General features: G+C 47.8%; 16 protein-coding genes and 4 long non-coding RNA genes across 48 annotated transcripts in view; 13 read left to right on the top strand and 7 right to left on the bottom strand.

Annotated features, from left to right (window-relative positions):
* Positions 1-1,599: 1,599 nt before the first annotated feature.
* khdrbs3 (KH domain containing, RNA binding, signal transduction associated 3) lies at positions 1,600-56,718 on the bottom strand. The gene is made up of 9 exons (XM_057020774.1): positions 56,203-56,718; positions 31,267-31,385; positions 24,995-25,111; positions 20,635-20,781; positions 19,656-19,795; positions 16,719-16,896; positions 11,738-11,820; positions 4,583-4,635; positions 1,600-2,634 (listed from the first exon to the last, which is right to left on the bottom strand). Exons 1-9 carry the CDS (start codon positions 56,291-56,293, stop codon positions 2,543-2,545), a joined length of 1,020 nt encoding a protein of 339 aa, XP_056876754.1. The 5' UTR covers positions 56,294-56,718; the 3' UTR covers positions 1,600-2,542.
* An 11,038-nt stretch (positions 56,719-67,756) lies between these two features.
* Positions 67,757-69,289, top strand: LOC130518118 (uncharacterized). The gene is made up of 2 exons (XR_008947938.1): positions 67,757-68,016; positions 68,605-69,289. It is a non-coding gene; the product is annotated as an uncharacterized LOC130518118 (long non-coding RNA).
* Positions 69,290-78,903: 9,614 nt separating this feature from the next.
* Positions 78,904-80,769, bottom strand: LOC130518696 (uncharacterized). 2 transcript variants are annotated; one of them, XR_008948124.1, is made up of 3 exons: positions 80,029-80,769; positions 79,722-79,753; positions 78,904-79,346 (listed from the first exon to the last, which is right to left on the bottom strand). It is a non-coding gene; the product is annotated as an uncharacterized LOC130518696 (long non-coding RNA). The 2 variants fall into 2 exon arrangements; XR_008948123.1 differs by having other exon boundaries at positions 79,722-80,769.
* A 4,094-nt stretch (positions 80,770-84,863) lies between these two features.
* On the top strand, positions 84,864-117,890 carry LOC130518051 (CMP-N-acetylneuraminate-beta-galactosamide-alpha-2,3-sialyltransferase 1-like). Of its 2 annotated transcripts, none has more exons than XM_057020370.1 (7): positions 84,864-85,117; positions 105,904-106,394; positions 107,908-108,101; positions 113,788-113,967; positions 114,416-114,461; positions 114,552-114,671; positions 114,988-117,890. In XM_057020370.1, the coding sequence occupies exons 2-7, from the start codon at positions 106,107-106,109 to the stop codon at positions 115,159-115,161; spliced, it is 1,002 nt and encodes a 333-aa protein (XP_056876350.1). In that variant the 5' UTR covers positions 84,864-85,117; positions 105,904-106,106; the 3' UTR covers positions 115,162-117,890. The 2 variants fall into 2 exon arrangements, with proteins under 2 accessions (XP_056876350.1, XP_056876351.1); XM_057020371.1 differs by lacking the exon at positions 84,864-85,117 and adding an exon at positions 90,228-90,370.
* A 2,160-nt stretch (positions 117,891-120,050) lies between these two features.
* parp10 (poly(ADP-ribose) polymerase family member 10) lies at positions 120,051-127,582 on the top strand. 3 transcript variants are annotated; one of them, XM_057020368.1, is made up of 11 exons: positions 120,051-120,195; positions 121,464-121,636; positions 122,191-122,433; positions 122,513-122,740; positions 122,909-123,831; positions 123,900-124,112; positions 125,146-125,254; positions 125,333-126,280; positions 126,473-126,606; positions 126,684-126,858; positions 126,925-127,582. In XM_057020368.1, the coding sequence occupies exons 2-11, from the start codon at positions 121,465-121,467 to the stop codon at positions 127,221-127,223; spliced, it is 3,444 nt and encodes a 1,147-aa protein (XP_056876348.1). In that variant the 5' UTR covers positions 120,051-120,195; position 121,464; the 3' UTR covers positions 127,224-127,582. The 3 variants fall into 3 exon arrangements, 2 of the variants coding, with proteins under 2 accessions (XP_056876348.1, XP_056876349.1); XM_057020369.1 differs by having other exon boundaries at positions 125,146-125,242; XR_008947909.1 differs by lacking the exon at positions 126,925-127,582 and having other exon boundaries at positions 126,438-126,606; positions 126,684-126,855.
* A 296-nt stretch (positions 127,583-127,878) lies between these two features.
* On the top strand, positions 127,879-137,722 carry cpsf1 (cleavage and polyadenylation specific factor 1). Its single transcript, XM_057020218.1, has 38 exons — positions 127,879-128,038; positions 128,726-128,888; positions 128,976-129,003; positions 129,081-129,214; positions 129,321-129,401; positions 129,493-129,644; positions 129,724-129,870; positions 129,958-130,097; positions 130,192-130,302; positions 130,397-130,490; positions 130,561-130,648; positions 131,153-131,302; positions 131,375-131,426; positions 131,505-131,578; positions 131,648-131,722; positions 131,834-131,914; positions 132,181-132,276; positions 132,375-132,557; positions 132,635-132,776; positions 132,864-133,042; positions 133,167-133,306; positions 133,385-133,553; positions 133,625-133,837; positions 133,915-134,004; positions 134,091-134,237; positions 134,311-134,463; positions 134,937-135,053; positions 135,359-135,449; positions 135,699-135,783; positions 135,893-136,034; positions 136,106-136,258; positions 136,347-136,523; positions 136,609-136,675; positions 136,757-136,804; positions 136,882-137,037; positions 137,122-137,251; positions 137,328-137,466; positions 137,535-137,722. The coding sequence occupies exons 2-38, from the start codon at positions 128,745-128,747 to the stop codon at positions 137,580-137,582; spliced, it is 4,416 nt and encodes a 1,471-aa protein (XP_056876198.1). The 5' UTR covers positions 127,879-128,038; positions 128,726-128,744; the 3' UTR covers positions 137,583-137,722.
* A 342-nt stretch (positions 137,723-138,064) lies between these two features.
* Positions 138,065-144,965, bottom strand: adck5 (aarF domain containing kinase 5). 3 transcript variants are annotated; one of them, XM_057020222.1, is made up of 15 exons: positions 144,817-144,965; positions 141,861-141,958; positions 141,635-141,784; positions 141,449-141,524; positions 141,126-141,326; positions 140,901-141,041; positions 140,291-140,404; positions 140,082-140,213; positions 139,931-140,014; positions 139,774-139,855; positions 139,597-139,675; positions 139,438-139,529; positions 139,117-139,369; positions 138,635-138,751; positions 138,065-138,564 (listed from the first exon to the last, which is right to left on the bottom strand). In XM_057020222.1, exons 2-15 carry the CDS (start codon positions 141,935-141,937, stop codon positions 138,462-138,464), a joined length of 1,701 nt encoding a protein of 566 aa, XP_056876202.1. In that variant the 5' UTR covers positions 141,938-141,958; positions 144,817-144,965; the 3' UTR covers positions 138,065-138,461. The 3 variants fall into 3 exon arrangements, with proteins under 3 accessions (XP_056876202.1, XP_056876201.1, XP_056876204.1); XM_057020221.1 differs by lacking the exon at positions 144,817-144,965 and adding an exon at positions 143,200-143,361; XM_057020224.1 differs by lacking the exons at positions 141,861-141,958; positions 144,817-144,965 and having other exon boundaries at positions 141,126-141,321; positions 141,635-141,741.
* ctdp1 (CTD (carboxy-terminal domain, RNA polymerase II, polypeptide A) phosphatase, subunit 1) lies at positions 143,756-172,820 on the top strand. 2 transcript variants are annotated; one of them, XM_057020219.1, is made up of 13 exons: positions 143,756-143,865; positions 144,823-145,118; positions 145,682-145,765; positions 147,557-147,650; positions 148,121-148,249; positions 148,898-149,048; positions 149,617-149,707; positions 149,918-150,093; positions 151,075-152,046; positions 152,609-152,978; positions 154,183-154,336; positions 159,694-159,905; positions 170,942-172,820. In XM_057020219.1, the coding sequence occupies exons 1-13, from the start codon at positions 143,830-143,832 to the stop codon at positions 171,126-171,128; spliced, it is 2,952 nt and encodes a 983-aa protein (XP_056876199.1). In that variant the 5' UTR covers positions 143,756-143,829; the 3' UTR covers positions 171,129-172,820. The 2 variants fall into 2 exon arrangements, with proteins under 2 accessions (XP_056876199.1, XP_056876200.1); XM_057020220.1 differs by lacking the exon at positions 143,756-143,865 and adding an exon at positions 144,529-144,688.
* A 3,499-nt stretch (positions 172,821-176,319) lies between these two features.
* Positions 176,320-190,321, top strand: kcng2 (potassium voltage-gated channel, subfamily G, member 2). 2 transcript variants are annotated; one of them, XM_057020260.1, is made up of 4 exons: positions 176,320-177,076; positions 177,746-177,851; positions 181,259-182,160; positions 189,227-190,321. In XM_057020260.1, the coding sequence occupies exons 3-4, from the start codon at positions 181,372-181,374 to the stop codon at positions 190,052-190,054; spliced, it is 1,617 nt and encodes a 538-aa protein (XP_056876240.1). In that variant the 5' UTR covers positions 176,320-177,076; positions 177,746-177,851; positions 181,259-181,371; the 3' UTR covers positions 190,055-190,321. The 2 variants fall into 2 exon arrangements, with proteins under 2 accessions (XP_056876240.1, XP_056876239.1); XM_057020259.1 differs by lacking the exon at positions 177,746-177,851.
* A 1,258-nt stretch (positions 190,322-191,579) lies between these two features.
* On the bottom strand, positions 191,580-202,221 carry LOC130517990 (solute carrier family 66 member 2). Of its 5 annotated transcripts, XM_057020262.1 has the most exons (8): positions 202,203-202,221; positions 201,065-201,150; positions 200,869-200,961; positions 200,401-200,753; positions 199,981-200,114; positions 198,958-199,008; positions 195,883-196,099; positions 191,580-192,840 (listed from the first exon to the last, which is right to left on the bottom strand). In XM_057020262.1, exons 4-8 carry the CDS (start codon positions 200,601-200,603, stop codon positions 192,630-192,632), a joined length of 816 nt encoding a protein of 271 aa, XP_056876242.1. In that variant the 5' UTR covers positions 200,604-200,753; positions 200,869-200,961; positions 201,065-201,150; positions 202,203-202,221; the 3' UTR covers positions 191,580-192,629. The 5 variants fall into 5 exon arrangements, with proteins under 5 accessions (XP_056876242.1, XP_056876246.1, XP_056876243.1 ...); XM_057020266.1 differs by lacking the exon at positions 198,958-199,008 and having other exon boundaries at positions 202,203-202,220; XM_057020263.1 differs by lacking the exon at positions 202,203-202,221 and having other exon boundaries at positions 201,065-201,165.
* On the top strand, positions 201,470-203,129 carry LOC130517991 (heat shock factor-binding protein 1). The gene is made up of 3 exons (XM_057020267.1): positions 201,470-202,173; positions 202,243-202,309; positions 202,682-203,129. The coding sequence occupies exons 1-3, from the start codon at positions 202,093-202,095 to the stop codon at positions 202,777-202,779; spliced, it is 246 nt and encodes an 81-aa protein (XP_056876247.1). The 5' UTR covers positions 201,470-202,092; the 3' UTR covers positions 202,780-203,129.
* A 2,832-nt stretch (positions 203,130-205,961) lies between these two features.
* Positions 205,962-207,341, top strand: LOC130518282 (uncharacterized). Its single transcript, XR_008947979.1, has 2 exons — positions 205,962-206,241; positions 206,353-207,341. It is a non-coding gene; the product is annotated as an uncharacterized LOC130518282 (long non-coding RNA).
* A 1,799-nt stretch (positions 207,342-209,140) lies between these two features.
* On the top strand, positions 209,141-219,107 carry LOC130518241 (visinin-like protein 1). The gene is made up of 4 exons (XM_057020686.1): positions 209,141-209,298; positions 215,105-215,280; positions 215,450-215,665; positions 215,937-219,107. The coding sequence occupies exons 2-4, from the start codon at positions 215,119-215,121 to the stop codon at positions 216,132-216,134; spliced, it is 576 nt and encodes a 191-aa protein (XP_056876666.1). The 5' UTR covers positions 209,141-209,298; positions 215,105-215,118; the 3' UTR covers positions 216,135-219,107.
* Positions 219,108-220,918: 1,811 nt separating this feature from the next.
* nt5c1aa (5'-nucleotidase, cytosolic IAa) lies at positions 220,919-229,002 on the top strand. 2 transcript variants are annotated; one of them, XM_057020683.1, is made up of 7 exons: positions 220,920-221,493; positions 222,857-222,901; positions 224,478-224,645; positions 224,738-224,867; positions 226,505-226,627; positions 227,328-227,512; positions 227,890-229,002. In XM_057020683.1, exons 1-7 carry the CDS (start codon positions 221,335-221,337, stop codon positions 228,241-228,243), a joined length of 1,164 nt encoding a protein of 387 aa, XP_056876663.1. In that variant the 5' UTR covers positions 220,920-221,334; the 3' UTR covers positions 228,244-229,002. The 2 variants fall into 2 exon arrangements, with proteins under 2 accessions (XP_056876664.1, XP_056876663.1); XM_057020684.1 differs by lacking the exon at positions 222,857-222,901 and having other exon boundaries at positions 220,919-221,493.
* Positions 229,003-235,636: 6,634 nt separating this feature from the next.
* LOC130518325 (hippocalcin-like protein 1) lies at positions 235,637-260,993 on the top strand. 2 transcript variants are annotated; one of them, XM_057020832.1, is made up of 5 exons: positions 235,637-235,703; positions 256,146-256,318; positions 256,762-257,043; positions 258,335-258,440; positions 258,522-260,993. In XM_057020832.1, the coding sequence occupies exons 2-5, from the start codon at positions 256,223-256,225 to the stop codon at positions 258,617-258,619; spliced, it is 582 nt and encodes a 193-aa protein (XP_056876812.1). In that variant the 5' UTR covers positions 235,637-235,703; positions 256,146-256,222; the 3' UTR covers positions 258,620-260,993. The 2 variants fall into 2 exon arrangements, with proteins under 2 accessions (XP_056876812.1, XP_056876811.1); XM_057020831.1 differs by lacking the exon at positions 235,637-235,703 and adding an exon at positions 243,000-243,298.
* A 128-nt stretch (positions 260,994-261,121) lies between these two features.
* LOC130518322 (keratinocyte-associated protein 3-like) lies at positions 261,122-264,767 on the bottom strand. Of its 3 annotated transcripts, none has more exons than XM_057020825.1 (6): positions 264,615-264,767; positions 264,071-264,267; positions 263,785-263,844; positions 263,058-263,249; positions 262,280-262,426; positions 261,122-262,198 (listed from the first exon to the last, which is right to left on the bottom strand). In XM_057020825.1, the coding sequence occupies exons 1-6, from the start codon at positions 264,625-264,627 to the stop codon at positions 261,839-261,841; spliced, it is 969 nt and encodes a 322-aa protein (XP_056876805.1). In that variant the 5' UTR covers positions 264,628-264,767; the 3' UTR covers positions 261,122-261,838. The 3 variants fall into 3 exon arrangements, with proteins under 3 accessions (XP_056876805.1, XP_056876804.1, XP_056876806.1); XM_057020824.1 differs by having other exon boundaries at positions 262,271-262,426; XM_057020826.1 differs by having other exon boundaries at positions 262,121-262,219; positions 262,271-262,426.
* A 274-nt stretch (positions 264,768-265,041) lies between these two features.
* LOC130518327 (uncharacterized) lies at positions 265,042-268,951 on the top strand. Its single transcript, XR_008947990.1, has 3 exons — positions 265,042-265,248; positions 266,828-267,901; positions 268,008-268,951. It is a non-coding gene; the product is annotated as an uncharacterized LOC130518327 (long non-coding RNA).
* On the bottom strand, positions 265,256-266,574 carry LOC130518324 (gap junction beta-3 protein-like). The gene has a single exon (XM_057020830.1). The coding sequence runs from the start codon at positions 266,202-266,204 to the stop codon at positions 265,464-265,466; it is 741 nt and encodes a 246-aa protein (XP_056876810.1). The 5' UTR covers positions 266,205-266,574; the 3' UTR covers positions 265,256-265,463.
* Positions 268,952-269,100: 149 nt separating the features above from the next.
* Positions 269,101-276,651, top strand: zgc:91944 (uncharacterized protein LOC436941 homolog). Of its 11 annotated transcripts, none has more exons than XM_057020809.1 (11): positions 269,101-269,280; positions 270,053-270,190; positions 271,150-271,576; positions 271,744-271,829; positions 272,001-272,111; positions 272,809-273,012; positions 273,203-273,359; positions 273,801-273,883; positions 273,992-274,090; positions 274,210-274,325; positions 274,772-276,651. In XM_057020809.1, exons 2-11 carry the CDS (start codon positions 270,121-270,123, stop codon positions 274,916-274,918), a joined length of 1,500 nt encoding a protein of 499 aa, XP_056876789.1. In that variant the 5' UTR covers positions 269,101-269,280; positions 270,053-270,120; the 3' UTR covers positions 274,919-276,651. The 11 variants fall into 11 exon arrangements, with proteins under 11 accessions (XP_056876789.1, XP_056876791.1, XP_056876795.1 ...); XM_057020811.1 differs by having other exon boundaries at positions 272,809-273,006; positions 274,207-274,325; XM_057020807.1 differs by having other exon boundaries at positions 269,102-269,280; positions 270,084-270,190; positions 274,207-274,325.
* Positions 276,652-277,985: 1,334 nt separating this feature from the next.
* Positions 277,986-279,002, bottom strand: part of LOC130518321 (membrane progestin receptor alpha-B-like) — a 6,119-nt gene continuing 5,102 nt past the window's right edge. For all 3 annotated transcript variants that reach the window (XM_057020821.1, XM_057020823.1, XM_057020822.1), the window contains exon 2: positions 277,986-279,002. This exon is cut by the window's right edge. The gene's annotated coding sequence lies outside the window, so the exon portion shown is untranslated.

Consider the following 279,002-nt stretch of genomic DNA (forward strand, 5'->3'; position numbering starts at 1 on the left):
GGCTTAAATCCTGGATGAATGAAGGTACAAAATGATAAGGAGAGTTCACCAGGACAGGAAAAGCCCTGAGGGGGGCCAGGAAGGGTTCTAATCAGAGAGATCTCAGTACAGTGGAAATATGTTGAGGATTAAAACTTCATTTCCTCAAAGTCACATTCATTTTTCATGGGGCGTGATGCTGTATTCTCCGAGGAAGATTTTATTTTGGATTTCTTGAGGGCTTGAGATGTTCAAGTGTTCATCTGGGGGGTTTCCGACAGCCAACCCTCTCATTCTGATACAACTGCCCTTCTGTTGCCTCTGTTTTACCATCCTTCAGTGTGGAAAGCAGCAGCTCTGACAATCTTGTCTGATTTACAGGAAGTGCAATGCAAATAAATGGAAATCCGCAAATGTCAGCACTTTCTACACAGCACACTCTTCATCATTCATCTGTGAACCCTCTTGACAATCTCAAACCTGAAAGTTTTTGTGCCTTCCTTCTAAATGAAATGTAGCTTAATTAAAGGCTGCCAACCTCCCTCAGGTTTGAGCTCTAGTCCAACTGTGATTTTCATACAAAGGTCACCATAATTATCTCACAAGAAAAGCTCAAAGCAGCATACCTTTAGCCCCAATACCAGAAGATAAAGGAAGGCCTGGCGTTGCCGGGACGCTGGCCTGAAAAGGAAAGCAGACGTTATAACCGTGCAGGTTAAAAGCCTGAAATTTGAGAAAACATATACAAAGACAAACATTTATTTATAATAAGTATGACACACTTCATATATTTTATCAGTCTTAGGATAAAGTTATTTGACTACACACTTTCTGCTATTTATAATAGTTTTTACAGCTTTTTGTTACAGTTATGTAGTTATTCCGAGCTTTGTGGCTAGATTATGGACTCAACAGACAGGAAAACAGATTACATTTAAGTTTAGAGAGTTTTTATTCTTATTTTGAGCTAGATTAGGGGAGAGATTAAACTGGGTTAGTTTGTTTACCTTGTGGGATGGAGGTCTTTTTAAACAGCTACTGCCATCCTCTGTCAGGTCAGCTGGGGGTCATTTAGAGTCTCTTTAACGGGCAGGGCAAAGGCAGCCTCTTTAAACGACTGGGAGAGGGTCACATGACCGGAGCAAAGCAGACAAAGTAAAAGGAGAAGAGAGAGCAATCCTCAAAAGGCCATCCCCACCCGCCCACCTCCGCCCCGGACACGCTTTAGGAGGCTTTGCTGCAGCGCCATGAGCGGTATCTCTCAGGGTAAACATTCAAGAGCGTAAATGTGTGTTTATTGATGAAGCCTGACGAGATCTGCGATCGCCTCGCATCCAGTTAAACGAGCAAACAGAGTTGGGAGAGGTTGCCGGGCGGGGACATTGTTATTGCTAAAGCCTTCACGTCTCAGTCGAGGGAGATTCCCAGCAAAATGCATCACACGGACTTCCAACAGGAAGTCAACCTTCTCAGATCGCTGAGGTTGTTGACAAGGTCAGTGATAGTTCGTTAGCAGCGTAATTATCAGTTATTTTATTCTGTTGTTTTCTTAAACCTTCATGGTTAGTTTAAATTAGAACTTTTTTTTACGTCGATAATTATTCTCTCCAACAAGGGACGTTTTTGTTTCTTTCAAAATGTTTATTGAGCATCAACAAAGAAGAAAATATTAAAGGGCTTACATAAGCTCAAAACTCAACATAGCTGAACAACTCGTGATTAGACCAATTCACCAGCATGTGATCAGTCATCCTAAATATGACTAGAATGTCAAAAATGCAAATGAATCAAGGGGTTACATCAAAAATCAGTGTCCGAATCATAAACCTCCGAATTGCTGTGGGTCCGGTTCTGTGGATAGCAAGTCGTGAGCGACCTTTTTGTTCTATAAAGTGGATGTTTTAGGGCCAGAATGATAAACACAAGTACACTGTCGACGATAACCACTGACACACACCATGCTTTTATAAGCCCTTTAACGCTAAGCTATTATTTTACAAAAACGAGGGAACAGCGAAACAATGTGTGTACAGTCGGAGTCTTTCAGTCCGTAAAGGTTTCATTTACAAGGGACACAGTTCCACCAGTTACCCCGCTGAAACTGATTATCTACAGTACTGCACGTTCCTAGAACTAAGCTACTACATTTTTAAAGTGATCAACCACGCAGCTCACGATTTGAGGAGTAAGAGGGCGATAAATTACTGGGTGGTGTGTGGAAACACCGACAGTGAGCCACTAATCATTACCAAGTAAAATAGCCGGATACAGCGCCATTCTTCACAATCACATAGCTCAGAGAGAAACTGAATGCGTCCTGGAGTCTTTTTTTTTTCTTTGGAGGGGAGGACAGATTACCCCGATCGCTTCATGGATTTAAACTAGCGGGGGTGTGCTTTTATGATCAAGGGAAGGCCGTTTTTATGTCAATCTGGGTCTCGCTATCACTGCCGTTTGGGTTAGTTTTAGTTTTGGATACTAAAAAGGTGGGAGTGTCCATAAAAAAATCCATTACTTGGGTTGAGACAGCCATGAGGACTCAGGTGTGGGTTGTATAAACAGTTCAATATCTGGAGTATGGCTGATCTCTGTACACTCCCTTGGTTGTTCTTGCCGACGGGGCCTTGCCGCGATTGTTTGCCCACTCTTCCACACCTGAAAAGAAGAAACAAATTGAAAGGGATGAGTACAGAAATGAGGTTTATTCATAATAATCCACAGGCTAAAGGCCATTCCAGGCTGGCATTCCAGTTCTCAAGAACCTGGATCGGTTACCCCACCCTGCTTCCCAGGGCTGGGCAAGCCGGTCCTACCAGGGCCACAGTCCAGAAGGGTTTTCTGTTCTGCCAGGTAGACTAATGCTTTTACTTGGGATCCCAGTTTCCTTGGCAGAAAAGCCTACTGGTACTGGGGCCGAACCTACGAATCCCCCCAAGACAGAAGGGCTGTTTAATAAATAGCAATAATATACCCAACATTTTGCATACCAAGGGTTGTATTTATGAGCTAGGGTCAAAAGTCCTCCACATTTAAAGCTGTAAATATTCTAGCCTAGCATCCCTTCCATTTTCTGTGGAATATGAGCCTTTCAGCAGCTCTGGACCCCTGTTGCTGATTGTACTGTTATAATAGGGCACATTATTGGAAACATTAGCATCTCGCTCAGCTTCAGATCCTTTTATAAATTGATTTTTGATTATTTCTGTTAAGAATAGCGCTGTCGCTAATCGCCTGGCTGAAATAGTGAGGAAAAATCTCTGGGAGTAAGTCACCAGGCCGCAATCAAGACCGAAACGCCTTTCAAAATGATCTTTTACAATTGCCAATCATGTCAGCAGATCCCTGCAGCGCGCCGTCCATCGTCCGGGGGCACGTGACAGATGGCTTGAACATAGAAATGAGCGCCGCTTTACCAGTGGTGCTCAACTTGGAACAAAAGCATTGCACAGATGGTGACTCCCAAACAAGAAGCTCCACTTTCAGGTGGATGGATGCATCTCAGATAATTGAATGAGAGGATCAAACAGCTACTTGAAAAGGACCCGTTTAGTGACTCCCAGCAAAAAGGTCACAATTACCATTAGCCCAAATCAGCCCCAGTGCACCCCTTGGAAGTGTCAATGTGAAAGTGCCAGTATCGATGGCATCCTTTGTCTGATCTCCAGCCAGCGCTGAGACTTCCCGTGAGCCGAGACTCACAAAGGCTTGTTTTTCCTGTGTACAGCCTCTCTCTTGGCAGCACATCGCCAATACCCCTTAATTAAACCTGTCACCCCATCACTGACAGTCACTTTGAAGAACCAGACCAAGGTAACCTTGTGTTCCAAGAGCAAAAGGAGCACATCAACCCTGTTTATCTATTTTCCTTTGAACCGTCGGCCCTTTTCTCTGACCTGCAGCAGCTTTTATTTAAGTGGAGGCAAACTGCAACCTAATGAGAGCAACTGGAAGCTTCCTTTGAGCTTCAGCTCAGGAAAGACGGGTCTAAAAGTGGTGGCTCAGGGTCAGAAGCACCTACAAGCGGAGCCAGCTTTTGCCAATGAAGAGAATTGAAGACTTTTACTGCCATAGAAAGGTGTACAGGAAGATTGTGCCTCTTTCCAGTTTACAAATGTTTTTCTTCATGTTGCCAGTCCTGAAACTGTTGTAACGTTGTACAAGCCTGATTCCTTACGCCTGCTCCTTTATTCCAGTTTACAGATGCAGTATTAGAGACAGATCTGCCTTCAGCTGCATGGCTGAACGTGTATTTTGGCTCTAAAACCAAATCTGACCTCAGCCCACTTCCAAATTTAAGCTCGTTGATGAATATTAGCCTAACATTAACTTAGTTTGGCTTAGTTTGCTCCTGTGAGATGCATGTTTCCACACCAGCTTTAGCCATAAGTGACAACTGCTGAGGGCTTTCACAAAACATTTCATCAGACAATCAACGAGTGAATCAGCAACTTGTAAAAGATGTAAAGCCATGTAGTTTTAGCTTACATCATAGCTAGCTATTTATACAACACAATACACGAGGCACTACCTTTACAGAGATGTGTAAGAACTTTATGATTTTCCATCATTTCCATCATTAAACGAGGATCGTTTAGAAACTCACCATACGAGTCGTATGATTCTCCGCTGTGTCCGTATTCGTAGTAGTCATCTGAGCTGTGGAAACACGGAGCGGAGTTAGCATCAAAGAGTTACAGCTAAGGTCATTATTATATGTCGGATGGCCGTTTGTCATCATAAACGGGCCTGTTTTCATGAGTGGTAATGATGCAGTCCCACCGGTGGCAGCACAGCAGAATTAGACCCTCGATGTAAAAACAAACACTTTCCCTTCTATCAAAATTGGATCTGCGGCGCAGCTTCCACCATACCATCGCGATCTATACGTCTGGCAACGTTAATGAAACGATTCTAAACAAAATGGACAAGGCAACACAGGCATGCCCGCGCTGCTCGCATATTTCTTTATTTACATCGGGCGGATGGGAGCTGACAGAACAATCCAGCGCTGATACCGTTGGGTAAGAGCGCTATCATTCAAGAGAGGCAATTCATCATAAGGCTGCCGCTGAAGTGACAGCAGCCATCACAGCTGGGTCCTCTCCCCCGGCCTGTCAGTCATCCTGTCAGCCACCGCAGCAGCTCTCTGCGATTAGAGGCCGGATGGCCTCGTCCCAAAACCACTCCAACAGCGGCGAGGGCGCCGAGGTCACCACGAAGACGCCTCCTTGGAAGCAGCAGGTTACATATAGCATGTGTTTAAGAGCGTGCAAAAGATTCCACTTTCTGATACATCTTCCATGTTAGCCTAGCCTAGCATTCAAAATGTAGCATGGCGCAACATCTTTGGGCAAAATGAGGCAACGAATAATGATTCAAACGGTGCGGATTTCTTCCCATCGCTGCTGCAGCTACTGAAATATTCCAGTCTCCAGTGCGTCGAAGCAAACGTAACGTTTTAAACGTGTAAAGCATCTTTCAGTCATCAGAGTTCCTCATCAGTGATGGATGAAAGCGGAGGAAGCTGCATCAGAGCCTGGGATCTTATTTGCAGTAAGCTGTGATCACAAATGGACCGTTTCTAAAATCACATCAGCAAGAGTTAAACGTGCTGAAACTCAAAGAGAAAGCAGCTCCTAATGTTTGGAATTACATTCATGCAAACATCTGGTTTTTGTAACTTCCTGTCAAGAGAAACTGACAACAGAGAGGGTACATTTCTACTGAAAATCAGACGTATTTTTCAGCATATTTCACACAAACCCCCAGAATCACCAGAAGCAACCCCCAACCCCCCCCCCCAACCCCGGCTGGTGCAGCCTCCCTCCAGGTTGTGGGGGCCAGCTGCCGCAACTCTGAGCCTGTGGATCCCACTCAGCCCCCCGCTGCACATCTGCGGCAGATGTCAGGTCGCCGCGGTATCCTTGACGCTACTCACCGGCCGACAGACACCGGGGGGGGGTGGTGGGGGGGGACGCCGAGAGGCGCAGAATGCATGTTTTGGCTCATCACGCCGCATCCTCGTAGATGAGAACTGACAGCATGTTACAATAATGGTGTTCAAATGAAGTGTTGGTTTGCCTTTAAAAAGTTCCAAAGGTCTAAATAACTGTTGGGGAATCAAACACTGCAGGTGCAATTAGAGCTTAATTAGACAGGGTTTTTTTAAATCCTTGAATTCCGTAAATTGACTATTTTTCTGCAAGATTGTGCTTCTGAAAGTAAAGGCAGCCACAAAGAGACGGCTGCTGCGCTCCGAAGCTGCTGCGCTGGCTCGGCCCAGCTGTTAGGAGCCTCTCATGTCTGAGGTGACAGTTCATCAATATTGCAACACAACGTCTCTCAGTAGCCGCGTTCTCTCCGCAATTACGGAGGGCAGCGAGTCTCCTGGTGCGTCTCGGACTGCACCCGCTGCACCGTAAACACGGCTTCACTGATCAGGATCGTTCAGTTGGAGCCGCAGAGGGGAGTTTCCAGGCCGACTGGAGGCTTTTGTCTGCTCCTCCTCATTCCTGGCGGCGTCAATTTTTCTGTGTTTATTTTACAAAACGTTTCTGATGTGAGGGATCTGCTGTAGTGCCCCGATCAATAAGCAATACAGCTGCGAGAGGGTCAATAACAGCTCTGCTCTGAGTCTCTGACCGGTTGTGTCTCCTTTACAGGAAGTGCAGTTTATAAGACACTGGTGCTAACTTATGACAGCCATTAATGGTAATTTATGTAATATCACGTTAACATAAGCTCCCTTTTCCCCATTTGAGTGGCGTACGTCCTAAATGCTGAAAAAGCCTGTGAGGCGAGCAGCGTTTCTTTTTAGCAACGCTAACAAACTAGCAAGACAGCTCGGACTGATTGTGATTCGGCTCCGTTCAAACATTTAATTCCAAATATTAGGAGCTGCGTTTCAAGGCGCTTAACTCACTTTTAGCAACAAACGTGCATGTTTGCATGTGGAAATGCTTCCTAAATAGGACAACGTTTTACTTAACATTCATCAACACAAATCCCCTCCTGATTGGTCCAGGGGAGGAGACAGAATCCTGGTCTGCCCCCCTCCCGAGAGGTGGCGGCGCGTCTCAGATAAACGCGTCTCTTTCATCAACGCTCTGATTCCAATCGCAGGTACGGACGGCGTCCCTCCGCAGCATCTGTCATCTCTGTAAACGCTGCATCTTAAGCAGCGACGTCGCCGTTCCCGGGCAGCCCCAAACAGATGGCGGTGTTAAATCTGAATGATGTAGTACACGTCCCCAGCGGTCTTTGTTTTCTTACAACGCCATTACTCTTCCCGTCCGGCGTGATAAATTTGAAGGGGTCGAGCAGGACATTCCGACGGGCTGCGGAGGGATCGCGCTTTTGTTCACTTATTCCCATCGTTTGTTTCGCTCGTGCGCTAACCACCTGGAAGTTCCTCCTGCAGACTTCTCCATTTTTATTTTTATTTTGGTTTCATTCACTCCGAGGAAATGTTACATTTAAATGAGAGCTCGGGAGGTTTTCAGAATCAGAAGCACAAAGAAAACCGACGGAAGGGAGGAAAGGAAGGAAACCTTCCTCGTGGACAGAGCGGAGATTGTTGGCGTGGAGGCTGATTGCGCAGCTATCTCCAGGGCCGACCCCCTGCTGCAGAGCCACAATGGAGGACAAAATGGCCCGCGGCATAGATTTGACTTTGCAAATGAGTTTTCTCCTGAGTGTTGAATGGACCATTTATGTTCCTCGCTTCCGCTTTTGTTAGGTAACGGAAATTTTCCTTGGGGGGGAAAATAGCACCTCCTCCAGTCTGCCACACTAGCTTCAGACCTGCTGTCAGAAATTTGAAATTACTTTGGTTATTTTTGTAGGACATTGACTCAGAACACCCCACCTTCCGTGCTTCAGTGTGTCTGGCCGGTAGGACCCCAGCAAACACCGTTGATCCGTGCTTAGAGAGATCCGGGATCCGAGTTTTAGAACTGCTAAGTTGTGCTAAATGGGGTTGGTCTACCTGAAGGCTTGGACGGGCGTTTGTAACAGCTGGGGGCTGCAGACAGAGAGTTAAGTGCTGACAGGTCAGTGTGAGCTGTCAGAACATTAAGGTATAATCGGAATTGCTCTTAGCTGCAAGTCAGGGATCAGGAAGTTGCTAAAAGCTTCGTGGACATTGAGCAGATCAGAAATCACCGCAGGAAGAACCCATCAACACAGCTGTCTCCAAGTTTGGTTTGATGTCTTGTTTTTGGGCATCTGATAGAGGTTCCAATCAAATATTCGTCCCCTTGTTGGTCCTCGCAGTGTCCAGCCAGGTGAGAAATGGCGGCAGCTCTTTTTCCACGCAGCTGCTGCGGCCAGTTTCTGTGCTGCTTGATGAAATGTTCCCTGAGACCTTCTGAGGCTTCCTCAAACATCCACTCTAAACTCTGACACCCTGATCTCCTGTTCTTCTCTGCTCCGTGCCCGTCTCTCCACCATGGATTTCAGTTTTTCCCTCTGGGATGTGCCTGCCCTTTAAAACGCCACCACACGGCTCCCCTCCTGCCACCCCGCCCTCCAGCCTCGGCGCCGGGCCCGTAACGCCGCGTACCCGAGCAAACGTGCTGGGAGAGGTGTGAGGCGGTGGCGGCCGGCGGTTTCTGAGGTGTCAAACATGAAATAATGCTCCGCTTGCGCCTCAGCGACCTCTTTGAGTGTCCAGGACAGGACGCGCTGCAGCTGTCATCCGTCCCAATTCCCCGCAGACGCATCACAACCTCTCCGCTAATAAAATTACCACGAGCACCCTCCTCCTACCTCCTTGACCTTAACACGCCTTGAGCACCCTCCGCGATGATTCTTCCTCTGAAGCCCGCTGCTGCGCGTCCAAAAAAAACCCCAGGACGACGCGTCCGTCTGGTGTCACGGAAACGGGGACCTGACAGAGCGCCTGCTGTGGCCGCTGCGCTGAGCTAGCCTCGCACACACTTCCCCTCAGGCCTCGTCTCTCTTCTGCGGCACGCGCTGGAAATGAAGCGCGCCGTCTTTGGGGAACACCTTCGCTTTTATATCCAAACTTCTGCTGAGCGTGGGCGACCAGCGCGGGGTGTCACATTTAGACTAATTGAGCAGAGAACATTAAGATTTAATGATTCCTCCACAAGCAGCGCAGGAGCTGTATATTTGCTCAAATGCTGCAATAAAGCTGAATGTCAAAGATCAAAAACTGCATTTGCTGCAGCTCTAGCGTTTCTAAGTGACTTGTTATTAATGCGCGTGGCTCCACGGAGGTACCAGACCCAGCTAGCACAGACCAGGCTCCACAGCCAAGGTAAATAATGGCTCCTAACGATTGATGCGATGTCTGTTATCTGATTATTGGACACCAGCAATCTGCCGCAACAGTCCCCCTGTCGGCCGGTGTCACGCCCGGGCAGAGAAGCCGTTCATTGTCCTCCTGCCAGGCAGCCACATTCTTGACTTGTTAGGAATTGTTAGGCGGCTCCTAACCCAGGCGTCCGCGCCCACGTGCGTGCCGCTGCCTTCCAGGTCCCCTGCTGCTGCCGGGGCCAGCCGTCAGAGGCACCTCCGTCCATCACGAGGACTAAACCCGATTGCATCTGCGAGCAAGTGGAAGCTGCCTGAGCGAAGCCGCTGTCGCTGAAATTCAATTATTAACTTTAAATAAGTGGATTTCTCCTAAACAGATAGGCTATATGTTGTGATCTGTTCCATATATTCTTCCTGCCGTTGCCTGCAGGAGTAAAGATGTCACACAGTGAAGCACAAATTTATCGTCTAAATCCAATCAGTGCAGCAGAAATAGTCTCTAAAGCTCATAAGGTATACATGCACAATGTCATCCGGCATTAAGGGCCACTCGTGGGGACGCAGGGCACCAAACAAAAGAAGTAAGTGAATCAGCTGTCTCTGCGGGCGCAGGGTTCTGCGTCTGGGCCCTATTAGCTGCTTTGCCTCCCGCTCGATAACAGACATGAAAATCTCTTTGAGCCAACTCAGCCTCCAGCCACGACATGACCGGCTCTATTTTTCTTTTCGCGCCGTGCCCACCCGCCTGGCGCCCGCTCCCACCTTCGCCGCCCGCCTCCCCCGACTATTATTCACGAGGCTGCTGTAAAACAAATAGCTGCATGCTACGAAGCCGAACAAGCCCGGTTACATTCCTGCCCGTGTGTGTGCGCGTGTGTGTGTGTGTGAGGGGGAATTAAATAAATAAGGCACAGCTCAAAAGATGGATGAGGCCCATGTGACTTACATCCTGACACCACCACAAAGGAGAACATGAAGCAGGCCGCTCACACAGCCGGGGGACACACTAACGTTCTCTCTTGTTTGCCTGCTTTAGGCGTTTCTCCCCCAATAACGCCCACGTTGTGACACGGCAACAGTCGTTCTGGGGCCGGTATGGGCTGACGCTGACACAATGCAGCCAACCAAAGTCAGCGCCTTTGACCTTGCGCGGCTTTGGAAAGTGCCAGAGATCCCTGCTTGGAAGGAAATCAATACTGTGCATTTAGCTGCGCAGGAGCCTTCTGTCCCGGGGAGCAGCCTCCCACAATGACCCGCAGGGACGGATTTGCATGGAGATGAGAAACACTCCAAACTGAAGGTCTGCATGGTTTCGGAACAAGACGCATCACTGAGTCCAATGGCCGTTTTTGGGCGTTGCAGTTGATGCAAAACATCAGCTTTTATGAAGTGGTTGCGAAATAAGAGCGCTTGGCGAGACCGCAGCACACTACGAAACAATAAAGCTTTCCATTGCAGGATGTGGGCGTGGCTTGCTTACACAATCAAGGGAAGCGCTGGAGATCAAAGCAGGAGCGCAAATAAATTCACAAACTGACATTTCTGGATCGTTTAACATTTTCGTCTACCCAGAAGCTCACATTCTCTTGCATTTCCCAGGAAAAAGTTCTGACTCATCACATTTCCGAGTGCTCTTTAATTGACGAGCTGTTCTGAAGTGCTGTCATTGACATGGTGCCCCGCTTTGAGCTTTAGCAGTGATTATAACAGGCTTTATTACAGAAATGCTGCTCTAAACTCACTGCAGTCAGTAAACTGGGACTGTTCTGAGTCAAATACTCTTTTCTTTAACTGAAAAGCACATAGATCGATTTTAATTGTCAACCTTTGATATATTGCAGCATTAAAGTGTCGCTAAAGGTGTGTTTCTCACGCGTTTGCTTCTATCATTTGCTTATTTTTTCTCCACCCTGCAGATGTGTCAGTCACTCTGGCCTTTTTCTTCTGTTGTGTGATGAAAACTCAAAAAAGGCGCGACAGACATACAATTTCCTAGACCTGGACAACTGTGGAGGAGCAATTTATTTGTGGGGGGGGTATCTTGAGTTTTCAGTTATGGTCATGTGATCTCTTTTCCAAAAAAATAAAATGGACTCTTCACTTGTGCCACTGAGAGTGAGGAGATAGAACTCAACAGCACAAACCCAATAATTCAGTTTCAATCTTCAATTTACAGCAGGATGCTTCCTGTACCTGCAGCCGAGATTCAGATGTGAGTGTCCTCAGAAATATCAAAGCTCCATTGTGAAGCTACGAACTCTGATATTCAGGCAGTTGTGTTCTATAGATAATGGTACCTTTTTCTATCATTTTCAGAGGCCTCCTAATGTAGGCCTCTGCGAGCCGAGCGAACATTTATGTGCTTCATCCTGTCTGTACCCGTTCTGTTAAGACTGAGGAGGGCTCTGCTGGAGGTTTCTGCCTGGTAAAAGTGGTGACGCCACTGTGGCTCCCGGCTTCTAAACGTGTTACTCACTTTTGTCCTTGGTTGTTGTAGCTGTTGTCGTATGATTCATATCCCTGCTCGTCGTAAGCCGTTCCGTAGCCGTCGTCGTATTCCTGAGGCCAAAACAAAAGAAGAGCGCTGTTAACGAGACAGCCTGCGTGAGCAACAATAGAACACCGACCTGTTGAAGGTGTCAAAAAAAAGAGGAGCTAAGAGGATCATTTTCACCACAAAACCTGACGGATTATTGAGTTAAATTGTGCCACTCTTTGGAATCAGTCCCAGGCCTTTCTGTTCTGTTTGACTGTTTTTGATATTCCGTCTGGGTTTTTTCCACGTTTCAACCCCCTTAACTGGCTGGAGAAGTAGGTCAGGCTGCTCGACGTGGTGCAGGCACCCGTATGCAGCGCCGCTAGAGTTCAGCTCTGCTTGTCTCCGTGTCAACTGGCTGACAGTGGGATGTAAAGACCCTCGCTGGGGCGACGTTTCATCACCGCCTCAAAGGATGAGCCTTAAACATCTGGTTGCACTCCAGGAGACACACACTCACACACACACTCACACACACTCGCCAAGAGAACATCAAAGCCAACCAGTGCCGCGCCCACCCTCATTTGGGATAAACGGGACTTATGTTCCACAGAAGGCATCGACCCCTGGTGACGTATCTCATCCCCGTGCAAACTTCCTGGTTAATTCCATCTGCCACTGATTTGCATGCTCGAGATGAGAGTCTTTGAGACGTAACAGCAGAAGAAACCGCTCATCACATCCGCGTTGTGGCGCCGTCCCTTTTCACCATTAATCCGCTACAATGCGGAACTTTTCATTATGCAAACACGGAGAAGAAGCGTTTGTTGTCGGCGGCTGAGATTACTGGCAGGTGCATTGTTGGAATTCCGCTTTCACGCTCGCACCTTGACGTGGTCGTCCCTCTGGGTCGCTTTCATCTCATGTTTACGCTTGCTTTGTTGCCTGCCTGTGCGAGGGAGGTGCGCTGGTTTCTAAGAAGCTTCTTCGTTGTTTCCCATTTTATTTGTCTCGAGGTTTTACAGAATTCAAATCCCTCCTGGCACTTGTAATTCGGCATTTACAAGAGTCGTTTTTTTGCAGTAAGTAAACTGTTCCCCACACAAAAGAAATGGCTGTCGCGCAACTCTAGGAACACCTTTAATAACACGGGTGAAGGAGCTCCGACAAAGCAGCGCTGTTCTGTCAAAAAAGAGGTAATTAAAATCGGTTTTCAACAGGCAGACGAAGCTGTAAATTCCCACCCTGACCACAGTTTACAGTCCATCGTACAGTGATGCTAAATCACTTGTCTGTTTTTACCAGACAACCAGGGTTCAGGGGTTGAAGGGAACTGTAGAGTAGCCCAGCAGGGGGACGAAGATTATTGCCTCTGGGAAGAAGTCGGACCAGAGCTAGAATCCAACGCGTAGCAGTAATAGTGCTAATCTGTGGAAAGAGTCAGTGGAATTTTGAAAGCAGCCATCTTATCGTTTTGTTTTTTTAACCGCAGCCCAAAAAATCGGAAGCATTTCAAATTTTGTTTACAGTGTGGGAATAAACCCGTTATTGCTGAGAGATGGCAGGAAGTTCTAAACTATGGGGTTCTGAATGGAAAAGTCGCTACGAGCATGAAATAAAACATTTTTTGTGGCTATAGGAAGATGAAAGGACGGTGATTGAGTCAACCGTCTGCAACCTCCCCGACACTATCTTTCATTACACCTTGAACAGGTTTGGTTGCTTGGATGTGTGGTAATAAAGACTGGTGCTAAAAGGGGAAATATGCCTCGTCTCATCTTCCACAATAAGTATAGCGATAAAATAAACAGGCAAACTTTCGACAAAAGCTGAACAATGCAGAAAATGTGGAAAGATATTTATTTTCTCTAAAGAAATATCAATAGAATAACTGTCAGTGCAATCAAACTTTGTTGTGGACCTGGATTAATTGATACTCACAAACATGAACCCACCCACCCACACACACACACACCCACACACACACACACACACACACACACACACACACACACAAACACAAGTAGAACGCGCTCACATAAACCCAGGCTCTCTTAAACAAACCGTCCTGCATCAACTCGCCTCTTCCCATCCTAAAGCTCACATGAGCCCTGAGTTCTTTTCTATATTTAGCAGCATTTATTATATTCTCTGCTTTCTCCCATGAAAAAAAAAACTATGGTTTGAAATCGGCGCGTTGGACCGACGACAGCATTATTAAAGCTGCTCTATAATAACACGCGGTCTGATGCGTTAGCATTGATTTAGCATTGGGGGGAAATATCTTGAAGAGCACAAAGCTGTGACAATGAAGCGCTGAGTTTCCAACACTAAACAGGATTAGTGTGACATCGAGTCGTTGGAGGAGGAGAGGAGATAGACGGGGGAGCGAGTGAGCGGCCCCTAAGTGAGTCTTTCATTTGTATGCCAGTGAATGGCTGAGAGGCGTGTTGTTAAGAGATAAGGACTGGCCTCTGCACTGCAGACGAACCGAGGGCCTGGCGCCGTGTTCCGGCAGCGCTATCACAGCCGCCGCGTTACAATGCCATTATAACAGATAGGGCGCTACTGACACCCAGAGCGGGCTTTTCATACTCCGGATTTGTTCCACACAAATCGCGCTAAGTCCAAATGACTTCAGCAGCAGTGTCAGAGGCTTTTTCCCCTGTCGCAGTCCGTGCGTGAAAAGTGCACGTGTTGCGTGACCCCGCGCCGGGTTGCCAGTGGTGGGAGAAAATAATAAATAAATTACGCAAATCAAAAGATGAAAAGCCTCGTTGTTTCCAGATGACTTTATAATGATACCATCTGCTCTAAGGGAGACGTGGCGCCTCCTCACAGCTGCGCCACACACTGATCGAAACGTCTTCACAATAAACGGAAAATATCAGGGACGACAGATGACCTGGAGTGCGCCGCACTCAGTCATCGGAGGCAGAATCTCATCAAAGTTCGGTTCAGATAAAGAAAATATTCTGAAGGGTCTGGAAACTGCCGGGATCTGAGCAGGAGGAAAGTGGACTCTACCATTTAGCCAAAGGTTCCATTGGCCTTGACAGCCCGACACCGAGGTCGGCGTCTACACCGAACCTGACTAACGTTTTAATACCTCGGGAGTGGCGCGGGGGGGCGGCCTGTTCCACACGTGTGCATTCCTGTTTTACCGAGTGGTTGAGACTGTCGTCGACTGCCGGCCACCGTTAAAACTGCTGCAGTCCCCAACGAACATCGTTCTTACTGTCAGCAGGTACATGCACGGCGACACACCAACCCAGCTTTTATTTATTTTGAAGTAGCTTCTGTCGAGATGCTACTACCAAATGTCAACATAATTTGTTGCCGTCAGGGAATGGAAGGCTGAATTTAATCAGTAGCTAATGCTGCCTAAACTTCCCCTCAACTCTGACCAATCACGGCAACTTTTTTATATTTGCCAAATAGCCTCAGTTGTAGTTACGGACATTTTCTTTTGCAACATCAAGGCCTTTAGAATTTAGAATAGATTCAATTACAAATGCTGTTTGTTCAAAATAAGAACGTGTAAAATGAAAACACGATCCCTGGAATGTACCACTGCATCTATGGGGGGGTGCTAATAATATGAGCCAACTTCAATACAAAAACCATTTTGCCGTGTTTCTGTATAGGAATATGAAACTTTAGCTTCCGGGAACACCACAAATCTGTGCAGCTGGAATTCTTTCATAACAATTACGCTGCATTCAATTCTTATCAGATATGATTAGCAGCTAAGACAGGTTCCCGGGCACCTAATGAATTACCTGAAATGAGATTTGGCCGCGGGCACAACAACCGTCCCAGACTGATCCGGCAGCCGAGGCTGCATGGAGGGACAACATCATCCCAGTGATTTTATTTGGAAACAATTGAATCCAGAGTAATTTAATCCCGACACAAATAGAAGAATCATGTAAACCGAATCGGCCACGACAAGGATGCTGCACGCCGGAGTGTTATTATGACAAAATGACCACAAGGAAATCTTTGTTTGTCAAAGGAAGAAAAATGCCTGTGGCTGAGGAAAATGCTTTGGCCGATGTCATGCTGCACAAAGACAGGACGGGATCGTGCACCGGCGCCGGGCGCTGATGAATGGGGGCCACAAATGTGAACAAGAGGGATCTCTGTCATCGCACTGATGAATACAAGAGCCGATGTGTCAGCGCCCCGCCGAGGACGCTCGTCCCAGGACGCTGATGTGTTCGGATAACAGAGTCAAACTCCTTCCGCCTCTAATTTGCGGCGGCGCGCTGAGATTTATCTTCAGGCAGATGTTGGGGCCTCTTTCCTCGGGGGGGGACAGTTTACAACTGTGACAATGATGGCAAACAGCTGGCCCAGGAGTCGTTCTCCCTGACCTCCACGCCTTCCAATCGCAACCTCTGAATAAACATGTCAGGTGTGCTTAGGCACGGCCTGCTGGGGCCATTTCCCCGGGCAGGACACCTCCTCTCTGCTCCCCTCTGCTAAACGTGGCGCCTTGATGCCGGGGCACCGGGGAACTGCAGCATGAGCTTGGCGATGCTAAGCTTGATACCTTCATCTGTGGTAAACTGATAGCTGCAGCCCGTTTCCCATAAGACCGAAGTTTCAGCGTAACGCCAGCACACACAGATAATAACAACGTAAACCAGGCCCAGAACGTGGATCTGTTGGGCTGACAGCTGTCTGGATTTAAGTTCAGATCCTTAAATATGATCAGCTCTCATTTTACACACGTGCAAAGCAAACTGCACGTATCCTAACACGAGGTGTCTGAACTCAGTACTGCAGCCTTTTGTCATTTCTACATGAGCAGAACGCAGCAGGACCAAAACCACGACATGGTGATCTGATGCTGATCTGAGGGTAAAAAGAAATTAAAACATCACAAATGGCTCAGAAATCTTTAAAATATTTCGATTTCCAGAACAGAATCTGGTACAGGGAGAGCTTCTTTGTACCTGGGTAATATACTTACATATTCGCCATAGGTCTCCTGAACAATAGGAGCCGGTCTGTATCCAGCCGTGGGGGGGGCACCTCTTGCTCTCTGAACCCCTCTCCCTCTGGAGGATGGAGCCCGGCTGGGTGGGGCTCCTCTGGGTGCCGCTCCTCGGGGCACAGCAGCGTGCAGCGGAGGAACGCCTCCTCGACTCCTGACACACCAAAAACGACAGTTTAGGCTTAAAGAAGAGCATTTATTTCTAGTTTCTAGGACAAATAAAACAAATCCACGCGCATATGGTGGTTAGCATGAGACGAACCAATCAGAAGCCTGGTTCCATGTGTCATTAAAGTGAGGCCGCCGGTGCATTCTTTCTCTGCATGATGAGATCGTTTATAACGTTTGGAGTCAAGCTGCCTTGTCTGCATGTACTCCAGCTAATGATTTTCTTCAGCAGCAGCCATTCCTCGCAACCATGGCAATAGATTTTATATTTTCAGCAGCAGGTTATACTGTACGTGTAGGCGGAGACAGAAACAGCGAGGGTGGAGGGCAAGTTCCTCCAGTCGGAGGAAAGTGAGTCATGTCCATTACTCAAAAACACAACATGTCTTGGAGCTGAATTGCTTTCCCGTCTGAGGGAAATGCAGATGAGAGGAGCGATATCTGCTATGTGATGAATGTTCCGGGCGTCGGGGTTGCAGTTTTTGAGGTTTGGCTTCACCTTGAATGATGAATCGCTGTGTTTTCTGCAGCAGCGTCCATGTTATTAGCACAGAGCAAAGATTCCAGCCCGCGCTTGCTAATTAAGTTGGAGGGAAAACGTCCGCCGGCTTGGTTTGATGTCAAAGGCGGCCTGACCTTGTGGTCTGAAATGTTGTCTGAGAGCAAATAAGTATTTTAAAGCTGCAGCAAACCCAACCACAAAGGTTGCTCTCGGGGTCATTTGCTTCAGCGTGTCCTATTTCAGCTGTGTTCGTGTGGGTGAGAGGACTCGAACCTGGTAGGAGAATGTATAAACTCTCATCCCATTTGTGGCTGAAGGAGACAGCAGCAGGTATTTACTGGGAATTAGAGAAAAAAATCCCTCAACTGCAAAAATACAAGTCCATATTTCCAAAATGTGCATGACTTCCTGTTTGGGGAGGCTACGCGGCTTCTGTCATGGGCGTGAAATGAGGCAGGGCAGAGCCCAGAACCCCCAAATCTGTGTGACTATCTGTGATGCAAAGAGATGGGAAACAACAGCACACGTGTGCATCAGACAGGGCGCTGTTGTCTCCTAATGGCCGTGAGTATTTTATTTTCCACTCTTGTGAGGTCTCGGAGGGGCTGGATGTAGCTAAGATTCACCTTCTGCTGTTTTGCATGTTTGGCATAAAAAGAACAATTTTACTTTGCGTATATTTACATACGAGAACTCCAAATGTGAAAGAGTGGCAGCCATTGCATTGTATCATTCTGTTGTGTTCCTCCCATCTGGGAGCTTGTGCTTTCTGTTGGAATTAGAAAATGTAAAGCAAATGTACGCATGCGGTCTAACCTGCTGTCGGTTGGCTCTGACTGTGTTCCCCTCTCTGAATCGACTCGTCTGGCTATTTCAGCACGTATTGATGGCTTAAATATGACAGAAGAGAACTCTTCCCCACATGTCAATATCAGCAGCTCAAGAAGAACAGAAGTAATATTCTCACGCTGAGATGCACGGTTTTCCCAGTCGAACCGTCACCCAAAAGGGGTTTTCAGACGGCCAAAGTCGGTCAACAACGCTAAAAGCTCCACCAGAGTTGCCCACGTCCATCTCCAACTGTAAAAACCAGAACCCACTATCGCTCTTCTCAGTTTGACCTTTGACCTCCCCCATCTTCCCCACGTCCATCATCCTTGTCTTTCTTTTTCTCAAAAGTTAATTATTCATGCAGCACTTACATTCTTTTGCTAAGATTGCCGTTTAATGCTAGCATTGGTTGTGAACTGTCCTTTTGTATCATTTGTGCTTAACATACTCAACACTTAAGATATGCCTAACCTTGCATTTAATGAGGCACGCGGCATCGTCAGTAGCTGCAGAGTAATTAACGTTTGAGACCCCTGCTCCGCAGCTTTTTAATATTTAGCTTCATTTAACAAAGCGCATTAAAGCACACTGCTTATATATGGATGAGTTCCCTTGTGGGACTGTAGCTAAAAGCTAAAACATATAAATGGAAGGAAGCCAGGAGGCGTGGTTAGGAGGCAGTGATCAATGGAAGAAGGAGGCAGAGTGAGTAGAATAGTCCTTCTAAACTTTGTCAAAGCTTTAGGCTTTGCTTTTCCAGCACTTTTGGCACATATTTAAATCCCGTTTCAGCGCCTGGTGGCCCAGGGTTTACTCCACATTCGCATTCATAAACAACCAGCCTTGTGCAAAGTTGCAAAGTTGCAGAGTGGAAACTTTAAATTATAAAAGCCGCGCTTCGGCTTCTCGTTTTACGCCAGACATTTATGGTGCCTGCCTCTTCATCGTGGGTCCTGCTGAGGTCTGCACATCGTCAGCCGAAACTGAGCAACAGGGCTCATTTTTCTACCTTCAGAAGAAGCTTTATGCTGTCATTCATTCTTGTGCCGCAGCGTATGGAAAACAACTTCCAGAGACAGATAGCCCATCACGTCACACAGGCAGCATTTGTCTGGCTTCTCTTGAATTTATTGGAATCTTTTAGAACCATATGTTCTTTTCCCTCTCTTCGGTAATGTTATTTGTCAGCTTGATGTTTCAAGCAGAACCCAGATAGCCAAAGACATGTTGGAATTTCGGTCCAACAGCTGATCTGATTTGAAAACCTGATTTCCAAATGACTCGGTGTTGTGTGACAGTAACGACCTCAACTATCTGTAACCTTAGAAAACATTCATCCTTTTTTTGGTCAATTAAAGCACCCTTAATTGTAAACATCATCTATTTTGCTCAGCAGAGCTGCGGCGGTTTACCTGGGAGGACCGGGAGCAGGTGTTCCTCTGCCACGCACGGCTGATTTGCCCCTCACCGACGGCACCTTGGCATCCTCGGAGCCGCCGTTCAGGTAGGTGAGCTCCTGCAGCTGGGCCTGTCTGATCTCATCATTGTAATCCTGCACACAGCGAAGCCTTGTGTTCACACGCGCAGACAGCAGCGCACACGTTTTCAATTACACTGGATTAAATTCCAGCCTTTATCTCCGAGGCTACAGCCCAGGGAATATCTAATTAATGTACATTTACAGTACTGCTGTGACCGCTGTTGCTGAGGCAGCAAAACATTTCAGATCTCCTGCTGATAAATCCTTAAACTGCTATCTTCTCCTATTTTCATTTTTCTGACACTAATTAACTTGGAAATAGACCTTTAATCATTAATCAATGCATCTAATTGTCATGTGTCCCCTCTATCGATAAATGGGTTTTGTGGGTACTGCTAAAGGGAGCGGACGGGGGAGGGGCTTGCTGATAATTAATGGGGAAATGTAAATCATCGCGGCTCCGAGCTGAGCTTGAGGAGATCATCCATAATGGATGGATGGATGGATAGTAGAAAAAAGCTCCCGCACTGCTGGCGGGGAGGGATTGGCCAGATGAGGGTCTCTTCCTCAGATCAAATTGAATGAGATCCTATCCACAGCCTCTGTCTGAGGCAGCCCCGGCACAGTTACAGCACAGGTGTGTCAGCGGGAGCCGGAGGGATGAAGCCCAGGACAGGAGAGGGGCTCCAGTGTGTGTCCATGTACTTGTTTACCTAGCTAACCGGGGACAGCCCGTCCTCACTGAACAATCGGGGACCGTTTAAGAAATGGGGCCTTTATCTATTTTCAATGGTAACACTTAAAAGAACTGATTATTATTGCAGTCGAACTCTCGATCTTTCAGCGAATTGAAGCAATGTGCGCAAACTAAAGTTCCTTGCAAGGTCAAATTCCAGTGTGTGTTTACATACTGGAATAAGAAACTTCTTGATTTCCTCCAGCGCGTGACCCATCCTGGCATAGGCCTCAGCCGGCGGGGCGAACACCTCGATGAGGACGTGCAGGTCTTCGTTCAGGTGGTGATACTTGGCCTCGCCGCTCTGCCGTAGCTCTTCTTCCTGATAATTACACATGCTGTCAAACATGCGCTGCCTCTGGAATAACCCCGATTAACTGTCACTGACAGGAACATCAGTTTTCCTTTTACACAGATTCACTGGTACTAGCTGAAATTCAAAAATCAATTTTAGCCCAACCAACTGCTCAAATTTAACAACTTTTTGATGAATAATCTCTATTTACTCATTCTGAGTATTGTCATTTGCAGAAATGGATTCAGCATCGATCAGGTGCTGTTTAAACTTTCATAAAATACAATTAATCGCTTTAACAAATGGAGAATTTATAATACATTTACTGATCCTTATGCCACATAATTATATATATTAGACATTAAAAGAGGGGCAAAATGCAGTTCCATTATTTCATGTGTAAATTATACTATCTTTAAAAGCATTTGGTGTGGGTCTAAATAGGAAAAAAATACTTTTTGGGGGTGCTTTTAACAGCAGGGATGACATGACCCTCGCCCTGCCATGATACGCACCCCTTGCTAACCTTTACTGGGAAAGGGTCACATGCATGAAACTTCCTCCACTTATAATCAGTACTGAAATGATCCTTAAAAGCATTTGACGCTTGGCTAAATAGGAAAGAAGAAGCAAAAGAGGAGAAGAGAAAAGAAGAAAAAAGAAGGGAACGGATGCTTTAACAGGACACATACACATAGCCTGCTCAAGGTCACACGGAGCGAAAACATCAAACGGCACAAAAATCGAACACACTGACAGGTGCTGTGGAATTTGTGGGGACCCTGAACAAGTAACCTATCTAGAGAATAAATACATCATGGACGTGTCACAAGGAATGCCTCTGACACTCCCCGATGAGCCCACATGTCAGAAAGTGTTGTTACATGAGTTGTTTGGAGCCGGAGGCAGCGGTGCCGGTAACCTAAAGATGGTTGTGTGTAACCGGGGATGTACAGGTCGTCATGGGCGCGTGGAGCACGGCAGCTCTTGTTTATCTCCTGAAATAGGCCACCTATACCTCAAACCGCTCCTTCTGAAACTGTAAACAGCAAAGGGTGAAGAGGTCACCCCAGGCCGACAGAAGCAGGCCAGCCTCGGTTACTGCTGGCGGGAAATAGGACAGTGAAAAACCTCAAACGCCGTCACCACATTACACAAAGGCAACAACAGGTTTGGCGTCCCAGTTTCTTCTTTTCCACATAAAAAGGGGGGGGAAGTCTTCTCGAGGGCCTTTCCGACTTCCTCCCCTTCTCCCTCTCCCGTGTCTCTGATGTCACCTAATTATAAATAACCTTCTTTTAAAGTGCCTGTGGTATGTTAATGATATGTTAATTTTGCCCATAAATCTGAGCTTTACGAGCAGAGGGCTCCTTTGCGTGGCACAGCAGCACCGTCAGAGCTGCCGCGCTGAGAAGGGAGCGCAAGCGGAGCGTCAGAGAGAGACGACTTCTCGTATCAGTCGCCCATCTTCCCTTTCATGTGTTCCCTCGTACATTTGAATTTAAAAAAAAAAAAAAGTATGATAAAAGCAGCGTAATCATCACATCCTGCTTTGACTGTCATCAACCACCACGTTAGCGCAGCTTGGCTGAGGACATCCTCGTTCTTTTACTCATCCCGTTTCATGTGGGAAAATGGTGCGTTTGCTCTGCGTATGTGTGACTATGCCGTTTTACATATGATATAGAAGATATAATAACAGCTTTCATTCTGCAGCTGCTCTTCCAGAGCTGATAAGAGCCAAGCTAAGCAGCCCAAGGTGGGAGCTTACAGCTGTCTGTTTTTCATATCTATCGGCAGCATCTTTATCCTGTTTACTTTTTTCCCACTCTAAATCGGATTATTCCGCGGAATCTGAATGCAAGAGCTGCTGTGCGTGTAGCTTCCAGGGAAAGTATAATGTCACATTCAGCTAAAGCCCAATAAGAATAAGGACAGGAACTGAGACGGCTACCTTTTTACCCCACCTGACTGGTGTTTGATGCAAGTTCATTTGGATTGTTTTATTCACCGTTGTCTAGTTAGCATACGCGGTTACCACACCCTGAGACATGAAGAGAAAGGAGCACAGCCGGGGGCCATCGCGTATCATCTCCTGCTCCATTTGTAGTTCACCTCATTGAAATTTATCAGGAATAACCAATCAGGAAAAAACAAAACATTTTTATCTTGATTCTTTGACATTACATTGCTCAAAATAGCCTCACAAAGCCCCAAATTTCATATCCTCTCATATGTAAATGTGTGCTGGTTCCATAATCCTTGGAGACGGAGCCAGCAGGGGTCTGAGATCACACCAACAACCTCTCAACTCCAAACTAACAGCGTTGAGGGAATTTAAAATCCCACAGAAGTGAAGATGGTCATGTCAGGAGCCCCCCCCCCAATCTCCAACCACAATACTAACCAGTACTATCCTAAACTATCCTCCCATCTAAAGACGTATGACGACGCTAAAGGAAGAATAATCGCTTCACCAGGCCAACGGAAGTTGATCCCTTTTGATTTATATGCATGTTAACTTGCTTTAAATTCTACATGCAGAAGCCCCCTCGAAGACAAGGAAAAGTGTTCCTCTCAATTAAAACCCAGCGCAGGACTTCGCCAAAAGCCGACGTGATTGTGTTTGAGTATCGGTCAAATTAAAGAGGGAGCACAAGTCTCGGGAAGGAAAATGGATGCGTTAATCACAGCACTAACGAGGAAGGGGCGCGGCACGAGGATGCCTTTACATCATCCGGCGCTGACAGCGGCAGGACAGCGGCAGAGCCGTAACCAGACGGGGAGACTCCGGCTCCATTCCTGTCAGCACTACATCAAGGTCCTGCAGCAGCAGCCATCTGAGCAATTACAGCGGCTCATCGCTGCTGTGTGGAAGAACATTTAAGCAACCAGCACCCAACAGTTTTATCCTCCGCGTTGTGTTTCCTCGGCTGTAAAACTATAATTACATTTCCATCCACTTCTTCCGGAGGCTTAAAATGTATTATCTTTATGTCCGGAGCTCATTTATGTGTTTCATATGGAAGCACAATCCTGGAACACTTGGATCCTCTGTATGCTTCCAGAAGGGACGCAGAAGAGTCCATTTATTAACTGCTAACCAGTCCAGCCGGCAATCAATTCTTCAGCTGAGGAGCTGCTGCCGGTACATTTACGTCTGCTGTTTATGGACACCGCGCCTTCCTGCGAAGCTTCGCTTTATGTCGGCATCATTACAGAGACGAGACCATTCCTCTGCTCTTGTAATTTAATATGGAAAAGCAGCCATCCGTCAAGATAAAGTAGTCTGATCCACAGGACAGCCTTTGAAAGATGAGCTTTCCAATCCTCCAAATCCATTTATATTCCCATAAACCTTTGAAAGATGAAGACGATTTCCCAAACTGTGCGTTCCTGGTCACACCTGTTGTCTTTTATTGGCTTAAATGTAGAGAATATGGGGTAAGAGAAGCTGATTGTGGGTCATTTACCCAAATTCAATGTCTTTTTATGAGCTTGGTCCCTCAACTAAAAATTTGACCCACCTTAGATCCATTTAGCTTTTTTCATTCTGGAAAAATTTCAAACTTTTTACTTTTTCATAAATTCAGTAGCATGACCCAGCGGGTCAACATATTAATTAACCCAGGAACCGCAGACTAAAGAGCTTCTTTTTCACCAAAGTCAATTAACATAATTATGAAGCTTATCGTGCTCGTAATGACCTTCAAATTTAGATGTTAAAACACATCAAAAAGATGTTTCAAAAAGTAAATAGTAATTCCTTGAACGTTATATGTGGAATTTCCCAGCTGAAGGTGAAACACCACATTTGAAGGGTCGTGCTCGGTGAGTTCTTTGGTTTTCACTTCTTCACACTCTTCCCCTCTTTTTCATTAGATTTCGCCTGTTCTCTCTATTCATCCCTTCTGTGCCTCTAATTGAAAATGTTCCACCGATGTTTCCACCTGTGTCTCCTCTAGTTTTAGTTTGGGGTTCAGGTGTTGTCCAGTTACCTGTCCGTGCTAAGCTGCTTGGGGGGTTCATTTAACCCGCTCAATAAATAATTCTGCTCTCTTGGATCACTCACCTGCTCCATTAAGATGCATTTAAATTATTTATTGTGTTTTACCTATTTTTCTAGTCAAACAAACGGATCTGTTCCCTTAACATCTGTGAATCCAAGGCAGCGTTCGCTGCAGAGCGGTTCGAGCGCGAGATAGCGTTAGCGGACAAATAAAGCTGCATGCTAACCCACCTTCTCTTTGTCTCTCATGGAACCTTTCCCAAGGATCGACATCTTTGTGAGAGTGTCCTCCTGCAGACGTTTTAATGAGTTTCCACGAGGCCCCAGGAGTTTGCCAACAAAATTAAACTGCACACAGAGAGGCAGAGAGCAGATTTTAGCCAGGTTTTGCTTGTTAAAACACAGATAATACACATGTGAGGAGGAGATTTCACTCTGAATTTATTCTCGTTTTGATGTGGGCTGGGGGCGAAATCCATCGGAGGCGACTGTTGTTTGTGCGACAATCAACACCAGTCAATCAACGAGAGTTGGTCCAGCTAAATTAACGTAATCGCTGTTCAGAAGCTCTTAAGCTTCAACTTTCACACTGTTGATTAAGCAGAACTGTAAATGAGTTGTTCGCCCATTTGGAAGTGACAGCTGAGGATGATGACAGGAAAAGGAAGTCATTAGTGTTTATTTTTAAAGACTTTCAATTTAATTCGACAGTGTTCAAACAGATAAAACACCAGCAAATTTCCTGCGAAGAGAATAAGAATAAGACATGATTAAAGGCTAAAACTTCAAGAGGATAATAAAATCCAGGGAACAAAAACCGCAATATTGCGTTAGGACTAGAGATGAAATAAAAGCATCAAAGCAGCCTTTATAAGACAATGAGAAGAAAAAAATATAATAAATGGGACACAAACATGACAGTAACATCAGGAGTCTGACAGACAGGATTAGCACCCAAAGCTAATGAGCAGATCCAAGGATGGAGGAACCTGAGTTCTCCATGTTTTAGGGAAGCATCATTTATGCCAAGGCAGCTGACAGGATGGTCAACTACAGCTCTTTGTCTTCTTTAAACTGTACAAGCTAAGCTAACGACAGTGCTAATCTTTTGACTTGTTCAGTAAACTCCACTCAGCACCACTCCACCCGAGCATCCGTCCGTTTCCATCGGCAACCAGCCTTTGATGACCTCAGAAGGTCGTTTTTAGTGACAGGAAGAGTCGCTGTTGTGGGTTACTGCGCACTGACACCCATCTAATCTATACAACCTAAACACGATCCCGCCAGCCGCTGGAAATGTTCTGGCAGACAAAAGGAGCGTGACGGGTTTTTGGCCACCCCTCCCTGTTTTCCTCCTGAGGTTAGTTCCAGACCTCAAAAATCCAAGCCATAAATTAGCTAGCAGGAGGTTAAGGAAAGCCGTGTTGGTGGTCCACCTCACCCACATCTGGGTTTCTTTCCTATAAGAGAGTTTTTTTGATGATTTATGCTAACACTGATAGTGATTTCTGAACTCTTCTTCTGTGACCACACTCCAACGTCCATCACTTGGAGGCCTGGGAGTCATGGCGATCAAATTCTCTCTGCCCCAATCAGCTTCCAACTCTGGCAAATGGAAGAAGGTGGCCTCCTGCAAACTTTTGACCTTGAACTGATGAATATTTAAGGTGTTAGCATGGCCACTTTGATGATAACCTGACTCTGAGTACATGAAGAATTTCCATATTTCCAGTGGAATTAAAAAAAAAAAAAAGATTCAGATTGTGGGTGTAACACACTCCAGTTTACAAACCAGTCATCAAAGGAGACAGCAGAGAGAAGACGGGGCGCCGGGAGACGTTGTAAAAGTTGAACTAACGTTCTGCACATTCATCATCTCCACCTGGATGGAGCTTTGATCACTGAGCCACAGCGAGTTCCTCAACAATCGGTTGTGGTTGAATTCTCTCACTTCCTCTTAGCTTTTCTGCACCTGCTCCACCCTCCTGAAGAACATCCTGTCAAGGATGTTTATTCTGTTGTCTTCATGTTCCAAACAGTGGAAAAACTACAGATGAGGCTTGTTTTACTGCTTGAGGCGGCTGTGGTTGCTCTTTGAAGACACAAACAAGTAATTGTTTCATTGGCTTTTCAAACCTGATATTCAGAGCCAAACATTAAAAATAGATTTTTTTTGGGAGAACTCAAATGCTGAGTAATAGAAATGCTCATAAGAGTGCATGATGCAACAGTCTCAGGCAGTGTTCTATTATCCCTTTTAATACCCGTCATCTCATCCATTAGGTTCCTACCTGTGTTACACAAGCTGCTGCTTTCCCTTTTATCCTGAATCATCTTTTCCATAGTATAACATCTAAATGACACATCTGGGAGCATCATTAAAGACCCGTCCAACTGGCTTGTGCCTGCCCAGAAACAAGGTGAAACACAGCAGTGCAACAAATAAGGCACTGATTTATAAGCGTGAATGCTTGTAAAACACCTCGGCCCAGACTAAGCAGTGCACGTTTATACACTCGGTGGCATCAAATCCATCCCTGGGACTCTGGTGGAGGCTGTGAAGGATGCATACATCAAATCAGCTCAAGAGGCTTCTAGTCTGTGTTTCACATTGGTGCACCGGATCCTGTCTTCCATCATATCCGAGACTCTCTCTCTTTTTTGGGATGCGTCACACTGAAATGTGCAAAAAGAGCAGCTGTAAAACAACAGTCTAAGAACTTTTCCAAGCAGCCGAGCCGAGCGGGGAGCTGCCGCAGGCTCTGGTAGCGGAGCGCAGATCTGATTTATTGTGATCTCAGCACATTAACGTGATCAGTGTGCGCTGGGTTCTACATTTCTAGGCATCATCTTTTGTCCTTTTCTTTCCAGTTAGTTAGTTCTGGAGTCAAACGCAGAAGCTTTTTGATTACATCGGCTCATTTCAGTCACACATGCTACGTTGGGAGGGCACGGGCCTTATTTCCTGACTAACTTTGCACAGCACAAACACTCCCACTGTCCTGCTTTGCACAGTAAACCTTGTTCATTAAAATTACCTCATTATGCTAATATAACCACACTCCAGGTGCCTATTTGCTTCTCTGGAAATGACTTTAAAAGCAAGTTAGCGTTGTATAAATCAAATTTTCTTTGAGGGCTGGTTCTCCGGGCTGTGTCGCGTTTTAAATCTTTAATAGTGCAGTTGATTATGCTTTAAATTGTGTATATTTGCACACCAAAGCTCGGGTTATATCAGCTTCAGAAGCACAAAGCACAACACGTGCACTGCACGCTGGCTGGCACGCACAGCGGTGACATGATGTAATGCTATTTGTTCGGCGCTTGTTTATGTCCATAACTATTTCAAAGGAAAGCCTGTTGATTTGATTCATATTTGATTTAGTAATGCCGGTAAATGTCAGGGAGCGTCTCTCGGGACGTTTTAATATATTACCACCCACTCAACATTTGGAGGAGGACACGCGTCCCTACGTACGTGTTTGCCGTGGCTTTGGCTGAATACTCTGCTTTAATCCCTGCTGTTTATCAGGAATCAGAATCCATCTGACTCCTGCTGAGATTGATGTCTCTATGACGGGGGGGGATGGGGCGGGGGGCTGAGGTGGCCTTGCTAATGCTTTAGGTATCACGGAGGGATTATGAGATTTACCAAACCCTGCCTGGGCTCCTGCGCTGCTGCGTGAGAGGATTGTGCCGCCGCTGTCTGTAATCACCGCAGAAAAAGCTTGTGTGTTTGATCACAGGTTCTCCCGCTGCTGCGTGTGTTGTCCCCAAAATAAGAGTTAATATATAACAGAGCGCTGGATTTAGATTATTTATTTATTTATATTTTTTATTTTTTTGCCAGCGAAACGTCAAAGTTGACAAGACCCCCGGGGCCCCCGAGCACGACACTGGGTGACCCTGTAAATCGTGCTGACCCTGACAAAAACCGCATTGTGACGATGATGACATCACCTTCTGCTGGGAGGTCGGACCGTCCTGTTTGGCACAGAGACGTGCAAACTGGCGCCTGGACAGGATTTATGCGTACGAGACATCTCAAAAGATAAATGCGAGACGCCGGCCGAGAGAAAAGAAAAGATGCGTGATTAGCATTTAAGGTGAGGCGGGCGTGAGGAGGAGGAGGGCGAGGGAGGATCCGTCTGAGATCTTTTCATCATGCGCTGAATGAAAAGCCTGGCAAAAGGTGTGCTGACGGAGAGCAGAGCGCCGCGATTGTGCTGAGGACAGCAGGAGCGCAGCGACAACAGAAGGATAAATCGCTACTCCCAGCACCCAGGAAAGCCTGAACTGGAAATAAACCAGTGGGACTCCTCGCGCCTCGCTAATGGCCTGCAGTGATTTCTGCCAAAACCCCGGTCCAGCACCGCACATCTGCACCAGACAGTTATTTTTAGCTGCTCTCTGACTTTGTGAATCACAAAGCTGGAGGATTGATCCCAAAGGGGTTGGAATTATCTCATTTTTTAAAATGGGTTTCATCAATAAGGAGCCTGGCGGGCTTGTGTTGGAGCTCCTGAATGTCCCTCACAGCACCTCGCAGCAGCATTGCTCCATCACTCTTGCCAATATCTCGGAACGTCCGGAAATCTGTCAGTGTTGGGTATAAAAAGTCCTCTTGAAGGAAGGACTCTAGTTTATCACGGGGAATCAGCAGCCTGGAACTCGCCGCGCGCCGTCCTTGCCTGCTTCATTTTGATAAAACGCTATGTTTGCCGAGAATAGATTTAACCTCTCCCAGCGTGCTCCTAAATGGCTTTTTGGAAAATGTCTGAGCCACCTCAATGCCAGAAGCCAGCGAGGTGACGCTCACGAGGAAACCACTGAAGTCAGACCGATCCCTCTTTCTGTTGCTACCTGTCAGACGGAACAAATTGAATTTGTCTTCCTCCGGTGCCTTGTTGGAGCTCTAAACAGCATATTAGTGGCTCTACTTATCAAAGCTGTCAAAGCAAATCTGTTCGGCGGTGAACCTCGGAGACACGGATCAGAATGTTCCTGCCACTGTACATACGTTAACGGCTGTCAGCGTTAGCTAAAACAAAAAGTTTGCTAACAGGATGACCTCAAACCTCAAGCTCGGATATGAGTTTAAAATAAGGTTGAACTGTTTAAAGTCTGGTTGGAGTTTTCCGTTTTAGGCGAAGAAGCATCAACAATAGCACTGAAAAATATCAACGTAGTTTAAATTTCCCAAATATGATTGGAAGGTCTGGAATGTATCGGTGTAGTCCATAGATATGAACTGCCTGCAGAATTACTAGCAAAAGTTAGCATCCCTCTCATTTTGTCTTCCACGGGAATCATTAGAGCGCTCGCAATTTTTCTTTCATCACGGACGGATCATGGATTAATGATCCATCCACCCATCCATTAATGAAGTAACCTAAAATAAACAAAAGTGGAGTTTTTTAAAAGTGAAATCAGTGTCACTTAGTTGTGTCGAGCTACAATGTCAGGATCGTAAACCACAGAAAATGCACTGTGATGCTAATGTTTTTAGCATGCTAATGGTAATGCCATTTAGGTATGGGATTATACTGTATGTGCTACACAACGATATGTTTGTAATGACCCGAAGCCAAAATCTGAAATGGAACCTAAAGTCAGATCCACCTTTCAGCTTCTTCCCATCTGCTCTCCTGTGCATCCCCATCCTTTAGATTACTGCTGTCCTTTCCCTCGGAGAGCCGAGGTGAGAACTTGAGTGATGTCCCCATTCGCGAGCAGCCCCTCTCGCTTTTACCCTGGCCCCCCCATCACGCTCCCAGCGGGAACCCCCCTGTCACGCGCCGAGTCCGGGGCTACGGTGTCAGTGAAGGATTCATGTGGCCAGCGTGGCTTAAGAGCTCGCCGAAGGTGGAGGTGGTGTTATTGCTCAAACTCCTTAACATGGAGGTCACCACAAAGCTAGCAGAGGAGACCGTGAGGTGTTGTGGAATTGTTGTTCCTCAAGAACTGAACAGGACGTGGAGCAAAAAGCACAGGAGTGCGGGAATCCAGAAAGCGTCTGAGAAACCACCTGCACACTTGAGAAGATGGAATCCACCTTCAGAGAACTCCTTCAAATCATATATTCATAAATATTCATTAATAGATTAATGACCTGGTGTATCAAAGCACTATTGACCAATATCATGTCACGGAAAGGTAGGAAGGGGTGTGTGTGTGTGTGGTGTGTGTGTGTGTGTGTGTGTGTGTGTGAGGCAGAATTAAGCTTGCTGTTTAAACTCGTGTTCTTAAATCATATCCTAATATAGACCTACCCCAATTCTGTCAGCCAAGTCTCTGCTTGTATCTTGCAGTTATGCTACATCTAATAACATAAAATATCAACACAAAGTGTCAAGTGGCTGTTGTAAGTGATTTAGATCAAAAACCAGAGCAAGTGTAGTGGATTCATTATCTATAAATAACACCATCCCAAATTCTCCGTCTGTGTGCATCACATTTCTCGTAGAAGTCTCCGGTGGTGGTGGCGGTGAGCTAACACTTACTTTAGGAAACTGCTTGACTGGTATTAAAACTTTCTGGCCCAGTTTCATGTTCTTGTTGATGACGACGTCGATGAACTTCTCCTCTTCCTTCCCCTCGTCTTTCTGGGATTTTTCGATCTCTGGAAAGGGGATGGGAAATTTGTCATTAGCGATGAAAACAACGAAATGAAATATGTCGCGATGACGATTGAGAACCTAAGAACTGTAAAACCTTTAAACTCTTGAAATTTAATATCCTTCATTTGACCAGCAATGAATCTGAAGGACCACCGTATGGCTCCGCCCCCTCCACGCTCTTTTGTGCAACTACTGCAACTTTAAACAACATGTTGCTCTAATGGTAGAGGCTAACAAAAATCGATACTTTAGCATCATTAATCTGTCTAATACTTTGTAATCTTGGCTTGTACTATATATATATGTACTATATCTGGTAGGGTCACTGGAGGTGCACCTCTACACTGTCATAAATACTGGCTGTCACACATCTGAAGCATTTGGAGACGTAACCTTGAAGGTTTAATCAGATGGATAACGTCAGTGTTTCAGAGTCAGGAAAAGGGTTTCCCAGGGAGGTCGGCAGGGTTCCGGAGCGTCGGTGGGGAGGTTGAGAGAGAGCGATCTTCATCTGAGACGCAGCTTCAGAAGGTTCACATGCATGGACCCATCACGGCTGTGGTGGTTTAGCTTTAAACTGCCTTTAAAAGTCACTTTTGGTCCAGAGATGGGAAACTTCAATCAATCATCTTTGGATGTTCAAAGGCGGCTACCCCACAGCCTTGTTTTTCATTGGGGGGGGGTCAGCGCTGCCAATCTGAGGAGGAAAACGCCAAAGCTCAGCGGCAGAACACAATTAAGAGCCCTTGATGTGAGTTTTAACAAGGCTAATAGGAGTATCAGGGAGATGGAGACGTCTTCAAGCTTCTCCCAGAGGAAAGTAGCGAGTGCCGACATTCTGAGAAAAAGACAACTTTAATATTAATGCATCGCCTAGCAACATCCCAGGACTGGGTTACTCCCTCCCACCGGGCGTCGTCGTCCTCGAAGCGGCTCCGCTCTGCTGCGAGATGTTGATTTCAGATTGTTCCGCGTGCAGAACGCCACAAGGTTTCCAGGCTCCAGCTCAGATTTCTGACTCCTCGCCCACCAAGAGGCTTTTGGAATCCCAGGACCTGATTATTCAACAGGCTACATCAGTGTAACGAGCTGAGACGCGGCGCGTTTAGGGGAGAAAACAGAGCGTTGCAGAGAGTTGTTCAAGCACGCATCGCTGGCCCAGACTCACTGACCTCCCACATCTGCTGCAGATACTCCAGGACATATTGATTTATTTATTGTGTTTTAAGAGCCACCACAAAGAATCCAGATATCCTTTCGTTGAAAATAACCTCTGCCGTGCGGATGTCTTAAGCGATATCAAACTATATAAAAGCTTTGATTGCTTACAGTGTAGGTTTTAGGCCCAGCACCAAGGTCCTGTTGGACAGAGGAGATCCAATCCCTGATAGCGCTGGCACTTAAGAGCCTGCTTTAATGGGATCAACCAAAGAGGCCCTCCTTTTGAATGTGGGTGGACATTTAAAGAGGTTAGATCCTGTGATTGGCCAATTTTCCACTTTCCTCTTCACGCTTTCTTGTATTTGAGCTGAAAACCACCTGACAGCGAGCGTTGAAACGTGCCGGTCTTCCACTTTTGTCCTCCCTCTCTGACGGCAGCAGGTTCCAATCCTGATCCGGCGTCGTCATTTACTCTGGCATTAGATAGCTGCAGCAGCTGAAATAGTCATTTACAACTGTAAAGGTGCCATCATTGTTCACTTATATACCATAATATTCCCCCGTGTGGCCCCTTTCAAGGTTGTTGGCGCACTTCCTTTTATGTCCTTTATGAAAAGTCAATACTATTTCTGAAGGAGGGTTTTTAACCAGCTACTCCTGCTTCTCTCTTTTCTAGTTATACCAAAACATGTTGACATTTTAGAGTCACTCAGTCACTCAGGACAACCCCCCCCCCCACACACACACACACACACACACACACACCACACACACACACACACACACACCATCCCAGCTGTCCTTATATCAGAAATGGATTCACTTAAAAGGGGCTGTATGATTTAGGCCTCCACATTTAAAATTCATAAACCGGGAAGATTTAGGGGATTATGTATGAGCGTGTGCTGTAGTTGGAGGGGGGGGGGCGCATTTGGGTCACTTTAATCACAGTTTTATCGTGAGGGTCAGAGACAAGTGGGGAAATATTTTCACCCCTTTGCAGCACAATAGAAGGTAATTTTGCCAAACTGGGGAAGGTGCAGCATGGTGACCTCAGAGCGAGAAGGTTCCAGGTCTGGTATCAGAGTCAGGGCTTTTCTGTTGTGGAGCCTGCTGACCAGGGTGGGGGCAACTTGACCTCACCTATTTGTTGTAATCCAACTCCAGACACACGACAGTCCAGCAGAATCAGATCTGCTCTCTATATACAGGACAACCTGTCGTGATTCACTATTTACTAAATAAACCTAAAAACGTAGCCTCCTCCTGGTTACCTGATTACCAGCGATACCAGAGCGGATTCAGCCAAAGCAGCCCAGTTCATCACAGCTTCCGGGTGCACGTCACCATGCAGGCGCTAATCACGCGGGACGTGGTGGTCGCTTCAAACGTTCCAGGGCGTCCCTTTGCTTCCCAAACTTTTAATTAGCTCAACGCCGGGTTGGAGATCAGCCGAGATGGTTACAGAGGCTGCGAATGAGGAGGGTGGGAAAAGGGCGCCGTTTTAAATAAACCTTCAGTGGCAGAGCAGAGCGGGGCTGCGCAATTACCCTTTTTAGTGCAGACAGAAAACACGTGAGCGTCCGATCCTGCAGGTATTTATGTCACTGCCAGAGGCTGAAGGGTGTTTGCTCTAGGAGATAAAGACTGACTGCAGTTACAGCCAACATTTGCCATTTTCACGGGATAATGTGAGAAGAAATGTTTCAGGTTCCAATCACGCAGCACCGCGCTCTGATTCCTTTAGTCCTGTTTGCTGCTCTGCTTTAAATATGTTTCTCAAGGCAACGCCGTTCTCTCCAGAAATGAAGGGGGGAGGTGACAGGTGAGTTTTGAATGTATTCCATGAATTTTATCAGCTCTTAATTGAAACACAAAGCATCTGCCTGAGCCGGTACGGCTGCTTCTTCACTTGAATAAATGATGAATGCAAACATGATGGAGGCAGCGTGTTTTCGCTCCCGCCTCAGCAGCCGATAAAGCCGCAGTCTGAGCCCGTGAATACGAAGCTTCACTTTAGCCGCAATTTTAGCAGCGCGCTCCTGACGTTGAGTTTCAACCTCTCCGGCCTCTAGTGTTATGTGTTGTTATTTAGCGTATCCCATCCGTAAGCTAACATCGTGCAAGTAATCGTAGCAGCTAACAGTGGCTAGCTAAAGGTGAAGCAGCAAAGACGTTTGTGCGCTTAAGTAGTTAAGTTTATTTACACCAGTTAAATAAATCTAAACATAGAATCTGATTCAAAGTGTTGCTTCAAAGCAACAAAACAGCTTTGAGTTGGAGCTTAAGTGATTGTTTCCAGTTTTAAATGTGCTCGTTTGATGTGATTTAGTCGCTTTAGTCCATTAATGCTGCTCTAGGACTGGCTGCTCGCTGATTCGGCACCAGGAACAGTTGCTACACACACTTCACATGTGCCGCCAGTGTGACCACACACATTTAGAGTGAGTCACGGTGTCGGAGCGGTGACCTCTTGAAAGAGAAACTCTTAACGCTCTTTAAAAAAAAAGAGAAAAGGAAAAGGCTCAGCTCGGACTGTCCTGAAATCTCAATTCCACTCTGCCTCCTCTGTTGCCTTGACAAGGTCAGGCTGGCAGCAGGAATTCGTCTCGCCCCCTAATCTGGAGATTACATTCTCGGGAGCCGGGCGAGGCCCTCCCTCCTTCCGTTTTCCTTTCTGCCTCTCTGGCTGCAACCCTGCCAGCCTGGCTTTCTACAGAGAGGTAACGAGCCAAGACCCGCTTACAGCACAGAGATAATGTCCACGGATTAAGACGGAGAGCCCCTCGAGTGGCGCCTCTTTCATTTCAGCATCCGGCCTGTGAAGCGTCATAAATACATCCAGCCAGTCAGAGGCCCCGTTCAGCAGATCTCCGTAGAGTGAGCAACTCACGATCCTAATCCGCCAAACTCGCTGCTAATGGCGAGTTAGACAAACACAAAAGAATTTTTCACCTCAAAAAAAAAAGGATCTTTAGGAATGTTCCTCTCATCCCGAGGGTGAGTAGCAAATATCAAAGGTTTGGGTAAAAACATCAAAGCCATCTTAAGAAGCCCCATGGGGGCTTTAAAGAGCACAAGCGTGCATTCTGTAAACCTTGAAGGGTCTAACGAGTTCAAAGATGTCCAAATTGTCCTTCCTCCATTTGGCATCACGGTGCTGGTCGGCTGAAATCATCACATTTGTTTCAGTTGACCAGGATCTCTCCGGGGAGCCCGGGTTCTTCTCTGCTGGAGGGGATTTTGGAGCAAATGCATCTTCCTCCGGTCAAAGATGGAGCTTTTTGGAGGGGTAATAGGTCAGCACTTTTCCAGAATTTTTCAAAATGAATAATGTAGTTTTAAAAAAAAATAGCCCAATACGCTGATGTCAGGGGTTTGAAGAGCACACAGGTGGAACACAGCAGGTAACTGCTGCTGCATCCTCACATCTGCAGATTTCTACTGGCTAACATTAGCCGCAAGATGTCGGAGCCCTCTGATTGGCCAGGCTTTACGACAAAGGGGCGGAGTTTGAGCTGTTACCTTCGATAGTACAGATTTGAAATGTCAGAAATGTCATTTTTAGCAGAATCCCATAGATTTCAGAGACCGATTATTTGCATGGGCCTTATATTTTAACGAGGAGCTGCCTGAGATCAACACCCGATGATATCGGATGCTAAATATCGGTGGCTAAAGCTAACGGCGACATCTTACGCCAAAGTCCAAAAAAGTAATTGTCATCTCTGCTCTATCAAGTCACGTATCATGAATATTTCAGCAAAACTCACGGTAATTTTCTAAAGTTGGAGGCAAAACCAAAGGCAAAAATGCTGAATCTGAGAGGAGTCTGATCCTCAAACAGCCCATATAGGTCAATAGTATTCTCCCATACATAATTCAATGTATTTCTGATCATAAAATATTTAGCTTTCACACAATACATTAGAAAACTCTGCTGCTCTGAAGTTTCAGAAGCCCAAACCTCCCAGTGCAACGTCGTCATTATTTATTCCCCCATTCGGTTTCCCAGGAAAAAAAAACAAACAAAACATAAACCAGACGTGATTAATTAGATTTAACGAGCGATGAAGTGAAACTGCAAACACGCATTAGCTGCCACATGAACACGCATCTTTCACAGCCCATCACCACAAACCCACCACGGCTGCCGATATCGACCAAGGAAACGCTTCCAGGTTCCTTTCCGGTTCTGTTTATTGCTCCGTGTTTGCTGCCGGGCCCGAGACATTAACGATCGGACTCCAACAGATTTACTCCCTCACATTTTTGGATTTTTGAAGTGACAAAAGGTTTCCAAACTCCAAATGCACGTTTTTTCACACCTTTGCCCTAAACTTTTTTGCTGATGTATTTCCCACCTGTCTGGGATGGATTCCCACGTCCCACCCGGTGACCCCTGGGAACGACCCCCTGGGAACGACCCCTGCACCCCTCGTCTCCCTCGTTAGGAACAGGATGTCGTCTGGTTGCCGTCCTGGTGGTAAAGGTAATCTCACCGTGCTCCAGGTGCCCCACAGATGGAGGGGGGGTCGGGGTGTATGTGAACAGAAACCGCTGAGCATTATGGGAATAAATAACATATAATGTGAATATTCTGCCGGTGAGGCCCAGACCACAAGCCTGACACTCAATAAAAGATGGCTGATCCAGATATATCGCACTAATGCCACCAGACATTTAGTGCCGCCGCGCTCAGATTACGGATGAATCACCGTCTTTGTTCAGGGATCCGCGGAGCCGACCGGAACGCTTTCTCTTCATTAGTTTATCTGGAGACCGCCGCTACAGAGGATTGTGTGTCCAGATGAACACGGAGGACGGAGGAAAGATAAGTCACATTTTAATTAGCTATAAATCCTCTGTCTGTTCACACTCAACTAAACTCAGGCTCTTTTTTTGTGGTGATGGAAACATGACGGGGCCACGGCGAGGCCACTTCAGCCCTCCGTTAGAACCAGCGCATGTTTATCGGTTTTGACATTGTTTGCCTAATGAAGTTTCCCATAAAACAGTCATTAGGCCATGAAAGGGGGGTGGGGGGGCCGTGAGGGCAAAGATGAAAAACGACACGGCTTAATGTACGTCGTTATCCAAACCTCAGGCTGCATTATCAAAATACACTGAATCATCATAACCGATAATGAGCAGACCTCCGCCATTTTTTTATTTCAATTACTCGTCGGGTGTCAATTAAAGTGGCAGACAAATGCTTGAAAGCATGTAAGTGCCTCTTAAAAGCATTCAGCTTTATCACACACACACACACACACACGCACACACACGCACGCACACACACACACAGAGTTGGAGGCTCTTGGAAACAGGGATTAACATCCACACTGAGGAAACATCCGTTGGAGCGTCGGTAGCGTGACAGTTCTGGACAAGCCCTCGGTCCGCTCCGCGTCCTCGACCTGATCCCGGCGAGCTCCGTGGACTCGGCTGCGCCGCATCATTTCGATCATATTCGGCGCTCGCCGCCATGAAACAATGTCAAACAGTTAAAGAGGGACAAAAAGGATCAATACTGCAAATCAAATCTGTTTTTCCATTCTTACCGGGGAGCCTCCGACTGCCGTCAGCTCTAAAAATCCTCTCAGGGGGGTTTTATGGCAGCGAACGTGGCCCCCCCCCCCCCCCCCCGGGTCACAACAGCTGCTCTCTTAATTCTGAGGAAACACACAACTGAAGTCCATCACGTAACTTTGCACGTACGTGTTGGGTTGGAACGATGTCACATCAGGAGAACCTTCTAATACAAAGGTTTCTGCTGTAGCCACCCCTGGCCAGGGGGGCGCTATCGTGCACAATCCACATAAAATAATTATGGGATTTCTGGTCGTTGAACCTCTCTTCCTCTAGTTCTGTGGTGTCTCTCACACAGGAATGGATGGAAAATGAGCTAAAAGGTTGTGGGGGAGCTCCAGTAAAAGCTTCTTCATCTCTATTTTTCTGTCAAAGCCTCGGCTGAAGCCAGATTTTATTTCAATAGGACGGAGAATTGAGGAAACAGCTACTGTTGTGCTGATTGTAGGGGAAGGACTTCGGAAGTTTAATTAACATTTGTAATAAATCGGTGGCGAGGTCTGCTTTCCTATAATGGCCTAATGTAATAATAACACTATCCGACCCTCATAGTTAACTGTAATACACCTCCTCACGTTCCCCGACCTCTCTGAAGCATTAGCACCAGAACGCTATTACAGATAAGAGCAGCTAATGGGCCTTTTTAAAGAATTCATAATAGCCGCCAGCAAACGGCTACTTAGGCCTGCGTATTACAGGATTAGAATTTAACGTACTGAAGTGCTCTGAAGAAACACATACGCAAAGGAAAACACGTGCACGAGAAGGAATCGATCCTTCTGGAAGCCAAACGGGACGTAGCGTAACCGAAACGCCAAAGGAGGCTCCGCTGTCGGCGCTCCGAGGGGCGGAGCGTGCCGAATCCTGCGGCCACGGGGGAGGCCCTAATGAGCCTCGGAAGGCTCCGGGAGGGCGACTGCTGCTTCCACCATGTCCTGGCCCGGCTACGCTAAGCTACGCTTGATTCCTCCGAGCTTGTTGGACTCACCTGCCACAGCGACGAGCGTATCTGCCTGTGCTTCTTGCATAAATGCTACATTTAAGATTTGAAACAGTTTTTTGGCATCCAGTGGTGAGAGGGGATCCTCCTCAGGAAGGGAAGGGGTTAACCCGAGCCCCCTTCACTGACGGAGTGATTTTTGGAGGGTGTCCACAGCACGTAGCACTAACTGCTGACCTCACCAGCAACACCCGCAATCTCCAATCAAAGCACCTGGACTCACAAGTGTCCGATTGTGACCATAGTTCCCTCTTTGGTGCTTTGGTCATTTCAGGGATCGTTATCTCCACCCGCTCTTTGGCTCCTGCAGATGTTCTCAAAGTTGCCCCGCTCAGGAGGAACTCAAATCTCAGTCGTCCACTTTAGCGACGCTGACGAGCGCCGAGGTTTTGACCGTCGGCTCGGCTCGGCGGGGGAGCGAAAACCAACAGCTCCGTTTTGTGTTTACTGAACACGCTCCATTTCTCTTCCTGTTGCCCTGTGACAGATCGTCCCCGCCGAAGCCGTGATGAAGCTCCGAGCCCAGGAGGAGGAAACGGAGATCATTAGGCTGCTAACTGCACATCTCTCCCGCATACATCCATAAGCTGCAGTCCATGAACTTTTTTCTTCTGCAACTCCGCTAACAGATATACGCGCTAAAATTCTAATTAGCTAATTAAACAGCGATGCGATATTTCCCACATTTCTTTCGCGCCCCCATCACATGACTGTCAAAGGTGTAATTACAAACGGAGATGAAAATGACTTTAACGATCAAATATTCATACGGCCACGTGCTCGCCCCTCACATAACCCGACTTGTGAGGGAGATTTTTCTTTTCTTGCTGTTCTCCTGATCGGCCTTCTAAATTAAAGATAGATGAATAAATAAATCGCATTTTAAAGGGAATCTTTCCTCCCTTTAGCCGCGTGTTCTCCTCACAGCTCCCAACACAGTTTGGACAGCAGAGAAACGTACTTCAGTGCCTCCTGGGCGTCCCATAGCTGCAGATTGGGTTACTGTAAGCGATACCTTTGAATGAAGATGAAATTGAGACACATCGCTCTCATATTTCCATGCGCACACAGCGAGAGCATTGTTCCCTTTCACTTTCTCTCTTAAAGCTTCTGAATGCACGGCTGCGGAACTACAGCCGAAATGAGCTAGCACGTTAGCATATTTAGATACTGATTCACCCATGAATCATTCACTCTCAGAGTGGAATTACAGTCACCGGCAGTTTGTTTTTGCACTCACCCAATCGAAGAGCTTATTTCGTTAGCTTGGTTTTTTCTAGGCTGACTGATTACGCTAGTTAGCAGCAAAAGAAGCAGCGGTGAAAATGGAAATGTATAAAAAGAAGCCAGAACCCGACACCCAGCGACCACCTGATCAGGTGCCAAGATGAGGTGTTTTAAATTGGTCCTTGGCGCCTCAAGGACTCTGGTGAAAACGCCGCCACAAACACGGCGTATGAGAGCAGACGCGGGAGCCTCCAGCCTCGGATTTGGTGATGAAACCTGGTGTTTGGGGCTCGGGGAGCTTTGATCAGATTCACGGATCATTTAGAAAGATGCGCTCATCCTGAATAACGTCCAAGCAATCTGAATCGGGTCCAACAACAGAGACTAGAACAACACGGCGGAGTCAAACCTCCAAGTCCTGAAGGGAAAATCCATATTCCGTCGATTGATTATGATTCTATCCAAGTGCGGAACACGTGGATTGTTATGAATTTTGAGTCGGCCCTGCTAAATTTGGCCTCGTGGTGTTTTCATAGCACATTTTAATCAGATGGAAATGTCGTCTTTCTTTTTTTTAGTCTTGCAGTGGTCTTGATCAGCAGCAGTGTGAACTGCACCTTGAATTTGCAAACACGCTAATGCCTCAAGACAATTAAGTCCAATTTGGAGCTGCTCGTTAAGTTTTCGAAGGCGAGTCCAGGTTCAAATACAGCCGACACATGCAGAATGTGCATGTTTATCATGAAACATGTCATTTCCTGCCCAGCCAGAGCCACACGGTCATTACCTAGCATTTAGCTTCCCATCGCTGTGTCATTTTAATGCAAATTAAAAAAATTATGCTTTTGAAATGGAGCCTTGAGGGATAATGAATATTTTAGCAGTGTAATAGCAGCACTGAACAGTATGTACTGCAGAGTAGGTGTGTGGTATATAATGCAGCAGTTAACATTAAATATTTGCATGCTTTCTCCTCTTGCTATTGTTAGCAGTGGGCGATGATCATCTATAATAAATCATTAAAAATGCAGAGGAGCTTTTAGCGCACGCTAATGCTGCACGCTGAGCGTGGAGGGCGAGGGAGCGACGGAGGGAGGCTGCTGATGATGATGATGATGATGCGGGAGGAGGGAAGCCAGAGGCGACGTGGAGGGGTGGTTAGCAGTGGGCAGCTGGGGCCGGCTGGGCTGATGGATTACACCCGCTCCCCCCTGGGTAAATGGACACCGCCGCCCCCCAGTTCCCTCGCTAACAAAGCCCCGGCCTGTATCGTCATTGAAATGTCTCCAAAGATGGAGGTGAACATGCAGCTGAGCCACTTAATCTGCGAGTCTACATTTCTACCGCAGGCGGTCGACTTGAGCGGACCCCCCCTCCAACCAACTCCCACAATAAGATCATTTTCTAAACAAGTCTGATATCGTTTTCACAGGAAAGACTTTGTCTCCCACTCCCGACATTATCCGCAAGTCGGGAGCGCCGCTGAAAAACAAGACAATCCAGCCGAGCATCGATTCAGTCAAGACTAATTGCCGGGAAAAAAGCCCATATTGTTTTCATGGGCGTCCTCTGGCTGTCGGTTAGAGCGCTGCCGCGGCTCCGGCACGTGGACCCCCGGGTTCCGATCGCGCCGATCATCGTTGTCTCTCAGAGGCGTTTTTGGGGGGACGACAGCGACTCGAGCCGCTTGGGCCGGGACCACGCCAAAGGTCGCTCTGCTCAAGAGCACTCTGGCTAAATAAGTGATGAGATGTGGGAATGGACGGCAGCAAAAGAGCCCAAATTAACCCCATCTGCCCCCATCCTCCCCGCTGAACACACACACTCACACACACACACACACACACACACACACACAGGGTGAGTCCTTGGATTTTACCGCCTTTTGACATTTCAACAACGTCACGGCCACTAAACCAGGGGACTTCCTCAGAAATGACTCCGACTTCTCAGGGAGGAAATATTCCATCGCGATTCGGAAGGCGTGATTACAACAGGATGAAAAAATAAATAAAGCGCTCTGAGATGTTCGTTCTTTGTATTTCCTAAAATAAGCCCTGAGGCGAGAGCGCTGTTAAATTATAGATGAAACAATTATGTCGGTAAATAATTGTAGCATCATTTGCATAACAGCTGGGTAATTGCAACGGACCATTTTGGTGAAAAATGTCCTAAATGGTCGTCCATTAATGCGGCATACCGGGACGTCTCATCAATAGATTGTTTAATTCAAACTGCTTATTGTGTATCATTTCTCAAGCTTTAAGTAACCGCCGAGGCTAATGGGCTAACAGTCTCCCACGAGGGTGGTTTAATGCGAAGAGAAAGCAAAATGGTTTGTCAGATATTCAAAGCATAAAACCTTCAATCTTAGCATCAATGTCTGATATCATATGGGAGAGCTTGCTAAAGCTAGCAGGCGCCACCTCTTACTAGCACTTTAGTTAGCATGCTGCGTCTTTTCTGTGTAAAGCGATTTTCTCACTAATTTTCAAGTGAGTGTTATTAAGAGTGTTGCCATTGTTATTACTGTGTTATTAGCCCACCAATAACCTTAAAGCAGCTTTTGCAGCGTCGAGACATCTGATTAACCTTGTTCAGAAGACATGAGCAGACGCTAGCCGAACGCCGCTCCGTGATTGAATCGATGGTGAGTGCTTAACCTCGCTCAAGGCTGCTGGAGCGACGCCGTGGCTCAACCTGCATTAGCTGAGTCACGCGGCGAGCGCTGCCCAGCACTTCCCAGTGCGACCAGTGGTAAAGGACGCAGTGAAAGCCCAGGCAAGGAAAGAAGGAGCCCTTTTGTGTTTGGTCAAACGCCGAAGCGCCCTGCAGCCACGTTTAGCCGCCGTCCTGCGTCTGGTCCGCCAGTCTGAGAGCACCAGTCGCTCAAAAGCACCATGTCGGCACTTAATCAACCCACACAGCTTAACGAGGAGATTTGTTCGCCCACTTTATTAACAATATTGAGTTTCCCAGCTTTTCATTCCAGCAGCGGATCTTTTTTTCCCATCATGCCCCACAGGAGGTGACAGACGTGATCAAGTGGGGCAGAACTGGTGGAAAATAATGGCCCAGTGTTGCAGGACTGGCCTATGGGCAGAGATTAAGGAAATGAAAAAGAGTTCCCAGAGTTATTCATACCGCTCCCCCAGTCTCATTATCGACCACACACTGGAGGGGACAGCAGCACCTGTGGCCCCGCAGCCCCGCCCACTTTACCTCCATGGAGGAAATGAATGCAGCCACAGACGGAAGTCTCGATGAAGACCAAAAAAATAGGGACAAGGGGGAAAACATTGCTAAAGGGAACCAAGGAAGTGCTCACCGTTATGAGTTAAACGTGGATGTTGAGTTCCAGAACACACAAGCTCGTCCAAGGGAAGTTCCCCCTCGATGACATCATCAGGAGCCTTCATTAGACTAATAACGAATCCTGGCTCATCAAGTTGATGATTCAGCTTTTCTAACATTGCAGATGAGTTAAAAAAACAACAAATCTTTAATATATGCAGATAATAAGCAGAAAGGGACCAATGCAGGGGACCTGAGCTTTAGGCGCCGCCCCAGTGCCTGCTGGGAGGTATTGAACAGAAATGAATCTTGTTTAGCCCAAAGCTTTTCTGTTTTCTCAAAATTTAATGGCTTTTTTCCAAAAAAAGCCAAAAAATAAAAATTGGAAATAGTCTATCAACTAAAAAGATGGTTTTAGAGTTTTTCTCTGACCGTCTCGCTTGGTTCTTGGCAAACAGACATATTGAATATATTTCTGACATGAGTGGGTGGGAGACTTTGTTCAGGTCACCGTCGTTAAAGACTGAGCTGGTGCTCCGACTCCTCCACACCTCTGAGAGCGTTCTGGCCCCGCATCCACAGCAAAGCGCACGTGATGGCTCTGTTATAGGGAGCTAAAGTTTGCTGTACTGGGAGCATCTGGAGGCAGAACCGTTTGGGGGGTTCACACGGCTCCAGGGAGAGATCAACTTAACCAGTTACCTCCAGCTTTTAGTTCCTGATCACCAGTTTATTTAGCAACTGAGATAACGTGGTAGCTCACATTTAAGGCTGCTGCACCTTATAACTAGCACAAAACCAAAAGCTAACATGGAATTCTGGGCTGCTAAACTTGTCCAGGTCCTCAACGTTGCAGGTGTTTCCATAGTCACGCATGCTAACGTGTAGCTCCCTGTCATAGCCACATTGCTAGGATGTGATGGCAGACACGCGTTAGCACATGAAACCGTAGCCGTTCCAGTCGGGTCGAAACGGGCTTACAAAAGGCGCCCTATTTTTCAGGATGATAAATTGTTCCGCGCGTCTGCATCTGGGAGAATCCAACAGGAATGCGGCAGAATGTGCAGCCCGACACAAACCTCCATCTCCCCTGGTTGCAGCCGCAGCCGGGCTGTCAGGAAGATGAAAACATGCCTGGCTTCCTCCAGCGCTGTGGGGATCCTGCGGAGAAAAGGGGCAGGTACAGCTAATGGACGACTCCAGGACACAGCCGGGCTGTCGACTCAGCAACGCCGCCGGCCGTCCTTTCAGGACGCCACGTTTTCATGACAATCATTCTGGAAGCCGCCGCCGCGGCGACCGGCTCATGCAGGATTAAACAAACTCCAGATTTTCTGGTCATTTTAGAGCTGAACCCTGACTGCAAAGCCAATTTGATTCCGTGATGATTTTTTTCACGAGCAGCAGGTTCCTGGTGCGCCGCTTGCACGTGTGCTGGATGCACGTGCCATCGCCGTTAGCATACGTGTATTTAAATTCCCTCCCGTTTAATTACACCTCTCTGCTGCTAAAGGAGAGGCAGATCTATCAGGAGCCGTTAGCCCAGCAGAGCAATAAGGAAGCTGCAGCAGCTGCACTGATTGACAGACAGGAAATTGAAGTGTCACATGAAACATGCTAACCATATTTCTCTCCCGTCTTGTCATCTGCCGCCTCGCTCCGGCAACCAGAACAGTGAAAAACAACAACAGCATCGGACCGACTTCAAGAGAAGAAGATGTGAAATAACAGGGACCGTTTGGCCAATTAGTACCTGCACGCTAAGGACGCTAAGCTGTTTAAGGTCGCGGCTGCGTTGTCTGACAGCGACTTTTGAAAACCGCCGTCGGCGTCAAAGCCGGTTCCTGTGTCATCTTCCTGGGACGACAGTTTGTGCGAAGCGAGCAGACGACGCCTCTGAAGGACAGAATCTGTCCTCGCACCACGGCGGAGACGTGTGAACGGTCCTGCAGCCGCCGCCACCCACGCGGCATCATTAGCGAGGCGATGTGAGCGTAGAGACAACCGGCCGCTGCTGCTGTTCACCCCGACGGCGGCTACAATCTCAGAACTAAACTTCAACGTGGCTTTTATCCGCGCACAAACGTTAGCTGCTGATAACGGGCAATGAGAGGTAGCCCGTCAACAGGCGGCGCGAGAACAGCGCCACGCTAGCCCCGAGTAGCTGAGCGCCATTTCCACAAAACTGCTCTTTCTTTAGTCTGGAAAAGATGAAGCGGCCTGACGTTCCCATAGCCGGAGCCTGGATACGAGACAATAAAATGGAAACGTAAATGGAAACAAACTCTTCACGCTAACTTTTCCTCTTTCCAAACATCCCATTAGTCTGGAAAATAAGACTTAACCCAAGTGGAACTCCAGGAAAAAGAAAATTGGACTCGTTTCAAGCCCACCGGGAGAAGAAACATCCGTTAGCACAATGCTAAGGTGACATAATGAGGTTGTACACTGTGAAATCAACATTATGATAATGTTTTACGTGTTTATTTTTGCTACATGCTTTGGTTTTCAACAGCAGATCTATCAGATCCTCCTTCCTCCACCTCCTGGTCCCAGAAGATCTGTGGTGATGTTTTGTTCTTCGTCTCAGATGAAATCTTGGTCATCTGAAGAGGACAAAGAGGGAACTTTATCGAAAGGTAAAGCCGGAGCTGAGGTCGGGTCGCTGGGGTCAAAGGTCAAGGCTTTAGCGCAGAGGAGATTAGGATCGGCTGTCACAGGCATTAGATCCCAAAAATCCAGCAATAGGGAAATTACTAATTAATTAGGAAATATTTACACATGGAGAAATGTTTAAATTTAAAACTTAGAAAGTGAAAATTCAATTTAACAAAATGAGAAACTTCCAATTTTAATGCCAGTTTATAAGGCGGGGGGGGGGGGATTTGGATTAGAGAGATTTCTTTTTTGTTCTTAAATGCCTTTAAAACTCTGGATTTTATAATTAAACTGAAATCACAGTTGAATTGGGAAACAGCTGCAGTAAAATCTGCTCCCTTTAGGTTCTGCTCAGTAACTCGGGTTCTGGACTTAATCAGCTCATCGTTAGCTGGTTTCATTTCATCCTCACACACCAGTTGAGCCCTTCCAGAACCAGCGCGACCTTTTATTAATTCCTAAATGTAAAGAGAGGAGAAGGTCACGCCCGGTTAGACGGATAAAGTAACAGTGCTGACATTCACAGGAGGAGACGCGGGGCCCCCAGGGGCCCCCGGGGGCCCGGAGACCTGCTGCTGCAGGAAGTCGATGACCCACGCCGGCAGAGACAACAACCACTTCTCCTTTGTACAAACTGAGGAAGCATAACCATAAATTTGCCAGCAGCAAATCAATGCGGCCCGGACGCGGCCCGGTCCGGAGACCCGTATCCAATGGAAACCACTCGATAAGTGCGATCGGAGATGGATCGCCGGCCCGCCATTAATCATCCGTTACCGATGGCGGCCATCGGGAACCAGCCTGACGCTTCAGCCACCGGCGTTCAGATTCTCGTTTATTGGCGCGATCGGGGCCGTTCATCAGACGCGGTCCATTAGAGCGCCCACATTACAGGGGGCGGAGCCTCCCCCTCCGCCGCCACCGCTCCGTCCACCACGTCAGCGGCTGCTGGGCAAACACGTTAAACAGGCTGCAGGTTTAGGGAGTTTCATTCTCTTTTGTTTGAGTGTATCGGAAAGCGCGTCGCCATGGCAACCCGAAACTTCCCCCTTTATATTTTAACCACAAGGACATGAATGTGACTATGCTTACCAGTAATGTTCCCATTATGCACGGCAGCGTCTCCGGAGGCTTCCCTTAAACACGGGACCACTCAATCATGACGGGAGGAACCCGCCTCGCAGTGAAATGGGTCATACCATACTTTAAATAAATATGATAATGAGGCAGGCGCCAGCGCCAGCGCCGGGGGGGTTGTTTGCGTTATGTGAGGGGGAGAACGCTAGGTGAGTTTGGAGAGGGTGCCGGCGGGAGGCGCTCTTCCTGGGAGCAGGAATCATAAAAAGCCCAAATAAATGAGGAACCTGTTAAAGGCTACAGAGCTGATTAGCGTCCACGGGTCGCGGCGGGCCCAGATGCTACCGTTCCTGCGGGATTACGCAATAAGCGGGCTGGACTCAACCCCACAACCTCGCTGTGAGGGAACTGTGCTGGTGGTGGATCCGACATTTCGGAGTTTGGGCTGCAACAACCGGAGCTTTCGCAGGAGCAGAAGGTGGTTCCTCTAAATTGCTCTCCCCTCTCAGCAGGAGTCGCCATTATCTCTCACCGGGCGACCCGAGGAGCTCGCCGGGGCGGCCAACTGATCTACGACGCGCACGCTGCAATCTGTCCTCCTACGCTGGGAGCGGATGGTCCAGACCAACGCGGGGAGCGTCCGCTCCACTCTGGGGTCGGATGAGCGCGGGCCGGTACCCCCCCGGTATTTTGTTCCCGATACATATTGATTGAGAATCTGATGCCTGGACGCTGCCGAGCTGCACATTCATTCATTCATCAGCACATCAGACCTGTTCCGGCTGGTTTGCAGTGAGTTTCTGCACACTGGGATGTTCGCAGCAGGATTCCGGAATCATGTCCAGGATAATGATTCACTTAAACCAGGATATGCTGCTGACAGAGATGGGAGCCTGGTGCTGGTCCAAAAGCCCCAGCACCAGGCCCAGTTGGCAGCCTGCTGATCCTGAAGTTACAGGTTTTCTGACGCGTTTTCAACCCGAGTCAGAGCCCTAAAAAAAACCCTGCGCTCTGATTCCCGGCCGTGAAATGCAATCCACTCCCCTGGACGTCTCCTTCATTCCCGTCTCCTTATCAGCTCCTCCAGGACGAGGAGCTGTCAATACGACAACCACAGAGGGTGAAGACCAGTCCCCTCCCCCACCCGACGTATCAACCAGCTCCATCTTCACACGGGACCCGCTCGGACACCAATTAACACCCCCCCTCCCCCTCCCCCGGGCCCTCCAGAGGAGTGTGAGGATGCGTGAGAACCACAAATCTATAAACTTGATTTTTATCCATTCACCTCTCCAGCGTGGCATCGACGCGTCGGCCTGGAAGGCGTCGGCTGTGTGGCCTGCGCGCTGGCGGTAATTACCATCATCGGTGCCGGAGTTGCATTACACATGACAGGTCGGCATCGAGCGCTGGTTCTGGTGAACCCGTCACTAATGAATGAGCTGCCCGACCGTGGCCGAGACTGAGACTGCAGCGTTTGGAGCCGCCTGCTTTATTCAGAGAATACAACATGTCCTGAAATATTCCCAGAATTGATTTATTAAAGACACTTTAAGGAGACAGCTGGCAAAACACACACACACACACACACACACACACACACACATACCTGTCCTACTGTCGTCAAAGGGATTTACAGTATTGGCTACAGTCGAAGCACCATGATTGGTTCCTAAAGTCCATAAATATACAACATCAGCAGAGGTGAGCTCTTCCAAACAAGCATCTCAGGGGGATATTTAAGAGGATTGATTGGCCGTCATCACTCTGAAACAACATGGGAAGTTTTACGCCGTTGTTAGCCAACAGTGTAGCCTTACAGTTAAAAACAGCCACATCGATGGCGCTGTGCTGGACCACCTACAGCATCCGAACGTCTGGCCTCATTAAATAAACACAAACCATTATCATTAGTCATTTTAAGCAGCTAAACCTGGATTATCTGCTGAATAGGACTTAATATTGTCATGTATCCCGACTGAAAAGGTCTCTGCATCCTGAAAAAAAAGCTCATTCTCTGGGCTGCAAAGGTCTGTGTTTGATCCAGCAGACAGCAACAGAACCGACTCCATGGACGCGCCAAACACTTTCTGTGGACTAACGATGGGAGACACAGATCTAACGAGGAGAAAGAGAGGGATCCACTTCCAGGTCAGACTTTTAACAGGCTTCTTACTGGACCGCTCCTGGGTCAGCCGTTAACAAGAAGCTCTGCACAGCGTCACACGCCAGCCACCAGCCGGATGGCAACCTGCAGCAGGGAAACATTATTAACCAGCTGCTTGTTATTTCCTGGTTTGACCCCTCGTTTGCGGTTAGCCTGTGATGCTAAATTAGACACTAAACATCTGTAGCACTAATTTAAAGGCTACCGTCATTTCTGGACTACAGAGCACCTGATTATAAGCCGCATAATCTAATTTTAGAAAGAAAATAAATTTTGTACTTTTACAATTCGCACCGGATTTTAAGCCGCAGGTCCCACGTAGTAATATGGAAAATTAGATTGAAAACATTCAGTACGGTAGATGTTTTTATTAACGTAAGAGACGAGTCACTGACGAGCGACAGACAGGTAAGAAACAACAGCCACTCTTTTCACTTGTATGTTTATACAGAGACCTTAAATCCAATTTTTATCACATCAGGATTAATTAACTTTTCTTTTAATTTAATCCACTTAGCAACATAAATATATTGTACAGGTAAATGCTTTTTTTTCTAACGTGTCTGTAATGCAGCTACCGTGAAATATACATTTGTATCATCTCACACAAATTACATTGTTTATGCTTTTTTACTCAAACACTGAACAATCTAAACCTCCCCGATGGCCCACCTCTAAAATCTTCTATTTTCAGCGCGGTGGCGATTGCTTTTGCCTTCAGTCTGATTCGTACAGCGGAAACACCGCGGCCGCCTGCTCTCTGTGTGTTCACCCAGTCTTCCAGAACGTTTTCAAGCTCGGGCCACATGCGATGTTTACGTCTAAAAGCTTTTGTCCTCTTTTTGGATCAGTTCTTCAGGCGGGCGTCTCCACCTTCTCGCCATTGATTACCGTAATGCCAAGATTACGCGCGCCAGCTCGAGTTCCTTCTTCAACCGCCAGAGTGATCGCTTTCAACTTAAAAGTCGCATCATATGCTTTTCTTCTAGTATTTTTCATGTTGATGAGGGTTAGTAAAAATGACTGATTCACAATAGTTGAAAAAAAACATAAATAAGTCGCACCGTAGAATCAGCCGCAGTGTTTAAAGTGTAGGAAAAAAGTAGCGGCTTATAGTCCGGAAATTACGGTACCTGTTTCTGATAGACCACCTCAAGAACAGAGAAACACATCATTATGGTACATGATTAAGCTTTAATATCTGTCTCTTTAAATTGAGAAACAGCTGAGGAAGGCTCTCCTGGCGCTGCTGGGGAACAGGCACCCGTCTCTCCTCCTGTCTCAGTGTGTTACGAGATAAATTTCTCCGACTCCAATAATCCAAAAAGCTCACCACGCTTCATTTACAGACATCCTACTAGCCTCCCTCATTAAAGATTCATGTCTGCATCCAAAGCACATGCTCGTTTCCAGCGAGGTGCGCAGGCTTCCAGAGGAAATTAGAGGATTTTTAGCCGCTGCAACGTTTCTGCTGAAGCTAAAGCAGAATTATTCAGATCACCATTTATGTTACTGTTGATCTGATTTTAAATCCTGCCGAACCGGCAGACGGCAGCTGGCTGCACCACAAAAGAAGCACTCGGAACACAATTCGGGCTTCTAGAAGAATCATTTCTTGGGTTTTTTAGTAAAGGTTCTGAAACTTTGGTGCTGAAAATGCAGAATCTTCCTGTGCTGTAGTGAGCAAAACCATGGTTATTTTTTCAGATGTAGGATAACCTCTAAGAAGGGTGCAGGACAAAGGTGGAAAACAAGTTTTAGGCTGTGATATTAGCACATCTGAGGGGAGATCATCCTGCTAAAGAGATCAGGGAGCAGCTACAACAGGACAGTGAAGGCTAATAACTGGTGGCTCCAACTGAAGGAGGAGATAATGGGTCAATAGAAAAACCCATTCAAGAATGATTTATCCTATGGAATCTATGGGTCTCTGGCATTGTTTCACTGCTCCGAAAACCCTGAAATCCATTAAATGGCAAAAGGTTTCCAGACATTAAACCTGCACCAAAGCCCCAAATCCTGAGAGGAGCAGAATCACACCTTCATCTCTGAGGGAACCAGCCTTTTGACTCCACAGAGCTCTTTCCACACTTGGAGAAGGGCAGATTATTTTACCGTCCCAGGATGAAGACAATGCTAAACGCTGTGCTGTAGCCTTGCTATTCCCCCTCCCCAGTGTCACCCTCACAATCAAAGGCTCCTCAGAACCGTCATATTAGAACACGATATTTACCCAAAGTGTCTGTGCTTTACGCCATCTGTTTACGGAGCAGGCAGACGCTATGCCAGCCAAAGGCGCGAGGTCCCCAGGCTTATCTCCGAAGAGGTGCACCGCTGCTCCTCTGCACCGGCGAGGTGGAACCATAAACATAATTAAATTGAGCTGGATTACACAAAATGGATCGGATCAGTCAGAAGGCGGAGAAGCTAATCCAGTGCAATCCACTCTATTGAGGCGCCAACCACACAAAAACGACATGAATAAAGGAGCGAGGAGAGGAGAGGGTTAGGGGCGGCGGCGGGCAGATCAGGAGGGAATCGAATATCAACAGATCTGGGACAGAACGCGAGGCCCAGATCAAAGTGTTCCACCACACAGGGAGGCTTTCTGCTGGGGTAAAATGAATAAACAAGGAATTCAGACCAGCACGCACACATGTACATCGAGTCCTGAGGTCCATCCATATGGAACAACCTGAGCTTCCTTCATCTTTTCCAGATGATCCAGCCTGATCCCGGTCAGCCCCGTCCTGGACAGATGACCATCCCATACAGTGATATCGATGCTTCTATAGGTGATGTAAGACAAGCCTCTCTCGCCCTGAAGGACCCAGACTCATCTGGATACTAGCAGAGAACTGTCTGATGACCTCACAGAGGTCCACCTGTCCGTCACCAGATTTAACAGCCCTGACATGTTTTTGTCTAGAAACGCTTCACGTCATGAGAAGGTGCCTTAGTAGGACCATGATAGTGCTCCCTCCCACCAGGGGGCGCCGAGAGGGGGATTTAGCTGTGGTTACATCACCAAGTGTACTCGGCTGATCGATGGAGTTGTGTTTCAAACATTAATATGGACTCTTCAAATCAAGATTTAAAAAAGACCCGGAAACACAGAAGCTGGAGACCCCCCCCCCCCCCCCCCCCCCCCCCCATCTAAGCACCTGCCGCCTGCATTATTTAATCCGCCTGGGCTGATGGCGTTCATTGAGCCCCACTTGGACGGGTGTAGCAGACACCTCGGTGCAGGAGGAAGACGCAGGATTAAATATAAATGCAGCGTTTAGACCGGAGCAGCCGGCTGAACGCGGACGTCTGACAGCTCCGACGGAACATCAGCGGGCCGAGCCCGGGGCCGGAGCGGCGCCACCCTCTGCAATGTGGCGGTGCGATTGCATGGCCGCTGATCGAGCGGCAGCAATGAACCCACGTCTGCAGATGAGAGATCTGCTCAGCGGCGCCATGAAAACCACCAGAGTCCCAGTTAGAGTTCTGAATCCCAAATTTTTTCACTTTATTGTTGGATGAACTCGTTTCTCTGAGTTCAGCACTTTGATTAAGGTGCCCTTTAAATCAAAGTCCAGGAGGAGCCGGAGACCCAGTTCAGGGTCCACGAGTCGACGCTAATGAAGATGGTTCAGCTCTTGATTTTGACAGACGCTGGTTTTAACTCTGGTTCTGCTCCCAGACTGGAGGTCCAAGTGTCAGAGTGAGAGCAACATCTCAGCCCTGGGGGGCGGCAGGACACCACAACGAAATGTTTCTTCAGTACAAAACACTTGAAATGAAAATGTCTCAAACCTCCTAAATCTGACCAAACACATCCCGGCTCCCCCTCCTCCCCCTGGCTGGCCCTCTTACAGTCCATCTTCCAGCGGAACCAGTCTGCTCTTGGCCCGGGGCGGGGTGGAGGCCGGAGCCCCCAGCAGGCCGTGATGGCCAGCAGCAGATCCACAGATCATTATCGCCACCGAGCGCTGTCTCCCCAACACCACCGGCTCCCTGTGATCGGACGCCAGCGCTCGCTTCTGCTCTCACTCGGGGCAAAACCCAAACGCGGCTAAAAATAGATGCTGGTGTTGCTGATGAGATGTAGGAATTAATGATACACACACACACACACACACGATAGTGTGTGTTTATGGTGCTGCTTTTAGAATATTGTTTTTCTTTGCATATGAGATTCCTGGAGCCCTTAAACTGATGCACCCGTCAGGCCGGACTCCTGCGGCGGAGCCTCCAATTAAAGACGGAGATGCGGAGCTTGTGCTGCAGCTGAGGTCAGGACATCCAAACTGGACCAGAGGTCCTGCAACATTCACAGAACCGGGCTCCCACACAGAATCCTTTCTCTCCATCTTTTCTTTTGCTTTTAATCTCCTTCGCTCGTCACTGATACGACTCCAGGATCGATCCGATGCACCTTTCAGGGGTTCTGTCCAGACGGGCCGGGCTGGACCCCGTCTCAGCTACAGCCTGTGATTCTGTGCAAATCACAAGCTGGAACAGCTCACAGACGGGCGCGTTAGCTGCATTTAGCACCGCCACATCCCAAACAAACTAATGAACAGAAAAGACTAATCAATAATAGTCGTGCTTTTTTACATTCACATTAGCTGCAAGCTAGCACGGATGCTACGACAGGAGGGGCTTCATGCCTCTGTCTCATTTTGCTGATGCTTTTTTTTTTCCCCCACGTGGGTTCAGGTCCCATTTGCCTCTTATTTTAGCTTCCGGTGTTTCTGCTGGTAGCGAGGAGCTCCATCACTGGGGCGGCGATGTCGTCCTACTGGGAGAAGAGCTCCGCTTATCAAACAGCCCGTGAGCTCCCATCACAATGCCGCTCGACTTTCTGCTGAATGAAAACTCTCTGCAGGCACGCGCTAATCTCATATTTGCCGCTTCCACGCAGGCAAGTCTAGCCGCTGGAGCTCTGTTCCCAGCCTCCCCTGCCAGTCGGATAATCAAGTCCAGAACTCATCAGCAAGATGGCAGAAGAAGGGCTCTATTAAGCCGCATCACGTTCCATCTGCCGTGCTAGACACAGATAAGAGTATTTACAGTTTGGAAGTTGTGGCCGACCAAACTCAACTTGTTTGGGTTTTTTGGGGTGTTTTTTTTTGCTTATTTCAGAAAATGTCACAGATTCATTTTGCCAAGAAAACAGTTTCCAAATCCAGGAAACATCACAGAGCTTCTTTAAAGCAGCCGCAACGACGTCGACAGCCAACTGAAATGAGGAATCCTGTCAGTTTTGTTCCATTCAGCCAGTTTAAAAATCATGTCACACCTCTTTAAATCAACATTTATGGGATATGACCTCTTAGCCTGCTGATTACTAAAAGTGCTGAGCAAAACTTTTGGCTTTCTGGTGCATTTAAGGACCGAGGCTCAAACAGGAAGTAAATGTACAAAACAAAGCTGTGGTTGTGCCGCTCCTTCTGATACTGTAAATATTATAACTCGGGCATCAGTGAAAACATTATAAATGATCATATTTGCATGAATCTATTACAGTTTCATAAGTCTGAGGATAAGAAAGTAAATTATCAGAGAGAAAGATTTCCCTTATATATTCATTTAATATTTTCCCTCTTGAAGCAAGAGAAACTCAATATTTCCTAAATAATTCTCAGCGAGGCTGCGCTAATCGCAGCTCCATATTGTTGCAAATGAAATATTTATTTCACCTGCGCGAATTGCACCGGGCGTCACTTCCAATTATTTTCAACAGATTTATTTTCTTTCATTCCCAAAGAAGCGCCGAATTAAGCGAAAGTGTCTGAGCCCCCAGAGTCGCTATGCGGCTCCGGAAGGTGACATAGAAAAGTCATTTTGGGAAACCACCAGTAAACAACATTAAATTGAAACCAGGCTCTTCTCCGCGGCTGCTGCAGCCCGGAAGGAGCCGCGTTTGGAGCGGGGCTGAGAGCGCCTCGGCGCAGGAGCCGCGTCTGGAGACTCGCTGGGACTAGGAACAGCACAAGCAGACGGTTTACGGGCGAGCTGCTCCTCAGCTTCCTTAAAAACAAACTAGACAAAGCTCAAGAGTGGTGCTGGAGCGGGGGTGGTGGGAGGCACAGCTCCCACACGGGGAGCGCTGCGGGGCCGCTTCAGAGGAGGCGACTCAAGATTCCAGACTCAAGGATGCGGGGAGGATTAATGAGAACCTGTCTGAGTTTCTGCTTCTATTCAGCCACGTCCGCCTCCCAGAGGAGGAGACGCGCACCTGAATGACAGCGAGATCTCCACATTTCACACGTGGGGCTGCAGCCCGAAAAAGTGCCGCTTTGCGCACGCGGAAATGTGCTCGGAGGTCACTTTGATGCGACTTCCTCTGGGTCTCATGTTCCAGCTGCTGCAGAAAACACAAGAAAGTCAAAGAATTGTCTTTAAATGAAAGTTTGTCAATGAGCCCCGAAGCTCTGCAGTGGCGCCTCAGCCCGGGGACAGGAGCCTATTTTAGTGGGACCAGAACACCGAGATCCACAGACCTGTATTTAGGGGCTGGAGTAGGCGGTTCCGGAGTCATGTTCCCGGCAGAACATCACCGAACCTTCCACCTTTACAGAAGTACCCCCCCACGGGCTGACTTTATCCCTTATTTCATGCGTGTATTCACTCGTTTATTTCTTTGCTTTACCTTGCTCCAGTAGCCGCAGGGAGTGCCGAAAAGACGGGTCCAGCGTGTCCTTCTCTGCCATGAGCTCCGGCAGGTACTTTTCGCTCTCCATCGCGGGCTTCACTGCTTCGTCTCCAAAAGGAATCGACTCAAAGGTGAATTCGAGTTAATTTCAAACACATAAAAAGGTCCGAGTAGGCTCCGGGTGTTTCACTGACGGGTGACTACAGCGCTGGCGCTAGAAGAGCATCCCTCCGCCGCGGAGGCGCACGCAGCAGCTTTAACTGTGACCGCGGGCTTCGATCCCGATCCGAGCGTCGTTCAGCGCGCACAGACCCCCGCTACGCATCACAGCCGGGCTCGCGTCCCTCTCTCCGATCTCCTCTCTGAATGGATGCGAAGATGTGCCGATGTGGCTCCGTTCCAGCGAGTGCGGGAGCTCCGGAGGAGCCACTTATTGGCTCCCCCAGCCGCTGGGAAAGGGGCGGAGCGACGCGCCGGAGCTGTCCGCGGTGCTGCTGCTGAGCCCGGGGACGCTGCTCGGGTTTGCTGATGAATGATCAACTAGTGCAGATTCACGTTTCACGACTGTGCACGGCGGCTGTGATGAGGTCATGGTTCTAATTTGAACATTCGGGGGGTGGGCTGACGTCTCGTGTTTCTTTTATCATTTTTAAAGTTGGCGCTTTTTACACAGAGTAAAGATTACAAAAGATGCAAAATTACACGGAATGGACAGAAGCTTTAAATTTGTGAACTGGTCCGGATTTTGGTCCATCCCTCCTCCACCAGTGGCTGCATGTTATAATAACTTTATCAATCACGTCCATTAACGCAGTGGTTTGAGTTCTGTCATTTAACCTCTCAGATTCTCAGATTAGAGATTTGGATTTTCCCAAGTTTTGGACTTTTAAAGATCTTGTCGTTGTCCTGGTGTAGCCTCCTGATCTTTTTTGCCCATCCTCTCTAAAGAGTAACCTGGCAGCATATTTCACTTTTAAAATGCAAATGGAGCAACAAATGATGCACTGTCACACCCATAAGCTAGTGCATATCTCAGGAGGCTACATCATTGTTCTGTATCCTCATTTAAGCGATTGATTGTGACACCATGACTCCTTGTCTTGCTTTTAATTGTTAGGACACCATGTCAATACGCCTCAGAAAATCCAATCACCTTCTCATAGGTCAGGCATGTTTTCCTCTGGGGCATGTTTATGAATAAGTTAAGTCAGAAAACACACACTCCCTGTTACAGATGTCTACTTCACCCAGCCGACGCACGCCCGCCTTATCAGACACTGAGCCGGGCGCTTCCCGGAAACTTACAATCAAGGCAAAAGCACCTTTGTGAAAGTCTCGGGGAGCTAAATGTTGGAAAAATATAGCATCCATAGCTTCAGTGTCAGAAAATGTGGGAAAAAAAGATAAGAATTCTATCAATATTTGTGGAGGATGCTGAAGTAGCCCCAGGTGGGCGGCTATCTGTAGGCTGATCAGTGCTGGTTATATAATTGAGAGGTTTTTTTCCTCCTTCCTTTCCGTCTTTCGGTTTCAATAAGTTGGAGAAAATGTGACCCCGAGGCTACAAAAGCTAAGATGGGTTTATGTATATTTATCAGCTGTACGTTCTCCGTGAACTTTGGAGGGTGCTGTCGGTTGTTTTGCTTTTGTAGCTTGATTTGTGCTCTGGAATCATGGCCGTGGGCGTTAATGATGCGGTGGTGTGTTTTGGTTTTTTTCCTTAAACAACTTTTTTTAAAATACAATAATAATAGCAAGCCGGGAAACTAAAAATGGCTAAAATGCGCGTGATGTTTCTAGCAGGACGGCCTCCGATCTGCTCACCAAGGACAAGCGACGCTCGTGTGTCGCGTTCGTGGGACGTGGCAGTTCGGGACGTTGCTGCAGATTTATTTAGCTCTGCTTGTTTCTGAGCTCTTGTTCGAGGCGCTTTACCACGAAGAGAAAAGCATTATGAATCAGCTTTGCCTGATAATCTCTCCCAGAGACCATTAAAAAACAGCTCAAATGCACTAATCTCCAATTCAGGAGAGAGACTTATTAGTGGACACGGTTACCATCTGTTGCTCTTTGTCCTCGTAGAAACGAGCTGGTGACGTCAGAGGCGCAGGTTCGAGATCGCCGCCATATCCGATACATCGGAGGGAAACTTCTGACAAATGTTCTGGTGGATGTTCAGAGAGGAAAACTCGAGATGGTCCATTGACAGAGGGTTCATTTTGATCACGGCTGCCAGCTTTCAGGCCTGTTGGCGTCTCAGCCCATTAAATCTGATTTTGGCTCCAGCTGGGGAGTCTTGGCAGCACCCAGGGTGTCACAGGCAATCCAGGAAAGAAAGGTACTGATTAGAACCGGTAAGGGTTTGGGGCTTGTCCTCACAGAACACTTGATGTTGTTGTTGTTGGATTAAAGCCATGACTTGGTGCAACACTGGTGCCAGCTGTTGTGTTGAGCTGTTGTCCCTGGAACCAGGAATTATCGGGTCATTAACCCTGAAAAACCCAGAAGCACTCAAAGGTAGTCCTGGTAGAACTTTCTCAGGCATGTTCCCCGTTAAACTCTCCTTGTGTGGGTTCTGGGTGAAGCGCCGACGAACCAAAAGGTTTCTCCAATGGGTTAATGGGATCTCACCGGTGGATTCTAGATGAGACAGTTCCTGAGGGCATTTTCAGCTCTAGATGGTTCTAGATTAAAACCAGTAAGGTGTCAAAAGGGTTTCTAGGAGAAACCAGTCACACATGCTGAGGTTCAGCTTGATGGTGAACCCAAAAACCGAATGAAAGGTTCCACCAGAAACTGAAACTGTGAGACCCCCTCCAAGGTTCTCCGCAGCACCATTAGTTCTAAGAGAGTCGTCTACATGCACAACAGCATCTGCGCACTGCTGTCTTCTGAAGTCCTGTTTGAAAACATCAGCGGGTCTAATCAGGTGTGAGAGGCTCCTCTTTGATAGAAACCCTAACTGATTTAAAGGGAAAACCTGTCACGCAGGGGTCCCTGGGGGCCCGGTCACCTGAGGGCCAATTAGCCTCTGAGGCGGCCTGGAGTTGATTGCTGTCACTCTGTCCCTGATCCTGTCCCCTGCAGGGGGAGTCTCACACCTTAGAGCAGAGTGGGCCTGTCCAGCAGCCTGTGGAGTGGCAACACTGCCTCCTTGTGACCACCATCGTATCGAAGACCTCGTGATGAAGCTGAATCCAGCTGTGGTTTGGAAACCAAAGTGGGAGTTGGAAGCGTTGCCTAATTATCAGAAGCCTTTTCAGTAAAGAGCAGCGGTGGTGTGCAGCCGAGCCTGAAACCTCTGTTAGGGAGCCCGAAAGTCCCCAAATTTGGATGCAAACCTCTGGCAGCAACTGCGGAGTGTTAGCCTTTGACACCTTCCCTCCACTTTGCAAAGACCTTCAAAACTCCACACAACTAAAGAATAAACTACCATCGACCCTTCTTTCAGCTCCTTGTTCCCCCTCCTCCCCCCTCCTTGGCCCCACAATGGTGCCACCCTCACAAAAGGCACCTCATTGTCGCAACTAAATGGAGCGCTCGCGTCCGTTAAACAGCCATTCAGCAGAATTAGACTGCCGGCGCCGATCTATCAGCCACATTGATCACGCGCGGTCGGCGGGGAAGCGCCGACTCTGGTCTCCTCCGCTGGACGTGCGGCGCAACAGAAGCCTAATGAGAAGCTGTCAGCAGCGCACAGGTAAACAAATCAATGGCACCCAGCGGTGCCGCCAAGGTCGAGACGGGGGGGGGGCAGAGGGGCATCCGAGGAGACCCGCTGTTGCAGGTGTCAACATTTACCTCCCCAGCAGATGCAGGCTCGGAACATGCTCGTCTCCTCAGGAGGACAAGCGGCCGCATCCCTTCTTGAAGCCTTGGTTTGAGCTTCTTCTTCAGCTGACGCCCAGCAAATGTTCATTAAACCGGGCTGGAATGGGAAGAAACGAGCATTGGAAAAAGCATTTGTGGGGAGAATTAAAGCGCAGCAACAGGTAGAAGAATTCATCTGGAATGTGTGTGTCGTGGAGTCGGATGTATTTTCAAGGTCAATAATGTATTTTTTTCTGCGGCCGCATGAATTTGGAACAGGGATTTTAAAAAAGGAAGGACAAAAGAGGAGGACTTCAGGTAAAAAGCGTGAAAATGGACGATGAGAGCAGCGCGGCGTGACTGTGTGAGTGTGCGGCGAGAGCCGTCGTACCGAGGAGAGGCCCAAGGTCAACAGCAGTAATTACCCCGCGTGTTGCTCTTCAATGGGTGATTTCATTTCCTGTCATTAGCCATGGCGATTAAGCAGCAGAACAATGACACTATGATAGCATCAGCACACCCCAGGCCCCGGGCGCCCCCCCCCACACACACACACGCGCCGCCTCGCATGGTCTGATCCTCCCGCGCTGGTCAGGAGTCCTGATCTCCATCGTGGGCCTGCAGGTGAGACTCTCTTAGCTCTTTGAAGTTGTGGTTTTCTGCTGTGAATCATTTTCGGCCCCGGTTCTGCGACCGTTTCCTTCCTGGCTGGTCCCGCTCCTCCCGTTTCTCACCGTCCTGATTGGCCTGCCGTCTGCCACCTGTGCCCCCCCCCCCCCCCCCCCCCTCTGCCCTCCCTCCCATCTGTGTGTGATCCACGTCTGCAGGATTTGGCCTCCTAAACTGGCTTTGAAGCAGCAGACTGTAAATTCTAAACAAACTCCATTACCTCCAGTTCTGAGTCGCTGGTCTCCAGTTTGGACACCGAGTCCAGACCTCTTAGCCTCGACAGCCTTGTAATTAAACCCACAGAAATCTGCTGTTTCACGCAGCAGACGGGCTGAAGCGGAACCTAAATGTTCTGCAAAAGCATCTCTGGCATACGGAGCTCGTTAGGTTACCTGGCATCAGGACCGGCCGGCAGCTGGTGTTTTACATAAGAAATCGTGTGTGTTGAGCCGCGCTGATCACGTGACATCATCCGTGTATCTATTAAGGGTCGTAGAAGGTCGCAGAGGGCCCGGGCCAGTTATGCTGTCTGTCTATAGGGGTTGATTGGAGGCTGCGTCCAACATAAACCGACCCGACCGAGACTAAATCATCTTAAGGAAGATGATCTGGGATCTCCAGCTGTGCTGCATCTGGGATTTTCAGGGAATGTGTCCATTCAGCTTCCGGCCCCTGCAGTTAATCTTGTCTGAAAGGGACCAAATTGATTTTCTTCATCTCTGAAGAAATCTGGAATTAAATTCTTCTTTAATCGTTCTTTCTACTGAACTTTTTGTGGCGTTGGGTTTATATTTTTTTCACTGGTTTTTATTCCTGCCGAAGCCACCAAGCATGGACCCGCGGACACCTCTGACACGGAGGAAATGACTTGGACTTGAAAGCAACAGCAGAATGTCAAGAGGTCAGGCCCACGTAGAGATAAACTCATCAGAGCAGAGGCCACGAGCAGCAGCAGAACCAGCCCAGGGTCCAACACAGTTCTAGTCAACTTTATCAGCAAACAATCATGGCAACAAAGCCTCCCTTCTAACAGGAAGAAACCTTGAGCGGGAGCAGGCTCAGCGCTTGTTGGAGACGCTCCCACATGTGTCATCATGAGGGCTTCAGACACTTTTAGATCTTCTCAATCCTCTTTGAGTGGAAGGAAATGGGAGAAGGAACGGGACGAAACTAGAAAGGAGAGAAAGATACTCGGAACCGTTTGTCCCGTCTTGGGAGGCCGAGAGCTGATAGAAATGTGAAATTTTAATTCTGAAGAGCCTTCACTTGAGAACGTGCTACATCTTTAAAAAGATTACAAGAAATGAAAGTGTAACGGCAGGATAAATCCTCAGTGGGACAGAGGACAAAAGGCTGATTACAATATTCAGATGATCCTGTATTATAAGGATTTCTGCAGGGGCAGAGAACCTTTGTGGTTCAAGAGTTCATCGTGGAACACAGAGGTGACGGGAAGGTCGCGCCATTGATCTCCTCGCATGTCAATAGCCATCAAACGCCGCACTTTTCACTCACTGTAAGCAGGTCTGGCGCACGCGTGGGTTACAGTAAAGCTACAGGCGAGGGGCTTCATTTGTAACGTTATATATTCAGCCCAAAGCAAAGAAAATCATTACACGTGATTTATTATTCAGCAGCACAAAAGCAGGAGGACTTGGTGGGTCAGAGAGGCTCCAGTTACAGGAGGTCCATTAAACTCCGCTGTTTACATGTTTTGCTTCAGACATTTTTATCCCTGGGTTGATTTTCCCTAAATCCATAAATGTGCCTGTTTTTGCTGCGTGTGGGTTCACGGTGTGGAGATTTATGAGCTGGAATGTTAAAAGGTCAAGTGCAGCTTTGACTACGACTGAAAGGGAAACTTCTGCTCTTGTTAGCATGTTCAGATGCAATGAAGCGGAAGATCTGGGATGTTCATCCTGATCATATCTTCTATATCCACAACAAATAACCGATTTGTGTTTGATTTTTTTCCGCTGTGCTGCGAAATTACAGTCCAGTGTGTGAGGTTTGGCTACACCTAGCGGCCACGCCGCGTATTGCTACAATTCAAAACCCCGTTTTAAATGTGTTGGGAGATTACAAGAACTGAACAAAGGGATTCTTTTCCCATCAGAACAGGTGAATCAACAGAAAAGAAGAAAAACATTCACAAGTCACACCAGGAAAAGTGAGTGTTAAACTGTTAATTTGCTGTAAACAAGCAATTTTACATTTAATGAAGGCAAATACTCAGGATTCTCTGTGTGCTTGCAGCAGTTTGATCCATCTGCTCTGAGGAATTATAATGTCAAACAGGCGGGGGGGTCTGAACATGAGATCAAACAGCTCCTCAGCCCCAGAAAGAAAAGAGAAAGAAGAGCAATTTATAGAATAACCATTGAAAATGTAATACCCGCCAGCAGTGTTAATGGGAGGGAATATCACACAGTGCACGCAAACGGCTCTTTTTTCCACTGTTCTGCTTCTTTTCCCCAGAAATGAATACGTTTTCATGTCCAGAGGCGAGTGCAGATGGCACAGGCGAGCTTTCATGTGGACCCACCGCAGGAAGAGAAGGGAATGTTGGCGAGATATTAAATGTAAAGAGTTTAAATTTCACAGGAACCGGAGAGGAGGCGACACCAAATGGATTAAATTCAGATTTCACGTGGAGTTTGAGGGACTTTGAGGTGCACGTTTACCCACTTCTGAACATTTCCCACAGAGCTGATTCAAAGATTTCAGAAATTAGCCAATGACAGCACCAACAGAGGACCAGGAAAACTGGAATCACTCTGGTTCCCGTCTGCGTGGAGCCCAGGACCAGAGTGGAGGGCGGGATTATTCTCAGTTTCTGCCTTCTTTATGCTTAACGCTCCATAAAAGCTGTGTGAAATCTCTCATCTCGTCTCTCCTGGGCGGAGTTTAATGAGATGCAACCAACAAATTCCAACCTGGAAGGAAAGAGAAGGGAATCAAAGCCTGTGAACTTTTGCTTTGATCTTTATTTCACTGCAGTACGGACAGATCAAAGCCACTCGGTGAGCCTCCTCTTGCTGATTCCTGGTATCTTCACTTGCAGCGAAACCCAACTGGAGACCCTGAACTGGACACTGGCGTGCTCCCGATGACCTTCAGAGCTCGGCGGGCTATTGAAATGACCTTTTTACGGCCCATCGGGGTCCAGCGGCGCTCATCTGAGGAAGTCAGGAAGTAATTTTTGATTCTGTCCCAACATTCCAAACTGCTCAAAGGCTTCGGAGACGAAGAGAAGCAACGATGAAAATAGAAAATCCCTTTTTTTCCCCCCAATCACGTTCACACAGTCGCTGCCTGTTTGTGGGTCTCGTGTCGTCACATCGTCCTGCTCGGCGGCGACGTGGCGTCGGCTCGGCCGGGGAGTATAGATCCGTGCGGCCCAGATCTAATCCTGCTGCTCCTGTCAGCAGCTGCGTTATCAATAAACCCCAACTTTCTTGTAAACTCTTATGCTAAGTGCTGATTTCTGAGGATTCCGCCGTCGTCTCCTTTGGCTCTCCTCCCAGAATGCCGTGGGTTCATTGGCTCCTCAGTGAATTCTGTCTTTGTGAGAATGTTTGACCGTCTCACTCTGACCCCCCAGGTGAGAAGTGCCAATATGTCTGACTGACAACCCGGCTAACCGTCGACGGCACTCTGGGTTTTTCCTGTCGTGAACCGGAGCCCGCTGGATCCATTACCTCTGTCCTCTTCAACCTCTGAGGACCGGCGGCCAGCGTTCCACATGGCTCCAGCGCCGGGCGGCACATCCCTCTTTGTCTCCGCGGGGGCCTCTTATGTGACAGCGTCACCGGAGCCGCGGTCGGGGGGCTTCCTCCAGCCATTCCACTTGGCCGCCCGCCCGCTCCTCTTCCTCCAGGCTCAGCGGGCATTGATCCCAGCCGCGACAGCAGGTCCCAGGGAAGCGTAAGCAGATCCACCTGGTTGGCTCCAACACTCAGCCTGGCCCCTGTAGGGACGGCTCGCGGTAAATTAATAGTGTGCTTGCAGCGACTAGATATTGTTAATGTATTTGCTATTGATGGAGTGAGATAACATGAGTAGCTTCAGCCTTACTTAACACTAAACAGAGAGGGGGGGGGTCATTTCCAGCTTCCAGAGGAACTCTGCATCGCTGGGACTCATTGATCGTAATAAGATTTGAACCACTGTCAAATTCAGGGCCTTGAATTAGGAGACTGATTCCAGGAAGAGTCGAAGGGAGGCACAAACACACCAGACAGGTTCTCCAACCTGCGCACGGACAACATGAAGGTGCTCTGGGGGCGTCATCCTCCCGATCCCGCCTGAGGGCTGTCACGGCGTTACGTAAACGCTGCCTAAGCCCACGCTGAACTCTCGGATTCAACGGGCTTTGAGTGAGCCGGAGCGCGACTCGTAAGACTGATCTACTCTAAACTTCTGGAAGAAAAGAGGATGAATCACTCCTGAACATTTCCCGCATTTTCTGGTTCCACAGGACTAAAGGGCAGGCGCTGGAAACCCACTTTATTATTTATTTACGCGCATGAGTGTTCTTGGATTTATTTTTGTGACAGATATAAAGGAGAATAAATGAGATTTACAGCTTTGTGGGAGAGGAAAGTCCTGCAAAACTATTGCTACAGGTCACTTTTTTGCCACAGTTCAGCTGTGCTAAATAGAAAACAGACAGAATTTGTTAGCCTGAGGTGATTGGCTGGTGAAGGGTTGAAGGCTGTGATGACGTTTTTTCCCCAATCCTGGGCTAAAACACACACCTTGAAGAGGTGTGAGTGCGTGAAAGTTTTCAATCAGGGTTCAAGGCTGCAATATTTCCAGAAATCTGGGGGTGAAGCGTGAGGAGAAAAACAGACCAAACTAGATTTGCTTGTCCTGGGCAGCACCACAGCTCACTGTGCATCACTGGACACCTGCAGCAGCTTCTGCTGCCGGGTCACCGGGTCAGTAGGTGATTTTCTCTGCTTTTATTGGTAGTGAATACAAGCCGAGGCCGCCCGGCAGCCGTCCCTCCCAGACAGGGGAGCGAGAGCGAGTCCAAAGCAGAGGGAATGAACAGCATGGCTGCAAGCGTGAGAACCAATCAGATTTAACGCTCGCTGGGTGCATAAAGGGAACCCAGATGCGATCGCAGAACTTTCAGAGTCTAAAAACCTTTTTTTATTTCAATATCACGCCCAGAGCCGTAAATGTGGATCTGGAGGTCGTGACCAGAAGGATGATTGTGAAGTGGAAATCCCAGATTTTTCTACGCTACACGCATGACAACAATACCTGGAAGGAGTAGAAGAAGACTGGGGGGCTGAGGAGGTTCTTCCCAGGTTGGGTGTTCTATGTTCTTAGCCAGCTTGTTTTGGCACTGAATTCTCTTTAGTGTAAATTGTGCCGTCTTTGCCTGTTTCTGGTTATTTTGGTGTCTCTCCTAGCTTTTAAAAAGGGAAACGTGGGTAAATGTGTATAATTTTAGAGCCGAACACAGAAGGTGAGAACGTCCTTTGACTTTGCGAGGACAATAAAGTGCAGCCTCATCAAGGTCGGGTGAGGTCGCAGAGGTTCACCCCATTTCTGAGGCTGCTAATGAGAGCCAGCGCCCTGCTCAGAGGCCTGGAGTGGGCTCTTCTGAGACTGTTCCAGCCACTTTGAAAGGTGCACAGACAGATGAAAGTCTGCAGAGGTCAGAATATCAAAGTTGACCCTGCTGGATGCCACAATCTTAGAAGAAAAGAGCTGAAATTGTTCTCTTCAGGCTACATCCCCACGTGCATCTCAGCCTTGTTGTACAGGTTTCTTCACAGATGTCGGTCACATGACCACATACCACCACAACGGTGTCATTGCTTATGAATCTGATCACATCTTACAGGAGGAAAAAAAAAAGCTCTGCTGGGAGAACTGTTCCAGTCCAGCGAGCACAGAAAATCAGTCAGTCTGATAATAGCAATGGGCAATTTCAGACCACCCGGAATGACAAGGGAATCAATTTTCCTGGTTAGGTTATAGATGGGGTTTCGTTGCCTGGTCCTTTCATAAGAAATAACTGGAAATGTTATATAAATTATTGAGAAATCCTCAGCAGAAAAAACACACTCTGGCCTACACCACTTTCCAGGGACATAAAACGATTTTACATTCAGTGTTGTTTTTTGTTTGAGGTCTAAATATATTTCATAGCAAAACGTGTGTGATCAAAGTCCTCCAGCATCTTATTTGTCAGTGCTAAATATTAAAATAATGTCCCGTGAGTTATTCTAAAACTGGAGTCAGTTGAAATGGCTCAAGCGCGCCCCCGTGTGGACATGTTCGGCCACTGCCGGTGGAGATATCCCTGCTGGTATATACAGTGAGGAGATTTCAACGCAAACCTGAGCTCCAGGATGATCAAAATGCGTCTAAGTAACTCGATAAGATCGGAGGAAGCTCCAAATAAACGTGCAGCTGATGGAAAGACTTTGCAGTGTTGCTGAAATCTGCGGTTTAAACGGGTCATTTGGCGTTGGTCTCAAATCTAATGGTCATTTTAGACATCAGAATTTCACAAACATTTGACGATTCTAGAAAATATTCAAGATAGCCGTTGTTTTAGGAGCTCCAAAGATTTTTGTTGTACAAAAATGACATCTAACATTCATTTGCTAGTCGTAGAAATATTGGGGGGGGGGGGTTGCCGCAAGATCTCAGGCTGTGAATAACTGTCAACGCTGCCTCTGTAACGTTATTATTATTGTTATTATTGTTGTTATTGTTATTATTATCATTAGCATGGTTGCTAGTAACAAACATTATGTAATATTTACCTTATTTAGGTTACCTTAGCTCACAAATGTTTTTAAAAAAAAAAAAACTTGGAATGAAATGTAGAATTATTCTGCTTTTTCTACATTCATTTATCAATATATATATTATATATATATATATGTCACTACTTTAAACGCGCACGTTTGCTTCGTTTTCATTGTAATTTTGATGGTTTAGCTTTAATCCATTTTCTTTTTTAGACATGACTCTAACCCATTGGCGGGACCCCCCCCCGTGAGGAGCTTGTGGTTCCTGCAGGATTTATGGGGGCGACAAGTGTCCGCGAGGCCCTAATGTTGTTATTCTGTACGTCCGGGCTCGCGGTGGGCGGAGTTCCGTTGCCATGACAATGACGTCAATGTTGGTGTCGAGTAACCAAAGGTCAAAATAAAGACAAGTGAATGAAAACGGAAGGAAACTTAACAAGCCGCCCAGAATCGGACAGAACCCGGCCGAATCGGGTCAAACTTCAGCCCGACACGCCGCGGCGGGTGTTGGCCTCGCGTTCTCCGGGGGAAATCTTCGTTTGTGTCGCTGGTAAGGAAGCGTCAGACAGCAGAAGGTTAGGGTCACGCACAAGCTAGCCCGAGCTAGCGAGCTAGCGAGCCTAGGTCGTTGCTGGCTAACGGGAGCTAATGCTAACCGTCAGCACTTTAGGTCAACATGGCTTCGCTTCAGGAGGCTCTCCGACCTGGCAAAGTTACTTTTAACGGCTCGCTAGCGATGTCAGTTACCTCAGCCGTTGGTCACAGGCGTCGCTTAACGTTACCGGGCAGTTTAAGTTAGCTTTTCTACCCTGGAGAGGACATCCAGTCTGGCCTCGGGACACTGAATGTTTTCCACCTGTGTAACTTTGCTGACATGAAGCGAACACGGCAACACGCACCGCTGAAGCTAATGTCATTGATGCAAGTGAACAGGACACATCGAGCTAGCTCCGGGGGCTTTGAGCGGCTGCAAAGTGCCGATAAACAAAGTTTAAGGCCAGGGGCGCTGGAGGTGCTTGGTGATTATCGGGTAACATTCAGCCCACAGGTGAACGTGCGCGTTGTCATTGAGCTCCGGCTTTAGCATAAGTAAGACTGATGTTAATGAGCTAATGCTAACTCCACTGTGTCTCCGCAGGTGCAAGGAAACAGAGGACAGCGGGAGATGTCCCCTGATGCCGGAGTCATACCGGGGATTCTTACGCACGGTTGCCATGGAGCCACGGTGATGGAAAAGCAACTGACAGATCATTCTGAATGCACATGGCAGTTTGAGGCTGTAAACATCCCCGACTGGAAGCTGTCACTCAGAAGAGCTTTCAGTCTGATGTTTACCACCTCCGACCGCCTCCTGCTCCACGGCGACGGAGGAGTCCGTGCACCCGTTTGACCCTCCGCCGCAGCATCCAGGACTCTGGGAGTCCGCCTCCCCGGCCGTTCCGGCTCAGTTGGTGTAAACATCCTACACTCAGCTGTGATCCTTCGCGGCAGAGGCTGAGAGAAGGTTGTTTACTTGAACTGGCTGGAAGTGACCCGCTGGCGTGAAGCGAGCCGAGCGAAGGGCGGCGGGGCCGAGGTCGCGGGCCACAGGTTCATCAAGTCGCTTCCCCCAAACAGCTTAGAGACAGCTGTTAAAACACCAGCCGCGTGTTTACATACGAGTCAGGCAAATTCACCCACATGCTAAACCTTTATTGACTTTAAGGTGACGCACTTTAAAATAATCCTTCGTCAGTCTGAAGGTCTGTGTCTGTTGTCGTGTGTCTGTTGTCGTGTGTCTGTTGTCGCTGTCAGCCGCTTATATTAAATCATGATGCATTCTCGTGATGTGTATTTGTTTTATTCAACATTGTTTTAAAGGTGTTTTTACCTCCTCAATATGTTTCTGATATATTTTAAGCGTCTTCATTTTGCCTGTTATCAAAATGTAATTTATAAATGAGGGAGAGTTCATTAGCTGTAAAGGTCAAAGGTCAGGCGGACATCGCAGGGGTACCAGACCCAGTCCTCGAGGGCTACAGGGTGTGCAGCTCATTTTAGGGCGGAATGCGCCTCAGATGGCGCCACTCCGAGGGGAGATAACGGCTTGTGAAGACCAGACTCCTCCGCTGAGGCGTGGAAGCATCCGGGAGGCCTCCGTCTTCGTCGGGGCAACAGTGAACGCCAGCTGTGAGTGGGGATTGTTTTTCTTAAAAATTTAATAACTTCTTACGTGGCTCGTTTGGTTGAGCTGGTTCTACCTATTTAAATATCCGAGGTTAGGGTTTGTTTATGAAAATTCAAAAGTCCTGCTCACGGGTGTTGTTCCGCACATCGGCCACAAGGTGTCAGCATCGCGCCGCTCCACGTCCAACCTTCCCTCGGTGGGACTGACTGGTGGGTCATTGAACCGGAAAGGGCTCATTTGGACATAATTGCAGGCCCGACAGATGAGGATAAAACTCCGTTGACACTCGGATCTCATTTCAATAAAAAATGTAACTGGTTTTCAGCAGTTTTGGTAATTTAGCCCCTCCCCCACGTTAGATCAGTCGATCTGCCTTCGTGTGGCAGGTTTCGGTCATGGCTGAAGGACCAAGCTGCTTCTGCCCGTAATGTAATCCCTCTAATGAAAGTGTGAATGATGGTGAAATTATACCATGGAGGATGCAGTGGTAGCGACTGATGGAGATGTGGGCGGGGGTTAGCGATAGCAGCAATCAGTCACCTACAGCAGGGTGAAACGTGATTATGGCGGCGGTTCACAGGCTCTCTGCTTTGTAGCTAACATCATTTGTATAAATATCAAAAGACAACTGAGGACACTGAAGACAGGATCCTGCTACACCCCCGCTACCTCCTCCAGGCCTGCCAAACACTTTCCCACAGAACCCCAAAGCAAATGCTGGATCGGGCATTAGCACGTGCAGCTAATAGCATTATGAAACCATTTGCTGTGTGCACCTGGGAATAACTACCAGACATTTGCATTTGTAGCCCAATTAGCCCACGATGTCTGACGTCTTTACTGCGTTTCTGCTCTCCCAGCAGCTTCCATTCAAACTCCAGATCAGTGTTTCCATCCCCGTCCACCGTACGCAGAGTTAAACTGGCATCACAAACGCAGACCTGTTTGATTAGCATTGATGCTGCAGCGCTGCCACGTCCCAGGGCTCTTGGTCCCTGCTGCTGTCAAAAGTCAGGTGGGTTTATACAGCGGGTTCTGTTACCTACATATGAAATATTCATATTTCTCATTAAAGGCGCGATCCACCAATGTTAATCACCAGTCTGACAGAAACAGAAGGGTCCGACTCTTCCTCCCGGACACGTCCATCAGTCACGGAGGAGTCCAGCAAGTCCTCCAGGAGACTAAAGCCGAGCTCAATTAGTTCCGGCTCCAGTTCTGTCTGCCTGATCTATGGGCCACAATTAAAACGGAGCTCTTTTGAAAGCCCGCTCATATTTTTTCCACCGCCTGTTTTCTCATCAGGAAGAAACACACCTGATGTGACCAGATGGTTGTGGATCCGGGCGATACTGTTCCCTTAAATTTGGACAAGTCCAAGAGTCACTTCAAGTCAATTTATCCAGGAGTTTTCTGGTGAACGATGGGAGGCTAAACACAATGCCCTGGGGCACTCCAGAATGATAATCAGCACAGTTTTCCTTCTTTTTTTGCTGTTTAAGTATTGATTTTTAGCATTAGCTTAAGCAAATAAAGCTGTCTGGAAGGCTACAGTATTGACTCTTTTATTAGGCAAGAAGCCACCCAAACACCTCGGGGAAATGTAGAACCTCTGGGCTAAGCTAACGTATTTATCTTGGACTCTGGGAGAAAACCAGTATTCCCAGAACAGTATTCCATCTGTTTGCACGCTACCAAACGGGCAGTATAAATAACCTCGTCTATGTTAATCACTTGTAATTTATGGCAGCATATCTGCTTTTTTTTTTTGCTCCGGTCTGCACGTGGCAGTTTTCATCTCCGCTCAGTTGGACGCGCCTTGATTCAGATTAAAAATAAGTACAAGATGAGGCCTCATTAGGAGGTAATTTGTGGCGCTGCTGTAAAAGGACGCTGACGAAAATGGTCGCCTTTATCGTGGCTTCTCAAAACCGCTGCGCTCTGCGACGGTTCGGGTCAACCTCGACGTCTCGGCTAATTAGTGTCACATCCAGGAGGAGGCAACAAAGGCCCCGTGAGGCGCCTGTGCCCGCTTATCTCAGAAAAGTGCTCACAAGGTCTTAATTAAACCCAGAGCTGTAATCGGCTACAGGTGCAACACTAAAATAATATAAAAGAAGACAGGAAACCCCAAACCTGAGCGGCAGAGTCGCTATTAAACCTGCAACATTTGCATCAGAAACGCAGCAAATGGAACCTGATCGATTCTGAGATCCATACATCCAACGAGAGGATGCATTGATATTCCGGCAGCGCTCCTCTGGGCTACGTCTGCGTGCCCGCCGTGCGGACGCCGTGTTTACCTGCTGACTCAGTGTTTATCGCGCCGCACAATCTAGCGGCGCTTCTTCGCTTCTAGATCAACCGATAAAGCGCCCGCTGCCGGTTCTCCGTCTCTGCTGTCATAAACTGATAAATTGACCCCGACTTTCTCTGCAACAGTAAATGTTTGTCCAGCCGAACGGCTTGGCAGCGGCAGGAAAGATGCTTATCGGGTAAATTTACCAAAGCTGCGAGGGAACGGCGGCATTGTTGCACGTCTCTGAGCTAAGTTATTAAACTGATAAGGACCATAAAATGTAGCTGCCTTTGTTGGCTACCTCGTAGCTAAGGTTAAAAATAACATTACTGTGTTCGTTTGGAGTTGCGTTATCCTATTTCCCCTCATTTCTGCTAATCGTAGCGAACAAATAGATGCACGTTTCTCTTGATACTTGAGATGTGTGATAACAGCAGGCCACTCGGGACTAAATCGCTTCAAAAACTGCGAGCGCGGGCAGAACCAATCACGTAAGTCGCTTGTTTTTCTGCAGCGCCCACGTGTCGCTCTTTGTTCTCTGAGTGTTGGTCCTCGCCGCCGCAATTGAATCAGATTAGCGGTTCCGCGGCTCTAATGCAGCCTAATGCTAAGAGTAATTAGCTTTATTTTCCCTCCAATTTCACCCTTTTGTTTGTGACGGTGATGAAAATGTCAGCGTTACGAGCCAAACCCTTCTCTCTGATTGTGCCCAAGAGTGTGTTTATCTCTATTAATCTGGTTTTGTGCGACATTTTCGGGGGGTATTTACCTTTCTTTGATGTGGAACGCACTCACCGGAAGCGTGCGCTCGGCACTTGAGGCTCATTCGCCACACTTCTGATGCAACGTCTCACTCCTGGGGTGCACAGACTCTTTATTTACACTGATAATAGCAAACATTTGTTAGCGTAGCATCATTTAATGGCATCTCGTCGCTCTCTCGCCTGATTCAAATCTCTTTGGTAAACAACGTAATCGCTGTGGCATAAACGAGGCCTCTGAAATGCACATTAATCTCCGGATTTGGAAATTCCTGACGTTCTCTTGTGTCGGAGGGGACGTTAAAGCAAACAAACCTGTTGTGTGTGTAAAAGTGGCACCTCAGGGGTTAAATTAGAAATGAATGTCACATGAGGCGACGGTGTTGTCAAGGAGTCACGGAGCACTGTAACTTTTACTGTTGCCATTTAATCAGAGTCGGGATAAACCGAGTGTACGGTTAATTAGAGGCCAGTCAGGGATTCATTACCCTCCTGTTATGTGGCAGCATTTTTTTTGCTTCCTCTGTAGTCGAGGTGATGACAGAAGGTGGAAAAAGATGGAAAATCACGAGCTCCTTGTGTATTATGGAAGCGCGGTAACGCCTGTGTGGGGATGTTTAATTCGAGAATTCCCCTCCTGGTAGATGAAGCCTGATGCAGCGGGACGGCGCCAGGACGGGGAAATCACAGATTTGCTTGTAAAGAACTCAGCTGATCAATAAAAGCCTGTAAAGGTCAGAGCGAAGAGTGGTGGGCTGGATAATTACTGGGGGGGTGGTGAGCTGCTTCAAATCTGCCCTTCCCAAAATGAAATATCTAGGATGAAGAGCGGCAGCCCAGAATTGTTCCTTTGAATTGTTCCATTGCTTCATTTCAATGTGGGATCAGCAGCTAATTAAAAGAGGAGAACCAGCCTGAACAGCAAGTCCAGATAAACACCCGCCAATGCTGAAAAGCATCAGAACAGCTTTTTTCTGAATGGAGAGGAGGAGAAACAGCGAAATCATTCAACTTTCCTTTTTTTTTAAAAAGACACAAATTAGCGTATTTTGGTGGGAATGTTGCTGTCATTTAGCCGTTAACGCTCCGTCCTCCTGGAGCCTCGGCGTGAGTCACGATTCAGTAAATATGAATGTTCCTCGTGGCTGTAAAGAGCCCGCAGCCGGGCCTGATGAGTGCGTTCAGCATCAGATTATGACGAAAGCAGGTTTTAAGTCCAGTCTCCCGCCTGACTGTCGATTATTTATAACCACCTCGTCCAAATCCTGCACCAGATCCATCTTTTAAGACCACTTTCCTCCTCATTTTTCATCTAGTCCAGCCTGGACTGGCATCCCGACTCCACCGCAGTCAAATATGATCTAAAACGAGCGCGGCTAAAAGGTTCCCGGGCCCAGAAATCGCTCACGCCGCTAAAATGTTGACGAGGCTGAGCGTTAGATGGATGAACGGCGGCCGCGCGTCACCGTGGCGAACAGCCGCAGGACACGTGCAAGCGCCCTCGCTGAGATGAGGAATGCGTGACGGCAGCGTTTGGAACCAGCGCCGGCTGCAGATGTGACACGACCAAAGATGAGGAAAGTTCTTTTTGTTCGCGGCTCCACCAGAGAAACCTAACAGATGCTAATCTGACGTTGCTCAGAGGTGTGAGTTAGCTGCTAAGTCATTGCTTTAATGAGCATTAACGATGGTCACGGCCCCAAGAACGGCTTTGTCTGGTTTGGTACTCGATGGTCTAAGAATCCAAATGTTTAAATGACGTGCACGTGAGGTCGTGCACGATATTAGAAGATCTGTTGAGCAGGGCTCCTCCGGGTCGCGCTGATCTCTGGGCGCCAGGTCCAGGTGGATCGCTCGCCACCTGGCACGGCAGCGGGAGTGCAGCTTTGATGGCTTTGATCTCCGCGGGGAGGAGATGAATTATGCAGGCGCCACACATCAGGGATTCCTCTCGTAAGTCTGACCTGTTGCACAGGAGGGGGGGGGGGACCTGAAGGAAAGCAGAGAATCCGCCTGTAAACAACGTTGACCTGCATGTTTCACCCAGCAGCGGCGGGACGGGAACCAATCTGCCGCAGCCTCCACGCGGCTCCACGCCGCCGACTTCTCCCATTTGTCATTTGGAACTATTTTTCACTCCTGACATCTGTCGGCTTTCCATCCGGCCCCGAAATTGAAGCTCGGATCTTTCTTCGCTCCCGGTTTCCTCTCGCGAATCCAAAAAAAAAACCGACAGAAACCTCCCAAGAAGAACCACTGAGGTTGGACAACCTCGTCCATCATGCGGAGACATTCGGGTATGATGGTTCCCAATTGTGAGCTTTTAAATGATGAACGTGGAGAGAAACGGGCGTGGAATTAGAGACTCGGAACGCTGGCCCAGGTCTCTGCCGACGAGCCTCCGCTCACGTCCACCTCAGCTCTGATGGAGACGCAGCAACGTCCCGTTTGTCCCCGCAAACGTCCCTTTAACGTAGACTCGCTCTATCAGGACATTCCTGGAGACAGCAGGACCAATGCTGGCGGCTCGTGTGTGTTAGCATTCACCCAGCTAGCGCCTCAATCAGGCGCACCGGCCTGCGGAATTAGCTTTCCCCTCCTTAACTGAAGACATTTTGCAGGGTGGACTGTCCCAGCTGTCCAATAGAGCAGCGAGGTGAGACCCGCCAGAGGAGTGACCGATCACCTGCACGCCTTCATCGCCCGGCGGCAGCTTCCCCAAACGATGGCGTTATTCTCTGGCGACGCCTCGGGAAGCACCTGACCAGCTCTCCTCACCGGAGCTCATCCAATATTAAACGCCATAAAATATTGATGGGCTTCCTTTGATGCTTTCATGTGGGCGCAGCGGCCTCCGTTGCACCGCGGGGGTCGCCTCTGCGCGGCGGCGGCGCTCCAGATGTGCAGACGTGTTTGATGGCTTCACCTTTTTTCTTCCTGCTGGCAGATGTGACGGGATCTGAGGTGGGGGTGGGGGGGGGGCTGCTGGGATGCGGGTTGCCTTACCTGGAGGCGAGGGACAGGTTGGGTAATGAAGCAGCCGTTTGCTGCCCGTTTCCACCCGAATGGCGGCAGAGGCGGCAGCGTTCCGGGGGAGTCAAACTCCAGGTGTTGAATTAACACTCTGACTGAGAGGGAGGGTGGACGGGGGACAGCGGCGCCGCCTGAGGACGCAGCAGCGACTGATTGGATGCGCTGAGGCAGTTTGCAGAGGGGGGGGGGGGGAGGGGTGGGAAGCAGCCCCACCCCCACCCCCACCCCTCCTCCAGCGCCGCATAAAGCAGGGCGCCGCGAATGGCTTCATTACTCCCGGGAACGTAATTCACGCAATCAGTCTGCAGGGCGATTCTCATAATAAGGGAGGACGACTCCATCGGGCCGGGCCGGGCTTGTTTACAGCGCCGACTCGTGAAAAAATAACCACCTCTTTTGTTTGCGTCTTTGAGAGCTGCATCAAAAGTCATTTCCCTTCACCCTCCAATGAGCAGCGCACGTCTCCCGTTTCCACGGGGCCTAAAGGAGGAGCCGCACCATCCATCCCAGCTCCTTTAGCTGCCGTCAGATGGAAAAAAACCCAAAACATCATTTTCCGGCTGCCAGTCATGCAGGGAAAGTGCGTCAAGGTCTGCCAAGGTTGGACTCAGATGATGTATCAGATGTAAGGAAGCGCTCCAGCGTTCATCCCGCCGCTCCTGACACTGTGGATAACCTTGCAATCTCCTTTAAATTCCCCATTAGCTAAAGGGCAGCTCGCCATCGCGTGCAGTATTGGATTTGTCACACGTTGCGCCCTTTGCGAAAAGGTCAGCGGAGCGGGCGGCGCCGGGCCCACTTTTGGATTTTTATCACGAGGGACGGAGACATCGACGGCGCTAAATAACGACATGAGCGGGAGAGGGAGCGGACGAGGGGATTGCGCAACAGCCCCCAAGCTAGCCCCCCCTGGAAGTCTCGCCGCCAGGATCGATCTGACGCGTGACCCGCCTCACGCTTCCAACACAAACAAACGCAGGCGGCACCAAATGTGGGTCGAACGCGACGATCTCGCAAAGGCGGATCATTAATTCATCATTGTGATGTGGAGCGTTAGCGTCTAAATGCATAATTAATTAGCAGCGGCGAAGCCCCGGAAAAAAAAATCCCGCTAATGAGCGATAAAGAACGAGTAAACGCAAATGATGCCTGATTTAAAAAAAAAAAAAAAAAGCGCAAGGGGGGGAGAGAAGGACGGGTCTGGAGGTCCTCATTTGCACGTCAAGGTCTCGCTGGCGTGTTCGTGTGATGGTTTGACGCGGTTGGAGGGGATCGCGCTTCACACTGGCGACCCGGGAAAATGGAATATGCAGATAAACATAACAGAAAAGACAACAACAGCTCTCTATTCCACCAGGAGGGGCCGCGCTATGCTAACGATGAGAGTATTTTTAGATGGGATTAACCCGATCCAGTAGGAAAATCGATGGCTTTAAGTTGTCTGGGTTATTGATCGGCGGCCTCCCATCAGAGACTCAACATGAGAGCGTCTGTCCAGCTCAGGAGGATCCAGCCCGCCTCTACACCGCCTCCACGCCGCCTCCACGCCGCCTCCACGCCGCCTCCACGCCGCTGCCATCAAACGGTCCCAGCAACGCTGCCGGATCTCTGAGGACGGATCGTCGTCGTTGGCCCCCCGGAGACCGGCGAGGAGACGCGAGAGCCCGCGGAGGGAAGCTTCTCTACTCAACCCTCCCCTGATGACAGATGTGGAGAATTAAGAGATAAACACAAATAATCCAATTAAGGCTAATGGGCAGGGCCAGGGTGGGGGGATCTGAGGCGGAAGAGCCTTGAGTCCTCTCAAACCCTGCTTAATTACCGCGGCTGCGTCGGCGTGTTTACAGAGAGCTTCGAGGTGAGTTGGAGGGTGGAGCGGCAGCGTTCCGGGGAGTCACAGCCGCGCCGGAGCGGCAGGTTTGCTGTGGTGGGAGGAGAGAGTCACTCCAGCTCCCCAAAGACCCAAAGTTGTGAAGCTCTGCTCCACATGGAACTAGTTTGTATTCCTGCCTGAGATCCCCCCCTCCCCCTCCCCCTCCCTGGTCCTGGCTCCGGCATGGACCAATCAAAGATGTTAATACCCGCCTCACTGTCGTCTCCCCACTCCACGTTCAGAAAAATGCTTGTTTTTCTCGTTATCGGCGGCAGTGGAGTAAATATTTTGCTCGCTCGCTGAGCCGGTCGGCCCCGCGGCCGGGCTTTCAACTGGAGAACACTTTAAAAGGACAAAAACAGGCATTCCTAATTGCCAGCACCAGCGGTAAAAGACTTGGGCTCTGCTTTGTGCCCCATGCGAGCGGACCCAGGCGTCCGTGATTCCCTCTGCTGCTTCGCGTCCTCATTAGCTGGGATGTGGCCGTGTTGACACACTGGTCCAAACCCATTATGACCAGCAGCCATCAGGTAGGCCGAGCCTCCGTAATGCTATTACCCAGGATGCACACATCATTAGCTTCAACGCTAATCTGTTCCTGCAGGAAGGTGAGCCGCAGACATCAGGAAGGCCCTTCTTGTTCTGTGTTTAAAGGCCTTTTGGGGGGTTCTTTTGGGACATCAAACATTAACAAGCATTAAGGATTAAAATAGGCAGGATTTTTCCTACTTCGTGCGTCATAGATGATTTCCCCTCATTTCCACCCAAATTGATGGTCATTACGGGTCGCTCGCTGCAGTAATCCCACCGAGACTTGGGTCTTTGTCTCCATACGGATGAAGACAGGACGGAGGGGGACAGATCGAAGCGTGTGTCCTCATACATAACAGCGAGGCTTGACGCCGCCACGTCATGAACGGTGTCGTTGAATATGGGATTGGTTGGGTTTTGCTGTGACCCCACCTGCCATAAACCCTAAATACCCGATTCATCAGCACAACACAAACACCAACATCTTACTCATTACCCAGTTAGTGCTGTTGAATCTTGTTACAGTTGTAACCTTGTTTTGAAAACAAGTCTTCCCCCATAGATAAAGGCTTGACTCACACTCCGATATGAAAAATGAATCGCTCCGCGCTGCAGAATTTATGTTAAAAGCTTTTTTTCCCCACTAAAATGAAACATGCTTGTAAGGGAAATGTATTACTCCATCATCCTTTCATTTCTGTCCTCTCTGAAGACCTGTGTTGAATCCACTAAACAGCGTGGGGGCTGCAGAGATAGAACGCGACATAAAAACCTTCTTGTCATTTTTTTATTCCCGTGGACGTCTCCGTCTGGAAGAATTAAAGCTTAACGGGGAGCCACTTCAGATTAGCAGGGACAAACGCGAACGTGGCAGCCGAGACAAAACCAGAGCCTCTGGTGAGCCAGATGCCAACCAGGACGCCAGAGCGACTTCTTTAATTGATATGTAGGTCATCGAACCTTTGTCTTAAATTACAGAATCTCCTGTGAACCCAGCCGGTGCAGCCATGGAGGAGCCTGCGGAGCGTGAGCTGCCTTCACGGAGCGCTGCTTTTTAGATGTGTCCTCGGGTCGACGTGAGACGTGCTCGGCTCCCCACCGCCGCCACCATCTCGCTCCCCAGCGTACGTGTCAAACAGGCTTTGAAGTTCTTAACAATGTGGCAAAAGAGCGAGTCGGTACCTCTGCAGCAGCGCGGCACTGTGGGAAAGAGAGTCTGGGAGGAAAGATGGGAGAGCGGCGGCTCCCAAAATGATCAGAAGCCCACCGAGAGTCGACGATTAAAGGCAGAATTCTTCTATTTAGCCCTGAAATCTAAACGTGTGCCTGGTTTCAGCCCCGCCCCCTGGAGCTTCACAGCTGGAGCTTTACCTCCTTTGTAGATACTAGAATATAGAAGTAGTCCCACCACTGCTGCTGATGGCCAGATTGAAATGCATTGTGGGATACCTGGCTGCTCCAAGTCAACACATCTGATGCAGACAGCTAAGCGTCTGTGTGTGTGTGTGTGTGTGTGTGTGTGTGTGTGTGTGTGTGGTGTGTGTGTGTGTGTGTGTGTGTGTGTGTGCGTGTGTGTGTTTCTGCCTCTCACCTGCTGACCACCTGTTCCACCATCCCACACACCTGATGATCAATAACAGATGATAAATTAATGAAAGAAGGAAAAGCAGACGGAGGGGCATCATTAATCTTTGCTAATCTAAAGGCTAAAGCGCTAGCAGCTAAACTCGCAGCACCAGAGGTTTGGGTCTCTCCAGGCAGTGGCAGCTGCGGCTGCAGATGTTGAAAGGACCGGACCAGGGGGACGGGGACGTTGATCACATTTGATGAGAGCGAGCTTGTGATCGCGTTCAGGCTAAAGTTTAAAGCTAATCCACAATGTTTGTGTCAAACATCACCCCTGCTCCGGTTCAGCAGCTTGTCCGTATCGATCGCCCGTGCGTACGCTCTTCATCACTCCGCCTTTTCTCCTGCCTGCAACCCAGAAATCGATCCGTTGTCTCAGATCAAATGTCTCCATTCCTAAAATGCACCTGAGGCCCGTACGAGTGGTGACGGCGCCCTGACAATAACCAGGAAGCGGTTCGTGACGCCGCATGCGGAACACTTTCTGTGCCCTGGAGCTTCAGAGGCGAGGAACACACCATCTCGGTGGTGTTTCAGGTGTGCTGTTGTGAGAGGAATCCTTAAATGTGTGTTGAGACGTCTGGGTCAGATCAGGACGCTCCAGCCACCGCTAACGTGCGAGCTAACGCCCCGTCTGGCTTTAACCAGCGAGCAGCGTCGCTGCGTCATTTAATTGCTTCCGTTTTAAAAGTCTCATCTTGGTAAATGTTTTGCTTCACCTCCTCTTCACTCTGCCTGGTGGGAGGGGCTAAACTGCACAGTCTGTCTGCCTCCCTGTCTGCGGCGGTGATGCTCTCCCTCCCTTCCTGATTGCCGCGCACATCTGTTGGTAATCGTCTCATCACTCCTCCCAGCCCGAACACCTGCCTCCCATCAGCCGTCACCCCGAAGCAGATCTGCACCGCAGATCACTGTCACATGGCGAGCCGCAGTTATTTGGCCCCTCCTGCTAACTTTTCACAGGCTCGCTTGCGTCGGGTTCCCTTTTGAGACGCGGAAACAAAAATAGGACGTTTGTGATTACGTTTGTCATGTTCTGGACACAAACATGACCTGTGATTCAAACACCCCTCTGAGTCCAGAGTCCCCTGGAGATTGAATCCTGCAGCTACTTGGACCAGCTAAAGATGCTAAAGTGGTTCAGCTAATTAGCCGGAATTATAAAACTTTTTTTTTTTGACCGGCTTGCTGAGTGATGTTTTGAAGATATAAATAGGCTGCAGGCCAAGTGGGCTGTCTGGAAACCAGCTGGGCTGTTGAAACGGACGCTAGGAGCTTGGCGACGGCCCAATTTTCCCCTGAAGCAAATGTAAAAGAGGCGGTTCAGATGCACAAACCGCCTCTGACGAATTCAGCGTGGCCCGAGAAGCAGAAGCATAATCTGAGTGCAGGAAATGAAGTGCCGCTCCAAACGTTCCCCTGGTGGAATGGGCTCTACCATCTGGACGCCAAAGCCTCCCGCTAAAGCAATCAAAGCCGAATCTAACGTGCGGCTTTGTGAGCAAACTGGTGCTCCCAGGAGGATCAGCCCGACCCTGGCTGTGGATCTGGAGTTCTTCATTTGGACTTTTAATCCGACCCTATTTCCACGCGTTCGCTCCCAAACGCACCGCGTCTCTCTGAACCTTGCTCTCCGCTTCAGACCAGCGCGCAACTCAATCAATGTGGCGAGCGCTGCAGCGTGCCGATAATCCATCCGGCGGCCGCGTGCACTTTATGGAGTGAAAAGAATCTATTCTGAGATCAATCCCGAATCAGGCAGACGGCGACCTGAGGTTGTTTCTGCTCGGAGAGGAGCTGGTTCCATCCTCAGAGGTGCATCCAGTTCTTCACACCCCCCCTTCCAGGCCTCACATAAACAGACAGAGATGTGGAAAAAACCCTTTTTCCTCCCGACAGCGATGAATTGATCCGCTCAGTAAAATATTCCAATTTGTTTCTGGTGGAGCTGCAGCCGACTGAGCAGAGGCGGCCTCTCAGGCTGTAATGGCCTCCTGCCGAGGCGGGATGGGGGGGGGGGCGAGCACGCCGGAACGCCGACCACGCACATGCTCATCTGACCCAAAATTCAAACTCTGACCGTGTTGCGGCTGCGAGGGGCGAGTGAAGTTTTTTTGTTGTTTTATTTTTGCCTGATAATTTGAGCTTATTTTCCCAGCTGAAGTAACGTGCTGTCATGACAACCAGTTATTTTTGTCTCTGCGAAGCCGCCGTGTTGATGATTCTCCTCCGAGACTGTTTTCATTGAAGCCTGCGAGTGATCGCAGCGTTCTGAACGTCGTCCATCCATTTATATTCGCCCCACGAGTCAGAAAGACAAACAACGTTCGAGTGCAATAAATCTGGTTGAGAAAGTTCAGACCGGAGCCTGTGGAGAAGTGAAGGGGCGAGTGTGTGGAGGTGGAACGCACGCCGCCGTGGTTCTCACGGGGGGGCGGACGTGCGTGTCGACGACGATGGTCGTCCAGCCTCTACGACGAAGGGCGCTCCTGTAGAAGAGCAGGGTCCCTGCCCCAGACCCCCACACCCCCACACACTCAGGTGAGATGCTGCCTGAGGGCTGGACGCTAGGAGATCCTCCTCGTGCTACGGCCCAGCATGCTTTGCACTTTCTGCGCGCGTGACTGTTTTTTTAAGAACCGAAAGCTCGCCAGAGCCAGCGGCTCGGCCTGGCCGAGGGTCTGAGGGCATTGCAGGGGTTCCAGGATGGCAGAGCAGACAGATGGAGGTTCAGGAAGACCAGCAGGATCTCCAGGACCTCCCGGGGATCCACACACAGACAGTAATGAACTGGCTCCATTGAGCTGGTCAATAGCTGCAGCGTTGTTAAACTGGGGGAAAATGGCCGCCGACGTTAATGGAGTCAACCTCCGGACAGTGATTACAAACGGACATTTCAAGCTCCCGTTGCCAGGGAGACCATTTATTGACGGGGAATATAAATATTATGGTGACTGTGTTTTAATCTCCGATGTCTTGTGGCAAACTGGATGATGGAACGGTTCTGAGGTGTGATTAAATGAAAGCTCATCCCACGCTACGAAAACCCGACAAACTCCGAATCCATCTTCCGTCGGATGTTAATTGAACATCTCCAGGCGGGCGTTTGGAGAGCGTCGTTAATGTTCGCGGTATTGATTCGTCTGAGTCACGTTGGCACGGCTGCAGCGAGAGCACAAATCCAATCTCTCCTTTTTTAAAAATTATGAGCCGACATCCCCCCCCCACATTAACATTTCATGACCCGGGGACGACGCCAGACAACGAAAAGTAAATCGGCCGACACCGCAGATCATAAGAACCAGCCAATTAATCTAACTCTTAAAACTTTTGGACAATTAACCTTCGGGGAGCTTTTACAGTCGGCGCCCTCGTCACTCTCCTCTGAACAGCCAGCCGCTAATCTTGGATTAGCACTTGGGACCGTGGCGACCTGTCCAATTCTGGTCCAGATGAAGTGAGGGAGTCGTATTTGGAGGAAACACGCGTATTAGTGAGGTCCTAACGTCTCGTTTCCCCTTGTGGTGGGATGCAGTATAGCCACCCTGGGCCAGCTCTTTCTTCTCGCCTGTCCGTCCAACGTAAGACAGCAAATGTCAACCCAAGAGGACGTGTCTGTCTGTCACGTCTGCATGCAGGAGGAGGCGTCCGGTGGAGTTAGGGCACAAGAAGAACTTGTTTAAGCTCTTCCAACTGGCTCAGGTTAAAACACCAATTAGCACGTTCTGTGCATTGATCGGAGGTGACGGAATTAATTGAGCGCGTCCCTTTAAAATGGGCCCTCGTTTAGTTTGTAAATGTTGTCGGCATTCGTGCAGCAGCCTCAATAGAGAAACCTGAAGGGATTCAGGGAGGCAAGTCACCTCGCCTGAGGCTATTAGCTTAGCATCACCAACGCTATCCTCAGTGAGCTGTGTTAGAATCAGGCTGTAGAAGGATGTGCAGGTTTACCATCCCAGTATAACCAGTCCATTTATTCTCTCTCCCACTATAACCAGTCCATTTATCCTCCCTGTCCCAGTATAACCAGTCCATTTATCCTCTCTGTCCCACTATAACCAGTCCATTTATCCTCTCACCCACTATAACAGTCCATTTATCCTCCCTGTCCCAGTATAACCAGTCCATTTATCCTTTCTGTCCCCTATAACCAGTCAATTTATCCTCTCTCCCACTCTGACCAGTCCATTTATCCTCCCTGTCCCAGTATAACCAGTCCATTTATCCTCTCTCCCACTATAACCAGTCCATTATCCTCTCTCCCACTATAACCATTCCATTTATCCTCCCTGTCCAGTATAACCATTCCATGTATCCTCTCTCCCACTATAACCAGTCCATTTATCCCCCTCCCATTATAACCAGTCCATTTATCCTCTCTCTCCCAGTATAACCAGTCCATTTATCCTCTCTCCCACTATAACCAGTCCATTTATCCTCCCTCCCACTATAACCAGTCCATTTATCCTCTCTCTCCCAGTATAACCAGTCCATTTATCCTCTCTCCCATTATAACCAGTCCATTTATCTTCTCTCCCACTATAACCAGTCCATTTATCCTCTCTCCAGTAAACCAGTCCATTTATCCTCTCTCCCATTATAACCAGTCCATTCATCCTCTCTCCCAGTATCACCAGTTAGGTGTCAGACCGGTGCCAGTCTCGTGCGCATCGCACGCGCAGCCACATTCTAGCTCCACCAGCAAATCCATTAAAAAGAATCCTTTTAAACTGGCTGATGCTGAACACACGAGTGCTGAGTGAGGGTTGACACACGCACATTTACCAGGAGCCCTAAATAAACACAGAAATCGATGCAGCAATAAAACTGAATAACCAAATAGATAAACAAATAAACAAGAATCCAGCGTTTTCCTTCTGTGACACAGGTCCAGAACCGGACATGGATTTTCTCATGCTGCAGCAATCAGCTGGAGGCTGTGTGTGTGTGTGTGTGTGTGTGTGTGTGTGTGTGTGTGTGTGTGTGTGTGTGTGTGTGTTGTGTGGTGTGTGTGTGTGTGTGTGTGTGTGTTGTGTTGAGGGGGCGTGCAGCAGTCTTGTGCCCCTCACGGTCAGCGCTTTAAAGCCGCGCGTCTTCCGCCGCCCGGGAGGAGACGCGCGTCAGCGGAGAACTCCTCCAGTTGGCGGACGCGCTGCGAAGCCTCCTGCTCTCCCATCCAGCAGCGGCGCGAGGCTGTGCCTGCTCATTCTTCATACTCTGATGACTTTACCCCCCACCCCTCACCCCCCACCTCCCTGAAGCTGACTGATTCGCTCACTCCCCCCCCCACCCCCCCACCCGTGCTGCTTCGCTCGCTTCGGAAATAACGGGACTTCTCTCCCAGCCCGGCTCTGACTTTAGGTGAGTACCGGCACACACGCACAAGGCGCAGCCTCATTCCAGCCTCTCAAACTCGGGATTAAAGTGCAGCTGACACGCAGGTGCTGAATGCAACTTTATTCCGCAACATTTCGCCGCGAACGTTTGACGCCGCGCTGCTTTGGAGGCGTCCGCGCGGGCGCTGGGGGGTTTATTTAATGTCTCCTGCCGGTGTCAGAGTTGCTTCTCCTGCTGCCGAGGGCTCCTCTCACCTCTCGTGTGCCAGCACGCTCAGAGACAGATGAAACGAAGGCTCCGTGGGTTCCGGCTGCTCCAGCAACTGTTGAATCCACCGGCTGTGGAGACGCCGCTCCGCTGTCCTGCCACATTTACTGAAATCAGCCATTAACTCCGACTCTAATCTCATCTAATCTGATTTACCGTCCCGGTGTGAGGAAACTGTGTTTACGGGCCGATCTGTTCTCCTCGCCCTCATTTACTAATGAAGGTCTCAGGCTCATTTTCTGCTGAAGCTTCTCCTCTTGAGCTGCTCGTCACGTGACCTTGGCGCCACTCAGAGAGGAAGGTGACAGCAGGTATGCAAATGCAGGCATCCAGTACCAGGGAGCCCAATTATGGTTGCCCCCCCAACCACAACGGAGCAGGAGACAGATCTTCCTGAGGGGAGTTCCTCCCATCGGGGCAGCTTCTCAGGTGGAGCTTGTTGGAACCCACTGCTCGGAATGTTGTCCAAAGTTTGTTGTCCAACTTCCTCCAGATCTCGCTCCTCACCTCTGGCACCCCCCCCCCCCCCCCCCCCCCCAACCTTCGGCCTTTCTTCTCCTCGCTGTGTATTCGGTTTCAGGCCTTTTGCCGTCTTTCCCCTTGGATCTCTGATTTGCCCTCTGTTTCCACTTAGCAACCCTGGCCACTTTCCAAGCAACTCCCCAGCAACCCCCGCCCCCTCCCCTGCTCGGATTCTGGCACAGAGGAAGTGCATACCTGTGTCTCTAGCCCAGTTTGAGGAAAGAAAAATGGGAATTTAACCAGGCAGCAGAGTCAGTGTAGCCGTCACCCCCTTAAACCCCTCTTCCCCCCCCCCAGTCTCAAATCTCCGGGACGCTGGTTGAGGACATTTACTGGCAACTGTGTCAGAGAGACGCAACGGCAGCGAAATTCACATCTGGTGCGGCTCAAGAAAGGGGGGGTCGGGGGTGGGGGTGGGGGAGTGTAAAACTATACTGTGCTCTCCTGCCTGCAGATGTTCGGCCTTCCAAATTTCCAATTCCTGCCTTGAAAACATCGTCCAACGTTTTTATTTTTTGGGGGTTTTTTTACACGCCGTCTCTGGGGAACGGGAGTGCGTCACGCCATCTGTATGTTAGTTTCTAGAGTCTGAACGTGCCCCCCCCCCGTGGAGAGGCGCGTTCTGCTGAAGTCGTTAAGACACGCGGAACATCTTCCTCCCTGGGGTCCTTTCACCTCCGAAGCTGCAGACATCTGGTTTGCTGTGAGGAAGATCTCGGTTTGGGCGCAGACGTACCCGCTGACACGCTCCCCCCAGCTGTTGCTATCTCTGCAAATGAATGGGGAGGTGCACGGGCCCTGGGTCTGGCGTGCACACGCAACCATGCGCTACGTGTTAAGATGGACCGAATCCAGATGTCCGGCCAGCTGGACTTGACACGGTCATGTAGCAGGACAAGCCCCACCCCCTGCGGTTGAGGGTAGTCCCTGACGCTCGTGTTGCACTGGCGTTGGCGCTCACTCGATGCTCCACGTGGCAGCGCGGCGACACGTCGTCCACCTTCCCGACCGTGAATCCATCAATGTAAATCACGCCGCCGTCGCTAACCTGCGGCGTCTCTGACCTTGTCTTGCGACTCCTCGGTGGAACTTGTTCGCCCTTCGTTCCTGGTCCCTGCGCAGATTCCTGCACCACTCCTCTGTTTGTTTGAAGGGGAGGCTAATTGTTATGCCCAGGAGGTCGGCCGTTAATTAGAATTTATCTCGGGCTGCTGTCACGTGGTCGCCGCTAATTGGCAGCTGCAGCCTCGGACCACCTGGCCTTGCCTTTAATTCGCCAGGTGCTCCCAGCGAAAATCCCTCCGCCTCGGCGCTCTCCGCCGCCACGGACTCTTTAAAGAAGGACAGGAGAGGTGGACGGCGAGGCGTGCCAGCCAACTCCAGTAAATGGTTATTTCATGCTCTGTAGCTAAACAAGCCTTTGGAGCCGGTTTTAAAATGTTCAGACAAATGAGCCTCGCGCCCGATCTGCATCACGGCTGCCTCCTGTAACACCGGGGATGTGATGCGGTGGCAAATCTGCCACATTTGGAGCAATGCCGCGAACAACGGCTGGGAGGAGGAGGAAAGAAAAGGCCTTTGTTCTTTTCTGAGTCCGTTTCTGCGAGGTGAATTCAGGACCGGATAAATCAGGTGAACCCGATTCGCCTCGGTGAAATCGATCAGAGGCAAAGATTTGAGCACCGGACCGAGAACGAGTCTGCGGGAGGAGATTCACCCGTCCTGGCACGCGTCCCCTCGGTCCGAAGTCCCGATTTAGCATCCGTAGCGCTCGTATCTCGACGCTAGAACATGGGGAACATCTGAAGCCGAGGGTCTGTGATGTTCCCAGGAGGTGGTGTGTTTGGGCCCAGAGCTCTGGCAGATCCTTAACCTACATGTTCTGTACGGCTGCAGAACTCATGACCTGAGAGGAAATGAGTCATTTCAACGCGTTAAATCTGCGACTCGGCAACAGCTGCGGGAGCTTTGCGGCAATTTTTGATTTGGAAACGAGAACAGGAGTGAAAATGTAGCAGAAGCTGCAGCTGGCTGCCTTTTAGACGGAATAATCGTGCGACATGAGCTAATCGGGGCTCTAACCGCAGAGTCATTACTTCCTCGAATGCGCCGCTGCCGCCATTGTTCATAACCGTTCATCAATTAAACATGCTAGGCAAAAACACAGCAGCTCCATTCTGCTAAAAACAGTTCTCCTGACTGGACCCACTGAGAGGCAGAGCTCAACTTGGCTATGGAGGTCAGTGCAGGAATAATGAGCCTGAGAAATGTAAATACTCCCTCTTTGCTAGGGTGATCGGGACACCAGAGCCAGTCAAATGTAAAACCTGGCTACCTAACCAGCCGCTAACGCTAATCATTGGAGTGGGACAGGCGTTGTTTGATATTATCGAAATATTTTTCTTTGAAACAGAAAAGTTTAGTATCACTTATATACACTACCAGTTAGCCTAGCTCAGGGGTGGGCAAACATTTTGATTCGTGGGCCACAATGGGTTCTAACATTTGACAAAGGGGTCGGACCAGGAGCAGATGGATGGATGGAGTGCTTTGGTAACCTCACCTCATTGGAGAAAAAATACACATCTTGGGATATGGAGAAAACATGTGCTTTAATTTCAAATGAAAATGAAGAGAAGCATTACAACAAAATATCTGACTTTGGAATGAGTCTTAAAACACTTAAAATCAAATGAATAAAATGTGCCTTTTTAAAAAAAATTAATAACCATTTCTATTTTAAAGCACTGAAAGTTCTGTTATCCTTCAGGATATCACCATCACTCTCCTCCTGACTGTCTTTTTTCTAGTGGGAAAACACCAGAATTGCAGTGAAAATTTAACAAGGTTTATTCATTTAATTATTCAAGTTTGGCGGGCCGGATTAAAACGTTTAACGGGCCGCGTGTGGCCCCCGGGCCTTAGTTTGCCCATGCCTGGCCTAGCTCCTGCTACACCTTATTCAAGCAGGCTAACGTTAACATGGCTGTCTGTACCTATTTATTCATGCTAACATTACTGAAGAAGAGTGGCTAAAAATGATTTTGCTCTCGAAGGTCGTACTTGAGTCCTTGGTTGGAGCATTTTTTTGGTTTGGCTAACTTGTTTACAGACTTTGTTAGCGTTGGTGTCCATAAAGAAACCTCCACGCTGCCTTGTGAGTAAATTCCGAACACCTTTTCCCTGATTTAAGTTGCAGCTAAACTGAGTGGCATTTTATTACGCGTCGGGAAACTTTCAAAGAGAGCGACTCGGCTGCGGTTGCAGGTCTTCGTCAGAGCTTTCACGCGCCGCTTATGAATAATTTCTGTCTTCAGTAATTCTGTAATCAGTATTGAAGTACATCTGGCTGACGTCTGAGCGGATACACCACGATATCAGAGGGCTACAGGCTCTGTCTAATTTTCTAGTTTTTATTGCCTCGAAGGCTTAAATGAAAACCTATTAAATCAAACTACTTTTTTTTCCTGGTTCTGAATTAATGAGCAAAAGGTAAAAAATGGAAGACGGCTCTTTTATGAAAAGTATTAAAACTGGGAGAAGGAAACTTCTGGTTCAAGATGGAGAACGTTCTGCCGTGACCCTTTTATTTGGGGGAGGCTCGGATTTGTCCGTCTTCAGACTGAAAGGAGCTTTTCTCTTCTTCCTCGGATCGTCCCCGCAAACCTGGAAGTCCTGGATAAATATTTTCCTTTTGTCTCAGCTGGCGGTGGACTTTGGTTTGCTGTCAGGTTGAAAGATGGTGTTCTTTTATCGCTTGAACATTTTTGTTCTCCAAGGCAGTTGATCTTTTTTCCCGCCCCTCCTCGGAACATGTCGGCGTCAGAGGTGATTTATCCTCTTTTCTATCCGGGAACAGCCCGGAATCACGGCCTGATGTGGCAAAGTCTTGCTCTTGATTGTATGGAAGTGATTCCTTATTGCTTTAAAGGCAGCATATTGTTAAAATCTGTTAAAAAAGATGGTTAAATAATCTAAGTTTGAAGTTGTACACAGCAGATTGCAAAGTTTTATTGAAAAAAAATGACATTTTAACCCACAAATTGGAGGAATCGTTTTTTTTCTAGAGCGAATGTTGCTGATCCGTTCTTTTAAAGAAGAACTATTTAACGCGGCAGTAAAGGATAAATGGTAGTAAAGGAATGCTGTTTACGTAACCGTTTATTTCATAACCCAAGGTCGGAGTTGAGGAGCAGCTTTGTGACATCTTTGTCCGTCGTCCGTCTGCGTTTACGCTGCGACTCACAACAGCGGATCAGTCGGCTCCTCCCGCAGTGATTGAGGGGTTCCGCAGCCTCCTTTATAACAGTCTTTCATTTCTCTTTCCTCAGGCTGTGTTTAACCTGAAAATAAACCATCCACCCATCCATCCATCCAACCATCATCTCTAATTTCCACTTCCTGTCTGCTTAGCTGCTGGCATTATGCTAAGCAACACAGCTTCAGGTTTATGTCGGGGTGCTGAAACGTTGCCACTCGTCGGTCTGTGTGAGTTTTTCTTTCGAACTTTTACTTTTAAAAGTTGGCTTTTATACATATCGACACCAGCTGCGACTTTGTTAGCGGGTGAACTAGACAAAAACACAAATGGCTTTTCTTCTGGAGTGCTTCAGGGGTGTGAAGGCATGTGGATGGTGGAGCAAACCTGCAGATGGTGGAATTAGAGGGCTTAGAGGTGTCAGTAAGCGGTCTTTTGTCTTTTTGCACAGCTAGATCTGATGCTTTATTGACAAAAGGTTCTCCTGACTCCCAGCCGGAATGTCAATGAATCTTTCGCCAAGTACAACATTTGTCCCCTTTATCTTCAACACAGTTCATGCAAAGAGGCCTATGAAGCCAACGCTAACATTAGCTTAGGCAACCGCGGTGCTGCAGCGGTTATACTTACTTGTTTTCTGCAGTTTCCCCTCATCTCTTTGATGGCCTTCCGTGGGATTTGGAGTCTTCTTGCATAATTAAGAGCGACTGGATGTTATTTTTTTGGGGAAAGTAGCTAGCGCTGTTGCTACCAGTGCTCCAGGCCTCCCAGCTTCCCCGGTGTCTAACTTTCTGCATAGTCATTCAGTCCTGCAGGAACCATCCTGATGTAGACCCGATCCTGCTGCATTAGCACTCTGACTACGCTTTCAGACTTTGTTAAACTCTTTATTTTGGGGTTTTCACCACCTAGTGTATTCTTGCAAAAAAAAAAAAAAAAAACTATAATGCTACTTTTTTTATTTGTTTACTTTCACATCGTTGGTTTTTGAGGTTTATCTCTTCAATATGGAAATACCAACCAGTCCTGACATGGTTCTCGGAGCGTGTGCGCCACCATATTCCCTGATGAAGCGGCCATGTCGCTGCTATCAGCTAGCACAGAGCAAAGGTCGACTCTGGAAATGACCCACCAACTCAGGAAATTAGAGAAAAAGGGGTCTTAGGGGTTGGATTGGGAAAAGATGTGAATCATATCATCCAAGTAAACAATCTCTTTTTCAGATGAGCTTCTGAAATCTCATCGGGGCAGCTAATCAGCTTAAGGGATAACACAACCATTATTGAGTTTCTCCTTATCTCCAGTGGCTACTGATCACTCGCATCCGTCCCTCAGTCCTCGCGTTTGCGCTCCGCAGATTGAAATTAATGCTCTTTGATTACTCCCACGTCCACTTTGTGCAGACGCACAGTCGTATTATGTTGTGGTTATCCACGAGAGCGAAGAAAGCGGCACGAATGGAAATCTCCCCCTGCCTCTCAAGCCTGTCCTGAGGGTGGGCTGTTTATACGACGCTGATGGAATCTGCACGCCACTGATGTAGTGAAATGAATGTTACTCACGGGTTTTGTCCCGGCGGCTTTAATGCTCCCCTTTGTGCTGCGACTGTAAATAAAAGGTCGTCCTGTCATCTGCCCCCCCCCATCATTTTTATTTTTATCTCTTTTGTCTGCTCTGAAGGAACATTTCTGTTGCGTCCTTTCAGCCACTGAAACATGGTGGCGTGCCCTCTAGGATTCCAACGGAGAGGAGGAGTCCCCTGTCTACCAGAATATTCCCTTTCTCTGGGGCGCCCTTTACCTTAAAACAAGTCCTGTCTGGTCCCCATATGGATGTAAGTGCTACTGTGAGCAGCATTAGCTCAAGACCTGAAAACAAGACCTTTTAAAGAGGCTCAATAGCAGCAACTTGCAATATACAGGTTTTATTTGTACAGGGTGGCCATCTTAGATCGTGAATTCGGGCTTCCTCGAAGTTTTTGAGCAAACTGGGTTTGACCTGGGTGTATGACCAGTGAACGGAACATGATAAAGTACCCTCCAGATCGCCCCCGCCGTGGTTCGCCATTGCAACATCCCAAATTTACCTCTGATGTGAGCAACGGGGCAACTTCCTCTTTGATAAATTGCCCGACTGACTCCAATTTTCCCAACAGTGCAGAAATATGGAACCTCCTGCTGTATTTATATGCGCTAACACGTTGTGCCAACGAATTAGCCGATAGTGGGTTGTGCACGAGGCCATGACCTTTTCCTTTCCATAGCAAATAGCTGCACTTACCCACAGCTGCAGAGACCATTGTTGCCATCTCTTTGACGGCTTTTCCTTTCTTCTTTCCAGAACGTCTCTGAGTAACAAGGCCGTTCTCTCTCAATAGTCCTGTTTTCCAAGGCTCAGTCAGCTCCGATCAACATGCAGGCAAAGTCAGCCGCAGTTTGTTTGCACTCTCTGGAATAATAGCTTATACATGATTGTTCCTTTGTTTGTTTCTTTCAGTCCTTTTCTGGGATTTACTGTCTTCCATTTGCAACGTTTCCCCCTTTTTTTTAAATCCCTCAATTAAAACCATGCATATTAAGTGTGCTGCTAATCACTCTAATCAGATCAGAGAGGTTAGATGTTGAGAGAAGAGCGAACCATAATCACGCTCCAGCAGCTTTATCTTGGTTTTAACGGGAAACTCGACACAGAGAAACTCCAACCTGGCTGATGCTAATTGATTCGCGGCTTTAAAAAATGAATTGTTTCGGCACTTCTGATTAATGAGCATTCCTGACATCCATCGCAATCTTTCTAAATTCTTCCCAAAGACTCCGTTACCCAGAATACTTATTGATCAGGTCTGAGACGTGATTGACACGAGAGTGATCCACAATGAGCCTTGAACCCAGAATAAACCCCATGTTTGTCCCCCACATCCCATCAATTGATTTTTTCCCTTTGATTCCTTCAGTGCAACACCACTGTTAACATCTGAGTGCTTCCTATTTATGGCAAGGTCCTCGAACGCCACATGAGGCTTCCATAAATTAGACCGCAGTGTTGGGATCAAATACCTCCACAGACCAATGTGAGCACATAGAAACTTCAAATTCAGCCAATTTAGGCTGGAAAACAGCTTGAAAACTTCCATTGTCCAAAATTTGATGCTTCGTGCAGGTTTGGTCTTCATCAGTCCCATCACACACAGGTGAGCCAGCGGAACCAAAGTGAAAATTCAGACCAATTTGTCATTTTTGCTGCCTCTCCCCTTGGATCTGAACACCTGAAACAGGAGCATTTGCTGTCAGCGGTTGATTTGTGGTTGAGCTCTTGCTGTTAAATAAGCCGAAAATAAGCAGAGAGGTAAAATATTCTCTAAGGAGCCGGCTCGCTGCGTTACAGAGGGACATGTTTACCCAGGCCACGGCGTTGGAGACGGACAGAAAATGGGGAAAAACCACATTTCTCCTGATTTAAATGCATCTCGACCAGAGGATGAGACCTGCACTCTCGCTGTGTGAAATCCCCAGAAATTCCCCCTTTGTTCCACCTCAAAGATGGATTATGCAGCGCTCATGACGACCACCCACTCGGTTCCACACTCGCCTGCTCAAAACGCCCCAGAATGTCTTGAGATGGGATTCGAACCGGTCTTCTGACCATCCGGTCCCGAGGACGTTTCCTCTGACTGGGAGAAGCAAAATGGCACCTCAGCAAAGAGCGAATGGTTTTTAATCTGTTTGATTGGCATTGCGCGCTGGCTACAGTCAGCCTCACGCTGCTGGGAGATAACGGTTATTGTTCCCAACAACAAAGTCCTCCTTCATGATGGAACCTTCATGCGAGTTGTTACTTCTCCTAATTATTAGCATTAGCATTGTGGGCTTGAATCAGAATAACGTAGAAAACAAAAAAAGTGACAGCGTAATGAAGCAGGAGGGGAGTTGTTCACACTTTATTTAAAGGACGAGCATCCAGGACGTTTATAGACGGGACGCTCGAGCATTTGTCATGAATAATTTTGAAGGAGGCCTTTGGTTTATGAAGTGTGCGACATTTAAATGTTTGGCCTTTTCAGCCAAGGCGCGCTGCCGCTGTTACCAGGGACGCGTCTGCCAGAAAAGGCCGACCTTGACAGACATAAAAGAACGCAGCCGTGACCTCCCGTATCTCATCTGATAAAAGTGGGATTTCTTTCCAGTTTTTTTCTTTTTTTAAATTGACTGTTTGAGGGTTATGCAAAGTGATGGGAGACCTCAGGGGAGGTGGGGAGAGGAAAAACCAGCACTGGATCTGAGCGAGCTCGCCGGCAGATCGTTGCTCATTTGCAACGCAGCGTGCATTATGATGCTATAGTGTGTGTGTTCTCCCTTGAGAATTTTGAATGTATTGATCGGTTGTGTTTTCATTAAACTCTCAGAAGAAACTCCATGTTGACAAATCTGAGCTGTGAAATAATTGAGTTGGGTTTGGTGTTGATGTGTGTTGGCACGACCGCACGTGTCGCCGTGCTTTTAAACATTTACGCGGTGTTTTTGCGGGCCGGCGGTCGTTATCAGTGCCTCCACTAGGTGTCACTTTTTCACGCTGACGCTTTAGTTTTTGCGGAAAATTCCTTCATCCTTCACTTCCTCTCTAGATTTCCTTTCCTGAGTGTGTTTTGCTGGCAGGCCCTGATTGGCGGGCGAGGCTTCTGACTGAGGGATGAATGAAACGCGGCGTTAATTAAAACTTACTTCATTAGCTCGGAATTAGCGACAGCTGATGCTCAAATCAGGAGGTTTAGGCAAATCCATCTTCCTGCCGCAGCTACAACACTCCAGTGAGATCCGTTAGTTGTGCGAATATTATTGTTTTACAGCCATTACCTCTCTGTTTTCCCCTTAAAACTTTGAACTCGTTAAAGCAGAAATAGACATCTTCCTGTTGTATTTCTCCATTCTTTTTAAAATCTAAACTATTTAAACAGCTCTCTCGTCTCTCTGGTGTCTCTTTTCAGAAGTCTTGACTCTTTCCCTGATCAGGTTACGGTTCATTCCTTCCGTAAATCCACTCAGAGGCTTTAGAGCAGCGGAGCATTTCTCCTGCTCCTGGATCCCTCCTGGGACCCTCTACCAGCCGGTCAGGCCGTGTCTTTCTGGATGATTCCATCTCCAGGCTGTTCCGCTGTCTTACCCCCCATTAAGTTGGCCGTGATGGTATCTGTTATCTCTGACTCTGTGCCTTTAACAACCCGCCACTGCCTGGTAGGCAGATAAGCCTGGGTGGCGTGGTCGGATGCCCCCACAGAGCGCCGGAGTCGGTGCCACCTTACCAACTGCTTCCTGTTCAAGGTTCAGGGTTCTGTTATCTGTCAGGTCTCGACTGAGATGTTAACAGTAATGCGAGCGGGATCCTCTTTTGGAAAGGCCCGGGAAGAGTCATATTAGTCACCCATGAAGCAACACGTCAGAGCAGTTTAGAAGAAACCAGCTGATAATTAAATGGAGGAGAAGCTTCTGAAGGTCTGTCAGGTGGGATTTGTCTGCCTTTGTTTGCTGAGGTGCAGCTCAGGTGAAGAAGAGAAGCAGAGGAGCTGCTCCTTTTGACAAACTCAAGAGTGACATTAAGAGATGTAGACATTTATTTATGCATTCAAGCTCAAGATTTCCAGGATCCAAAGTCTTTGGAGGAACTATGTACTCTCCAAAACCAAAGGGATCAAGGTGGTTTAGGTTCCTCCTTCAGCCAAGGTCAGATGGCAACATCGTCCAAAAACAGACGATATGCAGACGATGATGTCCAGATTTACGAAGATATCTTGGCTGGAAACGAACATTTTCAGTTCAACAGAGAGGAAAAATCAGGCCTGAGCGAAGTTGAACGAGGCACCGATAAAATGACCTTGGCAGCAGAAAGAGGCAAACTAGTGTAGAATAATGCAGACACACTTTTACTTGTCAGTCTTTGCACAGACGGCTATTCAAACCAGCCACTCTCCGCTAAAAAACTGTCACAATGGGAAAAACCATCCAGTTAAGCAAACATTTTCTTCTGCCAGCAATGTGCAACTGCCTGAAACAGACCGTCCCGTTTTTACCGGCTGCCCTTTATGCAAATCAGATTAGCCCGCGCTCAGTTCATTTACTCTACCAGCGCTGGCGTCGCTAACTGTGGCCGGACTTTAATAGCTTGTCCAGAAAAAAACGTGTGTTTCGTTCAGCTCCAGGGTCCCTCACGAGCCCCGAGGACTCCGGACTGAAAAGTTCCTTTCAGGCTCGTTGATTTTTCTTTTCTCTGTTTTAATTTGTGGGGCCAACGGTGAGAACCCTCATCCTTAACTGGACCTGAGAAGAGAAGCAGTGATGGAAGATTATGTTCTTTTTCGCTGTGGCGAAGATTAATATCGATCACAAGCTGGTGAGGACTGCAGGATGGCTATCGGCACCGTATCCCCTCAGAAATTCAGATTTTTTAAGTTTTTTTCTTGAGTCAGCAGATGGAGGTTGTCCGACGTGGAGCTGTGATGGCGGGAGACATTTTACATGTGTCAGCAAAAAAAAGGCATTTAGGTGTCCTTTTTAGGGGATTTAGGGGATCCTGCAGCTTGAGCCTGTGTGGGAGAGAGAAACACCTCATGTTCTGCAACAGGAAACCTCATTTCGGCACATCCTGCAGGGATGCATCATCCCATCCATTCGTCTTCTGAGCCCCCGAGCCGGATGGGGGGGGGCGCAGGAGTCTATCAGAGGACGGCCTGGACGGGTCAACGGTCCGTCAGGGGACACTGGAGCTGGGAGCAATCCCAGAAATTTAGGAAGCCAAGGTGAAAAAATATGGATGGATTTGTAGACAAATGTTGTGGGATGTTGTCATGGTGACACGCGGCAGCCCTGAAGGTGGCGAGGAGTCCAGGAAGCCAGCGCCATCGTCCAGAGCATCGCTGTTGCCTGCAGGTGGCGCTCACGAGCGCTACGGCGGCCTGGGCTGATCAGATTTGTGTTCATTCGCTTCACCTTCCTTTGAGGAAGCGGCTCTAATCGGCTCTGTGGTGTGAAAGCTCCGGCTCCATCCCTCCTCTCCACAGAACATGTGCTGCAAATTGCATCCGTGTTGTCTTCCTCCGAAACGGTGAAATGTCAACAGCGCAGACAAATGTTCGGCGCTAGGCCCCGAGGAGTCGGGAATAAAGCCGCCGGATTTCCAGCAGCTGGTCGTGTTTTTCAGGGAACGCTGGTGCGCACGTTTCAGCAGCCTGTGCTCCCAGCGCACACTAGCTTAGCATGATAAGCCTGTTTGGGTTCACATGCGTCACGGAGACAAACGCGGGACGCTATAGGTGTCGCTCTTCTCTTGAGATGTGAGGAACCTTCATGGCATCGCGGCACTCGGACCCTCGGGGCCGGCGTGTCGTGGGCGGAGCAGAGCGAGTTCTTTACCTCGAAGGTGAAGGTGAAATTAGGGTGACGGAAATGCCTGGACGTGTGTTTTTGGTGTGAAAATAAGATGAGTGCGCGTATTTAAAGGCCACCAAACCGGGGTTTTCTTTGCAGTTGCCTGTAAAACTCCCCTGTTGCTGTGCAGCTAGCTGAGGATGGTTTGATGTTCTGGCTCTTCCCAGCTGAAACCTGTGCCCCTGCAGCACTACTGATGTCTCCGCTCTTAACAAAAGATCAATGAAAATGGATCAATCGGATTAGCAGGCGTCACCATTTACTGACCCCAGACCAGCAGGCTGGCTGCTGGTGTGTTCCTGCCGTGCCCAGGGGGGGTCCAGGCTGCGCTGCTTGGCCCCGGCAACCTGAGTGGCGTTATTAACAACCTGCAGTGGTCCGATAACACCGTGGCAACAGATTAGACGGGGCGGCGCTGGCTCTTCTTCCCGGGGAGCTTGAGGTTCTGCACTTGGTCTTAATCCCACTGTAACTGCAAAGTCTGCCAAAAATGTCCATCTGTTCCCGACACATCACGTTTTTCAGACGCTGAAAGTCATTTTTGAACTTTTAAACACTCCGTCACGGAGGAAGTTTCCTCTTTTTCCTCTTTTTCCTCTTTTTCCTCTTTTTCCTCTTTTTCCTCTTTTTCCTCTTTTTCCTCTTTGGAGATTGGCGCCACACAGATTTTTACTCAGTGGTTCATTAACCGCTGGGCTGTTTTATGTTTGTGTTTTTTAAGGAGCAGAGGAATTTGGAAGAGCTCTGGCTGATAAAACAGAAGACATCCTCCTACACACGGCGCTGCAGACGCTCCGTTCCCTCAGATTCCTCCAGTTAACGGCATGCTAAGTGCTCCGGCTCCTCTGATATTTGCATTTTTGGCTCAAGAGCCCATCCAGCGCTTTTCATATTCAAAACTGACCTTGGACAGTCCATGCAAACTCTGTCTGATCGCTCAATGGTTTCACTTCAAAGCAGTGAAAGACGCAGGAGTCACTTTAGAGAAGCTGTAGGAAGTTCTGTCGTCGGTGACTTTTTGTGGAGGACAAAAACAGCCAATGTTGTCCTTGAATACCTCAGCTTCAGTCTCTCTGTACTGCATCGGTTTTCTTTTTCAATACGCCTCTTTTAATGGTGCGAATGTACAATTATTCACACAAAGCTGGGAACCTGTCATTATGAAAGCTCTCCGTTGATGGACCTCAGAGCGTCGCTGAATGATGCTCAGGGTGAAAGCTGCACCCTTGAGACCTTGAGTCACCTTCTGAGCTGCCTGAATGACCTGGCCGAGGCTGGATGGCAGGATGTCACATGTTCTATGCAAGCAGCTGAGAATCATCAGGACACGGTCATAACGTGCCATTGAGCTGCTGATGTTTAGTCTTTCTTATCTTGAATTCTTGGAACGCCACACTGTCTTTGACTCCCCCTCCCAAGGCCCCGAAGGTCATTCACCCTGAGCTCCCTCCAACTATTTGTTGGTTTAAGCTTCAAGCCCAGGATAAATAAAGCGCAGCTAACTAGTGACTCTCGTTGTGGTAAATGGAAGCGCTAACATGGTTACTTCCTGGTTGGTTCTTCCTGTTTTTCATTGCACCTACAACCAGGCACGTCAGCATCTTCCCGTGTGTCACGTTTACACGCGCCATGGCGATGTTAATAAATCAAAGAGCGGAGAATCAAGTTTTCCAAATTCTCTTAGCAACCACCATTAATTCATTGTTCTCGACTGTTTTGTCCTCTGCTCCAGCTTTTGGCAGTGTATCGTGTACGGGTTGGTGATCTCGTGCATGCAAATCAGCCACCATGAAAAGCCAGTCACATCCAGCAATCTCAGAATGGTTAGCCGCTGACATTCCATCTGGATCGATGCTCGAGAGAGGCTCCTCCGGGCTTAATTCTCTCTTGGTTCAGTATGCCACTATATTTCACCAGGGAGCTGCTAAAAGGCTGGTTTGGGAGGATCTTGGGCAAACATGAAGGGTGTGTTTCCTCAGGTAGAGAGTGAGCTCTAAAAATGCTAGCTCACAGATTTTTCGATATCGGCCAGTGAGGATGTTTTTATGCGGACTGCTGTGGTCACTTTACTGATGAAGAGCTAGCTAGGTCCCCCTTTCCTGTTCTGCAGCTTTTAAGCACTTCTATACGTGCAGGTTGGACAGATAAATGTCACCGAAAGACGACTTTTGTACCATTATAATCTTTTCAGACCTTCACAGGCTTCATTTTGATGGCACAGCTAAACCGACACTCTTTTGAGTTAGCATAAACAACCGCCTCCTCCCTGGAGCAGACGCGCTTTTCATGTTCTTTCGCTCCCGTTTTTTTGACGATCTGGAAGAGGATCAGAAACGGATCGAGGGCCTCGGTAGGTCTGACACTGATAGGGAAAACAAAAGAACTTTTGATCAGTTGTAGCCACGGATCTGATAACTTGACTTGTGAATATAAGCTGAGAGAAATTAAAGTCGTTGGCGGCTGCAGACGTCTGCCCGGCGACCCTTTCACTCGGAAACGGGTCCGTCTCAAACGCGCTCCTCGCTGTAATCCATTCGCTCCCACGTGCACGCCCCCCTCTCATCTCTTTCACACATGCAGACCTAGTGGAAAATGTGACCGTCTCCGTCACATTTTGATGGAGCTCTTCCGTGATGGAGCCTGTTCCTGTGGATAAGATGACCGACTGACCTCAGGATACGCATCATCACTCCACCTTCCATCCTGCCTAAAACGGGGGGGGGGGGGGGCACAATTTTGCGTGAAGAATATGTCGTAAGTGAGTTTACAATCAGGTTTGATTGTCAGCAGATGCCGGAGCTGCGGCGACATTCACCCCAGCCTGTTTTTATTGCGTGGGGGGGCTTTTCCTCTATCCTGAATCTCGACCGAACGGAGCAATCACGTCGTACAAACAGCGCTGCCCTGCCTGTGCATCACGTGTGTCAGGAAAACAGGTCAACTTTATTGGATTTCTTGTTTTTTTCAATTTTGAAAGTGTGCAGCATCTGTCTGCTCCTACAGGTGCGGAGACTGGCTTTATGGAGGCGTCCTTCACTGGGACTGCACCAAAGAGAGAGCTTAATCTCATGGGCACGTCTCAAAATTGTATGTTTTAAAGAAACTGCAGGGAGATGCAGGAATACTGCTTCATAGGGAGAACGTCACAATCTAGTAACAAGCTTTCATAGTTTTTCTGTTGGATCCGTTTAATCGTCATCGGTGGACCCAAACTGAACCATCAGTTTAGCTGGTTAGCAGTGTGGAAACACACTGGATCAAGGAGCAAGTGCAGAAGTGGAGCACAAAGCTGGTGGGAGGATGCAACAACATTGTTGTTTCCAATTGAGGTGGTTAATTTTGCATGCCGTGTGTCTGGTTGAGCTAGAGGTTATTTTCATCGCCTGCTACTCTAATATCGATTATCTGGTGAAGACAGCGTCTTTTTTAACGCATGATGGCTCCGCTGCTCACCCAGGTGGGGTGGCGGTTTGGGAGGGGGGGACGGTGTCCAAAACATTTCATATATATTTCATAGTCGTAGCGTGTGTGAGTATTATGAAAAGTAAATAGGAAAATCTATTTTCACGTGCGAATCACAAATAAATAAGTCATATAATAATCACATAAATGTAATTTGAGCATTGATTTCAATTTCTCTGGTTGTGGATGAAGATGCACGTGCAGCATTCACAGTTTAGAGTATTTCTTCCCGGTTTGACGCAGCCGCCGCGCCGAGTTCGCTGACATCAAGGTTAAGGTGACGGTTGCTCCACTGTCACGCTGCTTTTTTACCCCTCGTGTATAAATAGTCACGCCGCTTCCTGACAGCTCGTCTCCATGCGGGGAAATAGTCACACTGTTGATAACCTGCAGCCTGACATAAAAGGGAAATAACTGACATTTTAGTTAGAAGCAGCAACCCTGGAATTCTCGCTAATATATAGGATAGTTATACGGCAGAATTTATATGAAGAAACGTAGGTATTGTTTATGAAATAAACCGTAAAATTGGACAAACATTGCTTATCATGTTAACCTGGAATTACTGTCTGCTGGCAAAATTTAATAGATGAGTCAGGTCAGGAAATGTTGCGTTATCGGATGGTACCTTTGAATCCTTTGTGCTAGCTAACTGTGAGCTAGCAGAACGGAACATCGTTAAGATTCAAATATTTGAGAGGATGTGCAAAAAAAGCACAGAAAGTTTCATATCCTCTTGAGGCAGGAAGAGGAATGATTAACATGTTGTCCGGCTCCTGGATGGCACATTAAAATGATCTTCATTAAAGCGAGCGTTAGCTTCACTGCCCGAGTGATTCTACAGATCTGAAACTAATTACTGCTGCATTAAATCCTAAGCCATTAAACTGATGATCAATTTTAGCTATTTTTCAAAATTAGTTGGCTCTATTTGTCATTTCAGTTGAGAAATCAGCCATTTAAGTCTTTAAAAGTCACGTTAATCCTCTCTTACAATAATAAATCAGTGCTGTGCTGGGCTGAGAACTTTTTTTACATAAATCACCTGTTTACAGACTGATTCAGCCTTAATGGCGTTTTTCCCAAATTAAACCTATTTTAAGGTGAACCAGGGTGAGTGTGCATGTTAATAGAGCTCAAATGTGAGCTGGGAGGAATAATAAAGGCGAGGTATTCTCAGACCACGCTTGTATTCTGTGGCACCAGCCGGGAGCGAATCAGGCAACCTCACGGGGAGTTAACGCACCGGGAAACTTTATCGCTCCTGGCAACCGCGGACGGATGTGAAAGAAATAAGGAATGAGAGGCTGCAGTGGTCGGGTGGAATCCTGAGGAGAGGTGGAACGTCAGCATAATGTCATTCAGCAATAATAAGGTGCTCCACGGGCCAAATGAGTAAGGTTCTAGTGGGGCGTTACAGTAACGGGAGACAATAAGGGATTAAGGAAATGGGAAAATAAGTGATAGAGCACTCGCGTTAATGGAGCAATTTTCTGCTTTCAACAACCAATTTTCTAGATCTACATACATTTGAAGTATTTCTGCTCCATTTTTAGTCCTTGAATGTTAAAATATCCCTTTAATTGCAACTTGGACTCGCCCATCTGACCTTCGGGGTTCTTTTAGGCCTCATTTCTTTTACAGAACCAACCCGATGGGTTCCTCCTGTACATTATTATAGTTCAAGGTCGTCTGTAGCCATCTGAGCCGGATGCTTTGATGCATCATTTAGAACCTACAGAACGTTCCATCAAAGATCTCTACACTCTTAAAAACATCGGACATGAACCGGGTCAAGGAGTTACCAGCATTTGATAGATGAGGCTAAATTGCTTTCGGGAATGAGCCTTTTTCTCTTCGGAGGTTCGTCGGATGCTAAAGAGTTGAATTGGTGTCTTGTGAGACGCGACCTCGTTCGCACCTTTCGATCTCCTGAATCCTCTTTATCCGCCCGAGTGGGGAACACACTCGAGCCTCCGTTCCTCTTTATTGAAACAAAGCCGAGCCTGAAAGTCGATATCCGCGCAAACGAGACTCCTCCCGCCACAGCGAGCAGGATTTCACGGATGTGATGCCATTGAATGTAAATCTGCAGCTTTAGTTCTTTTTATTCTCGAGGCCTCATTCATGTTGAAGGTGCAGAGATCCAACGGCGCCTTTCAGCTTGAAGTTACAGGTTTTCCTGGGTTTTCGTCATCCGGAATAGAAGTTTTAGTGCCAAATCCAGTTTGGTATTACGGGGAACGCCAGCATGCTGAAATCTTAACTCTGAAATAATTATTTTTGATCTCAGAGGGCAACAAGTAAATAAAAGTGCCAACTCACTGAACGCTCTTCAGAGGGGTTTTTTCAGTGAACTTTTTTATTTTCCTTGAAAAAAAAGCCCAGGAATTGTGGGAGTAAAGGCTGTCGACATTTCCGTCTTTGAAAGGAGGAATAATGTCGATGAAGAGTGTCGGGTCCTCGTGGCCACGCCCACCATGGGGTTGCTGTGGGATCTACGCTCACTCAGAACCTCACATTTCTGCATCTGTTATTTTTAGCCTTTAATCTCAGTGTCGGTGCTTTGATGTATCTGGCCCCTTTGCAACCGTGCGTCAGACGGTTTCTGAGAACCAGGCTAGCTTTGACAGCAGAAGCACGCTCTCCTTGAAATTACCCGTCTCATATATATACTTAGGAGTCCTAGAAACTGCTGAAGTCCCATTTCACAAATTGCTAGCAGTTTGCAGGGGAGAATCCGACAGAGAAGCCATTTCTGTGCGGCTCTGAACAGTCGGTGACTCCTCAAGAGCAAACATTACGGTTCGGATTGCGGCCCGCCCTCCTCCCTCCTCACCTCCAGCGCGTGAACAGACACTTTGCTGCCTCAGCGCCGGCCCGCCAGGCTTCAGTCGGGACAAGGTCACGGGAGCGCGATGACAGCTGATGTGTTGTCAAAAGTGCGGCGCCGCCACCTGTTACAGAGCACCGGTATATTCCACTCCCCGTCGCCTCCACCCGCGCCTTTTTTTATTTCTTTTTTATCCACTGAAGTGTCCGTGGTGAGAGTCCCCAGGTGCTTGTGTCAAAGTCACCGCTACAGACGCTAACCAACCTTGGCTGCCGTATGCAAATGGGCCGAGTCCCAGAGCGCCGGCAAGCAAACGGGATCACTTCCTGTCAGAGCCACTGATAAACGACTGCGCGGTTTGTTTTTTTCTCTCCGTCCTGAAGAAGTCAACAGGCGAGCCTTTCCCAGCATGCCTCGACGCCCATCCCTTTTGCTTGTCTCCTGGGTAGAATTTAAATCACCTGATCAATTTCTAATCAGGAATGTCTTCCTGTCAGTGGGACGGAGTTTCCCACAAATCTGAGGGTTGCTCGGATAATGCTACCGGCTATAAACTGGCTCACGCGTCGCCATTGAGTCTTTTTACCACGACAGATCTGCGCTCTCTGAACGCTGCACACCATAATAAGGCAGAGGGCCTGTTTGAAAGCAGATTTGGCCGTTTTCCGCATGCGAGAGGGAGACCCCGGGACGCCGTCCTGCTCAGGCAGGCGTGAGAGGCCACAGGGGCGAAAAAATCCCAAAAAGAATTCATCCTCTCCACTTTACTCTGCCGCTTTTGTTACCGGCAGGTTCCTGAAAGTGTTGTGATGGTTTGAAGCAGTGGTTGCCCTTGGTGACGCACCCCTACGGCATGCTGGCACAAACAGGGAGTCTGTTATATTCAACTGACAACAAAGAACAGTGGACTTAAATGCATAAGTGTCTGTCGGTTTCAAAATGGAGGTTGAAATTGCTCCTCAATACACCTGTGATGTATAACTGGGGTAGGCCCCGCCCTCATCCCAGTTTTATTTGGAATATGTGGCATTTAACAGATCGCTGAATGAATTAACATTTCTTTTTTCTTAACATGGTTTTTACGATAACTGCCTTTGCTTAAATGATAGCAGTACTCACTAGTAAGTTCGCGAGTCCACTTACGAAGTTCGCGCCTCGCTGACCACAGAAGTTAGGCCTAAAACGGGCGGAGCGAGTACACATCCAGAAGAGTACAGTTAGCAACAGAACAGTACTTGGGTGGCAACTGATGATGCTTCAAAAATATGTGAGAATTTCCTCTTTGTCTGTCTTGCTTGATCAGTTGCCTATACTGCCCTCTAACGGTCTCTGGTGGTACTGCACCAAAGCTTGACATACACACTTTCCATCATTGCTCCTGCTCCCACTGGTGGAGGTGAAATGCATTGTGGGATAACTTGCTCCTCTAACTCCACATAAGTCTAACCATGACGTGTTACACCTAAACTATTAAACATATAGTTTATACTCTGAAAACATCCATGAGACCTTACGATGTGGTTTATAACGTTCTGGATGTGCAAAAATCGGAGGCCGCACTGGGGGATTTCTTTCCACGCCTTTTCTTTTCTAGATCTGTATTGAATAGCAGCCTAAAAGTATCGGTACATGACCCGCGTGAAGAAAAGTGTTTCAGCAGATTAATAATGCATACATAACATGTCGTCGAGCAAAAAACAATAAGTTCTGCCACCCTCGAAATGTCAGCTGCATTTTAAATTGCACCGCTCTGCCTCTCATGTTTGGCTTCGGTTGTGCGGAAACTCCCTCCCAGCCCTGTAAACCCTCCAAGGAAGAGCAACAGAATAAAAAATTCACCCCATCTACCTTCATTTAAAACCTTTGGAGCATTGTGCGTTTTAAACACACAATGACATCAGAACAACAATGCTTTTCATTTAAAAAGTGGCCAGAAGTTTAATAACAGGACAAAACCAAAATGATGACACCTTAGCCAAACAGGCAGAGACAGCAGCAGGAACGATCGAAGGTTGTGAAATCACATGTTTCCCAAATCTTATTTGCTCTCCAGGTCAATCATTAAAGACTGGTGACAACCATTTCCGACCTCCTGGATCAAAACCAAAGGCCGTTGCTGAAACTGGCCGAAACCAGTAAAAGCTCCAAGAGAATCGAGGTTTCGTCCCGCTAGTCCAGAAGAATCTGCAGCGAAACTTCGCCGATGCGTATCTGGAAGGACCCATCGCCCTTCCCGGCCCACTGATCTGGGACGACATGGCTCTGGGGAAGCGGAGGAAAGTCCGGATGTTTGTTCTCTTCTGCATCGCCACCCTCACCACCGTCTTGGTCAGCTACAACTTGCGGGACCCCTCGGTTTACTTCTTCAAGTTTGCTTTCCGACTGTCGGACAACCTCTTCGCCAGGGGTCCGTGCGCCTGTGGACAGTGCATGACGGAGATGGACGACGACCCCTGGTTCACGGAACGCTTCAACCAGTCCATCCACCCGTTGATGAGCAGGGAGAACAGCGCCCTCTCTGATGAAACATTTAAATGGTGGCAGGTAAGAAGGTCCTTCAGAGCTACTTGAAGAAAAGACAAACAGCGTGAGTGCTGCTGGGAAGGAAAGATCACAAACAAAGATCTCAGGCTGATCTCAACGTGTTTGTTTTTGCCTCATTGTTTGAAATCCAACGGTTTCTCCCCAGGATGGAGTGGTGAGGTAGGCCCCTGTGCACAATGTGTTCACTGTTAACAAGCAGGAGGACAAACACTGTATTTCTGTTCATCAAAGCGAGATGTTTTCCACATTCGGCTAAAATCAGCAGTTAACTCGGAGATGTTGTTTATTAATCTCTTGTCATCCAGTTTGCAGGCATGAATTTAAACAAGCAGCTTGAATCATCTTTAATTAGAATGACTAACGTTCGAGTTTGTTGCAGCGTTGAGGTAAAATAAAGTCTGTCGGGAAGCTTTTAGGCATTTCCCTGCAGCGACACCAGGAAAGTAATGGACAAAATCCATTTAAGATTATTTATGTATTAATAAATCATCCAAGTCAATGTTGGAGGGGGAGGCAGGAATACAAACGGAACAAAAATGTGCAGAAGAATATTAAAACTACAAACAGAACCCGACGGGCGATTCTCTGGCTTTACTCCTGCCTGTCTGAATCCCTTTTCCACGGGGATCATTAAAACACACCAAACACAATCATGGATCCAGAATTATTGGCTGTTAAATTGTTTTACACACATCTTGGGATCATCATTCACATTCGGTTCCGTTCCTTCCGTGATTCATTCCCGTCCTGTCGACTTAACGCTGCACTTCCTCTAACTCCTTTTATCAACTCCCCCCGAACTAGAAAAGCCCCGCCGCAGAATTTATGTCGCACAATTATCTTAGCTTTGTCTGGAAAGCCTCCAGGTAATCCCACATTCACCTCACACCGCGTCCAATTAGAGGCCAGAAGAGAAAAATGACTGCAAGGTTGCCTCCTGTCGCCTCTGCTTTCAGACAGCGTTCCTTACAGGACTTGATGGGGTCAGAGTGTCGTATATCAGCAGCACCCAGAAGGTTCTGGAAGGTAAAATACAGAGAGATCGTGTCAAACATGAATGAATATTAGAAACATATTTGAGTAGTCGGATCGCTACTGATTCTGACCGTCTAACCGCATAAGGGATCCAGTTTATTTGGCTCAGTTGGTCCATTTTTTGTTGTTTTTGTGCTTATTTTGAATTATCACCTCTAACAAGCCGGAGAAAAAAAACAGAATTTGGAAAACGCTTCAGGTTTTGGCCTCACTTGAGGTGGTTTTGGCAAAAGAGGATGTGTTTTTTTTGTTAAATATGTGGGTAATCTTGCCATAAGGGACCAAAACTGCAGAACATTCTGTGTGTGTTCTGTTCTGGCAACGCCAGCGTGATATGGAACAGTGAACACCAGCCCGGTCTACCTTGTTTCAAGGCCAGAAAACCCCCCGAGGTTCTTTCAGGACCATCGCTGCCCTTGTTGAAAGTGGCCCCGGAGCCGCGGCCCCGTCTCAAGGCCTGTCTCTGCTCTGTCACCAGTGGCTGCAGTCGGAGAGGCAGCCAGCCAACTTCAGCGGGGTGGTGGAGGAGCTGTTCCAGGTCATCCCCGATGAAGTGCTCTACATGGACGCCAGCCCGGAGCGCTGCAGGACCTGCGCCGTGGTGGGGAACTCTGGGAACCTGAAGGGCTCCCAGTACGGCAGGCTCATCGACTCCAGCGATTTCATTATAAGGTCGGTTTTTCCCAGATTCTGACAAAAATGTGAGCATGCGGTCTTTTTCACTGAGCTGTGAAGGGTGCGTGAAGGCAGAATTGTGGATTCCCAAGAGCTTCCGGAAGAGAATCAAACCGTAAAATGGAGGGAAAAAAAGGAATTTTTGATCCTTTCATTTATCCTCAGCGCTGGAGTCCGACCCTCACCTTTAATAAGATGTTCTGGGTGACGGCAGGAAGTAGCTGGATGAGTTCCGTTCCCTTTTAGAGCCTAGGAACGCCGCAGAAAGCGTCCTTGCGTCTTTGTTGAGTTCTCGTCTGTGTTCAGCACAATGACGGCTGGAGAGTTTTATGTTTTACGCCAGCGCTGTTTGAAAAGATTATGCGAGCTCGATGAAATCAACGGAGCTCAAGTTTTCAGCGGTTTGAGGAGCGATGGAGGAACAAAGCCTGTTTCAGGCACATCCGGGAGAGTTTCATGCTTGAATACAGCAGCAGAACCGTTCTGCTGATGAATGCACATAAATGTAATGTAGCACCAGTGGCGAGATGGCCATTAGAGCGGCCATTAGGCGCCCGACGCCAGCAGGAACTGTAGCGCCTCGAACCTTTCAAATTCAGACAGAAGCACCAAAAAGAAGGAAAAGTCTATCTGATAATCAAACAGGGAAAAACACATTTCACATCTCCCATGTGTTCACCCCAACCTCTGAAGCTTCCTTTATAGACCGTTATGAATACTGAGTGGAATTTACCCTTCGGATCAAACCTCTTGTTTACTCAGCAAAGAGAGAATTGAGTGGAGGGGAAAAGAGCTTTTGCGTCCGGGTTGACAGATAATATTGTGCCTCAAGGTCCGTTTTTGTGCCTTTTAATAATTGCTTTATTATTTTAACATGTCAGGCTGTCAGCGCCATTGGCCGACATTTGATGACAGATTTTGTAAAAGGTGCCGAGCGTGAAAAGATGAAAAGCAATAAATTGGTTAAAGGCAGAAGAGGGAAAACCCAGTTTTGGAAGGTCCTTGTGCGCGCCAGGCACCGTCGAGCGTAATGAAAGGTGAACCTTGAACGCCTGAATAATGACGCAGAGATGAAAGGCTACAAAACGATCAATAAAAAATGGGCCCGTTCAGTTTGTCGTCCTCCACACCTGCATGAGTGAGAGAAACTCAGACGGCGTACGTGCACGGTTGCGCAACGTGCAGGGAGCTTGTGGCTCTTTCTGTGTGAGAGTGTGAATGTCTGCTGGTATCTGAGCAAACAAGGTGGACTAGAGCGGCTTCTTTTGGACCTTGTGGCTCATTCAAGGCTTGAGAGCTGGAAAATGATTTTCACAATTTGTTCTGATGCTCTGGAGTCAGCGGCGGCGCCAGTGTCTAGGAGGCGGAGCCTCAGTGAACCCCTAGCTGTACCCGAAATCACCTGGTAACTCAGCCTGTCGGGACCTGGCTGAGAAGGGGATGGTTCTCGGCAACCTTAGGGGTGCAGAAACCTCCCCTTGAGCCCAAAACAGGTCAATAAAGAATAAGTTGCAGTTGCAGTTCATGGCAGCAATAACGACCACCATCAAAGACATCAAAGGGATTCGGTCAAGTGGTAAACAAGAATAAAGCCCCCGTGCAGCCATAATCCAGAAACGTGCACGAGCATGTTGCATTTTATCGAAGTTATTATTGATCACAACGCAAAATTTGCGTTCATTTGTCAAAGCCAGTATGGACTGGTACAGTTCCCATCTGTTGCACGGCCGCCGTAGCCTCTTGCGTCACCAAAAGAGACTCGTAACGCCACTGAAGCGATGACAGACAAATCCAGACAGAAGAGTTGCACCCAAAAAAATCCAGAAGTGGAATTTCACGCGTTATTTTTGCACAGCTCCTCATTCGTCACAGCGTGACTCTGTCAACTCGCTGTGACGCGTTAAATCTGTAAAAGGCCTTGGTCCCCCGCTGTGGCGGCGGCGTCGACAGATTTAATTATGGCGTAGTGGGAACAATAGAGGCGAGAGTTGCTGAAGTCTTATTTTTATTCCAGCTCACCTGGGCTCATTCTGCAAAGCCGCCGCACATGCCAAGCATCGCCATGCTGAACTCCCCAAATCCAGACAAATAATAACTCACCTTAAAGCCCCCATTATCTCTGCCATTGCTTTGGAATGCTGATGACTGTACGCAGTCACCTCGCCGGCAGCACATCTGTATGCTCTGCGCTCCAGAGATGTGAGATTGTCTCATCGCTCATATTTACTCTCCTGAATTGGGGGATCAGTCAAGCTTACATTCTACACCGTGATGTAAAACCCTTGCAAATAACTTCATTAAGATGGAGCTCGGGGCTCACACGTGTAATAGGTGGCTCCAAATCCTCGAAATTGGCCTGGAAAACCTGAGATTTTCGCAAAGCTAAACGCGCCGGCTTTCGATCTTGGGATTTGGCCCGGCGACTTCCAGTGATGTTTTCTAAAACCCACGCAGGAGAATGAGAGGATGGAGTGGAGCCGGGAGGGTAATCAGAATGTTCTGGACAAGTGCTTCTCATCAACGTCAACGACCCCTGTCAGAGGAGAGCGTAATCAGAGTCGGGAAGCTCCACAAATGGCACATCCCATCATGAAAACTGCTCATTTCAACACAAATATGAGCCAGTCTGCATTCAGTGTGCCCTCCCGTTACCTTATTATTGCCTCCACGAGGGATGGGAGCTAAACACGAGCACATATGTGCTGACATTTATCACTCAGGCCTGGAGACACTAATACACACCTAAATGGGGTATTTTGTGCCTTAATGCTGATTGTGGCTCAATAACTGATTGTCTGGCTAAAGATCATCAATAAAACTCTGGGAAGGATCCAAATGGCGCCGGACTGTTGTTATTATCGCACCTTTCTTTATTTGTTGTTGTACAACGTCACCGGGGCTCATAAACACTGAGTGTTTTTATGTGTTTTTCCTGAGGATGGATGGAGGAACAGGAGTAAAACGTGCATTCATTTAAATTCTCCTCACTTTCTCCGCGCAGCAAATCAGGACCGAAAGAGAAATCAGAAAACAGGAACGGCAGCCTTAGAGTCTGGAATTACCAACTCCAGCTGCTTTCGCTCCGTCCGCCTCTTGGACTACTCTCAAAAATTAACGATTTATTGAAGCATAATTCCCTCCTTTGCTGCAGCTCCAGGTCCAGACGGGCCACTAAATCACTTTCTTGGAGTTGAAACTGAATTTTGAGAGCACAAAAACATCAGCGAATATCCCGGCGAATTTACTCTCTCAGCATATTGCGGAGCGGCCACACAGAGTGCGTAAACTCTTACTATGTCTTCCTGCTGTGAGGTGATGAGGACAAGATGTTTAATCAGGAGGGAATCAGCCAGTCAGTGAAGAATATCATCATCATCATCATCATCATCATCATCATCATCATCATCATCATCATTCACTAATTCACTTCAGTAGAAAACCTCTGATGCACTCCACCAACCTGGAGGTTCCAAGTTTGTGTAGCCATGACAACGGCCTGACAATATACGATCCCTGACCCCTTTGACTGCACAGAAAAGAACGAGTGGGATGTGATGCCGCGCTCGGCTAAGGTGCAGAGGAGCGAGCTGAAAACGTGGGACTGGTGGTCGCCTGAAAGTGTTGCGTTTTTAAAGTTTACGCACGACCGAGGGGAGCGAGACGGGGCCCAACGCCACTGACCTTTCACGTGTCGGCCGTCTGCGCCGGGGGCCGATGCGTTCAAACGCGCTGCCCGGCGCTCAAACGTTTTAATGTCAACCGCAAACGATCGGCATGAACGCAGATATGAAAACAATAGCAGCAGAGCTAAGCGCTAATTAGCTACCGAGACATCGATCACATCGTTCCACGTTGCCATTTTGTTCTTTAATTGTTCTCCTTGACATTTCCGTATCAGCACGTTTCGTGTCTGGCGGTTAGTTTTTCGCAGCAACACGATCTCCGTCTCTTTAGTGAAGCTTGAGCCCACGTATAACGTCTAGGCCCCCCCCATAAGATCCATATGATCCATCCAGCATGTCATCGGAAGTGTAGGAGTTGAGCCGCACATAAAGAAGGACACATGGAAGGATTCGACCTCCGGTGTTCTGCTGGAGGAAGTGAGGAAGAAGTCTTTATTCACCAAAGTTTTCAATCAAAGCAATAACGAGCAAAATCAAAGAAAGTGTGTCTGAAGACAGAGGCGCTCCTCATAGAGCATCAAGGCCACATGGAACAAGAAAACTAGATCTGGCTTCATTCAGAGGCAGAACGGGTCAATTTCGACTGACAAATAAGCAGCAAACAACTTTTCATGCCCTCAGTAACGTTTTCAGCAGCATCGAGACGGCTTTTGCAGTTCCAGCAACGTGACTTTAACGCTGTGTGATTCTCCAAATGTCTCATCACTCGATTCCAATTCTCTCACTTGAAATGCGCAAACTTAAACCCGGTTTGAGTTCACGATCCTGAAAGCGCTCTTCCCCACACATCCCGGAATCCAAAAAAAGGCAGTTAGCTCTCCTGTTTCAAACCGTCGACTTTCACGCCCCCGATGCAACGGCGCCACTTTGCTGTAAGCCCATCTGGTAGAACATTTGCAGCACCAGAGGGGAGCTGGAGCAGAAGCTGAATATTGATTAGTCCAGTCGAAAATATTTGCCTCCTTGAGTGCTCGACAGCGCACGGCCCACAGGATTAAGTGGAGGAGCATCTGGCTGGATCCATTTAACAAGTTTGCTTAACTTTTGTTGAGCGCCCTCACAGATCACCCCTGCAGTCACTAATGGGACCATCCTCGGAGCGAGCGGCGCCCTCTCCTCCCAACCTTCCTGATCTGACTCTCTGTTTGGAGCTTGTGGGTTCTCCTCAGCCTGTGTGGGTTCTCTGCAGGTCTCCTCTCATGGGCCAAATGCCGGCACATTTAGGACAATCATTTAAATATGAGTGCTGTTTGTAAATGTGGGCTCTGCAGCGGGTTAGATCTTTAACACATTGCGGATGTTTTCTTTTTTCCTCCGTGGCTGCCACACTGTTGCGAGTTGTATTAACAAATACAACGTTAGCAGCATGCTAATCTCGCCTCTAGGTGCCGCCAAATCGCACACTGGGCTATTGAAGTCAGCAGATCAGCCTTATTTTCCCAGTTCTGAAACACTTTCTGCGCATTGAAAGACCGCCTTCACATTTCCCCTTCATCTGCTCAGTTCTTTACAGTGTGTCTGGATTTAGTTTCCTTTCTTTTTTAAGTATAACAAATATTTTCTCAGCCTTTTTTTAGAGGCATCAAGGGTTTGTTTAATTCCAAAAGTGTGCAACTGCTGTTTATACAGCCTGGGAAAAAAGCCCAAAGTCCCTGTCATCAACACGACAGCCTACACGCAGAAGGTCTGCAAACGTCTTTTTGAGTCCTGACAGGTTCGGGCTGAAAATGTCAAGTTCTAACGATGCTGTTCTGTTCTGAGTCTCTAATGAGGAGGATGCTGCAGCTCAGACCTGCTCCTGAGCAGGTGATGCCAGTCACACAGCAGGGCAGCTTCATGACTCTTCTCTCCCACCCAAACCAACTGGAACCACCTCACTAGCTACCTGCCAATTACCGGCTTCAGCGAGTGTTATTGGGTGGGAGGAGCAGATCGCTAAGCAACCAGCAACAAGAGGTGATGATGTGAAATAGAACCTTCCACCTTTCATGTCTGTGCAGGATGAACCAGGCTCCCACCTCGGGGTTCGAGGACGACGTGGGCACCAGAACCACTCATCACATCATGTACCCAGAGAGCGCCAAAGACCTGGACAATGGCACCAGTCTGGTGCTGATCCCTTTCAAGACTCTGGACCTGCAGTGGATAATCAGCGCTCTGACGACGGGTGCAATTAAACAGTAAGTGCGCTGTAATTATGCTGTAATTACGCTGTAATTACCCTGCCCGTTGCGACGGAATCGTCTCTCCACCTTTATGCGCTAATTGGCAGTGCAAAATCATTTCTGTTGCCAGGAAAGTTACTTGTAATTAAAACCAGATGTATATCAATATAGCAAGTTTCCTCTCAAAACGCACCAGTTCTGAGCCTCTAACGAGCCTGTAGTGTGCATAACACAGCTTATAATATAAGTCATTTGAGACAGTTTTATGTTTATGTGATACAATCCATAGCAACGCTTTCCTTATTCTCCGTGCTGCTCTTGTCTATTACGGCCTCACGAATCTCTCTCTGATCAAAAATATGATCCTGGACGCTGTAAACTGTCCACAAACACGTTGTTTGTGGACAATTTGCGAGATATATGCAGCGATTTCATTTTAAAACCTTATCCTCCTGTTTCCCAGTACGTACGTGCCAGTTATGTCCCGGATAAAGGCTAACAAGGACAAGGTGAGTGCTAAAAATCGGACATTATGGAATCTCTTAACTGCATCTTTCAGTTTGTTTACTGAGATACGATTACGTTTCATCTCCTCTCAGGTGGTGATTTACAGCCCCACGTTTTTCAAGTATGTCTACGAGTCTTGGCTGGACGGTCACGGCCGGTATCCCTCCACCGGCTTCCTCAGCCTACTGTTAGCTATCCACATTTGTGACAAGGTAACAGCAAAGTTGTTCTGCTATTGTAACACACCTGTGGGTTTATGTCCTTAGCTTGTTTTTCATCTTTAGCTCCTGATAGCGGCGTGCATGACCAGTGCTAACGGGGAGGACAAACACTACCTTCTTAACTGGAAATCTTCCATTTTTTGCTGTTAATTCAGTTAGATGGTTGTGTTTTCCTCTCTTGTTTTGTTTACTGCTCCGTTCATTTATTGCTAATGCTCTTAGCAAAGTTTCAGAAGATTTCCTTCAGATTAAGCAACTGAGCTAATGAGCATCTTAAATGATCCTTTGCTGATCTTTTCCGTCTCAGGTCAGCGTGTTTGGATTCGGTGCGGACCATTATGGGAACTGGCACCACTACTGGGAGGAAAACAGTTTAGCTGGAGCTTTCCGGCACACTGGGGTCCACGACGGAGACTACGAATATAATGTGACTCTGCTGCTGGCAGACAAGCACAAAATTCAAATGTTTAAAGGCAGATGATGAAGGTGTGGGAGAACGTTGAACTTCTACAGTCAGTCTGACTATTTCCTCTCGACAAAAACACACCGCACCAACTGGCGTGCTATCCATTAAAGCTATTACTTTGCACGGGAGGTGCACATCTTGTGTCCTCTTCCCAGGCATTCAGCCTAAGTGCCATATTACTGCGTTTATTTCCAGACAAAGCAGCGTGGATTTAATGTACAGCTCATTGTCATCAGAGTTGAAGAGTCATAAAATAAATTTACCTCTGAGGTTCGCCGCGGTGCTGTACACTTAAAAGCATTTTAACAGCAGCTAAGGACATTACAGTAAATATCCTGGATTTACCGTACAAAGACATGGCAATGTTCTCCACAGAGCGTTGGTTTGAAATTTCAAAATAAGAGCATGCTTTACTAAAATTGGACCTTTTTCTACCAGGGGATGTCAGGGTCTTAGAAGTGCCAATGCTACAGACAAAAATCATTCACTAACTTTTATTCTGAAATGAAGCATCTTAAACGCCCTCTGCTGGTGGATTACAATTTTAGATAAAAGCCCCACCTCCTGCATTGTCTTTAGCTTGTGTGGGCAGATTTTGTGTTCTATCAATATCATTTTAAATGGTTATTTGGATTGGATTAGATTCTACTTCCTGAATGCTATATCGTGTATCTCGGGCCTTATATGACACCAAATTAATTAAGGTGTTAATATTTAGTCTCTGGTTAGAAGTCTTAAATCAACATTTTTCTGGACGTAACGTAAAATGCTGCATTAGCAGGCTAGCCTTGACACCGGGCGTCTCTGCCTGCTGTCGTAGTCATTTAAAACAAAGTAATGGGTGCAGAGGTGCCGCAGGGTTGTGTTGTTTTCTTAGATGCAGAAGTGCCACATCAGCAAAATCATGGAGACGCTGGGATGGAAAACCCACCGATGGCTAATATGCAGCATGCAGCTGAAAACATGGGATTCACACTCACTGTACTAATTTCCTAGAAAGTTACTGGCTGTGGATGCAGGTAATGCGGATGCTCTGTATGACGTGACGCCTGGCTTTGTTCTCTGCTCTGATTGGTGGAACCCTGAAGCTCCCCAGTGTGACCTTTCTTAGGTTTGGCACATCCTTCCAGCGACACATTGTTCCTGTGAACATCTCAGTGGGTAAAACACCTGCCGTGGAAGCGCGCTTTCTGCTCGAGGATGCGAGTTTGAGCCCCGTCTTTGGCAGAGGATTGATCTGGCACAGCTTTGGTGCGACAGCGTGACTCACACAGGTGCGACGTTAATTAGCGCGGTCAGCATCTTCAACTGCTTCTGGATGAATCCACATTTTAAAAGTGCTTTAAAAAGAGAAAAAGCCTCCTGATTTCAAACAAAGGTGGTAGAAATTGCATAACAACACACGCTCTGCCCGTCCCCTGGTGCTGTGACCTTTAATATCTGCGCTTATCCAACGTTTTGACAGCTCTTGTGGCCTTCTGCCACCTTAAAGCGGGCTGATGTGTTAAAACCCCGCAGGACCACGAGTGGGGGCAGCGTGTGTATTTGCATCTCCTTTGACCTCACCTGTCATGTCAGGTTCTGGGACAGGCAACAACCTTACAATCCAGTCCGGTGTCCAAGGTTGACATCAGATTTAATCTGGAATCAGATGACGCGCTATTGCGATGACGCGCTATTGCATACTTCTGAAATGTGGTGTGTGTGTGTTTGCTTCGCCCATTTTATCAAGTGTGCATCAGATGTTTTGACTTGGGACAGCTAGGTATCCCACAATGCATTTCACATCTGCCAGCAACAGCTGCGATGTAGGAAAGTGGGTACTTCAAAGTACGGAACACTGGTCTGGATGCCCAGCACAGACCAGTCAGGATTAAATGCACTTAACCAGTTCCACAGACACACAATGGCAGCCTGGGAGCTAATATTTAACTGAGTAAATTAGTAAATTAATAAGTTCAGTGTCCAGTCTCGAGGTTTGTCTGGACTCCAGCCTCCAGTCCAAAAAGAACTCTGTTTATTCAGTAAACAACATCATCAATGCATTTTGTGCTCATCATAAGCCCTTTGTGACCGACCGCGTGTGCTAATTTCCACTTCCTTATTATCTTAATAGAAAATGTAATTGGTCAGCTTCTGTTCTGGACATGCTTCCTGCTGCAAATTAGTTTCATATAAGATGTAATTTCTCTGAGCGAAGGCTGCAGAGTGAAACATTTAATGAGCTTTGGGTGAGAATAAGTCGGCCTTAAAGTGCACAGGAGACACAAACATGTTGGGATGGTTGTGATCGCCCAGGGTGCCTTATGACTACAATCAACGATGTTCCCCGCATTTACCTGGTGACACATGACAGCAGTTGACATTAAGTGCCTTTAATGAGGGATTTGAAAGACTATTTCACATCAGTTTGCACCACCCTGCAATTATTGTCACTTATGCCCCAGAATTTTATTTTATTTTCATCCCACAGAACCAAATGTTGTGAATAGATGTTAAATGAGAGGGGCTGAGCTGCCATGTAGATTATATCAGTAATTATAGTAAACACAGGAAACGAGCTCCTGGCTCCTGCTCCTGGTCGTAGTCTTCATCACGGCTCCTTTGTTTTTGTTGTGCAGGGGGTACTGTCACCTAGTGGACAACGTCAGGCATCCATTGCTTATGACCGAGGACATTTCTGATGTTCATTATAGGTTGGATCCTCTGTTTAAAGCGCTTATGTGAATAAAGAATAAAAAGTCTGCATGTTGCCTGTTTTTTGGTGGAGCTCTCTATTCCATTAACATGTTAGTGGATGAGCTGAATAATGAAGTCTTGCTTTATTCATTTGCATTCTGCAGTTATAAATCTCACACTTGGAAATGACATTTATAAATAGGTTCTTTCAGAAGGTGCAGAGCTGAGAAGACGCCAGCTCCAGCCTGTCGAGGTGCAGTTAATAATTAAAAGGGGACAACGCAGAAAATAATAGAAGTGCATCATTTCATTTCATTTTAGAATGGAACAGAGGCTTCTAAGATGTGGCTGGGGCCTCCCGAGGCCATCATTAATTCTCTTTTAATCACAAAAGATGTTGTTTTCAGCTGTGAGGTCACGTCCTGACACTGATCCGATCTGATAAACTGACATTATCTTGCATTTTTGCTCCTTGTTTACTCAAATATTATAGGCTTCAAATTCAGTATTTAACTTATTTAAACCAGATGGAGGATTCTGAATTCTTTCATTCTGAGATTTTCCTCATTCGTTCCAAGATCCCTCCCGAACCACTTGCCTGAGGGCACAAACCTTGCAAGGTCAGAGGATCCTTTTAAACTCAGCCCTGATCTACAAACTAGCTTGTATGTGATTTTCTCTCCTCTTCATTAATTCTTCATTGTCCCAAAGTTTATTACTATCTTTCCATCCTACTGGCTGATGATTACCTTAAAAACCTTTTTTAAGAGCTGTGTTGTGTACCGGAACGCACCACCGAGCAGATTTGGGTCCTTGTGGGTCGTCCCACCTGCTTAGTGGAGGTTTCGCTGCAATGCTGAGGACCAATATTCACCAATCTTGGAATGAAACAGCACTGGATTGATAAACTGAGCCTCAAAAGAGATTTAAAAAGTGACTTTTGCTGCTGCCGTCAGTGCTGATTTCAGCTAGTTCCGCAGAGCCGGTGTGTTAAAATGGTCAAATCATCTAGGGGGTGTGTATGATGGATGAATCCAGCCTGACAGTGGTGTTTGCGGGGGTAGGGGATCTACCAGTGGGAGGGTGACTGCACCCCCACCACCCCTGTGCCTCAGCAGGGTGAAAGATGCTGAGAAACACACTTCACACACATATTCCACATGAGTGACCAGATGGCCCATTCACACAGTTTCAGGGGATTAATGGTTATATTTGATCATCTTTTATTTATTTGTGTCCTGTATTTGTTTTCTTGCTGAGATGGGACAAAAATAGTATTTAAATACATACAATTGTTTCACAATAACAATAGAGATTAACTGTATTGTTACTAAACGCCTTACCGAGCAGGTTGGGGTTCTTGTGGACTGTCCCAGGAACCATCATCTTAGCAGCAGCTGTGCTGTGATGCAAATGTGCTCTCATGGCAGCTTGCAAATCTGAGTGCACGTTTACTAATCTCACCAAGCATTTGCACATCCTATCTCTGACATTAACAATCGTCCACATTGGTCGATGCATTTCTTGATCTTTGTGTTTAATCAGTCAGTCACTGGGAACACTGGGGCCCCATCAGAAACCATTTCACTTGCTCGGAGCAAAGTGAATCTACCGACTTTGTTACTCCAGTCAACATATTGCAGTCGTTTTCACGCTCAGCAGATGCTCGTTATTTATGCACCTCAAGCTTATTAAAGATGGCGTCTGGTGTGAAAACTTGATCGAGCTCATAAACAAGCCGAGCGTTATATATTGACAAGCAACATGATACCATGTCAGACTAATCAGACTAAAGCCCAGTATAACTGCCTTCATATAATTTAATGTATGCAGTAAGGAGTGTGTAATTTAAAATATAATGCAGCTGCTCATGATGATGATGCTGATGATGAAACTAATCCGGGTGCCAAAGAGCCTAAAAGCATTCTGCTTTAAATTTGGCACAATGTTGGAGCACCGCATTTTTCACATTTCACAATCATGTGGGGAATTAAATGCACATCAGCTCCATTTCAGAGGGTTTAGAGTGGTGTATATGTAGGCTATACCATCAAGTCAAGGAAGAACAGATGATCATTAAGAAATTATCCACAAGAAATGATCATTTGCTAACTAGTACATAACCTTTACCACATTGTTTTCATAAATAATATTCGATCTGGATGGATGGATGTATCCCAACTTCATTCGCACCTGATTAAAAGTGAATCTTTGATTAAACCCCATTTTTAATCGACCGGATTCAAGAGTAGCAAAGATCACGTGATCGTAACAGCGAGCGTCACACGTTGTTTGTCTCGCGGCTCCAGGCGGAAGTGAGAGAAGCAGGCAGGAGCAACGATCAATCTCTTGGTTTGACCCGTCAGTCGCGTAAGTAACCCTCCAGAAAGTGTGCTCACACTTTAAAAAGTCGTTTTTACTGTCGCCGTCGCTGTTGCTTTGTCTCGTTTTCCGTCTTACGTGAAGGAAAGTTCATTTCGTTCATTTCGTGCGAAAGAGAAGCTACTTTCACTTTCGATTTCGAGTAACTATAAACGGCTGCGTTTACTCCTTTAACCATATATCGTTTGTTACATTAAGTTGTTAAATCTATATTTTTAATCAATATTTCTTGATAGTCCAACCCCTTCAAATTACCCCCCCCCCCCAAAAAAAAAAGCATGCTTGCATTAATTGAGGTAATGTACGGAATCATTATGGAGACACATATACAGACGTATTCGACCGCTAACCCTCTAAACCCCAACCCGAGCAGGTAATTTCCCAACATATCAAATTACTTGGAATGCCTTGGAATTACTTGGAGTTTGTCTGCCACCATACATTGCTTGTCTTGTTTGTGATTGTGAACCTCCGTGAAAGGATTGCTGAGACAATGATTCTGGGTATTTAGTTATTATTACTTAAAGTTATTAAACTAGAGTAGCATTTTTCGATAGGGAGCAGAAATTGACAGAACACCGGAACAAATTGGGATACAGATGTCCTCGCACAGAAATGGGATCAAATGACCAGATGATCAGAGGATCTTGTAGGGGTTTTACCCTTGATCTTCAACAGATCGATCCTACTGCTCAGAAGCCCCACCGGCTGAAGCCCAGTGATATCAAAGACGCACGACCGCACGACCACGTCGCTTGATCCTCACGGAATCAAAGCCAGGCCTCTTCCTTTAGAATCAGCAGTGCCATGGCTGGCTCATGTATACATTAGTATGTAAGCAACCTTGGCATCTATAGGTTAACCATCTCTGTTACCTAAAGATTCCTCCTTGATCTCAACTCAGAATAAAATGTATAACCCAGCCAGATCCATCCGCACCTTCCTTCAGAAGCGCCCTTCATTCTCTGACCAGAATCTGCTGTCTCATCCAGCAATCCTTCGAGTTGCACTCTCGGATACCTACACTATCAGTTTTGTTACTCACATACTTACTTACTTACACGTCAGTCCCCTGGCCAATGAAAACATTAAGAGATAGTAACATAACAGTGCCTACTCGGCACGCTTGGAACCCCCAGCCGAGTAGGCACTAATGTGGAGTCATGATCTGCCGATTTATAATAATTGGTTTAGCATCCTCTGAGCACAGCAGCTGTTTCTTCTTGTACTTGAACCGATAAAACTGTCTGCTCCAGGATGCCTGATGAAAACAAGGAGAGGACGCTGGAGGTGGTGAACCTGCCCCCAGAAGTCGACCAAGAACTGCTCGCTCTCTACTTTGCGAATAAGCGGCGCTCTGGTGGAGGACCCCTGGTCTCAGTGGAGAAGATGGGTGACAGAGCAGTTGTGGTGTTTGAAGTGACAGAAGGTGAGTTGCAGCAGTACGTTATGACAGCTAGAAGAATATCAAAAAAAGAAACAAAATTCCTTTGGACCTATGAGACGAACTGCTTCCTGTTGCAAACCCCCACAAATAAGAATTACTTCCCCTCAAAAGGTGTAACGTTGACGTCTGGGATGATGCGATGATGGGGGAAGTGAAAACGCAGCCTGATGAATCCCCGTCAGGGATGTCACTGCGAGGGGCTGATGCGCCCGCGGGGACGTCAGTTCGCTGACTGAGTGTCTCGTAAACGTAGGCGAGCGGCGCAGTAAATCACACATCTGTTAGTGGCTCGTTAGCTGACGGCAGACGTCATACCTGACAAAGGAGGAAAGCAGGCTCGTTTATTATGCCTGATGCAGCGATTAGATATCAGCGTTCGCAACGCGTGAAGGGGTGTGGATCTTTGTTGGAACATAATAAAACCTTTTGGCAGCATCTTGATGGGGAGGGCATATAATCCTCATAATCTCATAGGTAATAGATTTTTTTTTGATGTGGATGAGAACTCTTGTTTTCAACTCGGATCCTTTTGACAGATGCGGACCGAGTTCTCTCCAAGGAGAGCCACACTCTGCAGAACACGGAGCTGAGAGTGAGAAAGCCGGCCCGGAAGGACCGGCGCCGGCTGCTGCTGCGGGGGTTGGGTCCCAGCACCAGTCTGGATTGTATAGAAATGTACGTGGAGAACATACTGGGCCTGAACCTGGAGGATTATCAGCTGCATTTCACACCAGCCAGGGATGCTGTCATCATCCAGCTCAGCCAGCCCTTATCAGAAGGTGATTCCTTTTTTCTGAAAATACCCCCCCAAATGTATCCAGATTGTTATTTCATTAATGGCTCTGGTTGTCCTTTTAGATTTCCAAACCCTCAGTGCTAAAATCTCAAAGCACTCACTCGATGAAGCTTTGATGACTCTGGAGGAGATACACCAAACGGACTCAGTACTGGTTGGGAACCTGCACCCCGGAACCAGCCCAGACATGCTCTCCTTGTACTTTGAGAGCCGAGGTGGAAACCACATGGTGGTGGGTGTGACGATGCTTTCAGAGGGCACAGCCAAGGTGTCCTTTGTTGACTACGACTGTAAGTTTTGTGTTGTTTGTATTATTTTTGCAGTGTTTGATTTGTCTGGTCACAGGATTTAGCTGAAGCATGTTCATTAGTTTGCGCTGGTGTCATCACGGCGCTACAAAATCCTGTAATATTCTGAATTAGTAGAGGACTGGCTGACTTGCATGGTTCCTTCAACAGCTGTGGACCATGTCCTGGCTCAGCCGCACAAGCTGAAAGGTGCCGAGCTTGAGGTCAGGCCGTTTTTTGACTTTCTTCAGCCGCCACAACTGAGCGACACGCAGGCTGGTGCTCAGACCATAGAGGAGGACGACAGTCAGCCCTCTCAGATGGCCCCGGAGATCCTTGTTGAAATGGTTCCCGAGGCAGAAGAGGATCAAACCGAAGAGAAAGCCTCATTGATGGATTTAATTTCTATTAGTGACCCAGTAAAACTTGAACTTTTTCAACTCGGAACCTTTCAACGGGACATGAAAAACACCCATCCAGATGTCATGATGCAGGTCAGAGGCAACGGCGTGCTCATGGAAGCTGCTGACCGGCCAACGTTTGAGCAAGTTAAAAACTGCCTCCTGGAATATTTTTGCTCCATGGCGGAGACTCACTTCACCCTGGAGCCAGAAGAGGCCGAGTTCCTCGAAAGAAAAGAGGTGAAGGAGCGACTGCAGCGGAACATCAGCCAGACACCCGCCACATACTTGGTGTTAGACAATAACGTTGTGGTAACCGCCCTCTCCCGCACTTCAGCACATCGGGCCTCTAGCTTTCTGAAATCCCAGCTCGCTCACGTCAGCATAATGATGGACTCGCAGTACAAATGCATCTTCTTCAGCAGCGAATGGTCCAAGTTCCTGCAGGAGCTGTCTCTCTGCTCGGTCAAGGTGTCCGCGGAGAGCATCGATATTTTGACCCTGAAGGGGATGGAGAGCGAGATGCATACGCTCGTTCAGGAGTTCCTCAACTCACAGATAGAAACGGAGGCCATGGTCTGCATGGAGCCCGGCGTGCTGAAGTACATCCAGACTCACTGCCACGACCTGCTGGTCTACATGGACCAAGTGTCCGTGGTTCCGCTGGAATTGGTCGACGTTTGGGGGTTGAAGGTGGGTGGGGATCCTTTAGAGGTTCTAAAATGATCCGAAGCGTTTCAGTTTTAAATCTGTGCCTGCAGATCTACGGCCACGCTGTTGCCTGCAACGCAGCACAGGAGATGTTAGAGGGCATCGTCTCATCTGTCTGCACCAGAACCATCACCGTGAGCGCCCCGGGCATCACCCGATACCTGTTTGAAGAAGAATGCAAAATGTTCTTGAGTGACATGGAGGAAGAGTTCCAGGTCTGCATGCCCATAAAGCAGCAGCCCTGGAAGCCCCTGGCAGAACAGGTAGCGCCACAAAAACCAAAGCAGTACTTTTCCACGATCCTGCGTTTTTATTTCTTCCCTCCACGCTTTCACATCAGCTGCCATTCAGCCCGATGAGCCGTCTGCAGAGATTACAGGACGGCCTCGGGCTCAGTTTACCCGCATACGCACGAGCCAGAAGTGAAACATTGACGTTTACTGTGCGGTCTTGCCTGCTTGGATGTTTTCACTTTCTTCTGCTGTCTTCTCTTCATGCTGGTTGCTTTTCCATTCTGTACTCCTCCCGTCTCAACAAACGTCTCCATTTACAAATGTCACAAAGATCAGAGAGAACCCAGTTTGTGGATTTCAGGCAGGATTATATCTGATGCAGACTGCGTTGTCATAAAAAGCATAGTCTTATTAAACCCATCTGCATTTTTCAGCATAATAAACACTTTGCCTTTCTGGTTGTTTTCCCAAGTCTGTTTCTATAAATCTTCTAACATTGATCATTCTCGAAATGTCTTAACATAACCTGACTGGAATCTTTGCTGGAATCCCTCCACACAATTTAGGTTATACTATTTTGTTTAATGATTTTCATCTACTTTTTGTTGCACCAAAATATAAAAGTGCCACTTTATTAACTGAAAGCCAATAAAGCAGTGGAGGCTTTAATGGCTGCGGACTGGCGGATGTATAAAACTCAACGTGTCGTCTTTAAAAAAGGTATTATAATGTGTTTAATATGTGCTGCATAGACATTTTTCAACTAGTTTTACAACGCGTAAGTGTAGCAGCGAACTGCTCTTATGATTCTCAACAAGTTAAACAGTTGATATTTAACATTTTCTCACCATTAAAAGTTCCAAAAGTCATTTTTTTTGCATTGGCGGTCCAATATTTGCTTCAGCTTCTGTAAAAGTTGTGCTTTTTGTGACGTATTTCCATATTTGCTGTGTATAACTAACAAGAAATCTTAAAACTGTTCGCAATCACAGAAAACGAGTAAACACAGTTGCTCTCTCACTTGAAGTAATTTGTATTTTTATCAATTTGCTTTATTTTTCAGGATATTTTCAAAGCTGCATGGGCACTGATGGCGACCAAAAACTTCCCAAAAGTGTCTGTGGATGCTCTAAACTCTGATGCGATGCAGAATAATCAGGGTGCAGTTTCAGGTGTTGTTTTCACGCCTTCATCGACTTTTAGAGACGTATACAGTATAGTCGTTATAGTTGTTTGTCTTGTCTCCTCAGACCTGTTGGAGAATGCAAAGATGGTCATCTCTAACATTGATGATGGATTGTTGGAGTGCAATGCCAGTGCGGATCAGCGTGTCAACTTGGATCACCTGGACCTGTACACAGAGTCACAAGAGGAAGATGAAGATGAATCTCCTGATGCGACAGGAGCCGGCATGCTTTACGGGAGTAGGTTAGTCAGTCTGGGAGATGACGGCCACAGTTCAGAGGACCTGGAAGAAGAGGCCGGCTTGTCTTTAGCCGTCCAGTACTCGATAGATTCAAGCCAGCGGTCCTTGATGGAGGAGAAACAGCTCCAAAAAGCCCTGGTTCTGTCTAAGGAAATGAGCCAACGTGAAAGTCCAGTGGACCAGCTGAATGAGGCCATCAAAGCTTCTTTAGAGGAGGCATCCAACAGCGTACATCTCCATGTGTTTGGCACTGACAACTCAAACCTAATGCAGGTGGAAGTAGCCTTCAAAGAGAGGGTAAGCCAGGGACAAGTGGTGGAGCAGCTGGACCACCGCGCTGCGGGGGAAATGACAGAATATGACAGGAAGTGTCTAGAGGCGATTGAGAGGAAACACGCTGTGGCGATTCAGATTGATGGCACAAAAATCAACATTTCTGGCTTTAGGAAATTTGTGTCTCAAGCCTTGTGCGACATGACGCTGGTGGTAAACAGAATGTCCCAATCACCGTCCGACCAGGAGATCCTAAAGGATGTCCAGTGGATGTTTCATGACCCACTGTTTACAACCGCATCTCCATATTCCCCCGATGTGATAGTATTCCTGGAGAACGCGTGGAGGATGAAAATGGGAAATACTGATATTCTGCTAGACCACCAGCGCCACGTCATTAACTTCAGAGACATGCAAGAATACAACACAGCTTCCGGGGAGTCTAAGACCATCTCCAGGGAGACCATCGGCTCAGAGGTCGTGGATAGAAAAGGACCAGGTAAAGAATTTTTACAGCTTGTGAGGATCTTTTTACAGACTAGTTACCAAAAACTTGTTGCCACGACCTTTCGTACACACGGTCCTGTTGGGTCGGATAACTGGAGTCCCACAACACCAGAACGATGATGCTCATACCTTCACTTGTTTTTCTAAAGAATCTGATCAGCTAATAGAAGCTGAATCCTTTCAGGAAAGAAATGCGCCTTGTTGACAAACCTGCCCAATGCCACCAAGGTTGACGAGGCCTCGGACGAATATCGCAATGTGACTCAGGCCTTTTTTAAGGCCATGCGGATGCACCACGACAAAATCCGAATCGTGCAGGTGAGTAGAAAATACCTGGCTTTTTCTGTTGTTTTTTTTACTCCTCATGTCTGTAATAATACGAATTTTGCCCTCAGGTGGACAAGCTGCTGAATCAACTGCTGTTCCATCAGTACCAGCTGAAGAGGATGAGCGTCCAGCAGGGTGCCTCGAATCCAGAATATGAGAGGACTCTGTACCACGGCACTACTGAGGACTCTGTGAAAGAGATCTGCCTCCACGGGTTCAACAGGAGCTTCTGTGGAAAGAACGGTAATTATTTCCGCCTTGTTAACAATTATGCTGGTGGTGTTCATTTCTGATTCTTTCCCCTTTCAGCTTCTATGTATGGACAGGGGGTCTATTTTGCCACCAACCCCACGTACTCGCTCAACGAACGGTATTCACCCTCAAACGCAGACGGACACAAGTTTATCTTCGTGTCAAGGGTTCTAACGGGGGATTACACCAGAGGCTGCCATTCGATGAAGACGGCCCCACTTAAGAAGAGCGGCGATTTGCCTTTCCGATACGACAGCGTGACCAACAACGTCGACAATCCGGAAATATTTGTCATCTTCAACGACACCCAAGCTTTTCCTGAATACCTGGTCACATGTGAGAAAATCGAATGCTGAGGAATTCACACTGGCAGTTCTAGAGAGAACCACTTTATATCAAGAACATATGACAATAATGAACATTTCTCTCTGTTAATTTCTCAGCCTGGTTTCTTATTGTCTGAACCTGTCAGCATCCTAAATTTTACATACAATGCAATTGACAGGGTTTCTTTGGAAAAACATTAATGAAGACAATCGCTTTCCTCAACATGGAAGATGTTCTTATTACTATTACAATTATTAATAATTTGGTGTTTTAAAAAACTAAGTTTAAATGTGTTTTGTAATAAACAAAAGATCCGCTTCTGTTCACCAGGATGTGGCGCTGCAAAGAAATTTGCATTGACATTGAATAAAAGTTTCTTGGTGATATATTTGTTAGTCAAGTTATTAGCCTTTTATTTGTTGAACTGTTCTGACCCACGTGGAATTGAATTGGTTAAACACAAAAGGCTACATTTTAAAATAATATATGTCAACTAACAATCTCTCACTACAGATAAACTGTAAGAAGTATTATTTAACCCCATCGTCATTCATATTATGTAAAAAATGTGTTAATAATCAGTGTCACCGCTGGTTGTGTTGCAGCTTGTGTCAGTATTTGGAAAACTACGTTTAAAAAACATATGTGTTTCGGTTGTATTATCACGGCTGGCCTGTAGGAGGCAGCGGCGTGTCCAGGCTACAGGAAAACAAAACGAAGAAGATCACTAACAGCTAGCATAGACGGCTATTATAAGTAGATGCTAAGTAACCCACAAATATGGATCCTTGAATTTATAAAAGAGGAGGAAAACTAATCATACAGATTTTTTGTCAAGCTATAGGTAGGTCAAAAGTTTTTATTTATTATTTTGATGAAATAAACTGCAGTCTGTTGCATGCGTTTTGTCATGCAAGCTAATGCTCTGGCTACAAATATAGTGCTACCGGCTTCTCCATGCATTCATTTTGTGAAGCACAAATACCCATAAAGTCGTAAATAGCCAGTGCTGTTCTGGCTTTAAATGGCTGATCTTTTCTTGGCTGCCTCGACATTTACAAATGTATAGCATTCATTAATAACCGACATTTTGAACTAGCACGCGCTCATTGTACACCTGCGTCCTCATATTTCAGCGACAAAACTCACAAAATATCGCGTAATTTTGCTTTGTGGAGTGAAGGGATGCCGACACACATTATTGTGTATTCTCATTAATAACGAACCCTTTTCAAAACCCTAAACGTTCTGATAAAGCTTAGCTTTATCTGCAAAATTTAGTGTTTAAAAATGCATAATCCATAGACAGATCCACAGCAAATGTGCACTTTCGTCATGTAGCTTTTTTTTTTAACTTACTTGACTCTGTTTATGTTGTATATCTAGTTCATTCATACATTACTACTGTATTAATTATTATACAAAACTTGCGATGTACAAATGACCACCTTTTATCCCAGTGTTTACTTGACTTAATCAGCTTGTACAAGGTTAGAGACACTTCCATGCATTTTTTCCCTTCCCCTGTCAGATGCGTGCATGTCGTCAGGATGTATGCTGTGTACAGACAAGCACACACCCCCACCGCCGTGGAGTTTTCAGTCTACTGCAACTTCATATCCAGCAAAGAGAAGAACTTGGTTGTAGCTGGAACATCGCAGCTGTTTGTCTACAGGATCATACACGATGTTGAGGTACCTTGTGGGATGCAGTATGTTAAGGAGAAGCTGTAACATTGAACCCATCAAATGATCATGCTCCTCTTTCTGTGGTTGTTTCAGAGCACGTCAAAAACGGACAAGTCTTCAGGTGTGGACCGTGTGTGGACTTCTTAGCTGTGTTTCTTTATAGCAGAAGTGTATAATTTTCCACCTTGATGCTTACAGATTCTAAAACACGGAAGGAGAAACTGGAGCAGGTGGCAGCATTCTCTCTCTTTGGTAATGTGATGTCCATGGAGAGTGTGCAGCTCGTCGGAGCCAACAGAGATGCCTTACTTCTTAGTTTTAAAGATGCTAAGGTAGTGTGAGGGGCTGATTGACTACGATATCGTGTTTGACACCTTTTACTTGTCTCCAGAAGCTGAATTTTGAATCAGAATCAGAAGTTGTCTGGTTTCTCCCCAGCTCTCTGTAGTGGAGTATGACCCCGGGACACATGACCTCAAGACGCTTTCCCTCCACTACTTTGAGGAACTAGAACTCAGAGTATGCTCAGCATATTAGACACACTGAATGGAAAGATTTGCTAGCACCAAATCAAGTTGGTTGAACTGTGTCTCCTTTTTAACATTTTCAGGATGGTTTTGTGCAGAACGTACACATTCCTATTGTCCGGGTTGATCCAGAGAATCGCTGTGCCGTCATGCTCATTTACGGCACCAAGCTCGTAGTGTTGCCCTTCAGGAAGGACACCCTCACTGATGAGCAGGAAGTCGGAGTTGGAGAAGGGTACTCCTGCACACTCTTCTCTGTAATATCAGGTAACGACCTTGCCGCATCATCGACGCTCATGCTGATTCATCCACAGGCCCAAGTCCAGCTTTCTACCCACCTACATCATTGATGTCCGTGAGCTGGATGAGAAGCTGCTGAACATCATTGACATGAAGTTTCTCCATGGCTATTATGAGCCCACGTTGCTCATCCTGTTTGAGCCCAACCAGACGTGGCCCGGGTCAGTCCACTTTATCATATTTAAAGCCCTCTTTTTAATTTTAAGGTTTTTACCCCGTTGTTTAACTTTCTTTTTATCATTCTGCAGGCGTGTGGCTGTGCGTCAGGACACGTGTAGCATTGTTGCGATCTCCCTCAACATAATGCAGAAAGTCCATCCCGTCATATGGTCTCTCAGCAATCTGCCGTTCGACTGCACGCAGGTCATGGCTGTTCCCAAACCCATCGGTGAGTCTTTCTGTTCAAATATGATGCTTGTAAAGATGAAAAGGTTCTTCTGACGTTTTGAAGAGTATTGTGCTCACTTTTCCAATCTTTTCAGGGGGTGTGGTGGTGTTTGCAGTGAACTCTTTGCTCTACCTCAACCAGAGCGTTCCACCATACGGAGTCGCACTCAATTCCCTTACAAATGGGACCACAGCCTTCCCTCTGCGTGAGCTGCTTCAGCTGATACGCCTGAAAATCTTATTTTAATAAACCGTAAGTCTAGCATTTACTCATGGCTGGATGATGTTTGTGTTTCTTAGGTCTTCAGGATGAGGTGAAGATCACACTCGACTGTTCTCAGGCTGACTTTATCGCCTATGACAAGATGGTCATCTCTTTAAAGGGAGGAGAAATGTGAGGCCTTCTGCTGCTTCAGAAATGAGTCCAAGTGACTGTTTCTTTACTGACACCTCTTGTCTTGCAGTTACGTGTTGACGCTCATTACTGACGGCATGAGGAGTGTGCGAGCTTTCCACTTCGACAAAGCTGCCGCTAGCGTCCTCACCACCTGTGTGAGTTTAACCATCTTCATTCTTTTAATGCTGAAATAAAGCTGTGTCGGACTATTAACTGCTCAGGACTTTAAGGACTTTTGTGGAACTTAAAGCACAACAAGCCTATTTGATTTACACAAACATAGTGACTTCAAAACAAATTTCCTGTACATCCACCTCCCTATTAAGCTGCTTCTGCCTTGACATTTGTTCAGAAACACATTCAGGATTCAGCTGTAATGATATTCTTTATTGTCATGAACAGAAAGAAGTCATACGCTTGTTCCTAAGTTGTTTATTGTTATTCAAAAGCAGAATATATTGCCCCCTGTTGGTGTGGCATGCGTGTTCCAGTGCAACTTTTATTTTTCTCATGCGTAGAGGGGAAGATAATCCTGTCAGCATCTTCAAAGGTGTGCTAATGCTCATGCACACTTTTGTGTTGATCCTGTTGGTTGTTTTCCAGGTCATAATCATGTTGAAATGGATTTTGATGCTTTGTTGGACTGATGGTTCTTCCAGATGGTGACCATGGAGCCCGGATACCTGTTCCTTGGCTCTCGCCTCGGAAACTCTCTTCTCCTTAAGTACACTGAGAAACTCCAGGACATGCCGCTGGAGGAAGGCAAAGACAAACAGGACAAGGAGAAAGAGAACGACATGGATAAACAGGTATAACTTGGACCATGTAGTATCTGTAGTTTTTAGTTACTCACCACTCATTATCTGCTATATGCATTCCAGGAAGAGCCGCCAAGTAAAAAGAAACGAGTAGAATCTTCCAGCAACTGGACAGGTATGTTGTGGTGGCGTTTTTGACAGGTGTGTGCCTCGCTTTTGTCCTCTGTGATGCGACTCAACATTATTACTGCAGATGAGGTCGATGAGATAGAAGTCTATGGAAGTGAGGCCCAGTCAGGCACCCAGCTGGCCACCTACTCTTTTGAGGTAAGAGAATGGATTTGGTATAAATTCATCTGTCTGTCTCTGAATGATCCCAGCTTTGCTGTTTTGCAGGTTTGTGACAGCATACTCAACATTGGACCTTGCGCAAACGCCTCCATGGGTGAACCAGCTTTTCTCTCTGAAGAGGTATAAGCAGAAAACGATGGGTTTTTTTTATATTTAACTAGCCAGACAAGTAATATATCTAGATACATTTACTCTAATGCTGCATGTACATACTCACAATGTTCCCCATAGTTCCAGAGTAACCCTGAGCCTGACCTGGAGGTTGTTGTCTGCTCCGGTCATGGCAAGAATGGCGCGCTGTCTGTGCTTCAGGTAACCACTCTCATTAGTTTCATGGTTTATTTAGATGTCTATGTGTGTAATTATATATGCACCTTCCTAACACCTGTGGCGGTGAGGCCCATCTGCCACAGGTCCAGTGATGGTGCTACAGCCATGTCTGGGTCTACCAGGGCTGCCTCAGAGATCGATGGTGTAGCCTGTAAACACCCCAGAAACAAGCTGACATGCATGTTCTGTTGTATGATGTCCGGCTTGTGAAAACTTGCAGATCCATTCTGTGTTTTTTGCCTTCACAGAGGAGCATCAGACCACAAGTAGTCACGACTTTTGAGCTGCCGGGTTGCCACGACATGTGGACGGTCATCTCGAATGAAGTCAAGGAAGACAAAAAAGTACCGTGATCACCTTGCAGGGTGTTGACAGCGCAGTATTCTTTGGGTCAAAACTTGTTTTAGTTACAGAACGACGCTTTTCACTCATTCACTCACAGGCTGCAAAAAGCTGCAGCGATTCAGATGATGTTGCAGAGATGGACAAAGATGAGGATGGAGAGCCAGTGCAAAAAGAGCAGGAGGAGACAGAGAGGGAGGGGAAGGAGAAGACGGAACCCCCTGCAGAGGAGGACACAAAGAAGCACGGCTTTCTCATTCTGAGCAGGGAGGATTCAACCATGGTAGGCAGATGATTTTGAGGCTTAAAATGATGGAGGTCTGTAATGTGGATACAGTAAACCCATTTTTTTTCTTTCAGATCCTTCAGACCGGTCAGGAGATAATGGAGCTGGACACGAGTGGATTTGCCACCCAGGGACCAACTGTGTTTGCAGGAAACATCGGTGACAATAAATACATCATCCAGGTCTCCCCCATGGGGATTCGGCTTTTGGAAGGAGGTAGGAAAAATGTTGCAATCCTTCATGGGGCCAAATTTCAAATCCAACCCTATCAAAATAATCGTTCTTATTCCTGTCTGCTCTCAGTCACACAGCTCCACTTCATCCCTGTGGATCTGGGCTCTCCCATAGTGCATTGCTCTCTAGCAGATCCTTACGTGGTCATCATGACCGCCGAGGGTGTTGTCACCATGTTTGTACTCAAGATAGACTCCTACATGGGGAAGACTCACCGGCTGGCCCTGCAGAAACCTCAGATCTCCACAGTAAGTGCAGCAGCTAGAACTAAATCCCTGATTTGGTAGTTTTGATTTTTGTATTTACAACCTAAATGCTCCATTGCTGCATTCAAGTACCGTAGGTAAATAAACTGGCCCTTCCTTCCACCAGCAATCACGAGTGATCGCTCTGTGCGCGTACAGAGACGTCAGCGGAATGTTCACCACGGAGAACAAAGTCAGCTGCTCCATCACAGAGGACATCAGCATCAGAAGCCAGTCAGAAGCAGAGACCATCATCCAGGACCTCAGGTACGGCTTCACAACCATGCAGAAACTAAACCGGCTCATACTGGTACCGCCTGCTAATGGACTTCTCCAACGTTCCAGCACTAACATCGTGGATGACGAGGAGGAGATGCTTTATGGAGACTCCAACACAGGACCTTCAAAGGAGGAAATGAACCGCAGCTCTTTTGCAGGACCTTCTGAGGGGAGCTACAGCAAAGCTGAACCCAGCCACTGGTGCCTGATCACCCGGGACAGCGGCGTGATGGAGGTACGGGGTGTGACGTGGCCATCGGCGTCCTGGTGGTTTCTCTTGTATCAGTTTGGTTTTCGTTTGTCCAGATTTACCAGCTCCCTGACTGGAGATTAGTGTTCCTGGTGAAGAACTTCCCGGTCGGCCAGCGGGTGCTGGTGGACAGCTCGTCTGGCCAGTCGGCAACTCAGGGGGAAAAAGAGGGTAAAAAAGAGGAAGTGACACGGCAAGGAGAGATCCCATTGGTTAAAGAGGTGACTTTGGTTTCACTGGGATACAACCACAGTAGACCATATTTACTGGTAGGTTTCGTCTCTGAAGGTCCCAAAAAGAAGAGCGATTTCTCTATCTCAATCACGTTTTTGTCTATTTACTGTAGGTCCACGTGGATCAGGAACTTCTCATCTACGAAGCCTTTCCGTACGATCAGCAGCAGCCGCAGAACAACCTGAAAGTGCGCTTCAAAAAAGTAAGAGCCGAGCGCCTTTTCAAACAGCAGACTGAAGCACGTGTGAAGGACGCCGGTCTTCAGAGCGCTATTTTGGTTCTGCCCAGGTGCCCCATAACATAAACTTCAGAGAGAAGAAATCAAAGCTGAGGAAAGATAAGAAGACGGAGGGCACAGCGGCAGAAGACAGTGTGGCTGCGAGAGGCCGCATCAGCAGATTCAGATACTTCGAGGATATCTCCGGATACTCGGGGGTACTCGAAGTTTTATATTTATCCTAATATTTTTATAGCGCCTGGGCTCTCAACCTGTCCTTTCTTGTCTCAGGTGTTTATCTGCGGCCCGTCTCCTCACTGGATGCTGGTGACCTCTCGTGGAGCCTTGAGGCTGCACCCCATGAGCATCGATGGCCCCATCGAGTCATTCTCACCCTTCCACAACATCAACTGCCCCAAAGGCTTCCTCTACTTCAACAAACAGGTAGCTGAAACAGAGGAATCAAAGATGAGAGTCGTGTGCTGAAAGCTGGACCAGCGCCTCACAAACAGGCAGCTGGACGCAGCCTCAGAGAGAAGGAGGAACTCTGGGTTGAGTCGCCGCTCCCTCAGTTCCAGCCGCCAGTTAAGGTGCTTCAGGGGTTTGGTGAATATCCTCTAGACCTCGCCTTAGGGAGTCTTTTTAGGCAGGTCTAGCTGGGAGGAGACCCAACGGCAGACCCTGGACACTCATATCTCCCATCCTGCCCCCTGGCGATGAGGTAGCTGGGAAGGAAATGACTTGCCCTTCTTTTCTTCCCCCATGAAAAATCCTATATATGACCTGATAACTGACCTTTGAAGAATGTTAATACCATTCAATTAAGGCTCAACAATGACACTTAACAGTCATTGATCAAAGTGAGTCTGCCTGCGTTGTGAACAGCGTTAACATTGTTGCGTGTGTGTCCTCCACAGGGTGAGCTGCGGATCAGCGTCCTGCCCACCTACCTGTCCTACGACGCTCCTTGGCCAGTCCGAAAAATCCCCCTCAGGTGCACAGTTCACTACGTGTCGTACCATGTGGAGTCCAAGGCAAGTGTCCTCTCACTCTGCGCTGCAGGGTGGCGCCGTGCCACAGTTTGAAAGTGACTCACATCCCCACACACACACACACACACACACACACACACACGCACACTCCATGCATAGTGAAGTGTTATTGATTGTAGCACTTTGAGGAAGTTTGAGGTTGAAAGCTCCCCCTCCCCCTGACTGTCAAGTTTTCTGACTGAGAAAAGATTTGGGGAGGGGAAATCGATGCCAGTGACTTTGAAGTCATTAGTCTTTGATGTGAAGTTCTTCACCGAGATGTTTTTTTCTGGGCTTTTTCCCATCAGGTGTATGCTGTGTGCACCAGCTTGAAAGAGCTCTGCACTCGCATCCCCAGGATGACAGGAGAGGAGAAGGAGTACGAAACTATAGAACGAGGTCAGAACACATGGCAACTTCACTTTATTTAGATTCAGATTCAGATTCAGATCCTTTATTGTCCCACACGGGGAAATTTACAGTGCAACAACAGCAACAAGAGCACTCAGAGAAAAATAAGATAAAATCAAATAGAAATCAAATGGAATATACACAGAGGATGTATATTTACTCTTTTACTTTAGTCTTTTATCCATTTCAGCTCCTAATCTGTCTTTAAATGGTTGATTCTGTTTTTCCTTCCTCCAGACGAACGTTACATCAATCCCCAACAGGACAAGTTTTCCATCCAGCTCATCTCTCCGGTCAGCTGGGAGGCCATTCCCAACACCAGGTAAAGGCTCTTCATCACACGTCATGCATGTCTAATATCCGTTTGGCTGGAAATGTGTTTGATCCGTTTAAGCAGGTCTGAAAAAATAAATCATTTATCCGATTGGCAGGATCGACCTGGAGGAGTGGGAATATGTAACCTGCATGAAGACCGTAGCATTGAGGAGTCAGGAGACGGTGTCGGGTCTGAAGGGCTACATCGCCGCAGGAACCTGCCTGATGCAGGGGGAGGAGGTCACCTGCAGGGGCCGGGTGAGCAGCCACAGGCAGACCGAAACCTCCGGTTTCCATGGCAGTAGTTAGCAAGTTTGTTTTTGGTTCAGATTTTGATCCTGGACGTGATCGAGGTGGTGCCGGAGCCGGGCCAGCCGCTCACCAAGAACAAGTTCAAAGTGCTGTACGAGAAGGAGCAGAAGGGCCCGGTGACAGCGCTGTGCCACTGCAACGGATACCTGGTGTCGGCCATCGGACAGAAGGTTCACTTCGGTTCTTCAGCAATGCTGCACTTGGCTGTCGGCCAGTCTTCCCGGTTTAGAGTCAGGATATTCCTCCATGTGCCCTCAGATCTTCCTGTGGGTCCTGAAGGACAACGACCTGACAGGCATGGCCTTCATCGACACGCAGCTCCACATTCACCAGATGATGAGCATCAAGAACTTCATCCTGGCAGCGGACCTGATGAAGAGCGTCTCTCTGCTGCGCTACCAGGAGGAGAGCAAGACGCTGTCGCTTGTCAGCAGGGTGAGGACGGGGCGGGGGCGGCGCCGGCTGGCGCTCGGGTAAACGGCGGGTTACTGACTCCCTTTCCTCTCGTGTCTGGATACAGGATGCCAAACCTCTGGAGGTCTACAGCATCGAGTTCATGGTGGACAACAACCAGCTGGGATTCTTGGGTAAAATCTGGAAAGGTCCCCTCAAGTAAATCCAATCTAATTAGAAAAAACGCCGTCCTGACCTTTGCTCCATTTTCTTAGTGTCAGACCGGGACAAGAACCTCTACGTTTACATGTATTTACCTGAAGGTATGTATGACACGTGTGATGCTGCTGAAGCCTCCCCGCGCTCCTCCGGTCACGCGTCATGTGCTGTCTGCACGCAGCTAAAGAGAGCTTCGGAGGAATGCGTCTCCTGAGGCGAGCCGACTTCAACGCCGGGGCAAACATCAACACCTTCTGGAGGATGCCGTGCAGAGGAGCCCTGGAGGCTGGCAGCAGGAAGGCCATGACGTGGGACAACAAGCACATCACGTGGTTCGGTACGCCAGATTTCCTTTTCTTTGAAAACCCAAGAAGACATACAGTCTCCTAATCCTCTGCCCTTTTTATCCCTGTTCCCATAGCAACCCTCGACGGTGGAGTCGGCCTGCTTCTCCCCATGCAGGAGAAGACGTATCGCCGCCTGCTGATGTTGCAGAACGCCCTGACCACCATGCTGTCGCATCACGCTGGTCTGAACCCAAAGGCCTTCAGGTGCGCTTGTGATGCCAGAAGTTCACCACTGGCTCTCTGGAGATTTTATTTCTGACTTTACGATTGGTGCCTTCAGAATGTTGCACTGCGACCGGAGAAGCTTGCAGAACCCGGTGAAAAACATCCTGGACGGAGAGCTCCTCAACAAGTACCTGTACCTCAGCATGATGGAGCGCAGCGAGCTGGCCAAGAAGATCGGGACTACTCAGGACATCGTGAGTACAAGCGTCAGAGCGCCGCGAGGTGGGTGCTCCGGGGCTCAACTTGTGCTTTTCCTCTCCAGATTCTGGACGACCTCCTGGATATCGACAGGGTCACCGCTCATTTCTGAGAGCCACCGTACAACATCTCGACGCGCTGTTTTCACTCAACAGTAAACACTGCAACCGTGAATTTGCCGAACATTTTTTAATAAATATTTTGTATAAACTCAAACCAACAAAACCTGAGAATAAAAATAGTTTCCATAAACCTCTTGTGTGGCTGAGTTTGTTTTCCTAACGGTGCTGTGACGTTACGTTAAACATAAAGGTTTAAAACCCTAAAACCAGCGGGCCAGTGGTAGCTCAGGGTGTTAGGAGCCAGGCTGAGAAGCAGAAGCCTCCTGGTTCAGGCCCCAGCACAGGCAAGACACCCCCAAAGCTGGGTGGATGCAAGGGTGCCCTGGGTTGGCATGTGGGCACTGTGGGGGGCACCCTGGTGGTGATGGCCAGGTGGCACAGCACCAGGCCCCCCACAGCCACAGGGCACCCCCCCCCCCAACAGAACAGCCAACAAGGCACCCACCCAAGCTAGAAGCAATGACAAGATTCCTTATAAAAGAGAGGTAGAATTATTTATTAACATTTTGAAATGAATGACAAGACCACCAAATCTGATTTAAAAAATCCCCAAGGATGTCTCCAGCCTCAGTGTCAAACACTCAACTTATTTCATTCTTACCACTTAACAGTCATTTATTTTTACAGGACCTAAACTACTAAATCATTTATTAAATTATAAAAGACCTGGAGCAGTGGAAGACAATTGAATCCTAACATCTCAGCATTTTCTTTGAAGCAAAATGCTGCTCAAACTCCTGATGTTGAGTGAAATAAAATAACTTAAAAGCATAAAACTTTCTAAAGACATGAGTCCAACCTGCAGTAAGTGCCCCCTGCCATTGGGTTGAAAAATTGCTTCTTGTCTTGAGGTCTGACGTGTGTTGCGGCTATTTTAGGTACTCCAACATTTCTGCATCCACAGATACGAGACCCAGGTATGACAGCAGGCTCAGGAAAGACCGCGTCACACTCATGGCCGCCATCTCCCACCTGCAGAACTGGGCTGTGAGCACTCAGCAGCACCAGTACCAATAATTGATGTGAATTAATAAGTTTTTACCGTAAAGCTAGTTCAAATTTGAGGCTCTCCCACGTCGCCCTGGCCCAGCGGAAGGGCCAGAGTTGTGGCAGCATCCCCGCCGTCTCCGCCTGAATTTTCCCCCATCCGTGCACGGCGCTGAGCGGCAAATGGAACGGTTTAATGTCAGCAACAAATATCTCACTCAAACAATAAAACATTCATGTGCAGAAATCGGAACACAGCCAAGAGTCAAAGCCCCGGTCTCGGTCCACCCAGTGACAGGTTAAGGCTGTGGGAGTGAGACGTCGCACCTTTGTTCCTATCTGAGCTCGACACAGCAGCAGGCCTAAATGGGCGGGTCTGTAATAATGTGGGCGGAGCTATGCAGGCAACACAGATGAAACCTAAACTTACGACGTCTCACTCCTGAGTCTTTGAACCTTAACGATTAGCGCCAAGATCCAACAGCCCGTCACAGCTCTGGGCGCAGCATTTATCAGCGTTCCTGTCGCCGCACTCACCTCTTGGCCATGATGAAGTAGCGATCCACCGGCGCCCCGAGGGTAATGTTGATGCTGCGCACCGTGTTGATGTTGCGGAAGACGAGCAGCATGGGTCGGGGCATGGACTTCAGCACCTGCATGATGCTCTCGAAGCGCTGGCTGGCCATTTCACGCATGTAGGCGTTCTCCTCTCGGCTCAGGATGTTGGACAGGCCCAGCTCCCGCATGTTGATGGGCCGCTGCAGCAGCATCTCGCAGAACAGGAAGTACTCTTTTCGCATGGACCGAAAAATCAGCTAAATTGACAACAATGACCGCTGGAAACGTTCAGATCGTCACCTTTGACCCCGAGCGCGTTGGAGTACTTCCGCATGGCGGCCTGGTCTCTCAGGATTATGGACCGCCACAGCTTGCAGAGCGCCACTCTGTCACTGCCAGAGGACAGCGGACGTTAGAGCCCCCGGCGGACATTTTTCGGAGGAAGACTTTAAATCTTACCAGTGGCTGAGAAACTCGTACAGGCCGTGGTCCAACAGAACCAGCTCCGCCGTGTTGTCTCGACCTCGTCGGACCAGAACTGCCGATAAAAACGCCAAGAAGGGGCAAAGGTCACGGAATGAACAGGCTAATCTGGTGATAAATGCTAATAATGGAAGATGTGGGTGTTGGACCCACCGTTTCCAGCATGCGGGTCAGCGTGGATGAAACCGGTGTAGAAGATCTGCTCAGCAAACGTTCGGATCAGCTTGTCGGCGGTCTGAGAAACGGAAAGACCGTCAGATTCAAGGTTCCGCAGGTTAAAGTCTCGGCCACTCCGAGCGTTTCCACTCACGTCTTTCAGACTCAGTCCTTGTTTTTTGATCTCCTCCAAATTGTTGATCTTGCAGCCGTGGCAGAACTCGGCCGTCAGAACCCTCTGAGGAACGGAAACGGACCACGTCAACCACGACGGGGACGGTCAGCACGTCCGTCAACAAACTCACCTTACTGGTTTGCTCCCAGAAGACTTTGGGAACAGAAACAAAACTGAGGTGCTTCAACTCCTGCGCGCACCTCTCGGAGTTCCTGGCCTCGTTCTCAAAGTCCAGCTCCTGGGCCAGCGTCTCCTTCAAGTCCTGCAGGAAGCACACGAAATCCAGTTTGTGTCTGACCTGAATGGCTTCGCACATCCATCCACAAAGGGCCTCCTGACCTTCAGGACCCAACGGAATCCAAAACTGGGATGCATAAACTTGATGATATCCAAGAGGATCTCCAAGGTTCTGATGTCCCCATCAAAACGATCCCTGAGGTCTATGTACTGCACCTGTGGGGACCCGGAACAACTGCTCATTAGGCTTCAATAGGCCTGAGACGATGTTACTGTGGTCTAATGGGCCATCACAACTCGGTTTTTCTAGACGCTGCTAATAGCTAGCTTGTTCTTAAACCAAGTTTGAGGTTGTTAATTGAACGCGTGTCTATAAAGCAACGTGTCTCCAGAAAAGCATTTCCTGTTTGGTGTTTTCATAAATACGATCAGGTGTCATCTGCATATATTATACACTGATAATAATGCACCTGATGGATGGTTGTGGGGTTTAAAAAACAATGTTCTGTGCAGCCCCGCCCACAGATTCAAGTGACTATCAGTAAATTAGCATTTAGTAGATATAACGCATTATTGATGTACTTTAAGTTTTGAATATTTAGCATTTTTATGAGGAATAATGTCATGTACTCTCTACGCAAAGCCGTTAAATCCTGGACTCCAGGCGTCCTTAGAGGTAACTGCGGACGCATCTGTGACCTTTGCCGCTCACCTTCACAGCGACCGGCGTCCCGTCAAACAGCTCCGCCTTATGAACCTGAGCCAAGCTGGCAGCGGCGATGGGTTCGTGGTCGAACGTCTTAAAAAGCTCCTGCGGGGTTTTGTTGAAGTCCTCTTGGAAGAGAGCGTCCACCTGTCAGCCGGACAAACAAGCCTGAGAAATTTCCCGCCGCCCTACCCTCCCCGCCCCCCGCCAACGTGAGCGTAGCAATCTCACCTCTCTGTACCGCCTGTTTAAGGCCTTGTCTTCGAGGACCTGCAGGGTGCGGATGTACTCGGGGGGCAGGAGGTGGTTGAAGGAGCACAGACCTTGGCCGAGCTTGATGTACAGGCCGCCGTTGCGAAGAGCTCCGTCCACGATGCAGTCTGCTGCCCTCTGGTGGCAGGCTGACATTTCAGCCAAATATGATGGGCTGCTCTAGCAAGGGAGGACAGCGGTAAGACATGATGCTCCAAAGGACAATATTCTCTTATAAATTATTATTGTTGAAAGTATTATTGTATCGTATTCCCTAATTTGGTTTTCCTGAAAGAGCTTACCTCATCTAGGCCACGAAGAGCCATGTTGGTGGTCCACCAGTAATCCACGGAGATGAATATTCCCACCGAGAGAGACCTGAGGACGCACGGTGAAGGGTCGGAAGTTGACTTGGAATGTGCTCAGGGCTGCGTGGAATAAACGCTAGAGGCCGCTTTAGCGTCAGAATCGAGGCGTGCAAGACGAACCTGCACAGGCGACCGAATCCTTCAACCACGATCCTCATCTTCCTCCTCTCCCGCGGAGGGGACGCGGCGTAATGGAGGCCGGCTGCCACGGGCACACCCACCGAGACGCCGGCGAGCGTCTTCCATAGCAACCCTCTGCGTTTTCCTTCCCTGGAAGCAGGAAACGGCGGCACAAATTCAGGACGCCGTTGCCAACTCGACGTTGAGGGTCATTGCAGGGACGGACCTGAGTGAGCTGAAGGTTCTGGCGGTCTGCAGCGAGGAGCCGGGACGGGGACGGGGACATCTTCTGAGCAGAGTCATGTGGTGCAAACACAACCGGAACTACAGAGGAAGAACAAAACGGTTGGGATGGTCTGTCAAAGGTCTCGGTTACTGGACTTCTGTGAGGATTTCTAGGTATCCAGTTAATTTCTGATGGATTTGTTCCTTTCATTTACTGACGGAGCTTTAGTTACAGAAGCTGCGTCAGAAGCAAATGAATATTCAAAACAGGAACTATTTTAAGGATTTTGCGATTCGGGCTGCAAAAATAGCCAAAGTGAGATAAATCTGCCGTGTCTGAAGATCTGCGCCCGAGTTCTGTCCGAACCTGGAAGAGCAGATTCCGGGAAGAGTCTTATCTTTCCGGTACAAACCCACAGTTTGTTTTTGCCTCGGACCTTTGGGAAGATTATGGGATTGCGAGGGAACCCTGGCAGCGCGGCTGAATTTATTGCTCGTCAGATTTCTCAAATGTGCAGAGTAAATTGATTTTACTGTTAATTATCAAATCAGAGGCGAGACCAACTCCTGGTGGAAGGTTAGCAAAATAAACATGCGTGAAACATTGAACAGCCATATTAAAAATTAACAAATGTTGTGATGGTCTTAATTGGAGTTTTGAGAGAGTTTACAAGCCATGTTTGAGCGAAGCTAAACGAGATGTTTCCACTTCCCTGATAACTTCACAATCTTCTCATTTGGGTCACACAAGGATAAATAAGAGTCTTTTTACATCATGTGTGGGTCCGCTGCTCTGCATCAGAACTGCCTGTTTAAGGCAACTCATTAAGGACAAGCTGTGATTTATTGGGTTCAGGGAAGGACTCTTAGTTTAGCTTGTACAAATTAATAGTCTACGCAAAGACCCCACAAGGACAAATGTTCAAACCCCTGCGTGTGCGTGTGTCTGCGTGTAAAGGGGTCTAGATCAGGGCCAACGTGTAATCAGGGTTACTTTGTTGTTTTTGTTCGCTGTCGGTATCTGAGGGACAAAGTGTCTCCAGCGTTGACAAATTGATGTGCAGATAGCAGCGATGGTCAGGGACCTGAACATTGACATGTCCAACAAACTAAAGCAGGGGGGAATGTCTACCGTCGGCCACAAATATGCCAACGTACCTGCTGCTCTCTTTCTTAAAAGCACCCATCAATCGTTTACCAAACCAAGGTTGCTGCTCATTCGAAAAGACATTGGAACGCGACAGGCTGCAGGTCAGGGGGTTAGCTTCTGGCTAACTGAGCAAGAATGCTAAGCCGCTGTCAAACAAGACAAATGATGCCCGGAGAGACAATATACCTACCACTCTGTTAGTCTCCCTTGTCATATTTCCTGAAAAACCACTCAGCTCAGCTTATTGTGATGAAACGTTGTCCAAAGTCGTCTTCCTGCTAGCTGACCACGGGAACAAACTATTGCGCTCAAACGCTCATGACCGCTATTGGTGATTACCAAAGAGGATCGGAAGCAAGAGCATACACTTCCTAGTTTCTCCTTACTTCCGTTTTCGTCCAAAGGCGGTCTTTTTTTTGTGGGGTTATAGCTTTATTTTTATGAGCTGCGCAAATTGGTGAAACTATGGACATTCATCTTTCGTTCTTTTAATAATACCAATTATGTGCACACGTGATACAAAACGAAATCAGTAAAAACTGTCCGTGACTTCGTTAATGTTTTTTCTGCGAATAAGTAATTTATGAATTACTACAAATACAACAATTTCTTTGTGTAAAAAATGGACATGCGAAAAAAATCGGCGTAAACAAATTAAAATGTAAATAAATATACTCCCATCCGGTTAGCCAGGCTAAAGCAATAGATCCCCGCATCGGTTCATCAAGATTCAGCCAATCACGTTACGCACCACTGGTCATGTGACACCACCACGGCTGCAACGCGGGGGACTCAACCAGGAAAGATCATTTGCGCAGCTATGTCAACTAATGGGAGTTCCACTGATGGCGCTTCGGTGAGTGCGTTTACTCTAAATTTACCATGGTGTTGGTAAAATTCATTCAAAAGTGCTAAAGTGCTGCTGTTTATTGCACATCGCCCGATATGGATTGTTTTAATTAAACCATTAAAATTAAGATCCTTTTTAAGAGATGGAAACAGTCAGTGGTTCCACATTCCAGTTTTTATGAGATTAGGAAGCTTCTCCCTTAAATGTGACCATCAAATTTTCAGCCTTCCATTAACAGGTTCTACTGTAATGGAAAATTACATTCAAGCACAATCTTAGTTCTCATAACACCCTATTGCGGAATTATAGATACGTTTTACTTGGAAAGAATTCCCAATTTTACTAAAAAAGTTCTAGGGAAAGGAATGTGTCTGTTGGATGATATTGAGAATGTTATCTTTTCACTTAATGGAATATACTCTGCTTAACTCTTAAATCAGTGCTTGTGTTTTGAGCACATTTGCAACATTCTGTAATGAAACAGAATTTTCGGGCGATTTTTGGGCAGACCTACTAAATTGTTTATTCCTTAAATGTGTAAATTTCTGTAATCTGACAATAACCGTTGTTTGTTTCTGTACGGATGTCAATTTAAAAAAAAAAAAAAGCTACCCCGTTGTGTCACATGACTAGTAGCGCGTAAGCTGATTGGCTGGATATTGAACGAATTGAATCAGGGTTCGATTGATTTTCCTTGGGTACCTGGATGTTTGCGACTGGAGTATTCTTTTGCAGCTGAATATTTGCGACTGGATATTTTTCAGACGTTGATTTTATTTCGTTTCCCCCCCTTTTTACATGTCGAATTTTCCAATACTCAAAATTCGAGGTAAATAATATATGTGCTACAAACCTGATGTTTTGGGATTTTTTTTATTTATTTTTTCCAAATTCAAAGTCGGATGTCGATGCAAAAAAAAAATCAAATTCAAACTCTGATGGCACACATTTACTCACATACAGATGGAGGATCCTTCTGCAGATTCAGTTGGTGGCGGCGGCGGTACAGCATCGATGGGCCCCGGGGTGCAAGCGGCGGATATCTGTTCGTCTTCCTCGGCTGCTCCGCTACGGCTGTTGGAGTGGAAAGTCAAAGTGGGGTCTGTTGTTAACGTGGACTCCGTGCTAGCACTGTGTGCCCCCATACTCGAGAAAAGCGGGACAGAGGCTGTCAGGGTGCCCGAGAAGAAGGTGAGATCGGACCGTGCAGGAGTAATCACGGAGCTATGTTGTCAACTTGGACAAGTCATAGCCCCCGGGTGAGTTACTATGCTCCATGTGGCTAGCACGCACATGGAGGTGTTGCCCACCTCCCCCCAAGAAAGGTTCCAGGACTTGTGTCAAGTGTTGTTTTGGTATCGCATTGCCAGCCGCCGACTTGGGTTGTAGCGTTAGCTAGCTAACAAGCTAGCATCGCTAGACGCATTCATGGTAGCATGTTTGCTAGTAGCGTAGTAAACGTCGGTTACTCTTGTCCTGTCAAGTTGGTCTCAACAATCAGCAGACTTGAAGTGAATGTTTTAAATGCAAACACACCTTTACATAATCTTACTTGTAAACATGTGTTTTCACCATATGTCCAGCGTGCTATAAACAGTAAAAATCCTTTGCCGCGTCTCGTGTTGCATTCATGTGTCCTCGTAAATTCCTGGTTTTCATTGACGTCCCCCGATTTAACAATTAAACATCAACACGGGTGGTTTAATTTTAGAAAATAATTTTCTTACCATTTTCTTACCATCTCCCAACTGCGTTTGTACTTTGTAATTAACTTGTTGTTGTTGTAAAACTGACAGTTCCTTTTCATTTCATCTCTTTTTAGGGGTGTGATTGTCAGGATGGAGCAATGCAGCCACCCCATCGTGATGAAGGGTTTATGTGCTGAATGTGGCCAGGACCTGACCCAGTAAGGACATATAAACTCCTGCATTTCATGCATTTGTAATTTTAGAAGGCGTTGTTTAACTTGCTATTCATATTTGGTGTTTTTTTTATAATTACTTCAGGTTAACAGCCCATTGAATAGAGTGTGTGTGAGACACTCAAAAACGTAACAAATATGATTAGACTATATTAGTCCTAAAGGAGGGGTGTCAAACTCATTTTAGCTCAGGGGTCACAGGGAGGAAAATCTATTCCTAAGCGGGCCGGGCCGGTCAAATCATGGTATATCACTGGGAAAACAAGTTTGTTTTAATACTGACCAAAATAGGACAAACAACATCACTATTAATTATAAAACACTGAGGACAACACACACACACAATCCTCAGGGATTGACGGACCTGTTTCACAGATCACAGAACTATAAAAAAGGTGTCTCATGCAGCTCTTTAGGTGAGGTTGCATTGTTTATTTGACTCCTGATATCTGGCATCTGTTAGCTTCCACCAGCGCATCAATATCAGGCATCACATTCTGAGTGACAGCCAACTTCAGGATGTGATTCAAGTGGCTGTGCGGGAGCCTTGAGCGCAGCTTTGTTTTATTAATGCTCATTATAGAGACAATCTGCTCATGAAGATATGTGGTTGCAAACATGGACAACAGCTTTGTAATAAGGGCTGTTGGGGTAACCTGGCAAGAGGTTCTGATCAAATGTGTCCAAGCTAGCTGCGGCAAGTTGGATGTTGACGGGCAGATCAGAGGGATTCACGGTGAACGGAGAGCAAAAAACTGTAAAGTCTTTCTCCAGTTCACCAAAAATGTGAAAACGTTGCTCAGACTCAGTCCCGTTACTTTATCTTTGAACCGCTTCATGTCTCCGACACACGTTTCAGACAAGGGAAGAGAGCTGCATCATCGTTAGCAATGACCTAGCTAGCTTTCACCGCAGTGTCACTGGCCTCTCGGCTGTGAGTAAAAACAGAATTCTGCTTCTTCAGACCCAACAACACTTCATCCACCTTCTCTTTTCTCCGCCGCCCTTGAAAGTTGCCATATTTGTCGACATGAAGACTCATAAAGTGGCGACGAGCATTTTTCTTGGAACAATCTGTGTCCACTTTTCTTTTTTGACAGTGACATATTGGGGCAATCAGGATGACGAGGCATATAAGGCTAGGAGTAGGAGCCATAATAAATAGCGGGCAAAACACAAAGTATCTTGTCCTGATTGGCTGCCCTTGCTTCACCTACTTGCTCTGCCCCAGTACAAACAGTTGGCTTGTTTAACACAATTGCTATTGCGCCACCAAGTGGACACAATTACAACAGCAGTTTATTGAAAATTTGCAGATCATTTTTATACTTTACATAATCATCTCTCGGGCCAGATTAAACCAACTTGCGGGCCTGATTCGGCCCGCGGGCCGTATGTTTGACACCTCTGTCCCAAAGTATTCAGGGGTCACTAGGGGGCGCCTAAGACCAAGAAAACGCCCCAAATGGAGCTGTCACTTCTCTGCCCCGTTGAAGGTGGCATGGTCACATTACTTGGGTTTTATTGTTAATTTAATATTGTTCATGGTAATAATGTGGGTACTACACTACACATCATGAAGGAATTCCAACAATATGTCTCATCAGTTTGTAAATGAACCTATGTTCTTTGCTATCTTCTTTTACATAAAGACCAGCTGCGACATCTGCGCTCGTGGTTTTCAAAGCCACTTCCTTTTCAAGTACCGTATGTTGTGTTCAAGGACTCCGCAAACCAGAAAATGCACAACTCCCACTCTCTTTCTGCCTCTCCCAGGTTACAGAGCACAAATGGGAGCCAGCAAATTCCCATCTCCACAGCAACGGTCTCCATGGTGCACAGTGTTCCTGAGCTAATGGTCAGCGCAGAGGTGAGTCATGTGATGGCTACCTGGGAGACTGTCTGAGACCCACATACATCACATTCATCCCAACATCATTGTTATCAACATTCCTTTTCTCACGTTTCATGAATTTTATTGTCACCTCCTGCTGCATCTACTCTCAACCCTGTAAAATATCATAAGCATCCCTTATCTCAGTCAATTATTCAATGATTTATAAAATATAAACTCAAATCCTGATTTATTTGGCCCAGACGTTGGATGCTTCAGTGTACTTAATGGCTCAATGATCAAATTAAATTAGTTTATCAACTAAATCAATCACAGTCTCCAACTAGATTCAAATACAGAAATAAGGAATTGGGAAACTGTCACGATACCCCTGCTGAAACTGTAAGAGTTGCAGATTTGAAACATGATTTCCTAAATAATTAAATCCTCTATTGTATTGACTCAGTGTAGTATTTCGCTAATTTTGCCCTCATCCGTTTCAACAGCAAGCAGAGCAGCTGGGCAGAGAAGACCAGCAGAGGCTCCACCGGAACAAAAAACTGGTCCTGATGGTGGATCTGGACCAGACGCTGATCCACACCACCGAACAGCACTGCCAGCGTATGTCCAATAAGGTATTTTTCTTTCTGTATTGCTGCGATAGAAGACGGCAGTGCGGCGCGTGATCAAAGCTCAACTTTTGTTAGTGGCACCTTGTGGCGGGTGGTGGCATTACACCTGTGAACTTCTGATTGATGTTGATGGAAATTAAATAGAAAAAGCAGAACATATTTAGTGATTAAACAGGCCATTTGCTGCTGATGCAGGTAAAATACTCCTTATATTTCTGGAGAGGTGAGGGACTGGCTGATCAAATCTGGGCTTGTAGGTTTGAATCAGGGGCATCAGCGCTTTCTAACACGCAGATGTTGTTAAGCCACTATCAGAAGTCAGTTGGTTCCAGAAACCTTCTTTGCTGGGAATAAAGCTCTGTGCTCTCTGCTGCAGTGGGTGTTTCACTCCACTTTTGAGTGGACATTCACACTAACTGCTGTATAATCTCCTCACTTCCTGGCAAGTGCAACGGAGCCGTCTGGGTTTATGACACTCAAAGGCTGCATGATTTCCCTTTTATCCTGTGCAGTCTGCCAGTGTAGCCTAGCCATGACAGAAGTGCATGTAATAATTTGCACACGAACGCATCTGGTGGATAATTTTGCAAAAGCACCTTGACACGCATCCCCTCGTTTACCTGTTTTGTTTTGGTTGTTTCTCTCCCTCAGGGTATTTTCCATTTTCAGCTTGGGCGAGGAGAGCCGATGCTCCACACACGACTGCGCCCACACTGCAAGGAGTTCCTGGAGAAAATTGCAAAGCTGTATGAGCTGCACGTATTTACATTCGGGAGCCGTCTTTATGCACACACCATCGCCGGTAACAGACTAGATTATTTACGGCTTCTTTTTTTCTCTGCGGATGCACTTGTACCATCCGCTCATGTCCACAAGAGGGTAGTATCAGCTGAGGTTTGTCTTAGCTCGGGGGGGGGCTGCAAAAGCTTCTCAGAATCATTATGTCAGCAGCAGGGACCATTTTTAATTTATCTGCCTTAAATACACATATAAAATTCAATACTTCCAGTTTATCATAATTCCATTATATTTCGATCTGGGGCTGACTGATACTGAGGTATAGGTGTGTTTATGTGCTTTCTTTTTGGTATGCTGCCTTCATAGCCTTCCTTAATAACGTATATAATGGCAGCAGTCCCAGCCCTGGATTGTTCTGCCTCCACATGATGAATGTTTAATGCATTTTGAATTGGATTCTTTTGCCCTGATGCAGGCAGCTCGGCACGTTTTACAGCAATGCTCAAGCAAGGCTGACGTCCTCCCTGTTGTGACTACAGAAGACCGAAGCTGCAGTTTATTTCTTCTCAGGCAGACGGAACGCTCTCAAAAGTCCTGCTGTGAAATGAAAAACTCCCTCTCGACTCTTTTAGGTTTTCTGGATCCTGAAAAGAAGCTTTTCTCTCATCGGATTCTTTCAAGAGACGAGTGTATTGATCCTTTCTCAAAGACGGGAAATCTTAGGTGAGGAATGGCATCGTGTGAAATATGAAAAGAGTTTCCACCGTTAACATTCACTGGCGTTACCATCTCGGGACCTTCCATTTGTCTACAAGATTACAACAAAGTCAGATATGCTCTGACCTAGTTTACACCGTCTGCAAAAACCTATAAAAGATTGAACTCTTATCAAAAGTTTGCTTGCTCACATCTTCCGTGTGACTCTCCTGACAGGAATCTCTTCCCCTGCGGGGACTCCATGGTCTGCATCATCGATGACCGAGAGGACGTGTGGAAGTTCGCACCCAACCTCGTTACCGTTAAGAAATACGTCTACTTCCAGGGCACGGGCGACATCAACGCACCCCCTGGATCACGGGACGCTCAGACAGCTCAGACAGAAAGAAAAGGTACAGCGACCACACATATCAGGCAACTAATGTGCTCGGTGTGCTGAGTTCATGTGAGGAACCTGCTGACCTCTGTACATGGCAGCATGAGTAAACCAGGATGGAACCCTCACCCATGGCTGCCCCCCTGTGTTGAACTCTAAACTCAGATCCTCATAGTTGTTGTCCTCATTATCAGAGCAGGAAACAAGCTGCTCAGAGCCAGCCAGCGTCTCTCTACAGGGACCCCCCTTCTCCAAATTTACACCCACTCTCAGGACGTGGCTTCCATTATTGATAAGCCAGACTGCCTGGGCCTGTGTTGGCGAGCTCAGTTATTTATAAATGCAAACATGGAATAAGTGTTTATTATTTATTCACCTTTAATGTGTTCAGAGTGGTTTTAGCCAGTGTAAATCTTTTTATCTGCTGTATTTAGAGGGAATATCCAACTTTACCCTCATTAACACATTTTCTTAAAATTAAACGGGCTGAGGAGGTTAATCAAGTTCTTTTTTTACTGCGTTTGTGTGTGTCTTTGCACTTATTCCTGTTCAGTTCATCACAAATTGACCTGTTTTAAAGTGACCTGAGAATGTATGAGTGAGGTAGAATTCTTCTCTTTGGCTCGCTCACAACCATTAGTGGGGAAAAACAGCTGTTGACCAGCAACCGCCCCGTTTAATTTCATGCTCAATTGGCAGCCGTCTCGGTTTAGTGGCTCAGTTCACGGGAGATGGAAAAGGATGTTTTCTGCGGGGCAGTTAGATCAGCTCTAAGGCTTAAACGCAGGTTACACTTAGGGCAAAAGGCGGCATGGTGAGATGTGGGACCGCTTATTGCTGGAACGTTTTTAATAGCAGTGGGTGGCAGACATTTGAAAAATCTGGATATATTGGGTACAACACTAAAAAGACAGAAATGATGCATCATAAATACTTGGTTAAATTTAAAGGAGGCTGACCATCATTTCACCTTAATATCTGGGGTTTATTCCAACAGGAGGTCCATCCAGTGGATCCACAGAAAGCACAGAAACAGTCAGGACACTCGGTGGTAATGAGCAAAATAACGGACCCAGAAAAAAAGGAAAAGACCAGAACAATTCTGGAAATGCAGACTCCACAACTTGTCAGTCATCTCAGGGAATACCTTCAAATGAACGGACAAGTCCTACAGGGGAAGATAAACCAGGGCAGGGAAAAGGGTCGGGACAGAAGGACACTCAGGTGGACAGCACGGACAGTGAAAGCAACAGGACGCTGGATAAACCAGAGCTACAGGACAGCGCAAACTCATCAGGCCCGAGCCACGAGTCCAATAACTTGGACTTTGACCTCTCCAGTGACAGTGACAATGACATGAGCACAGACAAACCCTCAGCTGAGCACCACGGTGAAGCCAAGTCCTGCCATGTGAATAAATCTGAACAGGAAGTGGCAGGGCAGGAGGACAGTAAAGGTCTGAATGATGAAGAAAACACTTCAAAAGAACCTTCAGACATCCTTCTTCCGGACCCTGACCCAGAAAATGCAAACTCGGATAAAAGGGAGCCGGAAACGGAGTCTCAGAACAGCGAGCAGTCTGGAATCACCACAGGGGAGGAGCTGCTGGACCAGAGTATAGAAGACGAGGACGATGAGGATGAAGCCGATAATGATGAAGACGACCACCTCATCTACCTGGAGGAGGTGCTGGAGAGGGTGCACGCAGAGTACTACGCACGTTACGAGGCCTACCTGGGGAAGGAGGCCCCCGAGAGCCCAGACATCCGCAAGATCGTCCCAGAGCTAAAGAGTAAAACACTGGAGGGGGCGACGATCGTGTTCAGCGGACTCTACCCCACCAACTACCCCATCGAAAAGACCCGCGAATACTATCACGCCAAAGCACTGGGGGCCACGATTAGCAGGAGTTTAATCCTGAGCACCAAAGGTCCCGGTCAGACCACACATCTCATCGCAGCCAGAGCAGGTATGCACAAACGTTTGGATGCTGTCGACATCGGCCGCTTTGTTCATTCCTTTATTTTTCTAAAGTGTTGTTTACCACCTCAAAGTGAGAACTGAACCTTAAAATCAATTAACTTCACAGCAGAGATGAACCTGCGCTGTTAGTTTTAATGAATTCTGCTATAATAGGCACTTTTGATGAGGTTGTCAGCAGCACAAAACAGGTACTGCTGACTGTGCCGGCTGAATAGAACCTGTGTCCATCTGCTGGCTGTCAGGATGGGAACAGTGTGATTGTTGGCCTCGCGTGACTGAACAACAGCGGGTTAATGAGCTTCTAGACTTTCTTTGTGTCAAACACCAGTACATTTTGGGCGAGCTGAATTGCCATACTCTGTAGACCGACCGAAACAAAACCCTGGTTCTTCTGGTTACTTGGGAGGCCGTTGAAGTGGAATAAGAGTGAGTGGAACAGTGATTAAGGAGGGAAATGTAATTTTCTCACAAAAAAACACCTCTATTGATCTGGATTGCTTAGAAGGGATGAAATCGGAATTCATTTCAATATTTTGTCCCCTCAACAGGCACAGAGAAGGTCCGCCAGGCCCAAGGGTGTAAGCACCTGAGAGTGGTGAACCCCGATTGGCTGTGGAGCTGCTTGGAGCGCTGGGAGAGGGTGGAGGAGCAACTGTATCCACTGAAGGAAGACTACTCCAAGAAATCACGGAGCAGCAGTCCGGCGGCATTCCACGAGAATCTGAGTTCCCTGCAGAAACACGTTTTCCAAGCAGCAGCCATCCGCCACAAACCTGTGCCCCCCGCCCCCGAGATCCGCACCTATGACCCAGTCACAGGGAAGCTGATCCGCAGGGGCCATCAGGTGTCACGACCACCAGTCTTCCAGACTCCAGGACCTCTGGCACTCTCTGATCAATCAGAGCAGTCCTGCCTCAGGTAACACAATAAAGAATGTTTTTAATTTAATTTTCTTCAAGCTAAAGCCGTGTGGTCACAGGCAGCTGAATTAACCTGGTTTTTTTAGATATATATTTTATATATATATATATATATATCAGAGCTTCAGAACGACGTTCTCACAGTTACAAAACTGTCGAGCTGCATTTTCGTGACCTATTCCTCATGGCACAGACATCTTTGTGCCCCCCCGGGCACGCATTGACCACAACGTGTAAAATAGGGATCTTTATGCCATTGACATTTCTGAGTATCGACTGCAGAAACACTCATAAGATCTTAAATTATGGATTCGTCCTCTGGGCCTCATTTGAGTCTGCCCCTTTTCTGTGAACACAACAACTGTTGCCATGGCGCTACTCGACTGTAATTGACAGGGATTGCTCTCGATGGGGACAGGAGACACTCGGCGTCCTCCGCTATCAGCCAAGGAACAATAAAACCTCCATGACTGTCGTTATGATGATTGCGTATATGGCGGCGAGGGGAACGGATAGCATGTGGCGTAGCTTAAAGATGAGCTTTCTATTTGGGTGGTTTTTTTACATTGTAAATAAAGATGCACTAAAATCCAGCTACCTTGTGCCAACGGGAGAGGAGGATTCTAAGCATACTCATTGAAAGTAGCTTATAATTGTTTTAAAATCTCTAGTTAATTATCGCTGGCACAAGGCCGCCTTACATAATTCGTAGATTAAAGCGAGTGTGCCGGTTGTTGATGTTGCACAAACTTAGATTTAATCATCAAAGAAGATCGGTTTAATTAAACTCTGCTAAGCGAACATACGGAGCCTCCTTGTTCTGGAGCCCTTATTAGGAAGGAAAAGTCTTCTCTTATCATCTGACTCCACCATCCTCGACCCCTTCAACTCATCCTTTCCTCCTAAAAATAGTGCCCAAATGGTGATTACAGTAAGTACAAGACTAAAGGATATAACTAGGTCATTTGAATATAACTAGAAGAGAACAGAAGGTCATCTTTTACAGAAGGGAAGCAGAGAAAAGATCAAAAAGCAATAAAACACTAAATAGGTCAGGTAAGTAAATCGTGGGGCTTCTAATGTCAGTGAGTCTGTCGTTAAGATCCAGCAGATGTCCCTCTCTGGTGTCATTGTCTTCTTGGCTAACTAGTTAGCCTACATAGCATTCATGCTTGGATTTTTTTTGTGTCCTTGCACTTTAGGGGAACTTCAAACTGTCAGCCAGCAGAGTCGGCGGGATCCAGCCAAGACGACGAGCAGCCCGGACCTTCCAGGCGGAAAAGGCAGCTGAGCATGTCTGAAACCATGCCCCTTTACACTCTGTGCAAGGAGGACCTTGACAGCATGGACAGAGAGGTACATGTGACAGGCAGGAAAAGAAATGGGGGGAAAATGTTGGTATGTTTTGTATTTTAATTGCCTTTTTCTTGCCGTGGTGATTATTTCACAGTGAGTTAGCAACAGACAGACAAGAGTTTAAATATAGAAGAGGTCCAAACCCACTGCCAAGGAGCAGTAGACCCCTAAAACTAAAATAAACGGACCTCTGCATCTGGGCTCAGGCCAATATTTAATTAGTTTTTTTTGGCCTCTTTCATTATGTCCCTCTTTGAAAAACATCCAATAATCTTTGCAAAATGACACTAGCAAAGCAGCCAAGACCTCCAATCCAGTATCCAGAATTCAAACCTGCACAGACAAACTCATTTTTTGTTCTGATTTAAATTCAGAATTGGATTCTTTCACAACTTTTAGAGTCAACGACTCGGTTTGATGTCTGAACAGAGACATGAGATCTACCCAATAGACTGTCTGACACTAACATGAAGGAATTGCCACCCAGTCTAATGTTCTTTCTTTGGCTGTCACAACCATCGTCTTTCTGCACTTTCGTCACTGTTGCGTGATCGCTGACGTGCGAGAGCACTGCACCCCCCGCTTGGATAATACTCCTTAATGGAGTCTGAATTTTTTTCTAATGCTTCTGCTGGAGGAAAAAAAGTATCAAGTGGGTCCTTGAAGTCCATCAATAGCTCCTGAGCTCCAGGAAATACAGCTTTGGCACACGCTCATGTGGACCGTGCTCATTGCGAGACCACGTCTTGGATAATGGTCGTGATTGTGTCCTTTATTGTGAAAGTGCGTCACTGGAGTGCTGCCCAGCACTTTTATTTATCCTGTACTTTGCAGTATTCAGCTTAACTGTATGTGAATTCATTTCTGTGGGGTTTAAGTCCTGCTTTGCTCTTGGAGTCATTTATAAGCTGTGTTTTAAGGTGCAATAACCTGAAGCTAACCTCTCTCCCATCTATATGCATCCTGTAATGACCTTTGGGGTTTATGTTAGATGCTAATGGTCTATGTATGCTGGAAAAGTAATCTTTGTTTTACCTTAAAAATGCATCTATTAAATTCTGTTGAGAAATTGTGAATTAATACCACTGCTAAGGTGGATAGATTGCTGGTTTCTAATGTCTTTGGCTTTATAGCCTTGAAGAAAATTGCTCTCTTTAATTGAAGGATGGGCCTGTCACTGTAATTGGTCATGGTTTTAATGATGAATATACTCTAGTTACTGGAAGAACTCCACTCTGAGGTTAACCAAGTGTTGCTGCAGGCAAAAGCTTTAACTAGAAGTGCTTAAGCCTTTCCCAGAATTTGAGTCCCTTCTAATTTCTCCTTTCACAATAATAATTTGGGACAACACCTGCGCTGGTGTTGCCTGCTCTGCTTGCTGCCATTTTCATTTTTCACCATTATTCTTGCATTAATTGGTGTTTGTCACTTGAGTTTGCAGTAATCAAATCCAACCATCCTCCTGTTCTCAGGAAGGTGAAACCTTTCTAAAGTTTAATGCTCCTTTACAGGTTATGTAACGGCAGACTGATATTTCCAGAGATCACATCCGTGTTTGTGTCTGTCAGATATCAGGACGTCTGCAGCAGGAAGCAACCTGGAAATTGTGTTTCTGTTCCTAATCTGGAGTCGGTACATAATGTCAGGTTGGGTCAGGCCTTTCAGATTATTCGGTCTGCCTTTGGAAGGTGTTGAAAAATGGTGGCATTTCCTGTTGGGGAATCTAAACTTGAATATATTATTTTAAAGTTAATGTGTGCTTCGGATGTTGCAGTGAAACACTGTCAGTGCAGCCCAGACCTAATATTAATTTTCATTTCCAGTTAAAGGTCGTCTTTTTCCTCTTAAACTGTTGCCACGGATGGTGTTTTATTCCGTTAATGAAGTGTTCACTGTGGCCATTGTTTCTAAAATACCAACTGCACTCGCAGTGTGAACATGGAATTTAGAACAGGCAGGTTTAAATCTTGGTGAAGTTGACCAGTGATCCCAACAGGCAAAACTACACACCAGATTCACTCGTGCACATAATTCCACTGTACTGCATTTGCTGTAAATATCATTGGGAAAATATTTTTTTTCAAAATAAGAGATACATCGTTCCCCGACGCTCAGGAAAAGTAAATAATTGTCCGCCGAGGACGGGTTCTTTGGAGATGTGCTGTTTTTCAAATGTCACTCTCCTCAAACCACCTTCGGTAAAGGGCAGCCTGTGACGTTCTTAAGCACTTGGGTTCTTTAGGGCAGGGGGGAAAGAACAGCTCATAATTGGCAGGGGCAGAGTACACATCTGAGCGAGGCGGACGGCCTCACATTTTAAATGTCACCGGTGGTTACACGCTCGTACTTGTGGGTTTACCTGGAGCAACACGTGCTCTGCTGCTCAGCAATAAATCTCAACAGCAACCAAATGACCTTTCCTCCAAACCACTGTTCATTTCTTCACTCGGCACCCAGCGGCATCCCTGCCTTAAGTAACGGTTAATGTGCCAAACAAACTAGTTTTGTTCCATATTATTAGTGGTGAAAGGTGGTCATTTTGTGTGCTGGAGCCTTTGGCATCTTCATTAAGCTGATGGGAGACCTTGATGCATGCAGGCATCATGATTCAACAGATATGATACCAGGCAGTGTTGGGATGACAGACGTGACGCTGCCTGGCCCTCGGAGACAAGGCTCATTAAGCCAGGGATCAGGAGATCCATCAGAGCGATCAGTCACACTGGTCTCCGCTCACCCTCCACCTGCTGCTATTGATCTTTTATATCCTTCCTGAAAAACCCCTTGACCCTTGAGACAAGGGCAGGATTTTGCATGATTCTACAAAAAATACTTACTCTGGAAGCCTATTTCATGCTTCACTGTGAAGCTGATTGCAGTCCGGGTCATTGGTTTTGATCCCAGTGAGAGGGGTTATTTTTTTTGGGTTTTTTGTTTGGCACCAAAACAGTTGAGTCTGCTGGCCTCCACTTATTTGGAATCAGGATCACTGTAGATGGATTCCAACAATCCAGCAGTCGAGTGGAAGGTTTCAGCTCCACTGTGGAAGAACGCTCCCCGATACAGAGCTGGTTCACTTTTGTTAAGTTGAAATCTTCCTCAACCACGCATCGGATGTAGAAATGCTGTGGCAATAACTGTCCAGACAGATTAAACATGACAGCTGATGCTTTTTATAGGCCTTTCCAAGCAGATGAGACGTGGAGTTTATGATGTGACCAAGGCACATCATCCGCTCTGACGGAATGTTGTCAGATGTTTATTATTCCCATTAATATTCTCGGAACTGTAACCAGGGAAAATGGTGTTAAAGATGATTCATCTCCAATTCCATTTGTACCTAAATGATCGTTTAATTGGAAAAGAGAAACCCTAAACGGGGACTGGCGAGCGTGTCCGGCGCTGTCCTCGGTCCTGAACTGGCCTGTGTAACTCATCCAGGCGTTCTCAGCCGCTGTGCTCCGGACTAGTGTCAAGTTATATTTTGCTCTTTTGTGTTTTTGTTAACAGCATTTACGAATGTCTCTTGAATGTCTTTTGACAGTTTAGCTGTAAAAGGCTGAGAGGTTTTGCAGGGTCTGCTGCAGTCATCCGATATGCCAGCGAGTCATGACGCTCAGACGAGCTTTTCCCTCACCACTTCTCCATTCTCCCCATAAAGCTGGTGGTGCGTTTATTCATCCATTTAGCAAGTCATTCTGTTTTGCATCCCATCAAGGAATATCTCTCCTCACCTGAACCCCTCACAGCAGATGCCTGCTAAAGTTCCGAAGTTCGGAGTTATATAAGCACCCTTGCATAACCCCAGCTGCACCGAAGAACATTTGTGTCATTTGGGTGAATGAGAGTCACTAATCACAATCACAGATTCCTTTTCCTGCAAAACTCTGTTGTTCTCTGCAGGTGAGGCTTTATTTATGTCAATTCAGGCAGAGGTGGTGAAATGGGTCAGTTCCTGCTGTAAGCGGTTCCCACGGGAGCTGAACTTGGCCCTTGCTGCAGTGTTGAATGTCCTTGGAGGTGATCCGGAGCTAATGAACCACCCGGGTGGATACAGTCAGGAGCAGGGGGGGGGCGAGGAATTTATGCCAAAGTCAGCGGTTATGTCTCAACAATTTCTTTGTAATCCTCCACATGTTGGTTTTAGAGCCTCTCCATGTCTTTGCATTTTGTTGTGTTGCAGCCGCGAATCAAAAAGGTTTCAGTAAATGTGTGCATCAGTATGTTGGTCTCTAGCTGAGCTTCGCTCTGTTATGAAGCTTTTAATCTTAATTTCCTTGTCCTTCGCGAATCTCATTTGAATAAAAAGCTTCTGAAAAGTTTTCAAGGACCCATCTTTCCATTAGTTAAGGAAAGGGGTGTGTGTGTGTGGGGGGGGGGGGGGGTGGCTTCCATTCCAGTTCCTTCCTTACTTGGTGAACTCTGCATTGGTTTTTAAAAGGTTGGCGTCAGACCCAAACAAGCGCTGACGTGATTCACACAAAGAACCTGATTATTACAGAAACGATGTGTCCTCCGAGCCCATTAAAAAGAAAACACAGCTGCATGAATAGAAACATCCCAGTGAGGCAGAATCATCAATTCTGAGTTGCTTCTTCGTGTCCTGGCCTGTAATTTGTTGGTGACCTTTGGGGTCATTGTCATTTAAATCTGAATTGCAGGATCTGTCACAGGCTTTCGGTGCTCTTTTTTTTATTATTTCCAGGTCCATCCTATTGGTTCTTTACTGAGCTGGGCTTTATGCCAGTAATGATCCTCACTGGAGCCCCAGGAGACCCTCCCTCTTAATTAATCCCGCTTCTTCCTCAGTTAAATCCCACTAATAATGAGTCGCTGGAATAAATGCTGCATATTTGCTCTGTCGATAGCCACCTCCGATTGTCATCGATGGGGCTCGTGTCAATAGGTCGACCTGCCCTAAATGGTCGCTAACCTTTTGGCTGTATGAATCCTGAGCCGCTTGTGGAATACAAGATTTATGAGGTGTTGGTGCTGATCGTTTTGCTTTCTTGCTGAACATCCCAGCGGACAGGCTCGCTTTGCTGTAGTCAGCCAGCGTTTGTCTCCACACAACTAATGCGAAGAATTTATTGCACATCTGCAAACATTCCTCCCGCAGAGGGACGGCCTGAGTCCATCATGTGTCGTATTCTGCAGTTACACACTTTCTTTTTCCAATTTATATCAGAATGTGTGACAATGCAGCGACTGTTGTGACTTTTAATCACATCAGAGTTCAGATCCAGTTTCAAAGGGATGGATAATCAGTCCAAACCACTTGTTGAACATCTGATGTGAAGCAAATGCTAATAATCCCTCCATGCAAAGCTAATGAGGGCTCCTCTGTTCTGAAACAGGTGGACGACATCTTGGGAGAGGAGAGCGACAATGAAAGCGAGGGCCGAGGGAAGGATAAACCAGGCAACGAGGAGGACGATGAGCAGCAGCCGCAACAGCAGCCGGCGTCTGCAGAGATGAGATGCGGAGGTTCCGGCCCTCAGGCGCTGGGCCTGGACGAGAGAACGCCAGAGCCGTCCGGCGAGAACGACACTTTGGATTGTGCGCCAAGGTGAGAGCGTGTTCATTTACCATCACTGGAAGAGCAACTTTTATCTCCATCATAATTACTTGGTGGGTCTGTCCTCTGTTTGCTGCTGATTCTCTTTATCTGTGCTGACCTGTTGCTGAAATGGTTCAGCAACATTTGAATGAATCCCTGCAAGCGCGTTGTTTATTTTTGCAGCCCCTGCTTCTCCGGTGACTGTGAACATAACACACACTCATAACACACTGCGAGCGCGCAGAAGCCAGACTGTCTGGTCCGTTGCCATGGAGAAGGAATTCAAACAGAGTCAAAGAGGGAACATATGAGAGCCAAGCTGTTCGATTACTCCCAACGGATTATATTGTTGTCTTTGGTGAAGCGCTCATGTCGGTAATACTGAGCTTTAATCTGAAATTCCCCGTGAAGTATATTTTAGAAATCGTAAAAACACCAATATCCCTGAAACGGATGAAAGTTTTTCATAAAACACAATGCAACACCACTGAAACTTTGTCCCTATAATCGAGACCGTTTAGAGAGGACAGGTATTATAACCATTGTGTTTCCTGTGCTAGAGATTTTTAATAAGAGAAGTCTGGCGCCCACCTTGGCTTCAGCAAAGCCTGTTTCCTGTCTTGCAAAGTCAAAGATTAGCAGTTGCACGGTGGGACATCAAGGCAATTTCCCCATCTCCTGCTTCAGACGACACTCTCTGGGGTTCCGGCTTAATAGTTCTCACCCTGTCCTCTTTTCTTATCAGTTTTACTACTTTATTGTGTTCTGTACAAAGTAGACACTCACCTGTTGCTAAGATACCGCGGTGAACGTCCACTTGTGCTGTTCTCTCTTCTTGCCGTCTAAGAGCAAAAACAGATTTGCTGGTTTCGCAGTGTTCTGTTTCCTTCCACCCTGAATGCAGGACAGCTTGAAATTACCCCGAAGACTCATTACTTGCCATCTCAATTTCACAGAAATTTAGAGAAATAAATGCAAGCAGGGATCAGTTTGGACCATTTAAATCCTTCATTAATGAGAATGGAGGAATCTCCACCCACTTTTTTCCCATATTAAAGGAAGTGTCACTTGTGTGTTGTGGAAATCAGAAGTTCTGAAGCTAATTAGGGTATTTGGCCCGACTGTGATGTGACTCAGAGTTCTGAGCTTCTTGCAATGTCATTTGCAGTAAAACATAAACCCGGAAGTCCATAATTATACACCTTCCTTTTTTAAAAAGTCTTTCTCAGGCACCGGGAGCATTGATTTGTGCCACCGAAGCCTTTATATTTCTCTCTTTTGTGCCTCATGCTATAAAATTGTCCTCCAGGATCCCCCGATGGGATAAAATGTAACTGTCAAGCGCAGTAACTAACCAAAAGTAATAATTAGAATTTATATTTGGGTGTCTACAACTGTGTAAAATGATCTTTTCCCATCTATGACACATTCAGATATTAGAACTCAACCTTCCTTCTACGCATTCTCTCCGGAAAGTTGCCGTTTTATAAATTGCGTCCCTCTTGGTGGTGATGTTTCTTTCTGCCGTCTCTGTGCTTATTGATTATTGCCCAATGATAATGCTGGCGCTGTTTGGCGAGCGTCTGCGATATTTGATTGTCGGCAACAGGCTGACTTTCCACAGATTAGCCTGTCCTCTGAAGTCGCCGTGACTCACTACGACCGTAATAAAGCACCGAAGACGCCTTTGACATGTCGACACTAATGAGCACAAACGCTTCTTGGAACTAAGTGCAAAATCGTAATTTTCTTAGGTCGCTCTAGAGAACCGTCTCGTGTTGAGTCAGAACCGTCTCTGATTATGACCCCAGCTGGCAAACGTTTGTCCGAGGAAAGTTTTAATAGCTTTAATTCAAGCCGGGAGCCTTATGAGCCTCACATATTTGAAACATTTCTATTTCGCTGGCATTTGTAGATTGTTGGTACTCGTAGTCCTGAGTGATTGATCAGCCGTCCAGACAGATCTGCCTCCTCCGTGTTTATCCTTCAGACTGTACATGGAGTTCCTGTTCTTACGTCTTATGTCAACTTAACCGTGGATTCAGTTCCAGGTCCCTGCCAACAGTCTAAAAACAGTATTGCTGAGTGGGGTTGGTTAGCTGGCGTCAATCTAATCGATTTTAATCAATTTTTCCTGTAAAAGGTTCTCTGTCGATTCATAAAATCCAAATGTTTTGATATATATGGCACCAGAAAACCCAAGAGTTGGACAAAACACGAGTGACGTGAAATACTGTGGAAAAAGGCCAAACCATTTAAGGAGACATCATCCACAAGTTACCAGCCAACCCTCAACATGGACAGAAAACAACCAGGGCTGTTGCTGTGTTTACATGCGAGACGTTATGACCACAGATCGTTGTTGAAAACGATGGTTTCCGAAGCCTCGGCTGCAGCCACACTGTTAAACTGATGTGACGATCCCAGACACGTATGAAGGTATTAAACAGCATCGGAAAAGTAAAATTGGTAGTTTGACCGAGATATCCCTGACTGATATCCGAACCTTGTAGCAAATCAAATCGATCTAGAGAATCATAGCCAGCACTAGAGTTGGTTCTGACCGCCGGCGGCTGCAATCCCAGACTTCCTGTTTCCTAAAAGTAATCCACTCATTATTTGCTCTCAATCACTGCTCCAGCTGTTATTACACATTCACCAGCCACATAATTTCCTGTTTCCCCGCCTGATACAGGTCGCTCATGCAGCGTCCCCCGCTCTGAACGCCTCTCATTTTTCTGAACACCTTTTTTTATTGTGAATGAAAATGAAAGTGTGAAACCTGTCGGCTTGCTCTGTCATTACCAGAGCAGAGGTGAAGAAGGAGCCAAATGGGTCACGATGGATTTTCCCCCATTCGGGCTGTCAGACAGCCAAGTGTGAAATTCAGAACGTGTTTCATTTTCCTGGCCCCTCTGTTGAACCTGAGCTTCACTCCGAACATGTCAAATAATTGTGATATTCAAACACTTTTAGGGATCAGGAAGCTACATCATGTTTTAAACCTAGGGTTTTGTAAGAAAACTTTGTCCCGGGAAGACCAAAAGCAATAATCCTCTTCCTCTGTTCATTCCTGTTGCTTTTAACCAAGGCCGGCGGTGGATTTTCCTGCCGATATTCCTCTTAGAACGATGTTATGGATAGAATTTGAATTTTATCTTTAAATCATTAGCTGTGCCGTGACAGGCCTGTAGGCTTGTTAGATAAGCCCTCTGAGCTCTGCCGATAATGCAGCAGGCCTCCGCCTCCATATTTCAGCACTAATAACATAGAAATGAGACTCTTTACTCATTCTGGATTTGTAGATTCCCCCCCAGGGGCAATAAAAGTTAATTTGGCTTAAAATATTTTCAAATTCAGTGTCACTCAGCAGCTAAAGCTAACAGCATTTACTGTACAATACCATTGATTTAACACTTATTGCGTACCAAGGTTACTGAAAGTTATTCATTTCTGCTCATTTGTTAGTATTTTATAAACTAATCCCCACTAAAGGTTTTATTTATCCTGTCCTGACTCACCACCAGTAACAGTATTACTCATAATAAAGCTAATATTACAGTATATTCAGGTTAAGCTTTGTTGGATGGTGCAATTAAAACATAATTATGACTTTTTGTGAGGAGATGAAGCTTTTAGTTGTAGCTGAAGGGTTGCAAATTCTGCCCTCATCAATATTTAATTACCCAGATGTGACTCAGAGGAAACTCTTTGGCTCCTTGGTGACAGAAGAAACGTTCCAACGTCCCAATCGTGATTGACTTTACATAAGTTACCAGCAACTTTTTCAGAAGTCTTTCAACAGTAGGTGCTCTAGCAGTGTAACTGGGCATCCTGGGGAATGGTTCCCACAGTGATGCATGTCTACATTTGGACCTTATTGGTTCCGTAGGACTGAACCTAAGGGCACATCTGTAGAATGGGTTCAAACAAATGGTCGACTGCTGTTAAAGTTAAGACCAAAACACTACACAGAATGTCCTGCTTCACGGCTGAGCTGCTCTGTTAACTCGGGCTGTGCTGAGTTCATCTGTAGCTACGATAAGAAGCAACTAGCATGATTCATTAGCTCTTCGGTCTTATCCGTTTCCTCCGACCAGCATTTGTCTTGTCGCATTCACAGGCACACAAACAACTTAAGCTGCATATTTGTGTGCATACTTTTACTTTAGCCGCTGAGCAAACAACAGCCGGAAAGGTCTCCCGAGTGTTCTTGCCAACCAGTAATTCCAGCACTCAATTGCAGCCTGTCTTCGATGGCACCCCGGATTCATTAGAGCGAGAATTGCTCGTAAGGTTTGGCGGTTTGTCAGGTACATCGCTGATTAGCCCACAAATGATTTCACATCTGCTGGTCCAGCTCATGCAGAGGAGAAACATAACCGGAGTTGGTTTTCTCGCATCGCTTTCAGTCATAAATGACAGTTATTTGCCGGTTTACAACCAGGAGGTATCAGACCTTAAAGTTCCATTATAATGAGGTGTTTTGGATGCCTCGGTGCAATATTAGCAGCTCTTGCTGTGTTTGAATGGAGCATCAAGGGACGAAAACCTGCTATTGGATCTCTTTCCTGTTGCCTAGGACAAACAATGTTCCCCTCCATCCAAACATTCCATCCTGTTATTTGGAGCCAGAGCCAGTTTATCCGACCCGCTCTTTTTCTGAACAGAACCCAGAATGGTTTAAAAGTGCATCTTCCAGAAATCATCCACGTCCGTCTGAAGCCTCATGTCTGCCAAACCAGGCCGGCTTTGAAGCATCCTGCTTTCAGCACCACAGGCAGGAAAAGAGGGAAAGGATCTGACCATTATATCAATTCTTTGTTGTTTTCTCTTCAGGGTACCGTTTGTTTTGGTCCGTACACGTGTGTGTGTTTGTGTGTGTGTGTGTGTGTGTGTGTGTGTGTGTGTGTACACTCCCAGAACTCATTTTCTCCTCCGTGTATCAATTTGAACTGGAATTTCAGCAATATTATTCCCTGCGTTTCTCCAACAGTTCCTCCATCAATCTGCAGCCATCTTGCAGTCTTTGTTCTGCAGAGACCAAAGGGTCCAGACTTACATGTCCTGCATCCATGTTTAAGACAAACACGGCAGGTTTTGGCACAATGTAGGTTTTATTGATCGTGACGCATCTGCAGGCTTGGAACAAACATCAAGGCCGGTTTTAAATTGGTCTTAAAATGCTGATTTGTTGCGGTAGATGAAAGACCGCACTAATCCTTCTCCTCTCTAAACTCTGATACAGAAATGGCGTGTTGGTTTGTCCCATCAGCTCTCTCCTTTCTTCATTCAGGATGTCTTTGACCTAGATGAAAGCGAAAAAATAGTCCATCCTGGCGCGTTGTGAATTGGACTGCCTCTTCCCTCTCACTCAGTCTTGGCTTATTCTCCTCTCCCACTTTTGTGTTTCTTTTCCAGTCTACAGTTGCACACGCTGCAATTTTACATCTGCAAGTTCTCTTGAAATGGCTCCCTTTGTTCTCCGGCTTTGATCTTCTCTATTAAATCACAACACACACAAAAAAAATCTTCTTAAAAAGTGCAAAGTGCTGTAAACACTTCATTTTTTGACAAGTATGCCTGTTGGTGGATTCGTCTCCGCCGGGTTAATCAGCCGGCTCGGCTTAGAATCTTGGAGCCGCAAAGTGACAAGCAAGAACAGGACGGTGACGTTCCGTAAAACAAAACATTCCGGCTTTATTAAGAGTGCAACTTTGTGAGCTTTTCAATTAAGACCGGCGCCACCTGAGGGAACGCGGGCAAATAATTGTTTTTAAGGATAAGCTCGTTCCCTGAGGACTGCAGGAACGAGCTCGAATGATGGAAATAATTGTTGTTTTTGAAGTCATGGATAAACGTGGATTTGTTTGTTGCTCTCCCTCTGAAGTCACGGTGTTGGTGTCGGAGACGCTGCAGGGCAAACCGAGGCCCCGCATTCATTAAGCCGCCAACGTTGCAGTTGGCGTTTCTGCTGACAGCGCGTTGCAACAAACGGCCTAATTAATTTTATCTGTTCACCTGAAACCGATACGCGTCTCTGCTCGGCTGACTGGATCCGACCTCCTCGTCTCTCGGTCCGAGCCGCTCCCGCTCGAGTACCGTCGGGAACGAATGCTCCTCGGCAGCTGTGAAAGGATGAACCGCAGCTTCACGGGTCAGTTTGACAGAGTCGCTTTAGGGTCAGCTGTCAGAGCAGTCGAGGAGCCGGAGGATGCCTGTGGTTTCTCCTGGAAACTGACGCTCACGGGGTTCTGTTAGAATGTTGTTGCTTTATGTTACACCTTCCTGTTAAATACCAGTCTATAGATTCTAATGCGGGAGGTTGGGCTCCATAGCTTCTAATTAAAGGGCAACTCTTCCTGCCTCTGTTGCTTCTCAGGGCTCTGGCCTCATAAAGGACGTCTTAGAAAGGAAGTAGAATTGAAGAAGACGGAATATGGAACCATCCTTTACTCCCCTCCCGGCTCCAATTTCATTGGACTTCAGGAGTTACAGCGTTCTGGGTCCATCCTGCAGTACTTTTGCGTTCTCACGCCACCTGAATCCCAGACCTGCTTTGACAGAGGGAGGATTAAAAACTGAACAAGTGTTTAAGGCACTGGCAGCCCCCCCACCCGTCACACTCGGCGTCCCCTGTGAGCCCATCCAGGACAATACGTCTCCCTCAGGATGTTCCTGCCCCGATAAGCACGGGCCCACGGTGTGAAAGGGAGGGCGCGTGTTCTGCTCAGGCTCTGTAAATGAGAAACACGGGAATGCACACAAACTAAAAATGTAAGTAATCTGCCCCAGATTTTTCCCCCTCTCGGTCTGCTGCTGCACGTTGGCGACGTGAGCGGTTCTATTTATGCTTCTGGCTTCAGATTGTCCTGGCAGAAAAAGCTCAGGGGTGTGAAGGGGAGGGGGGCGCAGGTTTTATATGTATATATTGAATCTGTTAAAATGGATCTGGGCGCTGTGATTGAATACTTGAGTGCATCCCCGCTAAGTAGATTCTGTTTGAACCTTAAATGTGCACCCAAAAAGGCGGCGAAAGCTGCCTCATTTGAATTAAAACACACCTTTCTCCCTCTGAGAAGAGCTGAAAGAACAGCTGCCAGTAGAGGAGGTGTGAAGGAGAGGACTCCTCATTAGGAGCTACCTGGCTGCACTTTGGCAATTAGTAGGCTTTCACGACAGAGAGGCGCTGAGCTCAGGCGCTGGTCGGCGCCCTCTGACCTCCAGACAGACTGATGAGGACGGGAAGGAGGACGCGTGGCGCTATAAATACTCTGCAGTTCCTGAGAAGCACGTTAATGTTTTAAATCATTTACAGCATCTGTTCTGCGTTTGTTTCCGGATAAGAGCTCTGCAGTTCTGCGCCAGGTCCAGTCAGCAAAAAAGGGAAAATTCAGATACAAAGGTGGCAACAGAAGAGGCCGTTCGCAGCAAATTTAGCATAGTTGAATTGTACCGGCGGACTTTTATTGTTTCTACGCCGCCGTGATATTTAAAAAGATTCCCAGGTTGGTCTGAGCTTCAGATGTCTCGCTGCCAGACCTTTGTTCTGACATCATTCTGATCCCCACCAACACAGGAAGACTTTAATATTTGGGAGATGAGAGGTGGAGCAGCGACGGAGCAGCCGGGTTGTTTCTGCTGCTCCAGCACAGTTCAGAGGCAGGAACAGGTCTGGAGGCTGTGAGGCTGCCCTGGTAACCATGGCAGGGGCCAAGCACCGTTTCATGTCTCTTCTGATGGCGAGGTGGATGTTTTATGGTTGTCCTTTGGCTCACACCAGAGGCTCCTGCTTTGTAGGTCTTTCCAAAGTTGCAGATCTCTTTTCCCTCCCGCCTGCGGACTGATGCCGGGTCCAGGAGTACCGTGAAAAGATCTCTGAGGTTCTGTCAGAACTGGTGCTGCCAGACAGCAGACGGATAAAAGCGAGCTGGGAGAAACGACGCCTGCGGGATTTAAGCTGCTTCTTCCGCCTGTGGCCGAGACGGAGACACGGTCGGCTGGGGAGCTTTTTACTGTCAGCAGAGAATCGGTTTCACTCAGACTGTCGGCCCGGTTTACTGATAACGAGGCCTGTTCGATTATTTAACACCCAAATAAACGTGGAAACATAAAAAATTTAATTTGCTTTAATTTGTGAGGAATTCTGTCTTGTGTTTGACAACATGAGCTGAGAAAACAAAAGCTTCACGAGAACAGCGTCCAGATCAAAGCAGTTGGGTTCTAAATCAAAGCCCAACTTTATGGGATCACTCCCCTTTTTCGGCCCTTACGCACTGTTCAAAAAACATCGTCATTCGACCGATGGGGAAAAAATAAATAAATATGTGAAATATCGCAGCGGCCATCCCTCATAAACCCAAGCGCCTCTCTTTCATCCTCCCATTTTTCACTTTTCATGGATAATAAAAACGAGAAGCGGCGTAAGATAACGTCTGAATTAAAACAATCCTTTAGCGGCGCCGCTTATCAGCTCCGACCACACGGAGTCGCGTGAATGTGGAGGGACGGATGTGAATCTAACATCTGTATATGACACGTGCGCTGTAATTAATGTGTGTGAGGTGGGGGGGGGTGCAGGGTTGGCGAGCGGCTCCCTCTCTGGCCTTGTTGGGCTGCTCCGTTAGCGGCGGATACAATGCAAATGGGAGGCAAAACCAACTTCCAGGGCAACTTTGCTTGGAAATTAGCGACACAGCAGAGAGTCGTGGGACCTTTATGTGGCAGCTGGGCAAAACAGTTCAGAGGGAACAGGGAGGCGCGTTCCATTATTTAGCTCATTTCCTCGCTCTTGTGTTCCATGCTCTGTTTCCTCCTTGTTCACACTCAATTTGCTGCATTTGCTTTCCCCTCCCCCTCTCTCCCTCTCTTTCCCTCTCTCCCTCGCTCCACCCCTCATTCCTCCTGATGGGGCTGACGGCGCTACAGTTTCCTGAGCTCCACTCTCTGAAACTGTTGTGATGAAAGTTGAAAAGCCACAAAACAAACTTCACGGGCTGTAGTGCTTACTCGGCATTCCTGTAGTTTCACCTGTCTTGGAAACTTTTGCTGCAGCCTTCTGGGTTATCATTAGCATGTTCGATCCTATCCTGTTATACCAAATATGTGTCCTCGTAGGGCTAAAGTCTAAACCAGGTCACAAATCCAGTCCTCAAGGGCACCAGTCCAGCCAGGATTTTTGTCCTACCAGGTAGATGCTTTCACCTGGGATCCCCCTTTCCCATGTGGAAGTATTTTTTGCCTGGTAGGACAGAAAACCTGGCTGGACTTTAACTCTTGAGGACCAGATCTGGTCACCACTGGTCTAAAACATTACTAGTCCTCATGTAGTGCAGCTGAAGATGGTAAAAGACCAACTGGATAAGCGATGCTGTGGAGGTCCACTTCGCCGCCAATCCCTGCACATCGTCTCCGTGTGTTTACTTACACTCACGATCAACCCCGGTGACTCACCTGGCAGCCCAGGTTGCGGGAACATTATCGTTAATGGTGCTACATTGACTCATTTTCTCACATTGTTGCCAGATAAATAATCATCCCCAGTCTGGCGCTCTTGCATCACCCCCTGGAAATTTACAGTTGTCGATTTGGAGGAGCTGCGCTCCTTCAACACAATCACGGCCGTCTCCCTCCACCACGCCCGCCTCCAAATCAGCAGGGTTCCGCTGTAACCGCCATGTGACTGAGCCTCTCTGCTGATATTAGCCGACATCTGACCTTTAATGAACACGCCGCCGGAGCCCCGCTGCTGTGGGTGGTTAGCAAGGCTGCCTGACAGCGGCGTGGGCTAATGAGAGGGACCTCTCTGTCAGTCCTCTACAATAACCATACAAAACCCCTACACACCTCATTAGCATCATGCTAATAAGCCAATCTGCTGCAGATGCCATGCTGTAAGGGTGGAACTGAGCAGAGCAGCATGTCTAGAGAACAAAGAACGCCTAAGCTGTCGACTGCTCTCGCGTTTTTTTATGGGTTTCCTTTTATTTTGGGTTTGTTTTGAAGATTTGGTTTGTGACTGCAGCTCAGAATCCGTTGCGCTAACCTGCTGCTTTTAAAGCCACCTCTGGTGCGCACGTCAGAGGATATGATTCAGTCACCGTGGCGAGAAGTATTGAACGTAATAGCTTTTTCTTTTTGAATAATTGACAGCACAGGCGACTGGAAGAAGCACGTGCGGCTGGAATTTATGCTTTTGATAGATTTGGTCGCTGCAGCCTCTGCAGGGTTCATCTGTTTCCTATGTGAGACGTTCCTATGCATCATCGACTGAAATGCGTGTGCTAACCAGCTAGCTTTCGCACAATATTACAACATGTACTGGGGTTGGGCGTCTAACTAATCCTAGCCTCTAATGTGCACTCTAGTTGTGGCGTAAGCTACGTGCATTAGGCAGACGAGCCTTATTTATGAGCGAAAATGTCCTTGAACGCCTTTGTTGACTCTCAAAAGACCAGATTCCATCTACACTGGCAGCTGAAACTGGATCCCAGCCAGTTTCAGGTCATTTGGGATCTTAAATGATCCCTTTGTGCATGAATTTAATTAGATTTACACTTCCTCTCCCTCGGGGTGTTGCCAACCTCTATATTTTTCCTGACCATCTTCACCTTTTTAAGCGGCGATGCCGCCTCTGTCTCCATGGTTTCCCGATCGAGCCTCCGCGCTGCTGTTTTCTTTACAATTTGAGGGTCTCCTGTTCTGAGCGTCTCGTTTGAGCGTGAGCGTCTTTAGCTGGTGGGTGTCGGGAGAGAGAGCCCTTGTAAATGCTGCTGCGATGTTCTCTAGAGAATATACTGTGCTGATCAAGCAGTAGAGCCGCGTCATAATTAGCTCACGGTTGTTTTTGTTTTCTTTTATGGCTGCTGGACGGTGTTTTATCATGTTTGAGCTAAATAATTGCAATAAAACAAGAGACCAGCTTTAATTATTGACGTGATACAAAAACAAGGCCTCTAACTACTTTGTTTGTTTTTTCATCTTTTGTGTTTTTTGTGAATTCAAGCAGCGTCACACCGGTTTGAAAGTGTCTGTTGTCTTTTCAGGGGTCACAAACGTAAGCACAGCGACGACGAAGAGGAGGAGGAGGAGGATGTGGAGAAGGAGGAGGAGGCAGCGGCTGAGTCCTTGGACGAGTCCTCTAAAGACTCCAATGAGGAGGAGGGCAACAGCAGCTCGGAGGCAGATGAAATGGCCGCCGCCTTGGAGGCGGAGCTCAACGACTTTATCTGATCCAGAACAACGTGGACACAGAAAATATCGGACAGGAACGTAACACACTCCCGACCCCAACACGCGGTACCTAAAGTTTCTATTTTTCTGCTGTGGAACTGATGTGTGTGTGTATGAGAGAGAGTGTGTGTGTTTTATCAATGTTCTGTACAGAAATATCTTGTAAATAAAGCTTTGAAATCCCTTTTTTTATGTAAAACACCTCAATTTCAACATTTTATCGTAAGGTTTGAAAAGAAACATCGGAACCCTGTAAACTTTTTGGTTTATTTCACTTTTTGTAACATTGTGGTTAAAGATCGTATCATTTTGCTGGTCGCACAAGCCAAAGAGTTCGGATGAAGTTTTGCTGGGATTATTTTGCTCTGGACTTTGGGTTTTACCAGGATTTCAATTATTTGTTTGGGTTTGTTTTTTTGTGTTTTTTTGGCCTCGACACTTCATAGCATAACCAGCAGGTGTAGACAGCTGAATGTGGCATTTCCTCTCGTGGTATTTGTACTTTTGATACTGTATTTTTCGTTCTTGCTGCACTACCACTGTGGACTGAATCGCATTTTTACTTTTGGCGTTATCTATGCAGACCATTCTGTGTAATTCCTCTGTGCTGCGCAGCTTCACTGGACTTTATTTTTTTACCGATTTGTTCACTGCGAACCTTTTCGTACTGACTCGACGGTCAGACCTGGGAGGTGTCGGATGTCAGGATTACTTTGACGCATGCTGCGGTGGCACCAGAACTGTTTTTACTCACTGTGAAAGCCAACAACAACTCTGCATTTTACTTGTAATGTAAAAGAATTGAAATTAGGAACTTCCCTGTGACTATTGACGATATTTTTAATAATTTCTGTTTCAGTAGGTCTAAAGCTTGAACCTCGACTTTGTTTTATCCAACAAAATTGGTGATTTTTGTGAAGGTCTTGCCGTTTTCTAACGCCGGGACTGACCAGCAGGAGACATTTTGCTGTTCAAATATTTTTCATGTTTTTCTATGAAAAGAGGACACAATATTACCTAATGAAACTGGGATAAGTAAAAAAGAGTAAAAGAGTGGGATTTGGGGGGCAGAAGTAACGCATGTCCTCGTACATTCAGTCCCATTCGCTTCCATTTTCTTGGCGTCCATGTTCTCCCTGCTCCCCTTCAGAAGAGTCATTTTAACTGTTTACACAGTCTTGATCACAAGGAAAAAAGATTGATTAAATAAAGATGTTTATCAGTAATGCTGTTTATTCGCTGGCAGTTTTCACTGCGTGAGGATTTTCTATGACCAACCTTCACCAAATTGTACTGGAGCTGAAACCCATTAGCGGGTTTGCTGCCTCTTCTTTGTTGGGTTTAAACATTAGAATCATAATGTGAGGCTCCACTAATGGGTTTCGTGTTATGAAGAGCAAAGCGGGATCATTAGGCCTCATCCCATCTCGCCGCTCGGGTCGGCGCCCGTGTAGCGAATGTGAGCGCCGTTACTGAGCAGACGGCCCCAGTTTAAGGAGAAAAGGAAGAAAAAATCCAAACAGGAGGAATTAAAAATCATCTTTCAGCTGAATTAATCCTGTCTTTAGGTGTGCTGTTGCAGGACGGATGCGCTCATAAAGTCTTTAGGGTTTGGTAATAGTCGTGTTATGTCGCTCGATGTGTTCTTTCGCCTAAAACCAACAGCAATAAATGCAGTTTGTCCTGATTGAAGAGCGTCTTGTGTCTCTCGGGGCCCGTGAAGTCGGTCCGTGTTTTATGTAGCTTCACTTAATCAAAATATAAAAACCTGTGGGGTTTTTTTACTGCTTTTTTTTCTGGGTGGTTGCAGGGACAACAGTACCAGGAGTTTGTCTCCCTGGATGGACGGGTTGCCAACCGAGAGGGAGTTATGTTTGAAATCAGGCACCACTGAAGACGGGTACAGAGGTAAAACTGGAGGACTGTCTAGGTGGCCAAATTCTGACCTTCAGATGATGTCATGCTCAATGGATCTGCCGATGTGGCTTCAGCGGACCAATGGGCTCGCTGCTCCTGCGTCATCAGTGACGGAGAATATTCATCAAAATCAAATAGATCAGCTAATTTCCTGCCGGCCTGATACTCCGGGGGGGGGGGGGCGGTATCCATGTTTTCAAGCTTTATGAGAAAACAAAATGTGTTTTTGCTGCGTTCTTTACTGGAGGTTTGCAGGAAAACAAAGCTGAGCTGCTTCACACAGCAACAATCAAGAAAAATGGGACGTTTGCATGTGTAGAATCTGTCAGAATGGTCGTATTTCATGCTCCTCGAGCACGAAAGATGAGATTAATGTTGCGTTTGATCCAGACCAGTAAAAGAAAACATCTTTATTGGCAGGATTTCTGCATCAGAGGAGATTTGCTGCCCGCAGACGTGATGGTTAACCAGCAAATAAGCGTTTGAGAGGAGCAGAAAAAACCAAAACGGACCGGTTATAGTGGGACACAGAGGGTAACTGGACCGGTTATAGTGGGACACAGAGGGTAACTGGACCGGTTATAGTGGGGCACAGGGTAACTGGACCGGTTATATATGTGGACACAGGGGGTAACTGGACGGTTGTATAGGACCACAGAGGGGTCTGGCCGGTTATAGTGGGACACAGGGGGTAACTGGACCGGTTATAGTGGGGCACAGAGGGTAACTGGACCGTTTAGTGGGGCACAGAGGGTAACTGGACCGGTTATAGTGGGGCACAGAGGGTAACTGGACCGGTTATAGTGGGGCACAGAGGGTAACTGGACCGGTTATAGTGGGACACAGAGGGTAACTGGACCGGTTATAGTGGGGCACAGAGCGTAACTGGACCGGTTATAGTGGGGCACAGGGTAACTGGACCGGTTATAGTGGGACACAGAGGGTAACTGGACCGGTTATAGTGGGACACAGAGGGTAACTGGACCGGTTATAGTGGGGCACAGAGGGTAACTGGACCGGTTATAGTGGGGCACAGAGGGTAACTGGACCGGTTATAGTGGGGCACAGAGGGTAACTGGACCGGTTATAGTGGGGCACAGAGCGTAACTGGACCGGTTATAGTGGGGCACAGAGGGTAACTGGACCGGTTATAGTGGGGCACAGAGGGTAAATTGATCAGTTGGTCAAAATCAGAAAAGCTGCAGTTTAATATTGCCATTAAAAATCATCTTTAATGAACAGAAATGAGCATCAAGCAGCAACAGTCAGGATTATTCATTCTTCTGCAGTCTGAAGGAAGAAAAGCTGCTTTGATTTACGGTCTTCATAAAAAAAATGAGCCTCAGGCGGAGTTCTGCTGCATTGTATCGGACAGATCGAGGGGCGCAGACCCGCTTTAATTAATCTGGAAGTGGCGCTGTGGCTTGAGCTGGACTAGACCGGGTTATTATTAGCCCATCAGTTCCGGGCTCGCTGGCGGCGCCAGGCTCCCGTCGCCATCATATCTACAGCGGTTATAGCTTTACCATAGCAGACAGGTCAAATGCTACAGCGGCCAGTTGAGTCTTCATTAAATAAATATCTTTTGATGAACCAGATGTGCAAAAAAGGGAATGAGGAGTTCTCTGATGGGACCCGGTACCACAGCTGGAGGTTCTGTAGCACTGAGATGACCATAAATGCAACCTCATCATTAGGGCACCTTCAAACTGGTTTCCGTTTTCTCAAGAACATCTCAGGAACCCAAACATATCTCAACATGCACATCTGCAGGAAGAACCATGGCAGCAAACATAACTACAAGAAGCAAGCTAATGCTAATGAGCAAGCGTAGGTTGAATTGGCATGTTTTGTTAATTTTCTATAAATGCAGACTGAGAATTAGAATGAAGTTAAACAGTTAAGCAACTTTTAATGAATTTTGGCAACAATTGCCCAAAGTATGTAGAATTATGTCAAACTGCTAACGCAAATGCTAACATACGGTTATAGACAAATAATGAAGGTTTGTCTTTTATCTCTCTGGACTGATTGGTCTGTATTGAATTGCTTTATGAGACTGTTTTAATAAAACAAGTTTGTTAAATCTGATTTAATTTTAACTGAGACAGTTTTTGATGTATTTTTCTCTTTGGTGCGAACGCAACTATGTTCCTCTCAGTCACGCTCGTAAAAATAAAAAAGCAGACTTGTCATCAAAATAAGGGAACAAAAGAAACGTGGTTATGATTAATTTAGTTTCCTTGAACAAGTTTGGAACGTTCTCATCCTCAAACCATCAATTAAATGTCACCAACGAAAACATTTTCATAAACTTAAAGTGTTTAATTGGGTAAAAATAATCAATGACCTTTCCAAATCTGCTGGTTATGTTTTTAACATCACTTTGGGCTTGTGGGTGAGCAGGAAGTTGGCGTCACTTTCTGATTTACCTGCACGTTTGAGGCGGCGCGTGGTAATTCATCAGCGTCGCGGGTTCGAGGCCGCGGCGGCGACCGCGCACGCCTCGCGATATTAGCCTGTCCGTCTCTGAATGAGCCAGAGGTGGAGCACGAAATATCTGCGTGGCTCAGAAAGACTTCACGCAACAAACTACCGTTTAAATTCCATTCGGTGATGCAAACGCAAAATAACTTTTTTTAAAATCCACTTCTAACGCCTCCGGAGCGGGAGGACGGATGGTTAATGATGGCTGTTTGGCCAGCAGAAAGAACCCAGGGGAACGTCTCACCTTGATGTGGCTGCAGAGACGCGACTACAGACGGGAAAATCCTCGAGGAGGCTTCTAAAGGGGGTCGGTTCTGTGTAGCTGTGTGCTAGTTTTCTGTTCTGCCCTAAACTGTAAAAGTTGCTTTTAGTGAACTTTTAATTGTCCTAAATAAAAATGAGCCTCTTTTTAAAACCCTGTTTTCCATAATTAAATCCTATTTTCAAAAGGGGAGGAGCTACGACAGGTGGCCTCACCTGAGCTGATTTAAGGAAAACTGAATTACAGCTACAGTTACAGCGAACCTTTAGCACCATCTGTGACTCCACATGTTCAGCATAACAAGTTACACATCTAACGTATTTCCATTCATGACGTTTGTGTCAGTTCTCCACCAGAATTAGGGTCAACCTGTACATCAGGCCACCTTCTTCTGAATCACTCGCTTCACCGGGCTGAGCTGGACAAGGGAGGTAATGCTCCAGCTGCATGTGGGGGCAGTTCGTGTGTGTTTGAATGTGTGTGTGTTCAATGACGTGAGACTGATCCACTTCTAGTGGATCAGACTGCTGCCGCCATCAATCAGACTCCGGCAACATCAGGCTGAGGACGTTTGTGTTTTCAGCAGAGAAGGCTGGGGCCAAACCACACCTCCCCCAGCTGGATCTGCATCTGGGTCTTTAAGAAGGACCCAGAACGGATCAGCCGCGGTGCCTCTGGGGGTCTTTCGCCCAGCGGATCTGAGGGGAAAAGACGCGCCGGGAAACTTTCCGACACGAACCTGACAAACATGACGACAGTCCGCGAAGAGAGCCGCCACCCGTCCCACAGCAGCAGGCAGGCCCGCGCGGAGAACACTCCCCCCGACGCGGACACGCACTTCTGATCGTGGTTTCCCCGAGACTCGGCTCGGCAGAGCGCAGCGCACCGCGGAGCGCGCAGCTCCGAACGCACCTGAAGAGCGTGAGCGGCGTGAGCTGGAGGCTCCCACCTGCTACGAGCCCTGCGTGCACGCACCCACAAACAAACATACATACACACACTCACGCGTACATGCACTCTGCTGCAAGAGAGGAAGAGGAACAGCCGTCGCGAAGTAATATGTCGACTTCTTTTGCCGCCCGCTCTGGATCGAACTCCTCTTTTGGGAGCGGTTAGACCCGAATCCTGGACTCTAACACCGGCAGCGGCAGCTGTAGGAAGCCCGAGGGCTTTAAAATGTCCCAGAACATCAGCGGGGGGAACTTAAATCATGCTCCACGATTAGATGTTCGACCCTGTGAGCGCGCAGACGCCGATGGACGCCAGAGCAACGACGCAGCGGGTGAGTCTGAGTGAACACTGACTTTTAATCTTCCTGTGATGAACTTAATAGCAATCGCACATCCCGCTGCTCCCACTGAGGCAGGCGGGCTTCAGTCTGAGCAGGGTCTCCAGTAGGCTGCCCTCTCGGTCTCTGCGCAGCTCCAACAGCGATTCCAGACGTTGAAGCGGAACGCAGCCCTGTGAGAATCACGTGGAGCCTCTTCATTTGGACACTTTTCCTCCATTTTTAATTGGCATTTCTCGTAGAACTTGGGCTTCGGTTTGTACCAACACTAGTCAAAACTGTTGGACCAGCAGCGTCGTCGGACCGTCCATAGATAATTAGACTTGCGCGTCGATATCGCGCGCACAGGAGCTGCACTTTGAGTGGCGAGACCCGGGGAGGACGGCTCCATCCCTGCACGTAAGAGCCTGGGATCATTAACCTGTTGATGTGTGAAGACGGTTGCGCGCAGCGCGCACAGAGGACGCGCCGGCGGGGCCGCGCGAAGCTCTGCAGCCCGCTGGATCATCAGCTTCCAGCGACTAATCAGCAACTTTTCAAAAACCTCCGTGAAGCTGCAGCGGCTGAAATCAGAATAGAATAAAACTGTTAAATGAACGATGTGCTCATGCAGTAACCTTTGTCTAATATTCAGGAAGTAATTAGGTTGTTTGCGGCTCTCAGGAGGACGTTCTCGGGAATAAATCCTGAAGTAAAGTTCAGCCAGACCCTCAAGTGTCATACAGGAACCTCGAGCATGGATGCATGTGGACTATTTCCCTAAAGTTTGGTGAGTGCGAGCTAAATATTACAACGATGACCGATCTGTGGTCTTCAGTGTGTAGCCACGCCCATAAAAAGCAACCTTTAAGGTTTTAACTCAGGTTTTTTTGAACATCTTTTCTGCTGGATCCGTGTCCGCTTCAGGACCAGCAGCGCTCTCATCAAAGCCCGTCGCCCCCAAACGTTCATCCTGCCCGTTATCTCCTCTCTACCCTTCATCATCCATTATCCATCCATCCATCCGTCTGTCCATCCATCCATCCATCCATCCATCCATCCATCCATCCATCCATCCATTAATCAATCCATCCATCCATCCGTCTGTCCATCCATCCATCCATCCGTCCATCCATCCATCCATCCATCCATCCATCCATCCATCCATCCATCCATCCATTTATCCATTCATCATCCATCCATCCATCCATCCATCCATCTATCCATTAATCTATCCATTCATCATCCATTATCCATCCATTCATCATCCATCCATCCATCATCCATATATCTATCCATCCATCCATTCATCATTCATCATCCATCCATGCATTCATCATCCATTATCCATCTTCTGTTAACTGCTGAAATATTCTAATCAAGGTTGCAAACTTAACAAAATCCTAACTATTATTATTAAAAATAAGAGTTTGCCGATTAAAACAAGGCCACCAGGTGGTGCTATTTACTGTATCAGTTGAGTAAAGGCGTTAGCTCAGGTCGTGCGATGTTTGCGTTTAATTCGATCTTCAGGGCTTATTTTGGCTTCCATAAATATATATTTTTTCCTCAGATTTTGACTTAAATGTGACAACAAAATTGTATCCGGGGGTTTGCTGTTACTAGGCTACACTGTCGTACATTAGCAGGACAAAATAACATCGGAGGAATACAAACATTGGTCACAACTTCTCAGTGAGCAGAATTGTGGGTTTTATGTAAGTATTTTCATTTAAACTCAAACCATCTGTGCGCCGACTGTGAATCGACTTGGCACTGATGCTATTTAGAGTCGCATCACCTCCAGTGTTGTTGTCACCTTCCATCAGACTGAGAATTGAGCTAAAACTGATAACCCTCCACTGGCAGCGATCACACATGCATCCTGAAAGCCCAGCTCTTTTCAGGTGTTGCAGAATCGCAGCTGTTGAACCGAGAGGACGGTTCAGGACTGAAAATGTTCTCCATCTCTTCCTCCGAGGCCGTGTGATTACATGGTGAGGAATTCTCTCACCGTTGCTCCGCCTCCTCGGGCCGGGACGCATAATTGTCCCTATATTTTCTATAAAGCTGCATCAAGGACGAAGCTCAGGCTGATAGCAGAGGGTCAAACAATGGTTCAGGTGTCTTCCAGGCTTCTTTGCGGTAGAGAAGACTGAGAGGAAGGATGTGGGCAGATGTATCACTGATGAATAGCCCGCAGAATTATGCAAAGAGGTATGTAAATGATATTTGCATTAGCAACTGGTGGAAACAGAAACAGTCTGGAGTTCAGATATGAGAATTTTTCAAATTCAAATAAGACCAGAGAGATGTTCCGGGGGCAGATTAGATCAGTTTTCAGCTGCTCTTGTTAATTTCCCCTTAAAGCAGTGGAAGTTAAACTAGCATGTTCGCAACATGCTAATTGTTTGGAATCCAGGTATTGATGTGACCTCTAGAGGAGTGAGCCTGGTCTCTGCCCCCTGCTGGTGCCCTCTGCTGGTGTATTTACCTGTGTTCCTAACCCGCCCCCCGACACGTCATGTTCAGTAAACACTCATGTCCGGATCACTTTGCTGATTCGCTGTTGGTCTCTTCTCTTTCAAAAGTCCAGCGTCACAATAGAAAGACAAACGGTGAGGATGGAGCCATTGTTGATCTGCTGTAATGATGCGCCCGGCACGCTTCCACTCAAGTAAACACTCGCGCTTGGCTGGATTACACGTTCCACTCTGATGGTTTAATTAATGGGAGAGTGCTCAGCATTCTTTCCCCCTGCATCAGATGATTAATTAATCATAGAAATCAACATCATAATGAGTAAACATGAGATTTATAATAATGAAGACCTCCTGCAGCCCGTCACTAGGGGGCGATCAAGAGCCCATCACTCAGAAGTGACAGACATTTCATTGTTTTTAACACCTGGCCTGCATGATCTATATCATGCATGCTAGTGATGGCTCTGTAAACTATGATAGCCCCCCACGTTCATAAGGCTGAAGGCCCTGATGACTCCTGGAGCTGTGCTGCTGGTGGAAAAGCTGTCCCTATGGGGACCACCCCCAGAAAAGACTTACTAGAATCAGGCTCCATTAGCAACTTGTTGGTGACCAGGTGGGCTGGCTGGTGCCCCATCTAAATCCACCTCTTACCAGTGACCTCGGGGACCCTTGTTCTGACCCAGGTTCAGACGAAATGTAAGTTAAGAGAAAATAGATTGGACTGAACTAAACCGATGACTTTGTTCTCTTCTTTGTCTTCTCAATGGTGCTTTCTGGGGAAACTGTTGTTGTTCTTCCTCCTCCTGATTTGCCCGTTCTTCATTTTCCGGCGCTCATCTTGTTTTGCTTAGAGCCACGTAGATTTTTTACGGTCCACAAGATGAGTTTGATGTCATGTTGACAGAGGAAGCCTGGTTCATAGGACTCATCCACCTACAAGCTGCTTCAATGGGGCTGAAAGAAAAGACATTAGTCTGATGTGATTGGATGTATGCTTCCTTCGCGTGTGTCCACTTCAAGCTCATTGTTCCGTCATTAATGGTTTGTTACCACAGTGACAGCATGTTCTGTCACCTCATTCCGCTGCCTGATGATGCAGATAATAGAAAAAAACATCACGTATTTCCCTGACACAGATTCACTCCGAGCCTCCATTTAAACAAGTTTCATAAAACCAACTATTAATGGGTTGCTGTGATATTTTTAGCAGTGTCCAGGTTTTTATGAACCATGTTCCACCGCTCACATTCCTCGATTCACCTCTGCTAAACACTCTTTATCGCTATTCCACACTGAAACTTCAATTTACTTCCTTTAGGATCGCTTTAGTTGATGCTTTGTGTGAGTTCAGGCAAAAGCAGTGATAGCGGATTAAATAGTTTCAGCAAACGTGGAGGTAAAGTGCCCCACACTCTGCTGCGTTAGTAAGCTGACGGTTTAAATAAAGCTACCCTAAGAAGAGTGAGGTGGTGACAGTTCAGTGTGTTGGGAACTGGGCTGAGAAACAGAGGGTTTTTAGTTCAAGCCCCAGGTGCCAGAATAGCAGTGCCAAGGTACCCTTGAGCAAGGCACCAATCCCACAAATGCTCATATAGAGCCCTGCGATGAACTGGAGACTGATCCAGTAAAGCGGATAAAGTGATTAAAAAGATGAGATGAGACACTTAAAAGAATGAATCTAACTCCTCACCCTTTCTTTTCTGTCCAACAGAGACATACTCTAATGCTGAATGGGTGACAATGTTCTAGTTACCCCGCCCACCCAGTGAAGCCCCGCCTCTGATCGCATAGCGCAGGACAGCGTCCCCCGGCAGCGTGGCAGTGATGTACCAGGAGGTGGCCTTCCTGGCCGGCAGCACCGAGCGCCAGTTCACCACCTTCCTCTTCAACCGCGTGGAGACCAAGCAGGAGGTCACCTCCAAGAAGGGTGTGTTCTACAAGCGTGCCCAGCTCCTCCTCCAGCCTCAGGCCCGCCCACAGGACGGAGATGAGGTCGGTCTGGCTGACAGCGCGGCCATCATCAACGTCGGCGGCATCAAGTACCGCATCCCCTGGTCCACGCTGGAAGAGTTCCCCCTCACCCGGTTGGGAAAGTTGCGTAGCTGCAGCAACGAGGCGGAGATCATGGACGTGTGCGACGACTATGACGGTAGCCGCAACGAGTACTTCTTCGACCGGAGCCCCTCGGCCTTCCGCACCATCGTCACCTTCCTGGCGGCGGGAAAGCTGCGGCTGCTGCGGGAGATGTGCGCCCTGTCCTTTCAGGAGGAGCTGCTGTACTGGGGGGTGGAGGAGAACAACCTGGACTGGTGCTGCCTCCGGAAGCTGCGGCTGAGGCAGGAGGAGTACAAGGAGCAGCAGAGGTTGGAGGAGGAGGACACGGAGCTGACCTCGCCGCAGTCCTGCGAGGAGAACCTGCAGCCCCTCGACGACGGGCTGCAGGAGGACACACAATCGGGCGGCTGCATGGGAAGACTGAGGGACATGGTGGAGAACCCCCACTCTGGCCTGCCGGGGAAGATCTTCGCCTGTCTGTCCGTGCTGTTTGTGGCCATCACAGCGGTGACGCTGTGCATCAGCACCATGCCAGACCTCCGGGAGGAGGAGGAGAGGGTGAGTTCACTACCAGCAGGGGTGCAAGTAACAAATTATAGCCCTCAGATTACATCGACTGTGACACTTTAGGGTATTACCATGGAAATGCCCTTTTTGCCGCATTTGAGGATTAATCTGTGACATTTTGGCGAGCATCAGGCAGACTCAGATTTAATGAACGAGATGTTAGAAGCATCACATGAATCTGCACATGCAGCAGGGCGCAAGCAGGAAATATACATTATGAAGGCCTCCATCAATCAGCCGGCGGGGGCTCTGTCGCCATGGCGCCATCTCTACGTATCCCTGAACGAGGGGTTCAGGGCTGTGGCTGCAACACAACTTCCAGTTGAAAGCAGAACTTGGCCCAAACTTCTGCAGTCGACGATCTAATGCAGCGTTTACACAAGATGCTGCCAGTTTATCCACACATCCGCTCACACACACGTTGTTTCTCAAAAAGAAAGAAAAAAAAATCCCTCGGCTGCCTCGACGATGTCACGAAGCAGCTAAAATCTTCCCACGGATGTTGAAATCGTCGGGCAATCGCGAAAAACACACAAGCGAGAAAATGTGTTCCCTTTCCTGAGGGGCCTGGGGGATGCGGGAGCTGTGCAGCTGCTACAGTAGAAAGCCAGATTATGTTGATGCAGCAGCCCACGTGCGCGTTACTGTAACTGATTGTGACAGAGCGACGGATAAGGCTGAGGGACGTTCAGGTCGTCGCACAGATTAGCCAGCATCCCTCCGCTCTCTCTACGCTGTAGCAGTGCATCTTCGCAGCGTTTGGCTTCAGTTTTTGACTTGGGAAATCCCAGTTAGCCTCCCTCGCCGCCTGCTTGACCTGCTTCCAGAACCGACTATGGAAAAAGAACAAATGAATACGAAATTAGCTCATTATTTTTATGTAACCTGACGATTATGAAAACGTAAAGTTCCAAATCCGTGATTTTTAAAGCCAATGTTGACGTTAGCCAACATTTTAGGTAACGTTAGGTAACATTCATTCTCTTTGATGTTCCCATAGTTTAAGAAGATTTACATTATCTGCAGACGATGGTCTGATTTGGAGGCCGAAGAATTGAATCAAACACAGAAACCAAACTCGAGTCAGAAACCTTGAGCGGACCTTGGGTCTGGGTGGGAGGGCATCTGTCTTGTTTTTGAGCCATAAATGTGCCATTAATGTTCGTTTTATATGCATAAAAAGTAGCTGCAGACTCTCGAGGCTCGTTTAAAAAAGAACGTGGTTAACGTAGTTAGCATTTTAATTGTTGTCTGTGTAGTGAAAGCCTTCCCTGTATCATGTTCCTGAGAAAACGAGCCCTGTGCTGGGTGAATAACAAAATCAACACACCCCAATGCCGGATTAGCATTTTTAAATCAAGCAGTGAAACAAATACTTTAATTAGGTCGGAAATCGAGGCCAGTCGTTTTGCAGGAAACATCTGTATGTATTGTGTTCATCGTCTTCAGCCACAGTTCTTGACGAACGGAGCCAAAGAGGGGGAGAAAAAAAGAGGCTAACTAGGGCTGCCCGTCCCTCGGAGACTGTAGAAACCCCTGGAGACCTGGCTCCTCGAACCTTTGTACGTTGCTAAATCACCTTCTGAGTGGTGTCAACAGACGGTGGAAAGGTTGGACAAAAAGACAGGAGGTCTTCATCAGCTGCTGGAAGGGGGAGGGGGAGGGGGGGTCTCACCAAGGAAAATCAATCAGGAAAACAAAGCGAGTGAAGAAATGAAACCGTACCAATTCAAGTGTATTCATTTTAATGAGGAGAACCTAAACGCTAATTAGCCTTTCGCACCTCTAATGTCCTCCCGGTGAGAACCTAACCTGGACCAGCCAGACCAACACCCAAAGGATTGTGGGTAAATTGTTTTGTGAATTAAAGCCAAGTTCTGTTTCCAAGAATACCTATAAATCATTAGGAACTCATCTTTTCTACGCAAAGAAGCCGGTTTGCTTCCATGCGTGGCCGCTGTAAATGGGCACTTTCCAACAACAGCTTTAAGTAACATAATTTTAATAAGTTCAAGTCAACTTTTTCAGTTGCTAATTACAACTTAAATAGGTTGTGTTGTTTAGTTGGCCTTATGGCTACTCAGAGCTAATTCAGCTAATGAAATCACTCAGCCCCAATTAGCATTACGACATTGTGACTCAGTTTGCACTTAAAACATCATGACTGTTGATCAGTTTCAATGTTTAAACATTGAGGGGAAAGAGAAAGTTGTTGGTTAAAGTATGAACTCGTTGGACAGAAAACTGAGCTGAAAGATGCTAAACTTGTTAGCGAAGCTGAGCAGAACAGCGAAGGCCAACGCTCAGAAAGACCAGAGTCCTGCTTTAATACATTTCTTCTGTAAATGAAGTCGGGTTATGGAGCCGTCAGACGTGTCGGTGGATTTAAATTGAATCGCCGTCTGAAGGGGGTCAATGCGAAACCCAATTGTCGCCCAATCTGGATCGAGTTCAGGCAGGAACCAAAAGTTTTTAGGATGGTGCCTGAAGCAGGAAGCACTCAGAAAGTCGTCTAATCAAATCACCGGTGGGGAAGCAGAAAACTTCTGAAGTGCTGTGTCATTTTTCCCCCGTGTTCACCTTTATCTCCGAGGGATCTAACCCCCGCACCCTTTTGATCGCAGCCCTCAGCTCGGAAATCTATTGATTTAAACCCCCAGACGCTGTCAAATGCAACCTTATAGGATCCATGCATCATCAGAGGGGGAGACTGCAAATCTGATGGCAAAGTTGAGAATGTCACCTTAAAAACGGGGGCTGCGCTCATCGTTCACCTCTCCGATGCTCTGCCGGCCGTGTTGTGTGGCTCCGCGCTTGGCGAAGAACTTCTGCCGAGTCGGTTCAGTACCAACAACCATCTGCATCCTCTTCGTTCACAAAACCTCAGTCTGCAAATATGGAGGCACGTTCAGACATCTGTTTGTAGGTGTTTGGATCATTTGGATCAATGAGCTTGTTGACGAGTACGAAAACGTTCCCGTTGATTTTTGAGTCCTTGAAATATGTAGTTTGACCTGAAACGGGGACTTTCAATGGTAACGGCAATAAACTGATGGCTACCCCGCTAACTGCACATCTCCTGACTCGGGTTTACAAACATCCCGGACCCTCGGGTGTAATCGCGAAGCTAAAAAAAAGGAGAGCGAAAGTGATTGGAACAGAGAAATGCTTCGGTTGCTCCGGCTGTAATTACTCCTCCCTGTGGAGCTGCAATCACAGCCAACATCTCCACACACGAGGAGGCAACATCCCCGACTTCATACCCAGTTCTTGTTACCATAGAAGCGTTTGCGCGGCTCCAAACATTTGCCATTAGCCGCAGTGGCGTCCAGTTTTAAAACCCCTTCCTTTCACGGTGGAACCGCAAAGAAAGCACTTTGCTGCGATACAGGATATTGAATGATGGTCCTCCGGGGACGTCGGGGTTCAAGTCGATGGAGGCTAATCAGTTCCCAGCGTCGTGAGCCAAAATACTGATTTACCGCCATCACGTCCACTGGTGTGCGTCAGTGGAGGGAGTGTTTAACGAGAGTGGCGAGGACGGAACAACATCATAAAGATGTCAGGGAACAGTCATCAGGACCAATGAGATCAGATTTTAACGACCACCACTGGGTACTGCGGTTCCCACAAATGTTTGGGACAGGATATCAGCGTGTTTTCATCCCTGTCGCTGTGGGCTGATGTGTTCCACCTGTACATGAGGTTTAACCCCAGCAGCATCAGCACATGGCTGACAGAGAGGGAACGGCCTGTTTGCGGAGTGTTTTCATGCATCTGGAGGTTCTGCTGAGAAATTAATCCCAAAATGATCAAATGAAATATCTGATGAGCCTCCAGGAGGGGACGGATGGAGCCATGATGCTTATTAAAAATCTTTACACGGCTGCTTAATTACACTTCGCACGGCAACCGAACAGACTCGGGCTCACCGGAGCTCAGTGAGGCTGCCTCAATTTGCACAATATTGTGCGAAATAGCTTCGCTCTTCTCGTGTTTGTTGGTCGACACCCTCAGATTTACTCACAAAAGCCTAAAATCCATTGAAGGATGGTTAATATAAATGACCGAGGGGGTTGGGATTAAGGCTTGAGGCTGCTGCTGAAAAGCGAAGCGGCTAATGCCTGACCGCTACATCATTAGCCGATATTCCAGCATGTTCTGGGTGATTGGCAGGCACCGTTTACTGGAGCTCTTTTACAGGCCTGTAAGTCAAAAGACGCAGTAATTCACTTAAACTGCAACCAGTCTGTAATTATGGGATTACATCTGCTGAGTGAACACTTGATTCTGATTGGACGCAGACAGAAAAGCCAGAGGAAGGTTGCACAAATCAACCACCCACTCAAAATGTTCCCTCTTCCTCTGACTTCCCCAACAGTTTCCAGGGCCATAACAGCTAACTACACAGTCCACAGGCAAAGATTAGCCAACCCGACGCTCCTACACCAATGTATTGTTTAAAAAATACATTTGTCTCTCTTTTCAAAATAAAAGCACATTTCCGGTAAGTGCTTTTATTGTGAAAGCAGGAGGGTTTTCTGACAGCACCCATCTATAGTAATGAAAAAAGGCTTCTATTTATCTTGAATAGTGTTTTGCAGCAAATTCTTTGACCCCTGTGAAATTGTTTGACTTTTAAACTGGAAAATCTGGGTGCCACTATGAGCGATGACGCCCCCGCGGACGGTAATTCGCGTTGACATAAATCTCTCTGGCCTCTCCCCCCGCCCGCACTGAAAGAAACAAATGGGGCGAACCTCCGTGCCAGCTTTAAAATGTAGATGGGATGAGTACCGAGGGGCTCGCTCGGCCATAAATTTTGCATAATAACTCACAGAAATTCTATTAATGTCAGCTCAACTTCTGGGGAGCGATACCGCGCTTGTCCTGCTGTTACCGGCTGCTCCGGCAGAGGTGCACGTGTGGATTCAAATTAGCCGTGGTGAGGTGTTATTAGCAGCCTTTTTTAGCCTCCCTGGAGCTTAATTTTAATCTTTTATGAGTAAATTTAACTTAGTAAGCAGCGGACGTGCGTCGACATCCAACAAAATGAGGCGCGCTCTGGTTCTTTGCATTGTTTAAACATTTACAAGAGAGGCAGCTTGCTGGGAGCGTGTGCTGTGATGGAAACAATTTCTGGCATTGGGATGTTTGTGTTTACGACGGTGAAAACAATGAAACGAGACAAGTTAGGCTCGGTAAGCTAGCTCGTTTTCTCATTGTTTGGTCAGCAAATTGGTAGTTTGACCAAACTTGCTCCAGATATCACAGTTACACATGAAGGTTGCCACAGGAAACATCTAGAATATTGGAGGAGGAGGGGCTTATTATCCCACTGGTGCCAACCACTAGAGGGAGCTTTTAAGATACGTGCGCTGGGGGTCAGATATGAAGCGATTTATTCTAATTCTGTAATGAGATTTTCTGCTTAAAGTGGGTGCTGCAAGAGAGTAAAACTGCTGAGACTCACTCACTCTCACACACGCACACACACACGCACACACACACACCTAGTGCGTCCCCAGGGGCCTCCCTCTAACCCGAACCTAACCCCAGTTCTAACTTTGAAAGCAGCTCTGAACCCTCAGCCCTTTGAACAAATGTCCTCGCTTTGATAGTAAAATAGATATTTTGATACTCCTTATTTAGCATGTAGAAGAACACACACACACACACACACACACACACACACGAGTATTTGGCGTGCACACAGAGGACAGGCTCCCCTGTGACGGGGCCACAGTCCCCCTGATGACAGACATCTGGGTGCTCTTTAATGTGATCCCAGCGTGCACGTTGGAGGCTCTTCAGCGTGCTGAGTGGGTGAGGAGGGCGAGGAGGGTGAGGAAGATGCACTCAGCCAGAAACCAGCCAGATCCTGTAGGAAATGGTCACATCATCAGTAATCACGTGAGCGTTGTTCACAATCACGTTGTTTATTATTAACGAGCTGCTTCTGCGATGTCCAGATCCTGTCCGAGCAATTTGAAAGGACCTCGTTTATATTGATCCTAAAAGTGCACGGATGCGCTCCCGAAGGTGGATTCATTCACTCTGCGTAAACGATCCCGCAGAAGCATTGAAGAGAGCGGTGCGTCGTTCCAGGCAACAACATCAAGGAGAGAAAACAAGCTCTCCATTATGAGGCCCAATGTTTGGATGCTAAGAGATGTGTTGAGGTTTATGAAAATGTTTTATGCTTTCAAAAAAGTAAAAAAAGCTCGTTAGTGCCCCGTCAGGGATCCTGGAACAACTTCCTGTTATTATTATGTCAAGCATGAGTTTCTCAACAACACTACAGCTCACAGAACAACAACGTTTATGCTATGAAATCACACTTAAGGCTTCATATAATACAAATAATCGTAAGACAACGCAGAACATTTAAATTTATACGGAGACCCGGAATGGGGGGATTCACAGGGGTGCTTCCAGCCCATCAGAAAGTCGTCCCTGCTGTGCTTGGCCGTGGGCCTGAAAACACCCCCAGGGAGAAATAGCTATTTTACAGATTAGCCATTTACACCTCCCTTAATAGGTTGCATATTTAGTGTTTTAAAAAAATACCTTTTTGGGTGGAACAGCGCCTCTCTATCTAACCTCGAAATGTTGGTTTAATCTGGTGTTTTAATTAATCCACAGTGATAAGAAAACAAATTTGGTCGTTAATATCATTCAAAAATGATCATTTAAACCAGGCGTCATGGGTGACTTTGATGTAAAGACTGAGCAAACTCGTATAATTATAGTTTAAAATATTTATGAGTGCGAGCTAAGGGCACTCAGGAGCGTTTGACGACTGTAGACGCTCCTGTCGCCATCGCTCCGGTTCAGTTTAAGCGGAGGCGGATCGCGTCCGGAACCAGTCCGAGCCTTTTGGTTTGTAGCGCATGAATCTTTCAGCGTCCGCTCCCTCTGCTGGGAAGCTCGGAAGTGTCGACCCGCGCTGTCGGCGAGGGAGCCGCAACGCGACTCCCAAAACTTCCAAAGGGTTCCAACCACAGTGGTCGTCAGCGAAGTGAAAGCGTCTGTCTTCTCTCGCCTCTCTGTGCAGGGCGAGTGCTCCCAGAGGTGCCACAACATCTTCGTGCTGGAGACGGTGTGCGTGGCCTGGTTCTCCCTGGAGTTCCTGCTGCGCTTCATCCAGACGCAGAGCAAGTGCAGGTTCCTGCGCACGCCTCTCAACATCATCGACGTGGTGGCCATCCTTCCCTACTACATCACCCTCATCGTGGACTCCCTGTCAGACGGCGGGAAGACCGCCGGCTCCGGGAACAACTACCTGGAGAAGGTGGGCCTGGTTCTCAGGGTCCTGCGAGCCCTTCGGATCTTCTACGTGATGAGGCTGGCGCGCCACTCCCTCGGCCTGCAGGTCCTCGGCCTGACGGTGAAGAGGTGCACGCGGGAGTTCGGCCTCCTGCTTCTGTTCCTTTGCGTGGCCATGGCTCTGTTCTCGCCACTTGTGTTCCTGGCGGAAAGCGAGATGGGCGCCAAGCAGGAGTTCACCAGCATCCCCGGCAGCTACTGGTGGGCCGTGATCTCCATGACCACGGTGGGCTACGGGGACATGGTGCCCAGGAGCATCCCGGGCCAGGTGGTGGCGCTCAGCAGCATCCTGAGCGGCATCCTCCTCATGGCGTTTCCCGTTACGTCCATCTTTCACACCTTCTCTCGCTCCTATCTGGAGCTGAAGGAGGAGCAGAGCCGAACGCTGAGGCAGAAGCCGGACTCGCAGGACAGCACCAAGTCCCAGAACAGCGAGGACTCCCAGGAGACGGACAGCTACGAGGCCGTCGCCGAGGCCGCCGCCTCGGCGGTGCATCGCAGGAAGTCGATGGCGGCTCAAAGGGCCGCCGAGATCAAAGCGTCCGCGCGGACTTAGTGGACTCGAGCGTCCAGCGGAGCGTGTCTGAGGGCTTTGAAACTTTGAACTATAGCTGAGCAACAGTCATCCCCGATTTAAAGCTCAGAAGTCAAATGAAACCAGGAGTTTGTTACGTCGAGTCTGTACTTCAAACAGGTCACACGTTCGTATGGTCGGATGGATGTTCGACCTGCTCACGATTGGAAGTTCAGCACGTCGTCCGTCTTTGTCGTCGATGTTGTCGTCTCTCACTGCCACTTTGTCCCTAATAAACTCAAGACTGAAGGCTTGAGCTGTTGTGTCTCATTTAAAGCCGCCTCACTTCACCTTCCTGAGGGATTTTCTTGACTTTTTTTTTAGGATTTCTTCTCTTTGTCCCATTTTCTTCACAAATGAATCAGATATTTTTCACAAAAGTCACGCCGGGAGGGGCAAAAGTGTTCAGGAGGTGGAATATTTGATGATGCTAAACTACCGATGTCAGACTTATTACACGGCTGAGAGATAACGGATTTAAATGAACAGACACGCATCTCAACCTGCTTTAATGAGCTATTTAGGAAAATGTGATACCTTCTTTAATCGCACATTAGATGAAAAGACGCATGAATCAATATCACAACTCATCATGAACCTTGGAATAGAAAGCAAAACAAGCCTAAATTCCCATTGAAGCCATGAAAAACCGATTAAAATGGATGTAATGAGAATTAGTGATAAAACCAAACCTTTTAAAATTAATTATTGGGGTTTGAAACTGCCTGTCGTGTCATTTTTTGAAGCCTTTTAAGCTCAATGACCTAAAATAAGGTCAGATTAGCATTAGCTCATGATGTAATATAACTTGGTAAAATGAATAGATACAATAAAAATCACCGATTCGTCCTCTTTTCTTTGAAACTCCCTTAAAGACTTGTGTTCTCACCTGGGATCTGTGCTGAATTAATGAGAAAATGTTGAAAAACACACTCGTTAGAGCTCAGAAACGTTGTGCGTGAGTAAACGAAGACTGGACTTAATTATAGTTTGATTCTCCTCGAACAACCTAATTTTTGGTCCCCACCGTTGGGTAGAACACGTCCCACAAACATTCAAAAATCATCATTTTCGGGGCCTTTGCTTTGAAGTCAGACTGGGGATAAAAAACCACTCCTGCAGCCGTCGTGTTGGAGCCAATTAAAGCTGCACAAGAGTTCGGATCAGGACACGTTTCAATGTTCCATTTAAACACGCGGAATCCTAACCTGAATGGATGGTTTGCATTATGAAGGCATCACAGGAGGACCAGCGTCTCCTGAAATATGGAAATGTTGTCACGGAGATTTGATTTAACTATTTATCCTACAGGAGGACGTCCAGTTTACAGGACTCTGTTTAATATTTGAACAGAGGGTTTCCCAGTGGAACCGTTGCAGGTTTCTGCTGAAAATACCCACAAAAATAAAAGTTCTGCTGTAGATCTCTTTGTTCCAGACCAACAGACGGCCTGCTGGGTGTCAGGCAGCTGGGAATTTACACAAATAATAGAATTAAATACAACACAGAGCATTAAAAAGGTATATTTGTTACAATGTAGCAACGTACATTTGAGCGAAACTAACAAAAGGTGAATTAAAGGATAGAAAAGATGATTGAATACAATTTCGAGGTCGTTCTGAAAACTGAAGGATCATAAAACAAATATGGGTTGAAAAAAAAGACCAACATAAACATCATCATCATCAATATTATCAGGCCGTTGCTCCGTCCAACAGGAAATTAATCAGCTGTGACTCGGAGGACGAAACGCAGCTGAAATCGGGGTGAATTTGTTGTAAGAGTTATAAAAAAATAAGCCCCAAACCCACCTGATAGTTACTGAGAAGCCTCAAAAATGAAAACAACAATAATTCAGCTTCCTACTTGCATCAAAAGCGACGGTAACTCCGACCAGGGCTTTGATAAATTCCCCCTTAGTCGACCGAAGTCACCCTAATTTAACAGTAGCAGTAACTCTGAGTCCGTCTGACCTACAGTTCCTTTAAATACACGACAATTCTAAAAGCATCTGCTGATGTGGCCACAAGGATCCCTGTGACCGTTTGTGCTTTTCTACCTCTAACAGCAGACCAGGACGTGGCGGTTAGCCGTAGCAAGCTAGCGGCTTGCTAAGCAAAGAGGCTAAATGCAGCTTTATGGTGAAAACGTCCTCGCTGGACATTTGGTAAATCCTGATTCCATTTTTTTCCCTTCCCACAAAGTTGAGCCGGGCTTCGGTCCAACTGGCTAACTGTCCAGCTCGTGCTGGTTTGGTACATTCGCCGGTGGCGAGCCGTGGTCGAGCGCGTCTTAAGGCAGCGGCGACGGTCATCGGCTGATTGTCCACGTGTCCATGGGTGCGCACGCCTGCGGTGAATAGAAGGTACGACCGTGTTCATGTGGGTGCGTAATACTGTTAGCGTGCATGAGCGTGGCGTCGGGGAGCGCTGAAACGCTTCGCTTCTAAACGATCTCCAGGGTTCCCCCGTGTCTACATTCATGCGCTCTAGGCCCGGGGTGCTTCCACGTGGTTATGAGCGTTGCCGGCGCGTCCTCTGAAAGCTGGGCGGAGCTTTTAGAGCGCTTTAGCACTGGTGGCGTGGGACACGGTGTGAGACAGCGGCTTCTGCGGGTAGCGGCTGTAGTAGTAAACCTGGAAGAGGATGGCGACGTCCACGAAGACCTGCAGCAGCCCGCAGGTCCAGAACTGCACGGGGGCCTGGGTGAGCAGGAAGTAGACGGTTTTAAAGGTGTCGCCGCTGGTCCACATCAGCACCATCTTGATGCTGGAGGAGACGAGAAGAGTCGAGAATTAACAAATAGACGCACTGTTGAATCAACTCCAACACCAAAACACTGTAAAACTCATTTTAATGAAGATTTTTCCCAGGATAATAGAGCCGGAATGCATTTTAAATCCGTTATCACCTGGTTCAGACACGATCGGACTGATTAATTTTAAGAGACGAACACATCGGATCAGACAGGAAATTACATTTCCCACAATAACCTCCATAATGGGAGCGAGTGGGAATCCTTCATCTTAGTTTGGGCCTCCGTCCCAGCACTTCCAGTATGAGCTGGGGTGCCTGCTTAAAACCAGTTTAACAAATCAAAGAGGGAAAACTGCTCCGTCCTCGTCTCTGTTCACGGGGAGCTGGACAAATGAGGCGGGAAAAGGAGGTCTGGTGGGGTTTTACACCCAGCAAACTGGTGCACTTAAGACGGGACATTACCTCTAAAAGCCCCATTAAAAGTGACTTCTGGAGTTTCCTCCTTTCCGACGGGAAACTTGGACACGACGTCTCTGCGGTTTCACACTGAAACACCCTGGAGGCCTCCGATGCTGCGACGTCCTGCCGGCTACACTCTGTGGTTCTGCTGCATCAGCACTATTTTTATTTTTTTTGGGGGGGGGGGTTCAACAGGTCGGGAAGTAAAGTTTTACTGGATCCAGAAACACCCCAGAGGTGATGTGGCCGTGCTTTCTTCCATCCTTGATCACCCCACATGCTTCCATCAGCCCCCTCACCTGTGGGTACCCCCCCCACACACACTCACTCACACACACTTGTTAGCTGTGTGGGAGGAATCCCTCCCTCCTTTTCCCTCCCCCAGCTCCTCCAGGCCGTCTGAGGAAACGAGCCGAGATGCAGCGAACGAGGTGAGACACTGAGAACATTGTATAACAAGTGAAAGGACGGGCGCACAAGAGGGCCACACAGGTGGAACTGGGGGAGTTAGGCCAAACGACAATTTATGATCGTTGATGCTCAACTTTGGATACACGTCTAGAGGGGGAAATTGGGGAAATTGGGGAAATTGGGTAACCCCCCCCCCTTTTCTCAAATGTTGCAGTACCGCTATGAACCGCCGCGGCGCTGTTGAGCAATAAGGTCACATAACCAGAAGAACATTCGCAGGTTTTTGGATGTGAGCCGGTTCGTTTGTGATGGTACCTCATCTAAGTTAAGCCAAGTCAAACCTGAGCAACTTTTCAGGGGCTGATGGGACGTCTGGCGCCACAGCCAAGGTGTCCATTAAAAGCATTTTTTTCATTCTGCTGCTCTGGAGGTGCAAAACTCTCGCTTTGTTCTCATTCAGTTCGCCTCAAATGTTGGAAGAGACTGATTTTGTCTTGGCTGGAGTTTCTCGAAATGGGTTACTTTATCTTTTTCCTGTTTCAGGCGAGCAGATGCCACTTTTTGGAAACTCGCTCGGCGGTTCTCTGCCTTCTTTGCCAACATGGCCGCCGTCTGCACCGGTTCATCAGCTCTCAAAAGTACGCGCAGAAAAGCAAAGTGTTGGTGGGCGAGTGGAGGGACAGCAGCACCTCTGACCCCGCCGGTGGAGATGACCCAGCTCCGACATCCCATCCTTCCCAGCGAGGCTAAATAAGGCGCTGGCGCTCTGGTCCGGGACGCTGGGACGCAGCTCAGCCTTATAAGGCCGCAGATGTGTGTGTGGATGCTTTTGCTCCCACCTCGCTGGTTTGTGTCCTGTTTGTGTTACGGCTGACTGGTCACCGTCACCACTCGAGCGAGCCTTTCAGAACCCTCAAACAGCTCCGTCCAGCCTCCGCCTTCTATATTCAGTCCAGCTCAAACAAACCGCTGTGAAGTTTGAGCCACGTTAGCTGCTACCAAACTTGGGAAGGTTTCCAACCACACACAGCAGCCCCCTTTATCCCTCTATCGCCGCCACACGCTAATCACAACACGGACAGTAAACAGGCAGCGGCGTCGTGCTAGCGGGAGAGAACGCCGGCGCCAGGCTTGCGTTCGCGTCGCCGCTGGTTCACACGAGCATCGGATCATAAATAAGCCGCTTCCACATGGCGGCTCCTCGCTTCGCTTTGAAATTTAACTCACTTCTCCGCCCTTTAGTAGCGACACTCAAAAAAGCCTTGAACGGGCTGCTGAGGTGACGTATCCTAGCAACGGCCCACCAGACTCAACAGGTTGTGCACAGCGACGGGACGCAGCTCACGGAGGCGGAAACGACGGCGTCCACCTCCGTGCACGCCAAACTGCAGGACGTGTTCCAGGAGAAGAGAGCAACGCAACCTCAGAGGCAACAAGCCTCACCTCTTCTCACTGAGTGAGACACCAGAGTCATAAATATTCTTGTTACAGCAAGATGGAGGAACTATATTAAAACCCGGGCCGGCGAGGGCAGAGCTCAGCCGGGGAGCCGTCATGGCCGGTTGGGAGGACACAGAGCTCAGCCGGGGGTCTCTTATCTGAGACTCCAGCGACGGAGAAGGGGGAGGGCGGAGGTCTGGGGCAGAGAGCAGGAAGTCCTGCGTGTCCTGGACTGTGGCTGAACTGGTGCAGCTCTCACCATCATCATCTCGTCCCCTCCTGAATGTGGATGTAAACCGACGATGACGCCGATTTAAACCCTCAAACTGCCGAACAGTTAGCGGCAATTCGCCCCAAATGCTGCATTAGCCCCGCGGCTAATGTGGCGCTCCTTTCCAAAAGGATTTTCAGAGGAACTCCAGAATCGTGGTGTCGGCGTAATAAAGTGCTGTCAGCCGGCCGGCGGTCGCTGCCTGCCTGCTCGACAGGTGACAGAAATACTTAATAAGCACGTGGCAGCGTGTCTGGAGCCGAACCTCAAAAACAACGTTCCCCTCAGAGCTGAGAGCTCATAAATAAACCTGCTCTCAACATGATGAAGACGGTAATCACGGCTTGCTGTGATTGGCTGACGGCTGGCAGGAGCCGGGGGCCCGCAGAGGGGCCGTTTCCCTCATTTCAGCGTGACGCTCGTCACCGATCTGCTACAAACGTGTGCTAGAGCTGCGATCGGGCGGCCGGTACCTCATGCCCTCCGTGGACTTGTTCTGGTAGTTGCAGTGGAGCTGCGGCGTGCCCAGCATGGCCTCGATGAAGACGGCCAGGAAGCCCAGGGTCTCCACGAAGACGGCGGAGTCCAGGAGGAGGTAGGTGACGTAGGCCGCCACCAGCGTGAAGGCCAGCACGCACTGCACGTAGTCCAGGAAGTGGCTCCACGACCAGAAGTGGCTCCAGTCAAAGTCTGAGGAAGAGGGGGAGAATGTCTGGACTTTTCTTCTCTTTCCAACCACAAACACATGAAAGCACTTTATTCTGAGGTTTGTTTCCTTTGTTCTGCTTTTATAAACGAACAAGAACATAATTCAAACCCAAGTCAACCCCCCACCTGAGGGTTGTCAAGGCAACCAGCAACCGGAGGCTGACGCGTTAGGGAAAAGAACTGTCCAAAATCAAAGCAAAGATCAAAGCGGCGGCTCTTGTCGACCGGTTTGATGTTTATTGTGGGTCACAGATGAAGGAGCAGCGAGCACGAGGCTGCGGCACCTTCTCACCTCTGGTGAACATCTGCCTCCTCACACGTCAGCACCTGACGCTCGCCGCATCCCGTCCTCCTCACAGGAGCAGCGTCTGACCAACGCACGCCACTCCGAGCTTGGAGACGTTTCTGGGGGTTGAAACGGGTCAGGGAAGCTTTTAATGGCCGTAGCTCTTTATCTACAAATCGGAACGCTAAGTGGCCGACTGCAGATCTCCGGAGGCTTCCGCTCTGGGGACGGAGCTACATCAAAAAGACCAAAACTCCTTTTTCTGGATGCCAAAGCGAAAATATAAAAGCCTTTGATGTTTAAATGGGTTGCGTTTAAGGAATGTTTTAGCATTCCTGCACCGGCGAGCTCCAACCGGGTCACCGTCCGGCAAGACGTCCCGTCTGCCCCCAAAACCTCTGCTGGAGCATCCGGTTCTGTTGGGAATGTAATTAACGCCGAGTCCGCTGTTACAAAGCCGTTTGTGCTCTGACAGAATTTGTGTTCCACAGCGGAGCCGCCGGACTGAAAGGGGGCCAAACGGGACCAGGCTGGCGCCGCCTGATAAGGGCCGTCCACCCGGAGAAGCCGGCACGCACGGATTCACATGCAGCACAAAGGAATACTGATGATACGAGGGGCCGGTCCGCTGGGGGCCTGTGGGAGGGAGCTGACACGTGCGCGCAGCCCCGGCGGCGGGAGACGTGTCATCTGCAGCACTGTGCTGTCAAGCAGCTAGCTTAGCCTCTCCTGGTGTCAGGGAACGCTCAAAAGTTTTAAAAAGGGAAAAGAATATGTCTCCTCGCAGTACGGAGGAGTGCTGTGTGGGAGGCTAGCAGAGTTGGACACTTCCTCGGCTTGTTTACCGGCTGTTCTGGCGTCGTCTCCTGGTCGGCTAGAATAGGGACTCGCTGTCACTAGGACGCACCCGTGGGAGGCGCGGGAACAACAGGACAGGGAGGACAGCTAACGGGCAGGAGGAGCTCCAAACGGAGGTTTTACAGAACAGTTCGGCTGAGCCGCGGGCGCAGTTAAGGGGACGACTGGAGCTGCGGGAAGAGCTGATTCATTCCTGTTAGCGTAGCATCTGCAGAACCACATAACTTCCACATTGGTTGTTGATCATATTTATCATTGACCCTCCTGTCGTAGCTCCGGGTTGGGGGGGGTAGGGTTGGCAGATCCTCCACTGAGCAACAGCCGGGTTGTGTGGTCGCTGCCTCGCAGGTCTGTGCCTGCTAGCCTCCCACACACAGGACCAGAGCCCAACAATCTGAGCTCTTACATGCCCGATAGGATTCCAGCTGCCAGTTGAGGTTCACAAATGTGCTACTTATGAAGCTCCCCTCCTCCGTTGCTCAAACCTTGGGCCGCGCTGCGACCTTCCTCTCGATCTTCCGGCTGGTCGACGCACAGACCCGAAGTGATGATGGCCGAGAACAAACAGGAGGGAACAGGAGGGCTCAGGTGGAGGACGTGTGATGCTGACTGAACACTGGTGGCGACTCAGAGGCAGCGTGGACGTCAGCCTTCCCGCTAGCTCGCCGTGCGTCATCTCACCGGTTAACAGTCTGAAGCGCAGGCACAGACCTGCGAGGCAGCGACCACACAACCCGGATGTTGCTCAGTGGAGGATCTGACCAACCCTACCCACCCCCCAACCCCGGAGCTACGACAGGAGGGTCAATGATAAATATGATCAACAACCAATGTGGAAGTTATGCTGGAAAATAAGCAGGTTGTCCAACAGCCTCATTTCATCGCACATTGTCCTCTGCTGCCCTCTAGCGTCCACACCAGGAACAGGATGGCCTTCGATGGCCATTAGTGTACAAATGTGGTCAAATGAGGCTAAAAATGCTCTTGTGCCATCCACTAAAAGTGATTTTTTTTTAAATATTTTATCAACATGCAGTTACACAGACATATCAAGGTGATGAATGGATCTCATTGTACGTTAGCAACAGCTAAATCAGTTAAAAAGGCAATCCTGATTTTCCTCCCTGGGCTAGAATGAGCCGGAAAATGACCAAGATTTCTGCAGTTGACATGACAACGGCGACAGGTCATGAGGAAAAGAGGCCTCGCTCTGAAACAGAGCGCCGTTCATTGACTCTATCTGTGTAAATCAGCCATGGGGAGTGGGGGGGGGTCAGCATGCACCACTCAGAGTCATCACACACATGCACGCTGATCCGAAATGCTGGTCCAAAGTTGGAGCAAAAGTCGAGGTGACTAATTCCTCCGAAAGGTAGAGCGGCGAGGCCGTGAGGGTTAGCAAGTGTGTTAGCCGCCAAAATGGGTGGCCCAACAACTAGAGCTGCCACGTTTGCCCTAGGGTGACAAAGATGGCGTCTGTGAACAGTTTTAAAGACAGAACAGCAGCGGATCAGTTGAGGTGGTGCTGATGGAGTGGAGGGTGGCGGCTGTAGCTCCGACAGCACAACATGCAGGTGAAACGTGAGGGGTTAGTGTCGTTAGCATCGTTAGCATCGGCAGGACGTCATGCATGAGACACACAGGTGGAGGATGGACTAGGACTGATGTTTCACTGCACTTGAGGTTCTGTACGTACCCAGAAAGGTCCGTTTAGGGATTCTGATCTCCTCGTCCTTACTGTCTGTTGCTACAGACGCAGAATAAAGGAGAGAAAGAAGAGCTTCTTCATTTTCCCCCAGTGAAATCGATTCATCAGTTGTAATCATGACTTTAAACCGCCGAGTGTCACAACTGGCTCCATCTTTTACCCTCCGAAGAGCCGACACGTTACAGTTTAGCAGCCGACAGCGGCGAGAAAACCCCAAAGGGATGTCCTCCCTTTTCAAGGGGGGGGGGTCCAAACATCCCAGTGTTTCCAGTCCGGCGAGATTAGGCTGCTACCACAAACGGGTCACCTGAGTGAAGTTTGTGTGAGGTCATGGTGCGACATGGAGGGGGACCCGGGTCAATGCTTATACAAATATGCTGAGGAGGAAAACTATTTCTAGGAAAAGTTATTCATTATTAAGGTTCAGATGATTCCAATATGGTTCAACGTGAAGCTGAAGAGCTGAAAAAAAGAAGGTTTAAAAGGTAAAAACACACATCAAAGGAGCTGCTGCAGCCGAGATCCAGGATCCAGTCAAGCTGTTTCCTTAGATGAACAGGACACACACACACACACACACACACTTCTGTGGTTGTTAGCTTGTTAAACAAATAGCTTCCTGCTACAGTGTTTTTGATTGGAGGTTGTAAAATAATACAGAAAAACCCAAAAGACAAAGTGGAGTTTTCAGCTTTTTTTTTAGCTTCAGAGGCTCATTTATGCCAACATCAAGTTCGTCTCAGAGGCAGAGAAGCCGTTTAATGTGTGTGTGTCCAAACTGGTTTTACTGGATTACTCATATATAATAGGAGTGACCTTGTGGCTGCAGAGACCCAATCGCACGTTCACACGTTCACCTTTCCTCTACAGCCATTATTGTTCGCTCCAACACACACACACACACACACACACACACACACACACACACACACATCCATTCAAAGCAAGTTTCACACAATGTTGATACCAGTGAGTGTTATCAGAACTGTAAAGAGGCCCCTGTTTCCTGACCTATGAAGGAGCGCCGCTTGGTGCCGAGTTCAGACGCCATGCGGACGCCGGTGCACAGGTTCAGCATGACCAGCATGGTAACGATCATGATGGCGCTCTGCAGCAGCAGCAGGGTGTCGAAGTAGCGACCGAATCTGTTGGCAGGAGAGAAACCAAAGTGTGGATACGCTGAGAAATGTGCACTTCAGCCGCACGCTTCCTATATTTAACGTCACAACAACTCGCCATAGTACAAGTACCTATAGAACCATAAAAGGGTTAACGAGTAGCAGATCTGAGGTTCTGCTTAAGTGGACTTTGTGGTCGTTAAGTGTTATAAATCTTAATGAGTTGGAGTGTCAAACCAGTAGCAAAGAAAATCCTGTAGATCCTGTAGAGAGAATGTCCACTAAATGAGCATTTAGAGCAGTTTTCTCATACCTAAAGAGGATCCGCAGGATGTTGGCCACCAGCAGGACCAGGCACACGTAGGTGGAGAACCCCTCTGCGTTCTGGGTCCGGCGGATGTCCCGGTACTGGGGGATGTAGGGCACCACCCCGCCGAACACCATGGCCCCGGCGGCGATCCACGACACCAGGCTGTTAAACACGCTCACGATCTGCTCAAACGCCTCATCTTCCATGTCGGTATCCCCAGCACGGCGAAGCCCAGCCGAGAAGCGATGTCAGCTGACGGTCACCGGGTCAGTGCCGGGGGCGGTGCAGGCGTCTCCCCGGCTGCTCCCTCAGATCGACGGTGCACAAACATCCGAGTCCTCCTAGCATCCTCCCAGCTAATGCCACGCCATCACAAGCCCAGCGATGGATCGGAAAAGACAAACCAGCCACTGAAACTGTGAATAAAGACTCGACCGAACGGTGAAGTCGATGCTATATTAGTTATTTTACCATCAGATGAGCGGATGAAATCAGAGCAAATGTTTCCAGAAGAGAAGAACCGAGCAGCTAACGGGTCCCAGGACGGTGATTCAAGGCTAGCTGCTATAAAAGACAACACGAAAGTAAGAACACGAGATTTAAAACAGCAAAGGAACGATAATATTTACAGGTCACTAATATAAAGTTAGACTTTTGTGCGTCCAACCTTAAAGAGCCCCGCTCTTCCCCGGATCGCCTGTATTCTGTTTTCTTCATCAGAGAAGTCTACACTTCCGCATACGTCACGTGTTTCTACAAAGATGCTTAATTTGGTCAAGATGGTTCACAGACTTGTAAACACAACTTCGGCAGCAACCGACAGCGCATTGGAGTAAAAGCTGGATGTTCATTTGCCTCCTTTTTTGACTATTTTCTAAAATAAACTGTCCGGACGTGGATAGACAAACGTTAAAAATATGATCATTTTCTTTACACTTTCAGATACAACATTATTGTAAATGATTGACTATATGTTATGTAGCTTTTACGATGATAACATTTTTCTAAAATAAATTACAGAGGATTAATTTGCTACTTCTAACTGGGTTACTGGTTATCACTGGTTATCATTTACATTGAGTAGTGCCTTTTAATTTAATCCATCAGAATACATGTTTTATTTAAGAATGGCATTGACAGAATACAGAAAATGGGTTCAAGGAATAAAAAAAAGTCTCAGCTCCATCTTAAATATTTTAGGTTATGTCCTAGTTTATTTTGAGAGCGGTGGTTCACAACAGCAGCTATACATTTTTCATAATCATCGGGAGTGACAGGAGACTCCGGATTATTAAATTTAAAAAGGTCACAGTTATGTAACCGTCTTCTCCTCTGTCAGCTGTCACTATGGTCTGTTATTAACAGTTAATTCTATGGAGAGAAAAATTACCCACATTGAAGCGAAAATGATTTATAACCTTGCAAAAGTGAAGCTCACTCATCTAAACATTGAATCTGCAGAGAGAATCATTGGCAGGAAGGTGTTTTCTGCTCGCTCCGCTGAATCGGCTATTTTCGTTTGTTCAAGTGAACTTTATTTTGAAAGAACTGTTTCCTTAACCGGAAGCTCGGTAGTTTCTGGCGTTTAAGCTAAAGTACCAGAAAGAAACGTTTTCTCCGGGTTGTTATGGTCATTGACACATTTGACTCTAACGTAGTCACTTATTACTTTGAGGTTTAATCATAGAAGTTTAAATGATGACGGAGAATCAGCGTGTTGCTGAGGAAACGATGTCTAAAACTGACAACAACTCAGCTGCGGACATGACAGAAACGGTAAGTTTTTCCATCTGGGCAAAACCTACCGTAAAACCCGCGATTCCTGACAACTTTGTCCTCCTTCAGATGGATAAAACAATGCAGCGAATTCAGGAGAGATTTCGGGAGATGTCGCAACAACTGGAGAACAAAAATATCCTTTTTTAAGTACCTAGTGTACGAATCAGTGTCCCGTCTGTTGACATGCGGTAACAAGTGTGGCCACGAGAGGGCGACAATTCCGAATATTTAATACAGTAAATAATATTTGTGGTGGAAATAAAAGTCAGTAACACACATGGTAGCATCACTGAAGAAGGATTTAGTAGAATTAAATTTAGAAGAATTTAACTGGACTCTACACTGACTATGCTGTAAAACTGACTTGAAAAATCCACACCCATCCGTGCAATGTTACTTGATGGACAGCAGGGGGTGCTCGTCCTTCCCTTCTCTGAGAGTTGGGGAGGAGGTTTACCCAGCATGCCTCGGTCATCACTGTCGGAGCGTTCCTTCACGCAGACACTAGAGGAGATGGGGACCCGCATCGATGATCTTGAGAAGAACGTGGTGGACCTGATGCTTCAAGCTGGCATGAAGGAGCAGGAAATCGCCAAGCAATGACTGAAATTATGAGGTCACAGTTGCCCCGACATGAACTTTGACCTCCAACAACTGAGACGGTCCCTTGACGCTTATCAACAAATGCCAAAAAATCTTTATAAAGCAGAAAAACCTGATGTTTACAGTGATGCTGCCAACAGTTTAAGGAGCCTTGGAACCCTTCATTTTTTGCATTTTTTTGGGTCTATTTTCTACCTCGTTTGCTATTTTCAGCATTTGTAGCAGCTTCTGAGAGACGGATGACAAGTCACCAATGGAATTGGTTGTTTCGTGGACAAACTGTTAATTAGAGAATACCAAAATGTGTTAATGTAAATAGAGTTTAATCAAATTAAAGCTGATGATGCCAAGACGTGTGGATTATTCTGAATAGTTCTGGAATTAAAGTGCACTGAAATTGACACACGCGCTGCACTTATTACTAAAAACACGACGTTTCAACTACTAAATAAAAAGTTATCAGGTTAGTTTTTAATGAATAAATCAAAGAAAAGTTCGTTTCATCCGGATGTGTCCACCTAGCGGCGACGTTTAGTCATTACACCCCATGGGTGTCGCTGACCGTGGTCCTGAAATGCATTTTCATTCCTTTCTACGTGGAAAAGGGATGAATTAATTGGATTATTCCTACAGTGATCACGTGACAGACTTAAATCTAACCAGCTATCACACCCAATCTGACAGAACCCTATATAATTACGTCATCGGTGTTGGTCATGCATTTGCGGGGCGTGTGCTGTAGGTGGCGGTGTTTATTCAATGATGGAATTATAAAGTCATAATGGCACTTAAGAGCAGAAGAAACTGACCAAACTATCGTGCAAATATGAATGATTTCAGTATGAGGATGAGTAGCAGAGACATGTTCGGCCGCAGGACCGGAAATGGACCGGACAAACTGTTCTAGAGGATGTAGGGCTGAGTGGGCGAGTGGAGAGGCTGCGAAGCTTAACCCCGACCACCAGTTTGTGTGTGTGTGTGTGTGTGTGTGTGCGCAAGCATGGGTGATAATTTTTCCTACTTTACAGTTGAAGCAGAAAGTAAATGTCAGCCGTATGAAGTGGCTCCTTCGCTCTCATCTCGTCTCACCCTCTCATACCTTCTCACCCTCTTCTCTCCCACGTTTCCTCTGCTTTTTTCCCTTTCTTCCCACCAGTGGTTTTCCTGCATCACTGGTCTATAAAAAAGAACCCAACTCTGTCCTAACTCCTCCACCACGTTTGCCTTCATGGTTGCATTTAGCTGCTCAGGTTTGTTGCTATCATGCTACTTAGCCTAGCAGGTCTCTACAGTCACATTATTAGTTAAAAGGATAAAATATGAACATGTAAATCCTCATAAACATCCCTCCATGCTCGCTAACACCACCCTTTACGGCAATTTATCCTGGATACTAGCATGAGCTAGCTCTACGGAGAGGAGCGTAACACCACGACTGTGCTACTGTGGCTAACGCGCTTTGTGTTGGTACAGCTGGTACGGCGAGTTTGACTCCTCTCAGTGGGAGACCCCCTTTTATCTCTGACAACAGCACTTGTCTGTGAAAACCAAACTGAAGCTGGTGACGGAGGTAAAAATAGAGTGCGTGTGCACACAAACGTGTACAGCGGGACGGAGGGACACCTGTGTGTTGCCCACCACCTGAGGCCCCTTTGATTCCTGCTGCGCTTTAATCTGTGCCGTTCTCTCGGCCGCCTTTGAAGTGAAAATCCCCGTCACCTTCGCCCCTCTCGCGCCTCCTCGCAGGCCAGAACCAACCAGCACCTGTATGCTTTGTCAGGCTGGGAGCTCATTAAAGCCCGGCTCTCATTCAGAACCGGAGGCGAGCTGGGCCGAAATTAACCCCAGCAGATATTTTAGGCCCTCAGAAGATGCATCACCTCCCGTCTGCGGTGATACATCTACATCTACTGAAATAGAAACTGGTTTCTCATTTCTTTCTGACACTTTAACGACTCCACTGGTTCAGCTGGGGGGGGGGGGGGTAACTAAAGCTGATTCCCAGTTACTCCACTAGGGTTCTTGTGCCCTTTATAATAGAACACAACAGAACCTTTGACATTTGCTCAACGGGCCTTCAAAATAAGATGCAGCATTCATTTGGCAGCACAAAGCTGCTCTTATTTCGCAACAATTCCAAATTTCTTAGTTCTATTGATTCGTAACACACGTGCACGCTCAGAACTCTCACGTTTAAACGGGGTGAATCCAATGTGCCGCATCCGTCACTGCTGCAGCCCAAATTTATGCAATGTGGCAGGTTGACGTTATCACTTCCCGCTCCGGCCCACCTCTCCACTCCTCCCTCGCTCCGAAACGTCCTTGGGTATTCAGCGACCGTCCCTGTCTCTGTTACCATGGAAACTGGGTCCGCTTCACCGTCGCCATGGCAGTGCGTTTGTATGCGTTTCTGTGCAACAGGTATGCGTGTAGCTATGTGAGTGTATAAGAAGGCAAAAAGGATGAGCGACAGACGGCAAAACAAAGGTTTTAAAATCCGGGGAAAAGCTGTTTGATTCGAGTGGAGGCAAAAGGTGGCGCGAGGCAGAAATCCAAGACGTCAAAAGGTGTCGAACACAAGAGAGAAACGAGGATTAAAAGAACACAAGACGATAAAAAAACAGGTGAAAACTACTCAAATGAAGGAAAAACAACCAACACACACACAGGCAGGAAGCAGAAGTACCAAAATAAAACAGGAAACAGATTCACAAAATAAAATACAGACGGGCACCGAGGCGTCGGCCTGCTGAGGGATCAGACTCGATCGACGGGAACTCTTCAAGCAAAAGTTAGCCTGGCTGCTCCTCTGCTGCTACACCATCCAGGTTGCACTCGTTAACCTACAGACGTCCAGCTGGTCGTCACGGGAACCCTTTAGATATCAGCTGTGACGTTTTGAATTAAGTGTTTGCAGGTTTGTTCTCCTTCCTCTCCTTCATCGCTTCAGCTAATCAAGAATCTGACCCCTCTCTTTAAATCACCGCCCTTAATTTTCCTCTGTGGACGCAGCGTCCAGTCCAGGGTGATCGTCATGGTCTGGCAGCCCCCCCCCCCCCCCCCCCCCCCCCCACTCTTTCATTATCCTCGTGGAGACATGAAGCTTTAAAAGTCTGTTCCTGCTTCGCATTTAACACAGTTTTGCTTCTCGTTTGACTTTTTCATGTCCTGAATCGATGCTTAACTCAACAAAATCTGTTAAATAGCAATAAAAATATGCAGCTCGTTTCCTTTTCCCTGATTTACCCCTCCCTGCCCCACAGAAGCAGCTGGAGCTTTACCGCCTTCATCAAACTGAAGAGGTTTTCTTCCTCACAACCAAACAGATCCCAAACAGGCCGGGATGATGCTCGGACTGTCCAGGATGAACCTGGTGGGATTGAAGTGAGCCGAAGAGCATGAGGCCCGAGACTAGAACTCTCTGGAGGACAAGAAGGGTCAGAGGAAGTGGGCTTGGTACAGGTGAGAAGGGGAGGGATCAACAGGTGAGGGCAGGGATTGTAGTCACCGTGGAAACAGAGGCCACAGACAGAGAAAGGACGACCGGTGAGCCTTGAAAACCCCATGTTCCAGGTGCAGGACGCTGATTTGGGGCCTTCCAAAGCTGCCGACAGCATTTACGAGACCCCCGATCACCTCACTGATGTGGAGGAGAAGCTAACGGATGGAGGGAGGTGGAGGCGTCAGAGGAGGAGGAGGAGGAGGAGGAGGAGGAGGAGGAGGCATCCGAGGAGCCGTCTGGAGCAAAGAAAGGTCAATTAAAGCCTTTACAGGCCTCCATCGGGCCGGATCACACACACGGAGGATCTCAGAGACATAAACGGGACCGGAATCACATTAAGAGCTGTCAATTAGCGTGACTGGGATGGTACTGCTGGGTTAAAGCGATGCCCCGAACCACATTCACCATCGCTATGACTACACCAGGAGCAGACAAACAAATCAGTTTTATCACATTGAAGAGACACATTAAAGGAGTGAAATGCGAAATAAAGCAGCCAGGACAAGATGGTGACGGAGGACAGGACGGATGAAAGGGGTGGAGAGAGGCATGAGGACGGGCTCAATGGGCCGTCTCCCGTGGCAACCCCCCGTTACCACCGAACACATACACACAGTGGAGGTGACAGAGGTATGAATATTGATAGAAGCAGAGAGGGTCATGCTATATTCATGCCATTTTCAATAAAGCATATTTCAATTAGGGCAGCAGAACTTTCATTACCGATCAATTAACACGGTTTCAATAATAAATATCCGAATTAGGGGCTGGCAGTCAGGAAGACAAAGCGAACGTTCGGGTGGGAAAAAGGAAACGTTTGGAAGAAAAGCACCGATGTGGTGAGATGAAGGTTCACTTTCTTTGAGTCTGCGGCACCATTGTGAGAAATGGGAGTTTTATTTTGAAGGAGCTTTTCAGTTTTTTTTAAAATTACAGAACATTTAAATTGGTAAGTTCTACTGTAAACATGAAAAGACGTTTTCTAAAACAATTAATTGATTGTTAATGATGCAGCTGAAAGACTTTTAATCATTTCAGAATAAAATGTACAATTAAGGCAGCTTGGTTTCACCAGTAAGGGCTGTTTCAGGCTCTTCGTGCGGACGCTCGCCTCCTCTGCTGCATCTTTCTGTGGATTCTGTATTGACTCCGCCCACTTCCGGATTTCTGACCAATCACACATTAGTTCTCAGACACCAGAGGGGACTAAAGTTTGTCCTTTTGCCATTTGTGAGGGTTCACATTGCTTCACGTCCGGGATTCTCTGCTGTTCGTAGTCCAACGTTTGACCCTTGAGCAGGACCTTGGTCATTATGGGGGGTGGGGGGTGGGGGGGGGAGTAGAGAAGGAGAAGGAGGAGAGAACAAAAAGAAGAGGGGAACAGATGTCACGCAGCGGAACAGTTTAAACACACCAGACTGGAGGACAGTTAGAGGATGTGACTGATGTTTTATGAACTGTTGCTCTCTCCGGCAGCCGGTTGTTATTGATGATGTCATTGATTAGTCCCGCTCCATGTAGCCTATGTTGCTGTATAGCTCCTTACGTTCAGGCTGGCTCCGGCCGCCGTGCGTGATTCTCTGAGCCTTTTCAGAGTGAGCGACGCTACCTTGGACTGAAGGACACCGAACCCGCCGCAGCAGCGCCGCAGCCGCCCCGCAGGGTGATGGACGTTTACCTTGACGCACAGCAGATTGTGCCACTCAAAATGGGAGGCCAGGCTGACCTTGGCTAATCAGCGCCGTATTTTTTTATGACAGCAGCTATATTCAGAGTAGACAAAATAACGGCGCTTAGTTACTGATAACCTCAATAATCCAGTACAAAAGAGAGAGCGAAACTCTGTCAGGCCCGGAAAGAATCGATGACGAACGACAGTCAAAATCATTATGCAGCCACATTGTTGGAGGACCCTGCTGGGGGGACCACACCGCAGTATTCCACACAGTTATAATTTCTCTTAAAATGATTTTTTTTTTCCCATTAGGAGACAAAGTGGAGACATAATTCATCACCAGGAACACCTGAGGCCCTTTCTGTCACGTCAAATTTTCAACAACAGCCCAAATTACCTACCGTTTGGCAAAATTGAGGCCTAAATATTCCGGCCTCGACTTTAAATGCAATTTTGACATTTAAATGAAAGTGAATGGTCCACAGGGGCTATATATTTTCAAGCTCTCTCCCCAGCGATTTCAGAACTGAAGAAGCCTTCTGGATAGAAGGTGAAACGTCTTCAAGAGAAGAAACCCAGTCCAGTTGACAGAGAAAACTACCTTGGATACAATGACCTGGATGATTGAGAATCTACACAGACATTTAAATGAAAGCTTACAAAGATTTTTTTAAACTTCTATTATTTGAGTGAAACATTACTCCAGCTGTGGAAACAGAGCAGAGATGGAACAGGAATAGAAACAAGGTTGAATCCCTGATAACGCAGCGTAGCATGTCTCTTTAGCAATTAGCTAAGGGTAAACATATCTAGCGGAACTAGTGAGGTAAATAAAAACTTTTCAAGGTGTGTAGGATTTGGTGACATCTACTGGTGATGGTGCACACTCAGATCAGTTTATTTTAAAAAATATTGTAAAGTACACACAATTATGCCAATGTAATTACACAATAACATTCCTGTTGCTAAACAATCACGTCTTATTTCCTGTTTTGATTTTCCTCGAGGCCTTTCGTCCCCCCGCCGAGAGGACACACCGGCGCGCGCGCGGTCACAGCTGATTGAGGCCCCGCCTTCTTTGTGAATTGACGTAGACGTCTGTCCAATCAGGTTCCAGGAGAGCACCTTTCCGAGGGCTCTCGCCCAATCGCGCTGCGGAGGGGGCGTGGCCCATGCAAATGTGTTGGCAGGGGAGACGCAGCGGTTCATTCATCTTCTCCCCGAGCGACGGAGGGGTGAGTTAACGCGAAGGTTACTTCACATAGAGGACCAGCGCCGGACCCGAGCACCGCCGACACCAGAGGAGACCTTTTCAAGGGCGCTTTTTTTCTTCTTTTCAACGGTAAGTGGACCTCTTTCTGTTCATTTTTTATTCTTGTTTTTTTTTAAAACCTCTCACAGTTAATGTTTAAAAGTGAAGCCAGCTCGTGCGCAATGGCTCACTGGTGCAGCTGCTGTGCGCCCGGTCCAGAGTCAAAGATGTCGGGCCGGAACCAGTCACCATTCGGTGGGTCACATTTATTCTGCAGCACAAATGAGTCAGACTTTCAGGCGGGGGGGGCTGAAACAGGGACCACACAGGTGCTCATACCTGCGTCGTGCTGCCTTGCAGCCTCTTTCTGGATGCTCTGCGTGAAATCGAGCTTTTTGCACGCCTGTGAAATGTCCTTCATGGTTCCACCACCGGAACCAGACTGAGCTCCAACATGTCACTTTCCCCCTTTTGAACCAGTCTGGCTTCAGATTTTGCCTTCTTTGTTGCATAACTGAGAATAAAGCTGTGAAACTGCTCCAGGAAAGTTTTAATATCAAAACTCAAAGGATACATTTCTTTGCTCTGATAAAATATTCTGCAGTGATTTGGAAAACTGAGTTGTGGAAAAGCTGCAGGTTTTAATGACGCCTGGAGTTGTGTCACATGAGCCGAGGCTCGTCTCTGTCGTCTTTACATAATTCCATTGATTATTCTCCTTTACGGCAGCAGGTTCGGCTCACACACCAGCAGGTCCCAGTGCATCATGGGAGAAATCTGTGGTCCTCGCGCATGCAGACATTGTGGTTGTTTCCTGCTATAGTTCAAACTCTTCAGTGCTTCTATAGTCCACTTTACACTTTCATAAGCAGCACTTATGACTCATCCAGCCACGAGTGGTGCTTGACATCCCATAAGAGGCTGCAAATACCATCATCTCCAGCTAGTTCATCTGGAGAAAACACAGTTTATAATATGTATACATTCGCTAATATTGTGTTTAGACCGCAGGAACTGTTCCAGGACTGCAGGAAAGGTTTGGGAACTTTCATTAAGTCCTCTCAGATATTCCACTTTATGTCTTGTTTGTGTCGGGGTTATTTCCTCTGTCATCCCTATGGATTTTGACATTTCTCAGTATGATATGGATTTTTTTTCCCCTCAGAGGATTGGGATCGATTCTCCGGATATCTCCAACTTCTGAGATCATTTTCTGCACATTTCGACTGCTTGTTAGCGCAGCTGCCACCTTGTAGGCTTCATTTTGTAATTAACGTTGAATTTGCATGACGATGCAGTTCAATAGTGCCTAATGTGCAACAATCCACCAGCAGCAATCTTCAGCAACAATCCACCACTCGGATAATTTCCAGTCTGAACAACCTCAGACGGTGGATTTTAGCAACATTTGCGGGCAGCAATGCTAAAGATTAGCCTCCGTCAGTAACAGGTTACCTTTAAAAAAGCTAAACAGAGGATGAAAGGTGCTTCATTCTGCACCCACAGGTGCGTTTTGTCTCTGGTTAGTGTTGGTGTGTTGGGGAATGTAGAGTAGAGGAGTTTGGCATCAGTCATGCTGACTAATGACCAGCAGACGGTGCTGAGGGTTCTCCTGCGGCTCGGGCAGGCGACCTGCGGCGAGGGGCCGATCTCAGACTGGAGACGAAAAGTATCGATCCGGTAGTCGTCAGGTGATGCAGAGGCTCGCTTTAAGAGCCATTTATAAAGGTTAGATAAGGCTCCGGCGCTGCAGGGGCATAAAAATTCAGAGGGTGGTAGCTTGTCAGGATAATCGGAGGACTATTGTTCTGCTGATCAGCATTGCATATTTGATACTGTTTTCACAGATTCATGCTTGTAGATGTGAAGAAGTTCTGATCCCCAGGTACAGCAGAGCATGATGGGAGATGTCACCCGCTCAGAGCCTTTCACCGTCGGCACGTGCTGTACAAAATGTACAGAGTGTAGCTCAGACATCTGCAGTATCAGTGTTGAGGCTCCTTGAAATGGTAGTTTTCAATGCAGGAGAAGGTTCAAGTTGTTCTGTTCCTGCACGGCAAAAGCTGTGTGTGTGTGTGTGTGTGTGTGTGTGTGCGTGTGTGTGTGTGTGTGTGTGCGTGTGTGTGCGTGCGTGTGTGTGTGTGTGTGTGTGTGTGTGTGCGTGCGTGCGTGCGTGCGTGCGTGCTTATGACACCTGGGTATATTTGTCTTGCAGGCTGTTTTTGTCAAGAAAACACCTGAGCCTTACAACCTCCCGCCACAGCTTCTGTAATAGAATAAAGTGTATTGTTCTGGGGATGTGCGTAGAAGCGCGTTCATGCACGTGCACGCCGACAACTTGGGTGAAAGGTGCCGCCGCGGTGCTGTTAGCCGGAGCTGTGCTGGTTCGGCAGGACACATTCAGAGCAACGCTGCCAAACAGGGCGGAGTAATTAAAACGGGGGTGAATACACGGCGTTAAGGAGGCGTGCGCGCTGAAGGCTGGCCGAGGGGCTGACTCATGAGGGCACGCGGCCCTTTTGTGCCCCGCGTCCCTCCCCGGGCTCGACGCGCTGCCTCGTCTTAAATTAGAGTTCCATCCATCCGCAGAGAGGAGGGCTGCGTTTCTATAGCGATGCATCCTTCCTTCCAGTCACCAGAGAGAATATATGCAGATGCGAGACGGGAAACAGCGCCGCAGCACCGACAACAGCGCCGCAGGTGCACACGCACGGATGCGCGGATGCTCTGACCATTTAAACCTGGACATTTTTTGTTTTCCCTTTGTTTTTACTTCAAACTTGCATCCTCTGAAACACACCACTGGGCCGCTGTAGTCCAATGCTGAGGCGAACTGAGCAGCACGAGTAGTGAAAGAACGACAAAGGCAGATATTGATTTTCAGTCCCCCCCCACATGAGGCCTATACGTCAGTGAATCGGTTCCATCCATTTGGCGCCGCAGTTTTGTCAGACAGCTCTGGGAAAACTGTCATCAGGACCACGCGCTGGTCCCGTTCCGTTGATGTCTGGGGGCGTGGCTTATCCATTCACGCATCATTCACTCTGGTGGCTGCTGGTGTCGTACTGGTCTCCCATTGATCGACCCCGCCGGGCCGCTGCAGCAGGCCCCTTTTTCCATTCGCACGGAGGCTACTTGCACAGACACAGGAAAGAACGAAGCTCGTTCAATCCAAAGTTTGATGCAGTTCATGAACAGAAGGCGCCTGCACCAGGAATGTCCCCGCAGGTGTGACGCAAGAGTGGAGCCATGCCTCTGTGGGCCTGGAAGGTGATATTTAACTCTGGGTGGTAGATGAGTGGTAGATGCAGAGGTCACTTGTTTGATGCCAGGGAACTCCATCCTTCCTGTTGGAGTGTCCTGGAGCGAGACAACGAACCCCTTTTTGAAGCTGCGCCTTGACCCTGGGGTCAAGTGTTTTCACTGGTCACTTCTTTCGTTCTCTGATCTATATTAGAAATTTCTTTTTTCAAGTGAAAATGGGACAACTTTAGCCACATTTAACAAGTGGGCTGTGATTGGGAGTTTCCTGCTGTAGTAATCCGCCTGCCTCAGGCCGTCGGGCGCTAACGGGCCCGATGATCTGGCAGCATCTCGGTGTAATTACCGGGAAATGAGCCCTAAAGACTTCAAAACGCCGTGACACCACATCACAGGGAAGGGTTTTGGAAAAGTCTGAGGTGCCGCCACAGCTGCCGGAGCACGAAACCGCTGATCGCTAATTAGCAGTTGGGGCTGATTCGTAAGTGTCATTCGATGCTCGTTTTCAACATGTAGATGTTGACACTGTCATCAAGACGTGAGCTTTATTAACGCTGACGCTGGCGCACAAGGGCGTTTAATTAGCTTATTCAATCAGTTTCATAGCCACTGAGGGCCTGCGAAGACACACACACACACACACACACACACACACACACACACACGTATCGACTAGCCTGTGTTTAGTACCAGTCTGACAGATGCAGCGAGCTTTAAAGCCCTTCAGACTCGATAAGATACATGTCTTGTTATTGAACGCCTGCCGGGACCATTTTCCACGTGCGCTGTTTGTCCTCGTCTCTCTCCGTCCATCTGTTGTCTGTCTGTGTTCTCCTTCTCAGATCTGTGGGTCTAGACTGAGACGTTGCCCCCTGTTTTCTCAGGAAACCCTCAGCAGCTCCGAGAACAAGATGAGTCAACTCATTACGATGTCGGCATTCACCGAAATCCTCGTAAATTCACCGACTCAGCGGTCCTGGACCAGGTCCACACTGGTCTCGGACCTGCTGTACACCTGTACGGGGGGGCTGTCCCCACATGAGACCAAATCAGGTCCCAACAGACGGAGATTTAAAGAGATTTATTTACTTAACCGTGCGCATCATGGAATGAAGGCTGAGGGGAAGAGTGGGAACTCAACGCTGAGGTTGTTGCTCCTGTCAAAGGCCAGTTTGGGGGTCAGACTCTGGGTTTCTGTAAAGTTCCCAGAGACTTTAACAGACACTGTGTAAATAAAGCTGAATTGAAAGTTGATTCACGTGAAACGCGAGGAACAAACAGGGGAGAAGCAGGCAGACTTTTGCAGGGTTTAGTCAGATTTCCAGATTGAATGTGTTTCCTTGGCTGGATAAACTCGCGCCAGCCTCCATTATCTGCTACATTTGCCTCCCTCACTCAGGGATAAAACCTCATCTGCCACAGTCAGGGGGCAGGAACGTCCCGTCTGAGCGCACAGGAGAGCCTAAATAAACCCTCGGCGTTTGGTTTTTGTTATTCGGCTGACACGGTTTGTGGGTTGCGGAGCTGTTGGAGCCATTTTCAGATGGTTAAACTTTCACTCTAAATGCTGAGAGGGTGGAAGCGTTCAGCCAGAGGATGTGACGGATGCCTTCTAGATAAATGAGTTACCTGGAACTGCAGTTTACACTCAGACGGAAGACTTTTATTGTGTTTTCTAATACTAACGACTAAAATGGAGGCGACTGTAATAGTTGATCCTTTTTGAAACTTGTTGAGATGCTTCAAGCTACAGCAGAACAGATTTGTCTGCTGATTCATTCCCAGACCCTTGGTAATCACCCCAAACTGCCCCCTGCCTCTGGGAGAGGAGGCCCCATGCTCTGGGTCTCCGCAGTGTTTGAGTCACTGGCTGGCGTGATGGCATCTCAGCCGCCCTGGCGCTCTCGCCGCCACTCCGAAGGGAGATTCGTGGCCACTTGACTCGGCCGAGTTGGGTGTTTTCTGTGAGTCAGAGCTGGTGTCAGGAGCCGCTGCGATGACCCTCTCCCCTCTGACTGCCCGCTGAGGTAATCAGCCAATTTATGACCAAAATAGGAGCGGCGTCATCTGGCGATACAGTGAGGTCATTACTGACTGTCTGTCATGTAAAGCACCGCGACAATCTACGTTTTCAGAAGTTAAACACAATAAATAATGGACTGGACGTCCTGCTGCTTATTCATCATTAATGTGTATCGAACCCTGACGCTCCTGCTAAACCACGCCGCTGTCACGGAGTCGCATCTGTAGGTTTGTTTTGTTTGGTGACCTCGCTGGAAATTGGACTGAGCTTAATGAGTGGCGGCGCTCTTGAACGCAACTCTAGTGCCAGCCTTTGATGTAACGCCCATTTTTAGGTCTAAAATATAGCTGAATCGATATAAAGTCAGTTTTTTTATTGCGGTAAGCACCTCAGATCACATTTTTTTATTAATTTATGTCTTCTAGCCGTTAAATCTGCCCCCAGAATGTTTGCGTAATGACAGCAGAGATTTCGGGTCTGCGGGTAATTACGTCTGCCCTCAGACACCTCAGCTATTGCAGCCATATTATTGCCGGCGCTCTCGTTCGCCCTGCACCTGTGTGCTCATTCGCCGTCCCTCTTTCTGTCTGTTGCCCCGTCTGCCCCCTCTAGGGAGGCGAAGCATCATGGGGAAACACAACAGCAAGCTGGCTCCAGAAGTCCTGGACGACCTCACGAAGAGCACCGAATTCAACGAGGCGGAGCTCAAACAGTGGTACAAAGGCTTCCTGAAAGACTGCCCCTCCGGCATCCTCAACCTGGAGGAGTTTCAGCAGCTTTACGTCAAGGTGAGGTCGCAGAGCTCCGTGAATTTAGCCAGTTTTCCCTCCGGCGTTCCCTAGAGTGAGAATAATAACCTGTATTACCTGATTATGACGTCTGCACGAGTCCCATCATGAAGGAAAAAGCTGAGATGTTTCGGAGCAATCCTCTGACCCTGTGTCTTCCCCCGCCCAGTTTTTCCCGTACGGCGACGCCACCAAGTTTGCACAGCACGCGTTTCGAACGTTCGACAAGAACGGCGACGGGACCATCGACTTCCGGGAGTTCATCTGCGCGCTCTCCATCACCTCCAGGGGGAGCTTCGAGCAGAAGCTCAACTGGGCCTTCAACATGTATGACCTGGACGGGGACGGGAAGATCACCCGCATGGAGATGCTGGAGATCATCGAGGTGCGTTTCCCGGGTAACAGGAGGAAACCTTGAGCAAGACCCAGAGGAGACACACATTTAAGGACAAGCTGCAGAGTTGAGCCCATGAAGACGGCTGACTTTTAGACCTTAACTTTTGAAGTATTTCTGATTTTTTTGCCTTTTAAAGGTCGTTTCCTGTTTTGACTTCTGCTCTAAGGTCATCGGGGACGCTTGTCATGGGTCAGGCACCGTCCCTTTGCACTTTATCATGAGATGTTACTGAAGAACAACCCGAACTCTCTCTCCGCAGGCGATCTACAAGATGGTGGGCACTGTGATCATGATGCGCATGAACGAGGACGGGCTGACCCCGCAGCAGCGCGTCGACAAGATCTTCTCCAAGATGGACAAGGACCACAACGACGAGATCAGCCTGGAAGAGTTCAAAGAGGCCGCCAAGTCTGATCCTTCCATCGTCCTACTGCTGCAGTGTGACATGCAGAAGTAGAGAGGGGGATGGGGGGCTGTGGGTGGGGAGGGGGGGTGCAGTTTGGAGAGGAGAGGAGGTTTGGAGATTTTCTCCCTCTGTTTGAGGCAACGATGAATGGAAGTGAGTCCTATTTGGAGCTCTACGGGCCCTCGGAGCGCTGCCATTCTTTTCTTCCAGCACGTCTCCGACGTGCCGGCCGGAGTCGCGCAAATCCAATTTGCTCAGTGAAAATTCCTGCAGCCGTATGTTCAGATTTAAAGAGGAGCCACGCTGCAGTGCCAGTCACGCCACGCTGCTGGGCAGCTTCGATAGCTCAGGCTAGCTGAAGCGCTTAGATCCGGTCCGCCATGATACACTTACATATTTGGCAGGAAAATTGAACAGTTAATGCTGAAGACCGTTGTTTTCACCAATATGTAGATTCAAAATGGAGCTGATTAGCATAGCATAAGTGCTAATATCAGCTAGTCAGGCTCTTATACAGAAACAACTTAACAATCACATTTCAACAAAAGTTGGCCGGAGTCATAATTCAGGACAGTCCGGGCATTTGTTGTGTATTAAAGGCTAATTTGTAGAAACAATCCCCTTCGTGATTAACCAACCAAAAGAACGCTGCTTTGGGCAGTTGCTGTTGGCTAGTATTCTGTTGCATGTGCTAGCGCTCTATTCAATACTTCCTGTGTTTAATATTAATTAATATGAAGTAAAAGAATGGCAGCTAACCAACAGTTGTCCAGAACAAGAAGCCAGACGTTTTGCTAAAATGGGGGGAGCAGCATCGTGTGCGGGTTTATGCTATTATGACGTCTCCGTTCACGTTGAAGCGAACGTTAATCCGCCTCGTTAACCCAGATCTGACCGGCCGAAGAGTCGAGATGTGGTTAGTTTAGGAAGAAGCGCAGCGATTTCATGTTGATGTGAACGGAGGAAATCACCACTTCTGCTTTTGTGCTCGGCAGCATCTGCATCAACCCTCCTTGCAGCACCGACGGGGAAGTTAAAAAGCTAACAGTCGTTATAAGGAGGTCTTTTAGTGTCTTCGGGTTTAACGTGAGAATAAAACATCCCGCTTATCCCACACCGAGAATTAGAGTGCGTGTGGGAACAATAGTGTCAGTAATGAGAGGCCATATGACAGAAGTGGTATTTCTCACAAAGGCCAAACTTGCCTCCGCGGTTCATTGTTGCGCTCACATTAAAAGCTAAACTAGCCACCCCCCCCACCCCCCCTTTTTGTCTTCTTCCTTTCTAAATGTCAGCGAGGAAGCACTTTGATAGTCAGGAACTCAGATCTAAAAAATCGATTCGAAAAAGAGCAAAAGGTTGGAGAGGAAGCTGGGAGAGCCTGAAGTCACCTCAAACATCTGGGAGTCGCCATTAACAGCTAATTCTATGTGTTGTTTTATTTTTAATGCTGTGGAGCTATAGCTTATATAGCTAATATTCACAGTTAATGTGTAGTCAGATTCAGATACAAAGCAGTTTCTTTGCTCTTTGTCACTCAACCAATGAGCACGCTCTCTCCTACACCCCCCCCCCCCCCGCCACCCCCCCGAGAAGCAGCCCCCCTTTTGTGCGATACTGTAACGATACAAATACATGTACATTATGATACCACTATAATCGTATGTATGAATATTAACAAATGTAATATGTAAATGTACCATTAGCTTAGATATGATTTCATATGATGACACAGCTATGGCGTGCGTGTGTGTGTGTGCGTGTGTGTGTGAGGGAGTGGGTGAGAGAGACGATGTATGTCGGGACAATTTTGGGAGTCTTCACCTGTTTTGTATCTGTATTATTTGTGTAACACAAAAAACTGACGCCTCAGGCTAGTTTATCTTTGTAAAAAAAAAAGTCTTCACACTGAAGCGGAGTATTATTGCGCAACACATTAGCTGGAACAATAACGTGTCCTCAGTAGGGACATGTCCTTCCGTTTGTCGTCGTTCGTACTGTTGCAGTTTCCCACTTAATCACGTAAGAATAGGAAACAAAAACGATTGGCAGTCCCGTGTCGCAGCGCCACCTGGTGGGTGTAACGTTTTCCTTTAGATTCTGGTCTATTGATGAGCGTAAAGGACGCGGAGCCTGTGGGGGAGTAAAACAAAGGACAGGGATCGCCTCGCGTAGGAACAATCTTTGGGGAAAATGTAATTTATTTCGTTATTAACTGGCCCACCTCACCTCTGACCGCTCATGTTTGATGATGGCGAAGGAGGAGCGGCGCTCCTGGATCTGGCTGGTGCTGCGTGACTGGGACTCACGGTAGCGACGTAGCTCACCAGTGACAACGCTGGCGAGACGTTACAGAACTAGGAGAAACGTCCTGATGGACTGCCGACTCCTGATGATGTCATCAGAGCCGAACGGCCTCAAATTTAGTGCCGTCACTGGCGCACAAGAGTCAAGCGACGCCTTTTCGGAGCATCACAACTGGCGAGGGAGTGATTTCCTTGTTAGTCGTCCCATTTTTATGGTCCGGGCTTTGATTTTCTGGAACTGGCCTGCCGTGACTCACCGTGTTGTTGTGGAGGGCCCGGTTAATCACCCCGTTTTATGTGGGGCGCGACGCGGCGCAACAGCTGATTGGAACAGATTGGCTCACAAAGTGGCTCCGCACCGCGTTGATCTTTGCACTCGGGCTGCTTATTAGATTCCGTCCATCCTAATTAGCGCTGGTTCACAGCCATTTTGACTCCCCGCCCCCGCACAGCCAAAAAGCCTCCTTGTAGGATCCGAAAACCCTTTTCCAGCATTTGCAGGGGCAGATCCGCTGAAATGCGACATAAATAACCTTTTTATTATTGTTATTATTATTATTAAACTCACTTGTGCTGGATTGTGCAGTTCTGTCTGTCGACATTTCTCTCTGATGTTCATGTGAATGTTTGTCCCGTCTGCTGTTCTCTTTTTTGGTAACCTTGGAGAAAAGCCGTGTATTTATTTTTTGTTACCTAGAATAAAACTGGTAGGTGGTGAGGTGGTCCTCCTTCCTCCATCAGCATCATCATCACACGCGTGTAAACAAACCGGCGGGATGAGTCACCGTCTAGCGGTGATGTCACAATGGTGCAGTGACGTCACCCGCCATGCTGTTGTCACGGTAACCGCTCTGAGGCCTCGCAGCGCGGAACGCGGCACATAAACACACACCCACGCACCAGTGTTACTACGTGCGTGGAAGGTTTACACACAGTTGTAACTCAGGGTGAGACGAGTGCGGAACTCTGGAATCTGCTGGCTCATTTACTCCTGGACGGCGATGGAGAGAACAGTCGGACACATTTATGGATGGACGGATGAAGATTTAGCTTTGACCTCAAGACACAGTCTGCACATGCGTCCTTCCAGTTCAGTATCGAGCACAAGTTTCCACTTTCAGCTCCTTCGTTTCTCTAAAAAGAGCTGTCTCATCTCTGGTTTTCCACATTTCCCTCCCCCCTCCCCCACCCATCCATCCATCACAGATCAATATAAATCTATTCTGAGCGTGGCAGGATCAGGCCTCGGCTTAGTAGAGAACCAAACATCACAAACGCGCAGGCATGCGCGCGCACACGCGCGCGGTCTGGAGGATCAGTGAGTCGCTGAAGTGAAAAGGTCAGGCCGAACAGGCGCAGTTTTCAGAATGGCCACAGGGGGGAGCTGCGAGGACAGTCAACCAAGACTGAGCTGAACTGTGGAGCCGTTCTGGCTCGGTCCAGTTACACTCGCCAACGGAATGCGGCATTTTGAAAAACTGCAGACTAATTAGTGGGAAAAAATAAATCTGCAAGTGCATGGAGCTCACTCAGTCTCATTGAACATATTTTTGTAAAAGGACATTCACCACGGATGATGAAAAGACACCATGGATAAATGATGAAGACGTCCTTCTTCAGATGTCAAAAAGAGCCGTAAAAGTAATAAAAATCACAAATTACAGGATACTTAAGAAATAAATTATTCATTAAAGGTGTCCTTTGAGGGTCCAGTGTATGAGATTTAGCAGCCGCTACTGGTGACAACACATATTGCAAGAAAGACTCCTGGAGGGGGACCAGGGACAATACACTGTCTGAAACATCTTACTGTATACAAAAAGACAGCAAATAATTTCAAATCATTCAAAAAATGTAAGCTGGATGTTTAAAAAATCAATTCTATAGCTTGAATTTGTACATACGTATATATATTTAAATTATTTGAAAGTGATTCCAAATCTGTTTTCCCTTCTTTGGTGTGGTTTTACCTCCGCTACCTCCTGCCCTTTCCCTGAAGCTGGAGCTTTACCTCTTGCAGCAGCTGGTTCCACTTTCAGAACGATTGGTCCTTTAAATTTCACATCAATCCGTTGAAAACGTCGCTGATCAATCGAAGTAGCCGTGACCTTGACCTCCTTTAATCAGAGTCGGACTTTAACATGGACCCAAAGAGTTTCTCTGGTTCTGTTCCGGAGTCACCACGCCAGTGGGGACACTATTGGCCCTGCACTTAACGTCATGCTCGACATTGAGTTTAAATGAAGGTTAAATCCATTAAGTGCTAGCTTCAGGCTAATTTAACGATCCGCCCTCCCCCAGCTGCTCCGTCACCCTCACTTTAAACTTCTGGGTTTAAAAAGGAGCTTCTAAGGACGAATGTTGAGTAATAAGTTTCAATCTTTCACCACTGTTGCTCGTTTGTGTTTGCTGTCCTCTTTCTCCTCCTGAAAGGCCCATGAGCCTCGCGGGCAGACATGGGCCAGCGGGGGGGGGCGGAGCCACGCTGAATAAGGAAGCAGCCTCGTGATTGGTCAGGGAGCTGTGAGGGAGATTGAATGGGACAGAGAGGCAGGAAGGGGGCCGCAGAGTGGGGAAATTAATCGAGATAGCAGCAGATGGGCTGCTGCACAGCCTGCAACAAACTTCGGATGGAAAGTGTGTGTGAGGGGGAGCTGAGCGCTCGTGAATAGGTCCGCGCGTTCATGTCCTCTGGATCAGAGTGCAGCGAGGATTAATCCACGTGCGGGGAAGAGCGATGCAGAGTTGCCCCACACACTTCCTCCACAGAGCAGGTGCAGAGCTGCGAGCGTCCATGCGTGCGTGAGGAGAACCTGCATGCATGCTGCAGACTGCGGCGCTGCTGTTCGCCCGCTGAAGAAGAAGAAGAAGAAGAAGAAGAAGAAGAAGGGAGGAAGAAGCATCTTTTACGGAAGGCGGGGGAGTGAGGCAGGGGAGGGTCCTCTATGGTGAGGATGAGCCTGGATCCCGTGCAGGTGATGACCGGCCAGGTCAAAGAGCTGAAGGTTGCCACTTCGGCCAATGGGGACGGCAGCAGAGGATCATGGGAGGAGAAAGAAGAGTTTCAGAGGGACGACCTGGGCCTCAAAACCGCCCCAAAAGCAGTAAGTCCAAAGAAACTGAACCATCTCTGTGTGTTTGAAATACAGATCCGGATCACACGACGTTTCCTAGGATCCTCAGGCGTTTCCCCTTTGATCTAACAAGAGAGTTAGATCAAAGGCCTTCTTTGGTTTTGATAAAGACGTTGAATCATGGTAAGAGTTTAGTCACAACAGGTTTGGAAGAAAAGTTCTGCACTTGTTCCTGTCTGAGAGTCCAGTTTGTTAAAAGTGAACATGAGCCGCCAAATAAAAAGTACAAGTATAGCTGCTCCCTGTGGCTTCAACGCCCTTTATAGCACGCCAACGCTGGTCCACAGACACGCCGGTCGGAGCCAAGCGTTGCCCAGGTGAGCGTCCGGAACCCAACAGCCAGCGAGGGGAGCAGTTAAGCTGGAGGTAGCCGTGTAATCTGGGCTGCTCCGGGATTACCAGTGGTGTATTTTCAGAAGGTGGACATCCACCATCTGGATATTAGCGATGATGTGATGACACGGGTCATCTGAAGCTCACTGCTGGGGTTTTACTGCGCTCACATGGAGGGATAACGTGCCAGCCGAAGAGTCGCCACACACACACGGCGGCGTGTCTGCTCACCCAGAGGGGTTTTATTGAAATGGACGGTGATCCGGATCCATTCAGGGCAGAGAACCTTTTACAGGGAATAAAATCAAACCAAAGTGTGTTTTTGTTGCTCTGGATCGTATCAGAGATGCTAAATATCGGCCCCAGGAGCAGACAAAACAACATTGTTGTTCCTGGCAGCGCCCGTTAGCGGACCCGCCTGTTCAGCCTTTCGCTCACCTATAAATATCACCCACCTCCCAGCACCCCCCACCCCCACCCCTCTACCTTCTTGATTTCCCCTCCCATCTTCTGGCGATATCCCTTCCACCTCTCACCTTTTCCTTCCAGGATGGATGGAAGGGATCGTTTTCACGCGGAAGCTTGATGGATGGGGATGGGGGATGGGAAGGGGGGGGGGCTTCAGCCGTCACTGCAATGGGCCGATAAACATAATTCATATGTGATTCAATTATATTTACATGGCAGCTAGTTTTATCATATCCGCGGCGCGGTGGAGATCATTGAGCAGGAGATGGTTGCATGAGCTGCACTGGAGCCACGTGATTGATGCATTCCCGCCGGGTAGGAGGCCAGGAGAGGAGGGGCGGGCTGTTAACGCCGCCGGTATCAGGTCGCAGCCAGGACCAGGACTCCCACACTGTGACACTGTTATTCATAGGCACAAACGGAGGAGCCGGCGGGCCTGTCGCCGAGCAGAGTTGTGCCACACCACAAACACGCACAATCACACACATTCAGGTGTGCACCTTTGTTCTGAAATGACTGTCGTTCTGCTAAGGTCACGGGGAGGCGAGCCCGGAAGGTGGAGGGAGGCGTGTTCTTCGTAAGTATGCCCCCGTCACCTGGTGAGGTCACAGTTTCAATGCCCACCATTATCTGCCCTCTTCACCCACTTAACCCCCCTGCATGACCTCAGAGGTACCCTGTGTACTAACCAACAGACCTCACGTATCGTCTGGTCGCTCTGACTCACGTCAGGGTGAATAATAACCGGGCTGAATAATACCTGAACGCCGCTAACAAGGCGCCACAACTCGAGTATGGAGCTACGGCTCCTCGTCTGGAATTTAGCTGACCTTCTGAAATTAGTCGGCAGGTTTTAATCAGGAGATATTTTTGTTGTTTTTATTTCAGGCTGCAACTGTACTGTTATTCTTAGAATCATTTCAAGGCATGAAGCAACAAATTACCGAAGCCAACTGTCGAGCAAATAGAGCCTAGTTCGTCGATCTTGATTGTTAATCATAACTTTTCAAGTTATGAAACAATTTCAACATATTTACACATGTAATGTTCCTACCTACATCTATTATATCTGTTACATGTGTAATATTCACACTTTCCCTTTTTTCAAGCTCATTTGTTACCAAGTGGTGACTAGTTCACTTGTGTTTCCGCCCCCTGTGGACACCAGTGGTACTGCACATGCAGGCATTTCCAATAACCAGTGCAGCCATATTCACTCCTGATGCTTCTTTTTTTTATTCAGGCCAAAAAGATGTATTGACACTAACAGATACTGAAGGAAATGTTTTACTGCAGGATTGTTAAGGCAGGAATTATTTAAATGAATAAGACAATAACTAGGAAAAGAACCTGGAAAATCAGTTTCACCAGTTTATTAGCCTACAAGAACTAAATTTAGAAGGTGCATCTCTGACCTAATGATGGTTAATTCCTTATTCCACCTCACCAGTTGAGTTCATATCACATTTTATTCCTCCACTTTACTGATGTGTCTTGCTGGAGTCTCGGGGTTTGTTTGTGCGCACGCATGCATTTGCTAACTCCGTGTGTGTCCCTGTCAAGTGTTTGTATCTATTTGTTTACTGTGAAATGAGGTTAAAATGGAAGATATCTGTAGCCAGGCAGAAGTGTTGTCATTCCACTCATCAGGTCTCTGAAGTCTGATGTGTGTTTGCGTCTATTATTAGGCGAGTATGTAGCACGTCAGCGAGCGTTGTAACAGTGAAATAAGGCCCAGCTCTGACTCTGCTGGGCAGCATAATGGGGCAGTCGTCATGGACGCATTTACAGCGACAAACATTTAACTCACAAACACCCAAAACATCAGGCTATCAGGCCACATGTTTCATTTAGAGCTCACTGGTTTCAATTCTAAAACCGAATTTAAGGGCCTCCCCGCCAGGCTCCTCGCCCTCCTGCCGCCACCTAGACATCCCAGACGGAGGTCGACCTCCCGCAGTGGCACATTTACCAGTCGCCACCTTAGGAATGCTGCCAGTCACATGCTAGCACAGCTATGCTAAACATGCGCGTTCACATGCGCGCAGATATAGTTCACGCTCCGTGGTCTCACACTGATTCGCGCTGACGTGTGTTACATCAACAGTCCTGAGTTCAGCCCAACCATCTTCCTCTCGTCTCTCTATCCGCAGCCGAAGCCGCAGAACGCCGTCACCGTCGCCGTTTCCTCTCGGGTCTTGTTTCGGACCGAGCGGGAGCAGAAGGTGTTCGAGCAGCAGGGAGTGGAGGAGTACCTGAGGTACCAAATCGAGCACGAAAACGAACCCTTCGCCCCTGGACCAGCCTTCCCCTTCGTCAAGGTTGATGTGCCAATTTAGTCTGAACTGCTGAATCATCACACTGCTAACACCTTAACAGCTATGAGTTGCTAACAGTTGCCGTGCCTCGACAGGCGTTGGAGACCGTAAACGCACGTTTGCGGGATCTGTACCCGCAGAGCGAAGAGCTGTTCGACATCGTCCTGGTGACGTACAACCACGCGCACGTGGGAATCCGGCTTATCAACACCATCAACCACCACAGTAAGTCTTCCAGAGTATCTGCCAGTATCTGTAAGCAGCTAGCTACAGCAAAGCTAACACCTCTGTTAAAGTACAATTGACCCAAGTTGACAGCGAGGACGGAAGCTTGTTTATCCTGTAGCAATTATGTGCAAGTGTGTGTCAAAATAAAGCTGATTTTTGTGACACTTGGGCATAAAAACATAAAATAAGTGAATGTAGCGTGGCGCCAAATCCGGCTTCCATTTGGTCGGGATGCTGAAGATGATGCAAGCTGACACTGAAGAACACGCAGTGTGTGCACAGCTGACTGACGGACTCCTTCCCAGGAAAATCTCAGACCCCGTGATGACATCTTCCTCACAGAGACCACTTCCTGCGCACTTTCCCGTTCCCGGTCCGGGAGCGATCAATTCGTAGCCTCCTCTGGGATGTAGGACTAATCCGAGAGGCCCGAAATGAAAACAGGTCCGTGTGGAGCCGCCGGAGCGACGCGCCGCCTCCCAGATGCTCCGACGCTACATCTCTGCGGTGGCTCCCACCATGCGGGGTTCAGTACATCCAAACAAACCGACCTACGACCTTTCCTGCGGGATGAAAACAAAGCAAGGCCCCTCTGATGTCATCAGCCGGTGACGTGTCCCTGCGGCCGAACATCGCCGTCCTTTCCCAGCTGAAACCGAAACTGGGCGCCGACATTTGGATGCGTGTTCGCCTCTCAGCAGCTGCTAACTGCAGCTATTTTAATCCCCCAAGACGACGCAGGCCCTTCGTCTCCCACGTCTGCAGGCAACGGTCGGCGCTGCACGGCTGCGAATGCTAAAATGCCCTCCGGCAACGTTGCAAACACACTTTGCTTGTGCACAACGTCCGGTCAGGAAAACCGTCACGCGGCGACGACATACGCCCACGCGGATCAAATCGCGGCCTTGTGCAAACACAATATAAAGCGTGACGGTCCTGCAAATGTGCTGGCGCGGCTGATTTCCTGCCCTGATTCAGATCTGCTGGCCAAGCAAATAAATCAAGTAAAGATGGAGGATATGAGAATATTTGTGCAAGAGAGGGAGGAAGCGCCGACGCCAGGGGCGAGACGCCTCCCTCAGCAGCCTCCCACGCTCCAGCATGAAAGCCGGGGACAATCGGGGGTTTGATACGAGGTGCAGCGCGCCGCGGAGGTCACAGCCCACCAGAGCCCGCCGAAATAGGGTAAACAAAGCGGGGAAGGCAGAGAGGACGGTCTGTTCTCCGAGTGATTGAAGGACGACTCGGGGGGATTCGCTTTTCATGTCCGTCTCTCCTGCCGAGTCAAAGCAAACAAGCAAACGTTCCCAAAAAGGAGCGTTTTATGTGGTTGAAGCTACGATAAATATGTTCGGAAACAGAGGATTCTTGAAATATCAGATGGGTGCAGGTCTCAAGTTAACGGTGGATCGCCTCCAAAACACCTCACCCCCTCCTGCGGGGGTAAGTTTATCCTCTCACCCTGCTTTCACCCTGCTGCCCCCAACACCCCACCCAAATATTGCTAATCATGACCTCACGGACCAATTTACAGCCAAAAATAACTGCCTTCGATTCGGTTTGGGCTGTTTTTTAGTCATGTTCCTAGTATCCTTGAAGATATTTTTAGAGTTTTTATTTGCCGTGTTCCTCAGATTTGTTCATCGAGAGGTTCTGTATGACGGGGGGCACCAGTCCTATCGGCTACCTGAAGGCCTGGCACACCAACCTGTACCTGTCTGCAGACGCTGACAAGGTCAGGGAGGCGCTAGCTGAAGGTGAGGCTGCACTTCATTTAATCATTTAAAAAAACAAAACGGCTTAAATTTGATAGTTTCTCCTTCACCATCGCTGATACGAGCTCTTCACTCCGACTTTCCACCACAAACAGGAAGTTGCAAATGTTTCTTTTTATTTGCAGGAGCGTCGATGACGTATTTATATAAATCAGCGTATTGGTGGACATTTTTTCCCTTTAGTGCCAATGTCACACGCTAAAATAGCAACGGCTGAATAACCTGATCCGGCCCCCAAAAATAGACTCATGGGAAATGACCAAACAATTCCACTAATTGATCACAAATACCCTGAAGGTGACATTAGAGACATTCCCTGTGCGTCTAAAGGGCAGCAGAAAGAGCACGCCGCTCACCACCCACCCGCCCAGCAAACCCAGCTGAGCGAAGGAAACGTCCTTGATATTTGACTGGAGAGCTTTGAATTTGTCCAACAACTGTCCTGCGCCGCCAGAGGGGCTTTTACAGAGCAGGCAGAGCTACAGCAACGCCAGAGAAACACATTCAAACCGCCAAATCAGGCACTTAAATAGACAGATGTTAACGAGGCACAGGTGTGACACAGGACAGTCAGGTGTCCTAATGGAGGGGAACGCTTCCATTTAACCGCTAACATCCAACAAAAAGCTCAGAAATAAAAGACCCTTCCCAAAATGAGGCTGAGTGGTGCGTTTGTGCTCAGGCATCGCCGCAGCCACCATGTTCACGGCGGAGAAGCTGACGGAGGTGTCCGAGTCCCAGCTGAGGGTGGCGTTCGACGGCGACGCCGTCCTCTTCTCCGATGAATCGGAGCGCATCTTTAAGGCCCACGGGCTGGACAAGTTCTTTGAGCACGAGAGGGAAAACGAAGACACGCTTCTGGATCACGTACGTAAAGTCCCCACTTACGAGAGGATTTCTTTAGTGTTGAATCTTGGCGGTTTGGTTGTTAATTTTACAGCTGAAATGGCCTTAAAAGCTGTTGCATGTGTTTACTTCATGATTTCCTCTTGTCTTTTCCCATTAGCCTCATGTGTCTCACCTGTGTGCCATATGCCCCGCCCCCTAATGTGCCACACCTGTCTTCCATTAACTCCTTAGTGTATAATTCCATTGGTGATCACACACATTTTAATGTCAGCAGTAACAAGATGTCGTATTTTTTCAAAACAACACACTCACCCTGTGCCATGGGGTCAAAGGTCAACGCACACACGCCCTCCGAACTCCTCCTGGAGTGACGTTAACGTGGCTTTTTCCGGCAGGGTCCTTTAAAAGGCTTCCTGGAGGCGCTGGGGAAGCTCCAGAAAAAGTTCTACGCCAAAGGACAGCGTCTCGACTGTCCCATCCGCACGTACTTGGTGACAGCTCGCAGCGCCGCCAGCTCAGGTATCCGGGCCCTGAAGACGCTCCGGGCCTGGGGGCTGGAGATCGACGAGGCTCTGTTCCTGGCGGGGGCCCCGAAGGGCCCCATGCTGGAGAAGATCCGGCCCCACATCTACTTTGACGATCAGATGTTTCACGTGGAAGGAGCGGCCGAGATGGGCACCATCGCCGCCCACGTGCCCTACGGCATCGCACAGCACCACACCAAAAGGAACTCCAGCGGTGGGAAGTAAAGCAGTCGGACCCGGATGGAATTGACAGAGGCAACATGGAAACGCATCATTTCCTGTCTTAATGCTTTGATGTCAGCAGGCAGATGTCCGGGGCCTTTGATGAGTGACCCTCCACTGTACAAAAATGCACTTTCATTTACAAATATTACACTTTGACCCTGCGGGGGCCACGGTGCTGCTCCGTCCTACAGCGCACTTTCGTTCACGAAGAAGAGTTCATAAATATGTTGTAAAATATCTGCCGTTGTCTCAAAGACAGCCATTCGTTTTAACAACCCACTGGTATTGTTAGCATAGCAACTTCTCTCACGCTTAGATGGGAAATTTTACGCTGGCGATGCCACACTGGGGCCATAAATTCAGATCCGGCTTCAGATGGAACCCACTGTAATATCTGGAATGTTGTTATTCTCACTTACAAAGCCTGATTAGCATGCTAATGGCAGCTTAATGATAGTAATTACAATAAATTAGAAGATCCGAGCTAAATGATTTTCATCCTATTATTAGCTGTAGTTTCAGAAGGTGCCTTGAATTAACTTGCTTCCACCGTTCAGATAAATAATTGCATAACATGGTGGGTAGCCACAAGTGTCAGCAGGTGCCTTACTTTAAATAGATGCACTTTTTTATAGCTGTGCTAGCTGCATGATCTGTGTTCTTAATGTCAGTAGCAGCAGACCAGCACGCTAAATGTCAACACTTTCTTTGTATTAACTATGCAGAAAACCCTGATATTAAACCACAGCTTCTAGTCACTCCCGGCAGGTATTTTGTCTCTTTTTAAACCTTTCAGCACTTAAAAGTCTTCTCCACTGACTGCATCTACTTTGACTCTACCGCCCTCTACTGGTCACATGGCACTGGTCAACGTGTCAAAGTGCACCTGCAGCTCACAAATACTGATTCTGATCAAAACACCTCGAATTCACTTTGTCCTCTCAGTTTAGTGTTTCCGTGCTCCTCCTTAATCAGGCAAAAGATTTGATATTTGCATATTAGTTTATTTACCAGTTGTTTTCTTTATTTATGTTGTCTTGGTCGTGGTACTGAAGCTATAATTGTCTCTATTGTGAAGATTTGTCTCGATTCCTGTCAGTAAAATATTAAATGTATCTTAAAATGCCAGACTCGTGATGATTATGGATAGTCTGATTGATGCGATACCTCTTTCCACCGTTAGGTGGCGGTAGCGGTATTATGAATAACGTGAAAGCAGGTTGACGTTGAAGCTCCACCGTCAGAATCCTGGAGGGAAAAACCCTACACAAACTATAAATTCTTTAAAATCAATTGAATTCATCCAACATTATTTCCCCAACAAACATTTCCTCTTTTTTCACCAGAATCGTTCTCTCCCCCCTTTCACTGTGATGAATGCGTTCATATCTCCTGTGTTTCCCAGCTGAATTAGATCTCCATGGCTGTTTAATGAAAGCCAGGAAAATGCCAGAGTTCTGCTGTCTGGGGCCTTATTGCTAACATCACCCCCTGGGAGGGACCCTGCAGGTAAACACTGATGAAAAAACCCACATCTGATATTTTCTGGCAACCTACGGAGTGCAGGGTGGCAGATTTATCAGATCTGGCCAGCTGGCAGAGCCCATGTACGGTACAGAACGACTCAGATGCACAGGCTGCCAGCTGTTTCCATAAAGAGACAATAACCATCAGTCTGATTGGAGAACAGTGAAAGATGCTCCCTGCTTCATTATGCCAGATTGAGCCTGTGCCTGGGAACAGAAATGGCCATAATAACCACAGAATCACACATCTCACCCCAGTTTTTACCAGAATGTGCTCATCGAAAAAAGGGGTTTATGGATTAAGTCGAATGTTTGCCGGGTGTTGGTGCTAGCCTGAGCTCAGATGTTAGCAGGGTGGCTGCCAGATGTGGCCTGCAGAGAGAGGTCTGGGGTGGGGGTGGGGAGGGGGGGGGTGCCACCGACCCAAGAACACAACTACGACGCTGGCGGAGGGGGTTGTTTTCCTTCTGCAGGTCAGTCTTAGAGGAGGTTCCACAAATTGTGGTCGGAGTGCAGCATAGCAACAACAGGCCTGCAAGAACTTTCTTTTTAATCTTCTCTCCTCACAGAGCAGCAGGAGCTGTAATTTGATCCAGAAATAAGGCAGATAAAAAAATCCCCCAGGGGATGAAAAAAGGGGGGAAAGGCGGTTTATTTGCTGGCGGAAGAAAAGGTGAGACCATTTTTACGGCCTCTAACGCTCAGGAATTGTAATGAAATCCTCGGCGGGAGGAAGTTCGCTCCAGTAACCAGTCATAAAGAATTCCACCTAAACGCTTCTCTCCCCAGGTTCTGTCCCATTTATCAAAATCACACGGACACCTCGGGCCAAATCCAATACGCGCTGGCGAGTCCCCTCCAGCTGGGAATGTGTATTGACCTTTCCAGCCTGGACCTGATTTTTATGATTTCTGCGCTCGGCTTCACAGAGAAACCTCAGAGAAGCTGCAGCAGGCGTCGGTTCGGTTGGCATGGCCACGAGCCTGTGAGTGATGGGGGGTGGGGGGGGGGGGGGTGATCGGTCAGTGCGGGTTGCGCAGATGAAGGCGAGATGAGGTTTATCAAGAAGTCAGAGAAAAGATGGACCAGGATTTGATCACGGAGGCGCAGCGGTGAGCGCTGGAGGAGGTGGTGGCGAAAAGGCTCAGGTCCCCCACCTGAGCCTGGTCCTGGTCCAGGTTTCTTACTGTTAACAGGACCTTTTCCTGCCACTCTTGTTTGCTCAGGATTCAGAGTTTCATTAAGGCAGCTACAGACAATCTCGACGATATTAAATGTTAAATCAAACTGGATTGACGGACTGCTGATCTGAGCAGTGTGACCCCGCCTCTTTCCCCGCCCCTTCCCCGCCTCTTTTCCTGACCGGAACCACCTGTAAGCGCACACGTTATGTTGGCTCATCACGTGTTCGTATTGTTAGTGCATGGACCTTTGCAGTACATGTACAACGTGCACGTTGCACTTACAAATCAATTTTGGTTCACTAAAATGCCGTCGCCATGGCTACCTGCTTTTGTTACTTCCAACAACTGCAGAGGGCAGCGATAGATGAACAAAAGCAGAGAAAACTAGAAAAAAAATGAAATGAAAGATGAAAAGGGAGCAGCCATTAAGTAAGAGGAGTCATGTGTAGCCGCTTTCAATGGTTTCCCAGGATTCTGAGCACCTGAGGCCATTTAAAGGTGGACAACGCCAGATTCCCGGTGTGAGATGACCCACCTCAGGATGGAGACGAGGCGGTGGAATTCAACATTCAGCCTTTTAAATCCCCTAAACACGAATCTACGCGTCTGTTGTTACTGCTAATAAGATGTTTGCACACTTTGCGCTAGGCTAAGCTAACCGGCTGCTTAAAGTTTGCTCTGTGTTCTGAAGAAAATTGATGGTTTTAACATCCCAAACGTGAGCTTTTGTGATCGTTTGAAGAGCTGCTAAGATAACTGCTTTTTGTAGTTTCTGGGTGGGATACGGTGGTTCTGGGTTGTGGCGCCCTAGTTGCACATAAGGTCCGAATGGAGACCCGTGTGGGAGCTTTAGCTTGGCTGAAAACGGTATCATATACATGCACATCGATACCTGAAGAAGAGCAGCAGTGAAGGTCACATCGTCCCCTCCCCCCGCGTCTGTAAGCGCTAATCCTGCACTGCAGAAGCTAAAACGTCGACAGAAGTTCAGATAAATGGACTGAAGACCGACATTGAACTTTACTCAACGTAAACCACCGATGTTTTTGACTTGAGATCAAACCTGACAGAAATGGACCATTTATGGCCGATATAGCTCACCGGCGAGGCAACACCACCGTTTTTATTCCTATCTTTGTGAGGACCGTGAGTGACATGATGAATGCCCAAACATCTCACCCTCACCTTAACCTAAAGCCTTTAACAGCCCTTTCAAGGAACTGATGAACCCTGCACTGTAGTCCCCACTATTATATATAGTATTTACACACACACACACACATGCTCCCTGGGGACCACATGCCAATAGCTGCCCTCACCCGCCGCTTTAGGTCAGAAGTGATGGCCCTCTCTCAGGATTCAGCAGTATATAATAAAAACTCTAGCTCCAGGAATTGTTTCCATTACACACATTTAATGGACCCGACATGTCGGGAATAGTTTCAGAGGTCGGTCGTAGTGATCCCACCCTGTCTGGGACATTAGAGCAGCAGCAGCAGCGAGCGGTCGTAATGAACCGCGTGGCCTCCCTCGCCACTTCGGGCACGAGTCGCTGTATCGACCGCCAGCTGTGTCAAGAAGGGAATGGAAGTATGTTCTTGTTGGGCTCGGATCCATTATCTGTCCGGCTCCACTCGTCCTGCAACCTGGCCAGATGAATGCGCCCACCTGGATAATCACGAGCGTGCTGTCTGAGCCCATGTTTCTATTGATTAGGGTGGTTGAGGAATGGGGGGGGGCGTTCAATACGAGTTAGCGTGTGGTTATAGAGGAGCGTCCCACGCGAAGAGGAATTCTGTTTCCCTTATCCGAGACCTGGTTGGATTACTCAGTGGAAACATACATTTAACCCCCCCTGCTCTGATGCTACTTGTGGCGATGCTATACAGACGCTAATCGGATCTAATCATACACAGCTGGAGCTTTACCTCTAAGGTCGGGGTCCGACTTTGGTTCCAAACTAGCCAATTACGCTACATGTTCAACGGGAAATAATTGTCAACATTAATCCTCCGCTTGTTCCCATGATTTGCTCCTTAGAACAAAAGTAGTTTTGAAACTGGAACCCTTCAAACATGAGGTGATTTGGATTCTTCCCCCACACCGAACATCTTCTTTCCAGCAGGGAATGATTGTGTTGCACCTGAGCGACTCTCACATTCCCGCAACACGTGATCTTATTTTCTCATCGACTCGCAGCTGCAGGCAGCAGAAACAGATTACAGCCGGGATTCTCTCGATGGCCCTCGATGGGGGGGAAGTGCTGCTCTTGAATGCACCTCACAGATTATTGGCCTGCCGAGTATCGAAGAGGAACTATATGGAACCACCATTTCCAACAACACCGGCACCACGGGACAGCAACCCGAGGCACGTGAGACACTACCCATCATATTCTGGGATGCTGGCAATGAACCGACAATGAACAAGGTTGCTGGTTGCTCTGGTGATCAGAAGGTTGTTGGTTTAATCCCAGGGTGTAAGGTGGTACTCGTTGGTGGAGTAGCTGGAGTAGCCTGAGACCAGAACATTCTGGAGATGCAGTTATGAGATGGATCACCAGTAGCTGCCTGCCCGCTGTTTTAGTGGTTACTTGGTTGGTGGTTTAAAAGGTCAACTGGTTGTTACCATCCGTAGAGTCAGAGATTCCCGTCCAATCTGCAAATGTAAATATGGACAGGGACAGTCTTCTGGGGGTTCAGAAGACTGGCTCGCGTGAGGCTCCTCCAGATGTTTTGACCCGGTCACTTTCCTCGTCAATGCTACGCTAATATAGCAACACGACCATAAAAGGTTGGTGTTGAAAAGCCGACCTGCACCAGCTGCTGGCTCAGTCACGACCACATACCTCCACCGCTGTCCCATCAGTCCTTCCTCAGTGCAACAACACCTCTATATTTAGATCCAGGACCCAGAATACAGTAGGCCAGTAATCACCCCCATCCTGCGTGAGTGATGAACTGCTTTCAGCCCCCCCACCTGGCTCTACAGGGGGTCTGAGGAGGCTCTGGCACGCAGCATCGTGGCCTGTATCAGCTGACATATTAAAATAAGACCGATTATGGTTTTATACATACGCTTAACTGATGCTTACACATGCACCCCCCCACCCCCACATACACACACAAACACACACAAACACACACACACACTCTTGAATCTTTCCCTTTAATATCCACCATATCCATATGTCACGCCGCCATATAGGGAACAAATAAGCGTCCGGAGCTGCTCCTCGAGGTGGAGGCGCCGCAGGGAGGGTGAAATTGCCGTGCACCCCCCACCCCCAACCCCCCTCCTCCTATAAAATGATCCCACATCTCCATTTACCTAAACTTGGTTTCCAAGGAAACCACCCCCACCCCTCCTCTGTCTCCTCCATTTCCAATCTCTTTCAATTAATGCGTGAGAGAGGCTAAAGGCCAGTTAGCCGGTCTCGCTGCTTCCCCTTTTCCATGTTTGTTTGGATTCAGTCTTTTCCTCCGATAAGTCGACCTCTTTGTTTCTCTTAATTACTTTTATTGGGAGGGGTTGAAACTGGTTGGTTTTAGCTCATCTGTGCTAGACGTAGCAGGTAATATTGCGTAATATCTCAATTTGATGGAATTTCATCAGAACAGGACTTATAAAAGGTTTACAAGAGCGGATTCAATTAGCAAAACTAATCCGCTGTTATTTGATTGATTTGGCGCTAGTTTAAATGTTTGCGGGTACCGCTAATCACCAAAATCACAAATGGTTTTGTGGAGGATTTCATCTCTCCGCAGCAAAATTTCATTCACTTAATCAGATTTGTCCGGGGGGGAAAAGGCGCAACGACAGTAAAGTTTAATTGAAAGCGTAAGCTGATTATGACGCTAGCATGTTTCTGTGTTTTGCTTTCCATCAAAGCCGGTTTCCCCTCCCCCACGTCCCCCGGAGGTGATCTCAGAGGGATTATATATCAGACCACTCGCGTGTCACATCAAATTCTTCACGTGAGCGAACTGCAACTAATTAACGCGTGGCGCGATAAAAATGGGAAGCGTTTGACCTCCTCGGGTTTAAAAATAAGTCCTGTAAGAAATGTGCGTTGGGATGTCCCCATTTCCTGTACTTTACACCACGCATGTGATCATTCCTGCAGTGCATAGGCTAATTGGGCCAACGCATATTAATTCATTAAGGTCTCTTCCCCGCTGGTAACTGTGCCACATCGGGAGGAAGCATAGGTGTCCTTGCAGGTTCCTCAGAGAAATAAATTAGAATTATTCTCAAGGAGCACTCTGTATTCGGAACCATCTCAGAACATCTGACATCGCTGAGGTCTCCTCATAGCAGCTCACAGCACTCGTCTTCTTCCTCTTTCGGCAGTGTTTAGAATCTCAGATCGAGTCCCAATTTGTCCGGAAACACCTCGTCTCCGCAACAAGATGCAGAGGACGCTGAGGCTTCAAGATGGTTGAAGGATATTGGCACATGTAGGTAACAGTCAAAACTCTTGAGGTCTGAGGGGCCGTGACAGGGCCTCTCCAGATGGTTGCCATAGCAAAGTGCTTAGTATTGACTTCTGGCAAAGACAGATTTGCTTTGTCTTTGTGTGTGTGTGTGTGTGTGTGTGTGTGTGTGTGTGTTGGAGGGGGGCATTTCTTGTGTTAAATTTACCAAAGAGCAGCTAGCAATCAGCAGGAAATGCTATTTCTGACAGCAGACTAGCCTGGAAAGCTGGTAATCGAGGGAGGTCCCGCTGGAGTGCTTCACTTTCAGGCCAGTAAGTTCTTGTTAAATTACATTAACATTCACAGGCCCAGCTTAGCAGCGGGTCAGATGTAAAAACTAACCCCTCTGAGACTGTTACGATTAGCTGGATCCATTAGCCACCCTTTTCCCAAATAGTTTACTAAAGCAGCATTCATTAAAGGTGAAGATGGACTGGTAGAGATCAGCAGGGCCAGAGGGACACAGAGATACCAGGTCAAATGACGCACATGTTTATTGTAAATTTGCATTGATGCTTATAATTTTTGTTGTAACATGGTGCTAACAAAGATAGCATGCTAGCCTAAATGAAAAAGGTAGAAATATACCTCCTTAAAAGTGTTGTCAGCTACTGTACAGCAAATGAGAGAATTTTATAAATCTAATCACAGTTAATTGATTTAAAAGGTCTGAAAGGATGCAGAGCGAATGGAGGCATGTGTACGGCGTGTTCTGACAGTGGGAGAGGGGGGTGAGAAAGGAGGAAGGGGGGTGCCTGTGTCTCTCGGCAGGGATCAGAGATCCACATTTCTACACAAGAAACATCCTCAGAACCTGCAAAAAGTTCTGTCTGGGAGGAGAAAGTGACCAAAGAGCGACCTGCGCTACAGACAACATTGAGCCTACCGGGAAATTAGCATTAGCTGAGGCAGAAGGGCTGAAAATTTAATAAAATAAGCATGTTCAGGGCTAAAAATAGGAGCCGAGCGATGAGAATAGACCACAGACCTGATTATTGGTGATCAGATTAGCTGTGGGGTTCATTTTTTTCCCCCACTCGGATCTCATCTCCACCGAGTGTGAAGTCGGCAGAGGGATCGATAATTAGGCTCATCCCCCACCTCCCAGATTCTGGGCAGAGTTCCCAGTTGCTCAGCTAGGGAAGCCGCGAAGAATCTGAGAGTACAGCGAGATAGCGAAACCCTTTGATGTTTGAGTGGCGAGAATATCCTGGTCTTTAATGGCGCCACATGGGAACCGAGTGAACATTACTGCCGGGATACACCTGATCTCATAGCTCACTGGGAGCGCTGGGTAAACAGGTGTGACACCACACTCTTTCAAGGCTTTACAGAAGGAACTATACATTTTGCAATTTAGCATGTTAAATAATTCTCTTTGCTCCGTTGATGTGACGTTACTGATGCTGTCATAATTGCTGAATCAGAGCTCACAAGCCATGAAAAAACAACCACCTGTAGCTCCCAGTAGGATACAGGAAGTAATGAACCATCGGCTTCAACCTTGACGCTGCTCCTTTGATTTCTGGAGAACTCATAAGACTGCCCATTCTGCCTTTGATCCGGCCTGATTTCTCTTTGATGTTTTATTCCGTTTATGCTGTCTCTCGGCGGAGGGAGGAGCAGCCTTCAGCCATCAAATTGACATAATTACCGTCACACATTTGTCAACATCCATTTGTCTCCCGCCACTTCCTGTTAGTTGCCATGGTGCGCTGATGGCCCAGCACACGCTGCAAAACGGCCCCAATGAAGCTCCCAAACTGGAGGCTTGCAGACCAGAATATCCACTATAAATGTGGCGGCCATGTTTGGACAAGCGATTAAATTATATAGATTTAACTGATAGTGCAGAAGTGCTTTGACGCGTATCATTAGCGAAAGGTCACCAATCGGCCAATTAGTCTCTATTAAATAATCATTTCACTCTAAGATATCCATGCACTGGTTATACTGGGACAGGCTCGTCCGTGCTCATTCTTGTTGACTGTGGTTCCGCAACAGATGGAACAGATGGTCGGAGTCAGAACATAAAACTTAAAACTCTAATTTGATTCCACGGCATCTGCGAGGAAAAACATTTGGGATTTTAGCACCTCAGAAATGACCCCAAAGGGAATAAAACCAGCTTTAAAAAAGACGAAAAAACGCCTCGAGAAAAACCTGGAGGAAATAAGCTGATCTGGAATTAGATAAACCTTTTCTCTTTCTGTCCCAGTTAATGTACCTTCGCTGTCCCAGTATAACCAGTTAATGTACCCTCGCTGTCCCAGTATAACCAGTCCATGTACCCTCGCTGTCCCACTATAACCAGTCCATGTACCCTCGCTGTCCCAGTATAACCAGTTAATGTACCTTCGCTGTCCCAGTATAACCAGTCCATGTACCCTCGCTGTCCCACTATAACCAGTCCATGTACCTCGCTGTCCCAGTATAACCAGTCCATGTACCCTCACTGTCCCAGTATAACCAGTTAATGTACCTTCACTGTCCCAGTATAACCAGTCCATGTACCCTCGCTGTCCCACTATAACCAGTCCATGTACCCTCGCTGTCCCACTATAACCAGTCCATGTGCCCTAGCTGTCCCACTATAACAGTCCATGTACCCTCGCTGTCCCAGTATAACCAGTTAATGTACCTTCGCTGTCCCAGTATAACCACTCCATGTACCCTCGCTGTCCCAGTATAACCAGTCAATGTACCCTAGCTGTCCCACTATAACCAGTCCATGTACCCTCGCTGTCCCAGTGTAACCAGTCCATGTACCCTCGCTGTCCCAGTATAACCAGTCCATGTACCCTCGCTGTCCCAGTATAACCAGTCCATGTTATTACCTATAATCTACAGTCACATGAGCTGTTATAAGCACTGTAATGAGTAAAGTTATTTTGTTTTCTTTCCTTTTTTCTCTCCTCGTACTTGATGACAGTAATTCAGAGTCATGTGACCTCAGTCGTGACGTTAATTGAGTTTTCTGGTGTTGGGTTAAAAAAACAAGGTCGTCCTCGTCTTCATCTCCAGATGAGTCATCGCTGCTGCTCACTGCTCATCAATATTACAGAAGCCCCCCACCCCACACACACACACACAACACACACACACACACACACACACACACACACCACACACACACACACCACACACACACACACACACAACACACACACACACACACCACCAGGCCCAGTTTAAATTCCAGTTTTCCTCTTTTTCTTCTGAACGGATGAGAACCGAAATACCTTGTTGACCCAACTAGCGAGTTAATTAGCGCCTCTCCTTGGGAGGATTCTTCCCCCTCACGACCACAAAGGTCACATTGGTCTTGGTCGGCTTCACCGTTATCGGACATCGATCGCTGCCAGGTCACGCACCAGGATGGGCGTGTCCTTCCACCTGCTTCAGACGGGAGCAACAACGATTGTTCCAAACCGAGGCTAACGCGTCAATACCGCGCTGGATTCCCTGTATCGACCGTGTGACTTATGAGACGTTTACTCGCCAGATGCGACCCCCGTGTAGGCGTGCGCGTGTGTTTGTTGCGTAATGGCTTCTCCTCGCGGTGCTAAACTAGCCCAGGGCATTTAGCCAAGGCTAATCCGCTCATGGAATTGGCGCCGCTCTCCTACAGGAGCTCGCTGGTGGGCAACAGCTGTACAAATCCTTCTCGTTAGGTCGCACTTCTGTTCCCCTTCTCTCTCACTTCCTGTTTTTCACCTGTGTCCAGATTGGGGTCTCTTGATTTGAGCAAAGCTTGCAAAGGGAACCTAAACATAACTTAAAATGTTTTACAGTCCGACACAACTGTATGAGGAGTTTTCTCCCCAGGTAAAGAGGAAGTGAAACGCCGAGCCTCATTATCAAAGGGAAGCGGGGGAGGGGCAAATGGACCCTTGCAGTCCGCTGTGCCCCCTCAACCGCCCTCGTTTCCATCCCTCCACACCGGAGGCTCCCTGCTTCATTAGCTACAGGGACAAAAACAGATTTTTCACCTGGGTCAGAGGAGATTTCGGACGGCACCGCGGACTAGAAAACGGAGGTGTGAGTGGAGGCTCGGAGGAGGTCGGAGGGGCAGAAATAACAAGGTTTTTATCAAACGTGGAATCACCTGCTGGATGTTTAAGAGGTAAGATTTCATCTGCGGAAGAGCTGCTAACAGAGGTGATTCGTCATCATTACAGCACACAGGTGACAAAGATCAGGAGGTCCTCCTCCTGAGCACAGGTGAAATCTGGACTGACTGTGCCCAGGTTGCCATGGGAAACCAGGTTCCCTGACGTGTCCAGGCAGAAGTAAGTTGGATCTAATTCAATGCAAAACTTTATTTATAAACCAGCGGTTACAATTCAGACTATCTGCCCCCAAACAAGCAACTGCGGCAGATAAAGCTCTGTTTTAACAGGAAGAAACCTTGAGCAGGACCAAGAGATTCCGTACCAGAGCCCAGGACTGGCAGGAGACTTGTCGTCTCTTGAGCAAGGCACCCCTGGGCGCTGCGTCATAGCTCCCTGCTGTTTCTTTAGGGTTAAATACAGAGTACAGATCTGACGTTTGTGATGATGGTAAAGCACAAGGCCGGGTTGAGATGACACCGGGTCTTTATCCTTCATCTTTCAAAGGCTGAATTCTCGAGACCCCCCTTGGAGCTGTCCTGGAGCCGGCGCTCTAAAACAACACCAACACCATTGTATTGCCTGAATAGATAAAATATCCTGTTACTCAGTCACACATTTTCCACGTGCTGCCGAGTGCAGGTCAGAGGGAGCCACGGAACAAACATGCTGTGAAAGAACCATAAGCTATCGTTTAGCATCTACTGTAGCGTCCAATAGTATCATTTCTACCTTGGCATAGGGGTGCTTTTTACTCTTTTATGCTTTTTAAAAGGGGTTTCCAAGCAACACAGCTAAAATGGTGTTTAATCTGGAGCAGAACAGACCGTTAGCACTCTGCAGGAGCATAACTTTTAAAATGATGCCTTCAGGACTGAACATGTAAAATACCACAACTCTGCAGCCGCAGGTGTTGCTACGCTGCGTGAGGTGTGAGGAATCTGTGCGGCTCGATGTCACAGTGTGAGGGTTTTGCTTTACCTCTTCAGGAGGCAAAAACATCCTCTGGCTAAAGAGAGTTTCAGCCAATGCGGCACAAAGTGAATGCTACATACTTATTCTTTTTCGTAACAACTATAGCATTAGCATGCTGTCATTTATGACTGCAAATAATGAAATGTGATGAGGAAGTACGGTACTATTTGCTTTGCACTGGTTACATGAGGTCTCTTCTACCTCCTCCTCCCAGTGTAATGTCAAAATTGAAATCAACATTGTCCCCAATGTACTGCGTAGTATAGCATAGCATAGGCTAGGTGATATGGTTAGGTTCTGACCACTTTAGAGTCAAGTGTCAACGTAGCAAAGAGTCTGAAACTGTACGTGCGATTTGCTGTGTTTTCCAGCCTTGGCTGAGTTTACTGGATGTAGTTCCAGTGTAGAAGCACCCTGCGTTCATCCATCCCTGTTTTGAATGCTCCCTTTGTTGCGGCTAACAGAGCGAAGCTAAACAACATGAACAAAGCTGTGGACTCATCAGCTCTTGAGGAGCAGACTTGGCTCTTTTATCCTACTTCGGCAAAGGTCAATCAGGTCTAATGACGCCCTCCTTGGGGGAATTCCAGCTCCGTGCACAGATTGGGAAGTCTTTATGGAATACTGAAATGAAGGTCGCTTTTCTGGGCCGCTGTTCTCCACAGTGACCGTCCCGACCGGGGAAGAGAACACGGAGGACACGACGGCGTAACGACGCAAGACTGGAGAAAGCATAACGCGTTGAACCCTGACTCGGAGGGGGGCAAAGGTCAATGGTACGTGAACGAAGAGGAGGCGGTAATTCGATCACATCACAGGACGAAGAGAAGGAGAGTCCGGGTGATGGAGGACTGATGGAATAAGCGAGAGCTGAGTCAGACAAGGGGGTGGGGCAGAGAAAGATGATGTCGCTAGTTTTTTTTTACGTTTAAAACAACCTGGAGACAAAGGTAGTTAACTTTATAGCTCGCTGGGTCCTCCACGACATCGTTAAATTACCCTACAAAGTTGCTGCGACAGTGTTTCTGTCGTTGCTATCGCTATGAGTTTGCTTGCTAGGTTAGCCTAGCTGCGTTTCCTTTGTTCAAGGCTAATCACCCACCCCGGTGGTGGGTGGCGGTAGCCTCCAAATTAAAAAAAAGCAAGAGGAAAGGGTTACCGCCACCTAGCGGTGTCAGGTATTCGCTTCCCTGCATGTGTTAGACAGTAGATGGATGGAACGATGGCAGAAGCTAACAGCTCTCAGAAAACAGCTGGATTCTTCCTCCAACCAGGAAGTGAGACGCGTCATCTGGCTTTCATGGCCATGTTGTGTCGTGGTGGTGGGGGAGCTTACCCCCTTCCAGAGAAACTCCCTGGCACCACTGCAGATGTAATAATTCTGTTCTGGTCACCCCCAGTTTCACATCTGTCTGTTTGATTCGTCCTCCTGCTGATCTCATGGCAGCATAATTCATCCATAAATGTCGCTCGTTCCGTCACGCTGATGGTTTGTGTTTATAATCAGTCCATTCAACCCGTAATCATCTCTGATGAGTAGAGATGTGATTACATTGTGAAAACTTGGCTATAATCACAGCCGGTCTGCGGCTTTGCAGATAGCAAGGCTAATTAGCCGCCAGGGCCGCGCGACAGAGGCTGATGGAGGAGCCGACCCTTCGTCAAAAAAATAAAAACAACCCGGCGCTGAGAGCCTGTCGGGGGTAATGGCGTCCGAAATTGCCTCGGCTCCGAGCTCTTACAGCTTCTAGGTATGCATCATTCGGTTAGTTTTGATCCCCAACCTTAGTCCAGGGAGAAAAAGAGAGAGGGAGAGTGTGTGTGTATGTGTGTGTGTGTGTGTGTGTGTGTGTGAGAGAGAGAGAGAGAGAGAGAGAGAGAGGAGCAACATCTCCTCTCCGCTAAAAAGTAAAAACTTCTGAGATGTGATGAGCACAGCCATTGTGTGGCTCTGTGTGTGTGTGTGTGTGTGTGTGTGTGTCCAGACTGGTGTCTGACTCTCCTCTAAACGAAGTATAAAAATACTCTGTCTTATTCTGAATGTTGTGCAGGCTTTTGAGTCTTTGATCTTTTGTTCCATTCATTCTCAAAATGAAACTCCTTTGGTTTTCAAAGGTGTTGGACCAAAATGGGATCTGGAAGAATCTGGATTCTTCTTCTGTGGCTCCTTGCAGCAGCCTCAGTACATCCAACTCTTAGCTGATGCACATGCAGAGAGATCAAAGGATTATTGTGATTCTATAAATTCGGACGCGTTTTCTCTGTTGAACTGAGACGTGAACTCGACATTTCTGTCCCTAAAGATCAAGGAGAGCAAAACTGTGGCGCAGTAAAATAAAACACACGGACCGGCTCTTATTTACAGAGGGAGGGATGGAGGAGGGATGGAGGGGGTGGAGGGTTGTGCGCAACCTGGGTTCCAATAGGCGCCGCGCTATCTAATTAAACCCCCACCACGTAATCCCGACGCAACCATCCCCCCGTTTAAATCCAGAGCGTCGGCGCTGGCCGCTCACACTCGCCGTCCTCCCGCCCTGTAATCCCGCCTCCTCCTCCAGCAGCATCAGCACTGCTGCGTGCACGGTAACATGCTTTGCGGGGCTCGGCAGCTGTAGCCAAGGGCAGCTCGGTCCGTGCGTGGATGCGTGTTCAGAAGCCGTGAGTCAAAGGAGACCAGAACCACCGGGAGACCCGGAGGAAGGAGCCGAGCATCCCTGCCTCTCTACCCGGCTGTCCAGCAGCGGGGGTATCCTGGGCTTCCGCTCCAGCTTCTGTGTCGGGTAAGAACGGGGGTCGACATTGTCCCTCTCCGGCCTCTCGAGGTGCGTGTCAGTGCGCGGGAAGCGAAGCGCAGCGAGCGGCGCGCGGGGAGAACATTCCCGCACAGCCGCCGCGGCTTCTGTCACCGCGTCGTGTTTTTCTGGTCCACTCACGCAACCCTGATGAACTCGTTCCCTCCCGTCGGGCTGCTGCGGGGGCCATTTTTTATGAATGAGACGCTCCGGGGCCATGTGGTGCGTTCACAGCCCTGGAGCAGGTAGACAGGAAGTGAAGGATGAAATAACACCTGAGCAGATTGCTGACAGTCGCTGACACGCTGCTGCACGTGTGTCAACGCCGCGACAAGGTTAAACATTTCGTTATGAACGTATTTGATCATTTTATAAGTAATGTTCATCCCTCTTGATTGTACTGGTTGTTTATTGAATGACATAAAATGATGTAAAATATGATGATTGACAGCGGACCTCGCATGGGCGGGAACTCCACTTCCTGTTAGCGCCCTTGGCCTCATGTGACGTCACAAATAGCGTATTTTTTTTTGGGATGGATGCTGACAATGTCAATTCTCCTCAGCACCACTTGTCTTACTTTTTGTTTTAGTTGGAACTGTATTATGTCCACTATATCAGACGCTAACGGTTCCAAAACAGGTGAAATCCATTTAAAATACTAAACTCCTCGAGGTAGCTGAAATTTACTGGAATGATTTCAGTATTAGCAAACTTTAACTTTTAGGCTAATTTTTTACCATTTCCTGTGCACTGTATTTTGCCAACGTGACTTATTTTGTAATACGTGTTAACAGTAGCTTACAGCAGGTCAGGTCATGTTTTCAGGATGTTTTTTCCACAGCTTCGACAGGAAATTCTGTGTGTTACAGTTTGTAAAACACCCAAATTGGCGTAAAAGACGCCTTGATGCATGGTCATTTTGAACGTTATGAGAGTTGCCGTTTGTAAAGGCTGAGTTCTAAACGGTCTCATTAACCTGCCGGCCTGGTTAAAACAACCTGTGGTCTCCGTTAGCTGACGCACTGCTGTAGCCGCAGATCATGTATCATTTAAAACTGAGCGTTTTATCCGCATCTAAAGCAGTTTGGCTCAAGTCTCGCCCCGTTTTGTGGGGCAGATAAATAAAAGACGAGGCTGGGACCCGGTGGCTCCCGGTGGTGTCCCACACGCCAGCTTTATTAATGTCTGTGACGTGAGGCGTTCAGGTTCTTTCCTTTTCCTGGAGCTCCTGTTGTGAAACACCTAAATGCTTGTTTATGTTCTCACTCCTGTCGGACACCTTCCACGCAGCCCTTCACATTTACCCGGCTCCATCAGAGCGGACGTGGCCTTAAATGCTGCGTATAAAATCCCCCGTCGTCCACGCCTGAATATGAGGAGCAATTATAGTGTCAAACGCCGCCACGGCCAGACATTTTGATTGGTTAATAGTGAAAAGAATGTTGAAGGGTACATTAATGTGACCGTCATTGGATCTGACCTCCTCGGTTAACGAGATGGGGGAGCGCGGTGGTGAAACGGCCCAGGCGAGTTTCAGGATTGCATCCAGGTTAATCAATCAAAGCCCGGTTCCAGCTTTTAGTGACATCATCACACGGTGTCATTAATTTCACCTGTAGCAGTGTTCTTGGCACCTCAGCTAAAGCCACAGATGGATGATCAGCGCTTTATCCATTAGCTTTTAGTCAAAAATCAAATCACCAACATGCTAGCAAAACGTAGCATCAAGCCTAAAAAGGAAAGAATCCTGATTCCGTTTGTTTTATTTGAATTGAAGCATTTAGTCCCAAAGGTAGCATGAAAATAAACTAGCTGTGTTCTTGGCTAATTAAGCTAGCTGAGTAAATCATTACAGGCAGTAAACTGTGGGAGTCGATTTCTATTTATTTTTTTAAAAATCTATTGCACATCAATTTTATAACATGTTTATTGCACATCAGTTAAAATAAATTTGTGAGAATGTCGTCCAAATTTCATGCGACTTTTCTGAGGAAGCGGAGCTACCGCTAAATGTCAGTTTTTACAGTGCTGTCAGCCTTGTCGAGATGGTTTATGTTGACATTTTTCCAGACCTCAGTGAAAATGTGCAAGAGAAGTGTTTTTATAATAACTGGGCTTGAAAGGTTCGTGCCGAAATTATGCTGATGTGGCGTATTTAGTCCAGATGGGCTAATGCTAGCCACGCTATTGCGTAAGAAGATCAAATGTTGTGTCTGTCAGTGGCTGCGCTTGCCAAACCCACACACACATGAAATAGACGGCTCAGGGTGAAATTGCCGTCGTCTGCTGGATCTGCCCAGTAATGACGCTAGTTTGGTTTGTTTGTCGGAGGCGGTTGCAGTTGACAGGCGGAAGTTGTCAGTCACAAAACACGGAATTCGGCTCGGCCGCAAAAGTCTTTAATGATACGCACTGAAACGTTGGAAGCTTCTAGAGTTCTGAGCGTGGGTTAGCTAATAGGTTGGGAAGTGTTACCCAAACGCTAATGCCCGGTGGGAACGCGCCCTCACCGCACAATCAGCTGATGCATCCGTTACGATGATATCTGGCAGCATCATCACCACCGTTGCCTCCTCCCTCTCCATTTCTGTCACCGCAGGAAATGTGTCTCCCTCCACGTTCTTCTTCCCGGCATCATTATTTCTCTCCCGCCCGATTAATTTTTGCTCAGTCGTCCATATTTCAGCAAACTTTCTGACGTCTCGGTCCCCAGAGAATGTAGATCCGGACTGAAGGGAATCGCTCGGCTGGTAGCAGATGCTGACGTTAGCGTTAAATGTGTAGTTTTAAGGTGTTTTCATTTTTTTATGGTTCTTTGAGCCAGTGGCTACATGATGGTAGCTTCTTTCAGTCAGGTTCTGGGTTGCGTTCAGGTAAAAGTCCAGTGTGACGTGAACATCAACCCTGCAGCGTTTCCGATCCGAACATGGCTACAAAAATATGGCCGTTCCAGGTGAAAAATTACGGCCTGTTCAATGGCGTGACGGACTCATTTAAGCTCAGCGTCCCCCCTCGGAACCGGCTGCTCGCATGGCTCTCGGGCAGTAATGGACAGCCAATCAGAAATAGAAAAATCAATATGGCGCCGGCTGGCTGGGCTGCATTTACAAGCGGCCTTAATGTCTGCAGACTCGCTTCCTCAGCTGCCAGTGCGATCACAGTGTGTGTGCGTGTGTGCGTGTGCGTGTGTGTGTGTGTGCGTGTGTGTGTGTAGACCAGCCTTGTTCTGTCAAACCGTCTCAATTAGAGGTGCCGTCTGCCTCCTGGGGTGCGGCGCGATGTCCCGATGATGTTATCGGCCACGGCGCTCTGGGCCCTTCCTTTACGTTACTGTTCTTGTTGTGGTCACTAAGGGGGGCAGCAGGAGTGAGGCGCCTCGGTAATGAAGGGTCGAGGTGAGCAGAAACCCAACTGAGCGCGTGTGATTCTGCAGGATCTGAACTACTTTTTCCTGCTGTTGGATGTGAATGAAAACCAGAGAGGCGTCGTGCACCGGGCAGGTTAGCATAATCCTGCGATTTTACAGTGCAACGCCGATGTTATCCTTCATTTAACCATCATCGCCTTATCTGGCCACAACAAGCTAAACCGTCTGCTTTATGTGAGGCATGCTTGTGAGGATTAATGGGTATCATACCAGGGGGCTCTCAGGTCGTGTCCACTAGCGCCACATTAGCAGCTTCTTGTTGAAGAAGGTAAGGAGCTAACATTCCAATTTTAGCTCTTTTATTCATCCAAATTTTTTCCCACATGTTCCTTTTTTATTTGGACAAATCAGTGAATGTATATTTACATCGACAGTATTGATTAGCTGACAGTGCCGAAGCAGACAGAAACGGTCAGAAATGAGCATGTTAGCATGTTTACGGTTCCCTCAAACGTCACACGAACCAACATATGCTTTGTGTAGGCGAGTAGTGTAATGTGGAGACAATATGTGGAGAGGGTTAGCTTTAGCATGGCGTACTCCCCCATCATGAGTCTCCTCCAGTCTGATACGTCTAACACCCGTGAATGTAGAGCGAGCGACGGCGTGGCGCAGACACTTTCAGTGGAAATTGGGCCCCGAGTCTCTCCGAAGTGTGCTTTTATTTTTAGACACTTCGCCTCTTCTCTCATCATCCCTTCATCTTTTTCCCACATCAACCCTTAGCTACAGCCGGAGCCTCTGCGTTCCCTGCAGGAGCACTACGGCATCTCGCTGTGAAATATACAGAAAGTGTAGTTGGGAACAAAAGATCCCCCGCATTTGTTAGCATCTAAGGATTCCTTTGAACTGAATCAAAGCAGCAACGCGTGGCTGAGATGTTTCCACTTCAGATACCGATGGAGAGGGAGAAGTTACACGGCACCAGCAAGGCCAAGCCAGCGTTAGATTACAGCTGTGAGAAGTGGGGACTAAATCCTCTTTACGTAAGTATATTAGAGAGCAATGTCCTTTGCCTTATATTAATGTGATGAATTTTAGGCCGGCGGCCCTTCCCCCCCGGCCAGCGCCAGGCCTGTGATGGATTCAGGAACTGAGGCTCAGTCTGTGGAACCACGAATGTGGTGATTTGCGGATCTCCGAGTTTGTTATGTAAAGCGAAGAGTCGGGACGAGATGCGAAGCGTTAATATCGTTATTGAAGAGTCCTCTGCTGCCTCCAGATGATACAACACGGCGATTTCATGGACGTTTGCAGAGCAGCTCCCACTCCCGGACTGTTGTTTCAGCCAAAGCGGCCAAGTTCTTTTCAGCTTTGCGTTGCTTTGATGTTTTCAGGCAGTTTGTTGTTGTTGTTGTTGTTGTTGTTGTTGTGGGAACCAGTGAAACCAGTGAAATGCAGGCTCCAGTAGAGTATTCAACCGTTGGTTTTTCATCTGTGAAAGATGGAGGGAAATCCAGGAAGCCTGAAAACGAGGCGTCAAGGTGGAGACAAAAGGTGGCGGCCACGTGGGACGTAACCTTGTCAACAGCGAGCAGCTGCAAAAGACTGGCGCTCCCTGCCGTTACGCGCACCGACCCCCCCCCCAGCGCTGCGCTCTCACGGCTTTCACGCTTGTTTTTCTCACTGTTTCGGGGATTTCATCCTCCCTATGTCACCTTTTTTAAAGGTGTTGGATTAGGCTCCACGTAGCTGATTATAATAATTAAAAAGTGTTCCTGGCCGACCTCACGACAAAGATCTTAGAGCTGAAAAGGCGCTAACGGTAATGCTAGCAGACGGGTGTGGAATTCCGGGACGCGTTCTTCCCCAGAACGTGAGCTAAAACCCACATTTGTCCTTCAACGCTCCGCCAACCTGGACGAAACGGCGCGCTAACCCTGCGGGACATGTTACCTCCCCGGGAACGCGATACTGTCAGCGGTGAAAGGCGAGACGTTTGATTCCGTGTCCCATTTACGGCGTCCTTGTGGTGTCATTTACGCCGCAGCCGTTTTTCAGACAGTCTGACTGCTAACGGACGCGAGCGAATTATTGGGCCTGAACTCCAGCAAACCCGGACGCCGCCGTGGCGCTGGCCAATCCCGGCCTGATCTGAGATGACTGATTTCTGGTCAGTTTAGTGGCGGAGAAAAGGCACCAGAAGGCCGGGTTCTGTTTGCTTTTGGCAGGAGCAGGACAGAAAGAACTAGAGCAGCGTTACCAGGGGAGCTCGGCCCAAAGGCGTTTATTAAAGATCAAAGGATGTTAGAGAACCACAAAGTGACATCAAAGACCTAAAGTTAAGACTAATTACAGGGAGGAAGGCGGGATGGTTTGTCCGAAGATCAATTGCCTCTATGGGCAGAGCGGTATCGGGTCACGACTTCATGGCTTCGCCCGACGAAGTCCTGGATCTCGTCCGTCATCCAGATCTCATGATGAAAGAAAACCCGTCCGCCATCATTAAAAGCTAAACTGATAAAAGAGTTCCATTTCTGCGGCATCGTGTCCGTCGGCACCCCTCAGCAGACCGAGGCTAACAGCTTAATGCTAGGTTCCAGCTGTTCCAGTCCGCCCACTCTGACACGACGGCTGCGGCGTTTGACGCGACACCCCAGCGATGACCAAATGTTTTCCGTGCATCCGCAAATCTACCCCAAATAAGGAAAATATAGGCAATCTGTGCGGTTAATACGAGGCAACAGCCTCATGCTGCTGGAAGAGGAACTGCTTTGAAAAGGGCAACTGTCATCCGGCAGACAACAGGGCTCACCCCAGGGGGTAGCTACACCCCCGGCAACAGCCCCTGTTCCACCTGTAGCTAATAATCTGTCAACCATCCACAGTTTACTCCTGTGGATTCGCTGCTGCTATTAGCGACAACGGGTCGTGTTCGCAACCCAGACGGGTCAGATGGTATAAAAATATCTGCCTGCTCTTGAGGAACAGAACCGTGGCCCCTGAACTGTCTCGTCCAGGAAGAAGCGCTAACTGGTGACCCGCCCCCACCCCACTGGTGACCTCCCCCACATGGGAGCTGAGCCTGCTGTCGTCACTGCAGAGGCCGCTGTGGATTTTCATATTTTACCAGGACGGGCTCGAATTACACGCAAGGTCACCGACGGGGAGCCAGAGGAAGGGAAAAGTTGATTTTTCCCTCCACGTTTCTGTTGGGCTCCATCTCGGCGTCCCGGACCCGAGGGCAGCCTGTTCTAATAACAGCTCGCGCTTGTGTAATCAACAAATGTCGCCGCTCGGCTCCCCTGAACGCACCAACTGTGCCGCCGCTCGGCTCGCCGTCCCCGCGAGCGCGGCCCTTCCCACACGAACACATGGTGCCAACAAGTCCAGCGCAGATTCAGCGCCGACCCGAGTCGTATGGTGGCGAGGACAAGACTTTCAGCTCCCAACACGTGTTGGGAAAAATCTGTGAAGAAGACGCCAAGAAGGTTTCAATCATTCGCAATTTGGTAACTTTATAAGTCGAACCCAATAGGTTTAAAGGCCTACTTATTAAATGTTGTACAAAAGCTAATGGGCTATTTTGATTAGTAGCCCATCGTACAGTTCACGCTCTGCTAAATGCTAAATGCAGGTTAGCTTTTGCAATTGACGCTTTGCTCCCATGGTGCCATTTTTGTGGCGTTAGTAACAGGAAACAGGAAGTCTGAGTTTGTCAGTCATAGTTTACTGTAACAAAATTACATGCTCTGCAAACTTTAACTGTCAATTATGAATAATTAGTGCTTCTGGCAATAATTAGTGCTTCTGGCACTAATTATGCCTGCCTTGAAATTTCACCTATTTTAACGCTCCGTTTGTGACTAATACTACCACCTGCAGGCTAATTGCGCTGAAATTCTCACAGGATGTATCGATCTCACGGTTCTGTGCGTTTGGATCCGCTGGGTTCCGCCTGCAGATGGAACGCTGCTGCAGCCAGAACGCTGCAGTGAGCGCGTTCCCACTGTGAAGATGAGCTTCGCGCTGTAAATATTTCATAAGGAATTGCTGCAAAGAGGTTTTCCGCAACCCCTCGCGCTGAAATTTTCATGTAAATATCACGTCAGCGTGCGTTTTTTTTGTTAGCGTCGGGTTTTTGTCTCCACCCTGCAGTCAAAGTCTGTTTGTGTACACGCTGACATGTTGTTGCTGCCCGATTGATACTTTTTTATCCCCCAGTGATTAAAAATGGATCAACCAGAGAGGATTTTGATGTGGGTGACACCATTAGAGCTCAGGTGTGACTAGAAAGGAAAGGCACTACAAGCTAGTAGCGCCTGAAAGATGTTATTAAAACGTCATCCGGGTGAAAACATCCGCATAAGCTCACCTTAATCATCCTGCGTGTCACCGCACAAAATTGATCTCTATGTGCTGGCCGTGAAGTGGCGACATGATCATTTTCACCCGGACCAGGATGATTGCTGCCTCCGACCGGAGGGTGTTGTTTCTGCTCTCTCTGACCCAGAGCAGCGTACCGATATCCTGGGCTGATGCCGTCCCAATGAGCTCCTCCTCCCCTCAGACGGGCGAGGGAATGTTCTCCAGGAGAGGTCTGCTGCTTCCGAAGCGTGTTTAAAATGGCACCAGAGCGCCATTTCACAGTCGCGGTACCGGCTACAGCCAGCAGGCGGAGCGCGTCTGCGTCAGTGGGGTGGGGGTTCTTTAAGGTTCCTCTGACCCTGATTGGTCAGAAGCTCCTGGACACGTTAAACGAGGTGCAGTTACGTCACGCCGGCCTTCATCCCTCCATTTCTGTCACTCTTTTCACTCATCCTCTCTGAATGAATGTCCCGTAAGCCTTTAAAGCCTCTTACGTGACCTTCAATGTTACTTCACTGCTCCATCTACACTTTTTTAGCCCGATGTGCTCCACACCTGCGTGCACGTGTGAACCACGTGCAGCCGCCGCTCCGTTATTGGGACGCGGTCACGCTCTGAAAACTCAGCGTGAGGGAACGCCACACCGAGGACCAGACCTGGTTCTGATTTTAAATTGTCCTCTAATGTCCTCTCCTTCACTGATCCATCTGCTTCCATCCTCCTCGCTCAGAAGCATTTAAAGAGCCCATTTATATTAGTATCGCAGTATCGCACGGTTGTTAGCCAGATAAAGTTCTTCCCCATTTGCATTTTTCAGCAGGGGTTTATTTGGTAGTTGTAATTAGATCGAACTGGATAATTGGATCATTGTAGAAACAATGTGAATAATTAATTTTTGTTTCTGGAAGCAATGGATGATGTTGAATAATGTAGCATCTGTTTGCCAACTATTGGCCCATGCTAATGCTACATAGAACCTACAGCTTAAGTTGCCGCGCTAGCAAAAATTGTCATTTTTAGACCTAAACAATTGCAGACCAGCGAGGCAGAGTTGTTTAAGTTTGTATTTTATTACAATTTTAATGTTCTTTGCTAACTGCTATCGCGCCCCGGTGAGAGAAGCAATCAGCATCCAGGAAGGCAGCTGCATTCAACCACGAGGGACTCGTTTGCACGCTTATTATAAAAGCATATTGACAGAGTTGAGGGGTAAGTCCAACACTCGGGGATCGTTGTGTAATTCATGATGTACATATTAAATCTCACCTAAGGGGGCAGTAACGGTTGTTCTGTAATGAGCATATATCAGGAGCAGGGCTGCAGAGCTTAAATGCTCGTATCGACGGTTGCTAACAACAGGAAGTCCGTTTTTAACTTCCACCAAAGCCAAAAACTTCGAGTTTGACCGCCACACACTGATTTCACTGCTGACGGCAACTTTCAGCACGCGCCAGATCCTCTTTCCTCATTGGCGCTGTTGCGGCCGCTGCGTTTGAGCCCCGGAGCTAATTTGCCCTTCTGGAGGACGGGCAGGGTGGACTAAAAGGGACGAGGAAGAGAAGCTGCAACTTACAAGTGGAGCCTTTTAACGTGGGGTAGACGCTTACTGCAACAGCTTAGAAGGAGCAGCAGCACATGTAGGAGAGTGTACATCAGATTATGGGATGGCAGTCTGTGTTGCTTCCATAGCTAAATGCCAGTGCACAAACAAAGCTCCTGTCTGTTAGCCTGATTTTGTTATTTCATTTGTGTGCGACGCAGCGACAGTGGATTCAATTCTGCGGCAACTACGGGAACGTTCCTGATTCTGTAAAGCAGGAGACATGTCAGTCGGTAATTAGGAAATTAGATTGTTTCCTGCTTAATTTAAACTTCCTTTACCGCTAGCACGTCTCATTATAACCTAATAACTATAGTGATGGAGAAAATGTTATTGTTCTTTTCGATAAAAGGCCACCTGGTGGTCAGTCGGGGGATCGCACAGTGCTGATAAACCAAAACACGCAGGAGCAACATATTTTTTTAAATTCTTCCACAGTTTTCAGTGTCTTTTCCCATCCTCCTCTTCATCCCTCTAGTTTTCCTTCCTCCCTCCCACATTTTCTCCTCACACCGTTGTACCTGTAAACCCAGACTTTCTGTCTTTTTAACTCACCCTGACTTGTTTTTCTCTCCATTCCCCTTTTCGCCCACTGTCCCAATTTGTCCCAGTGTTATTAAAACGCTGGTACTGGCCGGCCGGTGGTGGCAGCAAGGGGTCCTTGACCACTGTGTGTTTTTAATATTTCCACTGCCGAGGGAAATCAGTCCAGCTCAGACGGAGGATTTTATCAACACGTAGGAGGAAGAAGGCGTTACTTTGATAACGTTTTGGACACAGAACATGAAATAAATCAATTTTCAGTGCTGACACCAGGTCATTCACAGGCAGACGACATGGAAAATCCTCCCGGGATTTAACTTTGGACAACTTCGGACAGTTTCCGCCGCATGAGCGTGAAACCTCAAACCGGCGTGTTTGTTTCCTTGAAGACAAACCTTCAAGTTCTTACAGAAACGACTTTACACAACCGGCTCTGGAGCCCCAGTTCAGGCTTCTCCAAGAAAACGCCTCATCCGATCTGAGGTTCTCGCCTCCGCTGCCGAACTTTAGCCGATACTTGTCCTAGCCTTACATAAAGGCCCCTGCGTGTCTTTGTCCTCGCCCCGTTTTCTGCTGCACCAAGGATCAGCAGCTCAGAGGTCGACGACCCGCTTAGCTGCTGGGACAGATGTTCAAGAGGCGAGTCTGCGTGTGTGTGTGTGTGTGTGTAGACAGCAACTAGCGTTGACTATGCAGAGCGGAGAGATGGATTAGAGACTCGGGGTCAGTGATGGAGGGATGAATGAAGGAGGGACAGCACCAAGGGATTGGAAGGAGGTTTTGAGTTTGGGTGGCCAAGGAGGGATTAACTAACCCCTGCAGCAGGACAGTAGCATTTTGCTAACGGTCTCATCTTGCTTTGGTTTCCCAAACCTGTGGAGCCTTCCCGGCAGGGATTGATCCACGCTAGGCGTTTCCCTCCCGCCTTTGTCGTTAGCGCTGATGGTCGTCTCCTTTACAGACAATGCGTAATCGCTGGATTACAACCAGCCGATACGTCTCACCGGGGTCAAAAGGGTGTTAGTGGAGACAGGCAGATAAGCAGGGATTAGAGAACAGGACAATGGTCTAATTATTGGGGGAGGACGTGTTTTACTGGCACTGTTGGTGAGTTTTGATGCTTTGATTGCTATAGTGGTGACAAGGATGATAAAAGGATGTCATTCCGGGTTAAACACAGCAATTTCTACAGTTAACGTTGACAGTTTGGTGTTCCGGCCAAGCTTGCGTTGCCGGTACGGCCGGTCTGGTGCTTCATCCGTAGAACATGATGTAATAATGCGGAAATTCTTCCGCATGTAGCGGAATTAGCTCAGTGGAAGCTAATAACTCAAGATGACAGCCGGTTTCTTTCACAGAGCACTAATTTGCATCACGGGGTCCAAATAAAAGAGGCTAATTTCCTCCTGTGTTTTTCATTAGGTGTGGCCTCGAACACTGCTCGGAAAATAAAGCGCACGTTATTACCATTAACTTTATTACATCGGGGCGCTGTACTAGCAGATGCATATTTCAAACCTGGCGTGAGAGCTTTTAGCCTCAGCTCCAGGTCCCTGGTGGAAGATGAATAACAAAGGGAGCTGTTAGTCTTTAGTTGGAGAGCGGTGGAAACGCGGCTCTGTTTATTAGAGGGGCCAATTAAAATGACGGCTAAGAGCGCCCGTCTCCTTCCTGGGAGGCATCAGCGAACGTCTCTCTCCACGTTTTATTCTCCTCTTCTGCTCCCTGTTTTTGCCGTGACGAGCCACTTTCCTGGGCTAAAACTCGCTCTTCGTCGGCAGAACCGTCTCCAGGAGTAATTAATTGACCCGTGTGTGCAGAACTAATGAGACACGTGGCCGTTTCCGCGTGGCAACGCGGCAGAGGAATCAACGGATTGATGAAACCAAAGCTGCGCTGCGACTGTAAAACAGGTTTCACGGAGTTTTTACTCATTAAAACCACGTCGGCAATCACGACTTCTGACGGCGGGTCCCTGATATGAGCGTTTCTGAAAGTCATAATTGATTGTGTGACGTCTCATCCCATTAACGGGAGAACTGGCAGCGTGTAGAAGCGTCCACTCTTCAGGGGGAAGCACTTAATGAGATTAATTCCATCAGCCAAGCGAGGAGACGAAGAGTGAAGCCGCAACAGGCAGCAAGAAGCTGCAACTCCATCAACTCCTGCACATAAAACACTTCATCTATAGGAGCGAGCAGACCTGTGCTCGCCCTCTCGGTCCTCTCTCTCTCTCTCTCACACACACCACACACACACTTGTGTTTTTATACCATCACAACTGTAACTGTCCTCGCCTCCTCAGAATGTCCTCACTTTCCTAGTTAAAGGCACTTTCTGGTCTGTATTAAAGCAGCAGCTGGTTTTTTAAATTTAGATTCACATCATTTATATCAGACATTTAACAAACATTCCTGCCTTTTATTTCATGTAATTAACCTTAAATTGATCGATAGTCCCACTAAAACCTTTTGATGACAGTGAAACATCAACTGCAATCATGTAATGCAGGTTGAGCTCTGAGATGAAGATTATGAGCACACACACACTCACACACACGCACACACACAGCTGGCCAAACCCCCCCCACAACTGTATTGAGTCGGCTCCTGACGTCACAATTTAGGGGATTAATTTATATTTTGTCCGATTGGGCAGCTGTAAACACCTGTGATGTTGCGCAACAGTCCGTGCCCAGAGAATTCGGATGTGACGCCGGCTTTGATGTCCTGGTTTTTGCCGCTTTGATGCCATTTTCAGTCCGTTGCTTTTCGAGTAGATAGTCAAAAATTCAACAGTTTAACCTGCGCCTGACGTCTGTATCGTTGAACCAGAACCTCGTGTTGCCGGGGACGACCGGTGTCCCGCTGCGTTTCTCTTCTCGTCTGTCGCAGGAGGTCATGTGACTTTTGTGGTTGCTGACTTCCTTCCGTTTTCTTTCCCCCGCATGGCAGGTGTGAAAGGTGGGCCTGGCCATCGGGCGAGCGTCACTGCTGTCGCGGAGGAAATCAAGGAGTCCGGTCCTGCTGACATGGGGAAACAGAACAGCAAGCTGCGGCCTGAGATGCTGCAGGACCTGCGGGAAAACACCGAGTTTTCCGACCACGAGCTGCAGGAGTGGTACAAGGTACAAAGACAGGAGGGTTTGTTTTGAGAACGGTTGAAGAATCACGACCTCTGGCACGAGACGCGCACAGACGTGTCATCGTGGGCAGCCTTCAGTCAGCCGTGACCCCCTCACACTGGCGTTGGCCCTGATGGCGCCCACGTGATGGCGAGGATCTGCCGCGTGTCTTAAAGGTCTTTAAAGAACATGTGTACTGAACAAAAGCAGAGATGACGTGACCTTTACCTCCACTTCCTCTTGGGACCCAGCGCCGCTTTAGCAAATGTGGCGTTGTGAACAAAGTTGCAGCCATTTTTAGCATCAGAAACTCTTTTTTTTTATATAACTACAGAACCGCTTCAGTCCGTCTCACATCTGCGATTAGAAAGGTTTTTATTTGGGTCTGGTGAAGTTTTGGACCCTCCTAAAAGTTCTAAATGTTCACCTCTCTGTCAACTCCTCAGGGGTTCTTGAAGGACTGCCCGAGTGGAACCCTGAATGTGGAGGAGTTCAAAAAGATCTACGCCAATTTCTTCCCCTACGGCGACGCGTCCAAGTTCGCCGAGCACGTCTTCCGAACGTTTGACACCAACGGCGACGGCACGATAGACTTCCGGGAGTTCATCATCGCCCTGAGCGTGACATCACGAGGGAAGCTGGAGCAGAAGCTGAAATGGGCCTTCAGCATGTACGACCTGGACGGGAACGGGTACATCAGCCGGGAGGAGATGCTGGAGATCGTGCAGGTAGACGCATTTCACATCTGTGGGGGAAAATGTGCCCGCGGGTTCGTGCTCACTCCAGCAAAGAGCCAGGAGGTCTTTGGTTTGAATCCCTGAACCGGTCTCACCACGGTGGACCCATGAAATTTCACACATGTGGTAAAAACAGTAGAAAATTGGCCATAGAGTCTATCTGTAACCCCCATTTACCAGATAAAAACCACGTAGCTGATGCTGCGTTGCTCGGCAACATTGTGGATGTAGCTTCAGGGGCCCATAAGACGGTTTATTCTTTTGGTTGAGTTTGTCTTTTTCAGATCAGTTGTGCTCAGATTTGCCAAATGGAAATTTTCCTGCAGAGACAAACTGATGACATAACAGAAAAGCACCATTTAAGTCCACATTTTCACGTTGCTCTGAAAGAAGACGGGAGGAAAAATACAAAAACAGCCTTTGCAATTTCTTCTCCTATTTTGTTAACTTGTGCAATTCATCAGACTCACCTGTGGGCAGTTAGCAGTTAGCAGTTAGCACTCGCCGTATGTTTGGGTTTCTCCCTGCCTTGTTTTTATTATTATTTTGCTGTGCTGGGCTCCGTGTGTGTGTGTGTATGTGCGTGCTACCACTGTGTTCTCGTGGATTAGCAAGTTAAATTTAACCAGGGTTTATCCCTGAGTGTGCAGAATAGTGGGATTATCGTCATTGTCGTTGTGGTTACACACTATTGACTTGGGGGGAGGGGGTCCGGCTAAGGGGGGGTCAGTAAATGATATCAGATAAATTACATCAGAGCTGATCCACAGAATCATGGGGGGAAAGGATCTTGTAGCCCGTAGCAACGGCCTGAGAGAGCTCGTGGTCTCGTTCCTGTTTCTGAAAGTGACCTAATAAAGATTTCTCCCTGTTCATCTCCTCCACGCTGCGTCGAGGCCTCCAGAAATGCTGGCGTTGCGCGGTTGCTTGGGATCGATTATGACTATTTTTGTCTCAGTAATGGCTCTGCTGGCCATCTCTCCAATGTCATGTGACGTTTTCTGGGGCGTCACGTGACATCGCTACACAAGAAAAAAGCGCTCGCGGTGCATTTTTTACAAAAAAACAAAATGTGCTGGCGAGGTTAATTTAAGGGCGACGAACGTCAGCAAGGCTCCAGGAAGCCGGACCAGGCGCCGCTCCAAAGACTCGACTCTACATTCCACGTTTCAGTTTTCTCCTGCTGCGTCTCTCATTCCTTTCCTGGATTTCATTTTCCAGCACTTACTCACGTTTCTCTCCTTCCTCTCCCTCTCCCTCCGCCTCTCGCTTCATCTGTCAGGCCATCTACAAGATGGTGTCGTCCGTGATGAAGATGCCAGAGGACGAATCCACGCCAGAGAAGAGGACGGATAAGATCTTCAGACAAATGGACCTCAATAACGACGGTGAGCGAGGGAGGGATGAGCGCGGAGAACAGGTTTGGACTGACGGCCGCATGCGACTCACCGTCTCCTGTCTCCGTTTAGGCAAGTTGTCGCTGGAGGAGTTCATCAAAGGTGCCAAAAGCGACCCGTCCATCGTGCGGCTACTCCAGTGCGACCCCAGCTCAGCCTCCCAGTTCTGAAGCTCTCTGGTTTCTTTCTTCTCTCCTCTTCCTCTTCACCCTCTCTTGCTATGGAAACAGTCACTCAACAAATCAATGCATGATGGTTCTCATCTCGTTCTTTTGATTGTTGTGTTCGAGGATGGAGGAGTTTCACTGTTTTTATATATTCGGGGAACGCGAGGACCCTTCTAATGATCGGTCTGCTATAATGTTCTCGAGTGTCTCTCTCTCTCTGGATGAAGATGGTTGAAAATGGATTTATTTGGGTTGAGTTTTCCCTCCTTGTGTATATCATGTATATACTGTACGTCTGTGTAGCTGTCAGACGTACGTATTCCTGGCAGTGTTAGGTAGCTGGGCTTCCTGGTGTGGAAGTGGGCGGGGTCTGATTGAGATTACTGAGGCCTCCCATTAGGCGTATACTGCCCTCTAGTGGCTGTTTTGTTGATTTTTAGGGTTTGTTTTTCAGTTGTTTTCCTCGGTTTATTTATTCCTTTAATCGTTTGTGTATCAAAGATGACGGCGGCCCAGTTTACAGCGATGGAGAGAGAGAGAAAACACGAGTTAAGATTGTGACTGACTGGATTTCTGATCCCATGATGCACCAGTAGCACATATCATTTGAGCCACCATGTGTTTATAAAGTGTGTCTGCACAGTTTGGTGTGAATGTGTGTGTGTGTGCGAGTTTTGGGTGTGTGCACGTGAATATGCACTGTATTCTCGGGGTTACTTTTACAGTATTACTTTGTGTTGTTTGTTTTTTATTATTATTTGTTTGTATTTAAAAGTTCTTAAACGACGAGCGGTAAACTTGATGGTCGTAACCTGTCACGAAACTGCATGATCCTAAACTGCACCGAACAGGCTCTGTCGCTCGGCGGCCTCGTTAGCTCTGCACCCGGAATTATTAAACACTTGTCTTGTTTTGGGGAGGCCCCCGCCCCTGCCCCTGCCCCCGCCCCTGCCCCTGCCCCCGCCTCTGCCCCTGCCCCTGCCCCTGCCCCTGCCTTTCACAAAGGGCTCGTTCATCAAGAATGCTTTTATAACCTCTGGATTAATGTTGCAGATTAGGCTCGTCCGGGTTTCATAATCTGGAATCGGCGGCTGTGGTTGCAGCAGTTGTGGATTCCTCCTCCAACGTTGGTGTTCGTAGCACAGGTTCCAAGATACTTTTGGTTTTATCGCCTTCATAAATGGAAACACGCTCAACATAATTGGATCATTCTCTATAATTCACATTAATGCCAATTCAAATCAAAAGTTTGTCCAGAATAGATGTCCAGTGGCAGCAGCAGAGACACGTGAGGATCTGGAGGATCCGCTTCAGGTTTTCAGCCCTCCTGCCACAGTTGCTCACCAGAAAAAACCTGTCAAACACTGAGGATCACCTCGAGTTCAGTAACATTCATCATTTAGAAAGGAGATTCACAAGCGAAAGTGGTCCTTTACAGAACCTGAGTGAAGGACTCATTAGGGAGGCCACCAAGACTATTCTGAGGGAGTTCAGGAGTCTGAGATGGAAGCAACTCTGCAGACAACTGACTTTATAAAACCTGAGATCAGCTGGAAGTTGGACTAATGAGGCCAGAATGAAGCTCTTCCCACCACCTGCCATTACTTGTGTTCTCTGCAGCAGGTCCTGGAAGCCTTGTAGAGCGTTAGATCACAACAGTGACACTTAGAGGGCAAACTGAGATGGAGTAACTTTGCAAAGAAGAAGAGTGAAGTAGAAGCCCGACTGAGACTTTCCCATGCAGATTCAGTCCCCAAAGTTCTGGAGGCATGTGTTCACCTCATTAAAAATGGGAAGGTATATTTGTGTCAAAATTAAAGTAGTTATCTCGATCATGGTTCCATTTATAAGGGCAGCAAAAGTGGAAACACCCAAGTGTGTGTAACTGTGAGCTACTGCTGAAGGCGTGTTCCGCTTAGACTGCTGGTTTTCAGCTGGTTCAGAATGAATTCCAGTCTGCATATGGAAACAAGGCCCCTGATGAGGAAGCTGTGCCGGAGCCGCCCCTCACTGTCAGCTCACTAATGCCACCTTCTGTCCTGGATCTGAAACAGCAGGAGGTCTATGTTCAAAATTCAGTCCTAAAAAGTCTTTGCCGAGCCCATTAACCCTTATTCCCAACTGAATGTTTAGCTTCAGTTAGCGGCAGGGATCTAGAAGTGCCCCCTGCTGGTAGGATGGCGTCACTACAGCTGCTTCCCTCTGATCGAATCCCACCTTCTCTTCTCACTGCCTCTGAACTGGTACCCTGTGGTGGATAAACACACCTCCTTTCTTTCCTCCCCCCATTTTTCTGTTGCATGAAAACCTCCCGTGAGGACGTCACGTTTGTTCTATTGGACATGAAAGCAAAAATATACTTCTGTGTTTCAAACTGCACCGTGTCCGACCTCTTATTTCCAGCGAGCGACGCACCTCTCTGCGCGTGCACGCTTTTCAGCGTGTTTGTCTGAAACTAGTCGTACTTGTCGGGCGAGTAGCTGGCAAGAAAAACGCATGAATGGCTTCATAGCTGAATAAAACTTTATTTACCTAAGCAATAAATATTATTTAAAAAAACATACGTCATTTTAAAATAAGCAGCAGCGAGGGCCAATCCTCAGTAAAGCCGCACCCAAAAGGCATTACTTGTCTTAAAAATTGGGGTTTTTGTATCGCTCCTTCCATACACACTCCATCTGACAGTTGAGGAAATACTTTTTAGATCCTGGCAGAGCGCAAGACGAGAGGGTGGAAATTGCTCTCGTGTCTGAGCACGACTGTAAACACGACATGGTTAGCTTAGCATAGCCTAGCGTAAAGGCTGGAATCCATCACAGCACCGTTGCTGGTTTATCTGCCTGTTGTTCCCAAATTAGCAACAATTAGGGATTCAATGAGCAGGTTTCAGCAGGGCGAGTAGGTTAATACAAAAGGATTAGAGTAGCAAACTATTGGATATTAAGTCATCCAGAACTAATGCGTTTTTCAGTCAACATTGCAAAACATTGATTAGGAAGCCAAGTGGTTGCTGGACGTAACAACTAAAGCTCAAAAATAAACCTTCGGTAAGAAAAGCTTGTTTCCCAAAATGAAGACATACATTTAGATAGATACTGAGCTCATCCGAGTGACAGCAGGGATGAAGGAATTCAGCTCGTCCATTTATCCTGACAGACGGGACACTCCACAGCTAACAGTTTAGCTCACGCCTCGGTCAAAGTTCAGACAACCCAGATTTAGCTAAATCCAGAAGCTCGACCTTTCCAGTGTCCCTCTCCCCAGTAGGTGGTGTTGCTCTGGGACCCTCTGCTGGCGGCTGGCCCTCGGTTGCTGCCCCTCTGCATACACGGGGCGAAGAGGCCTCCTCTCCGCGGGAGGAAGGCTCTGATGCACGGACAGAGGATATCGAGTGGGAGGGGGAGGTGGTCGCTTCGACCGTGGAGGCTCAGAGTACCGCCTCGGAGCTTCGGCGCAGTGGTTTAGAGGCTTGCTAATGACTTTTGGAGGTTCGGTGGAGCGACTGGGCGGTTCGGTGATGCGTCTCGGAGGCGCGGAAGAGTGAGAGGGAGCGGCGTCCTTAACGGGCCTCACCACGCTGATCTACACAAACAACAAGTTCACCTACATTAACATTAAACACCGCTTTGCACAAAATCTGCATGAAAGGCTTACGGTTCTGACCGCGGTGTTGTAGTGTTTGCCCCTCTTCCTGTTAGGGCAGCAGGGCAGACCCAAGAACGTAGCGCACACCGCGGAACACCGGGCCGAAAACACCAGCTGAATGATGCAGGTCACAATCAGAGGCACCCACAGGATCAGAGTGGTACTCTGGGGAAGAGGAGGGGCAGTTAGCAGCACGCATGAGAGTCCGGGGGGGATAATTATGTGGCCCGTTTACCAACACCTTACTGGACAAGTGATGGTTATACTGTACAACCAACCCTTTGCCTCTAGGCTACTTATATTAAATGCACCAGATGTCCACACCACGTAAAAATGATGTAGCGCACCTGCCGGCGGCCATGTTGAAGTCCCTGGTTAATAAGCAATTATGAGCCAACAGCAGTTTTGTCCTTCAGCAAAGGAACTCAATACAAACCCAAAGGAAAATGATTCACTTTGGCCATGAATTGAACCAAACCAGCGTTTAGAAGATGCGAGTCAGTCTTTGGACACCCGAAGGCACGCTCAGGCTAACCTGTCGCATTAGCATAGAGGCTATTTTTGGTTACAAAGAACAATAAGTCAAAAACATACTTTATCTGTTGCTATTCCAACATTAGCATGACCAGGCTCACCAAGGAGGTGGCTTTTCCTCGTAATCAACATTGTCTAACTGATTCCACGTGAGGTCTGGGAGGAAGGTGAAGATGAAGGTCGGGCCAGCATTTCTGCCACCACCCGCGCCGTGTGACAAAAGGACGCCGCCGCACCTTCTTGTGGCGGCTTGTGTACTCACGTAAATGCGTGTGGGGTCAAAGGGGCACTCGTTGGTGATGCTGGAGTACCCAATCGCGTCCGGGAAGCGGCAGTGAGTCAGGAGGCTCCGCCCACCGTGGATGATGGCTCTGATGACAGATACGGTGAGTCCGACGGCCGAGGCAGCACCCATGAGAGCGGCAGCCAGGCCGACGGCGAACAGCGACCACGTCTGTGAGAGGAAGGGGGTGAATCCGATGAAGTCTGTGTTGTTGGACTCAAAGTCGTAATGATATCAGCTAACGATATCCGCTAATGCTACTAAAAAAAAGTCCAAGATTGCGAGTTTCATTTGTGGGCTGTAGTTTTCTGAAAGGTGTGGCCACGTGACAGAAACGGCGTGCAGAGGTTACTCATGCGGTAGGGCAGAGCCTCCTCGGTCGCTCGCTCGCTCCAACAAACGAGACGGGAGTGGCGTCCCGCGGCAGGTTTACCTGGACTTACTGACGCTGCTCAACCCCAGGTGACTGAACAAACAGACCAAACTGCTTCTGCCGTGCAGCCGACACCTGAGGCAGCAGGCAACCAGTGGAGTAAAGCTGTCAGCCTGGTGACGTTAAAGTCGGGGGGGGGGGGCTTTAGAAAAACATCAAAGAGAATCAAAGCCATGTAGCGGCGGGAACAAAAGGCACTGACAGAAGCGGCGAGAAGGATCTGTGATGAGACTAACGACAGTTTACAGGAAACACGGCGCGAGTGATACCAACCAGGCATCTGCTCCTCTTGTTCTTCGACAAGATGATGGCCAGGATGCCGACCACGACCCCCTGCAGAGACGAGACACATGACGTCAGAGGTGCCACCTCAGATTTGAAAACATTAAAACAGCGAGAACAAGGGGGTGGGGCTGAGCGTGCAAACACCAAATCAGCGCCGCGACAGCGAGCGTGCTAACCATGTGTCAAGGCAAGAATGTGCTGGCTAAACAAAGCCACGGAATGGCCCTTTAACGTCGCTCTTTAACGCCCGAACCGTTGTGGTCTGTGGGCTCACCACGAGGCCGGAGGTGATGGCGAACACGTTGGAGACGGCGTACTCCATGGCCCGGGCCTGCTTGTGGAGGTTGATGTGTCTCAGCACCACGCCGTGCACCAGCGCTCCCAGCATGAAGTTGACGTGACCAACCAGGACCATGCTCAGGCCCATCTTCATCAGGGTCTTTGGTTCCTCCAGGGAGCCGCAGCAAAGTCCTGAAGGAGGAGACAAGCAGACAAAGATCCTATTAATAATAACCAGTAAACTGTGTATTTTTATATTGAGCAGGAACAGGACTCAACATACAAAGATCATGTGCGTTTGTTTCTGTTGGCCATTTTCCAGCTTCATAGTTTTTTAAATGTTCCTGCATTCAACGGACGCTTTTTAATTTATATTGGTTGAACATGATTGTCGGGGGGTGTAAATGATTTGAATCGATTTAAAGCGACGCACTGCTCGGACCCACCGCCACCACACCCGAACCAGCAGCTGCGGACTGAAACTGTAACTTTGGCAGCTAAAACCGCGGCAACATGTAGACAATAAAAGTTCGGACTACCTGTTTCCGCCATCTCTGTCAGGTCACCTCGCGTCTGACATCACGGCTTTATCAGCGTTTCTCCCAAAACTGCTGTCAGGTGGTGCGTGTGCGTGTTCAGGTGTGAGTTTGGGTGTGTGTTTGGGTGTGTGTTTCTCTGCACCCTTTCAGAATAAAAGGCGTTCCTTGTTGAAAAGGCGTGTTTGATCGCATTTTTAGAGTCTTTTCTCAAAGCTTTTCTTCCATAAATGCTAAAAAAAACCCCAATCAGAGGAGGTTAAACGGAAGGACGGAAGTTGTTTCACTGTAAAAACTGTTTGACTGTAAATCTTTTATTTTACCGTTTAAATGAGCAACAGGTTTCATATATTGGGACGATATTTTGGCGCTTAATTCTGAAAAGAATTATGACGTCACGACCTTTTTGCTTAAGATGATTGGAGGCGGGTACAGGTGCGCTCGCGCGGACCTTCCTCGTTTCTCCAGGTATTAAAAAAACACCTGAATTGGTGTCAAAGCTGTTATTTTAGGGATATGGATGTTTATGTAGTTAGAAATGGCTTCAGTGAGCAGCACATTAAAAGGATAATCCCTGAACTGCCACCTGGGGGGTAAATGACGTAATTAAGGCAGAGAAGAAGAGTCAAGATCAAAGGTGAGGTTTCGTGTTTTTAATAGTCACAACATACATTTGACTTATCAGTGTTTTTTTCCTAAAAAGGACTATTTTATTGATTTCATGGCTGTTTATAACACAAAAATGATCATTTTTATTGAGACCTGGTCGAAGACAGCAAAACATTTTTGACACAAACACGTCCTAAAATAAGGAGGATGCGGCTTCTTAGTAGCGTCAGCGCTGCTGCAGCTCTAATCATGCACAAGAGAGGACTTGCAACCATCGCAGCCCGCGCTGGCGGCCGCGTGGACCTTCCTAGAGGACGCACGGTTGCTTCCCCGATACTTCCGATTCACCACACGAGCAGCAATCAGATAGAGGATCTCACAGATGTTGAGCACCACGCACAGCACCGAGGCACCCACCATGAAGTAGGTGAAAACCGTCTTCTCAGTGGGCCGGGATATGTAGCAGTCCACCAGGTTGGGGCAGGGACTCGCGTCACACTGGACTTTCCTGGGCAGTTTGAAGCTGTCGTAGATGTAGTTGAGCAGGAAGAGGAACAGCATCTCGAAGGTGGTCTTGGTGAAGAGGCTCAACAAGTACGTCCACCACAGACCGCCGTGCTTCTGGCCTGGGTTGTCGTACAGCCGGGCGTCCTCGCCATGCTTGGCTTTGTACTTGCGTTCCCGTTCTTCCCTGTAGGCCACGTGCAGCACCACCATGAAGGAGGGGCAGGTGATGAAGATCAGCTGGAGCGCCCACAGGCGAATGTGGGAGATGGGGAAGAAGTAGTCATAGCAGATGTTGGTGCAGCCTGGCTGACGGGTGTTGCACTCAAAGTGTCCCTGGTCGTCGCTCCAGACCCGCTCGGCAGCCACGACGAAGACCAGCACGCGGAAGACGAAGACCACCGACAGCCAGATGCGTCCGAAGCCAGTGGAATACTTGTTGACTCCGCTGAGGAGACCCTCAAGAAACTTCCAATCCATTGGCTCTGCGGGGGGGGTTCTTGTCTACAGTTGTGTTTCAGAGCCGAGCGAAGTGAAGCAAACAGGACAAAGCTGTCACAGGTGGAGCAACACAAGAGCCCCTCTGGTGGAGGCTTCCTGCCTTCTTACCTTCCCTCAGTCCATGGTCAGAAGGGTCCTGACTGCAGAGAGAAAGGACAACGTCAACGTCGCATCTCTCCGGCGGCCAGTCGACCCGTGGACGAGGGCTGGAGGCGGGGTTAGTTTCAGCATCCAACCAGAATCGCAACCTTCACCTTAGCGGCGAGGCTGGGGAGCAGAAGAAAAACAAAGTCACGGTCGTGATTAATGATCCGATAGAAAGGAAGGAAAAAACTGCTGAAGAGAGTGATTTTAAAGGTGGAAACAAAGGGGGACTTGTAGTCGACCCAGGGGTGAGTCGATATCGGCGCCAGGTGATGAGAATAAGGAGATACGGCTGTTTGTACGTTTTGATAAATCACCGTGAAGCAAGGCCGACGCCTCCCGTGTGTTTGTTTAAGCACTCTGGAAACATTCGAACCACAGAAATACACCTGAGCCCGTATCAGATAATCACCTGTGCCACACTCAGCTCTGATTAATGCCGTACACCCTTCCTTCAGGAGGAATGTACCACGTCAACCAGCCCTGACGGGTAGGAGCGGCCATTTTTATCATCCCAACGTCAACAGGTGTCCCGGTGGAAAGAACCCAGCGATCCTGGGAGGGTTGTAGCCTCTGATGCAGGCAAGATTGTCTCTGCCTGGCAAGGAAAAAACTTCCTGTTACCAGGAAGAAACCTTGAGCAGGACCAGAGTTCATGTCAACAAAGAAAGTCGGGCCTGAGATGGACGTCTGTCCCAAGACCGAGATAAGTGGATCCAAAATAAAGGAATGACTCAGGCCAACATTTAGATACCAATCAGCTTAATTTAATCCATTTATTATTAATACAACATTTGTTCTTGCAGCCACCTGGATCATGAAATAAAATCACAGAACCGGAGCACTCAGGTGCTGCTCTGGACTCTGGTGACGACGAGGTTTTGCCATATTTGAATATCACAGATGTTTCCAGTCTGGACGTTGGTTCATGTAGATGTTTAAAAGTGTCATTTTCAGCTCCGCCAAAGTGATCAGACAGGAAAAGCAAACAGCAGCGTAGAGTTTCTTCAGTCGTCACACATCAGTCTGGACTTGACGAGACGGCGATGGCGTACGCTGGGGCGGGACTGAAGGCTTCTCCGTCTCTGTCGAGCGCCGCAGCCTCAGCCGCCACCGAGCCTTTGTTCACAGCGTTCCTCGCGTCCAGAGGAACCCTCACCAGGAAGGAGTCCTCTCTGTCAGGGTGGCACCCGCCCCTGCTGCACTCCCAGATCCTCTTCCCGCACAGGTAGAAAACCTCGCAAACCGTGAGGCAGATGCACACGAAGCTGGTGACCACCATGAAGATGGTGAATATTTTCTTCTCCGTCGGCCTGAGGGAGTGAAACAAGTGAGATGATTCGGGATTTTGCCTTCTGGAAGTGAAGGACTGGAGGAAGGTACTCTCACCTGGCAATGTAGCAGTCCACCACGTTGGGACACGGGTCTTCCTCGCATTTCACCAGCGGTGGGAAGAAGGTGGCCTCGTAGATGTAGAACAACAGGAGAGTAAACACCACGTCCACCGTTATCTTAAACAGCAGGCTGAAGAAGTAGGTCCACCAAAGACCTCCTCGCTTCTTCCCTGTGTTGTCATACAGAGGGGGGCTGTTTTCTCCGTGCTTCAGCCGATGTTTACGTTCACGATCCTTCCTGTAGGACACGTGAAGCGTGACCAGAAGGGACGGGCAGGTGACGAAGATCAGCTGCAGGGACCAGAGTCGGGTGTAAGAGACGGGGAAGTAGTAGTCGTAACAGACGTTGTGGCACCCGGGCTGCAGGGTGTTGCAGTCAAAGTCCTTCTGCTCGTCGCCCCAGACCTTCTCACAGGCCACCAGGAAGACCAGGAGCCTGAAGATGAAAACGATGGCGAGCCAGATACGGCCGAACGCTGTGGAGTACTTGTTCACCCCGCTGAGGAGGCCCTCGAGGAAGGCCCAGTTCATAGTTTCACCTCGGATGAGAGCCTGGACGCCCTAAACCTGGTGGCTCCTCTGCTCCCTGAGAGCCTGAGCGCAGGTGGTTTGAGCCCAAAGTGAAGCACTTATCACTGGTTGCCGCATGTCGGAGGGGAGGGAAGAGTAATGACGGAAGCAAACGCTCATTCTTCTTCTGTGGAATCCATCAAACACTTTGATTAATAAGCAGGAGGGCGATAGGGACCGTGTGAGGAACATTCCAGATGCTGATTCACTCATGAACCCACTGCAGCTCAGGTTGCACTTTTAGAAAATAATGACTTCTCACTTTCCTGCTGAGATTTAAGAGCCACTTTAACATAACAACCTGTATATTGTACTCCGGATAGCATTAAACAGTATCCTTACGCTGTACAATTGTGCGAAAAAACACTGATCCCCGTTATTTTTTGCAAATTTCCAGTATGTGTATCGAATGAAATCGACCCCTGTGAGTTGAAGTTTGAATATTTAGCCACGCACCTCGGCTCAAGAAACAGAATTGTACAAAAAAAATAAAAAATTAAAGTGACATTAAGATAAATGTTATTTACACCAGCACGCTTGAGTGGCCCTGCATCGAGTCAGGCTGATTTAGTGTCACATTTTCCTGGAGTTAATAAAAATAAAAGGCTATAAGATGCATATTTATGGATTGCGACTTATTTTAATGTCGTCACATGATGTTTTCTGCTGGGTAACAAATCTCTAGTATAACCGGAAACGCTAATTATAACTCATGCTAGCTTGACTGTGGTATCGAATGAGGGGTCATAAATTGAAACAGACTCCCCATATTTGCATACTGTATTTCCCCACTGCGCGGCTGAATATGACCGCGCACCGTCCACTCCGTGCTCGTTAAGCCACCGCCTGTGTGTTGCGGTTGCGCCCGCCGAGTGGACCGACACTTTCTCGACTGTTTTCCCCGCCCGTCCAGTCTGCGGCTGCTGTCTCCCCCGCATCATCGGGAGGTAAGAGAGAGGCGTCCGCGGTGGGACAATCCGATGCTAGCTGTCGGCTAACTTAGCCAGCTAGCGAGCTAACTCGCTAACTTCTACTTGGATGTTTTCGTCCTGTCGCTTAAAGACAATGCCTTTTACGTTGAGTGCGTGCGTTTATTAAAATAACGAGGCGATTAGAATAATGTTATTGTTAATGTGAGGTGAAAAGATAAGTTTTTGGCTGCTAGTGAAAGTAATATTGTCCGTAGTTTCTGCATTTGTTTTTACTGGACGTTTCCGGTAATCTTCAAAATAAAGACAGGTATGCGGCGAAAGCTCGCATTTGATTAGGCTCAAATATTATTTTTCCACACTGATGTAAATGCATTTAAGATTAGTTAAGATTGGTTGGTTGCACGGGTTAGTTTCTGTGCATCTGTTTTAATACGAGTTTATGGTAGCAGTGATAAATCAATACATGTTTTTGTTATTATTCATCAAACATTGCGATCTTTTATACATGTATATCGCCCATACATTACTTGCTCTGATGTGTAAGATAACCATGTGAAGTGATTAGATACTAGTCTTATCATCGAGTTAATTTCTTCGAAAAGCTTTTATTTTGATAGTGGCGCGGCGGTGTTTCCGCCCACACGTTGTGGAACTTTGCACGGTGTCAGGGACTCTGGTCACCTGGGGGGAGCCAGCCGGGAGTTGACGTTGTTAGCTTAGCCGATACACCGAGCCGACAGCTGTCTGTCGGGCTGCCAGCATGCTAACTGGGTCAGTTTAACCGCAGCAAACTGCAGCGGGTCTGCCGTGTTTCCCAGGAGGGGTCCGGCCCGAGCTGAAGTCCGCCGCCGAGCCATGCGACAGTGGTGCGTCCCCGCCGCGACCCCCCGCACCGAGCCGCTGTCCGTGTCGCCTCCTCCATCAGGTAATTCCACCTCAGCGGGAAGCGCCTGACAGTCCCGGCGCCGAATCAGAACACGAATAAGTACAAACCCGCCAGTGTCACAGTTTCACAAGTTGTGGAGTGTTTGAGGGACGTTTGTCTTGTTCGCAACTTTTAACCGCAGTTCCAGTGTTGATCGTGCGAGAAGCCACAGATTTACACTCCTGCAGACATCATGTAGCTGCAAGGTCAAATCACCGCCAAAGATCATACGAATGTGTTCTCTGATGAATAAAAAGCAATAATATGCCGGCCTCTGGGAGACCCAGGAGGGGACGGACAGGTGTCACGGATGGATGAGATGAGACCGAGGTGACCTGATGTTAGGTTATGTCCGCCGGGGTGATTTTACTTTAATTCCACCCTGGACAACTGGAGCAAGGTTAGCCCCAAGTGTCCGTGCCAAGCGCTGGACCGCGTGCCAGGATGTGGAATGACCCAAGGCTTCTTCAGAGGAGAATGCGGCCTGCTCTTTTCTCCTGGAGCAAGGCTCTGATTTAAAGTTAGTTCCCAGCAGCCTGGCTACAGCACTTTAATCGCTGCCGTACGCCAGATAAACTGACAAGGCAGCGTGCCGTTTGGATCCTGCTTTGCTGTCCTTTATTTTTAACATTTGGGTTGTCATCTATTAATAAGCCTTTCATGGCGTGTTAATCTGCAGAGTTGTGCTGAGGTTTCTGGTGTATTGTCTAAATTTAAGATGCCGAGTAGAGATAAATATAGCAGAATGTAACAGTGGGAAGTGCTGCAGTTTATCTGGGGAGAAATCGGCCTAATTTTGATTGTTTGCACTCTTAATTCCTCTTGTTTTGTTTTGTTTAGTCCTGCTAAATGTGTGACTTCCAGGAAAGGGTTGCAAGACTTTTGGCTTCTTCTGGTGAGGTCTTTCGTTTCCATCCAGTCCAAGTTTACTCTGATCAAAGGGTCTAAATTGTGCACAGATGACAGGATGGAGTGTTGCGGGGTGGAGCCACGCTACACCATCGAACAGATCGACCTCCTGCAGCGCCTGCGTCTCTCCGGCATGACCAAACCTCAGATCATCCACGCCCTGGAGACCCTGGAGAGGCTGGATCCAAACCACCGGCCGTCCCGCTGCAGCTCCCAACCCTCCACTCCCGCCAACGCCCCCAGTACGGCTGCGCCCGCCCCGTCTTCGTCCTCCTCGACGTCTTCCTCGCTCTCCTTGGCCTCTGCGACGACGCAGACCTCCGGCCTGGACGGTGCCGCTCTGTCCCCCAGCAACAGCTACGAGGCCTCGCCGCCACCCATCTACCCGCCCAGCGTGGCCGTTCAGAGGTCGTTCAGCTACGACGCCATGGGAGAGGAGGAGTGGGACCTGGAGGAGAAGGTGGAGGAGTACATGAGGTGAGGGAGCGAGGAAGACTAAAAGAATGATGTCAGCGCCTGCCTCCTGAGGCACAGGATTAGCCTCCAGGATGTTAGCGGAGTGAATTAAGGGCAGGTGTTGAGGGAGAACGGAGGAAAAAGCCAGACAGTTCTATAAAGGTGACGGGTTCTGCGTTGCTTTACAGGAGAGACAGCAACCTGGTGAAAGAGGAGATCAAAACCTTCCTCAACAATCGCAGGATCTCCCAGGCAATCGTTGGCCAAGTTACAGGTAATCTGCTCTGCCCCGTTCTATTTAGCTCCCAACAGCAGTCGCCTCTGTTCCCACCACGAGAGCTCACACAACCTGAGCAGCAGCTGCAGCCCTCCGCCACCACTCGCCTCTTGTTGCACCATGAAATGACTGTTTTCAAACCTTGCTATGCTAACTTGGTCCCCGCAGGCATCAGCCAGAGCTACATCTCCCAGTGGCTGCTGCAGCAGGGTCTGGAGATGAGCGACTCCAAACGCAGGGCTTTCTACCGCTGGTACCTGCTGGAGAGGAACAACCCCGGTGAGACACGGAGGGAAACCATGTTTCAGATAGTGTGAGCGGGACTGACATTACAGACCGTTTTTCTTTTCCTTTTCGAGTGCCTGTTAATGCCCCGCCTCCATCGCCCTGCATGGTACACCCGCACACCTCCAAACCCTGACGCTAACTCCGCCCTGGTCCTCGAGCGCTGTGAGTTTGTGGGAGGACACGAGCCCGATCCGTAAACTCATAAGAAAGACGGACGTTAAGAGGCATCAGCAGAGAGGATAATCAGTAGTCAAACCTTAGCGGGCGGACGCCATCTTCAGTGGTGTCCTCAGACGTTTGACAGTGTCAGGCGCGATTAAACCATCACAGAGTGCGTGAGCGTGTCACAGCGTCTGATGGACTCACATGGAAGCACATCTCTTCATCTAAACCCTTCTTTTCTCTGAGCTTTGCTGGTGCTCCTGTGTGGTTCTCAGCCCTGCTGCTGGAGGAACTCTGGTGCTGGTTTTCTTTCCTGAGTGATACTAACGATAACTAACTCTGCTTCTGGCTTGGCCTCCTATTGACCCGCCCATCCTGACTCTAACCTCGGCTGATTGGCTGGAATAAATCACAATTCCTTCAGTCTTTGGATCTGAATCTTCCCGGCGGGTTTACAGGAGAGTCTGATTCCTTTATGGTGTCTTTAATCTGGCCTGCCTGACCGTTGGTTTTGTCCCGACTGAAGGGCTGAGGTGGAGTGAAAGCCAGCACAGCGTGAGTCCCAGGGCCAGGGGAGGGGACAGAGACGGGACAGTAGCGGGTGCAAGCGGCACCCTCCCCAACCCCAACACAAGCCTCAACCCAGTGTGGAACAGGCAGAGAGAGCTGCTGATGCACTTGCTGCCGTGGTACACTGCCGCCGCCGCCGCCCAGGTCCAGCCAGGTAACCGTACGTATACAACTACTGACTGGGCTCAGTGGTCCTCCTGCCCTCAACTGCCTACATCGACGCCCCGCCCGCCCTGTTTGTTGAGACGTTGGTGTGGGTGGCGTCGGTCTGACAGCAAACTTTGACCTCCACGTCAGTAATCGCGTCAGACGTACGTTAAAGGCGACTCTTGGCGCCCTCTCGTCCCCAGGAGCCACCTTGTCCATGCGCTCTCTGGTGAAGGAGGAACCGGACTGGAGGACGGGCATGATGGCGGTGGACAGAGCCGGGCTGGTGAGCGGGCCTCTGAGGCTGCGCCGGGGCAGCAGGTTCACCTGGAGGAAGGAGTGCCAGTCCATCATGGAGAGGTGAGCCGCTCAGTTAGCATGCGCAGGAGCTAACGCTTGGGTGAAACTGGGGGATTTCCTGTCTCATATCTGCTGCAGAAGCCTTGGCGTTCCTCCTGTTCTGTGATGCATCTTCTCAGTAGCTGGCTAACATGCAGAGACGGCGGCGTTCCTCCACTCTGAGCGATTGATTTTTCTATAACACGGTTGCTGTAAATATCTTCGGTCTGAGCACTCAGAGTAATAACCACCCCGGCTCTGCGCTCACGGGCGCCGGGGTTACGCAATTCTTCTGCAGTGCTGATCCTCGTGAGCTGGTGTGAACTCAAGGATGCAACGGGAGACGGTGAGGGGATGGACAGGAGGGCAGGGAGGCACCGATCCCCCATGATGCCTCTGTTCCATCTGATCAGAAACGTTGGGCTGTGCTTTGATCTGATGTGTTTCTGTGGCTCTCCGCAGCTTCTTCATGGAGAACCAGTACCCAGATGAAGCGAAGCGGGAGGAGATCGCCAACGCCTGCAACTGCGTCATCCAGAAACCAGGTACTGTCTGGAGGCCTGGTCCCAACCTGATCAGTGCTGTCATGGGTTTTAGCTAATATCTCAAACTGTCGCTACCATGGAGGTCAGGTGTTGTCGTTTCCCCCCAAGCAGGCTGTAAACTGTCTGAGTTTGAGCGCGTCACGGCGTTGAAGGTGTACAACTGGTTTGCAAACCGTCGGAAGGAGATGAAGAGAAGAGCCAATATTGGTGAGGAACTCTTTATGTCTCTAATCCTGGTGATCCTGTGGTTCTTGGCCACGGAAGAACCTTCAATTTCCCTCTTTAACCTCAACGGAGCTTCCCTTCATTGTTTTTCTGACCAGAAGCTGCCATCTTGGAAAGCCACGGAATTGAGGTGGCGAGTCCGAGCTGCCACTCGAACGGCGAGGAGGCGGAGATGCAGGAGTTCTCAGATCAGGTTAATCAGCGCTTCTCAGAACAGGTGAGCTGTTCGTTTATAGTTAAAAAGGTTAGGGAGGTTGACATTAGCATGCTAATCTCCTAGCCTGCTTCACTAGCTCCACCCATATGTAGCCTGCGCCACGTCTGAACATTTGATGCTACATTTTTCCACATTATTTTCCACTTTTAAAGTTGCGGCTTTATAGGAGGCGGCCTGTCGGCGAGCAGGGCCGTGGCTGAGGTTGTTTTGTCTGAGGCCCCCGTGCGTTTGATGTTATTATGAGGAGCTTTAAAATGTTTTCTGCCTCTTCGTGAGAATGTGGCGCCATGAATTAGAGCGTGGCAGCCTGCCAAGGAAGCGGGTATTAATGGGAAACAGCCAAAACGGTCATGTGATCCAGCCTTAGCACATCTGGGTGAACGACTGTGCAGTATGTCGCAGATTTAATCTGCTCGTGTATTTCACGTCACATGACCTGTTCACAGGAGGAGACATCTTCCCTCAGGAATGTCGACCAACCAGACCCCTCCCCCCTGACGACTGCGGAGGTCGCCGCCCTCCCAAGCCCCGCCCCTCTGGTCCTGGATCAGAAAGAGGAAGATTCAAAAATGGAAACTGTGGATGAGGAGTGACCCAGGCTGCTGGAGTCACAATTTTAGTCACATGACCCATGAAAAGGGTCTCCTGCTCCCCGAGTGTTTGGGCCCTCTGGCCCCCAAAAAACAGAAGGGAGGTGAAGTTGGCGGAGCCTCTAATGTTACAGTCGAGGCTGTATTTATCATCAGTAATCCTGCATATATTAATGGCAATATATAACACGCATATATAAATATATCAGTATATAGCGCATTCCAAAATGCTATTGAAAGCCAATATTCCTTAGAGGGAGAATTATGTAAAGGATACCTCGCCCAGTTTGAGTTCCAACTTGTCCTTAGCTACACACCTTTTTCTTTCTTATTTTTTTAAATGCGCGGTTGTTGATTGGACAGAGGTGCGGAGGGGGGCGACGTGTTGCACCTGCAGGTCAGGTGTGTCGGGGACAAGTAGGTAGACTGATAGCTGGAACGTCTTTGGCTCCATCTGTTGACTCCAACCCTCCACCGATCCAACGCTGTAGCCATCACACCTGTAAATCCCTGAGGGGCAACTGGAATCTCAGGTAATCGCACCCACCCCCCAAAAAAAGATGGATAACGACGTTGAAGCATTGTCTTAACTTGCGTTGGTTCCTTCATCCTGACAGAATGTTATTTATACCTTTTTATATTAGCGGAACAATCCCGGGACGGTGTATTGTAGTATTTACGGTAATGTCATCCGTCGTCTTTATTATACGGAAAGCTGCTGTTTCTGGTTTTTTTTCTAACCTCCTCAAATCAGCCATTGAAGCTAGCCTAGCTACTTTAGAATTGTTTTGTTATCGTTTGAAAGAACGCTAAAACCAATGTGATTTCTAAAAATCAAAACGCGTTTGTTGTATGTGCTGCAAGCACCTCCTGACCTGTGCAATCATTACAGAGGCTCAATTATGCTCCGGTTTGATAGTTACGGACCACCAGAGTCCTGAAATAACACTAATGTCTAGCATAATGACGTCCTCTGTTACTCTTTACACGTAAAAAGGGAATGCACCTGTAGCCGCGCCTATCCTCGGTCCCTTTGTCCTAATCTGAATGTGTGAAATTTGGTGACTTTGTTGTTGCCCCTATTGGGTTTCCATGGGTACTGCAACACAAGGGCGGTTATAGAGTATTACCCCAAAGCCCCGCCCTCTTTTTTCCTATCTAACCATGAGCATAAATGAGCAATTAGCATGAGTTTAGCCTCCTCTAAGTTTGAATGGCTTTAAAGCTGCAATTCAAAGTGGATCCTCACTCTAATGGAAGGAGCGTACCGGCGTGTACGCGGGTGCTTTCAGTTCAATCAAATTAGCACTCAATGGAATAAAGTTTGCATCATCTAATCCTGCATATTTTCCGGCCAAAGGCCTCGGGAGCTGATCCCTGGACAGACTCGTCCAATGCCCCCCAGCAGGGCTCGACCACGTTACCTCCTCATGCCAAAGTTATGCCACGGTAGCGACGAGCTGACGGTCACATGTTCAGCACAGACGTTTAGTTGGTCAGTACTTCACCTGGCAGACGTGGATTACCTCAGATTAACACAGGCTAACTTGTCGGACCGACGGCAGCCCTCGTGACCGTTGTGATGCGTTCACGACAGCGGCGTTCGCGCCGTAATTTACTGTACTTATACTCACCTCTAACACCTCTGACAGCTTCAAAAGCTGCGCGGTGTTTCTGATTATTATGCTTTATCTGCTTTTATCCGACGAGGAAACGACAATAAAATGTTAACAGTGGCTGTGATGTCTCTCTTATTGTCTTATGACAACTACAAATGATTTGTTTAGATATTTTCATGTAACACCTAAAGGTTTACTTGTGCTTCTCTGTGTGTTTCAGTCGATTATTTTCCACTTAATGTGTCACATTATGGTACTTTTCACATAAAACTTAGGTGAGGGTCCGTGGGGACAAAAACGTATGTCTACTGTAAGCAAGATCTTAAAAGAACTTATTTACAAACTGAGCTGAGAACTACATTACCCATGATGCTAAGGTGTCGCAGAGACTTCTCTTAATTTTAGATGATCGCTAATTTATTTTAAATAACGTTCTGTTTGACTTAATGCGTCATCATATAGTGCAACCAGCAGTCTTCCATTTTTTGAACCTGTAGTTTCAACACATTTCAATATACAACAATAATAAAAATTATAATGTAGAAAAAAGATCCAGGGTAATAACTTCAGGTTTGTTTTATACTTAAATAAAACCCTCCTATCTGCATAATAAAATGTAGATATACTCGACACTTTAATGAGTGGTTTTACTTATCTAGAAAAGGAAGATAACAAAAAACAAGCTTGAAGAATAAACCCTTTAATTATGTTTTAATTTACTCACATTTTCCCCAGTTCTTTACGGGAAAATCGTGAAAATAAAACCAGCACTAGTGTCTGAACAGCAGGTGGCAGCATTGATGCGTTTTAAACGCGTTTCTGCTTTTCGTTTGTATTTGACTTGTTCGCTGATATATTCCTATATGATCGCGGATTTTACGGACAATATTCGACTGCTAAAATAATTTCAGTCCTATTTTTTATGTTTCTATATTTAGAGACCTAAAACTTTTCATACATTTTGGGAGTAAAGTAATTTTCCCATTATTCTATGCGTTTTTTCCTATCGGATGCTATAAAAACGATACATTGATGTCACATCCGTCCGTGACGATGTCGCGGTAATTAATGTCCCCGTGCTGCTGCAGACAATCCGGAACTATCAACAATTACCCAAAAAATGACCAATACATCTTAGAGAATAACCTTGAAAATACGTATGATGTATTTTGAGAATTTGAGCAATACACACAAATGTTTCAATAACATTTTTATTTCCGTCCAGCTACTCGTAACCAAAGGTTCCGTTTAATTTGAGTTGGAGCTGAAATTTGCATTCTCTTTCTCACAGTGTTGACATACAGTTTATGAAACTCTTGAGTTCTGGAGTCGACTCGAGTTATTAGCACTGAGTCTTGCTATGTTTTCTAAAATATTTTTTATTTTATTTTCTATGATAGATTATCTGCATGTATAGGACTGTAATGAGTCAAAAACTTCAAGTTTCGACATTGTTTTAGTAAGGCTTTTATTTTGTAGGAAAGGACTACAGTACCCATAACCCCACGGTGTTGCTGAAGCTCTGATTGGTGGAAAACACATTTTTGTAATACAGCGTTTGCTTGGATGCACCAACTGCAACTATCAGATCACAAAAACTTTCAATACTGGTCAGAACATATATTTGCAAACAGTATTAAAAAAAATGTTGATCCACAACATTCACACTCAAATGAACAGAAAACAGATGACATGAATCGACAAGAAATGATCAGTTTTGGTCACCAGCATCCTGCAGTGTAACATTATCCTAGCATGAGAAAACATTTGAAAAACAAAGCGAAGCAAACAGAGTTGCACATTCAGTTCTTTAACGAACATTCAGAGGACTAATCACAATCATTTAAAACAGTTTAAAACAATTCTAAACTGATGACCGGTCACCTTCCTGTTCAACCTTAGCATCAACTGCTTAGCACCTAGTTTAAATCCCACTTTTAAAAAAGCTAGCACATCACTAGCCTAGCTAGTAGTTAACTAACTAAAACATTTGATGCCAGAAGGAGGAAGTCACAACCAAAGTTCTTCTGCTATATATTCTTTCTCTGCACCTCCTTCAGTAAAGCTTATTCTGTCTAAATCAGAGGTGTCAAACTCAAATACCCAGTGGGCCAAAATTCAAAACTGGGATAAAGTCACGGGCCAACATTGATATTTATTGAAAAAAAATCTTCCTCCAGCTATAACACGGAACCTTTTGGTATGGACCCAAACTAGTTTTGCTCAACAACTGAACATTGAACAAGCAAATCTTAACACAATACAATATATAATTTATTAATGCACACATGCAAAATCGAAATTCAAATAAAAAACACATCACTGGCATTCAGTTCTTCTCTTTTAAATTTCAACGGTAATTGGCTCCACATACAAGACAGACAGGTCCGTCTTTTACATATCTAAACAGATATTCTGCCTCCTACCTGTTCAGAAAGGTCTTATTTTCTGCCTTTCTTTTTACCATT

The sequence above is a fragment of the Takifugu flavidus genome, chromosome 21 (assembly GCF_003711565.1).
Source record: "Takifugu flavidus isolate HTHZ2018 chromosome 21, ASM371156v2, whole genome shotgun sequence".
Classification (NCBI taxonomy): Eukaryota; Metazoa; Chordata; class Actinopteri; order Tetraodontiformes; family Tetraodontidae; genus Takifugu; species Takifugu flavidus.

Bases quoted from the DNA above. Each gene is read 5' to 3' on its own strand.
- khdrbs3 (XM_057020774.1), bottom strand. From the start codon at position 56,293: ATGGAGAGCGAAAAGTACCTGCCGGAGCTCATGGCAGAGAAGGACACG. The intron at 25,112-31,266 runs GTAAGTGTTAGC...CTCTGTGTGCAG, and splicing joins CAGTCAAGCAGTTTCCTAAA to TTTAATTTTGTTGGCAAACT. The intron at 16,897-19,655 runs GTAAACCGCCGC...TTGGTGTGTCAG, and splicing joins CCTGCTCCCGGTCCTCCCAG to GAGTCGAGGAGGCGTTCCTC.
- LOC130518051 (XM_057020370.1), top strand. From the start codon at position 106,107: ATGGCTCTGGGGAAGCGGAGGAAAGTCCGGATGTTTGTTCTCTTCTGC. The intron at 108,102-113,787 runs GTCGGTTTTTCC...ATGTCTGTGCAG, and splicing joins TCCAGCGATTTCATTATAAG to GATGAACCAGGCTCCCACCT. The intron at 113,968-114,415 runs GTAAGTGCGCTG...CCTGTTTCCCAG, and splicing joins ACGACGGGTGCAATTAAACA to TACGTACGTGCCAGTTATGT.
- parp10 (XM_057020368.1), top strand. From the start codon at position 121,465: ATGCCTGATGAAAACAAGGAGAGGACGCTGGAGGTGGTGAACCTGCCC. The intron at 122,434-122,512 runs GTGATTCCTTTT...TTGTCCTTTTAG, and splicing joins CAGCCAGCCCTTATCAGAAG to ATTTCCAAACCCTCAGTGCT. The intron at 126,607-126,683 runs GTGAGTAGAAAA...TTTTGCCCTCAG, and splicing joins ACAAAATCCGAATCGTGCAG to GTGGACAAGCTGCTGAATCA.
- cpsf1 (XM_057020218.1), top strand. From the start codon at position 128,745: ATGTATGCTGTGTACAGACAAGCACACACCCCCACCGCCGTGGAGTTT. The intron at 133,838-133,914 runs GTAGGTTTCGTC...TATTTACTGTAG, and splicing joins ACAGTAGACCATATTTACTG to GTCCACGTGGATCAGGAACT. The intron at 135,450-135,698 runs GTCAGAACACAT...TCCTTCCTCCAG, and splicing joins GTACGAAACTATAGAACGAG to ACGAACGTTACATCAATCCC.
- adck5 (XM_057020221.1), bottom strand. From the start codon at position 143,223: ATGACAAGGGAGACTAACAGAGTG. The intron at 141,042-141,125 runs GTGAGATTGCTA...TCCGGCTGACAG, and splicing joins TAAACAGGCGGTACAGAGAG to GTGGACGCTCTCTTCCAAGA. The intron at 140,405-140,900 runs GTGAGCGGCAAA...GGGTCCCCACAG, and splicing joins GGACGCCGGTCGCTGTGAAG to GTGCAGTACATAGACCTCAG.
- ctdp1 (XM_057020219.1), top strand. From the start codon at position 143,830: ATGTCAACTAATGGGAGTTCCACTGATGGCGCTTCG. The intron at 145,119-145,681 runs GTGAGTTACTAT...ATCTCTTTTTAG, and splicing joins GGACAAGTCATAGCCCCCGG to GGGTGTGATTGTCAGGATGG. The intron at 150,094-151,074 runs GTACAGCGACCA...TTATTCCAACAG, and splicing joins AGCTCAGACAGAAAGAAAAG to GAGGTCCATCCAGTGGATCC.
- kcng2 (XM_057020260.1), top strand. From the start codon at position 181,372: ATGTACCAGGAGGTGGCCTTCCTGGCCGGCAGCACCGAGCGCCAGTTC. The intron at 182,161-189,226 runs GTGAGTTCACTA...CTCTCTGTGCAG, and splicing joins TCCGGGAGGAGGAGGAGAGG to GGCGAGTGCTCCCAGAGGTG.
- LOC130517990 (XM_057020262.1), bottom strand. From the start codon at position 200,603: ATGGAAGATGAGGCGTTTGAGCAGATCGTGAGCGTGTTTAACAGCCTG. The intron at 199,009-199,980 runs GTCAGGAAACAG...CTGCGTCTGTAG, and splicing joins CAAGCGGCGCTCCTTCATAG to CAACAGACAGTAAGGACGAG. The intron at 192,841-195,882 runs GTACCGGCCGCC...CGTCTCCTCCAG, and splicing joins AAGTCCACGGAGGGCATGAG to CATCAAGATGGTGCTGATGT.
- LOC130517991 (XM_057020267.1), top strand. From the start codon at position 202,093: ATGATGACGGAGAATCAGCGTGTTGCTGAGGAAACGATGTCTAAAACT. The intron at 202,174-202,242 runs GTAAGTTTTTCC...GTCCTCCTTCAG, and splicing joins CTGCGGACATGACAGAAACG to ATGGATAAAACAATGCAGCG. The intron at 202,310-202,681 runs ATATCCTTTTTT...TCACGCAGACAC, and splicing joins GCAACAACTGGAGAACAAAA to TAGAGGAGATGGGGACCCGC.
- LOC130518241 (XM_057020686.1), top strand. From the start codon at position 215,119: ATGGGGAAACACAACAGCAAGCTGGCTCCAGAAGTCCTGGACGACCTC. The intron at 215,281-215,449 runs GTGAGGTCGCAG...TCCCCCGCCCAG, and splicing joins TTCAGCAGCTTTACGTCAAG to TTTTTCCCGTACGGCGACGC. The intron at 215,666-215,936 runs GTGCGTTTCCCG...CTCTCTCCGCAG, and splicing joins AGATGCTGGAGATCATCGAG to GCGATCTACAAGATGGTGGG.
- nt5c1aa (XM_057020683.1), top strand. From the start codon at position 221,335: ATGGTGAGGATGAGCCTGGATCCCGTGCAGGTGATGACCGGCCAGGTC. The intron at 224,868-226,504 runs GTAAGTCTTCCA...CGTGTTCCTCAG, and splicing joins CAACACCATCAACCACCACA to ATTTGTTCATCGAGAGGTTC. The intron at 226,628-227,327 runs GTGAGGCTGCAC...GTTTGTGCTCAG, and splicing joins CAGGGAGGCGCTAGCTGAAG to GCATCGCCGCAGCCACCATG.
- LOC130518325 (XM_057020832.1), top strand. From the start codon at position 256,223: ATGGGGAAACAGAACAGCAAGCTGCGGCCTGAGATGCTGCAGGACCTG. The intron at 257,044-258,334 runs GTAGACGCATTT...TTCATCTGTCAG, and splicing joins AGATGCTGGAGATCGTGCAG to GCCATCTACAAGATGGTGTC. The intron at 258,441-258,521 runs GTGAGCGAGGGA...GTCTCCGTTTAG, and splicing joins AATGGACCTCAATAACGACG to GCAAGTTGTCGCTGGAGGAG.
- LOC130518322 (XM_057020824.1), bottom strand. The intron at 262,427-263,057 runs GTGAGTACACAA...CCTCTTCCCCAG, and splicing joins TTGACCCCACACGCATTTAC to AGTACCACTCTGATCCTGTG. The intron at 262,199-262,270 runs GTAAGCCTTTCA...TTGTTTGTGTAG, and splicing joins ACAACACCGCGGTCAGAACC to ATCAGCGTGGTGAGGCCCGT.
- LOC130518324 (XM_057020830.1), bottom strand. From the start codon at position 266,204: ATGGATTGGAAGTTTCTTGAGGGTCTCCTCAGCGGAGTCAACAAGTAT.
- zgc:91944 (XM_057020807.1), top strand. From the start codon at position 270,121: ATGCGACAGTGGTGCGTCCCCGCCGCGACCCCCCGCACCGAGCCGCTG. The intron at 273,013-273,202 runs GTACGTATACAA...TCTCGTCCCCAG, and splicing joins CCAGGTCCAGCCAGGTAACC to GAGCCACCTTGTCCATGCGC. The intron at 274,091-274,206 runs GTGAGGAACTCT...TTTTCTGACCAG, and splicing joins GAAGAGAAGAGCCAATATTG to AAGCTGCCATCTTGGAAAGC.